The sequence below is a fragment of the Callospermophilus lateralis genome, chromosome 9, assembly GCF_048772815.1.
Source record: "Callospermophilus lateralis isolate mCalLat2 chromosome 9, mCalLat2.hap1, whole genome shotgun sequence".
In the NCBI taxonomy this organism is placed as follows: Eukaryota; Metazoa; Chordata; class Mammalia; order Rodentia; family Sciuridae; genus Callospermophilus; species Callospermophilus lateralis.
Window position 1 is genome coordinate 8567568 of NC_135313.1, and position 263364 is coordinate 8830931.

Genomic DNA, 263364 nt, shown 5'->3' on the forward strand with positions numbered 1-263364 from the left:
TCCCATTACTCTTGTTTTTAAAAATTTGTCTGGATAATTTATATATTCATTTAAAAATAATTAGTTCAAATAACTCAAGCTATAAAATGTATAAAGAAAAATATCATGAACAATTAATAAAAATAAATATTACTAATGCTCCCTAGACCACACCTCCTACCTTATCTTCCAGTGGTAAATTTAGTATCAGAACAGTTGTTCTGAATCTAGTGTTTAGCATTCCCACGAATGTTTTTATACTTTTAACTTCTATCTGTATTTAACCCTAAAACTCTATGCAGTATTACTGTGCATTTTTAAAATGTGCTTTTTATTCTTTGAAGAAAACATATATATCTTAAAGAAACCAACCAATCTACTCTCTGCCCGCAGTGTGATGGCTTATAATGTGTCAGTTGGCTGGGCCACAGTGTCCAGATGACAGGCCAACATTATTCCAGGTGTTTCTGTGGGGGTGGTTTTGGAAGACTGTTATTTGAAATGGTGGATTTTGAGTAAAGGAGATTTCCATCCATAAGGTGGGTGGCTCTCATCCAATCATTTGAAGGCCTTAATAGAACAAAAAACCAAACCAAAACCAAACAAAAAAACCTGACCTTCCTGGAGCAGGAAGGAATCCTGCCAGCAGGGACTCTGGCTTCATTCGCACCATCAACTCTTCCCTGGGTCCCCAGCCTCGTGACCCACCCTGCAGATTTGGGACTTACCATGATCACATGAGGAATTCCTTGAAATAAATCTGTCTCTGGGTGTGCACATGCTGTGGGTTCTAACCAATAATACCAGGTCTCTAACCTCCGCCATACCAAGAGCCGGAGGAAAGTTTGAAGGATATTTCCTTTCACATGATCAAAATCTAAGGAAGGGCTCTCCTTCACCAAGGAAGCAGAAAGGCCTCTTGGTCAAGCCTCCAAGAGTACCTAGGAGTAGAGAGCACTTTTCTGTCGACCAAATGGTGTTTTGACACAGGGTCTCCAACTGTAGTTGGCAATGAAAGACTCTCTGGTACATCATCACAGAGGTGTGGCTTTTGCCACACTGTCAATGACACTTTCCATATCACAGTCAGCTCTACATCCCCACAGTTTCATAACTATCCCCCTCCCTTTTAGAATAATGGTATTTTATTTTTATATAAATAAATGTCCCGAGAAATCTCAGAATTTAGTGCATTGTTGTAAGAATTAATAACTTGCCCCTTTTTATAAGTATGTTATTAGAGAGATGTGTTCTTTCCCATTTCTGCCATCACAGATAACCACTATTTAACAGCTCAAAAAATACCGTTTCTTACCCCACAATTCTGTTGGTCAGAAGTTCCAGCTGGGCTCCTGAGGCCTTTGCTTAGGGTCTCACAAGGCCAGAATGAAGATGTCATCAATCTGGGTTTTTGGGAGACTCGGGGAAGAACCTGCTTCTGGCTCATTCAGGGTGTTGGCAGAACCATCCTGTGGTTGTAGGATGGAGGTTCCTGCTCCCTCACTGACTGACAGCTGGAGGTGTTCTCCGCTTCCAGAAGCTGTCTGTGATCCTTGGTTTGTAGCCCCCCCATCTTCAAAGCCAACAATGGTGTGTTTTGCTCGCTACAGGGATCCAGGTTGATGTGATTAGGGTCACCTTGGTATCGAGCTTTTCAAACACTTTAGGATAAGTTAAGTACTGTCGAGGTAATCAGCTGAGCATGTCGTCGGACAGTTTCTTAACTACATTTTGACATGTAAATAGAGAAAGCCCAGGTACATTCTGGTCAAGGCCTATCTTTGTGAACCCTTGCCTCTTGCTTTGGGGTGTGCGGATCTTCCTGCCTTGCTCTAAGTCCCTAACAAATGGCACCTTGTACAATCCTGGATTTGTCAGCTTTTCTTCAGTCTCTTGACACCTTCCTTCTGTCTTTGATGGCTGGTTCTTGTACCCTGTACACCAGATTTTGTTAAAACACTCATACTGAAAATCTCTCTGCCTTTCTTTTCTGTTTTCAAGGATTTGTGCAATTATATTGGGCACATCTGGATAATCCAGGATGATTTATTTTATGTTCAGCTAATTAGAAGCCTCACTGATATCGGCAAAGTCCCTTTTGCCATGTGAGTTGACATCACTGCAGGCACAGTACCAGAGAGGAGGTCACAGGGCTCCTCTCTGAGGCCATCTGCCTACCCCAAGGACCACAGAGGTAAGTTTTCCCCAAACCAAAGGACCAGCCCGGTCAAGGATGTTCAGATTTCCCCTTCAGGGAGACCGGAAACTGCTTCTAGCTCTCGGCAGACCATTTTCCCATCTTGGAGAGCTCAAAGACTGCACACTTGGTGTTTCCTTTGTCTGCAGCAACTTCTGCAAGAAGCTTCTTCCTGGTTAGAACCTGGACAGGCTCAGTGTGATCACGTCAGAGAACTTCCCTCCCCCATCCTTCCCACGGGGCCCTTGCTTTCCCCCTGTGCCCTGATCCCTGGGCTCATGCTACTGACATGGCTTCAATGGGCAAAGTGTTAGAGATACTTAACACCCTTGGCACGAAGAGTTTCTGTCTCGCATTCTCTTTATGGTGAATATATTTTAAACCCAAAATGTGTGTGTGTGTGTGTGTGTGTGTGTGTGTGAGAGAGAGAGAGAGAGAGAGAGAGAGAGAGAGAGAGAGAGAGAAGAAGAAGAAGAAGAAGAAGAAGAAGAAGAAGAAGAAGTTGTTGTTGATGATGATGATAATGATGATGGAGGAGGAAGAGGAGGAGGAGGAGGAGGAGGAGGAGGAGGAGGAGGTCGCAGCAGTAATGCTTTCAAAGGCTTATCTGCTGCGTCAGCTGAGGGACATGGTTTGGAGCCTCTCTGTGGTGAGCAGGGCTGTGGAGAATAGCAGTGGTGTTGGGCGGGGGCCTTGGGCACTCCAGAGAAGGTAGAGAAACAAAAAGAGATGGCAGTGGTGGCCTGTAGAGGGACTACCGGGCTTTTGGCTGCAGAAAGTCCCTTGGGAGAGAGAGAAAGAGACTGAGATTAAAAAGGGGTGAGGGGGTCCCAGATGGAGTGACCCACCCTGGAGAAGTAGTGCGGGAAAGGGAGAAGAGGGGAAGACAGCATTATGAAGACCTAAAGAAAATACAGAGAAAGAGGAAACGAGAAGTGTGAATTGAGAGAGGAAGTGGAAGGCGGCCATAGGGCAAAGGAGAATTTACTCCTCATAAATATAACACAGAACATGAAACTCCTCTGCTTAAAACTGTCCAGTGGATTCCTAAAGTGACCCAAGGCCCTCGACCACCTGTTGATGTGCTCCCTCTGAGGCCGTCTCATACCAACTCCTTTCCTTTGCTGCCCTCTGACCACGTGGGTCTCCATCTTGGGGCCTTTGCATGGGAGTGCTCCATGTCCCCACAGCTTGTCAGCTTATCTCTCTCTGGGCTCTGCTCAAATGTCACCATGACAAGGAGGACAGCTCTGTCCACTCTCTAAGACAGCCACCCCTATTTTCCCTCACTACACGTATCCCTATCTGACATGCTAATTGTTTTTACTTGTTTATGTTTTCTCTCTTCCCACTTGAGTGTTTGTTTATTGCTATATCTCAGCAGTTAGCAAGTGACTGTCACCTGGTAGAAGCTCCCTTAATACTTGTTAGAAAAATCAATGGACAGCATTTTATGTAAGGTCTTGTTCACTTAATTTAAAACATGAGAGTTTGATGGCTGGGATGATTATGATAAAAATAATAAATGATAGCAACCAACTAACTCTCACGTGGCACTTTAAAATAACGATTGAGATTCATGCTGTCAGATGGCAGTAACTCGGTATTTGCCCAGGGCACCCAGGAGCACATGAGCCTTATTCCCAGACCATAGACACCCATGTCCTTCATGCACCCACGTAGGGCAGATGCCCAAAGAACAGTGGCAAAAGCAACAAAAGCACTACTTTATTGTTAGCGGAACTTGAAACCTGGTCTCCAGTCAGAACCCTGAGAGGAGGCTGGGCCACGTGTAGAAATCCTTGCTCATCAATTTCAGGCTTTAAATTAAAGCATAATGTGACAGTGTTCTCACCATCCCTTCCCCACCCCTGTGCTCCATACTGTTTCCAACCACCACCCCGCACCCAAGGGTAGCATCACGTCTAAGTATTCTTTGGGTGCATTGGATGAAACGCTGGTGGAGAATGCTGTCTGGTCCCGTCTGAAGAAAGAATAGACAGAATTCTCTGGACTGTAAATGATAGAAAGTAGATCCAAAGCTTGGGAGAAATACCTGGACCACTCCCCACCTGAAAAGGCTAGAGAGCAGGTTGGCTGTGGCTGACGGGGGCTCTGAGAATGTCTCCTGTCTTCTTTCTCAGGTTCTTTGTCTCCCTCTTACCTCGTTTGTCTCCTCCTTGAGAACTGGCCTCATTTTCTTCTGCTTTCGAAAGGGATGACCACTAGGGGCCATTTAAAAAGAAGCTTGGTGATTCCAATGGAGGAGAGTCAGGCTTTGGAGCTGGCTCCAGTGGGACACTCTTGAGGATGACTGAGTGTCCAGCTCTGGTCAAGTACTTACCCTGTAGAAGACAGGGTGTGACCCATGATTTATAGCCCCACAGAACTATGGGAAGAGGAGCCTGAGCTCCCCAAAGGGACAAAGGGAATGGAAAAGCCTAGTGGGAAGACGAGGGCAGAATTATGTCTGCCATATTGGCTAGTTCCTTCTCTCTCTCTCTCTCTCTCTCTCTCTCACACACACACACACACACACGTGCCCACAATCTGTGAGTTTCTGAATGAAGTGGTGTGCTTCTGAGGAAAACAAGGGGAGGGGACCAGACACATTTTGTGTCCATCTCCCAGTTTCAACACTGTTAATGGGATATCTCTAGTTTGCAGGCACAGCTCCAGGCACTGGGGAGACAGCAAAGAATACAGCAGGGACCGCTCCTCCTGGGGACAGAACCAGGCAAACAGAGAAGTGGGTGGGGATTTAAGACGCCACCTGGGAGAGGATGAGGCGGGTCTTACCCTGCTGAGACGTTGCCACAGGAACTCACACGAGGGAAAAAGTGACCCGGACAGAGACTTGGAAATGGTATGACTGTCCAAAATGGTAGTGGGTGACTTTAGTGAGGAGCTGCAAGGAGGTCTAACTTGAAGGGAGTCGGGGAAGAGGAATTAGTAACTCAGCAGGCTCCTGAGAGACGCCAGGAAGCTCAGGTGGGATGAAGTCATGGAGAAAGCAGAGGGGGAAGGAGGCAGCCAGAGAAAGAGAAGAAAAGGAAGAAGCGGTGGACGTGGCTTTGACAGAGTAAAGGAACAAGAAGGCGACCACATAAAGAGAAAAGTGTGAAATGACATGACCCTCAAAGGAAATGGCTGTGAACAGTACCTAAGTCACTCCCAAATCTTTTGGTGATGTCTGTAGCCTCCAACCATCAGAGGGGGTCTGTCCTGGGATACCTGTTGATCCTAACTGGACGGAGGAGAGCAATGGATGGATTGTTTGATAAGAGTTTGTTAGTTTTGAGCAAAAGGGCATGTTTAGAAATTGCCAAGCTGTCTTCCAAAGTGGCAGTGCCATTTTGAATTCCCCAGAGCATCAAGTGAGAGTTCCTGTTTCTCTACATCCTGGTCAGCATTTGGTGGCCATTGTGATAGGTGTGCAGTGGCATCTCACTGTTGTTCTAGTCTGCATTTCCCTGATGTCTTGGGATGTGAAGCATCTTTTCACAAGTTTATTTGCCACCTGTATGTCTTCTTTGGTGGGGTGTCTATTAAGATCTTTGCCCCATCTTTTAATCAGACAGTTTTCTTATTGTTCGTTGAGTTTTAAGGGTTCTTCAATTATTTTAGACAAGTCCTTTATCAGATGTCTTTTGAAAATGTTGTCTCCCAGTCTGTGGCTTCTCTGTTTTTATTATTTATTTTTTTGCCAGTGTCTTTCACAGAACAGGAAAAATTTAATTTTAGTCAAGTTCAACTTATTCCTTTTTCCATGGATCATACCCTTGATGCTGTATCTGAAAAGCCATTGCCAACCACTACGACATTTTGACTTCCTCTTGTTATCTTCCAGGAGTTTTGCATTTGATCCATTTTGAGTTAATTTTTTTTGACATATAAAGTTTGTGTCTATATTTGTTTTTTGTATGTAAATGTCCAGTTGTTCCCAGTGCCATTTGTTAAAAAGTCTGTCTTTTGTCCTTTCCATGCTATTAGAGGATTTTAAGTGAAGGAGTTACAATTTACGAACCATATTTTAAAGGATCATTTTGGCTCCAGGTGAAGATGTTAAATGGGCAACAGATGTCCAAATAAACTCAGGTGAGCCATCTGGTAGGGTGACATGGGTTTGAAAATCATCAGCACAGAGATGGCATTTAGAGCTGCGGGTTCTGAGATCTCTGAGGAATAAGTACAGTTAGGAAAGGAAGGATCCTGGGCACTTCACCATTTAGAAGTCAGGGAGATGGGAAAGAATAAGCAAAAGAGACAGTCGGTGGTGAGATAGAGGAAACCAGGAGAGGACAAAATTCTGGAAGCCAGGTATAAAATGCATGTAGGAAAGACTGGGTGGTTTTTTTTCAAATGCCACCAGCAGTGTCTCTCAGATTAAGGATGAAAGTCAACTCTTTTTTTCTTTTTTTTTAAATTAATTTTTATTGTTGGTTGTTCAAAACATTACATAGTTCTTTATATATCATATTTCACACTTTGATTCAAGTGGGATATGAACTCCCATTTTTACCCCGTATACAGATTGCAGAATCACATCAGTTGCACATCCATTGATTTACATATTGCCATCCTAGTGTCTGTTGTATTCTGCTGCCTTTCCTATCCTCTACTATCCCCCCTCCCTCCTCCCCTCCCCTCTTCTCTCTCTACCCCCTCTACTATAATTCATTTCTCCCCCTTATATTTTTCCCCCTTTCCCCTCACTTCCTCTTGTATGTAATTTTGTATACCCCTGAGGGTCTCCTTTCATTTCCATGCAATTTCCCTTCTCTCTCCCTTTCCCTCCCACCTCTCATCCCTATTTAATGGTAATATTCTTCTCATGCTCTTCCTCCCTGCTCTGTTCTTAGTTACTCTCCTTATATCAAAGAAGACATTTGGCATTTGTTTTTAAGGGATTGGCTAGCTTCACTTAGCATAATCTGCTCTAATGCCATCCATTTCCCTGCAAATTCTATGATTTTGTCATTTTTTAATGCAGAGTAATACTCCATTGTGTATAAATGCCACATTTTTTTAATCCATTCGTCTATTGAAGGGCATCTAGGTTGGTTCCACAGTCTTGCTATTGTGAATTGTGCTGCTATGAACATGGATGTAGCAGTGTCCCTGTAGCATGCTCTTTTTAGGTCTTTAGGGAATAGACCGAGTAGGGGAATAGCTGGGTCAAATGGTGGTTCCATTCCGAGCTTTCCAAGAAATCTCCATACTGCTTTCCAAATTGGCCGCACCAATTTGCAGTCCCACCAGCAATGTACAAGAGTACCCTTTTCCCCACATCCTCGCCAGCACTTGTTGTTGTTTGACTTCCTAATGGCTGCCAATCTTACTGGAGTGAGATGGTATCTTAGGGTGGTTTTGATTTGCATTTCTCTGACTGCTAGAGATGGTGAGCATTTTTTCATGTACTTGTTGATTGATTGTATGTCCTCCTCTGAGAAATGTCTGTTCAGGTCCTTGGCCCATTTGTTGATTGAGTTATTTGTTATCTTGTTGTCTAATTTTTTTAGTTATTTGTATATTCTGGATATTTGGGCTCTGTCTGAAGTGTGAGGAGTAAAGATTTGTTCCCAGGACGTAGGCTCCCTATTTACCTCTCTTATTGTTTCTTTTGCTGAGAAAAAAACTTTTTAGTTTGAGTAAGTCCCATTTGTTGATTCTAGTTATTAACTCTTGTGCTATGGGTGTCCTATTGAGGAATTTGGAGCCCGACCCCTCAGTATGTAGATCATAGCCAACTTTTTCTTCTATCAGACGCCATGTCTCTGATTTGAAATCAAGTTCCTTGATCCACTTTGAGTTAACTTTTGTGCATGGCGAGAGAAAGGGATTCAGTTTCATTTTGTTGCATATGGATTTCCAGTTTTCCCAGCACCATTTGTTGAAGATGCTATCATTCCTCCATTGCATGCTTTTAGCCCCTTTATCAAATATAAGATAGTTGTAATTTTGTGGATTGGTTTCTGTGTCCTCTATTCTTTACCATTGGTACACCCGCCTGTTTTGGTACCAGTACCATGCTGTTTTTGTTACTATTGCTCTGTAGTATAGTTTGAAGTCTGGTATAGCTATACCACCTGATTCACACTTCCTGCTTAGCATTGTTTTTGCTATTCTGGGTCTTTTATTTTTCCATATGAATTTCATGATTGCTTTCTCTATTTCTACAAGAAATGCCATTGGGATTTTGATTGGCATTGCATTAAACCTATAGAGAACTTTTGGTAATATTGCCATTTTGATGATGTTAGTTCTACCTATCCATGAACAGGGTATATTTTTCCATCTTCTAAGATCTTCTTCTATTTCTCTCTTTAGGGTTCTGTAGTTTTCATTGTATAAGTCTTTCACCTCTTTTGTTAGGTTGATTCCCAAGTATTTTATTTTTTTTTTGAGGATATTGTGAATGGAATGGTTGTCCTCATTTCCATTTCAGAGGATTTGTCGCTGATATACAGGAATGCCTTTGATTTATGCGTGTTGATTTTATATCCTGCCACTTTGCTGAATTCATTTATTAGCTCTAATAGTTTCTTTGTAGACCCTTTTGGGTCTGCTAGGTATAGAATCATGTCATCTGCAAATAGTGATAATTTGAGTTCTTCTTTTCCTATTTTTATGCCTTTAATTTCTTTCGTCTGTCTAATTGCTCTGGCCAGTGATTCGAGAACTATGTTGAACAGAAGTGGTGAGAGAGGGCATCCCTGTCTTGTTCCAGATTTTAGAGGGAATGCCTTCAGTTTTTCTCCATTCAGAATGGAAAGTCAACTCTTGGTTTCAGCAACACAGATGACCTTGACAAGATCTTGACCTTGACAAGAGCAGTATTGGTGAGGGTAGGAGCAAGACAGGAGAGGTGGCTGTGGAGAAAGTGAATTGGGCATTTGGCTTTGAAGGCAAGGGGCAGTGGCTGGCAGGGGCAACGGGGCGCGGGAAGGTGGTTTTAGAACGGGAGCTAGACACAGAGAATGAAAACTGTGTCGCAGTCTGTTCTATAGATGGTCCCAGTTTGTTTGCGTGCTTTGCTCTTGGAAATATTTTTTATTTTCTTTATGTGGTATCGGGGATCGGACCCAGGGCCTGTGTGTGCTAGGCAAGCGCTCTGCCACCGGGCTGCACCCCGGCCCACTCTTGCAAATTTATGACACAGTTCAAATGTCACCTCCTTTAAAGACCTTGCCAACCCCCGCAGCTGATCAAGTCACCTGTTTTATTTTTCTCACAGCCTATTCACCGTCTGAAAATAGCTTGTTAATCAATCATTTTTTTGATCTTCCTCTCCTAGAACAGGTGCTCTCTTAGGGTAATGACCTTGCTGTTCTGCTCATGCTGTCTTCCCACTACCACGCAGTGGCAGGCGGATGGTATGTTGGTAAATCAACTCTCTGGGGGAAAACAACCAACCAACCCTGATTTGTAACATTTGCTGATTACTATGGTGCAAATGTTTCAAATTTGGTGGGGTGAGAGTTGATTTTGAACTCTCGACGTGACATCCCTAAATGTGGAGTTGGGGAGAGAAGTGTACATTAGGTTTTCAAGAATCTCTGTGAGCCAGCTGCACCACACTTGGCACATAGCAGGGCTGGATAATTAGTCATTTAGTGAAAGAATGAATAATCATTAGCTTGAGCCATTATTCCATTAAAGGTAGGTCTCTGGGGATTATTGGGAGACTTTCATTTCCTTATTGCATTCTTTTTTTCATTTTTTTTTTAGTTTTTAGATGAACACAATATATTTATTTTTATTTATTTATTTTTATGTCGTGCTGAGGATCAACCCCAGGGCCTCATGTGTGCAAGGCAAGTGCTCTACCACTGAGCCCCAGCCCCAGCCCCAGCCCTTCCTACTGCGTTCTTATTTACCCTTTCTCTACACTCCTTTTCCTCCCCTGGGCACTCTGCATGTCTCTTTCTTGTTGGAAACTGCAAAAAAACAAACTTTGCCTGAAGGTTTGAGGCCTAGCGGGGGTTCCCCTAGGCCCTGATCCTGGGACCTGCTCCTGTGTCCCTGCACAGAGCTCTGCAGGGCTTTTGGCCAGGCCTCTTTCTTTTCTCCTGGGTCATAGCTGCTTCATGAGAAGCAGGTGTTTTCTTCCAATTCGTCTTTCTTCAGGCCCACCAAACCAAGCTTGGGTAACTGTCTTTCCATAACCCCAAGCTCACCCCAACACACACCTCTTTCCTCAGTGTCCTCTAGCGTCTCTATGCACCTGGATCCGTCATTGTCATTTGCATGATGGGCAGGGTTAAATCTGTTTGCAGGTTGCTCCTCCGATTCCCCTCTCCTCACTTCTCCCTGCAACCTTACATACTTTAGAAGGCTAAAGTCTTCATCTAGTTATTTTTTCTTTATTATAAAAAAGTCTTAAAAGAAGGAAGAATGCAAGTGATTGAGAAAGACCATGGCAACAGCAGTCTCTGGGCGTCACATTGAGGTGGATTCTACTAAGCGTCTGATGCACTTCTGGTCAATGTGGCTGTCTTAGACACCACCCAGAAGATTCTCTAAGACAAGACAGTGAAAGGCAGTAAATGAATTAGTGGGTATGGAAAGAACTGAGATGGACTTCCAATTCCTCTTCTTGAGTCAAAACTCACCTAAGCAGCTTTTTGCAGTTGTCATTTCTCTGGTCCTACCTGGATCTCTCTTCGGTCCTGATATGGTTTATCTGACTGTGTTCCCTGTGTCCTGCAGAGACTGTGCCCTGCCATGTTTGGCACTGTGTAGCTGGGACTTTCAGTCTCTAGGTGATTTGGCTTGGATGTTCCCCAGGGGTCCATTGTGAGTGAAGGCTTGGTGCTACTGGGAGTTGCTAAAATGGTTTAATGGGGCCCACAGGTAGCTCCTTAAGTCACTGGGTGTGAGGAAGTTCTCGTGTAACCCTTTGAATTTGTGCAAAAGCATTGTAATAAGAGGAGCAAAATAGTCCTCTGGTCCTCTCTGGTCTCCTTTTTGAAATGTGACTGTTACTGTACATGCTTCTGCCATGGTGTGCCACCAACTACCACCCTCACCAGAGGCCAAACCAATGGTGCTGCCCTATCTTGGACTTTGAATCTCCACACTGTGAGCCAAACGAATCTCCTTTATTTTGTAATTAGCCTGTGTCAGGAATTTCATTATAGTGATGAAAGATGACTAGGCCCCGGTACCTGCAGCCATTCCATGTTAATTCAAAATCCTTTTCAACTGTGGTGGAGAAGGCTCTGCTCCAGTGCTTTCTGCAAAGAGACATGCTGCCAGTTATTTATAAATATGGAAATGATTCTTTTTCTATTTGCATGGTTCTCTGCTTCTCTTTAGTATTCTCTGCTGGCTTCCTTTGCATTTTCCCATCCTGTTGTTTACTCGGACTGTGGTGGAAAGGGATTTGGAAGTGTGTTCCTTTCTTGTGATGACTCATTACACAAAACCATAAAAGCCATTAAACTTCTTGGGTCATTCTTTTAAGCTTCTTCTGCAAGGTTAAGTTTTATGTTTTATCACTTTACTCTAGAGTAAGATATTAAAGTTCCTTGACAACTTTATGAACTAATTAACCACTCCAACTGCTCACTTCTTCAAACAACAATGAAAACAGAAATAATGACAAAAAAGTTATAAACTGTTGGGCACTCACCACAAGCATTCTGTCCTTCTTATTCTGGAAAAGATTTAAACCTATATCTCAGAACCTATTATCATTCTCATATGAGGAAATAAACGCATAAAGTAATACAACCCCAGGTGACTTGAAGTAAATAACAGGTCTAGAAATGAAACCCAAAACCTTTTCTTCTAACTTTTCACTAATATTTTGGGATTTGTCTCTTCTAGGACCTGTTGTAACTAAATAATTTTCTTGGCTGCAGCAATAGTGACAAAAGTCACATTCAACTTAAGTCAAGGGCTAGAGCTGCCCCAAGGATGGAAAGTATCCTTTTTGCCGTAGCAACTTCTTTTCATCTATCAACATCCATTGAGGTTGCTTTTTAAGTATTTTTTAGAACTTTTAAACATTTTTAAGAAATGTTTTACAGAAGTCCAAGAGCTATCCAGCCTCATGAAAGGTATTGTTTCTCTGTGTTAGATAGTCCATGAGATCTAACATTAGTGAAATGGACTTTGGATCTATAGCAGTGATGATGATGATGATGATGATGATGATGATGATGATGATGATATGATTTAGTCTGGGCTTATTTCTTGATTCCATGACCAAAGTGTCAGCACTTTGTACTTTTTTTAGGTGTTTCTATTTCTTTGTTGGGTACAGCGTTATCTTTCTTGTAATTAAAAGTCCTTTCCCCCAAACCTGATTGTAATTCCAGATGGTTCTTCTTTGGGAGTTTGATGGAGTCACAGATTCTTTGGCCCCACCCCAGGGCCCAGAAGTCTGTTTTCAGAAGCCCTCCAGGTGGCTGAGGGGCACTCTCAGGCTTGAAAGGCCTGGTGTGGACACTCCTGCTGCCCTTCTTGCCACGCCCACTCTCCTGTGCAATGCCGCCTACTCCCAAGGCTTCAGCCTACTCACCAAATCTGAGGTGCAGCCCAGACTGGCTTTCTGAGCTCTGAACTTAATAACGCTTATCTAAATTACATCTCTGCTTAGCTATGTTGTAGAGACCTCAAGCTCAGCACTGTAATAAATATTTATGTTCTAACTTGACTGTCATTTTTTCCCCCGTTGAACTAGGGTTGTTTACCCTGCCATCTCTGCCAATACACTTTGCCAAAATTTCTTGTTTAAACTGCCTTCTTTGCCTCATCAGCAACTTGATGAGGGCAGGGACAAGTCTGTCTGGAGATGGCTGTCTTTGGAACGCAGCTAATATTTGTTAAGTGAATCAATGACTTCTGTATTCTCTAATCAGGGTTTGACAAACCGAGGCCCATGGGCTGCATCCAGCCCATCCAGCCACTGCCTGTTTTGTAAATAAAGTTTTATTGGGACACAGTCACACCCATTGGCTTAGGTGCTAAGGTTGCTTTATGCTACAATGGCAGAGTCAAGTTGTTGCCACGGAGACTTTATGGCCTACAACGTCTAAACTATTTACTATCTAATCTCATATAGAAAAAGTTTGCTTGAGGGTCATGCTGGTGTGTCTGTAGAAGGGCCAACCCAGGCACTTTTCTGTGCTACAATTATGCTGTACTCTCTAGGATGTCAGCCTGGTTTCACTGGGACTTCAGGTGGCCCCATCACTAGCATAAACACACCTGAGCAAGCACCTGTGTTATGGGGAAAACAAGCTGTGGGCTCGGAATTGATAAATGAGGAGTTTGGCACTGACATCAATCACAATTCCAGAAAGGAGAAGAATGGAGACCATCCTGCCCTGGTGTTTTTCTTTTTTGGTACTAGGAGTCGCACCCAGGGCATTTTGTCACTAAGCTGAGTCCTCAGCCTTTTCTTATTTTTTATTTTGAGACAGTGTCTCACTAAGGTGCTTTTAGGGTCTTGCTAAATTGCTGAGGCTGGCCTTGAACTTGCAATTCTCCTTTCCCCACCCTCCCAAGTTGCTGGGATTACAGGTGTGTACCACTGCACCTGGCTCCTAGTTTCTTAACATATCAAATTTATGCATTTTATTTTATACATTGTCAGAAAAATTGGAGAGAGTACCTAATAATCTTACCAGGTATTCCTTCAGTGCATGCTTGCTATTTTATTGACTCATCCCTCCCAGGGTATTTTCTAAGTCTAAGAGGTACAGGTTATCTTGTAGAAAACTGATGATAATATAAAGCTTCTTGTTTGAAAACTTTGTAAATGATTCTTGACTTTAACAATGCAAGTGAATTGAAATAGAAAAAAATTGATCAGTGTGACAGATGCCATTGATTACTGTCTGGAAGTAAAAATGACTTCAGACAGTTTATTGTGTAGTAGGGGATCAGCCAGTTTTGCTTATATTAGAAAATTCTCTTCAGCCTTTCTTTACTTGAATGACAATGCAAATATCAGTTATTCAATTTCTCCTTCCAGCCAGTTGTAGTATCTTCCCGGTTTCCTCGTTAATGAATTGAATAAAAACATGGAAATAAATTCATTTGATATTTTCCTGAAGGTTGTTTGTTTTTTTCTTTTTTTGGCAGTGCTAGGGATCGACCTTAGAGTCTTACAGGCTCTAAGCAAGTGCTCTGTGAGCTACATCCCCAGCCACATTCTTTGAAGAGTATAGCAGGAATACAACTCATTCACCTTCGTGAATTGCTTTGGGGCAGCTGGGCAGAAAGGGTCTCAGGACACACAGGATGGGAAGACAGACCTTGTGATGTTTCACAGGGGATGGAAGTAGAACATTGTGGTCCATAGCTAACATTCTTCAAAAAGGCCAAATGTAGGACTGATAACAAACTTTGAGAAGATCACAGTAAACATTTTTCCAGTAAAATATGTGGAATTTGTAAAAGTCCTGGTGTTCATGCTGGGGAGAAAAATGCTAAGATTTTTTTTTTTTTTTTTGTTACTTGGGATTTCAATTTTGGGGGATTGTGGCATGAAGTTCTCTTGTTTATGGGGGCCGCTCTCTTCTTCACAAGGCAGGAGAAACCAGAGCAACTCCAGGCACTGCTGGGCTCCATCCAGAGGCTTGGCTGGACCCGGCCATGCTCTAGTTAGACATTACTTCCTGGGGCCAGAGCCTTACACCCTGTTAGTTATGGCCACCAGTCTGAGAAGACACCCCTCGTTCCATATGTGGGACCCCTCATGAGTGCACAAAGTCTTTGCATCTGATGCAAACGGCACATTTCATAGAAAAACCTTCACAGCACGGTTGCCTCCAGGGCAAGGTCAGACACTCTTCATTGATTTGTTGGGATGCTGTAGGCGGGGGAGGCGTTCTGTCCCCTGACAACATTCACTTTAAAAACCCACTTCTCCATTTAGAAGATGACTGTCCACTTATCCCATAACTTCGGGCTTTCCCTCTAGTCTATCCACCACTGAGATGCCCTGGGAAAAGACACCGGCACAGTGAGAATCCACTGGGTAAGCTGTGGGCCAACAGCTGTGTGCTCTCATGGAAGTCGGCCAAGGGGCCCCAGGTGTCCCCTCACTGCCCTGCAGTTTCAGCCTCTCCTGGATCCTGCCCTGTGGTGGTGAAGCTGAGGTGCTCTGTGGGGGAGGCTCACTTCAGGGCATTGCAGTCCAAGGGGAGAATCCAAGTGGGCGGGGATACATCGGCACTGGGGATTCCTAAATGTGAGGCAGGTCTCAGAGACCTAAGGAAATGGAAAGCTCATTTTTCCATTAAAAATATGGGCTCCCTCAGAGTCTGAACTGTCTCTGTCTAGACTATATACCCAAGTGTGGGCACATGAACTGCCCAATATGGAGCTCAGCGCATACACCGATTCCTTATGCTATTCCACATTTAGGAGGAAATAATGGCACTTATAACCTTGATTTGCAGAGTTTGGTTAGAGCTTGGAGAAAGGAATTCTGTTTTCCTAGGATGGGCAACAGGATGCATTATGAGAGGAGGTATTACTAGACACAGGTGGAGCGTCCCAAATCTGAAAATCCAAAACCCAAACGCTCCAAAATCCGGGACTTTTGAGAAGTTGAAATGAGGCCTCAAATTTAAAGCTTCACTCTAACCTCAAGCCACTGTCCCATCAAAATAGGCACTGAAAATACTGTGTAAAATTAACTTCAGGCCAGGTGTACAAGCTAAACATAAAACATAAATGAATTTAATGTTTAGGCTTGGGTTCCTTCCCCAAGATATCTCATTATGCACACACAAATACTCTAAAATTAAAAAAAAAAAATCAAAACGGAAACACTTCTGGTTCCACGTATTTCAGGTAAGGCCTATTCAACCTTACTTCTAAAGGGGACTGTGCCATAACAAGTTCCTGCCACCAGAGGGTACTGTACACTTTCTGGCGATTCGGAGAAAGAAAAGGGGTACCGAAATTCTAGGGGGAGAGAACCATATAATGCAAATTTCAACTAAGGTTTCACTTACTAACATTAGAACAACCATAATAAAAAAAATTCCACCACGACGACGTTCTTACTTTCATTCTGCTCTGCGTGCTCCAGCTGATCAGAACGGTCGCCCTGCGGAAGGCTGGGTCGGGAGGATCCCCGGACACCAGGTTGCTCCTTGGGAGGTGCTGGGAGGCTGTGGGGGCAGCAGCGGGTGGAGGGAGTACCTCGCAGGGTGGAGGGGAGGGCAGACTCCCTCTACCCTCTGAGGGTTGCATTACTGAGTCTATGGAATCAACGGACAGCTGGCAGGTGAACACCAGCTTTAAAAGGGACATAAATTTAGCTGCGTGCAGTGGTGCACGCCTGTAATCCCAGTGACTCGCGAGGACGAGATAAGAGGATCACAAGTTCGAGGCCAGCCTCGGCAATTTAGCGAGGCCCTATGTCAAAAATAAAAACGGGTGGGTCGCTCAGTGGTAAAGCGCCTCTGGGTTCAACAACAAAGTGTGCAAATTTATTACCTGCGGGGGGCGAATAGGCAAGAAAGAGACCATCTCATACCAGTGAGAGGAGGCAGTGTGTGACAATACCATCCAAAGTGATGACAATTTGTGACAAAGCTCATCTGAATGTGTGTTGACTTCTAGTCTCACCTGGGTGCGAGTTCATCTTCCCGGGTGGACCAAACTCCCTGATGCTAGTGAACTCCTTTTGGAGGCTCTGTCTTTAGGCGGGAGGGGGCCGGGCGGAGCCAGCGCCTCCTGCAGTCGCTGTTTTGCTGGGGTCTTCGGCTCCAAGGGATCAGTGTAGCAAAGCGGCCTATTTGGGGGCAGCGTTTCCTGAGCTCCGAGGGCTTGGGGTGGGGGCAGTTTACCAGCTGCGGGGAAGAGCCTGCTGCAGGTTCGGTGCGACGCGTGGCTTCAGCGGCGAGTCCCGGCCCCAGGCTGGGCAGGGAGGAGGCTGCAGCGAGGACTCGGGCTCCGGGGCTGGACCTCGAGCGAGCGCGGGGTAGGAGCGGGGGCAGCCCGGAGGCTCCGCGCCCTGGGGTTGCACAAGCGCCCGAGTCCCGCGCTCGGATTGCACCAGCCGGATCCGCCGTCGTCCCGGAAAGGGACTCGCGGCCCGGAATCCCTTCCCCAGTGGAAGGGCGAGGAGCATGGCCGGCGATTTCCTGGTCATCCTCAGTCCTTTCCTGGTTTAGTTTTCGGTTAAATCGTGAAGTCTCAGACCAAGTGTCCCTGCACACAGGCGCCGGGGTGTGGCCGAATGGAGGGAGGCGGGGAGGCCCGGGAAGGCTGGCTTGAGGCCGGGCCCCAGCGTCTGGGCCACCACTTCTTCTCGGCCGAGTAAGAAGCTCAGTTGTGCCTCCGAGAAGTTTCTGGTGTTTGTGACTCAGTTTCTGGTGTTTGTGACTCGTTGGCTGCGAGCTCTGGCTCTCACTAAGCCCAGACTCTGTCCCTGCCCCATTGACTTTTGTGTTGGGTTGTGCCCAGTCTCGTTGGGTATTGGCTCTCCAGAGAGCGCCGCGTGATTACCTAGTTGCAATAATTGATCTGAAGCCACCAGTTCAAATAATGAATGCCCTCCCATTATTATTATTATTATCATTATTAATTGTGATAAAACAGACACAACATCATTTTTCCATCAATATGATATTTTACCCTTATAGTATCATCGGTGACATAAAATACTTTCCCCATGTGGTGTGACCATGATCACTCTATTTCTAGACTATTTTCATCATTCCCAATATAAATTCTCTACCCAATGAACGAACAACAGCGTTCCCCCTCTCCTGCTGTGGTCCTCTGGAAACCTCTGCCTGTCTTTCGGTTTCTGTGAGTCTGCTGTTCACAGTAACTCATGTCAGTGGAATTACACTTTTGTCTTATATCTGGCTTATTTCACTGGGGCTAATGTTTTCAAAATCTATCCATGTCATAGTACATGTCAAAATGTTATTCCCTTTTACAGCCGAATAGTGTGCCATTGTATTTGCCACCGAGTGCTACTATAAATATGGGTATGTGATATCCATTTGAGACACTGTTTTCACTTCTTGTGGATATACACCAAGGAGTAGAATTGCCAGGTCATATTGTGGAGGACTCGTATGCTCAAAACTGAGAAACATTGCTGAAGGAAATTAAAGAAGGTCTAAAAATGAAAACATAACCCATATTCATGGATAGGAGAATTAAAATTGTTAGGATGTCGATACTATCCAAAGTAATGAACAGATGCAACATAATCCCTATCAAAATTTCAATAGCCTTTTTCACAGAAATGGAAAAGCTGATCCTCAGATTCATATGGAATTACAAAGGTTCCTGAATAGCCAAAACAATCTTGACAAAGAATGAAATTGGAGTCTCACACTCTCCGAATTTGAAAGTTACTTTAAATCTATAGTAATTAAAACAGTATGGTACTAACATAAAGACTAACATATGGACCAAAGACATGAAATAGAGAGCCAGAACTAAACTCTTTGGGGAGTAGAGTGTGGGGAATTGAACTCAGGGGCACTCAACCATTGAAGCCACATCTCCAGCCCTATTTTGTATTTTATTGGAGACAGGATCTCACTGAATTGCTTAGGGCCTTGCTGTTGCTGAGGCTGAATTTGAACTCTTGATCCTCTTGCCTCAGCTCCCAAGCTGCTGGGGTTATAAGTGTGTGTCCACCATGCCGGCTCAGAACTAAATTCTTATATATATAATTGATCAATTTTCAACAGGGATACTGAGACCATTTAATGGGAGATAGAAGAGTCTTTTCAACAAATGGTGCTGGTAAAACTGGATAGTTACATTAAAAAAAAAAAAAAAAATGGATCCTTGCCATAAAAACTAACTCAAAGACCTAAGCTTAAGAGCCAAAATACAGAACTCATAGAAGAGGACACTGGGGAAAGTCTTGGAAATGATACCAAAAGCACAGACAATCAAAGAAAAAGTAGCTAAATTAGACTTCATAAAAATTAAGGATTTTTGTGCATCTAAAATTAAGTTGACATGTGTTATTTTGTTTCCATTTTAAAAAATTTTAGCCATACAGATGTGAAATGGTATCTCATTAAATTTTGATTTTGATTTCCCTAGTAACTAATAGTGTTGAGCATTATTATATACTTGCTGATCATTTGCATACTTTCCTTGCAGAAGTATCTATTCATATCCTTTGCCTATTTTAATTGCGTTGATATTATAATTATTTTTTTAGTTATAGGAGTTTTTTATATTTCTGTATATTAAGCTCTTATTAGATATATGACTTTTAAACATTTTCTTTTTACTCTCTTAACTTTTCCCTTGCTGAAGAGTTGCATGAGTCTCTTATGTACTTTGGGGCTTAGTGCTGTAGGAGTTATGTGGCTTCCAAATATTTTCTTCATTCCTTAAGTTGCCTTTTTCCTCTTGGTGAGCATTTCTTTTGCTGTGCAGAAGCTTCTTAGTTTGATGGATCCCATTGTCAATTTTTTTTTCTCATTGCTTGTGCTTTTGATCTCATATCTGAAAAATCACATGAATAGTATGGAACATTTCTCCTACGTTTTCTTCTAGAAGATTTGTAGTTACACTCAGAAAAATAAGGAATTATATCCCATCTATGTATGATGTATCAAAATGCATAAATGCACTCTGCTGTCATGTATAACTAATTAAAACAAATAAAAACATTTAAAAAACCTTTAAACCCCTTTGAGCTGATTTCTGGGTATAGTGCAAGGGGTGTAAGTTAAGGGTCCAATTTCATTTCTTGCATGTGAATACCCAGTTTTCCTCACACCCTTTATTGAAGACTCTATCCTTTCCTCACTGTGTATTCTTGATGCCTTTATTGAAACTCAGTTGACTGCATGTGTGGGGTTTCACTTCTGTGACTTTCTATTGTCTTCCATTGGTCTATGTTTGTATTTTATACAAGTGTCATACTCTTTGATTACTGTAGCTTTGTAATGTAATTTGAAATCAGGAGGTGTGATGCCGCCAGCGTTGTTCTTCCTTCTCCAGATTGCTTTAGCTATTTGGGGTCTTTTGTGGCTTCATATAAATTTCAGGATTTTTTTTTTTGTTCTGTGAAAAATATCATTGAAATTTTGATAAGGATAGCACTGAACCTTAGATTACTTTGGATAGTAAGGGCATTTTTAACAATATTAATTCTTCCAATTTATGTACACAGGTTATTATTATTATTTCCACTTATTTGTGTGTCTTCCATCAATGTATTATAGTTTTCATCGTACAGATATTTTACCTTGTTGGCTAAATTTTTTCCTATTTTATTCTTTTGGATTCTATTGGAAATGGGAGTATTTTCTTACTTTTTCAGATAGTTTATTGTTTAGTATATAGAAATGTAACTGTTTTTTGTATGTTGATTTTGCATCCTAGGATTTTACTGAAAGCATTCATTAATTCTAAGTTTCTTGGTGGGGTCTTTAGGATTTTCTATACAGATCGTGTCATCTGTAAAGAGATAATTTAATCTTTCAAAACCTAGTTCTTAAACTGATTACCTTTTTTTCCCCATTTCTTTTTATTTCTTCGAAAGACTTTCTGTTCCCATACTGAATTCTGAGATTTTTTTTTTTTTTTTTTTTACAGTATTGGGGAATTGAATCCAAGGGCACTTTACCACAAAGCTATATCCCCAGCCCTTTTTCTTTTTGTGAAACAGGGTCTTGTTAAGTTGCCTTGGTGGCTCGAACAGGGAGCGACTGAGAGTAAGTAAACTGCTCGCCCCTGAGGGCAGGGCGAGAGGATGGGTAGCCATTTTCCTCTTTTGTTTTGCTTCACTTTTGTTTTAAGTTGCCTGTCCCTGGAGATGTGTAAGATGGAAGAAAAACCGCTCGCATCTGAGGAACAGATAGGGAGAAAGGACGGATGGACATTTCAGGAGAATAGAAAGGCTATAATGATTTTCCGTTGTTCCAATTTTGTTTCACTCTGTTTCAGTTTTGTTTGGCGTTATCTTCTTGGGTTGTATTATAGTTATAGTAGAAATATTCAAGTAAAAGAGAAGGTCTCTCGAGCTAGTCAGACAGAGGAAAACATTCAAGTAAAAGAGAAGGCCTCTCAAGGTAGTCAGACAGAGAAAGAAAGTGTAAAGCAGAAAAGGCCATCAGGGGGAAAGTTACAAAGGGAGACTGCTACTTGTGATCCTCCTGCCTCAGCCTCCCAAGTACCGGGGATTATGGTCCTGTGTCATGGATTATAGTCCTGTGTCACTGGGCCTGGCCTGAAGATTTTTAGCTACAAGTTAACAAATACTTTGATTCAAAGTGGCCTCAATAATGAAATATGTATTACCTTTCGTAATGGAAAGTCTAACAGGAAGGCAGAGGTTTCAGGGTTGGATGGTCCGAGGCCCAGTGAGGTCTTCAGGCCCTTGGGTACTTTTTTTCTGCTTAACTTCATCCTAAGGCTGTGGGTTCCCCTCCTGGTCATGAGATGGCTGCCAAGAGCAATTGGTGGCATGTTGACTTGTTTGGAGCCACAGGAAGAAGTGTGACTCAGTCCACACAGAAACTCCAGGAAAACCTGTTGTAGTAACTCATTGGTCCAGACTGGCTTAGTGACCACCCATGAGCCAGAGGCTGGAAAGGCAGAGGGCTTACCATGAGAGGCCTGGATGGGCCTGGGCAGAGGGGATTTGGAGTCGCTCAGAAAGCCTTCTCTCTTTGAGCTGAGTGCTCTTCACATAGGTTTTTTAATCAATTTCCTTAGCACTTAGGTTTGTGTTTATTCTACTGAACCTTAACCAAGAGCCTGATTTGTCTATTATAGAGTAAGGATCCTTGTGGCTTTTTAGTCGGATACATCCACGACACGGTTGGATCTGGAACAACAACGGGTTCCCTGCAAGTTATTACCATAGTTAGCCTCTTCCAAGGTGGGAATGTGGCCTCATAAGAGGAGGGAATGTGGGAGTTGAAATTAGCTTTACCCTCAACACCCACCATGGTCCTGGAGCCTCACTGGAGTTCCAAAGAAAGGAAAGACCAGTAGAAGTTGAGATAGTTGGGTTTGGAATGCCATGCACCCCAGCTCTCAGAGCCTGAAGGTCAAAGGCAGAGACTTTTTCTCAGGAGGGGTGCCTGCAAGAGCTTGGCAATACTTGGGGCTGACCGCCAAGCTAGTCCTTCGGCGGGACCCCTGGACTGCTTTTGTCGTAAGAATCCCTGGCATTTCTTTAGCTCTCCAAAGTCCGAGAACCAATCCTCAGTTGTCTCTGCTGCCCTGTTTGGAGCTCAGGAAAGCAGCAGAATCAAGATGCAAAAACAAGCTGTGGTGGAAAATCCCTTCCACTGACCAGTGCCTAAGAAACCTGCAACCAACCTCCATCAGTTACGGTGTCTAGTTCCCCATCCGGAAGGGGCTGACCCCTGCATTTGACCTGCAGCTGCCGTTTCAGGGTGAGGTGCTGACAAGCTGGATCTGGGCCTAAGTGAATCTGTTGTCCCTCAGGCTGTGAGTGGCACTAATCACGGGCCTTCATTCCTGCAGGGGTCCTGGCCTTGTGGATCCCCTCCTCTGTGTCTCAGCTGGGCAACCAGGTTCTTATGTCGTGGCTGTAGCTAGAACTCTGTCTAGACCAGGTTCTTATGTCGTGGCTGTAGCTACAGCTCTGTCCCAGCACACCCACCAGGGCTGGAGGGGGAAAGTCTGCCAGGGGGAAAGAAAGCTTGCAGTTGCACCCAGACTTCTACTGGCACTGGCCTAAGCCTGGCTGTCATCTGAGGGAAGGCAGAACAGACAAGCTAGCTGTCACTGCTCTTGTGGCCTGGGAGGGGGCTGAAGCTGCTCCTGGGAGTCAGGAACTGCAGGGAGCTCAGTGTTGTCATGGGTGATGTTAAGAAGGAAAGCCTGGGAGACCAAATCTAATCTGATCATGAACAACTCTTCTCTCTTAAAGTTCTTGAGTGAATTGGAAGAATATAAAAAGGGATTTTCAGAGAGGAGCACTCAGTTCTGGTGTATGATTAGCAGCCTGTGTAGAATACTGCGATGCAGAACCTTCTGTTACTGGACTAGAATCAGGTGGTCCAGGATCAAAAGGGCTTCTTCTGAACCACGTGAGTCCTGCTCCTGCCACCAGTCATCTGAGGAACCCTGACGTCTTTTGCTCTTGGAGTCAGAGGAGTCGTTTGAACCCACGTGGGCTATTGTCTGGCTCAGAAGTGGCCAAGACCAAGGCTGGGGTTGGAGCTGGGTCTGGCCACTGGGGTGGAGGAAGGAGAAGAAGAGGAAGAGGATTGGGGAGGAAGGGAAAGAAGAAGAGCAGAAGGAGAGGGGGGTGGGGAAGGAGGAGGAGGGAGTGGCAGGAGTGGTGAGGTTGCTCAGGGCCAGGTCTCCCTGAGGTCCACTTGTCCTGTGACGGCTGGGAGCAGTGACTGCAGAGCCCAAGAGAGGTAGGTCCGCTAAGGGGACAGACCCTGCCTCAGCTTGAGCTTTATGACACAGAAATGAGAAGGAGGGGGGAGAGGGGAGGGAGATGTATCTGCAGCACCTGTAGACGCAGTCTGCCACCCCCTGGTACAGGTGTCCTCATGGGTGTCCTCATTGATGGCCTGGAATCTGTTCCACTCAAATTGGTGTGAAGGAAAAAGCCAGCCAAGGCCGGGGAAGTCAGAAGGGCAGAAATCTCTTCCCCCACATGTTCCACTTTGTGGATGGGGAGCCAGCCCTTGTCTCTGGGATACCATTAGCAGTTTGAAGAAATTGGATTCAGTGGAACATCATTTGGAAAACACTGCTGCGGAGCATGCCTGACGCGGGCCTGGCCTCACCTGCTCCCCCTCATCTCAGACTCTGGGTCCACACCGCCTGTCTCGCCCTTGCCTCGCCGTCTCTGCCCCATGATCCTGCCCAGATGTCCTGCACCTGGTTTTATTTCATGTCCCCACTCTCATTTGCTCCAATTGATCTTTAACTCTATTCTGTTATATTTTCGAGTATTTAAAAGAGTCACATTAAATCCTCAAGAGAATTTGTGACCGAATCATCGTGCGCAGGTGTAAATGTAGCTGGATATTTGTGAGTCCACCTGGCCCCTTGGGTGTAGAGGATCTTGGTTCTCATCCCCTTGGTCTACGGTCTGTGGTCCCTGTGTGAGCATCTCTACTCTCTGCCTAGCTACATTTCCTGTTTTTATATTACCGCAGGTGAGAGTTTTACAAAAAACCACATAACCAGGGGCTCCAGTTTCATCAGTATTTTTCTCATAAGCCCCACCCACTGTACCTTTAGGCACCCACCCACTTCTCAACCCCAAAGCCGAGGCCATGTGTTTTATATTTTTGTTATGACAGAATCCTCCTTCAAAATCTGCTCTAGTGATACTACTGTGGGGGAAAAAAACCCATGCCAAAATGTAGTGTTTTAAAACCACAAAATTGTTTATTTTGCTCTGTGTCTGTGATCTGGGCAGAGCTCAGTGCAGAGGTTGTTTCTGCCCTGTGTTTCTCCTGGTGGCTGGGTTGGGCTGGACTCTGTTTTGAGCCCTGGGCCTGCAAGCTTAGCCCAACATCACTTCTGTCATATCCTATGGGTCAAGCAGACACAGAGTCCAGATTCCAGGAAAGGGAATAAGCCTCACCACCGTATTTGTGAGTCAAAGAATCCTGGGGGCATGTAAAAGCCCCATCCTACCTTTAATAGGCTCACTGACTTACCAAATTGGCCCTGCCTTTGGCCTTTCCCCCTTCTCTCATGATCTCCAGAATCTCTAAGGACATTCTTCCCACTGTATAATGTAGAACATTTTAGATCCTTCCAGCCTTGTCTCCAAAGTCAAGGTCACAATGTACCTGGCCACCCACGGGTCTGAGAGAAGCTTGGGAGTCTCTGGCTTTCCCTTCCCTCCCTTGTGGTCTCTGCAAGGGGAATTGACAAAATGGAGACTTAGCCCCTTCCAATATCAACTGTGCCTCTCCCCCTAGAGATGACTTTGGTCCATTTTGTCCAAATAAACTTCAGGCCCTCTTTCTTTTACATAAACACAGGGTCCAGTGTCTTCTGTAGACCCCTTGCCACTGGCCTTCTTCTCTTCACTGGACACTGAATTCCCCGCCCCTCCCCAGGCCTCGTGGCTCTGACCCTGTATGGCCTCTTCAATCCCCAGCTTCCGTGTTCCCACAAGACTTGAAAAACCTGGAGATTGAAAAAGAAGGCCACAAAATACTTGTGACCTGATTTTTAGCATCACAAATTCTTTTACTTCCCTCTTCTATTTCCTGGGAGAGTCAACATGGGCTTCCTGTTCTGAGCCCTGGTAACCCTGTTGTGGGCTCCATTCTGGGCCTAGAACACACAGCTGTTTCCCCCAGCGGTGAGTCAGCCTAGAAGGTGGTGGGACAGAAAGCCAGCAGGTGGAGGTAGCAAGCTAACAGAGAAGTCTGTGCCCTTCTGTCATCTTTGTCCATGTGGGCTTTCATACTCATATCAGGTTTCATTCTGAAACTTTGGGCTGGGTTACAAAACCAATTGTGTATTGTAAAGTAGGAAAAAACTGAGTTAGGAGTTATCAGGTAAACGGTGGTGAGTGAGAGCTGCTGGAAAGATGTCACCGACTCTGACTTGTCGATTTTCATATGTCACCTAAATGTGGTAGAACCATTGGAAACCTTAGTTCCCTTTCTCTTGGTGTAGACCTGGGAGGATAATTGCTGGGCCCCAGGGTAGCTTTAGTAGATATTGCTAGTTTCCAAAATGGGGATGCTAAATTCTACTCTATCAGCAATGAGAGTTTCCATTACTGTATTTCTCTCAACATTTGATATCGTTAGGTTTTTTAAAAAATCCTAATCATTTTGGTGGAAATATAACAGTATCTCATTGAAGTTTTATTTTTCCTAATGTGTGATGATTTATAGGACATTTTCTTATGCTTGTTGTTCATGTAGATTGTTTTATGAAATACTTGCTGTTTTGCATGTATTTTAAAAATTGGGGATTGTTTGCATATGCATGTTTCAGGACTTTAATTCTTCAGTATAAATACCTAAGGAGTCGTACAGGTGGGTTATTTATTTATTTATTTATTTATTTTTTTATTGGTTATTCAAAACATTACAAAGATTTCAGAATCACATCGGTTACACATCCACATTTTTACATAATACCATAATAGTAACTGTTGTATTCTGCTACCTTTCCTATCCTCTACTATCCCCCCTCCCCTCCCCTCCCATCTTCTCTCTCTACCCCATCTACTCTAATTCATTTCTCTCCTTATTTTTTTCCCATTCCCCTCACAAACTCTTATATGTAATTTTGTATAGCAATGAGGGTCTCCTTCCATTTCCAAGCAATTTCCCTTTTCTCTCCCTTTCCCTCCCACTTCATGACTCTGCTTAATGTTAATCTTTTCCTCCTGCTCTTCCTCCCTGCTCTGTTCTTGGTTGCTCTCATTATATCAAAGAAGACATTTGGCATTTGTTTTTTAGGGATTGGCTAGCTTCACTTAGCATAATCTGCTCTAGTGCCATCCATTTCCCTGCAAATTCCATGATTTTGTCATTTCTTAGTGCTGCGTAGTACTCCATTGTGTATAAATGCCACATTTTTTTTATCCATTCATCTATTGAGGGGCATCGGGGTTGGTTCCACAGTCTAGCTATTGTGAATTGTGCTGCTATGAACATCGATGTGGCAGTATCCCTGTAGTACGCTCTTTTGAGGTCTTCAGGGAATAGTCCGAGAAGGGCAATAGCTGGGTCAAATGGTGGTTCCATTCCCAGCTTTCCCAGGAATCTCCATACTGCTTTCCATATTGGCCTCACCATTTTGCAGGCCCACCAGCAATGTATAAGAGTACCCTTTTCCCCACATCCTCGCCAGCACTTGTTATTGTTCGACTTCATAATGGCTGCCAATCTTACTGGAGTGAGATGGTATCTTAGGGTGGTTTTGATTTGCATTTCTCTGACTGCTCGTACAGGTGGGTTATATGGTGGTTCCATGACTAGTCTTTTGAGGAACCTCTGTAATGATTTCCTTAATGGTTGTTCTAATTTACAATCCCACCAACCATTTAAAGTGTTCTTTTTCTCCACATTCTCTCCAACATTTACTATTGTTTGTATTCTTTTTTTAATATAATTTTTATTCTAATTTGTTATATTTGAAAGCAGAATACATTGCAATTTATATTAAACATATAGAGCACAATTTTTCATATCTCTGGTTGTATACAAAGTATATTCACTTCATTCTTGTCTTTTGTTTGTATTCTTGATGACTGCCATTCTGACTGGTGTGAGATGGAATCCCAGTGTAGTTTTGATTTGCATTTCCCTAGGTGCTAATGATGTTGAACATTTTTTTCACACATTTGTTGGCTATTTGTAGCTATTTTGAGAAGTGTCTATTTAATTCATTTGCCTACTTATTAATTGAGTTATTTGTGTTTTTATGCTGTTTTTTGAGTTTTTTATATATTCTAGATATTAATCCTCTGTCAAAATGTAGCTGGTAAAAATTTTTCTCCCATTCTGTCGGTTCTCTCTTTACATTCCTAATTGTTTCCTTTGCTGTTCAGGAGCTCTTAAATTTGATGCCATCCAGTTTATTAACTTTTGGTGTTGCCTACTGAGCTTAGGTGTCCTCTTGAGAAAGTGGTTGCCTGTGCCTATATGCTGGAGTGTGGACCTTATGTTCTCTTCTAGGAGTTGTGTAGTTTCTGGTCTCATTTCTAGGTCTTTGATCCATTTTGAGTTGATTTTTGTGCAGGGTGAGAGACAAGGGTCTAGTTTCATTCTCCTACATATGGAAAGCCAGTTTTCTCAGCACCATGTGTTAAGTGTATGTTTTTGTCACCTTTGGCAAGAATCAGATGACTGTAGATGTGGGGGTTTGTCTCTGTCTTGTATTGCTTGCCATTGGCCTCTGTGTCTGTTTTCATGCCAGTTCCATGAAGTTTTTGTTACTATAACTTTGTAAAATTTGAAGTCAGGTATTGTGATGCCTTTAGCATTGGCTTTTTGGCTTAGGATGGCTTTGGCTATTCTGGGTCTTTTATTTTTCCAAATGAATTTTAGGACTTTTTTTTTTTTTCTACTTCTGTAAAGAATGTCATTGGTATTTTGATGGGGATTGCATTGAGTCTCCATATTGCTTTTGGTAGTTTGACTATTTTAACCATATTAATTCTGCCTATCCATGAGCATGGAAGGTCTTTCCATCTTCTTATGTCTTCTTCAATTTCTTTCTTTGGTGTTCTCTAGTTTTCACTGTAGATGTTTTTCACCCCATTGGTTAGATTTATTCCTAGATATTTTTTTTTTTTTGAGGCTTTTGTGAATGGGATTGTTTTCCTGATTTTTGTCTCAGCAGATCCATTGTTGGTGTGTAGGAAAGCTATTGATTTTACTATGTTGATTTTGTGATCTTCTACCTTGCTGAATTTGTTTGTTTGCTCTAGCAGTCTTTGGTGGAGTTTGGATTTTCTAAGTATAGGATCTGCAGACAGTGATAATTTCACTTCTTCATTTCCTATCTTTATCCCTTTTATTTCTTTCTCTTGCCTAATTGACCTGGTTAGAATTTATAGCACCATGTTGAATAGCAGTGGTGAGAGTGGACATCCTTGTCTTGTTCCAGATTTTAAAGAAAATGCTATCAGTTTTTCCCCATTTACTATGAGGTTGGCTTTGGGTTTTTTGAAGATAGCCTTCATGTTGTTGAGGTAGGTTCCTTTTATCCCTATTTTATTCTTTTTCGTTTTTTTAATCATGAATGGGTCCTGAATTTTGTCAAAGGTTTTCTCTTCATCCACTGAAATGACTAAGTGATTTTTTGTCTTACTTCTATTTATGTGATGAGTTACATTTATTGTTTTGTATATGTTAAACCATCCTTGCATTTCTGTGATAAAACCAACTTGACTATGATATATAGTCTTCTTAATATGTTGTTGATGCAATTTGTTAAGATTTTATTAAGAATTTTTGCATCTAAGTTCATCAGGGATAGTCTGTAGTTTTCTTTCCTTGATATGTTTTTATCTGTTTTTGGTATGAGTGTGACACTGGCTTCATAGAATGAACTTGGGAATGTTTCATCCTTTTCTATCCCATGGGATAATTTGAGGAGCAATGTCATTAGTTTTTCTTTTAAAAGTCTGGTAGAATTCGGCTGAGAATCCATCCATCTGGTCCTGGGCTTTCTGTATTGGAAGGTTATTACTGCTGATATCTCATTACTAGGTGTTGGTCTGTTTAGATTATTTATATCATTGTGGTTCAATTTTTGTAGGTCTTCTGTGTCTAGAAATGTATCCATTTCTTCTAGCTTTTCCAAATCATTGAAGTATAAGTTTTCAGAATAGTCCCTCATGATCCCATGGATTCTGTGATGTCTGTGGTGATTTTACCATTTTCACCTCTAATTTTAGTAATTTGGCTCCTCTCTCTCTTTCTTTTGGTTAGTTTGGCTAACAGCTTATCAATCTTGTTTATCTTTTCAAGAACTAACCCTTCATTTCATTGACCCCTGTTATTGCTTATTTATTCTCAATTTCATTGATTTTGGTTCTGATCTTCATTATTGGTTTTTAAAAGTTTCTCTCACCGGGGCTGGGGATGTGGCTCAAGTGGTAGCGCGCTCGCCTGGCACGCATGCAGCCTGGTTTCGAACCTCAGCACCACATACAAACAAAGATGTTGTGTCTGCTGAAAACTAAAAAATAAATATTAAAATTCTCTCTCTCTCTCTTAAAAAAAAAAAGTTTCTCTCACCAAATGTTTTGTGACTTTCAGTATTGTGTTTTTACACATCTTTTGTTAGATTTATTTTTATTCTTGATGGTTCTGGAAGTGGTATTGTTTTTCTATTTTTATGTCATTTTTTAATTTTCTAGTATCTAGAAATACAAATAATATTGGTCTCAAATCCAGTTATGCTAATTAATTCTTATGGTTTATTTAGAAACTCTTTAAAAATTTCTGCAAATAATGGTAGTTATTAGATTTATTTTTAAAAGTTTCTTTTTATTTTTTTTAAAGTTGTCAATGGACTTTATTTTATTTATTTATATGCAGTGCTGAGAATCAAACCCAGTGCCTCACATATGCTAGGCAAGCACTCTACCACTGAGCCACAACCCCAGACCTAAAAATTTCTTTTCCTCACCTATTACATGGGCTAAGATTTACAGCAAATGTTAAATGAAAGAGGTGACAGTAGACATCTTTGTCTTGTTCTCCAATTGAATGGAAAGGATTTACCATTTCATATTTAAGTATAATATTTGCCGTTAGGTTTTTTGTTTGTATACTTTATAAGATTCATTTTCTATAATTTTTCTGGGAGTTAAAAAATCTTGAGTAGATACTGAATTTGCTGAAACTGCTTTTTCTGGATCAATTGAAGTTATCACGTTTTCCTCCTTTCTTCCTGTCAATGTGGTGACATATGTTTTCTGATTTTTAAATGCTAAAAAATTCTTGCTTTCCTGGAATAAGTCACACTTAGTCATGTCATATTATCTCTTTTACGTGTTGCTGGATTTGAATTGCTAATGTTTTGTTGGCATTTTCTCATCTATGTTAATGAGAGATATTGACATATATATATGTCAATATATATATATATATATATATATATATATATATATATATTTATTTATTTATTTTTGTAATGTCTTTTTCAGTTTTTTGCATCAGGATTATGCTGTGGTTTTATATAGCAAATGTGTTTTGTTTTCTTTATTCATTGAAAGACTTTGGGTAAGTTTGATAATATTCTTCCTTAATTGTATGTTTTGAACAACTTGTGAGTGAAGTCATCTAGATTGATTTTTTTCTTGCCTGGGAGAGTCATCTTGAAGTGTTTTTACTTTTGATGTTTTTATTAGAGCATTATATTGTACATAATATTGAGGTTCATTTTGACGTAATCACACAAGCGTGGGGTATAATTTGCTCCACTTCAGTCTCTAGTACTTTCCCTTTCCTTCTCCTCCTCCAGCCCTCTGTTCTCTTTCTCTGCTATACCTGTCTTCCTTCTGTTTATTTATAGTATTTTTAAAATTAGTGATTTATAGATATATAGAAATGTGAGATTCAGTGTGGTATAGTCATATTGCACACAGCATAATTTGGTCAGTTTCATTCCTGTCTTCCTGTCCTTACTCCCTCTTTCTCAATCCCCTTCCTCTGCTCCACTGATGTCTTTTCTGTTTCCATAGGATGCCCCTATTTTGGTCTAGCTTCCACATATTAGAGAAAATATTTGACCCTTGGCTTTCTGAGTCTGGCTTATTTCACTTAGTATGATTTTTCCAATTCCATTTACTTATCAGAAAATGCCATAATTTCATTCATCTTTATGTCGGAGTAAAACTTCATTTTATGTATCTATTCATCTGTTGATGGGCACATGGGCTGGTTCCATAACTTGTTATCTTGAGCTGTGCTGCCATAAACATTGATGTGCCTGTGTCACTATATTATGCTGATTTTAGTTCTTTTGGTGATCAGATGGTGGTTCCATTCCAAGTTTTTGAGGAATCTCCATAGTGCTCTCCAGAATTTGCAGTTCCATCAAGAATGTTTAAGTGTACATTTCCCCACACATTCTTGGTGGCATTTATTATTAGTTGTATTCTTGAGGATTGCCATTCTGACTGGAGTGAGATGAAATCTCAGTTGAAATCTTGATTTTTTTTTTCTATCATTCTATTTTTTTCCTCAGGATGTTTGCAGTGGTCAAGAATAAGGAGATATTTTGTGATATATTTTTCAACCACTTCAAGAAAAATAAAGTGGAGATAGCAACTGCAATAACAAAGCTGTTTCCTTTCCTAGAGGGCCTCAGAGACCGATCCTTTATCACCGAACAAATCTATGCTGTAAGTGAGTTCATTACACCACCCCACAGTAACCCAGTCCCACATTAATTCATGTTTGGCTTCGTGGATTCAAAGCTTAGTATGTCACTCACTGGCTGAGATGCCTTTTATGCTTTGTGTGGGAAGACCCCTTTATCTCCATCACCTGACGAGGCAGAAGATGACAGAACAAGAAGAGGTCATTACAGACACCTCTGTTTCTAACCAAAGCTCTTTTCTGAGGCACAGGTGGGGGTGGGGATGGATGGTCATGGTGATATGACTCAATGAAATTCATAAGCAAGATTAAAATAATTCAGAGACTGGAGCTGTATTTTACTGTATTGTTCACATGTGTTCGATAAAATACTGAGGGAATTTGTGCCATTATAAAACAGAATCATGCCTTGCTATTGTCTCCTGCAAGGTGTTTTAATTTTGTTAGGTGATTCTGCAATCTTGGGGTTCAGTAAGCTTGATCCGTGGGTCCTCCTGGAGACATGGAGGGGGAAGCCATCTCTCCCATGTGGGACTGTGCCCTTCCCTTTGTGTTCTTCACAGCAAGGGCAGAGCCACCTCCCCAGTCCTTAGAGCACTTCCAGGACTTCTCCTACCCAAGATGGGGTGTGAGTGGAGGATGGGGAGGGTACAGTGATTGCCGTGTTGTCAACAGAATCACTACAAATCCATTCTTGGGACGCCCTGGGCTGGATGAGAGTTTGAAAGTCAAGAGACAGGGCTTACTTGTTCTTTTAAACAGGTGATCAAATATTCAAGAAGTTCTAAAATATTACATGAAAAATGATGGTCTAGTGGCACTGAGAAAATAGATGACTTCCTGTTTGACTTCAAAGCTACGATTCATGAACTTTTTCCATTGATTTTTTGAAAGGATTCTCAAGAAGCCTTTAGAAACTTGGTTCCTGTCGCCAGAGTGGTGTACCATGTTCTTGGCCACCTTGAGAAGGTGTTTGATTGGTCACTTCTACAAACCCTGTTCAGCAAAGTGAACCTGAAGGAGTATCCTGGCTTAATACAGATTTATAAAACCTTCGAAAATGGTAACGAATTCTCTCCTCTCCCTTTGGTGTCCAGCTCTACTTTTCATTCATTCGCTTAACAAGCATTCGTGAAAGGCTGGCTGTGTCCCAGGGCCTGCACTGGGCAGTGTGAGCCTAACTAGTCTGGTGTCCTGGCCTCCCCTCATCGACCACATTCCAGGCTCCTGGTTAAGGCATCCCGGGACATTCCCCAGTGTAGGGAGTTCACTCCTGCTTTAGCTGCCAGAGTCCTGCCTTTGCTGCTGGGACCGGGGCCTCCCCTGTATTTCCTTCCCACATCCTCTGTTAGGTCTCTTTGGGATCTTTTCATTCTTCTTACCCAATGAAGCCCAAACTTTCTCCTTCTCTAACTCCATCTTTAAAGCCATTGACCTTTTTCTTTCATCCATATAGATCTCTCTAGGACCTTAGGTTCTTCAGAAATCTCTGTTTCTTCCCTAAGGTTTAGACAATTCATGGGAATGTTCCGTCTGTAGAATTTTAATTGAGATAACCTTTCACTCCTTTCTGGCCATCTTGTTGGGCTATTAATTATTTATGATTTTCCACTACTTCACCATCCTTAAAAACTGAGAGGTTCATCGCCTACAGGATTTCAGAGGTTTTGTTTCTTTCCTTGGCTGTCCAAGAGGAAGGGATAAATTATTTTGAGTCTTGAGCCATAGAAATTGAGAGTTACCAAGGGTTAGGAACTCCCCACTGAAAAATAAGAATTCCCAGGTGCTCCCTCCATGTAATTGTGAGGTGATATTCCCAATCTCTTGCCTGAAAACTCTATTTTTCCCCCTTTGTTCAGTGTTCCAAGAAAAATATGTTTCCCAGAGAAGTGACCCGGAAGGAAGGCAACAAACGTCCATCACTCAGCCAAGCCGTGAGCAAGGTACTTAGGACCGAGTAGAAACTTGGTTTTCAGGTTGACTAAGAGGAAAAGGAGACCAGGGACTAAGCTGTGTGAGGAAGGATGGATGCTGGGGTGGGGAATCCAGGGGAGGTGGTGAAGGTAGATGAGTATTGATTTAGGTTGATTCCAAAATGGCCTGACTCCGTGAGGTGGCAGAGAGAGACTTTCTGTCCAATAGTCTGAGGGTGGGGAGGGCTGGGAATCTGATGAATGACGAGTTCAGGAGTGCCTCCGCGGGAAGCTTCAAAGGGCTCAGAGTGGGGGCCCATCAGGTGTCCAAGAGGAGCCCTCGTGATGACAGGAGAGACTGGCATAAATGTGGCAGCTGGGCTGGGGGAGCAGCTCAGCGGTGGCGTGCCTGCCTAGCGCGTGCGGGGCCCTGGTTCAACCCCAGCACCCCCGTAGATCAACAATGAAATAAATGAACAAGTCAATAACGAGGTGGTTGTTGTTCAAAAGCAGGAATGCTTCAGGAGAAAAGCTGACCCCAAGAGAGACCCAGAGAGGAAGGGGCAGAGGTTTGGGGAGAGGAGAGGGTGCTTGAAGAGAGAGAAGCGGGAAGGAGGGGGGAAGTGAAAGGGAGGACGCGCACAGGAAGCGGGTAGAGAAGCTCGCTCTGACGGAGCTCACCCTGGGCTTTTGTGGATTCTGTGCTCAGGCCGCCGCTGGAGGTGTTATCTCTTACTGTCCTCTGGTCAGATGAGGAAGTTGAAATCTGGAGGGACCACGGACGGTATTTGCCTGGGGTCAGAGGAGCAAGGGAGAACCCAGGCATTCTGAACCCAGAACCTTGGTTCTTAGCCCCATGCTGCTGCCTGGGTTGTCTAATGAAACAGGCAGAAACATGAATCCAAAGTACAGGAAGAGGTGCAGACAGAAAGATGAAGGAAACAGAGGAGGCCGGGAGAGGGAGGAGTGAGGCAGACCCGTCGCTGATCCCCACTGGAGGCCACCAAGGAGGAGCCACAGGCTGTGCCAGGAGGCTGTGGTGTGGGAGGGCAGGAACCAGGCGGCCAGGGCTTCTGGGAACTCAGGTAGGGCCATGGGGCAGGCCAGCTGGGGACAAAAGCAGGCCATCTCCAGGTGCCAGAGTGCCTCACAGAGGACCCTAGTGAGGGGGCCCAGAGAGACCCTCCGACAGGGCTGCAGCTGACCCAGACCCCACTCTCGAGACTGAAGTCAGGAGGGAACTTCCAGCTCCAGATGAGTCTGGATTGACACTTTGAGGGGTCTCTACCATCTGCATTGAAAAGACAAAAAGGGCAAAACCCATCCTTCAGTTTCTGAGATCAACTTCTAATTTCTTCCCCTAGGAACAGGGGAGAACACGTTTCTGCGAAGACTGACCTGGCCACAGCACTTAGATCCCTCGTCTTACAATGGTCTGTCGCTGTTGCCTCTTGTGGGACCCTTTGCTGTCTTACTCCATTCTGGAATGTTCTGTGAGGCTGCTTCCTTGCGTGACTGATTGCCCAGAACTTTCAACCTTTGCATCTGTAGCTTCTCCAAGTTCAGGATGTAAACAGGAGGGTCTTGAGCCTCTGAGTTACCTAGGAAGGATTCTGGGCCTAAATAGTTGGTTAACTTATCAATGTATTAAAAATTTTGATTTTGATTCCTAATGTCACAATGTCCTATTTATGAAACCAGAATGTCATCTAGGAGCCATCCTGTTTGGAACTAGAACTAGAACCTCAGAACCTGTCTGGGATGTAAAGTCAAAGCGCATAAAGACAGAACAGCCTATCTGCAGCTCAGAGAAGACTCTTGGAACTCAACAAGAAAATTATGATTGTGCCCAAGCAGGTAAGGCCGATGATGTTCTGGCACATGCATGGTGACCAGTGGTGGGCACTGTACTCTAGTCAGGAGCAGGGGCCGAGTCACACGATCAGTTTGAACCCCAAATGAGAGCAGGAGAATGGACCAGTGTCCGGTGCAAGAAGCCAATGACATAACAAAAAAGAATACCTTACAATTCCTAAGGGGAAGACAGAAAAAATCCCAGAGACAGAGAAAATAGGATTGGAGACTGGAATAGAGAATGGGAGAGTTTGGAGGAAGGGAGTTGGCAAAGGAGCACAGAGAGTGAGGGGTGAGCTGGGACCGTCTCGGAGGTGAGGGAGAAGGGAAATGGGATAGCAGGAGAAGTCAGGGCGAGAGAAGCTGGTGGAGGCCAGGAAGCGAGAGGCCTTCCTGTGGTGGAAGCCGCGATGTCTGGATCCTGGTTCCTGGTGGCAAATTGAGAAGGAGAGAGAGAGAATGAATCTAACAAGGTGGAAAGCAGCAGCTCAGAGCAGGACTTGGCCGGAGCCTGCCTGGGCTCCTTGGCGAGGAGTATGTCCTCTGTGGTGTCCAAGTGTCCAACCTCAGAGCTCCGGAGGGTCACACCGTGGTTATTTCTCAGCCATGGTGCCGGTCACTCCTTTCCTTTGATCTCTTCAGTTGCTGGTGAATTCAGTGCTCTCCCAATGAAGAGAGAGGAAGGGTCGGAAGAGAAGCCCAGCCCCCTGCAGCGAGGCGGACAAGGTAAGTGGGCCTGAATCCCACATTCTAAACAACCTGTTACCTGATTAGATCACCGTGTGGAGGAAGAAGAGTCTTTCACCCCAACTCCCTGCACCCCTCTTGGCTGAGAGCCACTGCTGCTGCCCCCAGATGCAGCCAAGCAGCCACACTAGGCTTGTGGGACAAGGCATGGTGAGGGCGGGCATGACTGCTGCTGCCTCTGCAGCCTCCATACTTGGTAGGGCTGTCTTTGTTGCAGTGACAGCCACCCTGGTTCTTTGGCTGCTTTAAATAGAGCTGCTCACTGGGTTGCCCTCAAGACATTTGCTGGGGATTTTCCACCACCTCCTGCAGTGGTGGTGGTGAGCACCTCCCCCACCTCATGAAGCTGACTGTAGAAGACTCAGCACCCGGGTGCAAACCCCAGTGCTGAGAGCTCAGAGTGGCACGATGGTGCAGAAATTCTGCATTCAGCAGCTAACTGTGCGCCTGCGGGAGCCTATATAAGCTTGGTTTTTCTCATCTTTTGAGTGTCAGTCCGGGAAAGCTCCATCCCAGGTACTACCTCCCTTGTGCTGCAGCAAAAGCCCCAGTTAAGTTCATTCAGATGCTTTGATTTTGCCTATTCACGATTTCTATCTCAGATTGTGTCATCGGCCAAGCTGGTCTCACTAGGAGCTGTTAACACTGAAGGCTGGTGAGGGGGGTCGCCAGATCTCGGAGTTGTTAACACTAAGAGCTGAGAGCTGATCCACCTGCGATTTCTATCAGCTTCCATCTTCCTTAGCCAAGTGGCCCCAACTACATGCAGCCAGCCCAGACCTGTCCTTTCAGCTCCCTCACCTAATAACCTGAAATCTCCCAGTGAACCATCTTGCTTGGATGCCTTCCAGAAATCTCAGGTTCAGTGCTACCGTGAAACTAGGTCCCCCTCCACCTGATCCTCCTCCTTCTCCTTTGCCAGGGTTTTCTCTTTGGTAATGTGGACAAGTGTCCAGTTTTTCAAGCAGAATCTTAGGAGTTCTCCTAAGTCCTTCTGTCCTCCAGCTTCAGGTCCCACCAGTCACTCAGTCCTGAGGGCGTGACCCGGCAATAACATGGCCATTTTTTCTTTCTGTTGCCAGGACTGTAATACAAATCAGATTGCTGATAACTCTCTCCTGAACTTCAGCTGAGGTGCTTACAGAAGTATGGATGTGTTCACGCCACTTTTCTACCTAAACCCCAGTGTCTTTAACAAAGCTTGGGATTCATGGAATGTCCTTCACTAGGCTCCCAAGGCTCAGGCCTTCCTGTTTCCCCAGCCTCTATTCTTTCACTCCAGGAAGTCCTGCTGAGCCCCGTGATACTCCAGTTGCTTTTGCCCTCACTCTGTCTTCTATTAGGATCTGTTTTCTTGGCTTCTTCCCTAATTTGGTGGTCTCCTGCCTACGTGATACTTCCTTCAGAAGCCTCTTCCTGGTTCTCTCCCAGGACTGCAGGTTTGCAGAGTGCTTCTCACTTCCTATGAGGCAGCGCTCACTGTGCCAAAGTGGTGAGCATGTGCCATCTGTGGTGGACTGTGTGATCACGAGGCAGGGACCACATCTGACCTCTTCCTACTGTGTCCTCTGAACCTAGCACGGGATCTGGCACATAATAAAACCTCAATTACTATTTATCAGGAAATGAAAGTATTCATATTTCAGTACCCTGAAAATTGGACACATATTTTGGTAAACATGATACTATTGATATATTCATATTGAAAGCTTTACAAAAACAGTTTTAAGGATTGTATTTATACTTAGAGTTGTCCCTCAGTATCAGTTGTTCCTCCCCATGGATACCAAAATCAGGCACGCTTGAGTCCCTTATATAAAATATCATAGTATTTGCCTATACAAATGCTCCGGTATACTTTAAATGATCTCCAGACAACTCATAATACCTAATACACTATAAATGCAATGTAGTTGGTTTACTCTATTGTCTAGGAGATAATGAGAAAAATAAGCTTATACATGTTGAGTATAGATATCTTTTCCCAAGTATTTTTGACCTGTGTTTGATTGAATCTGAGGATGCAGAACCCCAAAATTGGAGGGTCCACGGTGTATTTAACAAGCTACCTTTGTGAAAATTATCATAAGAATTAAGAACTTAAGATCTTTTTAATTATTTGTTCTTTTTAGTTATATATGACAGTAGAACATTTTGACATATTAAACTTACATGGAGTATAACTTCCCATTCTGTGGTTGTACATCATGTGGAGTTACACTGGTTGTGTATTCAATATGAACATAGAAAAGTCATGTCTGATTCATTCCACTGTCTTTCCTATTCCCATCCCCCTGCCCTTCCCCTCTTCCCCCCATTTATTGTTACTTGTATTCTTGATAATTGCCATTCTGACTGGAGTGAGATGAAATCTCAGTGTAGTATTAATTTGCATTTCTCTAATTGCTAGAGACGTTGAACATTTTTTCATATATTGATCTTATTTCTTCTTCTGTGAAGTGTCTATTGAGTTCCTTTGCCCATTTGTTGATTGGGTTATTAGGGTTTTTTTTTTTTTGTGTGTGTGTGTGTGTTTTTGTTAACTTTTTTGAGTTCTTAAATATGTCCTGGAGATTAATGCTCTATCTGAGGCGCAGGTGGCGAATGTTTTCTCCTGTTGTGTAGGCTCTCCACATTCTTGATGGTTTCCTTTGCTGTGAAGAAGCTTTTCAGTTTGAATCCATTCCATTTATTGATTCTTGATTTTACTTCTTGTGCTTTAGGAGTCTTGTTGAGGAATTTGAGAACTTAAGATCTTAATCAAGTAAAGAATTAAGTTAGTTATATTAAAACATCAAGTTTGGCCAAGATAATTATCAGTAAGTAAATGAGTATAGCAGGTAAAGGTGAAAGAGGGGGAAAAAACCATGCAGAGTTCAGGGTGAAAAGGGAAGCACTTGAGAAGGTGGGACAGAAAGCAAGGTGTGCATGGAGTGGAGATGAGGCCAGGAGGTGAAGGCGGCGGTAGATTCATCCCCTGGCGTCAAGCGCAGGGAGAGGGCAGGATACCATGCGGCTTTGCATTTATACTTTGCATTTATAGTGTATTAGGTATTATGAGTTGTCTGGAGATAAGCAGCTTTTTAAGGGGGACAGATACAAATTCTTTAAGAATCACTCTTTGTTGTAGGGGCAAGGCGATGCAGATACGAGGATCTGGTGCCCACTTCCCTTGTGAGTCCGGAGGACCAGCAGAAGGCAAGGACCATGCAGAGCCAAGTGGACGAAATCATAGGTAAGACTGACAGGTCACCTGGGACCCTGTGAGTGACCCCAAAGGTGACAGCCTGGGCATGTCGTTGGAGGCCAGTCGGTGGCCTGGGGAGCACAGGATGAATGTAGAGAGACCTGGACTCTGGTGCTCAGTCCAGAGAACTTTGACTCAACAAGGCAAGTGTGTGGGGAATGAGAATGTACCCAGAGACCTGCGAGGGGGCGGGGAATAACAAAGAGGATGCCAGGTGTGTGCGGGGTAGAGGTGTGAGGATAAAGAAGGGCAGAAACAGGAAGCACTCGACAGGGGAACACAGAGGTGGAGAAGACAAGGAAGTGGGAGCCGGCAGAGGCCAGGAAGTGGGTAGAGATAGCTGGAAAGGAAGAGGAGAGTGAGGGAGAGGGAAATGGAGATCAAGACAATCAAGGCTGGCCAGTGGCCATCTTGGCATGCAATGGCAGAAACCAGAAAGATCAGCTGGAGCCGAGCCATTCCTGCCTAACAGTCACCCAAGCTTCTGAGTCTTCTCTAGTGTCCCTGTATTGTGGGTGTCCAGCTGTGCTGGCTTCTGAGTCACACCGTCATCCCTCACAGACTTTGTTTCTCTGCAGTTATCAGCAGTGAGGACTCGCAATCCAGTGACGAGGAAGAGCCCCAGGTGTCTCCCGCTCCGCACCAAGGTGCAGGATTCAGGCGGGTGAGGAGGGCGCGGACCTCTGCCCCGGACTCCAGGATCTCAGAGCTCCTGCTTGCTGGTGCACATCGCTCGGAGGGCACTACCAGCCAGGGCCCTGCTAACCCTGGGCGCCCATTCCTCACACTTGCCTTGGCTGGCCCTTTGGGAAATGTGGGAAGGCAGGGCGGTACTCCCTGACTGCTGCCTTTGGTCCGCGTAGAGACAGGATGCGTGTTTCTGTTTTACACCTTTTTCCTTCACATGGTCGTACATATGATAGTATAACAAAAATTACATAATTTGTCTTTGTCTCCAGTTCTTGATCCAAAGTGGTAAAACCTCTGGAATTTCTTTTTTGTTTTTTTTTAGAGAGGTGAGAGAGAGAGAGAGAGAGAGAGAGAGAGCGAGCGAGCCAGAGAGAATTTTTTTAATATTTATTTTTTAGTTTTTGGCGGACACAACATCTTTGTCTGTATGTGGTGCTGAGAATCGAACCTGGGCCGCACGCATGCCAGGCAAGCGCGCTACCACTTGAGCCACATCCCCAGCCCAAACCTCTGGAATTTCTAGTGAGAAGAGCATCTTTTAAAAATCAAGCATATGGTTACAGGGTTAGATCTTTCAGCCCCACTTCTGGACCTCTGGGGAGAAGAGAGGAATGGAAGATTGAGTGCATCAACAATGGCCAATAATAAAATGTCATGTCTGCACAATGACAGCTCAGAAAAGCCCCTGAACAATGGGGTTCAGGGGGTTCCTAGTTGGTGAAGTCACCGATGTGCTGGGAGCTGAAGAGAGCACGCACCTCTCCTTCCCCTGCCCGCCCGCCCCCACTGTCTGCTACACACAGACCTTGCTCTACCATTTGGCTGTTCTGAGTTGTATTCTTTATAATAAAACCACAATCACCTGACAGAGGTTCCAACATCTTCAACACATGGCTTCCAACATCTTCATGGGAGGAAGAGGCAGCGACATGTCAAACATATGGGGGCAAGTGGTCGGGCAAAAGGGAAGAGCAGGGTGTGAGGAGAGGGAGTGGGGTTCAGCGGGGATACTCCATGTGGGGGAGAGGTGTTCCTTTTCAGTACTAGGGACTTAAACAACATTAGGCCCAAATTAATTCAAAGGCCAAGATGACCCTGTGAGATCCCAAGTCAGTTTTTTTTAAATAATTTTTTAGTTGTAGATGGACACAATATCTTTACCTTTATGTGGTGCTGAGGATTGAACCCAGTGCCTCACGCGTGCAGGCAAGTAAGTGCTCCACCACTGAGCCCCAATCCCAGCCCCCAAGTTAGTTTTTAGTTTTTTGTGTTTTTTTTTTTTTTTTTTTTTTTTTTGAGGATACCTTCTGGGGTACTCCATTATCACACTCTGAGACTAGTCTGAGACTATGAGGGCTTTCACCCCTTGTGCAATGGTTAGAAGAGATAACCCTGTGGATTCTTTACAAAAGAAGAACCCAGGTACCTTTAACCTATAGCCAATAATTAAAAAGGTAAACCATCTGTTGGAAATTGTCCATTTGTATCCACAGATAATATTCTTGAAGTGGATTTACATTATCCAGGGATTCCATTTTCCCTGTTTTCATTACTTAAAATGCAAGAAGGCGAGAATTATAAATTCACATTGGCCTTACGAACTGCATATATGTGGTAATCTTCTGGAGAAAAGCATATTGGAGGCAAAGCATATCTTTATGCCTGCAAATACTAAAACATTGAAATTGCATGATGAAGTCTTCATTCCTTGCCTTCCATGTTCCATAGACCATGGAACACTGCATTCTTCTATAAATCCATTGTGTCCCATTGTTCTATATAGGATTGAAAACCTGGGACTTAATGGGTTAATGGAAAACTTGAAGGAAACTTTCTAGGTAAGAGGTTCTGCTCTTTAGTTACTGCTAAAAAGATAATGTTTTAGTTCACCCACTGGAACCCCAGATTGTACTATTAAAAGGATTCTCCAGCATGAGATTGGCTTAGTATAGAGATTTTCCAAATCACTTTTGTAAAATCCAATAACCTAAAGAGGTTGGCAGGGGAACTGGTATTACAGATGTGAAAACTGAAGCTTGTAAATATTTAAAGGATCTTGACAAATCAACATGGAAAATTCAAGGTAGAGCCAGGACTTTGATCATTCAGAATTCATTCCATCATTGTCTGTTTTGAGCTTTTTTTTTTTTTTTTTTCATAAGAAAAGTGGAGACAAAGCATCATTATGATGTCAGTTCTGTCTGCCATGTGAGTTGTTGCCCAATTTCCTACTCTTTTTAAGTTCCTGTTTTTAACCTTTCCTGATTCATTTTCTAGATCCCATGAAGAAGGCGACAAAGTAGAAAACAAACTCACTTTGGAAAATGCAATCATGAAATACCCAACAGCAAATAAGAACTTATAGTGTTACCATGAACATTTCTTTTCCTAGAGAAAACGGATTCAAATTTTTATATGTTTTCTAATTAGAAATACTTTTGTTTTGGCTTTAGATGGTCACATGGTACACTCTGTAATGGTTAGGGTAGGTCGTCTACCCTGGTCTAGGAATATACAGTGTGCCACAACTCAGGATCTGTGGATGTGGATTTTCTCCACCCAAGAAGGGCCAGGATGGCAGCACAGCTCTCCTCCTTGTCCCTCCGGGCCCAGTTTGATGAAGGGAGGTATCGCTGTTTTTGACTTACTGCATCATGACCACCCTGGGTGGACATCCCTCCTCCCAGGGGACAGAGCATGGCAGACCTATGGACCAGGCTTTGGCATTGCCTATCCCACTTTTGCCCACGTACCTTCACTGGATTCCCGTGGCGGTGGCTAATGAGGAGTGCGGGGCTGGTCTTCCTAGCTGCGTGCTCAGGAAGAGGAGGAGAACTTGGATTTTGGCATTTAGAGAGAGTTCTCTGCAATGCCTTTTAAAGAGCCTATATATATATTTTTTCTTTTTGCTGTATTACAACACATCTTGATGTAAAAACAAATGATGATATCTTACACATTCTATTTTCTTCAGAAAATCTAGAGTAAAAGATCACTTCATAATCCCATAATATTCAATATTGCAGATGAAAAAATAGAATTATTTAGAAAACTGCTAAAATTATCAAATGAAATTGACTAATACCTGATTGCAAAATTCAGGATTTCTCAGAGGTTAATACGAAGTCAAAAGTGATGGATACAATGTAAATTGTTTGTGCTTGTCCCAGGCTGTTGATAAACCCTCAGCCTGTCCTCTTCATTGCTTACATCTGTGGTTTTCAGAGCCAATAAGCTTTTCCCTGCTCCTAGGCCAGCATCATAACACCCCACCCAGATGATTAAATATATAGCAGACCTATGCAAAATGTCATACTGATCTGATAGTGATACTTCCATAATAAATCCTTCCTCCAGAGGAACAAAAAGCAACTTTCATCTTGCTGTTATTTAGAATTATTCTCTCTTGCTTGAATTAGCATTTTATGTGCAGAATTCTCTCTCTCTCTCTCTTTTTTTTTTTTTCTTTTGCATGGGGGATTGGTTACTGGGGATTGAACCCAGTGGTGCTTACCCACTGAATCACAACCTCAGCTCTTTTAATTTTTTATTTTGAGACAAGGTCTTGCTAAGTTGCTCAGGGCCTTACTAAGTTGCTGAGGCTGGCCTTGAATTTATGATCCTCTTGCCTCAGCCTCCCCAGCTGCTGGGGTTACAGGTGTGCATCACTGTACCTGGCTACACATAGAATTCTTACTATGTGTAGTTTGATAACTTCAGGTGTTTCTGGAATGATTTAAAAAAATACATCCATAAACTCACTTAATCTTCAAAATTGCATACTCCAGTGATGAAATTTCATTATTCAAATGGTGAAATGGTGCATTGGGGACTTAATTTTGGCACTGAGGTTGGGGTTCTTCCCTGAGGACTGTAGTGGATGCTCTGAACCACTAATACTAATACGTGGTACTCTGTTTGTAGCCAGAAGACAGTGGATCTGGGAAGCCATTAGGTAAGACTGACAGATTTGTCTGGTAAAGAAACATGGAGCCATTTAGGATTCAGTTTATTACTTGCAAAAACAGCAAAATCAAGAAAAGCAAGGTGCCAGCTCCCCATGTCCTTATCCCTCCAGGGAAATGGGGTAGCAGTAAAATGAAAGGAGCTGGCTGTGTATGGTGCACGTGGTGATGGCCACGTCCATGTTGCTGCTGAGCTGTTTACAGCCTGCAGCTCCATCCTTGTGGGGGCGAAGCGGAAACCCTCCAGCCTCTCAGAACAGACAGGAAGCTGTCTGCAGAAGACCAGCAGGGAGTGGAGAGTGGCTTGGAGCTGCTCCCCTCTGGCAGCCCAGGCTGTCTTGTTACCGAAGGACCACAAGGTGTCCTGGAAAGACTTACATCCAGTCAGGGGCTGTTGATGCATAAATGCACCTGTGGTCTTCATGAGACGGGTAGGAGGCCAGAATATGTCACCCGCAAAGAGGCCTCTTTGGTGTAAGGACTGTTTTGAGCTGATTGTTTTGAGAAATAGAGGAGAAGTCCCACAAACAGAGTGATCCCTTGTAAAGGAAATTTGCATCTTTCATGAGATCTCTAGTGCTACCAGAGCTTCCCTTGCTACACCAGAGATCATGAGAGACTCATCAATGAGGAAGACATCGAAAATCGTCTAACAAATCCCACTGTCGTTTACCACACTTTTCCCAAACACCCCCATAACTGGCCTTTCCCCACCCTCACTCTGTTTTTGCCTGGAGATGGGGTTTTATCACCTCTGGGCAAGATGCTCATTTCCCTGGGTATCTCCCATGTGGAAATGTCAAGCCTGCATGACGCTATTTATCATTATATTTAGAGTATACTCCTTCTGCTAGTATTAAAAAAATCAAAGTTCACTATAAGACAGTGTGCAGTGGCAGGGCATGGTGACGCATACCTATAATCCCAGCTATCTGAGAGGCCAAGGCAGGAGGATCCCAAGTTCAAGGGCAACTTCAGCAACTTAGCAGGATCCTGTGTCAAAATAAAAAACTGGGGATGGAGCTAGAATACTTGTCTAGTATGTGTGAGGCCCTTGGTTCAATGGCTTGTGCTGCAAAAAGAAAATAAATAAACAAACAAATAAATAAAAAGTGCCAGCAGTAGACTCATGTCCCACATTTATGGTCTCACTTGACTGCACCAAAAGGCTAGGTCATGTGATCAACCCACACCATCTAACTTTGCATAAATACAATGATGTTCCCACAGAGACAAAATTGCCGAATGATGCAGTTCTCAGGATGTATCCTGCTATTAAATGACACCTGACTGTATATACATGCTAATAAGCCGTTTTTCTTTGCTCTTGTTAACCTGTTCATTGTGACAGGCGACCCAGATAAATACTTCGGAGGGTAGAGGGAAATTACTTTTTCCTTGTCTGTGTGCAAGCATCTAAGAGCCAGTCCCCAAGAGCTAAGAATCGTCAAGGCTTCAAACAGCCTCTGGAAGCTGAAAAACAATCACTGAAGGGCTTAATATAAGATTTGAATCAATGAAAAGACATGATGTGATCCTTTGTAGAAAGATTGGATACCTTTAATCGTAATTTTCACTCTAAATTACTCAATTAGAGACTTGGGTAAGACAGTTTTAAGTTTTATTAAAAAAAGGAACAATAACAATAATAAAAAATGAAAAAGAATTTGACATGAGGTTATTTGTACAGGAACAGGCAGAGTGAACAGAGGACCATCAGAGCACCATGTCACTAGTGACACAACCAGAGGGTCCCCAGGGGGAACACAGACATGGACTATGTTAACATAATAATGTGCTTAAACTGACAGATGCTCTCGCTTGTTTCTTGGATCGAAAAAATGTTTTTGAAATACTTCTCGAATATGGCTTCTATCTTAAGCGGCAGCTGGATGAATTTGTGGTTCTGGAAAAGCAAAAACAGTAACCTTCTTAGCCATTGTTCAATGAGCCTAGACTCCCAGTGTCTTGGGCACTCCAGAGCCTCATTTAAACTCCTTCAGATGTCAAGTGAGGGTCAACCCAGTCAAGAGGAGTTTATATTCCCTGATAGCTTGATTATTTCTTTTTGTTGGGAAGACAGAGAAGCAAAAATAGCACTACAGGTTGAATATCCTTCATCTGAAATGCTTGGGATCAGAAGCATTTTAGATTTTTTTTCAGATTTTTGGAATATTAGCATGTACATAACGAGATGTCTTGGGGATAGAACCTGAGCCTAAACACAAACGTCATTTGTGTTTCATATAAACCTGCTATGGATAGCTCAAAGGTAATTATATGTAATCTATTTAATAACTTTATACATGAAACAAAATTTCATGCTGTGGAATTTTTCACCCATGATGTCATATTGTCCCTCAAAACATTTCAAATTTTGGACTATTTCATATTTTGAGTGTTGATGTTCCACCTGTAGATCACGCTCTAATTCTTATTCAGAAAATCATCAATTTAATTTTTTAAAACATTCTTGCTATTTGATTTTTTTTGCTATTTGATTTTTAAAGACCATATTATTCATAACAGCAAAATATTGCAGAAATATCCAAGGCCAATCAATGGTGTCTTCTTATTTCCTTCACTGTTATTCTTTGGAAATCCTTGTTAGCTTTTCGATAATGGCACCAGGAAATTCTGATGGAAAGTGTTATGGTTTGTATGTGAGGTGTCCCCAAAAAAGTTCACGTGTGGGACAGTGCAAGAAGGTTCAGAGGAGAAATGACTGGGTTGTAAGGGTCTTAACCCAGTCAGTGATTTAATCCCCTGATTGGGATTAACTGAGTGGTAACTGAAGTGGTGGGTGTGGCTGGAGGAGGTGGGAATTGGGGCGTGGCTTTGGGTGTCTATTTGTATCTGCAGGATGGAGTCTCTGCTTCTTGATCCCTGAGCTGCTTCCCTCCGCCACACTCCCCAGCTATGACGTCCTGCTTCACCTCAAGCCCCAAGGAATGGAGCCACCTGTCAACTTCTGAAACTGTGAGCTCTCAAATAAACTTTTCCTTCTCTCTAGTGGTCCTGGCCAGATCCTTTAGTCACAGCAGTGAAAAAGCTGACTAAAACAGAAAGAAATCCAAGACTTTGAAATTTGAGAAATTCAGGTTGCTGTCTTCTTTCAGAGAAGAGCCACACCAGTTGCCTTTAAAATGCACTTCTACTTCCTGTGGAAGATAATGGGTCTGCAGGGGCAGTTCTTCATGGGCAAGAATCAATAGTCTCCAAGCGAGCAGACTCCTAGGGTGGTGTCTGCAATGGCATCTGCTGGTTTGTTGTTATTTTTCCCACTTGTGCCCCAGGGATCTTAGAATATTTCCAGAATTTTTGCTACTCTAGGCTTGCCACGTGGGAGGGCAATCGTAACTTTATCTGATATAAAATGAAAGGCAAAGTTACTTAAAGAGAAAGGTTAGCAGGGGACCACTCACTCTGTAGAAGGCCTTGTTGTTCAGAAAGATGAGGCGCATGTCCCGCACAAACCCCTCCACTCGGTGGTACTTCTTCTTATTCAGCCTTTCCCTGACCTTGTTTAACCACATGTGCTCCTGGGGATCTTGAGTCTGTTGAGGAGAACACCGGGGGAGGGCCATTAGTATGGTCCAGGCCTGCCTCCCACACATCCCAAATGCTATGGTCTGAACGTTTGTGACCCCACTTTTTCCAATTTTTGTTCCAAAATGCTAATCCCAGCATGATGGTGTTAGGAGGTGGGTCTTGGGGAGCTAATTATGTCAGGAAGGCGGAGTCCTCAAGAGTGGGATTATTAAGACTCCAGGAGACCCCCCCTCCTTTCCACTAGGTGAGAACACAGTGAGAAGGTGGCTCTCTGTAGCCTCTCCAGAACCCCCCACCTCCCCAGGCCGGCACCCAGGCCTCAGACTTCCAGATAAATTTCTGTTGCTTCTAAACCCATTAATCTGTGGTCATTTGTTGGGACAGACTGAACAAAGACAAGGCAAAGATGATGGGGGCTTGGACTCATAGGATTCAGATCACAAATTTGACTAATGCAAGTTTCTGGCTTTGTTGCTGTTACTTACATAATATGGTTCTTGGGCAAAAAAGGCACTTTGTGAATAACAATAGACCTTCAATAAGATCAGCTCACATTTCTGTAAAAGACAGAGGAGATTTTAAGGAAAAGGTAGAGAAAGAGAGAAAGAGCCAGAAGCCTGTCTAGAGAGAATACATGGCTCTCAGACCTGCAGGCTCTTTGAAATAAACAGGGAATGGGGATTTTCTCTGGAATGTAAATTTTGGTGGTAGGTCAGGTAGTCAAAACATAATACGGGCCAGTGATTGCCATGGGGCCCCGTTTCTCCCACCTCTGCCAGTCTCTGCTTCTCTGTGTGAAAAGAAAGGAGGGGGCTTCAGGGTCACACTGACTTACCAGCTGTTCCTCAGGCAGCATAGGCCTCTTCAAGACCTCAGATTCCAGATGACATGGTTGGCTTTCTGGGTGCTTTTCCCAGGCCTTTGTCCTGCATAAGGTGCAACTCCACTGGCTCCTGAGAGGTCAGGCGTAAAGTGAGCAAGGGCACCATCTGTGAACCAGCCACCGTTCCCATGGCTGCTAAAGTTCAAGAGGGTCTAGTAGTTTCTGCCATGTATCCAACTTCCAAATAGCCAAGGGCATCCCCTTCCATCAATAGTGGTCACAGGGTGACAGTGTGTTGACTGAGATGCCCCAGGGAGTGGTGGACTCTTGTTCACCTCAGAACTTGGAATTCCCATCTGAGTCACTATGAGCCTTGATCAACTATTGGAATTTAGTACTTTAAGTCCAGAAGTTGTGGAACTTGATGAGTCAATCAGACCCTAGTTGAAATCAGGAAACCAGCTCCCATTTCTCAATTGGGCCGATTAAGCACAGTGCACAGGCTAAGGCAGCCTCTCCTCTATCTGTGCCAGAGCTGTACCTAGAATCTGAGCTGCAGAAACTTCTTGGAAGGGAAATCTACTGACAGGGTGTCAGATGGCTTCCATTTGCCCCAGGATTCATTCTCTAATCTCTTTCAGGTTCTAGGAGGTGCTAGGAGGGTCTTGGTAAATCAGGTGGACACAATGACCCATCCTAGCAATGTCAGCCTCTTCTTGGCCACCCAGTGCTTACTCAAGGGGCCCATTATGTGCCCATGGTGAAGAGATGGGAACTACAAGTGGGTTGGACAAAAGAGTTTCTCTGTTTTCTACCTCTGCAGATTACCCAACCGGTCAAAAGCAGAGGCTTACACTGAGATGTTGCACTAGGAGCAGGGGACCACATCACAGAAGGGCAGTGCTCTGTCCCCACAGGGACAGTCACATTCCTGGTAAAGATCATTCTCCTGGCCACCGTAATTCTGCCCACAAAACCACTCCCAGAACCCCTTATCAACCTCTGTGGAGTTATGCACCCCATCACCTCTGTTCCAAAGACACACAGCAAAAGAAGTGCATCAGGGGGTTAACACCAACAGAAGTCACAGGTCTTTTTAATGTGACGGGTTACCCAGACTCAATTGGCTTGATAGACTGCTGGGCTGGACTTCTGAAGGCTCATTACAGAACCAGCTTGATCAACTTTGCAATGTTCCCACAGCAGATGATATATGCCTAACATCAGCAGTCAGTTTCGGATATTACCGCCCGTCAGAGTGCACAGTCTGGGAACCAAGTAGAAGAAGTGGGAGTGACAGGCAGCTCTTACTACTATGCCCAATAGGGGCTGGGATTGTGGCTCAGCAGTAGAGCGTTTGCCTAGCATGGGCGGGACCCAGGTTTGAGCCTCAGCACCACATAAAAATAAAGGCATTGTGTTGTGTCCATCTACACCTAAAAAATAAATATTAAAAAAAGAGGTGGGAATGACAGTTCTTACTATTATACCTAATAACCACTTGCAAAGAACTTTTGCTTTCCATGAAATCTACTGTTGCCAGCACCATTAAATAGCTCTGGATGATGCTTTTGGATCTCGAGATGCTAAACATCCTGCTCCTTCTGTCACCCTACCAGTGACAGGGAGCTCTGCAGGATATGTGTGCATGGTGAAAGGAACCATACCCCAAGAAGAAAGGACAAAGGGTGTGGATGAAGGTGCTTTACCAACCTCTGAGCATCTATGGGTGGGATATGGCAGTTCTGATGGTAGGATCTTGAACAAGTATTGCAGAAGACCAGCTGTTTCTCTTGGCGGCATACTTCACACTTATTTGAGTTTTTTTGCTAGAAGGGAAATGGTGTAGACATCACTGGGATTTGTGAGACCCAGAAAGTTAACACGTTGGGATTCTAGAGTGTGTGGGCTTTCCATGTACCAAGGTGACACTTATAAACCTCTCTCCTCAAAATATTAAGAAACAATATTGAGTGGAGATTTTATAAGAGGACATTCTGGTCTACCACAAGTTCAGAAGACAGTTGCTATGTGCCACACCAGAACATTTTTCTTCATGAAAACAGTGATTCTGACATGGAATAGCTTGCAACAATAGCATCAAAAAAGGATGAATTAAAAATAATCTGATATACTTATTATGTGTCTGGTAAAGTCTGGTCCAGGAACACAGTGTCTTATCTAGTTGTCTATTTTTAAAATTTACTCAACAAAGGGCAGGCAAGTTAATTAAATTAATGAAATTTAATGAGTGAGATGGAGTAAACTTCTGAGATATCATTGTGTCCCATAGTCTTGGCCATAAGCTCCCCAGGAGTTGAAGAAAGGGCCTGGTAAGAAGGCCCTAGACTGTGGGTTCTGTGTCTGGTTGGCCCCGGACCTGTGGCAGTACCATTGGGTGGAAGGACCATGGGTGCAGATGACCAGGCGAGTGCCAGGGAGGTCAGGCTCTGGGAACCTGGAGGAAGATCCCCCATGACTCAGCCAACTTGGCATGTGAGGTGTGGAGCACCATTTCTAATGTCCAAGGAGTATGGTCATGGCAACTGCCCAGGGTTGAAGACCGAGATTCTATTCTCATTTTCTGTGCCTAGGAAAGAGATGGTAAACTTGTTCTATAAAAGGAAGATGGCCGGGCCCAGAAAATTGGCCAGTACTGAATTTCAGACCACTCTCAATTTATATGACTTTTAGCCAGATTTAGTTTCATTTAGTTAAGTTAAAAATTTGACAATATTTGTCAGGACTGTGGAGAAACTCACACATGTTAAAAATGACAGAATTTAGGTCACGATAGAAATTGGCTAAGGAAGGAGCTCACTGTTAAGCAAGGGAAATTACATTTCCCCTCTTTTGTTTTTGGTGAAAGTTTACATAACAATAACATGTGGAGCCCTACATGCTATAATTTCTGGGTATGGGGGCCATGTGTCTATGTTAGAGAAATACCCAGAAGGATGGGCCCTGCCTCCTCTCCTGGAACCATCTGAGCAGAAAGAGAAGAGTTCAAGGAGAACTGTCTGGAGAGACGTGGGTAGTGCCTCTAGCCCTGGCTGAAGTACCTGCACCGTGGGCTGGAAGGAGGAATGCACATGCTCATGTGACCATCGAGTAGTGAGGCTGGGGTGGGGAGGAGGTGGGGAGTGACAGGGAGCACCGTTGCATGTCTTCACAGTTCTCAGGTGAGACCTCTGTGTCTAGTCCTTCTAGAAATACTCTCTCTGCTTCGTTCCATGATACCCCATTCTCTTGGGGTCTTCTCTAACACTCTGTCTCTTTCTTTTCAGTTTCTGCACTTGGAACGTGGGAATTCCTTGGGACTCTGTCCAGCGTCCTTTGTTCATTTCATTCTTCTCAACGACCAGCTCCTTCCATGACCAGACTTACCATGTGTGTCCCAGGACTTTTAGACCTGTATCCTGGTCTCCTTTTGAGCCTCCAAACATTAAAACTTTGATCTTTGTCCTAGTGAAATGCATTTTGTCATGTCTAAAACCCATCCTGGCACAATACTCATTCCTTGTCTTCCTGTGTCAAATCTGCTCCTCATTTATGCTCCTCATCTCCCCTGCAACCCACCCAGAAGCCTGGAAGAGAATTCTGGTTCCTCCTGGTCTCCATCTCAGGGATCCGACCCTACCCCGGTCCTGCTGATTCTAATTTTAAAATATCTACCTCTTTCTCGATGCTTCTGTAAGGTCTGCTGCTATGAGGGTGTAGAGCAAAATGCCAAAGCAAAATGCCCTGCTATTTGGTTTTAAAGCCATTAGTAGTCATTCCTGGGCCCAGTGAGTTGAGGTGATTTAATTATAATTTTTAATTTCTCTTGATCTTAAAAGTTCAATATAAGAAGAAATACAAAAGTCACCCATATGAGCAAATTCTAGGTGGCAAGATGTATCTGGCCAATGTGTTCCCTTTCAATAGGAAAACTTGAGTGGTCTGTTAGGGAAATCATTGGGCACACCTCCAAGGACTCCCGAGGTCACCCTGGCATAGAGTCCGGCAACCATTTTTCTTTTTTGTCCTAATAGGTGAGACTTGTGGATGCTGACCATTATTTTTAGGTTTCTGGGTCAAGGTTCCTGAGTATCATCCTATAAATACAGGGCAAGTGGGCCTTGAGAAAGAATGATTAATACAGGCAAATCCCATGCTGGAGTTACGAGGTGTAGGAAACCTGCAGACTTAAGGTTTCCTTCCTTCCTTCCTTCCTTCCTTCCTTCCTTCCTTCCTTCCTTCCTTCCTTCCTTCCTTTCCTACTTTCTTTTATGTTGGTGATAAAAACAAGGGACTAGAGTGTGCTAGGCAAGTGTTCTACCATTGAGGTGCATCCCTGTCCCTCTCTTTAACCTTCTTAGCAAGAAAAATTTGTTCTTTTGCTCAGCAGGGGTTTTTAATCTGTTGTAGAATAGAATCATTAGGAAGTTTTAAAAAAATTCAGGGTTGGGGTGTGGCTGAGTGGTAGAGTGCTGGACTGGTATATGAAAGGCTCTCGGTTAATTCCCAGCAAAAAAAAAAACACACACACACACACATACACACACACACACACACATACACACACATACACCCACACATACACACACACACACACTCTTTAGACGGCCTGGGGCTCCATGACCAGAGATTTTTCAACTCAGTGTGCTGGGTTGGTGGTGAGGGATCGTATGCTTCAAATGTGCCCAGGTGGTTCTAATTCGCAGTCATCAGGTGAGACCTCTGTGTCTAAGGCAGTAGTCTCTGGATCAGCAGCATCAATATCACCTGGACGTGTTAGAAGTACACCGTCTTGGGTTCTACACCTCAGGTGCTGAATCAGGGGCCAGGATGGGTGGCCTGCCTGGCTCCAGGGGGATATCACACACACTACAGATTGAGCAGCCCTGGTCTACAGCCACTCACAATAGGGGCTGCGCTAAAGAAACTAACAGAGGACTTTGGAAAATCATCATTCTCGGGAAGCACATTAAACCAATGACATTAGAATCTTGGGGGTGACTCCCCACCCCTGGTGATTGCAATGTGCAGACAAGGTTTTCTTCTGAGCAAGGGCTGGGCTTGAAGAAGGGCAAGGACATCCTCACTGCAACAGTTGCCTTTTCATCTTCACAGAGGGTTTGACTATGGGCGGCAAGAACCATGACTGTTGTCAATCAAGTTATCCAGACTCCAGATGTGAGAGCTCTTCAACCACTGAAGGGTCCCAGCTCCAGCACAGGAATACCGGCTGTGTTGCGGTACCTAGATCTTGTTAGGGCAGTGCATTTGACAGCAAACCAGAGGGCACGGCAACTCCCACTTTTTATCCCTCTTGCTGGCATCCTGTATCAGTCTAGCTGCATAGCATTCTATGATGAGAGGTGCCCCCTGCAGTTGTGCAAAAACCAGACCCACCTAAAAGGTGCATCTCATTGTCATGAAAAGAATCCAGGTATGATCTGGCTTAGAAAGAGGAGTCATCTATGATTTGGGCAGACCCCAAAGCAGGCAGCATTATGGCAAGCCGAAAATGGACAGGACGCATGGGAACAGAAGGCTTTGCACATTATTAAGCACCAGCCAAGCAGTTTGAATAAAAGCGCCCTGTGATTTGCTGAGTGGTGATGGTTTCATCCTAACCAGCTACAGTACCCCTGATGGCTCCCTTGAAACTGGCCAAAGGGGCTCCAAGAAGGAGCCACTTGCTCTGTGTGAATTTCTATGCATGATTAAGGTCAGGGTCCAGGGTCCACACCTTGAACTTGCCAGCTGGGCCCAGCCTGTTCCCTCAAGATGATGCTGAAGACCATCCTTGAGCTTTTGGCCTGCATCTGAGTGGATGTCGCATATTTTCCTGTCCATCTTTCCATCCCCACCGCCCTCTTTAAAGAGCTGTTTTCCCTCTTAAACTTGCTGCACCCCCTAATCTTCAGGCCAGACCTGTATTTCTCACTCAAGCTCTGCCCCTAGAGACCCCAGTGGTCTAAGTTCAGCCTCCCATACCCACTTTTGAGGGGAGATGAGGGCACGGGAAGTTTTCCAATTAGACTGATGGAAAGGGTGCTTTCAGTGGAGACACCCAGCCTGAGAGCCTTGTCCCTGGCTGGTGTTCTTTGTTCATTACACACAGCAACATACTCCAACGGGGAGTGAGCGCGTCTTAGGGAGAAGCAGACATGATACAGGACATGGACCAGGGCAGAGGTCTGGGGATAAGCTGGACATAGTACTTACATAGGGGTCAACTAAGACATTGTTGAGAGACTCCCGTATTTTCCTCTGAAAGAGAGAAACTTGGAGTGAAAATATTGAATGTGAGGTTCTATTAGCCACATATTTGAATAGACTTATTTATTGAAGGGATTTAGGCCATATCCCTCTATTTGTTTTGTTTCGTACCTGCTTTTATGGGCTCTTTGCCTAATGAGAATGAGAACACATTAAATTATGTGTCAGTGACCGTTTAGTCCAGTGAAAATTCCTCTCCCTGGCTCTGAGACTCAGGGGGACTCTGTGTGAAGTCACGGAGGGAGTCTGGCCCTCCTTTCCTGGTGAGTTGGAGAAACCTCACTGCTGCTCCTACCTGCAACCCTCCAGCATTTTCTGTATATAAGGAGGTGTCATGCCATCCGGAGAGCTGCAGTGAGAATTAGGCTGAGGACTCATCCTTCAAGGCCCCCTGGAGCCTTCAGCCTGGAGCAGAGAGGTCATAGGCAAAGCACCTGATGTGAAGCAAGGTACAACTTACTGAAGAGGTGACCCTCTCATGCTCCTCTCTGAGTGGCCTGGAATGGGCCCCCACTGTATTAGTTATTCTCTCAGGTGAGACAAGGAGAACGCAGTCCTTGGGGCCTGCTCTCTGGGCCCCCCTCGGCTGCCTTTGGTCAAGCTCGTTGCCTGGCACTAGCACTGCTCCCCAGATGGCTGGTGATTGAATACTCGAGGGCATGAAGAGATGAACACGGTTATAACTCAGAAGAAGAGGTTTCTTAGCAGCCAGGAAGTGATCATCTTGGAGTTTCAGATCTTAGTAGCCCAGAGAGTCTTAGCTATCACCATCAGGTTTGATCAGGAAATGCAGGAACAGAGAAGTTGCTGACAGCAGCACCTGCCGCATGGTGCAGAGAGTGACGTGGGCATCGGAAGCCAACGGCCATGGGAGGAAGGCCTTGGAGAGAGAAGGATGAGTGACGTTCAACCCAACTGATTATCCCGGGCAGAGTCACCCCTGGCTCTGGGGCTGCGAGGACATGTTTGGTCTTAATAAATAGATCAGATAATGTCTCTTTTCCCAGAAAACCCAGTGGATCCAGAGCCTGGTCACTGAGTGTCTGGCCATGAAGCCAGTGAGCAGAGAGTTCCAGGAGCCGGCCTTGTGAGGACTGGATTCTTGATGTAGTAGAGAAATATAAGGTCAGAGGTCAGGGAGTGGCGGTTCCCCCATCTCCTCGCTTTACCAGGTTCTGGAACAGCCAGGCTTGGAGAGGCCATGCAAGGCACCCACAGGCTCACACCTTCCCTGCAGTCCACACAGCAAGGAAACTGCTCGTCCATGCACTCCACAGACTACTGCCATGAAGGAGAATCCACCTTTATGGATGGAAGTGAGGTCTGTACACACCCTCTGGCGGGGTCAAAGGGCCTCTCCACAGAGGACAAGATTTTCCATGTCAGCAGCCGTAGTAATCCATATTGTGTTACTATAACAAAATACCCACGTCCGTTTTTATTAGAAAAACAAAGAAAAAAGAAACGAGGTTCTGGAGGTTCAGGAACCAACATCTGATGATGGCCTTGCTGCAGAGTCCAAAGGTGAGGCAGGACATGGCACGGCAAAAGACAGGGAGTGCGTGTGGACAGCATCTGGTCTCACTCCCTGTTCTTACAAAGCCACCGTATTCAGCCTTCGGGGCTCCATCCTGATGACCTTATCTAATCCCGATCACTTTCCAAGAGTCCCACCTCTGGACACCATCGTTGGATTCAGTTTCTGTCCTCTTAATGCCTCACAAAGGGGATGAAATCCCAACACATGAACCCTCGCGGAGCACACTCAAATGACATCCAAACATCACGGCAGACTTGCAGGGCACTTCTGCCTTCAGTCACTATATTCTCAAGTGTGTCATAAAGGAAAAACAATTCTCTTGAAGAAGTGTGTGTGTGTGTATGTGTGTGTGTGTGTTTAGTAGAGGAAAGACAGAAAAGAAAGGGAGTCTGGTTTTTACTGTTGCTTCCCTGTGACACACCTTCCCAGGGGAAGTTTACAGTAGTTCATCTGGAGAGACCATGGGTTCTCGGGAAACTTTTGCTCCATTCTTATTTCATTAAAGACACCACCCCCGAAACAGTGACAGACAGTGCTTAAGATGAAATCGCAGAGACAATGGCCATTAGAAGTATTGTTTTGTGCATTTCTAATTATGCTTGCTTTTCCAATTCCAGCCCCATTTTTTTTTTTTGTTTAATTCTAAGATAATGTGGCACTCAGACCTTTCACTAACACATACATACAAGGACAGTTTTGCTTTATTGTCTATTTTTAAGGATTGTTCCCATCGCCATCCATCTCACGTGTTCTAATGCTCAAAGAAGTTCTGACCTCTTATACTAAGAAATGTTTAAAAGAGCAACTAGACAAACACCATTTGATGAAGTCAGATTTTATCATAACTGATCCATTTAAAACAGAAATGGAAAACCAACAATTTGACGGTTGAGAGACATTGGCAGAAGGTCATGGGATAATCACCTTTTTTCTTGTTATTGGTGGCTTTGGTAGATGCCCTGCCTGAAAGAGAGAAAAGATCGATCAATGATGTGATGATGGGACCTTATTTTTGATTTTTGAGTGTGGTATTTCTGACTGCCTTCCAGATCTTTCTACCTGGATGTCTCACTGTCAACTCAAACTCAGGTGTCTTTGTGGAGGTCATTTTCCATGTTCCCCAGGGATTGAAGGACATTTAGGCTCTTCCTTCTGGCCACATGACCTCTACAGCCATCCCAGTGACTGTTGGGTCTCATTGCTTCCAACTTCTCGACACTCCCAGGAGCCGAGCTTCCGGACATCCCTTCTGCACTGTAGGATGCCCTGTTCTACACTGTTCCTTGTCAGAGCTGCTCTCCTTTAAGACCAAGCTCGGTTCAAATTTTTCTATGCAAGTTTCCTCAACCTCAGAGCTTTCCGGAGACGACCATCCCATCCCCTAGCTCCTGGAGCTGTGTCCGTTGGTGCCTCCTGTTACAGCAGCGGCACCCGGCAGTCCTGCTCTCAATGTGTGGCCTTAATCCTGGCTAAGGGCTCAGACACTGGATGCCTTCCTAGCTTTGAATGTTGCTCAGTAAATATTTGCTGAGAGCAGACCTTTTCTTTACTTGTGCCACAAGTAAAGGTCACCTGGGATGTAGGCAGAGGCAAAACACACGCAGGTGTTCATCTGCAACAGAGACCTATTCCTGTGTCCTCCATGTTGGCAGCTGATGTAGGAGGAAAGGAGTTATTTTAAAATGCACTTTATTTATTCTCTTTTTTCAAGAGTAAATTTGAGGGGGCTGGGCTGTTTTGCTCAGTACAAGAGTGTTTGTCTTGCCCTGAAGGTCTTGGTTTTTCTTCCCAGCATCTCTCTCTCTCTGTCTCTGTCTCTGTCTCTCTCTCACTTTCACCCAACGATTGTTAAAGGATCAATTTGAGGTGGCCTATCAAAAGAGATGCTGTTGAAATGTTCTATCACCAGGAACCACCCACACAGATGCATCATTTTCGGGTATGTAATGGGTGACTTTTAACATTGGCCCTCCAAGTTTAAGGACACTTCCTCCCCCCACCTTAAGTGACTTTCATGTGACCAGATCTCACAGTTCATTAGTGGCAGAGTCCCGGCCACACTGTGCCATCCTGCCTTCAAGGACATGAGTGAACGTGCTTAGAGGGCCTCAGCCAGCCAAGGTACCGCCTCAGGGGCACGTGGTAAGGACACTCGCATGATGACCTGAGCAAGGGGATCCCGATGGGCTCCGGGACACCGGCACTCTGTGGAAGCCTCGTGTGGATGTGGGTGGACCTGTGATGGAAGCCGTTTGTCACAGAATACCTCTATCAGTTCTTTCAGGGTCCACCCGTGGCAGCGCAGGCTTAGCTTCCAGTTCTTGGCTGCTGCGTGGTTTCCTCTGATCTCAAAGTCCCTGGGGGTGAGCCATTTTCCATCCTCAGTCCTTATGCTCTTCATCTGGGCCCCTGCAAGACCAAGGCAAGCTGAGCTCCCGGCCAGGAAACGCCACGGTGGACCTCTCTCACGCCGGGCCCGGGCTGCTGTGGGTCAGGGAACGGATTCCTCTCAGACATCAGGGACCCCAGTCCAGCCGGGAAGGCAGGGACGGAGGGGGACCCCCTCATGTGTGTGTGTTTCTTTGACCTTCATGTGATGAGGGGAATAATTACCTTCTTAAAGTATTTTGTTCCATCAGAAGAGAAAAAAAATGAATGATCCTAAATAATGAGCAAGATTCTTTCTCCCCCTTTCTCTGCACCTCAGGATGGAACCAGCCTGGGTTTCAGAAAGTCTGATGAAGGCACAAAGCGCCTGCTGAGTTCCTGCAAACCCAGGTGGCCATGTCAAAGTTGTCACTACAGGTGCATCTGCCTCATCGTGTGCAACACCCTTCTTCCCGCTAATGCCAACTGATGATTTCTCGAATTTGGGATTCATGGCTATTTGATGTTAAAAGTAATTATGGAAGTGTTATGGAGGAAAACGTTAAATCACACGTAGGCAGTAGAGTCACAGGGCAAACACTGATACCTGGTACCCACAGAACTGTATTGTGGGAGATCAATTAGGAGAGATGAACATTCATGCTACACTTTAAATTATAATTGGCAAAACCTATTATCTCTTTTTTTCCCCTCATAATAGTATGGTGAGGGAAATTTTACTATTCTCATTTTGTAGAGGAGGAAGTTCAGGTCAGAGAGACTGAGCACCTTGATGCTGATGACACAGATGCTGTCTGCCATGGTTCGGATACACTTGTGTTTCCCAAGGGTTCAGGTGTTGAAGGCCTGGTCCTTACTATGGTGATGTCAAAGGTGGTGAGACCTTTAAGAGGTGGGGCTGCTAAGACGTCCTTAGGTCACTGAAGCTATTGCCTGGGAGTACTTAAGGGAGTTGCTACGGGACCCCAATCACTCTCTAGTTTCCTATCTTGTGGTGTGATCTCTTTCCCTACTAGAGACTCCCACCATGATGTCATCTTACCATTAAGCCATCACCAAGGGCCAAACACAGGAGGCTGACAGCTCTTGGACTTCAGACTTGAAACTGTGTGCTAAATAAACCTTTTTTCCTTATAAACTATCCTGCCATGGGTATTTCATTATAGTAATGAAAAATAAACTAATAACCTGTTGGTATAGCTAAAACTTGAATGCAGGTTTTCTTTAAAGTCCTGTGCTCTTCCTACTTAAAGCTGAACAAATGTTATAGGAAACAGCCCTGGGAAGGTTGATGTTGAATTTCTCACATGTACACATTTTCCACCAGGTGTTGAAATGTTTCTCACTGCATCGGGTGCCAGATGGGCATCCTGTGGGCCTTTTTCATGAGTGAAAGTGTAGATGGCTTGGTAGGGTAACGTTTTATGAATTTTACAAGTGTGAAAATGCCACATTCCTGCAGCCTATCTGGGACTTAATACCAGATAAGATCCTTCTATCCTGGAGCTGGGGTTGTGGCTCAGCAGTAGAGCGCTTGCCTAGCACATGCAAGGCCCTGGGTTCGATCCTCAGCACCACATAAAAATAAATAAATAAAGGTATTGTGTCCAACTCAACTAAAAAATAAATATTAAAAAAAAGAAACTTCTATCCTTAGAGAGGCTTACTTGCAAGTTGGACCCCTGGCTGGTATCTGGGAATATGGATCTTGGAAGCAATTCTACCATTACCCAGACCTGATGAGATGACTCACTGGGTCCAAACTGTCCAAGCAACATGGTTTATGCAGAAAACCTGTTTTCCTCCTGAGAGTCGGGATTTTGGAATGTGCTAGGCAGAGGGTGCCTATGAAATTCACCTCTGGTAAAAAACCCTGGACTCTTAGGCTCAGGCCAGTCCGAGTAGAAGACCCTTCACTGTGCTGTCGCAGTTTGTTGAAGGGAAATTAAGGGAGCACTGTGTGACTGCACCAGGAGGGACCCCTGGAAGCCAGCCTCGGCTTCCTCTGGATTTTGCCACATGGGCCTCTTATCTTTGCTGATTTTATTTCATCCCTCCACTTTAATAGATCCTGAGTGTGGGATCATATCCTGAGTCCTAGGAGTCCTCCTGGTGGGTCCCCAGACCTGGATCTGGACCCAGAGACCCCCACACAGAGATCTACTTCCTGAACAAAAATCGAAGGTAACAAAACTCACCTTGCTTAAATTGCTTCTTATAGAGAGTCCCCTTAGCCTCACCACAGGTCACAGGAAGTTTAGGAAGGTTGAAATTCACATTTTTTTCTCTGGGAATTCTTGGACCTGCAAAGAAGCAGTAGTAGTAGTAGTAGTTGTTGTTGTTGTTTTAATCCCATCTTCCTTTAAAACTGTGCACTCTGTCTCCCCATCTATCTTGAGATCCCTCTTTTATAACTCAAAATGTATTGGATTTCAAGGTTTTTCTTTTATGGCCGATTAGATGCCCATCGATAATGTCACCCTCCACTCCCACCTTCTGAATTCCTACATGAAGCCTCGTGAGGCAAAAGCTGAGCTCCCAGACTTGTGGGGCCACACGCCTACCGCACAATGACTTTCCCCCTGGTGTTTTGAAGATGTGTTTCTAATCATATTATGACTTTGAGGTTCTGCATGTGGAAAAAAAATAACCAAATTTTAGTCTAGTCTCCCATTCAAGGCATTGACTGGCGGAACAGGGCAGGGTGGCACAGGGCACCTAATGGGGTAGCTTCTCTCTCTCTCTCTGTGCTCTCTGAGTTGCTTCACTTATCCTCCACCGAGCCTCCTCAATGGCTCAGGGTGGGGGCTCGAGAAGAAACTTCAAATGGCTCAGGGACCCCTGCAGTCCCCACTGCCTTTCCAGCCAAGATCCAGGAGATCCATCAAACACACAGCCAGGACTTCTCTCTGGGACGGGGACAGTGAGCTGTCTATGGCTTTTCCTGAGCCATTTCGGAGATACAGACTATCAGAGCTGGGGAGCCCCAGCAGGGAACTTGGTCTAATTTACCAAACACCCTTCCCCACATCTTTACAGATGAGGAAACTGAGCCCAAAATGGCAAACGACAGGCTAAAGCCACGCAGTCCAGGAAGTCTGGGGGTTAGAACGTGGGTTTGGTGTTACTTATGTGCCATCTACAGCTTTCTACCTGGCCAGAGAAGGGTCCACCAAGTATCATGACAATCACAAATTTTATATTTTTTTTTCTTTATATTTCTCTCCTCAAAAGCTGCGGGCATAGTGAAAGGAGGTGCAGGACAGGGTGGCCTGGGGCCTCTCAGATCAATTGACTAATCAATAGAATGGGAGTTCACGTTGATCTGCCGTGTGGTTGAAACTGACGACTGCCAACGATCCTAATGTTAGGAATGGGCTCCATAAACCAATGATGGAAACTGATTTATCACTCAGAACGCAGAGTATAGAACAGGAATTTAGGTGTTTAATTATTAAAAGTCTATTGATCACATCTTTTTACCTCTTTTTCTCCCTCTTTTCAAGGGTCTAACGTTGACTCTTTTTCTCCCTGAGAAAGTTGAGAAGCAGTACGATTATCTCTTGTTTACAACATTGCATTGCAAATAACCATGTTTTTCAAAAACACCATTTAAATGTAATTTTACAGGAGCTTGTTTAGTACTTAAAGAAAACACAAATGCCAAGATCAAAAGTCAGGCGCTTTTTCTGTAAAGGTAGTAAATATTTAAGGTTTTGTGTCCATGATCTCCAATGCAACTCCTTGACTCTGGAGTTGTATCAGGAAAACTTTCAAAGACAATATATAAATGAAAGGATGTGGATTTGTTTAAATAAACCTTAAAACAAACATTTGGAGAACGGAATTTGCCCTGTGGGCCATAGTTGCTGACCCCTGACCTACACTTAGTTCTAAAAGTAATGCTGCAGGACATAGTGGCGCCCGGTGCTTGGGAGACTGAGGCAGGTGGACTGTGAGTTCAAAGCCAGCCTCAGCAATTTAACAAGGTCCTAAGCAACTTAGAGAAATTCTGTCTCAAAAAAGTATATACAAACATATATATATGTATGGATTAGGGATGTGGCTCAGTGGTTAAGTGCCCCTGGGTTCTATTCCTGGTATCAATACAATAAGAATAAAAGTAATGCTTACCTGAGATTCACCCTACATTTCTTTATTAGTATCCACAATTCATCCCAAACACATCTGAAACACTGATTTATGTTGTTTCCCGAGCAACAGGGTGAGAACAATATGAAGAAAACTTTTGTCTCTACTAACTCCTTAGAACAAATCTATTAAACAGGTACTACAACTATTCTCACTTTAAAGGTTAGGAAACTGATGCTCAGAGATTTTTAAAAAATAAATTAAGGGTTGGGGCTGTAGCTCAGTGGCAGAGCACTTGCCTAGCATGTGCGAGGTACTGGGTTCCATCCTTAGCACCATATACAAATAAAATAAAAGCATTCTACAACTACAAAAAAAAGCTTTATAAAAAAACAAACAAATTAAAGAAAAGTAGTGAAAATTTCCTTTGGGAAAGAGAAAAAAAATGGCAATTCAAGGTCTTGGGACAGACCTCATAGCAGACTTCATCAATCACACGCCCAAACTAAAACTTGAAAGATTTTTCTACTGAAAATACTGGAGAAAATGGCCAAGGACTTCAAAACTAAGCTAGTGAAGGTTATCAAGGGGGGAAATTTGTAGAAATTAAGGGTCAAAGTTTAAGAATTATAGATCTAAAGACAGCACAAAAAATTGACTTAAAAGATATCTAAGAAAAATGTAGAATCTGATTTTATGTGTTGACTGGATGTGCAGAAAAAAAAAAAAAGAAAGATTGAGTCACTCCATGTGATAATTAAGACTGTATCATTCTGTTGTTTGTGGCTGTTAAAGTCAGGGACATGGAGTGCCCGCTCACACTTCTCAAAGCCTGTGCCTGTGATTCCATGCTCATGGCTGTCATTGTGGGGTGCTGACTTGGGCAGTATAGATCCTAGGAGAAGACTCCCCCATGTACACAATCATACATGTGCTTTCCTTTAAGCAGATTGTGACCAGAGTAGGCTGGGGAGAGGTCTTTCCTTCAATCTAGTACAAAGAACCCTCAGGGTGGATGTTATTTTATTTTCTGAACCTTTGCCGTAAGAGTTACTAAGAGGTTTTTTGCTTTTATGTTTTTAAACCTCATCAAGATAAAAAATGGCCCCAGATGACATTTATTGATAATTCACATCCTAAAATCAAGTTTGTCTTACCTCACAAGACATCACCCTTAGGAAGTTAATTAAGGTATTACAGAGATACATGCAGGGAGGAATTACTAACCTTACTAACAATCAACTTGGCTATTATACTCAAAATTTTAAGAAGAACAAACAAAATGGGAGTCCTCAAGGAGGTAGATGAACCTTTTTTTTTTTTTTTTAACACTCCTTGATTGTGCCTAAGAACAAATTGCTCCAATTTGATCAGTTTCAAAGAATATGATTGGGTGGTGGCCAGGGTGAAAGGTCATTGACACAGGTGTGGTTCTCTGTGGGACTCTCTCCCTGTCACTCACGATGCTGAAGGGACACAGGCCAACTCTCTCTCTTTCTCCACTCCTGGTTCCATGAGATGACACCTGTTCTATCTGCTCTCTCCTTTCCCGTCAGGTGGCCAAACTGGAGCTCCAGCCTTGGCTGCAACTGGATCTTTCCAGCAACAGCCATTACCTCCTCTTAGTCTCTCTTTGTTTAAATCCTCCTAGGGCTAGTGGGTTAGCTAATCTCTCCTTTCAATCAAAACCTGCGAGGGCAAACAACTTTAGGGCAGAGAAACAAAAGATCCTTGTGCTCCCTCTTAGTTCATGGCTTAGAGAAATTTGGATTGAAGACCAGATCATATTTGATAAAGTGCTGCTGAACTTGGCTTTATAATGGCTTGCCCTATCTTACAGTCAGGAATAAAACACCTGGACAGAGCAGGATTTAACTGTTCTTGTTTATACTAGTCTTAGTAACCACTTTAGTACTACTACTACTACTGTTACTACTATTAAAACTCTACATCAACTTTTAAAAATAACAATGTGGTCAGAAAAAATTGAAAGTTATTAAAAATAATTTTGAGCAAAAGAGGTTAGGATGATTAGGTGACTCTTTGGTTTTCTCCGAGTTCCAGCAGATGTCTCAGGATCCAGGAATGGTGTGATGGGATCCTAAATCCTCAAGCAGAGTGCTGGTCTATCCCTGCTCACAGAACACAAGGAAAGGGGGAGCCTGGTTCTGCAGCATCAGACTTCCCTACCCCCAGGCCTTATGAAAGAGCCTACATTTTTTTTTTTTTTTTTTTTTTTGAGAGAGAGAGAATCGTCAGACGTCTCCTTCAAGCCAAGTGGGAAGTCTTTAAGACATCACTGTGTCTGGCCATGGGAATGTGAGGGACGTAGACATGATCAGACTCACTCCCTGCTCTAAGTGTGAAAGTTATGGGGAAAGTGGTGGCAGAGGACTGTGCCGAGAGCCTACAAAGGAACAGAGAAGAACCATGATTGCCATGGCCTCCTGGAGACTCTGTAGATGGGAGCAGGACTGGAGCGTTTTTGAGAAGTACTCTGCCCGAAGTAACTGCAGCAGGGGGTGGACCTTCTAGAAGGACCATTCAACACCTTAATTTCAAAGCAGGTTGTCACTATTAAGAATGGACAGGCAGTGAAGATACTGCTTTTGCTCTACTAGTGAGAAATTTATGGCCATATATGTATTTATATTTATAAATATACGTGTGTTTCTGTATGTACATATTCCATTTACACATACATATACACGTATCCAGAGAAGGGTGATTTTAGGCTGGCTGAATCACAATGGGGCAACCTAGGAGACAGGCAGATAAATGTCTTCTCTGCTTGCTTCATCATCCCTTTGCCACAGCTTTCTCCTGGCTGAAAGAGAAACTCAGCAGAGTTCTAGAAGGATCAGCAAATTTCCCAGGGAGAAAGGGGGCTTTCTACATGGTAGGGTGGAACCTCTACAGGTGGGATGGAAAGACTGAGGATCTGGTTCAGTAGACAGACGTGAAGATCTGCAGTTCCTACCCATCCAGGCAGCAATGGTGAGGGCCATGGCAGACACTCCACAGGGGCTCGCTGTTCTCCCTGCAGGACAGGCAGCTGTCCAAGGTGCTTGCCGGGTTAGGTGGGAGATTCACAAGGGAAGCCACGTATGAACGTGATGAGCCTGGGAGGGCAGCCAGTCTGATTCATGTTATTAGGAGTAAACTGAGGCAGAAGTGGCAAAGGGGCAGACCCAGGTCTGCACGATTACCACAGGGCGTCAGGGAAGCGGGGAGTGGACACCTCACCTGTGAGTTACAGGGGTGTGTGTGTGCATGTGTGTGTATGTGTGTGAGAGCTATTTTGAGCCTTAGAAGTTATCAGATCAGCAGAGGCCACACTGAGTGGCCGGGGACCTGGTGGGGGGGTGGCAGACTCATCACTCATGTTTTGTTTGTAGTGTATTATCTTTCCTTCCCTGACCCATTTTGAAAATTGATAGTATCTTATATATTTCTTAACAATCAGCACATCTACATAAAGCAATTAGGGAAACAGGTTTGTTACTAAAGAACAAAATAAAGCACGAGAATTTAATGTTTGTTGAAAACGTTTCTTTTCCTTTCTTACCTTTTGGCCAACCTCTTTTCCTTTGAAGGGCATTATTCTGAATTGAGTGGAATCTATGTCTGCCTTTCTTTATTTCTGAGAAAAAAGGAAAAATATGAAACAGTTGCGTTGCATAACAGTGGTTTTCAAATTTCTACTTTACTGTAACTTTTCAAGAGTCTGATACATAATGAAAGCTATGTAGTCCATAGCCTTGCAAATTCCAAGCCTTTAATAGTAACCTGGGTTCACCTGAGATTCCATTTTATTTACTCTGACATTGATCCAAATTCATTTACTCCCATGTCAATAAAAAAATTAACATATTATACCAAAGAACATTGTGATAATAATAATGATATCTAACACGTAAGTGCTTATTATATTCTAGATAGTAATACAAGATACACACACACACACACACACACACACACATACATACATACACCAGGGATTGAACCTAGGGGCACTTAACCAATGAGCCACATCCCAGAACCTTTAATTTTTTGAGACAGGGTCTCACTAAGTTGCTTAGATCTTGCTAAGTTGCTGACACTGGCTTTGAACTTGGGATCCTCCTGCCTCAGCCTCCTGAGCCACTGAGATTACAGGTGTGTACCACCAGTACATACATATGCTAGTATATTTAGGAGAGAAATATTTTTTTAAAAACCCCATTACCAATGAAGAAACTGAAGCATACAAAAATTTAAAAAACGAAGTGAAACATTGTAGATTTCCTTTGGTTGAGAGGCAGAAATCAATGGTAGCAACATAAGAATTTGGATTGTTCAGGGAGAAGGGAGGGTGTGCTACAAGGATGAGACACTAGCATCTTAGCCCTGGTCGAGAATTTGGGCTGAAAAGAAAATGAAAGTCACCAAAGACCTTATTTAAATGGTTTTGAACAGATAATAGCATCTAAGAAACTAACCAAAGGGACACTGCCCCAGGGGAATTGCAGAGATAAATGTTAGAATCTTAGAAAGCCTTAAGGTCGAAGACAGCAAAAAGTGGTTCACTGAGACCCTATCTCAGGGAGAGATGCTCTCAGATTCAGTAGTCAGTGGGTGTGGGTGGAGAGCAGTGGCGGTGTGTGCAGGCACGACTCACCGTGCCAAGATACCCCCTTTCTCTCCCCTGGTTCAGCTGCAAACACCTTAGGCAAACACAGACTCCTTTTCTATCTCTCGGAGTCTTTCTCTGGTACTGCTATATTCACCTTTCATCAAAATATGTTGAGGTCAAACAGATTAAAGGCATAAAGTTGGTTCAGTTGACCCAAGCTCTCCTCATTAAGAGATTTCAGGCTTAAGACTTATCAACCCCATAGAGCTCCTGGACTTTCCTTTAGCGTCGTTCTTTTTAAGTTTTTTTTTTTTTTCTCAAATGCAATTAAGCATACATAATGTGTCTGTTCTTAGATTTCCTGTCCAATTGCCATTGATTGGCACCCTACACTTGCTATAGAATTGAGCTAAGAAATCCCCTCTCCTCAAGGAAAGTGAGAAGGCTTTGCCTTCAAGGGAATTGGCCTGCATCTCTAGGAATTTGGAGGAGCAGAAATATTTACAGCCTTGACCGTGGGACAAGTACAAGGGAGACCCTGCTAGGAGCCAGCCACAGGCCCAGTGGAGCTTTGAGGAAGGACAATTTGCATGGGCTTCCCCGGGGAAAGGAGGAGTTAGTTAGTTCTTGAAAGATACTCTGTGCGGAAAGATGACCAGGATGGATCACGTGGATGGTGGCCCAGCAGGAGTGTGGATCTCCACAGCCGGTTAGTTTCTGCATTAAGGGAACTTGAGTTGAGAGATTTCTTCTAAACTGGGTCTCTAAAGAACTAAAAAAAGAATGTGGCTCATTTATCTACCATATCTGGGAGACATCACGGATCTACCAAAACGGCGGCCATGGGAACCAGTAGAAGCTCAAAGGAAAAATGTCTCAGACCTGGGTAAGTACAAATTTGGATATGACAAACATGATAAAGATAGGGATGGAGGGGAAAATGATGGAGATGCTAGAAGTAATGGAAAGAAAAAAAAATATATCCAAAGATGCTTTAACTCTAGAGAAAAAAAAAAAAGAAGCCCTGACACCACACTACCACATAAATACACTAGAAGTATTTTATAGAAACAAAACATTGTAGCCTGTGCAGCAAACAATGGAGCATCATATGTCTTCTTCCTCCAGCACCCAAGCACAACACGGTGTGTGCTCTGAGTTTGGTTTGAATAGCTGTGTTTCCCAGGCTTAGACCCAATATGGTTCCAAGGCTGCTTCATTGATTTGAGTTCCCACCATCGATTTCTCCTTGTTCCACCAGGGGCTGGATCAATTAGTTACAATACCCCCTTCTAACACTTTGCCCTCTCCTCCCATTTCCCAATCAGGGATGGCTCATCTCTGGCCATGTAATTCTGTGCTGCACCCCAGGTTCCAGCTCATGCTCATGCCAAAGGGTCTCAATGTCGAGAAGGCTTGGTTTGAACCAATAGAAAGTCTGCTTTCCTCATTTGGAGGAACTGGTGACTTTGGATGCAAACTTGAAGGGCAAGTAGGCTGCTACTTGTCACCCACAATCAACCTCTCTTTATTGTATAAGAAGAGAGTTATGGCTGCCCTCGTGGATGCTGGTAAGAGATTATATTTCTCAGCCTCACTCGCAGCAAACTCTGGCCAATGACCAAGTTTTGGCTGAGGGATTTGAGTAGAAGACTTCTTTCCAAGAAACCAGTGGTGGTTGTTCCGTTCATTTCTCCCATTCCCACTGGTTGAGAGAGAGCAATCACAGGTCAGCCTTGTTGGACCCAGAAATGGTAACCACTTGTCAAGGAAGGCAGATTCTTCCTACCACCCCTGAACTGTTAAATGAAAGAGATATCCATTGTTTGGTTTAAGCCTACATTTGGGGATATCCTTGTTACAATGACTTAGCCTGTATTCTTAATAAACCAAGAGTTAATCAGTTACCGTGGTTCATATGAGATTTAGGGGCTGCAGCAAAGGTGAGATCTGGAAAAAAGATCAGGACCACAGCAAACGCAAAGGAGTGAAGGCTAATATTTCTCCTTACCTTTTTGGAGATGGTTTACTTTATAAAGTCTCTTTTTCCCTTTAAACAGAAAAGAGAGAAAACAATCCTTTAGAGCTATAAACAAGGATTTACAAGCTTTATATATCAGTAGCTTTCAAGTATTCTATTTTTAAACCTTCATTCCACTATGCTTTTGTGAGGCTAAATCCCCAGCTAGAAACACACCACCTTGGTTATTGTCACATAGAAAAAATTAACACAAAAACCTATATTTGCATTGTCAATGATTTACTATTTCTTAAAAAGAATATTTACATGAGGTTTTTAACAAAAAATTTTTTAGTTGTCAATGGACCATTATTTTATTTATTGATATGTGATGCTGAGAATCGAACCCAGTGCCTCACACATGCTAGGCAAGCACTCTGCCACTGAGCCACAACCCCACCAGTACATGAGGTTTTAACACTCACAGTAAATAAGAATTTTTAGAATTGCCCAATACCAGGCAGAAGGTGACAACAGAAGGGGAATGTCAAACAGGTAAAAACAAGATTTCAGACAATGTCAGCACACTTGCTGGAATTTAGAGGAATAACTTGAAAATTCAAAGTTATATTTACTGTTTACAACATGCAGAAATTAAGAAATAAACCCATCAGAACAATGAAGTCAAACTGTAGGAGGAAAACAAAGGAGATGGGACAATTCCAAAATTAAAAAGGACATAGATTATAGAATTCAGAAAAGGAAACAAGGATGTTTAAGAAGGATTGAGAAAAATCAGTAGAGAGAAAAGAGTCAGTGGGAAACCATGAACAGATCATCGGAGTTTCTGAAGGAAAAAAAAAAAATAGAAGGAATACTTGAAGATAAGTCAAGAAAAAGGTACGTGAAGTTCTAGCATCACATAGAACACATGTATCACCAGTACATGTGTTTTCAGCCTGTGGCAGAGACGGGCGCTCAAGACCGTCAACCCTGAGACATATTCCAGGAAATTTACCATGCCTCAAAGTTACAGGAAGGATTGAATGAGTGGCCTAGGCAAAAAGATCAAGATAGGGGATCTTATCAGCTACAGAATTTTCCACAGTAACATTTAATGTGGAAAAATCTACAAGATATTTCTATAAATAATTAGCAAATTGTTTTTCAGGTATAATTAACACAGACAATTTCAAAAAAGAGAATCCTGGGGGGATGTTGTTTCTTTGATCCCTTTTTGAGAAAATAACCTAAATCACTAAACCAAGGCAGTTATTGGAAAAATGTTGGCAAAAGGACTAAAATATAAGGAGTGGGGTGGACTAGAGGGAAATATGGGTAGTAGAGCAAGTTTTTTATTTTATCACTAGGAGTCAAAGGGTATTATTTGGACAAACCCAGGAGTAATTGTGAAGTATTTTTTAACAGCTGAAAGGCAATAATCATGGTCAAAAATTGAGTGGGTGAGGAGACTGAACACACTCTGATTTTACAAATCTGGATGGGATACTAACGGGTACCGTCTAAAAGAGAAGATCAAGGGTATCATAAAAAGACAAATCTAAGAGTGATGACAAGAGCAGAAACCTAATCCTTAAATATCCAGTGTCTTTGCTCCCACCAGTGCACACTAGGAAATGGGCGGGGCCAGAATCTAGCCACCAGAGCTAACTGTAAGGAATGCAGTGAGGTATAGTCTCAGCTCAGTGGCCAGGTGTCCAGCGGAACAAAAAAATACCAACCTTCCTAGGTATCTGAAGCACACCCACACCCACACAAAATGCAAAGAGACAGAATGTAGAGTGTTGACATTTCAAAAACCCCAAACCCTAGAATTCAAAGTAGAAATCAATGGGACCAAACAAGATCAAGCATCTTGATGTCCATAAAAGTAAATGTGCTTGACTCATTTGAAAAAGAAAATTTTAGATCCAATTACAAAGTTAAACCCAACTTTTCACTACATACAAGAGACTAACTTAAACATATATTTAAAAACAATGAAAATAAATATGCATTGAGCATATCTCCACAAGAAATCAGGGCTTATCACTGAATCTCAAAGAAAGTGTAATTCAGGCCAAAAAGTGTTCAGCAAGGAGAAATCATAGGAGACACAATAAGAAGCAGAAATAGAAGCCTTTTTTTCTTTAGCTCATGAGATCACTGGACAAGACAGAGGAGGCTATGAAAGACCCAAGTAACACATTTAACAAGGCAGACGTGGTCCCTGTGTAATGAACTCCATAGCCAGAAAATAGAGCACATGCCCTTTCTTCCCCTTCTCTTAAATGTCTCCTGAGTCAAGGAGAAAATACAAATTCGAATTGTGGGATGTCTAGCCAATAACAATATTGAAGACACCACTTACAGGAACCTATAGAAGACTGATAATAGAATGCCCGCAGAAAAATATCAGCCTTAAATAATTAATCAGTGATAGAAATGACAGCAATTGAATTAAAACACCTGCCTCAGAAAGGTTAAAAAATATAAAATATTCCAGATGACATAATTATAGGCTCAGAAACCCCCAAAGAAGCAATTAATAATAAGAAAAATCAGAAAATTTCAGATTATGGAAATGAATAGCTTTCGTATATAGGAGTAATGAGTGATCAGTCAAAAGGTGCACTGGGAGGAAAGACAGCAATTACAACAGCAGCAGCAACAATGGACAAAACGGAAGGCCTGCATCCCCCATAGAAGAGAAAGCTGAAGCACTCCTGAAGGCAGGAAGGGCGGGCGATGGGCCACCACGCTGTGTTCTTGGTGGGGAGTCTCAGCACCACAACACGCTGAGACTACCCGTGAGAGCTACGGGACCCTGACAGACCACTTTCCCCAGCTCCATCTCTCCAGCTGGTGACCTCCAATGCCATTCTGTAAAGGACCATGTGGAGTCCTGTCTTAGGCCTTTGCAATGAATACCTGCCTCAGCTCCCTGGCTCAGTCCCTCGCCTCCTTAAGATCTTGTACATGGTCTGTTAATGAGGTTCTCCTTGTCCACCATTCCTAAAATGAAATGTTTTTATCACTCTACACCTGCATTACTCTTTGTTCCTTTATATATTATTTACATACTATTATATGCTATATAATAATATAATCTATTATTATTTGTATGTTATTCCGTTGTTCCATATAAAATATTACACATTGGACTAGGGGTATAGCTCAGTGGTAGAGGGCCTGCCTAGCATGCCTGAGGCTCTTGGTTTGATCCCCAGAACTGCAAAAACCTAAAATAAAAATAAAATATGATATATTTATTTGTGTATTTTCTACATACCCACAGTAGGATGTAAGGTTGATGAGATTTTGTTCATTTCTTTATCTCTGTTGTGCAGCGTGGAAATATCTGTTGAACATATAAATGAAGGATGTGAAAAGGAAACAATAGTGAGACCACTTGAGCTCATGAGCAGGAAGACTCAATATTTTAGACATGTCAGTTCTCCATTCTATGCAATTTTGATAAAAATAAAACAGGGTTTTAAAGGGTTGGCAAAATGACTAAAATTCATGAAGAAAGGTGGCGCATGCCTGTAATACCAGTGGCTCTGGAGGCTGAGACAGGAGGATTGAGAGTTCAAAGCCAACCTCAGCAACTTAGCGAGGCACTAAGCAACTCAGTGAAACCCTGTCTCTAAATAAAATACAAAAATGGGGTGGGGATGTGACTCAGCAGTTAAACGACCCATAACAACAACAACAAAAATCATGATGAAGGGAAAAATGGACATAAGAGCCTAAATAATTTTGAGAAAGAAAACCATTGGGAGAATATTAAGATATATGCAATTAGAGTACTTTAATAGAGTATGATATGTACTAATACAGAATAGAGAGAGCAATGGATCAGTCTAGAAAGCCCAGAAACAAATCTGTCTGTCTATCCACCTACCTGTCTCTGTGTGTATGTATACTACCACTGAGCTACAACCCCAGCCCAGCCGTGTGTGTGTGTGTGGCTTGATGCAGACCATGTATGATATTGCAATATCTTTGAATAAACTGGGACAATTGGTTGCCATACTGGGAAAAAAATTAGACCCCCACCTAATGTCACACTGAAAAGAAATCAACTCCAAAAGGACTAAATATGTAAGTGAGAAAATAAATAAGGATGTCGCAGTCTAGTATTCTCAAAAGCAGATCTTGGTCAGTAAGCTCACGTTTGAAACAATCCCAAGGAGCAGGAGTGAGGAACTAGGAAGTGGGAAAGGGAAGAAGGAAAGCCAATTGGTGTCCAACTCGTCCTCCGTCTTGCTGGGAACCCTCTGAAGAACTGTAATAGTGGCTGTCAGAGGAGCTGGGGAAGCAGCTCAGTGGTACAGCATCTGCCTACCCTGCAAGAAGAAGAGTGGAGAGTGGCCTCCACACTGTCCATCTTGGGTCTGACTGTATTGGTCAAGATGCCCAGTTAAGTAGGAGAGGCAGAAAAGCTCTGGGATGCTCCAGGATTAGGCCATGATTCCTTAAACAAGATTGAAAAGCATGATCATAGAGGATAATATAGACAGATAACACAAAGAAAGTATCTTTTGTACATCAAAAGCATGATCAATCAGGGGAAAGAGGTCAAAGGGAGACAGAAATAGGCTGGGGGAGTTTCTAAGAAAACATCTCTCTGAAGAGGAGATTCTTGAGCTGAAACATGAATAAGGAGCCTTCTGCGGCAGGGAAGAGCATTTACTTATATCAACAGAGATGGTAAGGCTTTGAGGCAGAAAATTGCTTGGTGTATTCAAGGAAGGCAGAGTAGTAACTGAGGCGGGGCGTGTGACAGAGATAAGATTTATAAGGTGATGGGGGCAGCTTATGTAGAGCTTTGAAGGAATAGAAAGACATTTAGACTTTTTCTCTTGATTCAACTGGAAACCATAGAAAGGGTATAAGCAATTGGGTGGCAGGCTGTTGAGTGGAGAATGAATTATAAATGGGCAAGAAGTGGGGTGACTGGTGGGGAGGGCTCTGGTTTTCTCAATGCAAGACAATAGGACTTAAACTGGGGGAGGGGCAGGGGAGATAAAGAGTGAACAAACATGAAATATACTTTTGAAACTTGATGGATTCAATGTGGAAGGTTAGGAAAAGGCAGAAATCAGTACGTGCCCTACATTTTTTTGGCTCAAGCAACTGAAGATATATACCATTTACTGAGATGAGGGTGATTGGTGTGGGTGATAGGGTTGCAAGTACAAACCATGAAGTCTGTTTAGCATATAAAATTTGAGAGAGACACCTATTAAAATCCAAGTGGCTATTTGGAGCAAGAAGTTGAATTTATGATTTGGCAGTTCAAAAGAAAGGAGGAGAAATATAATTGGCAATCATAAACACGAAATTTAAAGAACAGCATGGTTAGAATGGAGAGAGTACTGTAGAGATGGGAAGGGACGCAGGTCTTTCCATCATGTAGACGTCAGCAAGTTCAGAAGGCCACCACCAGTACTACCATTCAACACCATCATCAACACACCAGCAAGTGACAGGGAGGCACTATTAGACAGTAAGAGATTGTGGGTCTCAGAAGACAAAAGAAGAGATTGCATTTTAATCCACCTGACTTGAAGGGGCTGTGTTCTCCCTGTCACCCACCTGATCATGGTGGTGCCAAGGCCTGCTGGGTGCTTGGAGGCAAAAGGCAGCCAACACCCCCAACCTTTAAGACCACGATCAGGTGACCACCACTGGCCACTCTCAGATAAGCCACACCAGCTCCATCCTCTAGACTGGAGAAACAGCTTTCTGAAGCCCCAGGCTCCTGGGAAGGGGTCTCTCTCCCCTTCCACTATTACCTCCACACCTGCTGCCTTCCTTCTGCCTCACCTGTGAGGCCAGTAGGGTCACTCATCTATGGCCATTTGTACATCTGTCCTTGGAAGAAGCCCACCAAGAATATGTAGTCTAGAAGCAGCCTCACCTCACAATGAGGTCTGCAGAGAACCCACATTAGATTGCAGCGTATCTATGACAGAGAACATAGATAGTGGTGTAGAAATAGAAAACACTAGAGAAATAGATAATGATGGTGAAAAATCACCACTCTTCTCACAGGTAGTTTCCTGACATTTCTGATACATCTTTTCATATTTTTGTTTGTTTTAACTGTGTATTTTGTACAATCATATATTTGGATTAAATTTTCACACACTGGTAGACTTAACTTATTCATGAAAATATATCATTCAATAACTATTTATTGAGCCCTTATAGCTAATTAACCCCAGGAGCTGAGGATAAAGTTGTGAATAACATAAAGTCCTTGCTACAAGGAGTTTATATTCTGGTGAGGAGACAAATAATGAAAAATAAATACATAAGATGACAGAGTACTATAATGAAAAGTAAATCAGAATGAAGGGATCAGAGAGCAGTGGATGGGGCTGTGTGTGTGTGTTTGTGTGTGTGTGTGTGTGTGTGCACTAATTTAATATAGAGGACGTGGGACGAATCTCTAGTAAGTTAACTTTTGAGCAGATATTTGAAGGAAGTTAGAGTCATTCATAGATTCTGTCCTTCATTGGTCAAGATGCCCAGATTATTCCCTTAGGAAAACCACTGTAGGCTCTGAGTTGACTACCTTATCTGTGGAAGTGAGGGTCACTGTGACTTTCCTGCCATGTCCTGCAGGCTGAGCTATGGTGACTTCATCTGTCACCAATGAGATGCTAACCAGTCTTCAGTGTGACCATAAACTTGAGTAAAGGTTTTTGAAGTCTTGGCCTCTCTGCTGAAGCCTTGCACACTTGTTTGGGGTGCCCTGGTCCTCCCAAGTTGGCTCTTCCTTCAGTTTCACCAAATTATCTATCTTATTCCAGTAACAGTGGACAATTACAAAGACCATTTTGTATATCCTCACCCAAAACAGGTACCTTGAAGGGAAACTGAGATTCGGTAATCTTTGATATAGATGTGGTCTGATTTGCCTGGAAAGAACAGTTGAGGAAGGATCAAGAATGTGAAGTGGGTAAGTAGGTCAATAAAAAGGGGGGTGTGGTGAGGCCCACAGGACGAGGTCTTGTAAGTGGAAACTGCATTTTGAAAAAAGAAAGAGTGTAGAAAGCATTTTAATGATGCCAGGGATAATTATTAGCCTATAAATACAAAATAATGATTATAAAATTATTATTTTTTTGATAAATTATTTAAATTATTTAATTTTTGATAAATTATTAAAATTATTTAATGATAAATTATTAAAAAATAATAACCATCCTCCCACTTAAATATTGAAATAGTTGCTCACATTTTGTATTTAGGTGAAGACAAGAAAGGAAAGGTAAAAATTAAAAAATAAGAGGTCTCAGCCGGCTCAGATTGAAGCAACAAGAATTATAGGCCATAGTAGAAAAATCTGTATACATCCTTATTTCCTATTTTTAGGTGAAATTCTTTTCAGGCCTTTCTCTATTTCTGCCAATAAAATTAAGCTCCACATATTTGCTTTTCTTATAAGACTAACAAGTTTCCAGAGACTGGGTTTTTAACAATTCTAGAAAGAGATGAAAGAAAATTCTCTCAACACAGTTGTAGAAGGAGAGAGAATATCTGCACCACAAAACTAATAGATGTGATCTGAATGGTTAAAGTGAGAAGTTTTGTAAGAGTCTTATTCTCTGGTAAAATATAGGAACACGTGTCTATTTATAATTATTATATATTTATAATTATATTGTCCTCTGTTAATATAAATCTGTCATTGGAAGAGTTGGAAGAGCAGAATGTTTCTAGTGGTGTTCTTCCAAGTTAGGATTATTGACATTTCTGATGAGACCAATTTCCAAAGGGGCTGGGGTTCTGATTCATCATGCTACTTGATGGCTTAGAACCATGAGACTTCAAGTTACATCTGGATCCTGAAACTGCATGAATGTTGTAAGATCTTATATCAAGTCAGTGACTTTCTGATTCCCTCACGTGTAAATAAGTAGTAAAATGACTATGGATTTTCTATTTAAATTAAGATTTTGAGAGTCTTGTCTCATTTAAGTTCATTGGGTTATTATATAGATGGAAAAACTATGTTCATGGTAACATATTTATAAAATATATAAACTCTTTTAAAAGTGCAGGAGCTATTTTAAGAAACTTCTTATTGGAAGAATATTAAGTAAAAATGAATAAATGGGTAAAAGTCTGTATTATCCCCAAATTAACCTGCATTTAGGAGTTCAATGCATTTCTAATTAGAGGTTCTGTTGGATTTGTGAAGGGGTGGTGGGGGGGGGAAGAATCTTGAAGTTATTCTAAAACTTATCCCCCCCAGTAAGTCATCAGGATGATTCTGACTTCCGCTTTCTCTTTTGTAGTGTCTCCTGTCAAAAAAGAAAAACTAATAGGAATAGGGAAAGGCACTGTGTGGCCTAAGTGGCAACTTAGATCATGATGCAATAGTGTAGGGAGTATTTTTAAAATTCCTAGCTCACATGTACACAAAGAGATGCATAGATCCCATGTGGATTATAGATAAGACTAAAAATGACCAAGTGTTTGACAAATATAGAACAATATTTTTGAAATTTTGATGTAGAAATGGCTATTGTAAACATTATATGAACTCAGAAACCAGTGAGAAAAAGGATGACAAATTTGACTACCAAATTCTTAAATTCCTCTAGCATAAAAGATTCCATTAACAAACCTAAAAGAAAAACAACCACTTGTACAAACTATTAGCAATACACATGACAAAGATTTAGTGTCTATGACATAGGAGGGTATCCATGATCATTCAGCAATGTGAGGAAGCAAACAAACCGCATCTATAGCAAAGAGATTTGGGAAGAAGAAAAACAAGTGATCAAGAGCAAATCAAGTCTTGTTAAGGAAGTCAGTTCCTAAGTCAACATGATAAAGATTTGGTCTCACTTTTTCTTCTATTCGGCACAGGGTCTTTGTTCTAGTGCCTAAGTCTTTGGTCCACTTTGAGTTGAGTTTTGTGCAAGGTGAGAGATATGGGTTTAATTTCATTTTGCTACATATGGATTTCCAGTTTTCCCAGAAACATTTGTTGAAGAGGCTGTCTTTTCTCCAATGTATGTTTTTGGTGCCTTTGTCTAGTGTGTGATAACTGTATTCATGTGGGTTTGTCTCTGTGTCTTCTATTCTGCATTATTGGTCTACATGTCTTTTTCGGTACCAATAACATGTTGTTTTTGTTACTATAGCTCTGTAGTATAGTTTAAGGTCTAGTATTGTGAAGCCTTCTGCTTCGCTTTTCTTGCTAAGGATTGCTTTGGCTATTCTGGGTCTCTTATTTGATGGGATGAATTCAAACTAAAAAGATTCTTCTCAGCAAAGGCAATAATCAATAATGTGAAGAGAGAGCCTACAGAATGGGAGAAATTGTTTACCCCACACGCCTCAGATAGAGCATTAACTTCCAGGATATATAAAGAACTCAAAAAACACCAAAAAAAGAAAAAAACCCAAATAACCCAATATATAAGTGGGCTAAGGAACTGAACAAACATTTCACAGAAGAAAAAATACGAATGGTTAACAAATTATGAAAAAATGTTCAACATCTCTAGCAATTAGAGAAATGCAAATCAAAACTACTCTGATTTCATCTCATTCCAGTCAGAATGGCAATTATCAAGAATATAAGCAACAATAAATGTTGGTGAGGATGTGAGGGAAAAGGTACACTCATACATTGCTGGTGGGATTGCAAATTGGTGCAACCAGTCTGGAAAGCAGTATGGAGATTCCCCAGAAAACTTGAAATGGAACCACCATTTAACCCAGTTATCCCACACCTCAGTATATACCCAAAGGACTTAAAATCAGCATACTATAATGATGAAGCCACATCAACATTTATAGCAGCTCAATTCACAATAGCTAAGCTATTGAACTAATCTAGTGCCCTTCAACATCTGAATGGATAAAGAAAATGTGGTATATATACTCAATGGAATATTACTCAGCTATAAAGAAAAATGAAATGATGGTATTTTCAGGTTAATGGTTGGAGCTGGAGAATATCATGCTAAGTGAAATAAACCAGTCCTCAAAGCCTAACAGCCAAATGTTTCCTCTGATATGAGGATGCTGATCCATAATGGTGTGTATGTGTGTGGTGGGGGAGCTAGGGAAGAATGAAGGAATTTTGGACTGGGCAGAAGTGAGTGAATGGAGGGTATAGGGGTAGTGGAATGAGACGGGCATTATTATTCCATGTGCATGTGTGATTGTACAAATGGTATGACTCTGCATTGTGTATAGCCAGAGGAATGAGAAGGTGTGCTCCATTTGTGTATGATGTGTCAAAATGCATTGTGCTGTCATGTATAACTAATCAGAACAAATTAAAAAAATAAATTAAAAAAAGAGCAATTGAAGAATTCCACCATACTAAAGATGGGAAAAGTCGTGTTAAAGTAGCCCTATAATATTATTTTCATAGTTCAATTAAAGATGCTAATCTATTTATTATCTAGCTATGATATTTTAGTTTAAAAAGCAAGAAAAGGAAAGAATATGTAGAATTATATTATTTAAATAAATAAAATATTTCAAAACATATTTATACATGCATAGAAATATTCTCAAAAGCTATACATTGATGTTTACAAGAAACATTTAAAACATTTAAAATTCAGAATAGAAACATTTAAAATCCAGAATAAAAACATGAAGATATGAACCTTTTGAAAAGTACATTGTTACTTTCAAAGGCATTTTTGTCTTATGAAAGGTATAAAAATGATGATAATAAACCTTAGCATTAAAAAATAGTTCATTAGTAACATAAAAATCAAGCAAATACTTATTTGTTCTTACTTCTTTCCCCACTGCCTTTTCCCAAAGTAGAATTGTTTCCAACATCCGTGGTATCTAGAAAGTGAAGATGGGGGTCAGAGAACTGTGGTTTATAAATAAAAGTTAAAAATATATGACAATTCAGTGTGTGGAAGACTAAAGACCATACTGATGTGATGGGCTTCATTTCTCTATCTTCATTCTAAGGAAATGGACTGGTAGGGAAGATGTAAGGCCTTCCTTTAGTTCCCTGACACTCGGAGAAAGCTCTTGATTACTCTGTGTGCCTGTTTAAGGAAACAGGGATCCATGAAACAAGGATAGCAAGGGTAATCCTGCTCAAATTTTAAGTTGTTTATGAAGATTAGATGATCTCATTGGTGAGTTAATAGAAAATCACTATATAAATCAATAACATGTTGGAAGACAACCATTGGAACTATATATTTTTAGTTTAAGAATAGTTATGTGAGGTCTTTTTCCCAACAGGTAACAGGGCCATTTGTCCTTTTAGGCTTTCCTAAGGCTGTGGAAAAGCTATTCTACCATCTCTCAGATCTACCAGCAGAAGCACACTGTTTCCTTGGTTCTACAGGTAAGGGTGGAAGCCATATAAATCGGATGCTTCAGTATTGATAATAAACAGGACACAGCTGTTTTACACGAACCACATGTAACCAACAGAGCTCATCCTGTTAAACACGTGTATCTAACGCTCTCTTGCCTTTCTGCAGTTCCCAAAGGGTCAGGTCATGCACGTGTAGAGAACAGGATTCTGGCATGGCTGGACCTGTTCCTTGTCACTGTGTACTCAGTAAGTGCTGCAGAAAATGGAAACTTTTATTCTGGATTCCTGCAGCCTGGGGCCTGGGGCCCACCTCCTGTTGGTGAGCTAGAGTCTTCCCAATGTTCTCCTTGAACTTGATCACCTTGTTCACCCTGGATCCCATGACTTCTGTCTCTCTTCCTCTTCATGTGGCCCCACCGCCATTTTTCTCTCACCTTTTACAGCTTCCTCTCCTGACACAGTCCTGCCCAGCAGCTGTGGTGTTTCTGAGCCACCTCCACCCTGATGCCCTTGAGCAGACTTGCCTATTGGGTGAGACGCTCGGCCACTTTCCACCGTTGCTTCCTGGCCTCTTGGCACACCTTTTGGGGAACACAGGACACAGGAGCACTTCTCATTTCCAGTCTCTTGTTGCCCTGCTCCTAAATCATGATTAGTAAAGTAATTTTCATCCATGTTCCTCCCCCTCCCAAAGTTTTCTTTTCCCCTAACACTGGTGACTCCTCCCTCCCACTCCTACATCAAAGGATGGCTTTACCTTTGAAATCTCTTTTGTTATTCCTTAGTGCATAAAGGTGTGTATATGTGTGTATACATATATATGTATAATATATATATATGTATAAAATATACCTCTCTTTTATAGATGATCCCAGAATTTCTTCTTGAAAGAAGAGATTAATCAATAGTGTGTTTTAGAGTTAGAACTAACACTGAAAGAGGAGAGTCTGGATTTAGGGCAAAAGATGATGTGTTCAGTTTTGGAAACGTTGATTTTGGAGCGTGAAGGTCTTGACGTCCAAAGGAGGACTGGAGCCTTCAGAACTTTGGACAGAGGACATTCTCAAACTCAGATGGGAAGACGGGGCTGGCTAGAGAAACCAGAGGGCTCCGTGGAACGCGAGTAATCAGGGCCACCTAGATCCCCGGGGACACCTTACCCTGAAGACTCACTGCTACTGTGAACCATGCCTTGGGTCAGGTTGCTTTTGTCTCATGTTCACCCTGGATCCCATGACTTCTGTCTCTCTTCCTCTTCAGGCGGCCCCACCGCCATTTTTCTCTCACCTCTTACAGCTTCCTCTCCATCATGCCCCTTGGTCCCTGCTCTTCCTGAAGGAATCATCCTCTACCCATCTCATTCCACCTGCTTTTCTGGGCTCATGTCTCTGGGTCTTGTTTTGTTATTGAAGTGACCCTTTTCCACATTCACTTCCCTTTTTGTTCTCTATTTGACTCTGGCTTTGTTTCTGGCCATCTTACCTTGATATTTTAGCATTTTTATCTAGATCTTTGAACTGTTTTTGCAATGTCAACCTTTGCCTATCTATATTTCCTTCTTCTAGGTTCGTTTTCATCTCACAGACACTACTTTTATCCTCATCAAATGCCAGTCCTTTGACACTGACCAATCACCCAGCCTATTCCCTTGCCAGTTGCACATGAGATCTCTACGTTGCAGGGCTTTCGATCAATCACCAACTTTTATTTCCTCGTTTCTGGTCAGCTCCTGAGAGGTACCTTGCAAGTCATCCCTTTTCTCCCCCAAACTCCCCAGTCTGGGATCCTTGGATCCACATCCACTTAGAAAGCCTTGAAACTTATTCAGTCTCTTTCCATCTGGTCACCAAGGTTCCCTTTTCCACTCTTTTCTCTTAACAGTTTTCATTCAGAGTCACCTCCCTTCATCCAAGAGCCAGCTCTTCTTTCTCTCTTGGTCCTCTCAGACCTGTGGAAAACACTGAGTCTGTGCACAAGTCTGCATGCGTATGTGCACATGTGTGTGTGTGTGTGTGTGTGTGTGTGTGTGTGCGCGCGCGCACGTGCACACGTGTTTAGGAGGAAAAGAATGGCTCCCCCCGCCATAGGCAGGTAAACAAAAATAATTGATGATATCATAATTGGCTTCTCCAATCACATATGTCCCTTCTGACTCTACCACTATTCATTTGAAGACCTCTGGATCCCCAGGACACTGAAGAGAAATAAGGAAATGATCGAGTACAGGTGTGACCAGGGAACGAATTTCAGTGTGGTCACAGGGAACCTCGTCTAGCATTCAGACGAGCTGAGAAAAAAATACACCCACCCCATGACTGCACGTCAGGTCCAACAGAGCTGCAGCCTCTCTTCTGTCTGGCCACACCTCATTCTCCTCTTCCTTATTTCCTGCCCAAGGCCCTTCCTCTGTTCCTCCCTGTGAGCCTCTGTCTCTGATTTTGCTGGCCTCCCACGTTGCACTGTCTCTTCTCAGTGTTGCCCTGGATCTCTAGTCCCCTTTATTTCTCTATTAATCCTTTCTGGATGGATCCTTCTAGTTGTTTTGTATTCAAAATATCAGGCTCTATTCCTGTCCTTATTGTCTATCTGTGATTTTCATTTTTTACTCTCCATGGATATGCATGTATCTCAACCTATGTATACACACATGTGAAAACGTGTATATGCTAATGTGTAAATGTGTATGTGCATATACAGCACACATAGTATACATATATACCATAGACCATATATTATAAAATATAATATGTACTTTACATATTATATTTTTATTTGTTGTTGTTGTTAAATGTTTTCTTTCTTTCATCAGCTACTGACACATTTCCCTGTGAATATTACAAGTTCCTTATACTAACTTTTCAGACTCTGATCATGTATCACAGGTTTTTTTTTTCTGCCCATTATATGCAGTAGTCACTCACTGTAAGACATCATGGTTGCTAGTTCCTATTGTTACTTGAGTTTTTGACTCTTACACATTTTGTACATCTATTCTATTGTCCCAAATGGGGATAGCAAGGGTTTACCTGTCCAAGTCTTAAGGCTTTTGTGATGATAAAAACAGATCTTGTTTGTCAAAGTACATGGAAATAATACAATATAATACAATTCTACAGTGAAGGACATCTGTCAAAAACTATACTAAACTTTGAGAGTGATTGATCTGAAGCTTTTATTTCTGACTATAATTACACAGCAGGACCGGTTGTCTTCTTAGGCTTCTACAATTGCAAATGACAAATGACCAGTGTGGGGCTAGAAATCTAGAGACTTTGTGTGAGTAGGCATGACAGATACCATTGCTTTGCTATTTATTTCTCCTGTGACAGCAAAATATATTTACATACATTTAGTTGACAGGGACTCATGCTGTTCAATGTGAGTTTATGATGATTTCCTGCCTCCTTCCATTTTCTAAAGTATTGAAAAGAAGTTTCCAGGATAACTGGACGCAAGTCAGTCAAGTTGTTCAAAATAAAAGGCATCTGGACTCAGTGGCTTTTAGTGCAGAGTCCTGACATCCTGCAGGCCAAGGCGTGGCGTCTAATCTTCTTTACCTGATCCACTTCTCAGGGCTTCCCGAGGCTCCTCTCCATAACTCAACTCTGAAGAGCTTTCACTGCTGCGCCCTACAGAAAGGAAGGAAGTTCCGAGTCAGTCCTCGCCTGTGCCTTAGGATCCCATCCAATCTTTAAAAGGAGGACTGGCAAAGGGAAGCTTGAGTAAGAGGTAGGGATATTCCTGCCACCAGGCCACCCTTTGGCTCCATCTGACCCGCTGGACAAGGTTGCTCCAGGAACCATCCCCAAGGCTGGGGCTGGGGCCAACTTTGCCAGGGAAAGCAGCCCCTTCTGTCCCCATCTCTAACACTTCTGACCCTTTCCCCTTGTTTGCACAGATGTCAGCTTCCACCTGCGTTTCTTACTGGGGGCATTGGACACAACCTTTAAGAGACATCAGCACCTCCATCAGCTGGGCCCGTGATCCTGAGGCGGGTGAGCACTCCATCTGGGAACCCCCTGATCTCAGTGAGTGAGGAATGACCTTGTGCTGGTGCCACTGTACACGTGAGGCCTCTGTGTTATACCGATTAGTCTGACTCACTAATTATAGAAGTATCATGTGAATCATCTAAAATCTCAAAAATTGTATTTTGATTTTAAAGGATATAAAAACCAAATGAGGCTTTTGTGGCAAGGAAAACTATTACAAGGAAAACTGTTAAAAACTCTTGTTACACCAAGAGTTTTTAATTGCTCTTACTTCTTTTCTGACTGTGTATCCTCCAAGTAGACATCCTCACAGAATCTAGAAAGAAAAGGAAAGCAAAACCAGTGACCAGTGTCTACTGAGACAGGATTTGGACTTCAAAGATGCTATAATGATTATTTCTGTCTCTCTAAAAAGGAGAGTTCCCTACCAATGGGGCAGAGACACACATCTTTTAGCTCTACTGCAAAATCAAAGAGTTTAAAAACTGATAATTTTTTTCCCCATAGGTTTGCAGCTAAGTAATTTATCACTGAATCTGGGATCCCTGGGCTGTCTAATCATGCTGTGGTGTGTGCTCAGAGTTTAATGCACCTGGGAACAAGGGCTCTGCATCGTGCCCTGGATGTCCTGGAGCCCAAGTGGCAGAACTTGCCCTTGGCATCAAGCTCACCTGTTGGTGTTGAGATCCGGAGCGCTGAGGGTATCTCCTCCTCACTGGATTCTGAAGAGCCATAGTCAGGTCCTCTCGCTGTAGAAAGGAGCAAATATCCCTTGGAGGTCTTAGTGAATGCCAAGGGAACCAAGAAAGAGGAATCCTATAGAGAGGACACTAGGAACAACTTGGAGAGCTCTGAAATTCCAGGACAAGAATATTCCTTCCCTCAGACTTCTATGATCTGCCTTTCAAATTCATGTGGCTCACCGTCACCTAGCCTGACGCTAAGAAAATTTCACCCTCACTGGGCATCTTGCTTTGCCTTGGCCCCTGTCTTCCTCCACTGCATTCTCTTTCTTCTTTTACTTGTCCTTTATGGATTTCTTGTTGGCTTTATGTCTGCATCTGTATTGATCCTAGCTTCGCTTCTCTTTCAGGACAATCATGGAAGTCTGATTTTGAAGAAGGGGAATCTTCTATTTGGCTATTTCTCTGACAACCACCAAGAATAGGATCATGCCTCTCTCCCCTCTAAAACTTTATAAACTTGAGACAAATGACAATATTAATGAAAAGAAGAACACTTTTCTTACTATATCCTATATAGTAAGGTGGAGAATAAGTACATTATTTTGAATCTTTATCAGTAATAGGTGTAATGATATGCAGTCAAAAAGACTCATTTTATAAGCACATTTTTGCAATGTTTTAATTGCAGCAGTCAATTAAGTTTTTTTCAGTTAAACAACAGTCTAAAATGCTTTCTTAACACCTTCGATTTCCCATTAGGACCAGATTGCAAAAAAAGACATCCTAGAAGCTACAGAATCAGGGCATATGAAGAATGCTCAGAATAAAATTAATCAGGAAAACAGTTGTGGACTCCGCCATTCTGTAGTCCTGGAGTTGCCATCTAATTTTACCTGGAGCAGTCTGGTGCCATGAGCAAGTGGCTTCTTGGGCCTCTTCTTCATCTCTCAAGTCAAACTGGACATGGTTTTTGATCACTGCCCAAAAGAACAGAATTCTTTAGGAGCCTCTGTTGTGGCCAAGGAATCAACTCAGTAGAAAATTCCCTAATAAGAAAACTTAGAAAAACCTTAGGAAAAAAGGTCAGGCCACAGTGATTTGCCTTTCTGATTACCTGCCTTGTGGGTTAGTGACTCGCCATACTTATCCCCGGTGACACAAACACTTCCCTGCAAGGGGCGTCTTTGCGTGGCTTGGCCTTTCTTCCTACAGTCCCAGCCTGCTGTCCCAGCCCGCTGTCCCAGCCTGTCCTTACCAGGATGGTTCCTCTGTGCTGAGTTGGAGATTGCCACAGGCTCTTCTGTGTCGCTGGGGTCGTCCGAGTCCTCACTGCTGATGACTGCACAAAGGACCAAAATCCCTTCAGAGTCTCAGGGAGCCCAGCAGGAGCCCACACAGCCAGGCGCCCCACAACAAGAGCATGAGGAAGACCTGGGAACTAGGGTAACGTGGGGCTCTCTGCATGTGTGTGGCTTGGGGATTATTCCAGGGCTAACCCAAACGACAGAACTGACACACGAGGCAGCTTTTCCCAGCCCACGGACCCTCTGACCTCCACCTCTGCTCCACCTCTTCCCTTTCCTCTGGGCTCTGGCCACCACCCCAGCTTCTGCCTCTGTTTCTGGCAATGGCTCCTCTTTGTGTTGATCTGTTGTTTCTCCATCTCCTCTTGAGAATATCCTGGTTCCCCATTTCCCCCTCGTCTTTAATTCCTACTGCGTTCCTTTTCCTCTTCCTTCAGGAAGGGACAGCCTCTGCTCTCGGCACTGCCCACAGCTCCAGGTCTCTGCTACCTCCCCAGGTATTGCCTGGGCAGTGCCTGGCTCCCCAGACTAGCTGCCCATTTGCAGTCCCTCCAACATGGCAGACACTGACAACAAAGAACATTCTGAACTTGATCAAGATTTGGATGATGTTGAAGAAGTAGAAGAAACTAGAGAAGAAACAAAAATCAAAGTGCATCAGCTGACTTGGTTCCGATGATACAAAATCCTCAGATTCTTGCAGCTCTTCAAGAAAGACCCGAGGGTCGGGTAGAGACACCAACGGGGTACACTGAAAGGTGGCCTAGGGTGGTTAAGAGAGGAGTGAATCCTCTCAGACCCTCAAGTTAAATGTGCGCAGATGGAAGCCAAATTCCACGAGGAAGTTCATGATCTTGAAGGGAAGATGCTGTTCTCTGTCAGCCTCTATTTGCTAAGTGATTTGAGATCATTAAATGGAATTTATGAACCTCCAGAAGAAGAATGGGAATGGAAACCAGATGAAGAAGAGGAAATTTCAGAGGAGCTGAAAGAAAAGGCCAAGATAGACGACGAGAAAAAAGATGAAGAAAAAGAAGACTCTAAAGGAATTCCTGAATTTTGTTTCACTGTTTTTTTAAGAATGCTGACTTGCTCAGTGACCTGGTTCAGGAAGCTGATGAACGTATTCTGAAACACATGAAAGACATTAAAGTGAAGTTCTCAGAAGCCGGCCAGCCTATGAGTTTTATCTTAGAATTTCACTTTGAACTCAATGAATATTTCACAAGTGAAGTGTTCACAAAGACATCTAGGATGAGGCCAGAATCAACAATTCTGATCCCCTTTTTTTTGATGGCCCAGAAGTTATGGGTTGTACAGGGTTCTAAATAGATGGGAATGAAAAGGAAAGAATGTCACTTTGAAAGAAGCAAAAACATAAGGACATGGGACAGTTCGTAGTGTGACTAAAATAGTGATTCTTTCTTTACTTTTTTTGCCCCTCCTGAAGTTCCTGACAGTGGAGAGCTGGATGATGATGTCGAAGCTATTCTTGCTGCAGACTTTGAAACTGGTCACTTTTTATGTGAGCGTATAATCCCAAGATCAGAGTTCTGCTTCACTGGAGAAGCTATTGAAGAAGGAGGAGGAAGAGGAGGAGGAGGAGGAGGAGGAGAAGGTGAAGAAGCAGATGAGAGTTAGCAGTTCTCTGTTGAAGTCAAGAGCTACAGTAAGCTTTTTCAACGTTAGCTGCAGTAAATCTTTTTGATAAAAGCTGTCTGGATGGTTGGGAAATTTTTCTTAATAGAAGAGTTCAAATTAAATTGTATTATTACTAAACTCTCTAATCATGAAAATCTGTTGACCCATAGAGTAACTTGTATTAAATTTTCCCTACATTATGAGCCAATTTTTCCTACCATGTACCTACTTCATGGATGCATTTTGAAATTTAATATAGGGAAGGGAAGAGGAAGGAAATGAAGAAAATGATCCAGACTATGACTTGAAGGATCAAAACCCAGCAGAATTCAAGCAACAGTGAGGCAGGATGTACGTGACCTTGAGGATTTTGTATTTTCTTGGTAGACTCAGTAATTTTTTTTAAAGAAAGGAATTGATATTTTCAAGACAGATTTGTTCTCCCTAGCATTTTAACTATAGCTTTTCTATTGAATGCACAAATTCTCTCATGCATGTTCATTCATTGCTGCAGTTTGATTCTTCTGGAACATTTACATCATGTAGTTATTGGAATACAACTATAAAAATTAACAACTGTTAAATTAAACTAATGTTTTTAATACCTTTATTTTACTTATTTATTTATGTAGTATTGAGGATCAAACTCAGTGTCTCACACATGTTAGGCAAGTGCTCTCCCACTGAGCCACGACCCCGCCCCCAAACTAAATGTTTTTTGTTTGCTAATTTTTTTTTTTTAAGAACAAAAGTAGTTTTCAATTGGTAGTAGAGTGAGTTTAAGTCTGCTTGCATAGTTATGCTTTTCATTTATTTGTTAAAGAAATGCAGTGATTTTTTTACTAACATAACTCATCATTTGAGGGGAAAAAAACTCCAAAACTAACATGGTTAAGAATTTGCAGTCAGACCAAACCCAATAAATGTTAGTATTAATGGAATATAGTCAATTATAATGAAGTCTGACTCATAATATGGTTATTGGTTACCACAGTGAGGTGAATAAAACAATTTTCAGAAGGTTATTAACCTGAGAGAAGTGTACTTGTAAACTAAACCTCCATTAACTAAGTATCTTTTCTTTGTGGTAGGGTCTACCTTCTGCTTTCCCAAAATGGATGAATTTATAACATTTGATGAGCCTATTTCAAGTTTTTGTTGTTTGTTTGCTTGTTTTTATTTTTGCAGTTTAAAATAAAAATGTCAAATGCAATTTTAGTTCTCAAAAAGAAAAGAAAAGAAAAAGAAACAATCCCTCTGACATCAGTTCTCATTATCACCACCATTTCTGCCAGTGTTTTCCCAGACCCTAAGGAACTCTGTTAAGCTAACTTGCTTCAGCTTACCCAGCGCTGGCCTGCTCCAGAGGCTACCTGGACTGCCTGGTGGGCCTTCATGACGTGCGGAGCCCTTTACCTGGGAACCTGTTCACAGATCCTTTCAGTCAGCCTTACCTATTACTTCGGATGGCTGGTAATGGTTGGTCCTGGTTTGGGATCCTTGCTTCACTTGCGTGGGAAAAAATGGCTTTTCCTTCTTTATATCCACCAGACGCACAGAACAGGAAGTCATGTGGATTCCATGGCTGGAGAGCTCTGCTCCTGGGCCAAATTGTAATGAATAAAGAATTTTCGTTCTCCTCCCCCATTGACAAACATGCCATTGATAACAATCTCTTTCTGAAACTGCATTGTTGAGATGCCCTTCCTCTATTTCCTGCTGCTTAGTTCTGTCTCTCCCTTTGTACCTCTCTTGATGGTGTTTTGTTTTTAACCTATTCCCCCCCCTCTTTTTTTTTTTTTTTTTGGTAAATAACATTTTTTTTTTTTGCCTTTTTAAAAAATAAAAATTATAATTGCAGTACATATAAAAGTGGGTTTTGAATGATTAGGAAGTATGTCTCTTTGGACAAGACACAGATTGCTAACACCCCAGAAGCCTCTTAGGGACATCTCCCACTAATTGTCCCCACCATCTTTCTCAAAGTCAAGAGCCTTCCTGATTTCCAATACTCCCATTAGTTTTGCATCTTAAGTAATTTAATTTTATATAAACAGAATCATGCTCTTCTTACTCTCTCATATATATCCCTGAAGAAGCCAAATAGCCCCAAATTCATCTATATATGTGTATGTGTGTGCATATTTATATATACATATTACACATTTATATACCATGTTTGTGAGAATCATCCATATTCATTTTTGTATAATTATATTTATTATATAATTTTGTATAATCATTCTTGTTGCACATGGTATCGTATTCCATCACAGAAACAAGCTGGCATGTGTTTCTCCTTTTGTGCTATTTCAAGTGTCTGACTTTATGAATACTGCTGTGGACATTGTCTTCTGATGAACACATTATACATTTCTGGCAGTTTCTGCTGAGAAATGCAGTTCTGAATTCTAGAGTGCATATTTCCAAATTTAACAGATGACACCAAACTGTATTCTAAAAGCACATGTAAAGGCAGATACGTAAAAGAAAGGACTTGGGAAATTCAAGTAACTGAAGAAAGTGTGGTGAGCGAGGCATTAGAGGGTGAGAGGCAGGTGATGGGGTAGGCAGCACACAGGCCTCTTTCAGGATGTGTCATACCGGGCAGCACTGACCTAATTCAGGACCACAGGAAGGCACTGGGTTCTAAATAGGAGCGCCGTGGGAACTGGTTTGCATTTTTGAAAGTTCCATTTTTAGTGTAAGTTCGGACAATGCATTTGAGGGGAGCAAGGTTGTAGAGACAAAACCAAACCAAACCAAACCCAAACCAAACCAAACCAAACCAAACCAAACCAAACCAAACCAAACCCAAAACAAAGCAAACAAAGCAAAAACACTGTTCCTCCAGTTCTGAGAGCCAGAGGGATTGAGATCAGGATGATGGTGCTGAGGGTGCAGAGAAAAGGAACCGTTGGAGATATTTTAAAATCAGAATTGAAGGAAGTGGTAAATACAGTGATGGTCGCTTTGCACCAGTAGGTCTGGGGTGGTTTGTACATTACACTGCCATAGATGATGGCGACAACCTCAAAATCGAAAAATCCTTCAGATCTTTGAAGATTTTCAGACACTTTGAAAAATGAGACAAACAACAGGTCTGGGTGGGAAATACATGTTTAGGAATCAAGAGAATCTACACGGTGACTGAGCCTTGGAGAGGCAGGATGCCCGAGGGGAGGAGAAAAACAGGGGACAGTTTGGTAAAGGACACCTTACCCTTCTCAGGGTTGACAGAGGCAACTTGTGCCTTTTATTCTCAGATCAAACAATGTCTTGATTTGTCCTCTGTCCCTTGTTGGACACGGCCCCTCTCTACCAGTTTTTCCCCCCTTGACTTTTAACTCGTTTTCTACACGACTCTTCATGTCCCACCCCCATGTTTTTGTCCTATTTCTTGATACTTCTCAATCCTTTGTATCTTTCTATTCTTATTCTCTATGTTTTTTTTTTCCTTTAAAAAATAAGAAACACACACACACACACACACACACACACCCCAGGACTAGGGTGAGGCAGAGGTGGTACTGTGGCCACAGAGTGAAGGAACCCTGGGGCCCAGGTGCTCAGAGGGAGATCTCCTTACACTCTGTGCCTGGGGTTTCTCCTGCTGTACCTGGCTTCGACCCTGCTGTCCCCTACCTGATGCTTTAGCTGATCCATCTGTTACGTTTTTACCTGCTCCTCATCTGCTTTTTAAATTTAATTATCGCTGTGACTCCTAACTCTTCTATGTCACTTTTTGTCTTTCTAACTATCTCATTCCAACCACTCCAGTCCTCACCAGTTTCCCCAGTGCCACGCCCACTGCCCGGGAGTTCTACCCCTGTGGTTTCCTCCTGAGGGCCTTCCCCTGGGCTTCCTTCCTTGCAAATCTTATAGAAAACGTCATGCATGATTTCCACGCTTCCATTTAACCTTTGAAATAAGTTGCAACTTATTTGTTTTAATCGACCATGTGACATGAAATGTTTGGATTCCATGTCAATTTATCTAACATCTGCCTCATTCATGTACTGTGTTATTCACTGATCTTTAGTTGACCTTTCCCATACGTTCGCTCCTTGTTTTCTCTACCCAAGGACACACACCACCTCCACGAAAGAGCACAGCCCTCTCCCCCTTGCCTTTCAAGGCTCTTGAAAACCACCAGAGGGTGTGCACAAAGGCCGCGTCTGGGCGGGGCAGGCAGTTCGTGGGACCACAAAGCAGAATTGTTGCTCTCACAGAAAAGTGAAGACATAATTAGAAAATTGGGGAGGGGCAGAGCAAGTTGGTGGAATAGGACTGTCCATTGTTCATCCCCCCACAGAAACACCAATCTGAACAACTGAGTGTGCAAAAAAACCTTCACAAGAGCGGTGGGAACCAGGTGAGAGATCACAGCATCTAGGTGAGGCAAAAAATTAAGAAATAGACTTTGTCTTATATTCCAACACTGGGTCTTCCCCAGCAAAACTCAGTGCTGAGCAGGCCCAAATGACTTCAGATTCCAGCCCATTCCTGTGGTCTGAGCCTTCAAGCCTGCCCAACCCCAGGCTAAATCCCACAGTCCCAGGATCATGACCAGTCCTGTGAAGATGGTCACAGGTGACTCAATACCAGGTCAGCCTCAGCAGTCCCACACTTCAGATCAGGTCCATTCCAGAACAGCCCCAGGGCATCAAGTCAAAGGCCCACCCCAGCACCTGGACAGCCCAGTGGTACTAGGCTTCTGGCTTCCACCCCAGTCCCCCAAGAGCTCTGCAATCTCTGAGTCAAGGTCCACTAGCACAGGACGACCCACTGGCTGTCCTAGGCGCTGGGCCAGCAAGCAGGTCCTTGGACCACACCAGATGCCCTGCCACAGATCTCTGGGTCAGCAGACTGGCAAAGGCTTTCTAGGATAAAACCAGTTTTCGGGGACTGGAACAAGCCCCCACTTCCTCAAATGTACAGACATTTGAGGTAATAAGAAACTTGAAAAATCAGGAAGTCAGAATACCAACAAAGGAACACCACAGTGTCCCAGTAGCATGCCCCAAAGAAATAGATATATGAGCCACCTGAGAAAACATTCAAAATAATTGTTTTAGGAGAGCTCAGTAAACTTCAAGAACGTACAGAGAAACAACTCAGTGAAATCAGGAGGCCAATAATTGACCAAAGTGAGAAATTTAACAGAGGTTGAAATTATAATACAAAACAAAATAAAAACGATAGAAAAACAACTAAAACAGAAATTCTGGTGCTGAAAATATAATGAATTGAGGGGCTTGGGTTGTGGCTCAGAGGTAGAGCGCTTGCCTATCATGCATGAGGCACTGGATTTGATACTCAGCACCACATAAAAAGATAAAATAAAGATAATATGTCCTCTTATAACTAAAAAATAAATAAAAAAGAAAATACAATGAATGCAACGAAAAAATGCAACTGAAAGTCAACAGCAGAATTGATCAAGCAGAAAAAACAATCTGAATTTGAAAACAGGTTTCTTGACAACACATAGGCAGAGGAGATAATTAAAAGGAGTGAGGAAAACTTACAGCTTTTTGAGACATTTCAAAAGAGTAAATTTTAGAGTCATAGTAGTCTGCAGAGGAGGAGAGAAAAACAAAGAGGTAGAAATCTTATTTGAAGAAATAATAGCAGAATATGTTCCCAATTTTGGAAAAGATACAAATTTCCAGGTACAGGAAAGTCAAAGGACTCCAATCAGACCCAATCCAAACAAAACTACACCAAGACACACCATAACAAATAAGGAGACCGAATTTATGATCAAAATGGAAGTTATACCGTTGTTGTAAATAAAGGCCACACAGGACAAACACAGCAAGCATCAGACAGTGAAAAGTTGAAAGGTTTCCTTTTAAGATCAGGAACAAGAAAAGAATGCCCACATGTACCACGTCTACCCAACACAGATTTACAAATGGCCAGTAAGTGTATGCAAAGGTGAACATCACAGTTCATCAGGGAATTACAAATAGAACCACAATGAAATATCACCTCACACCTGTCAGAATGGTTATTATCAAAAAGACAAAAGATAGCGAGCGTTGGTGTGAAAGGAGAGAGAAGGGAATCTTTGCACATTGTTGCCGGGAATGTAAATTAGTATACCTTATGGGAAACAGAATGGAGGTTCCACAAAAAATTCAAGTAGAGCTACCATACCATCTGACAATCTCCCTACTGGGCACATATCCAAAGGAATTAAAATCAGTGTGTCAAAGAGATATCTAAACTCCCACACTTATTACACAGCATTATTGACAAATCCCAAGATATGAAATCAACCTAATTACCTAACAACAGACCATGAAAATGGAATATACATGCAAAATACCAGCCTTAGAAAAGAAGAAAAAAATCCTGTCATTCACAACAACATGAGTGAGCCAGGAAAGTATTATGTTAAGTGAAATAAGCCAGACACAGAAAAAGTCCCATGGCATGATCTCACTTAGATGTGGAGTGTGAAAGTATTAATCATGATCATAGAAGCAAAGAGGGTAATGGTATCTATCAGCAGCTGCTGGGAGAGGAAGGGGTTAGAGGAGACGTGGGATATAAGATTTCTATTAGGAGGAATAAGTTCAAGAGATCTACTGTATAACATGGTGACTATAGTTAATAATAGTATTGTATTCTTAAAATTGCTGAGGTCATAGATTTTAAGTGTTCTCACCATAAAAATTATAAATATGTAAAATAAAACATGTCAGTTTTAGCTCAATTAGTCATTCCTATCTATGCATGTATCTAATATGTATATGTTTTCATCATATTGTACATAATACCTATAAATTATACAAAATATATATTATTACACATTGTACATAATAAATATATATAAATATAAACATATTACGTAAATCAGCTTTAAAATGATTAAGGTGGTTAAAAAGGCAACTGATAACCCCACAAACATGGAGGATCTGGGGAAAAACAAAAGGGTAAGGTAAGTGACACTTACCTTCTACACAGTGGGGCAACGGGCTGGGTGTCCCCACACTCGCCTCTCCAGGGTCCACGTGGGCAGCCATGTGTTGATGGGACTCTGAAGTTTAAAAAAGACCATGGTTGAGACCCAGTAGAGCCTCGCTCTGCTCTGTGTGCATTTTGTTCTATTTCACTCTGTCTCTCCTTCCTTCCCACATTTCTATCTGTAGCCCTGTTTGCATATATTGCCACCTGCAGTTGTGAAGGTGTCTGTGTTTCACTGATTCTGTGGCCAATCCCTCTTTGACTTCTTTTGCCTTTTTAAATATATATATATTTATTTTTTAGTTGCAGTTGGATGCAATACCTTTATTTTATTTATTTATTTTTATATTTTATATGGCCTTGCACGTGCTAGGCGAGCACCCCCCCCACACACACACTCACACAAAGGAAGTGAGTCAGCCTTACCTACTGGCTCTGACTCTCGAGGGCATTGCTCATTTCCTTGGTGGCTTCCTACTGCACCATTTGGGTCTTGGGCCGGCTCTCTTTTATTTACATTTCTCTCTTCTGCTTCGCAAGGGTGCGCAGAGAGTTCATTTTCGGGTAGGTCTGTACCTAAACCACATTTTAATTCATAGATATTTTATTCGCCCCTTGCATCAATCAGGATCAAATAGGAAAATACAAATAAATCCCTGGAAGATCTTAAGGCAGAAAGAATTTAACTCAGTTGAGAGAAGAGCTGAGCGCGCCAAAGGGAAGATGCAGCCACCAGGAGAAGCGTCAACAGGAGGCTGGAGGGGACTGAAGGAGAGTCCAGAGTGGGAGGTTGCCCACTCTAGGCTGGTGAGCAGAAGCCGGGACCAAGGCTGGCCCGCGTGGTGGAAGGTGGAGAGAGCCATGGGGAGGAGCAGCTACCAACTCAGTGGCTCCCCAGTGTCGTGGTGGGGCTATGCTTCCTCCAACTGTGCAAACTTTTTCTAATGTCTCTCATGCTGGAATCAAGGAGAGTTGGCAATAAATAAATAAATAAATAAACAGCAGAGGTCAGCAGCTACAGGTAGAGGGAAGAGTGGAGCAGGAGGGCTAAGAATGAATCCCAAGCACACCAACCCTGGGTGGGAACACCTCCTCCCCCGGGTGAACTTCCCTGGCCCATTGCTGACTTCAACGACCCACACCATTCTGTTTCCAGGAGCCTCGATAGTCTGCGAGTGGACAAGTGTATTTTTTTTGCAGATGCATTTTTTTCCCTTTAGTGCTCTTTTTCTAAACAAAATGGGTTATGGAAAAATTATTTTAAAAGTTTTTACAGAAGTTTTAATGTGGAACTTAGAGCAGGTGCATGTTTTGTGCCACCATCCAAAGCTCCTTGGAACTGCTTCTTCGTGTTGTGGGCGTGAGACACGCCCTTTATTCCCCTGTGCATGCCACAGGCAGTGTCCTCCTGGCTCACTGTTGGACACACTCGTTGATGACTTATTGTGCTGTCTGTGCATCATCTGGGTTTCAGGTTGAAATTTCTCTTCATATTCATCTGGTTCTCATCACTGAGGAGTTCTAAGATTCTAGCCCCAGGTAGGGTTGCCCCACACCACAGGGAGATTCATAAAGAACTGACTTGTCTCTCCCACATGCTCACTGCTCCTACCAAATCCCTTCTCTGCTCATTATTAATCACCTTTCCATCCATTCATTCCTTCCTACTTCCACTATCTGCACTGGTAGATGGACAATTAAGAACATGGCTCATGCTTGTTGTATTTTTTTATAATTTTTTGAATAAAAGTAATTTCTAAAAGTATAATTATGCTTTTAAAAGTCACTCTGAAAGTATTCTGTAACAATGTATTTCTGATTTTAAAAATCTTTTCTTAAATAACATCCTCCTTGCTGGGCATTCCCTGGAGACTCGTTTCCAAAGAAGAGTCATGGAATAAAGACATAAAAGTTATGCTATACACATGAGTGTACTTTAGAGGTGGGGAATCTCAATTTAATTTCCTGCTCTGAGGTTGGTTTTGCTTTGTTCATCATTTCTCCTGGTTGAGAAATAATTAGATCCACAACAAACATTCATGTCAGACATATAGATAGAGAGTATAGCAAAATTTACTGTCATGGTTGGCCAGGCACGGAGGTACACACCTGTAATCCCAGCAGCTTGGGAGGCTGAGGCAGGAGGATTGAGAGTTCAAAGCCAGCCTCAGCAATGGCGAGGTGCTAAGCAACTCAGTGAGACCCTATATCTAAATAAAATACAAAATAGAGCTGGGATGTGGCTGAGTGGTTGAGTGCCCCTGAGTTCAATTTCTGGCACTCCCTCCCCCCAAAAAATTATTGTCATGATTAAAAGGTTAGACTCTGGAGGCAGGTACAAATAGCAATGGTAATTAAATTAGTAACGATGACAAAGTCAGGTAACATAGATGAAGTTCCAGGCATGATTGTAAAAGCTTTTCATGGTACGACTTGTATAGACACATCAACCCTGTAAGGTATGTACTACTATGACATCCATTCATAAGTGATGAAAGGGGGAGGTTCCTTGCCCAAGATTGCAGAGGCAGGATTGGAACCCAGGCAGCAGAGCATCAGTATTCCTGCTCTGACACTATTTAACAGCAGAGTTCAATGACGATTCTTGGTTGGGTGAAACTACACAAAAAAAAATCAAACTCTCTAAACCAACTCTTTCTCCTCTGAGAAAGAGGGTGATAAAACATCATTTTAAAGTATTTGAGAAGATAAAAAAAAATATTGCCTGTATCAATATGTGCGATATTGTAAATGATCAGAAAAAATAAAGTCATTATAATTACTATCTTAAATGTATACTATTTTGAATAATTGGATGATATATTATTAAGAGCATTTTGGATTTCAGGAAGATCAAGAGTTGTTAAAGTACCAAATGGTTTTCCGAGAGACCCACCTGGTGTCTGAGCCCCAGGGATGGTGAGCGAAGGTGTCCTATGAGAGGCACCCTGGTGTGTCTCATGTGTTGGACCCAAGAGGGATGACATTTTCCCCACAGAAAAAATCAGGCTCTTTGCACCCCTCCAGCCGCCACAACACGGGCCCCCACTGGACATGCGATCAAAGGCACCAGACAGATTTAAGCAAGGCAGGAAACTGAAGCCAGGGGCTCGGAACAAGTGCCCAGACCCAGAGCTGGTCCCAGGACTGGCAGCAAGTGCATGCAAGGGGTTTAGGAAGAAGGTTGCCTCCTAGGCAACCCCGAGGGCCTTTGATTAAAGATCTCTGTTATTTAATTTCCAAACTTGGAGAAGCTACAGATGCAAAGATTGAAAGTTCTGGGCAATCAGTCACGCAAGGAAGCAGCCTCACAGAACATTCCAGAATGGAGTAAGACAGCAAAGGGTCCCACAAGAGGCAACAGCGACAGACCATTGTAAGACGAGGGATCTAAGTGCTGTGGCCAGGTCAGTCTTCGCAGAAAAGAATTCTCCCCCGTTCCTAGAAGAAGAAATTAGAAGTTGATCTCAGAAACTGAAGGATGGGTTTTGCCCTTTTTGTCTTTTCAATGCAGATGGTAGAGACCCCTCAAAGTGTCAATCCAGACTCATCTGGAGCTGGAAGTTCCCTCCTGAATTCAGTCTCGAGAGTGGGGTCTGGGTCAGCTGCAGCCCTGTCTGAGGGTCTCTCTGGGCCCCCTCACTAGGGTCCTCTGTGAGGCACTCTGGCACCTGGAGATGGCCTGCTTTTGTCCCCAGCTGGCCTGCCCCATGGCCCTACCTGAGTTCCCAGAAGCCCTGGCCGCCTGGTCCCCGCCCTCCCACACCACAGCCTCCTGGCACAGCCTGTGGCTCCTCCTTGGTGGCCTCCAGTGGGGATCAGCGACGGGTCTGCCTCACTCCTCCCTCTCCCGGCCTCCTCTGTTTCCTTCATCTTTCTGTCTGCATCTCTGTCTGTACTTTGGTTTCATGTTTCTGCCTTTTTCATTAAACAACCCTGGCAGCAGCATGGGGCTAAGAATCCTTTTCCCTTGCTCCTTTGACCCCAGGCAAACTCCATATGTGGCTCCTAGATTCCAATTTCCTCCTCCATAACAAGGGCTTATAAGTGATGACCATCTCTAATTACAACAGGACCTTAGAGGCTGCTTTTGCTAAAAGCACTGACTCTTCTCTTGGACTTGCAGATGCCCAACAGGTAACTAAAAGCAGGATGAAAATGTGGCGTCCGTGCCTTCATTTTGTATCTCTCTCCTCCTGCTCAACTCTGCATACAAGCATGACAATCATTTCAGGAGTGTTCAACTAAAACTGGTATTTCTCTTTGCGGCTGAAGGCACCAAGGTAAGACTAATTCAGGTATTTTCAAAATTTGAAAGGACATTATAATAAACAGATTGGCAACTGCCGGCTTTTACAACATTCTCTTCTGTACTGCCAGAGCCATGCCTAGAACTTTCCAGTCATTGCCCTAAACCTCCCAGAAATAGCAAGTCTTGTAGGCACAAGGAGACTGCCCCCTGCCCCAACTAGGAGCAACGAACCCTGAACTAGAATGTCAGCTGCTCTCTAAGCCTCAGCAATCATCTTTGGATGGCAACTGAATTGTCCCCCTGAGCAATGATGACTTCCTCAGAGAGCCACAGAACCAGTCCTGACGACCCACCAGGCCAGGACCAGGATCGGCCGCCTTACCAGCTCTGTACGCTCTCCAGCAGCGCAAACCCCTAAACCCCACCATGACACCTCGATGTTCTTGCCAGCCCCTGGGGGTCAGATCTTACCTCACTAGACCTTCCCTGCTCTGCCCAGCATGGCCACGCTGATTACGGCTCTTTTCCTGTCCTCTCCACACTCCTCTCTCTGACCAACATCTTGGGTTGGGTGACTGAACCTAGTCCTTTGGGGCCCCCAGAGCCAGGGCCTTTGCCCTAATTCCAGTAACACGACGACAGCCTGGGCACTAAATCATCACAGCAGAGAGTGGACATTCGAGGTGAGCTGCTAAGGACACAGAGCTTTTTATTTTTCATTATTGTCCTTTGCCCCATTCTGCCCCTCCTCCTTCCTGCCTCCTCAAGGCCCATAAGCTCTTTCACATCTTGGCCACTTCCTCTCTGTGTCTGTGTCTGTTTTCCTCCCGGGAGAGTCCTGCTCTTGGACAGCAGTCACTGTATTGAAACCAGCCCGGGCTTCTGCTGTCATGAAGTGGGACACTGAGATAGAATGAGAAATAGATATTTTGGTCTTCATCCTGGCCACAGCGCCCGGAACCCCTTGTAATTTCCTAAGTGATAAAGGTGGAAAGAGCATTTTTTGTTACTCACAACCAGTCCCTTTCATTAACACCTGAGTTTATGCTAAAGAGGTGAGTTTTGGAAAGTTCCTACGGATGGAAGGAACTGAGAGTGGTTAGAAGGATGAAGCCCCTGACCTCCAGGGAGGAGAGGGGATAGAAGTCGACTTAATCACCAGTGGTCAATGATTTCATCCATCATGCCTGTCAGCATAGTGAGTTTTCTAGAAGAAAAAAAAGAGAATCCCTAATGACAGGGTTCAGAGAACTTGTGGACTGGCAAACACAGCAGTGCTGGGCGAGTACGGTGCCAAGGCTGGGCATGTGAGCTCTCTGCCCCTCTCCGTTACTTTGCTCTGTACATCTCTTCCATTTGACTGAGTTGTACCCTTTAAACAAATGGGTGAACATCAGTAAAAACTTCCCTGAGTTCTGTGATCCATACTAACAAACCATCCAACCCAAGGAGGGGCAGTGAGGCCTCCAATTTACAGTCAGTTGGTCAGAAACAGAGGTCACACCCTGGAACTTGCAACTGACAAGTGGGATGGTCTTATGGAGCATGGTCCTCCACCTGTGGGCTGTGCGAACTATAGGACACCCCATGGCTGTCTGCAGAGACCTGGAGTTTGGTTGGTGTAAGGAGAACTTCTACCCCTCAGGTGGAGTGCTGTGGGAAGGCACAGATAGAACCATTGTTTTTCTTTTGCTAAGGGTCTTTCTCCTTCATGTTGGCCATGGGTCATTTTTCTTAGCCCTTCACAGCTTCATACTAATCTTCTCCTGCAGGGACCTTCCTAAATCACAATTACTTCCTGGTAGTCAGTCTCCTTAAACCTGTTTTCCTGGCCCACTGAGCTCTGGTTCCTTCCTCATGGGTGCTGGGCTGGCTGTCTCTGGTCATGCTATTTCCCAGCACCCCACATCCTGCTGGGGCCAGTTAGGGTTGGGATTGTAATGATCCCCCAAGGCATTATGGGAGCTAGCGAGACTTTAAGAGGTGGGGCCCAGCGGGAGGAAGTCAGGTCACTGGGACAATGTGCCCCTAGTCTCTCTTTGCTTTCTGGCTGCCATGAGTTGAGCACCTTTGCTCCACTTCTGCCATGATGTTCTGCCTCACTACAGGCCCACAATGATGGGGCCAAGACACTGTGGACTGAAACCTCTGAAACCATGGACCACAATAAATCTTTCCTCCTTTAAGCTGATTTCTCTCAAGTGTTTTGTCACAGTGACAGAAAGTCGACTAACACGAGGTCCATACAAATCACCCCTCCTTGCCATCTCCATGGTCCTTCCACATTTCTTCCCTGGTTCACAGTCTCTACTGCACGATGCCCTTGTTTCCTTTTCTTTTGAGCAGATGAGAAATGTTTTATCTAGTTGTAATTACCTTGTTCAAGCCTTTCCTGCCTCTCTTCTCCATTATCTTCTTGGGGATATAGCATTCTCACCTCTGAAGAGAGGGAAGGAGAAGAAGGCAATTAGAGATCTCCAGCAGGGACCAGGTACACCATCTCGAAGTTGTACATTTAAGAATTCCCAATCCCCCAGTTACTCAGAGTTCAGTGAATCCCGCATGACAAAGTTCACCTTCCCACCCTGGGACAAAAAAGAGGAGACTCCCACAAAGGAGTCTATGTTTCCCGCACACTAGGGAGATACTCAGTGGGAGGGGATACATTGTAAGCTGAGATACTCCTCTAAAAAATATTCCGAGGATAGAAAGGCAAATTTCAAAATAAATAATAGAAATGAAATGTCTTTTCTGAACTGTTTGAACTGTAGGAATAAACTGTTCAGAGAGTCTGGAACCTTGGAGAGATCAGTATATGAAAGGGGAAGTCCCAATGGCTTTAAAGATAGGGCCAGAAACAAGGGGGGGACTTGGGCTAAAGAGGGTCAGGCAGGATGAATAGTTTCCAAAGGAGTATACAAGATACAGGGACAGATGGAGGGGACATCAGGGCCCAGGAGGTGGCAGCATGTCCCCTGAGGACAGGTGTGCTGGTTGTGCTGGGGGTGGGGGCAGTGCTGCCACCTGGCCATGAACTTTAGGCTTGGATCACCCAAGCACTGGGAGTACTGGAAACAAACACAGGAGATGTGGGTGCTAAGGCCAGAGAGGGGGTGTCTGCAATCCAGAAAGAGGTCGAAGCCCCTGGGAAGTGGGCAGTGAAGGTAACACTGTTCCTCTTGTAGCTCCAGCCTGCGGGGCGTCCTATTATAAATAGAACAGCGACTTGCCACTGGTGCCTGGGTGTTCAATCTCCTTTGTGACCTGCTAGAGAAATTACTCTGTTCTTTATTATATAAGGTAACTACTGACACAGGTCAACAAGCCATAGGTCCCTGCTTTTACATTTTCACCCTGGTTTATAAACCTGTCAATGCCAGAACCTTCGCGGCCTCCCTTGGATTTATCTCACTAGAGTTGGTTCCTACATTGCTGCTCACTCTCAAATTCAGCCAAATCCAATTTGCCGGTTTCACAGACATACTTTTGCACACCTATTCCCTCTCCTCTTCAGGGGATGTGTCTGTTTTACTTGTGATGTCTCTATCTTATATTTTGAGAACTTGGTTGTGACCAAACTGTTGGAATAAAAAAATTGTCTATGCAAGTACAAAACCAAACAAACAAACAAACAAAAAATTGGGGGCATCCTTTTTATTGCATACCAATAAAAGTATGAATCATGCCTTCTTGGAAAAAGTGAAGAATCAAATCTTTAGTTTTGTATAACACCAAAAATCCATGCTGATTATTTGATTAATATATGTTTTGCCCCTTTTGATTAGAGAGTTAACAAAACCATTTCTTATTCTTTTAGGACAGTTTGACCCAGGATTAACTTTCTAACTCATTACTCTGGAAACCTAATAAAAAGTGGCCTTTTTGCTGGGCTACTAGGCAAACGCTGGGTTTTAGAGTTAAAAATGACCCATGACCAGTTGCCTGAGAGGGACTACTAATTCCTGTAGAAAGCTACAACATGATGAAGGTCTTCCTTCAATGGTGATTCATTACTTGGCTTGTCTCCTGTGGGCTACCTGAAAACCAGGACTTTGGAATTCCAAGAGGTCTTGATTCCATGGGCATGTGGTGCTGACCCAGGGTGGACCCTGCACCCAGAGCTAAGCAGTCGCTCAAGGTGTGTAGTAGTGAACTTGGTGGACTTCTTTGTAGACCACTGAAAGGTTTCCCACTGAAGAGACATGCAGCCCCATTGGGATTTTGTTTCTAGTTCTATGCTTTTTTAAGTAAACCTGGCACCAATATGACTCCGGCTGCCCTGAGTCTAAAAACCCAGCTGAACAGACGTCCAGTGGTGCTTACTGAACAGCCATTCTGTCATTAGCACCTGACATGTCTGACTTATTAACTACCATATCCCATGGCACGTGACCTTTTTGCATGTGGTGGAAGCTTCAGATATGCTTGTTGAAAAAGAAAATGGACCTTGGACCTCAAAATGTGGTAATATATCTAATTACCATGTTCGAAGCTTCTACGAACACGAAGCAAATCAGGGTATTCCTGCAAGTTGACCTCACTGAACAACGCTTCGCATAAATCCAGGTTGAATTTCTTCTCCAGTTCACAGAGAACATTGTACACCACTCTTTGTACAGGGACCAGGTTTCTACAAGACTCTTGAGAATCCTTTAAAGAGAAGTGAATGGAAAAATTTAAATAGACACTTCTACTTTACAAAAGAATGCTAGAAAGTAATTTTATAGTTAATGTATTTTAATTTCTCTACACAGGTATCATCTCATGTAAAGCTTCAGAACTTTTGTACATTTGGATCGCTACTAAATGAAACAAGTAAATCCTATCTCTTAAAAAATACCCAATGGTAAGGTGATCTCCTCATCCTTATTTACATTTAGTGTAAGAAAGAGCAAAGATGAAAGTGGGTTCAGAGTTAACTGGCATGTAGCCCTCTAAAGAGCCTGGCCAAGGTGCTTTTGGGAATAGACTTATCAGGGGATGAGGGCTGATCTATTGACTGGACAACCCCTGCACTTCCCCCAGTACTGACTTGGCCCGAAGGGCTCAAGGAAATCAAGTGACCATTCCTCCTTACTATGAACTTGGCCAGGAGAAAGCATATTCATAGGGGAAAACAAAGAGTCCATGCTCTGTATCTCCATAATGACCAAAGATTGATCCCAATTCCAAGACTCCAGAAGTAACCCCCCCTTCAAAAAAAAAAAAAGAAAAAGAAAAGAAAACTTGTTAAAAGGTGTTGCAGATATAACAGCAATCATCCACTCTTTAAATTCATTCTAACAACACACCATTTGCCTTTGGATTCTAATGTTCTCAGAGCTAGGTATTTTAAGTTGATATTAGTTGAAATAAAATGTTGTGCTTACTGCTATTTCAACAAATCAGTTCAATAAGATCATTTATCAATTCACTACAATTGTCTTAAATTTTTACTTTATGGTATATTGTATGAATCATCCTGCGTGAAAGGTAAGCATGACTTAATCTGGGGCTGGTTTGCCAGGTTGTGACATAATAGGCTTCACTTACTTCAAACATCTTATTGGTGATGAGTTCACGGTCGCGGAGGCCCTCGAGGAAAGGAAACGTCTTTTTTATGGCATTTGAGATCTCCACTTTGTGTCTTTTGAAGTGATGGAATATGACCTCATAGATGGTACTGTCGTCTACACTCTGCTCCTCTGTGGACATCCTAAGGGAAAAGAATACCATGGGAAATCAAGATTCTGAGATGCTTGTAGAGGATCCTGTACCTGAAGATTGGGCTATGGAGAACCGACATATACTAAATAGGTGGTCCGGAGCAGAGCTGCCCAGACGGATGGGATGAAACAATGGAAGAAAGCCCGGAGATGAGGAAAGCCTTATCTAAAAGGCTTACAAAGTCCTCCCCGGACCAAAGCCTTTGCAAAGAAAGACTATTTCTGAAATAAAGATTTAGATTTGTGCAAAATTGAGGTAAAGCAGGCCATCCATGGAGAATGAAAAACAATGGAAGAAAAACAAAATCTAACCTTGAAAGTACATCTTAATTAACAACTAATAAAAGAGAATAAATCTCAGAAAAATAAAAACAAGATGTCCCCTCTTTGACTTATGGCTATTAAGAGATAAATATCATCCTATGCCACAAATTAATTCATAAATGTGTGACAATGATAGTAACAAAAATGATGATAACAATATGGTAAGTTGGCAGTTTCCAAGAATATCAAAGCTATTTCCTGGGACATCAGGTTCTGGGTTGATTTACTACAAATCTGTCTATCTATTGTCATGAACACTGATTCTTCTTAGGCAACTTGAATTCCAGAAATTATTCATTTCCCGTGAAAATAATTTGAACTCTGACTCTTTAATTCTGATTCATAGTTGATGATTTTATTGCTCTAATAATAGTGTTTTAATCAACTTCTCTGTGTTTCTAAATGTTATGAAAACCCAAAGCTTTCTTTGTCAAACCAGAAGAGACCTGTGCACACTTCCCAGGACCTAATGTGCAGCAGGGCATGAAAACACCAACTCCCCTTATTTTAAATTCCTGTAAACAAAGTTTCTGGTTAAATCATAGACTGAAGAGAACTATTCATCTTCTCATTTACTAAAACTAAGATACTTAAATGATGAAGCATTCGATTCATAACACAAAGAGAATGGCAGAGGATGATGAAAAAATTCTCAAGACAAAAACTAGACAGAGGAGTGCTCATTGCTGTTGTGGTGGAAGATGCACCCAGAGCTCAAAAAGCAATCAGTGTGTCTCACGAGCTCCAAAGAGACAGTGGAGATTGCGAAGGAGTCATGGGGTGATGTGCTGTTGGAGAGATCAAAACAGAAGAGTATGCCTCACCCCTCAAACCGTGAGCTGACCACAGTCAGCGCAGCTTCCCAGGGACAAACGTTGCTGGAATTTCTGTCACCACCTGCTAATTTTGCCCATTTGGGGTTTCCCATAAAGGAAAAGAACATTGTCTCTGCTTTAGTGTCTACTGCCATGCTTCTCATCCTGTTGTGGTGTTTAGCAGGAGTTTGTGTCTTTTTTATTGTGGAGTGATTTTCCATTGTGTGCATCGACCACAATCTGCTCATCCAACTTCCTGTCGATGGACATTTGGATCCATTCCAGTTTGAGTCTGAAATGGATAAAACTGCTGTTCTTGTAGAAGTCTGTTTATGGCAAAATGTTTCTATTACCTAGGAAAGAGACTGTGGGTGATCGCTTAGGAATATGTTTAAGCACTTTACAACTTTCTAAGCTGTTTTCAAAGACTATTAGAAATGGACCCTCTAACGTTAGCCAGGCTCGTGTGTGTGATGTGGTATCTCATTCCAGTTCCAATTCGTATTTCCTTAGTGACTAATCATGTACAGTACATTTTCATGTGTTTTTCTGAAATTCATATATTTTCTTTTGTGAGGTGGGCCCACTTGTATTATTGGGTTATCTTTTACTTATCAATGCATAGTTATTTGCTTTTTACTTTAGATAGAGATGTTTGTCTGAATTACGTATTGTGAAGATCCCCCTCATCTTTGGCTTGCTTTTCATTTTCTTAACTATGTCCTTTGATGAGAAGAAATTCCTAATTTTGAAGAAGTCCAATCTATTCATATTTTTATGGCTAATTAGTGTCCTGTGTAAGAAATCTGCCCATTACCAGGTCATAAAAACATTCAAAAATCAATCCGTAGTTTAAGCATGTCTATTTCTAGATTTTCTATTCTGTACCATTGGTCTATTTGTCTTTTCTCGTGCCAACGCCATTTTTGGTTTGAACACTGCAGCTTAAAGAAAGTCTTGAATTCAACTATGAAGAACTGTCTTGACTTTTCCACATCTTTGTTTTCTATGTGTTATGGTTTGGATGTGAGGTGTCCCCCAACAGCTCCTGTGTTAATGCAGGAATGTTCAGAGGTGACATGATTGGACTAATTAGTGACTGGGTGGTGATGGCAGGCAGGTGGGGCGTGGCGGGAGGAGGTGGGTCACTGGAGGTGTGTTCTGAGGTTGTATCTTCCTGCAGCCCCCTCCCCACTGCTTCCTGGTCCCATGAGCTGAGTGGCTTTGCTCTACCACCACGCGTTCACCATGTCATTCTGTTTCACTTGGAGTCAACTGACCTTGGACAAAACCTATGAAACAATGAGCCCAAAATAAATTTTTCCTTCTCTATGTTGTTCTTGTCAGGTATTTTGGTCACAGTCAAAGGCTGACTAACACCCCAAGTATCTGTAGAATCCATTTGTCAGTGTCTATAAGAAAAGCCCTTTGGATTTTTATGGGGTTTGCAGTGAGCCTATTAACATATTTGCACAAATGACATCTTAACGATATTGAGCCTCCAACCTGTTCCCATTATATGCCTCTCCACTTATTTTTCCCATCACTGTTTGGTTTCCAGTGTAGCAGTCACGCACTTCTTTCATTAAATTATTTCTAGCTATTTTGTTCTTTTCAATGCTACTTTAAATGGTGTTAGTTTAAAATAATTTGTATTTTATGGAAACAGAACTGGTTAAAAATATTAAACATTTATTTATGACTTTGCTGAGTTCAGGTATTATTAGTTCTACTGAAGAACTTACAGATGTCCTTTGAATTTTATAGTAAATAATAATGTCATCAGCAAATAAAAATGATTTTACTTCTTTTCCAACAATTATTTCTTTTTCTTATCCTAGTGTACTATTTATGCGTTTAAATATAATGTGCAAGTTATGAAAGTGAACTTTTTCTTTGTTGCTAATTTTAAGAAAAGGCATTCGTTATTGCCATTAAATCTCTCTCTCTCTCTCTCTCTCTCTCTCACACACACACACACACACACACACATACATACATACACACTCACACACCACATAGTGACATTCCATCAATAATGAACTACACATACGACAGTGGTCCCATAATGTTGTACCACCTAGTGGACACTGAGCCCTCTTAGCCTGTGTAAGTACAGTATATTCTACAGTTTCCACACAACAAAATTGCTCAGTGATACATTTTGCAGAACGGATCCCCATTACTGAACCACACATGACTCTGTGTGTGTATACATATACATATTTATAACACTATAGTTGAAAAATGATGATGTTGAAAGGCACAAAATTAAAAAAATTGAATCCAAATAGAAGTCACAACCAAGACAAGGAAATGTGAAATTTGTTAAAATGAAAGAGGAGCAAAGCTGCAGCATGCAACCACAAACAGAGCAAAAGGCAAGGGTGCACGTATCAGTGGCCGAGCAGAATTCAGACAGCAGATCACTGGACCAATGTTTTATGCACATTGGAAAACAGTTCACCTCTCAATGTTTACTCTTCACACATGGAAAAAATGTACAAAATAAATAGACTCTGGGTAAATTAGTAAGAATGATTTATTACTTAATCTTGTGATTTAATAACAGATAACCCATCATTGTTTCCAATATCCTTGAAAAATACTGATCATAATCTTAGCCACAAAAGAAGTCTCAATAAGTTATAATCAATAGGAGCTACACAGATTTCATATTAAATAAAATTAAATACTTGAAATTTTATAGAAGAAAACACTGTTAGGTCAAAGATGAAATTAAACTTGCAGTTAGAACTTCTTTAAAAGAAATGAGAAAAATGATGACAATGAGAACGAGTAAAGCAAAGATCCTGAAATAACTTTACAACAAATGGAAGAGAGAAGATGTATACGCACATCCATAATGATTTTCAGAGGGACTCTGACAAGACTCAGGAGCTGTTTTTAGTAAAATATCTATCTATATGAAATGAAATCAATCCAATGCAAATTCTCCTAAATCAGCAAGTATTATGGTAGATATTAAATGAAATAATTTAAACAGAAAAAAAGATGGTGCTGCTTATCATTACCACCATTATTTTAAATATATTTTAGAAGTTTTAACTAACGCATAGATATGAAAATGAAGCAATTTGCATAAGTAGTCAATTGCTGTACATACAACATTATGCGCCTTGTAATTATATTCATAGAAATCTAGTCAAAATCCATGAAACTGGAAAAAGCATTTGCTAAGGATCATGAATAAAAAATAGATCTATAAAACTTAGAGTTTTTTTTTAATTTGAGACAATATAAATGGAAAAGAAACCATACTTCAGACACAATAGAAAATACACACATATTTATAAATATCTGAAAGATTCGAGATCTACATGAAGAACTCAATAGCTTTGGAAGGAAATGAAACAAGATCAAGTAACTGGAGATATTTGAAATGTTCCCAGTTAGGTGTGAACGTTCTTTTTCCAGTGCTGAGAATCGAACCCAGGCCTCGAGCATCCTAGGCAGCACACTGAGCTGCCTCCTAGTCATAAATGAAATGATTTTAGGACACTTGTCCGCCTGAATGGGTGCTGTATTTGCAATCCGAAATTCAATAAAAATCGGGTAGAATAATATAACTAGTTTTATGGCAGAAGAAGTATCTAAGTCAGACAAGAAAAATTTTAAAAATAGCTCGAGGAAGATTTTCCTTAATAAATTTAAATATCTAAACCATATATTACGAGACATTGCAGTAAATATTTTCTACACTTTTGACAAAGAGTTAATACATCTGATATATAAAGACATTAGTGTATTAATAACAAATGGCAACCCAAAAGAAATGGATCTAAACAGACAGTTTAAAGAAGAGAAAATCAAAACATCTAGCAAACATATAAATACTTAAAAGCTAAACCATCAATGGCAAACCCATTAGGGTGGCAAACAGGATCTCATTAGTGACCTCCTGCTGTGTGGGAAAAGATTCAGAGAGACAGACGTTCAAAGCTGGGTGAGCATGAATTACTACAGTCTTCAGAAAATGCCTGGCAATGTCCCCTAAACGTTGACGTATGCTACAGATTGATCTAGAAGTTCCATTTTTGGAACCTATTCTAGAGAAATAAAAATACAACATGCATCTTCCAGAAACAAGAGCTCCAGAGCTTTCAATAGCTCCCTTGTCTCCTAGAATAAAGGCCAGACACTTACGCTTTTTTCCAAAGGGCCAAAAGTGACCCAGCCCTTCTTTCCGCTTCTGAGTACCTCTCTCTCGCCATGTCCCCCTCTTAGTTATCTCCTGATGACACTGGGCACACTCCAGTCCTAGAGACTTGATATTGGCTGTCTCCTCTGCCTCGCAGGTTCACTGCCCAGACATCCATGCAGCCAACTCACCCCCTCTGCCCTTTTGGGTCTGGGTTCCACTGTCACTTCATTGAGGCTGGCTTTGGCAGACCTATCCAGAGTCACAGTCTCAAATCCCCACCCTGACCTGATTCCACCCCCCAGTCTCGCTCAGTGTCTTCAGAACTCCCTAACATACTAATTAATTATTCATTTAACTTATTATTTATCATATCATTCATTGTCTCTCTTCTTCCAAAAATATAGATGCCAACAGGCAGGAATTTTGTCTTTTTTTTTTTTTTTTTTGTCTTTCTATTTGGTTTTGATATAAACAAGGTGCTCAATATTTGCTGATTAGATGCCCCATAATACACAATTATTTATTGAAGCATAGTTTTAACAGCAACAACATCACTGACTCCCAAACCTGAAAACAACCTGATTGTCCATTCAACCAAATAGTTAAGAACATTCTGGTAAACACACACTGTTCAAATATTACAGTTATTTATTTATAGTAATTTGGATGGATTGTAATAGTTTTTTTTGTTGTCGTTGTTGAATAAAACATAAAGTTCAGATTAACATGATTTCATTTTTACATAAGTCAAACCAATATATTCTTTTATTTGTGTGTAAATTTTCAGAATGAATGAATGTTACCACCCAAGGCTGTTGACAAGAAGTGTAGTGGACAGTGCCAGGCTTCCATCTAGGTATCTGGCAATATTTCTTTTACTATTTTTTCTTTATAAATAAAAATGGAAATAATAGAAACATTACAGCAAAAAAGAACAAGACTTTAAGTATATTTCATACTCCCACATCTTTGACATGACACTGTTTTTTTAATACGATGATATTAATCAGCTTCCTATTACTGTGACAAAACACCTGAGGTCATCAACTTGTAAAAGGTAAAGGTTTATTTTGGACATACTTTCAGCAGTGTTAGCCTATGGTCACTTGGCCCTGTTGCTCTGGAGCCTGTGGTGAGGCAGCACATCATGGCGGGGAGAAAGCAGGGAAACAAAGCTCCTCAATTCATGACTGCCAGGAAGCAAAAATAAGAGAGAGGAAGAGACCAGCACCCCCATGTCCCCTTCAATTTCACACCTAACTTCCTTCCACTAAAGCCCACCCTGAAAGGTTCGCTGTCTCACAACAGGGCATCAGCTACCGAGCAACACAGGAGCCTTGGGGGACATTTAGGATTCAAGCCAAAATAACAATCGACTAGGAAACTTAAACATTTCAAAGTTGAATTTTCAAATCCAAATACAAAGGAAGGCAAGAGCATAAATTTTTTAGGAATGAATTCTACAAACAAGAACTGTATGCTGAAAACTATAAAACGTTGCAAAGATAAAATAAGGCTATCAATAAATGATACATTCATGTTCATGGACTGGAAGATTCAATATTGTTAGGATGGCAATTATCCTCAAATTGACCTATAAATTCAATGCAATTCTCTTAAAGGCTTTTTGCAAGAATTGAGAGGTTGATCGTAAAGTTTATGTTGAAAGGCAAAAGAATAGCCAAAACAATCCTGAAAAAGAGCAAAGTTGGAGGACTTATACTTTTTTTTTTAATACTAATTTTAAAGCTACATGAATCAAGAGAGTTTTAGGATGGATGTAAAGGCAAATAAAAATCAATGGACAGAGTTGACATTAAAGCTATAAATCCTGATGTTTGTAATAAGTTGATTTTCAGAAACAAATGAGGAAAAGATAGTCTTTGCAACAAATCATACTAGGATAACTGAATATCCACACGTAGAAGAGATTAATTTAGACCTTCCCCTCATATACCATATACGTAACTCACTTCAAAATGGATCCCAGATCTCAATGTGAGAGCAGAGTCAGCTTCACAGGTATGCGGTGTATGCAGTCACCTAGGTCCTGTGTTTGGTTTCATGCTCTGCTCAGTTTTGAAATTCTTAGTAATTTGTAGACAAGGATATCCCTTTACTTTTTTCCCCAGGGACCCAATAATTAAGTACAACGTATCAGAATGAATGAATGCTCCATCTGGGAAACCAAAATCTTTGTGACTTTGGTTTACATATAAATTTAACTACAAATACCAAAAGCATGGTCCAAAGAAGAATAAATTGAAATTCAATAAAATTTAAATATTTTGTGCTTCAAAGGCACTAAGAAAATGAAAGGCCAGATAGAGTCAGGGAGAAAACAGTAGCATTATGAAAGCAACTGTTGTGGACACAGCATACCTAATACAATAATTTAAAAAAAAGAAAAAGAAAACAGGCTTGAAAGATTCCTATCTGAGGGTGCTCAAGAGGTGGTGCACGTAGGCTTTCCACCATCCCATGCTACCTCCTTTGTGACCCTCGACCTGCTGACCGCAATGCAGCGTTTCAAAGGTCAGGAAAAGACTGTTTGAAAACTAACATGTGTAGAGCCAATAGAGTGAGGAGTCTCTTTTCTGTACAGCGGGTGTTAGTCGCAGCCTCCACAGGATCAGGAACACAGTCCTCCTCTCAGAGTCCTTCTGTGGTTTCTGAGTAACTGGAATTTATAACTAACCACCTCCCTCTCCTGGTTACATGCCACATGATGTGACTGAATTAAACCCAGACCAACCCTTACAACACCGAAGACAGGACTGTGTTCTCGGTGAATACGCGGAGCTTTAAGTGCAAATACTTCTACACCCGCCCCTAGGAAGCCGTTAGGGTTTTGAAAAAAGTTTAAAGGTGAAATTCTGCAGTTAGTCTTAAGAACTTGGCTGTGAAGGAGCTCACTACTCACTCAGTATTTCTCCAAATGAGTTAAAAGAATATGTAAAAAGAAAGGAAGGTCCCGAAGAGACTTGAGATTCTGCAGTAGCCTAATCATCTTCTTTGTTCAAGAAGACTGTGGTCATTGTCAGAATTCACTCCAGAATCCAGTGGTCTTGAGATGTCAGCAAACCCATCAGGGCAAGAGGTACACAGAGAGGTTAGGAGACCACTCAGAGTGCAGAACACAGTGAGAACCCAGCCTCTACCTCAGGCAAAGCCTGTCCAAGGAAGGGGGCATAACCCTTGTCCTTGGAAAGACCCACAGAGCACTCCTAGGCACATACTCACCCTGCCGAGTTGTTTATCTACAAATAACAGGAGAGATCTGCGGAGCCAGGTGGCCCTGACTCAGTCAGGCTAGGTGGGGACCCATAGCAATCCCCTAGCAACCACCAATCAGCATGAGACAGGGAAATGCCTGGGATGCCAGATGACCCTCCCAGTAGTTTATGGTGGTTGATAACGTGTTGGGAAACCATGTAGTTCAGCATGAGCACCCCTCTTGGCTTAAACCAATCAGTTCAAAGGAATCCCCCTCTGTACTAACCAATCACTCAAGACCCAACTTGTTCCCACCAGTGAACGTGATAATCATGTTTTAAAGTTGTTTTATGATTTTCCCCTGGTGTGTGATGATTTGCTAAGAGATGCTATGATATATGTGAAGTCCCTGCCTTCCCCAAAGAGTGTATAAAACTCTGCAAACCCTGGGCTCGGGGCCTCTCAGTGTCACCAGTTGCTGTGTGCGCGCGGAGGACCGAGCTAGCTCTCAATAAACACCTCTTTGCTGTTTACATCGATCTTGGTCTCTGGTGGTCTTTTGGGGGTCCCGAATTCCATCATAACAACAGCATCTAGCCCCCACCCAGGGAGACGAGCCTGGGTGCCCCTATGCAAAGAATTGTTTCAATTAATAAGAAGACAGACAATGGGATCTAAACATGGTAAATAATTTGAATAGATATTCTTCCACAAATATAAATGGAAAGCAATACAATTGTGAAAAGATGTTCAACATCATTATTCATCAGGGGAAAAAACAAAACTATAATAAGACATCAATACACATAACAGAATGGCTACTCAAAGACATAAAATTACAAGTATTGGCAAGGCTATAGTGTTTCCATAGTGCTGGTGGGAGTGTAAGATGGTCTTTTGGAAATGTTGTGAGGTAATATTTTAAATGTTAGACACAATGTTATTGAATGATTTGACAATTCCACTCCTATGCATCCTCTTAGAAATGAAAATATATTTCCATACAAAGACTTGCATACAAATATTCATGGGAGCCTTATCAATGGCCAAAAAAGTGAGAGCAACCCAAATATCCATTTTTTTTCAAATATCTATTGATGGGTAAATGGATAAATAAAATTGGTAGAGCCATTTAATGAAACACTATTCAGCAATAAAAAGCAACCAAATACAACTGTATCCTGTAACACAGATGAACCTCAAAAGTGTTATGATTATTGGGAGGCTGAAGCAAGAGGATCGCGGAGTTCAAAATCAGCCTTAGCAACAGCCAGGCGCTAAGCAGCTCACTGAGACCCTGTTTCTAAATAAAATACAAAAAGGGCTGGGGATGTGGCTCAGTGGTTGAGTGCCCCTGAGCTCAATTCCTGGTACCCCCCCCAACGCCCCACAAAAAGAAAGAAAAAGCCAGATACTGAAAACTACACCATGTATGATTTGAATGTCCAAGAAAAGAAAACCTATAGAGATAGAAATTATATTCCTGGTTGCCTAGGGTCAGGGGAGAAGAATAAGAATTCACTACAAATAACCATGAGGAATTTGGGGGGTGGGTGGTATGAGAATGTTCTAAATTTGGACTGTAGTGATAGTTGCACAAATCTGTGCATTTACAAAACAAACAAACAACAAAAAAACCCCACTGAATTGTACACTTAAAACAGGTGAATTCTTCAGCATGTAAGCCAAACCTCCATGAAAGTTATTAAAAAATAAAAGTGGGTGCCCCAATAGTTGAGTAGACTCAGTTGAAGAGTAACTCAATGAGCCATATTTTCTTTCTTGAATTCAGGGGAAAGTATAGAAAATGCGAAAGACAAAGACACACTGCGAAGATACCTTGAGCTGCGTAAGATGCTTTAGCATTCCACAATTTCAGGAGAGAATAGAAAGTACAAAAATAAGGAAATCAAATAAAACAAAGAAAAAAAGCCCCCAGAATGAAAAGACCCAAGACCAGCGGAGGGCCCGGCATCAGCAAGAAGGGGAAGTCTCTGGCTTTAGTAACCCTCACAGGAAGATCAACTAGCAGCTTCCACAGGAAAGACCTGGGGTGTGGGCTGCACCAACCCCCTCTGACTACAGGAAAAGAAGAAAAGTCACACGAGATGGTCAGGAGGAGCAGTTTCGTGTTGACTCTGGTGCTTCCTCCCCAGGCTGCCTTCGTTCCTTCCAACAGGGGGCTCCTGGGCCAAGGTCTCTTCAGTGGGTGAAAACAGAGCCTGAGGAGGACACCTAGCTCCCCCAGAATGCTGAGGTGCTTTCAGGGAGGTCCACTCCTGTCTTGACCAGTGGGGAATTCTGGAGGAGTCAACAGGCTAGACCACTGGGGTCATTCAGAAACAGAGGGCGCAGGCATCACATTTTGGTGTCAGCATCGGGTTCCTGCCATCGGAGGCACTCTATCAGAAAGCCCTTCAGTGGCTCTGCCCACCTGTAGAGCCACACTTGTGACTGTCTGTCCAGGGAGCATGCTCAGCAGTTCTGCCCAGATTAGGTTCCTAGCCAGCAGTCTAGCCCCGCCAGAGCAGGCAGCCAGGCTTGGGACCTGCCTAATTTCAGAAGATAGCCTCTGGGTCCACCCAACTAAGCCGACCAATAACAGCCCCATCCAGCCTCAGAGCACAGCCCATGGCATCACCTGGGCAAGGAGCCAAGCTGGCAACCTGCCTACATATGAAGTAGACCAGAGAGCCCCGACACTGACCCTGCACTTTGCTATAACCCAGCCCACAGCCTTTCCTGGGCAGGGAGCCAAGCTGGCAATCTGCCTGCATATGAAGTAGACCAGAGAAGCCAATCAGTGACCATGTCCAGCCTCAGAACCCAGCCTATGCCCTTGCCTGGACAAGTAAACAAACCAATGACTGTGCCCGACAGCAGACATAGCCTCTAGTTCCCAAAACCAAAGAGCACAAACTGTGAACTCGTCCGTCCTCAGAGGCCAGCCTATGAACTGCACAGCAAGAAACCAACCCAGCAACTCCTTCCCATGTGGGGTACAGCATGTGGCCCCTGCCTGAGCCAAGCCTGCATCCTTGTCTGGACGCTGAGCACAGCCTGCAGTCATGCTCTGGCAGGGAGCTCAGCCCGTGATCCTGCCCCATTTAGAAGCATAACCTATAGCCCCACTCAATGACGTAGCCCAGCCAGTGACCACACACAAATGTTGGGCAGAGCTTTCAGCACTGTCTGACCAGGAAGCCTGGAGAGTGACACCATCTGACTAAGGATCCCATGTAGCAATCACACGTTGTGGGTTACAGTGTGTGGTGCTCCCCAGACAGGGCTGAGAGCAACCCCAACTGATCTCGGAGCACGGCCAGCTGCCCCAGTGCAAAGGGGAACCCAGCCCTGGCCCTTCCCCACACCAGAGCAAAAGCAAATCTACAAAGACTGGAAGAGGTTACTGCTTCCTTAAATGTTCAGGCATTTATGTAAGGGTCTAAGGACATAAGGATCATGAATAATTAGAAAAAAGGACAGCACCTAAGGAAACTAATAAACTCCAGAAACCGGCTTTAAAGTAATAGACACCTATGAACTGACCCACAAAGAATTCAGAATAATCTTCAGTGACCTAAAGAAGGCACAGAAGGAAAACAATACATGAACAAAACGAGAACTTTAACAAAGAAACAGAAGACATTTTTAAAAATCCTAGAGCTAAGAATACAGTGACTGAAAAAGAAAATGTCTCAAGAGCTTCAACAGCAGACTCAGTTGAATAAAGGAAATTATCTGAACTTGAAGACGGGTCACTTGAAATTGTCCAGTCACAGGAGGATAAAGAAAGAAATAATAAAAATAATTTCTCATAAATCCTATTGGACTTATGAGACATCATCAGGTAAAACAATATACACATTATGGGAAGTCCAGAAGGAGAAGAGAGAAGAGAGAGGGGAAGAGGGAGAGGGGGAGGGAGGGAGGGAGGGAGAAAGTGAGAGACAGAGAGAGAGAGAGACATCAATTTCTTTAAAAAAATAGTCATCTCATAATATATACAAATATCAGAGCATCATGTGGTACTCCATAAATATATAATTATTTGTCAACTTAAAACAAATAGTAAATAATGGCTTAAATTTTCCTAAATTTGGGGAAAGAAATGGACATCCTGACTCAAGAGGTCCAAAGGTTCCCAAATAGGTAGAACTCCAAATGTCTACACAAAGAACACTGAAATGAAACTGTCAAAATCCATAGACTTGGGAAAGCAACAAGGCCAAAGAAACCAAAAGGACAACCAAAACTTTAGGGGCTGGTGGGGATGGGGTCTCAATATGTTGCCCAGGATGGTCTCAAACTCGCAGGCTCCAGGGTGGATCCTCCCCCCTCAGACTCCCAAGGGGCTAGCTGGAGATGTGCTACCCCACCTGGCACAAAATACCTTGAGACAAGCAAAAATGGAAACAGAACAACCTGAAGCTTATGGGATACAGCAACAGTAATCCTGAGAGAACATTAAAAGTTATAAAAATTTTCAGTAAGACAAAAAAAAAAAAAATCTCAAATGAGCCATCTAACTTTATACCTCAAGGAAGTAAAACAAAGTTCAAAGCAACCAGACAGAAGGGAAAAAATGGAGAATAGACCAGAGATAATTTAAAAACAAACCAACCAGAGTTAGTTCTTCGAGACGGTAAACACAATTGACATTTAGCTGAAGTAACAAAAAAAGAGAATTCAAATAATAAATGTATAAATAATAGAAGAAACATTACAACTGGTACCACAAATATGCAAAGGATCGTGAGACTATCAGGGTTGGGGATGTAGTTCAGTGGAAGAATGCTTGCCTAGCATTTGTTATGCCCTGAGTTTGATCTCTAGCAACACACACACACACACACACACACACACACACAAAAGAAATACAGCCTATAGTATCTCAAGAAAAAAAGAAAATCTGAGTGGACCAATAACAGGTAAGGACATTGAATCTGTAACTAAAACTCTCCTATCAAAACAAAACAAAAAAACCAAAATAATGATAACAACGCCAGCACCCCAGGTCCAGATAGCTCTACTGGAGATTTCTACCAAACTTTTAACATAATACCAATTCTTCTCAAATGCTGAAAAAAAAATAATCAAACTGGGGGACAACACTTCCTAAAAAGATCAGCATTGCTCTAATACTAAACCCAGATAAATACCTCAAGAAAAGAAAACTTCAGGCTAATTCCCTGATGAAAACAAGTTTAAAAATCTCAACAAAACACTACCAAACCAAATTCAAAAGCACACTGGAAGGACCGATCACCATCAAGTGGCATTTATTCCAGGGATGCAAGAAATGCAAGAATGGTTCAATATATGCAAATCAATAAATGTGATACCTCACATTACTGGAACGCAGGACAAAGCTCACACAATTATCTCACCAGTTGCGGAAAAAAACATTTGATGAAATTCAACAGCCTTTCATGGTAAAAATTCTCAAACATTGGGTATAGAATGAATGCATCTCAATATAATAAAGATCATATAGGACAAGTCCACAGCTAGCATCCTCAAGAACAAAAAGCTGAAAACTTTTCCTCTAAGGTAATGAACAAGAAAAGGTGTTCACTCTCACTTAACTCTTCAAAACAGTACTGGAAGTCCTAGCCATAGGAATCAGGCTAGAGAAAGAAAGGAAAGCATGCAAATCAGAAAGGAAGAAGTAAAACTCTCTATTTGTAGATTATGTGACAATATATATAGAGAGAATCCTGATGACTCCAGAAAAAAACAGTTAGAACTAATAAACAAATTCATAAACTTACAGGATACAAAATCAATATATGAAAATCAGTTCTGTTTCTATACACTAGCAATGAACTATCTGGAAAGGAAATTAAGAAAGCAATCTCTTTTACAATAGCAAAAAAAATTAAAAATAAAACTCTTAAAAATAAATTAAACCAAAAAATGAAAGATTTGTACTGAAGTCTATGATAAAAGAAGCTGAAAAAGACAGAAATAAATAAATAAATAATGCTGTGTTCATGGTTGGAAGAATAAATATTGCAAACATGTCCATACTACCCGAAGTGACCTACAGATTCAAAGCAATCCCAATCAAAATTCCAATGGCATTTTGTAGAAGTAGAAAAACAATTCCAAGATGTGTAATGGAAACACAGAAGAGAGCAAAAACCAGAGTAATCTTGAGAAAGAGCAAAGCTGGAGACACCACATCCCCTGATCTCAGACTTATCACAAAACTATGGTGATCAAAAAGCATGTTTCTGGCATAAAACCAGGGACATAGACCAGAGGAACACAGTTGAGAGCCTAGAGATAGTGGCACTAGAGATAGTGCCAGAAATGTGCAGTCAGATAATACTTGGCAACATTGCCACCAACACACTTCGGGGAAAGATAATCTGTTCCACAAATGGTGCTGATAAAACCGGATATCCACAGGGGAAAAACAAAGAGAAAGAAACCGGACTTTTATCTTCTACCACTCACAAAAATCAACTCAAAATGGATTAAAATCATGAATGTAAGACCTGAAGGCACAAGAATCCTAGAAGAAAATATAGAAAAGCAGCTCCTTGGCATGGGTCTTAGCAATGAGATTTTTGGGTAAGACACCAAAGCATCAGCAACAAAAGGAAAAAAAAGAAAAAGAAAAATTACACCAAACTGGAACCTTCCATACAGCAAAGGAAACAAGATGAAAAAGCAACCTACAGAAAGGGAGAGAGTGTTGCAAACCCTGTATCTGGTAAAGGGTGAATATTGAAAGTATGTAAGGACTCATACAATAGAACAATACAACAAGTGATCACATTTCAAAGTTTGCAAAGAACCTGAAGAGGCATTTTCCCAAAGAAGACATACAAATGGCCAACAGCTGGACATCAGTGAACAGGGCCTCAAACCACAGTGTGGTGCCGCCTCACACCTGTTAGGACCGCTAGCAGCTAGTGTCAAAAAGACAAGAGATAAGAAGTGTTGGCAAGGATTTGAAGAAGGGGGAGCCCTTGTTCCCTGTTGGTGGGAATGTAAATTCGTGTAGCCATCATGGAAAGCATGAATGTAGTTTCCCATTAAAATTAGAAATAATACTGCCATATGACCCAGCAGCCAACCCATCCATATTTGGATATATATGCAAAGGAAGTCAAATCTGCATGTTAAAGGGATTCCTGGATGCCCATGTTCACTGCAGCATGACTCACAGCAGCGACAACATAGGAAGGAAACACCTTAAGTGTCCATTGACAAATGGATTTTTAAAATTATATATATATTTGGAAAAAATGTAGATCAAAGGAAATGCAACGAATCCAAAGACAGGTAAGAATTAGTGTGAGAGAGGAACAGAAATTCACGTATAAACCAAATGAAAGATAAGAGCTCAAGAATAAATACAGAGACCACAGTGATCAAAATAATTGTTAGTGGAATAACTTGGTTTGTACAATGTAGAGCTACCTCAGGTGGCTAGGATACACAATTCAGCTATATTCTATTTATAATAGACACCCCCCCCAAAAAAAAAACCAACTCAAGATTAAAAATGAAGAAATTAAAAAAGATATACCAGGCAAATGCAAAATGAAGGAGGGTTTGCGGCAAAACTAACACCACAAACACAAAGCATTTAGGTTGAAAGAGTTACGGACACCACAGAAGCTAACTTTGAGTAGAAGTTTCCCACAAAAGTCAAAAATAAAACTCTTCCAGATAAAGTAGCAGAAATCACGATCTGTAAGAAACTGCTTAAGAATTTGAAAGGAAATTCTAACAGTGGTGCAGGAAAAGTCAAAAACTCACAATTGTAGTATAAAAGGTTAGCACAGAGTTGTTAGAAATTGGCCAACCTAGTGAGCTGAAATCAAATCAAATGAAAGATTTGAAAATAATCATGAGCATCTGGATTAAATAGATGGGTACGACAGAGCTCACAATTTGTGGCAGCCCATTTAAAAATATCTGACATCTTTCAGATGTCAAAAGGGGCTTCCCCTACTTCCTCCACAAGTTCAATAGTTAGGCCTTTTGAGTCCACGGACAATAGACAGATTAACAGGATTTAACAACAACAAATTTATTACATATTGAACACAGAGCCACACACATTCGGAATGAGACTCGGAGAAGGTCAGGAAAGTTGAACCTTACAGAGAGCTGCACAGGAACACAGGCGCTCAGGCCTCTGGGAGAGGGGGAACCATCTATGGAGAGTTGAGGGAAGAATCCTGTTATACAAATAAATTCTCCCAGGCAATAGCCACCTGTGCTCATCTCTGCTGGGCCAGGCGTCAGACCCCCAATCTCTCCTTCCTGGGAAAAGATCTTTCTGGGCAGAAAGGGGGACATCAGATGGAGAAGCCCAGAACTGCATCTGCTGTTTATTGGTGCAGATGGGGGTCAGTTCCATTATATAAAAGAACAAAGTTTTGGAGGAGTACCTGTGTCTGCAGTTTCTCCGAATAACCAACTTGAAATATGACAAATAAATACATTTCAGGGTGTCATACCATGGGGTTCCAGAAAGTGCTCACTCTGCTTGATACATGGTTTAACTCATTTCTCCCTCATAGTCCCTTTATGAAATGGGTACCACTCTTTTGTATTGCTGGGAATTGACCCCAGGGCCTTGCACATGCTCACCGCGTGCTCTACCACTGAGTTACACCCCTACGTGCAATGGATGCAAATTCTGTCACCCCCAGTTTTACAGGTATGACCCAGGCTGGCCCAGCTCCACATCTGGGAGGTGGCAGAGCTAGAATTCAGAGGTCCTCCTTGGCCTCTCTACCACCTCCTCCCGGTCTCCTACCTGGCATTATTTGCCATGCTGTTAATCATTACACTATTTACCTTTCAAACACAGAGAAGCCTCAACAATGGCCATCCATCAGGCCACAAAAGAAATAGGAATAGACCTTCAAAACCAGAAATCCTAAGGAACACATTTTCTAACCACAGTGTGACAAATAATGAAGAGTCAAAAGGAGATCTCTAAGAGGCATTAAAGTTTCCTTCCAAACATTTCTTAGGCTGAAGAGCAAATCAAATAAGAAATAACAACTGGTCAAGAAATCAACGCCAATGAAGATAGTGCATATAAATCAGACATTTCCAAAGTGGCACACAGATGAACACTCATAGCCTAAAATGTGTGCTTTAGAAAACAAGGAACATTTACGAGAAAATGAAGCTTTCAACGAAGTCATTATTAGGAAATAAAAACAAGGTAATCCTCCAACAAGTCTGAAGTAAGGAATTAGGAAAGAAAATAAATAGAGAAATATAATAATGAAAAGCATAATTTAATTAAATCTCAAATAAAAAGTGTAGTAAATCTATAGAAACAAAATGTGGTTCATTGAAAAGACCCACCAAATGGCAAGTCTGGTCAAGAGAACAAAAGACAAGATAAACCGTGGTAAGAATAAGGAAGAGGATTTTTCTCCAGAGAAGGGCAAGATCAAAACATTTTGAACGAAATTCTTTCACAGGGCTGGGGCTGTAGCTCAGTGGCAGAGCGCTGGCCTAGCATGCGTGAGGCACTGGGTTCGATCCTTAGCACCACATAAAAATAAACAAAATAAAGACATTCTGTCCATTTACAACTACAAAAAAAAAAAATTTAAAAAGGAATTTATTTTACAACTTCCTACCAAGAAGTATGACAATTTAGGAAAAATGTAACCTTTGAGGAAAATGAAAACAGAACTAAGAATCAACCCTAGAAGTAAATATAATTAGAAACAATAGAGGAAATGCATAAAATACTTCCAAACCTGTCTGATCCTGACCTCTCCTCACACCAAACAGTTTCCCACAATTTTAGGGACAATCGCCAGCACTCCAGCATGTCTGAATTGAATAAATCATTCTAAAACTTTTAAAATTTTTTCAGATGGCCCCAAATCATTTCATGAGGAGACTTTAGTTCTTCTATCAAAACCAGACAAATAAAAAATAAGAAGCAAAATTTTTAAGCCCAAGCTACTAATAAATACATCCGGTTAAATCCCACAACAAAGTAACCATAAATCCAATTCAGGAATGGGTAAAAAAAAGTAGTGTGACGTGAGCAAGTATTAGCTCAGGAATTATGAGACAGGTCACATTTGAAATCCTGTCCATGCTTTCGGATAAGACTGGCAGATTAAACACAACTATATTTACTAGATACAACCTAGAAACTCAGAGAGATCCTTAACTTAGAGAGATCCTGTCTCAAAAAACAAAGCCAAAAACAAACCATCAAATAAAAATGGCTGGGGGTACAGCTCAATAGTGGAGCACCCCTGGGTTCAATTCCAATGACCCCCATTCTACACAAATAGAAAGAAAGAAAATGTAGTGTATATACACACAATGGAATACTACTTAGTTTTTTAAAGAAAGAAATTGCATCATTTGCAACAGCATAGATGAAGCAAGAGGATATTGTTTTGAGTGAAATAAGTCAGGTACAGAAAGACAAATACTGTATGATCTCACTTATGCATGTGTGGAAACTAAAGTGGGTCTCAAAGAAGCAAAGTAGTGAAAGCTACCAGATGCTAAGGGCTGGCAGGTGGGTGGAGAAGGGGGAACGCGGGTCAAAAGGTACTAAGTTTGAGAAATAAGTTCTAGTGAGTTTTTGTACAGTATCGGAATTATAGTGAATAAAAGTGTATTTTTTTTTCAAATTTACAAAAATAATGCCCCGGTTAAGAGGCGGGCTTTAGGCAACCACTGGGTCACCAGGGATCCGAGATCATCAGTGGATTTATCCATAGCTGAATGCACTACTAGGAGGCGGGACCTCGTTGGAGGAAGAGGGTCACTGGGGGACGTGCGCTAGGAGGGTTTATCTTGTATTCCTAGTTGTTGTTGGTAGTGTTTTTGCCACACTGGGGACTGAAGCCAGGGCTCTGCACATGCTAGGATGCTTGGCAAGTGCTCTACCACTGAGCAACACTGCCAGTTCTTGAAAGGCATTCTTAAACAAGGCACAAAGGGGAAAATATCGACAAACTTGAGTTTATAACACAAACCTTTTGAATGTAATTTTGGGTAATGTTGGAGGAGCAAAAGCAGAATACAGAATCACCCTTACTTAGTATCTGCACAAGATAATCTAGCCAAAAATTCATCAGGGGGTTGAATGATCAGAGGCAGGTCGAAAGCACAATCTAGAACAACTAGAAAACTAAATCAAAATAATTTTTATTTCTATTTTTTAAAGGCATTAGAGAGCTAGAGAAACAATCCAGACCGAGGGACTGAGATTCCAGAGGCAAAACTTCTCAGAGACAGCTGAGGAGCTGCTGCTGTTCTTTACCTCCTTCTCTACCTGGGGCATCTGTTCATTGTGGGAAGGGAGCTGAGTAGCTGGGCGTGGCCAAGGTTGAGCGGCTGGGGACAGAAAAAACAGAAGAGTCTGGTGATGGTGCAGGCGTGGAGACTGGAGGAGCCTCACACACACTGCCAGGTGCCCCTCCAGGTATCTGGAGAAGTTATTCGGAGCAAAAGGCTAGAAATTATATCAAGTGCCCCTGAAAAGCAAAGTAGAATTTCCTACCAGCCTACCACACTAAAAAGGCAAAAACTGTCATGGTGAGGGACAGAGGACAGGGAGAGGGAGCAAGAGCCCTGGAGGGAACATGGATGAGTCATGAAATCTGCAGTTTGTTGGTCCTCTGAGGGTAGGGTACTTGTCAAATCTGGACACAGTCAGAGGCTGAGAATCTGGGCTTGGCTTGGCCAGGGGACTCCCACCAGAAAGCGGAAACCAACACTGTATTTGATGGTCTTACGGGGCTGGACTGCCAAATCATAGTCTTCAAGGAATCAAACAACTTGATTTCCTGTTGAGAACTTTTCTCAGTTCTAAAGCTGCATGAAGCAAGAGACTAAAAATATAACAAAATCTTTGAAGAGCAGAGAAGATTTAACTGCCCAGTCTCTCTACTGAAATTCCTGAAGATTCTTACCTACAATCAGAGAAAACTAAAGGTATATTAACTTTTATTAAAAAATGCAGACTAATCTTGACTCATTTCATGCCCTGATTTGCTTAAAGTAATCAGACCATTACTTTAGCTGCCTAGCATAGAAAAGGGGGAATTATTCTTACATGGAGGATAACATCTAGAGACTCTATGTCTTTTACACATAATGTCTGATATTCAGTAAAACATTAATAGTCACATCAAAACATAAGACTATAAGACCAAAGAGAAAAATAATGGAATCATATACAGAGATGATATAAAGATTGGAGTTAACACACACCCAGTGATAAAAATGTTCACGAAAATGGATAAAAAGATGGAGAAAATATATGGTCAGAAAATTCCAACAGAGAGTTGAACTCTACAAAAATAAATCAAATGGACATTGCAGACCAGAAAAGCACAATTTCTTAAACTAAACTTAATAGAAGGATTTAGCAGAAGACTGAATACAGAATAAAACCAAAATTAGTGAAGTAACAAATTGCAAGACAGATCAATACAAAATACCCAACTAAAATTTAAGAATGGAAAAATTTATAAAGGAGTACAAGAGACATGTGAGACACAGTCTAAATGTCTAACATGACTTGCACTTTGAGTCCTAGTAAAAGAGAAGAGGAAATAGAAGGAAAGAAGAAACATTTAAAAAGATGACTGAGGATTTTTCAGAAGAAACAAATCAAATCATAAACTTAAGAAACTCTGAAAACTCCAAATGGGAAAAATAAAGAAAAAGAAATCTGGACACATCACAGTAAACCCGAAAGAGAAAAATCTTAGAGGCAGTCAGAGAAAAACTTCTTAAATTGCCACCAATCCTCAAACCATAAGCTTTGAAAAACAAGCCAATTAATCAATTAATCAATGACCTTGATTCTGGTGAGGGGCAGAACTAAACCAACCTAAGCCCCCCCTACCCATGCTGAAAAAACACTTTAAAAAGCTGTTATAAATGTAAGTGTTATTAAGTCCCTGAACAGATGAAGACATGGCAAGGATTTTACCAGGAAAAATTAAAGAAACAGAAGAAACCCAGGGGATGCCCAAGTGCAGAAGCCACTTTTGAAGTGAAGATCTTGGTGGCTTCCAGAGAATCAGATCTTAGGTTTGGTAGCCTGAGGGTGAGGGGTTCAGAAATGAAGTCCAGTCATTACTATGTTATGTGGATGTATTAGTCAGGGTCTCCAGAGAAACAGAATCAGCAGGAAGTATACTTACAAAAAGGGGACTTATTAGATTGACTTACACAACCAGAAGCTGGATAGTCCACAATGGCCGTCTGCACGCTGGAGAGCTGGGAGAACCAGTAGCTGCGCAGTCCAAGAGGCTGAAGCCCCACAACAAGAGGGATCAAGGGTGCTACCCTAGCCTGAGACCTAAGGCTTTGGAAACTCCCTGGAGAATCACTGGCAGAGTCCACTTTGGAAGAGTGAAGAAGTCAGAGAGTCCGATATCCTCAGACAATTGAAGCAACAATCAAGAACCTGTTCAAGAAGAATCGAGCTTACATCTGCTGCTGCTTCCTTGTCCTTCCAACTTTTATTCCATCCAAGCCATCATCCTATTGGGCAGTGCTGCCTATGCTTAGGGAGGGTCTCCATTTCAGTTGGCTATCCCACATGCCAATCATTCCTAAACTCATCCTCATTGACACACCCAGAAGCCTCTTAATCATTGGCATGTCTTAATACAATCAAGTTGACAATTCAAAATAACCACCACAGTGCATATATGATTACATGACCTGTTAACTCTACATCGTGTACAATAAGATGAATGAGAAGTTAGACTCCACTTATGTGTGATATGTCAAAAAGCATTCTGTTGTCATGTATAACTAATTAGAACAAATAAAAATATATATTTTATATATATTAAAAGAAAAAAAAGAGAAATGAAGACCAGAAACCACTCAGGGAGGAGGGTCTAATGGCTGGCTCCATTCCACAGGCTCAAGTGAGGCTGAACATCATGGCGGAAGAGTGTGGCAGAGGGAAGTAGCTCACTTGATGATCAAGAAGCAGAGATAGAGGGAGCCTCCACTTGCCAGATACAAATTTATACCCCAAAGGCACACCCCTGCTGCCCACCTCCTCCAGTCATACCCAACCTGCCTTTAGTTACTACTCAGTAAATCTCATCAGGGGACTAAGCCACTGATTTGATTAAGACTCTCATGATCCAATCATTCCTCCTCTTAACCTTCTTGCATTGACTCAAACATGAGCTTTTGGGGGACACCTCACATCCAAACCATAACAGGAGGAAATGGTAACTGTATGGCAGAGATGTCTGGCAAATACCACCTCACCGTCAAGATTCTTTTTTTTTTTTTAACCGAGTACTGAGGATCAAACCCAGGGCCTTGCATATGTTAGGTGAATATAAATTTGTTATTTGTTACGGTTTGAATCTGAAATGTCCCCCAAAATCTCATGTTGAAAGCATGGTCCCCAATGCAGCCAGGTTCAGAGGATTTTAAGCAATAACATGATGGTGAGGGCTCCGACCTCATCAGTGGGTTAATCCATTTAATTGATAGCTGAACCGATTACTAGGAGGTAGGTCTTAGTTGGAGGAAGTAGATCACTGGGGATGTGGCTTTCAGGGCATATTCCCAGCCCCTTCACCTCGCTCTCTCTTGCTCTCTGCTTCCTGGCTTAGCAGTTTCCTCCACCACATCTTCTGCCAGGATATTCCATCTCATCTCAGGCCCAAAGGAATGGAACTGGTTGACCATGAACTTAATCCTCTGAAACCATGAGTCATATATAAATCTTTTTTCCTCTAAGTTGTTCTTGTTAAGTATTTTGGTTACAATGACAAAAAGTTGACTAACACAATTTTAAGACCCATAGACCATATTCCTGAGATTGAGGGCCCAAATTATAAACATATCAATTCTTTTCAAGTAAACTCATAGGTCAACGCAATCCCCACAAGGTCTTGACAAGCTGAATCAGAAAGGCAAAGACCTGAAACACTTTGGAAGAAGAGAAGATTTACTCTACCAAGCATTGGAAGTTATGGGGAAGCTGGCATCGCTGTGACCAGGTGGGGCTGGCACAGGAGGGGCCATGACAGGCCAAAGAAAGGGAGGAGAGGACACATAAGCACACCTGCTAGTCAGCATTCACATCACTGTGACCAAAATATTTGACAATAACAACGTAACAACATAGAGGAGGAAAAGTTTATTTGGGGATCACAGTTTCGGAGGTCTCAGTCTGTGGATTGCTGACTCCATTGCTCTGGGCCCCAGGCAAGGCAGTACATCAGCAGAAGGGACCAGCAGAGGAAAGCTTCTCAAATCATGGTGGGGACAGGAAGGAGAGGGGTGGGGGGAAGGGGCCACAGGAAGAACAATCCTTCCAGAGCTTGCCCCCAGTGACCTACCTCCTCTAGCTGTATTGCCACCCAGTCATCAACACTAGGATGGACTGTTGAGGTCAAAGTTCTCACAATCTGATTATTTTACCTCTCAATATCCCTGCAGTAACAGAGGCTTTTAGGGGACACTTCATATACACACCGTAACAGTCCACCACAGCCCCCCAAAGCGCATATCCATATCACAATGCGAAGTGCATGTAGTCCATCTCTAAGAGTACCAGAGTCTCAGCAGTCCCAGTGTTTCCCAGAAGTCCAAGGTCTCACCTGAGACTCAAGGCAAATTCTCAGTTGTGAACCCCTGTAAAAGTCAAAAGCCAGTTGCATGAAGTAAACATCACCATTCCAAAAGGGAGGAATAGAGGCATAGGAAGAAGAAATGAGGCCAAAGCAAGACCAAAGCCCAGATGGAGAAACAGGTCCCCTGACTCCACCCGTAATTCCTTGAACAGCACCTAGGACACTTGGCTTTGAGATGCTATTTCCAAAAGGCTTGGATTACAGGCCCAGTGGTGCATGCCTGGAATCCCAGTGGCTCTGGAGGCTAAGGCAGGAGGAGTGTAAGTACAAAGTTAGCCTCAGCAACTTAGTGAGGCCCTAGCAACTTGGAGAGACCTTGTCTCTAAATAAAATATAAAAAGGGCTGGGGATGTGGCTCAGTGGTTAAGCGCCCTGGGTTGGAGCCCCAGTACCAAAAAAAAAAAGGCTTGGGCAGCCCTGCCCTTTTGGCCTTGCCAGGTGAAGCTCATATAGCCTTTCTTTTAGCCTGGCTCTCTGACCCTGCTGCACTCTGTCCTCTCAGGCCTTCCTTTGAAATCTCAGTGGACACCTTCATGACCCCTTCACTGTAGCAGTCTGCATTCCTGTAGAACCACACCATGAGGACAACACCAAGGTCTGCTGCCAGCTCACATAAAACCTGGACCCCCAGAATCACAACTGCAGTGACCTCTGAGTCCCTGTGCAGTTCAGCATGGTGAGACAACTTCCTAGGGCCCCCTGCATGAGTAGAATGCCCATGATCTCAAAGGAATGTCCAGTTCCAGCCCCTTGACCCTGAAATGGAGGTGGTCTTACCAATTCCTGAAAATATCCTCAAGGCATGTTTTCCTTTGTCTCTGCAAAGTATTTAGAATTTCTTTGGGGGGTTTTAATCTCTTTAATAAGCACACTTTCCTTAACCCAGCTTTGCTTTTTTTTTTTTTTTTTTTGGCCAAAATGTGAGGTTTTTTTTAAAAAAAATATCATTTATCTCTGCTTTCAGCTTCCAATTCTTACAGTAAACCTGGCCAAAAACTGCCAGCAATATTCATGCCACTGACGGTGCTGCCTTGAAATTTCCCCTGCCAGATTATTTAGTCCAACATCTTTAAATGTGGCTTTCCCAAAGTTGCAGGACATGGGCAAAGTGTAGGTAAGTTCTTTGCCAGAATACGTCATGAGTGGCCTCTAGTCCAATTCCCAGTGGAGTCCTCATTTTTCTCTGAAACCTCACAAACCCAGGCTGCATTCCTGTTGGCATTCTGGTCTTTTGAGCTCCAGAAGAATTTCCTATGAAGCTCCACCTATCACAATCTATAGCTTTCCCATCTGCAACTATAAACTTTTAAAATCCCTTCCACAAACCAGCAGCAATGTTTCTGAGTCACATGGTCAAGTTGCTCACAACAACGACCCTACTTCTCAGTACCAACTTCTGTTTTGGTTAGCTTTTGCATCGCTGGGATCAAAATACCTGGCAAGGGAGGTTTTCAAGAGCAGTCCCTCTTTGAGAATAGTGGAGGGATAAGGGAATGAAAGGGGTTAGGTGGGTTCCAGGTGGATAAGGGAACAAAGCACCAGGCAGCCCACCGTATTTAAGAACAACCAATCAAGTGCTGATAGACAGCAGTAATAACCATCTGTCAATCAGTGGGGTCTCCGGATCAATCCTGGAAGGACATGGATCTCAGCAAGATTCCCCATCCAACCCCAGGAGGACAAGGAACTCTAAAAACCTCCCTTTCCTGTCCCAAGCACTTCCTGACCTAAGCCCAATAACATTCCAATGAGCCTATGCATGATTCCCCCGGACCCGCTCTGTTAGACTGGAGGGTCTCCCCCAGGAGCGTATCTCAATAAAGCCTTGTTCAGCTGCTTTTAATCTGCCTCCTTTTGATCACCAGTGCCTGACCTTATAAAAGGAACCTGCATTTGGGGGAGGCCCAAGGCATATCTGGGTATGGAGCATTTAGAGATCAAGGACATTGCTGGTAAACCTGAAAGATGCACTGCATGATATCTGTGTGTGGAGAAAGAAGCCACCATCTCTCCAGGCAGCATGCAGGAGACTAAGGAAGGAACCATTTTGCAGCTGCTGTGTGTGGGGCCAGCAACTGAGGGGGCCGATTCCTGGCAAAACCAAGTTTGACCCAAAATACAGGCCCAGTAAACACACACTGCATGACACGGAGTGTGCTTAAGTGCCCAGGAGAAAATCAAATGTGGAGACAGGTTTACACAGGGCACAACTGGGCATGGAATCCCACCTGGCTCTCCTTCCCCCTCTAATCCAACTGCTTGCAAGACCAGCTGGGAGAGACCCATGTGGCTGGAAGGGCGGGTCAGGAGAAATTGTTTGGAGAATGAATCCGAGAACAGGAAATGTGGGGTCTACAGGTAACTTAGGGGGACTAAGAATTGGGTTCCCCACCAAGTGAGTAGATCTCAGGGGATCCCTGGGAACATCTTTCAGTGTGAACCAGCAATCACTGGGCCCTGGAGGGGCACTGATTTAAAATCTCCAGCCCAACTGGCATTCAGCCAAGAGCCTGGAGCCCACCTGAGCCTAAGCCCTGCCTCCAGGAATTCTGCCTATGGGATCACCTCTCCCACTCCAGCACCCAGAGGGCGGAGCAGCACCCTCCAGAAGACCCCACCTCACACTGCTGAGAAAAGAAGGTGGGAATCATCTGGACTCCAAAGGAAAGAATTCTTGAACTCTCCATCAAGATTCTTTTCTTTTCTTTTAGTTCTTTTTTCACTAAGAACTGTTTAATTGTGGTACATGGACATTTATGCAGTCTCCTGTTTTTTCTTCTTCTCATCTGTAGCATTTTCGAAGACAGTTATTTTGCATGGATTAGTTTTTGTGAACTAGATGGTTTATTAGTGAATTTTAGTTTTGTTTTGTATTCTTTTATTTTTAATTTTTTAAAAAATTTGCTTTATATGTATAGATTTAATCCTGTTTCCCTTGATTCTCTCTTTTCTTCTGCTAACAGCCTATCTCTATTGTTCTTTCACTCTTCCTTTAATCTTTCATGTCTTCTTCTCCCCTCCTTCCTCATGATCACCACATCCTGTATCACTTCTGTTCTCTCTCTGTCCACCATCTGTAAACCCTTTGGCAAACTCATTGTTTTTATTATAGGCAATAACTGATCGTATCATTTCTGTTTACTGTGATAACTAACATTGTAGACATCATAGTTGGAACTATTTGGTTTAATGCTTTATATTGTTTGCACTGGTTGTTGTATTACTTGTTTCCCCCTAAACAGTGAGGTACTCGAAAACTTCAGGGACACTATAAAGTCCCCAGAGTATAAACTCTACTGCCTCAGATCTGTACTGTTAGATGGGTAGATACACAAACAACATGAAAAAGCTAGGGAACAAATATCCCCAAGCAAACCAAGTTTCTCCAATAACAGAATCCAACCACACCACAGTGGAAGAAATACCAGAGAAGGAGTTCAGAATGTACATGATTAAACTGATCTGAGAAGTAAAGGATGGTGTAAGAAAGCAAACACAGGTAGCAGAAGATCACTTCAATAAAGAGAGAGTCTGAAAAAAAAAAGAAATTCTTGAAATAAAGGAAAAAATAAGCCAAGTTAAAAATTCAATAGAAAGCATCACCAGCAGACTAGACCACTTGGAAGACAGAACCTCAGGCAATAAAGGCAAAATATATAATCTAGAAAACAGAGTTGGCCATGGAGAGAAGATATAAAGAAACCATGAACAGAACTTCCAAGAATTATGGGATGACAAGAAAAGACCAATAAGATTTATCAGAACAGATGAAGGTACAGAGGTATGAACCAAAGGAGTGCACAATCTTTTCAATGAAATAATGTCAGAAAGTTCCCCAAATCTAAAGAATGAAATGGAAAATTAAACACAAGAGATTAACAGGAACCCAAATGTGCAAAATTACTACAGATGCATATCAAGCACACTATAATGAAAATGCCCAGCATTCAGAATAAGGGTAGAATTTTAAAGGCTGTGAGAGAAAAACATCAGATTACATTAGGGGGGGAACCAATATGGATCTCAGTTGATTTCTCAACCCAACACCCTCAAAGCCAGAAGGCCCTGGAATAACATCTACCAAGCTCTGAGTTAGATGGTACATGGTCATTTATACAGTCTCCTATTTTTTCTTCTTCTCAAAGAAAATGGATGCCAACCAAGAATCCTACATCCAGAAAAATTAAGCTTCAAATTTGAAGATGAAATAAAAACCTTTCATGATAAAGAAAAATTAAAAGAATTTTCAACCAGAAAGCCTGCACTTCAGAATGTTCTCAATAAAATATTCCATGAAGATGAAATGAAAAAAAAAAAAAGTGAAAACCAATGACAGAAGAAACTACATTAAAGGAACAGTTAATCAAAGGAGAAACTAAGTCAAATTAAAAACTAGAAATAAAGGCCAGGTGTAGTGGCACACACCTGTAATCCCAGTGGCTCAGGAGGCTGAAGCAGGAGGATCATAAATGCAAAGTCAACCTCAGCAAAATCAAGGTGCTAAGCAACTCAGTGTGACTCTGTCTCTAAATAAAATACAAAATAGGGCTGGGAATATGGCTCAGTGGTCGAGTGCCTCTGAGTTCAATCCCTGGTACCCCCCATACACACTGAAAAAATAGAAATAAGACAAAATGACAGAGAACACAAATCATATCTCAACAACAACCTTAAACATTAATGGCCTAAACTCATCAATAAAAAGACAAAGGCTGGCAGATGGATTAAAAAACAAGACCCAACAATATGTTGTCTCCATGCGGCTCACCTCATAGGCAAAGACATCCACAGACTGGAGGTGAAAGGATAGGAAAAAACATAGCACTCATATGGATTGTGCAAACAAGCAGGGGTTTCTATCCTCATATCAGATAAAATGGACTTCAAGCCAAAGTTAATTAGAAGGGACAAAGAAAGACATTTCTTACTGCTTAAGGGAATTATACATCAATAAGACATAACAATGATAAATGTTTATGCCCCAAACAATGGAGTATCTACAATACGTCAAACAAAGCCTTCTTAAATTCAAGAATCAAATAGACCACAACACAATAATACTGGGTGACTTTAACACATCTCTCTCACTACTGGATGGAGCTTCCAAACAAATGCGAAACAAAGAAACTATAGAAATAAATAATACAATCAATAATTTAGACTTAACAGACATATACAGAATATTTCATCCATCAGTGACTGCATACACTTTCTTCTCAGAAGCACACAAATCCTTCTTTGAATAGACCATGTTATGTAAGATATCACATATGTTGGTATACAATTGTAATATTACCTTAATACATTTTTAGCATCTGTAGGGTTATTTTGACAGCACTCTTTCCATTGATATTAATTTTTGTGTTCTTGCTTTTTTCTTCATCAGACGTGATTTTTATCAAATTTTAGCTGTATTTTTTCTTCTCTATTTCATATATTTCTGCTCCTACTCTTATTTTTTCCCTCCTACTACTTAATTTGAAAATAATTTGCTATTCTAGCTTCTTTCTGACACAAGTGTTTTAAATGTTCATCTGAGTACTGGTTCATCCCAGAGATCCTGGTATCTTAAGCTTTTATTATCACTTCAAAGCACTTTTTATTTACTTTACTTGTACTTTCTTCCTTGACCTCAGAGATATTTATGAGTGCACTATTTAATTTTGAAATAGTTGATGTGGGGATGGGGTTCTATATATCTTAAGGTGATTGATTTCCAATGTAATCATGCAGGAAACACAGTCTTCATGATTTCAGATTTTTAAAAAGCAATGGAAATGTTTTTTACATTGATTATATTGGTTACATACATGTCAAAACTGATCAAATTGCATACTTCAAATATATGCCTTTCATTGTTCTTCAATTTTACCTCAATAAAACTACGGGGGGAAAAAAGATTGGACTTGTAGCTCAGTGGTAGAGCATTTGCCTAGCATGCGTGAGGCCCCGGGTTCAGTCCCCCGTACTGCAAAAAATAAGCACAATCCCATTATAACATCTAAGTAAAAGCAATTAATTCCTTAATATCTTCAAATATCTGGTTATCCAAGCAAGGCCCATACTGTGCAAATGGTTGATGTGTTCTTTAATTTTTTAGGTGTGGAAGTGGGGAAGTACTGGGATGGAACTCACTGCATTACATCTCTAGCTCCCCTTAAAAATTAAAAAATTAAAAAACCTGACAAGAACAACTTAGAAGAGGAAAGGTTTACATGGACAGAGTCGCAGTGCACGGACAGCCGACTTCACTGCGCAGGTTCCAGGTAAGGCAGCGCATCATGGGGAAGGGCCTAGTGGAGGAAAGCTGCTCACGGTGGCGCAGGAAGTGGGAAGGGAAAAGGGACCACAGGAAGACCAGCCCATCCAGGATGCACCCCTAGGGACCCACCTCCCTCAGCCACACCCCACCTGCTTATGGTTTTCACACATCAGTCCGTTTGAACCAGGGTGGATGGATTGGGTTAAAGTTCTCACAATCTAATCATTTCATCTCTGAATATTCCTGCATTAACAGACAGTTTCGGGGGGACACCTCATATCCAAACCATAACCACCCTCCTGCCTACATGGCGATCACTCAATGGTGTCCTCATAAAAACAGGTGAGCATCAAAACAGAAACTTCAAACTGAAGCTCAGATGGGAAACAATTCAGCCTCAGATAAGACAGGAAATGTGAAAAAAAAAAATATTCAATCCAATTACATCTGAGCAAGCACGACATTTGGGTGAGCAACTTGGGGCAAATATCAGCGAGATGGCCTACCAAACCACAGCCAGCACCCGAAAAATGAACGAGCGCAGGATGCAAGATTCAGGCAGAAGCAGTCTGGAACAAAGACTCAGAGGACCAGGAGAACATCCCCCCAAGGGCTTGACACCCCACGAGGGGTGATGGATTTAAAGGACCCAGCTAAAAGTGCGGCTTGTAGTGCTATGGGAAAAAATTAAGATCCTCTCCAAACACACACACACACACACACACACACACACACACACACACAGTTTGTTTGGTTTTTTTAAAATCAGAAATTACAAGAAATAAACCTACTGAAAATTGAGTAATTGTCATGGAAGAAAAGCTGAAGGTGACTACTAGAGACATGAAGTAAAAGAATCAGAGAGAGGAAAGTATCCAGCAGCCTTTGGGCTGAGAAGGCTGAAGTTACTCCAGTGGAATATAATTTTGCATAAAATTGAAAAGGAAAAAATTGTCAAAAATGTTTGAAAAGGAACTTTCTCTTTTTATTTTCTTTTGCCCCTAAAAGTAGACTCGCATATGCAGCCAAAAAAGAACACAGGAACCATCATGAAACCCTGAGAGTGCTCATGGAATCAATCCATCAGTAACTTCCCACAGCACTTTATTTATGTCTTATGAAATCAATGCCATCATAGGTTTGCACCTTAAAATGTAAGTTTTAGTAAGACGAAAGCCACCACGCACAGAGTTAGGACAAGGAAGCTACATTTATACTTTTCCAGGATATCCAGCGAAATCTCCCATATCATGAAACAAAGGACAGACACCCAAATAAAACTGGAAAGAAAACGAACCTGCGAGAGGAGAGGGAATCTAACAGCCGACATACGGGAGAAACTGAGCCACCTCCTACCTAATCAGGAAAATACAGATGAAAACAAGGCGCACCTCCTCATCCGTCACTTTGACAAAGTCTGGCTGGGTGTGGGGGTGGCTCACCTCATCTGCTGTTGGTAGGAGAATACATCCATACTCAGCCTCTTACAAAGGCAATTTAGCTGAGCCTATAAACGAGTACACATTGATTCCCTTTGCCTCAGTGATTCCACTTTCTTGGGTTTTGATACAATTATGTAGAATTCCAACATAAAGTATATAATCATTATCACAGCCTCTTAGGAAAGTGAACAATTGAAATAACCTAAACGTCCATCAGAAGGGGATGGTTTAAATATTATGGTACCTATATCAATCTCGTGGAATAGCATGAAGCTGCTTTAAAAAATAAAGTTCATGTACATGTATTAAGGTGAAAAGATCTCTAAGATTTCCACTTTTAAAACAAGTGGCAATATAAAATGCTGAAAAAATGTACAGTATCATCTCATTTATTATAAAATGCATTTATGATAACAAGTTATACAGACAAATGCACAGAAAAGAGAAGACGAGACCGGACTTCTCACAGACCTGGGACTGGAAGCTGAAAGTGAGTGAGAAGGGAATTTTTTCCCATTGTATACTTCTATGCTGTCTGAAATTTTATGAGCAAGGTTGTATAGTGTATTCCTTTTGTAGACATAAAAAAAATTAAGTCTTGTTATTTTTGAGCCCACTACAGAGGAAAAGACAGAATTTCTATTGTTTTTCTTGTCAGAGGTAGGACCTACCCAGGAACAGAAAACTAAAGTGAAAATAAAACTCGGCCTGCACTAGCTTTTCTCCTCATGGGCCCTTTCTCTCTTTTTTTTCCTTTGATCAGGATAAACAGAGAAAGAGCTCAGACCCCGTCAGCGTCAGCGCAGGGACAGCCCCGGATCTGACAAAGCTGGTCCCCTGCAGGTGCTGGACCACAGCACCCCAGGCTTGCCAGATGTTTACCCTGGAGCTTGTGTTACCCCTCCTACCCTCTTTGAAGTGACCTGTGAAAGGTGGAGGGAGGTGGGGGAGGACTGGGAGCTTTCAGAGGTCATGGGAAATGGCCAATCCCTGCTGGGAGGGACAGAGTCCCCGCCACTGAGAAGCAACTGCAAAACAAGAAGCTCGTGAGTGAGTTCCTGTGCTTCGTGGTGAGCTGCACTCACATCGACAGCCGTCCTGCTCCTTTAAAAAAATCCCTCTTCCTCCTTCCTAGCTCTTACTTCATCTAGTGCAGACCTTGCTCCCGTGGAGCAGGACGGAGCCACAGTACCGCCTTAGACCCCGGCTGAACTCAAGCAGCACACGGCCAGAGACAGAAGTCCAAGGGAGGAGAGAGACTCACCTGGTGCTCGGGTGGCCAGCCCCGTCTGCCATCCTCCTGCCCTGGACCTGCCTGGGTCTGGGAGGGTGACCCCTTGTCCCTCAGTCTCCCCCGCCTGTGTCCAGTGTGGCTGCCCGACCCTGAGCAGGAAGTGGGCCCTTGGATTGACTCACCAAACAGCGCTCCGCCCCGTTGGGGAAAAGAGAAGTGAAAGTATTTGTTCGACCTCTGATGGGCCACTGCCAAGCTCGTCCTCCCTCCTCCCTCAGCCCACGGGCTCCCAGCTCTCCTGAAGTGTAGCAGGAGGATGAAGGCCTGCAGGCAGGGAAGGGGGCCCCAGGGACAAGCAGGGCCACTCCCAGGTGTCCCCTCTGTCTGTCTCTAGATGATGGTCCTTATCAGTTGTGTCCAGTCGTGACGAAGCATGCCTGTGCCTATGGCTGTGCCTGTGCCTGTGGCTGTTCCTTACAACCAGCGACTTAGTGAGTCCCAGCATGTCTACGGCAGATGCTTCTTCCAGGAGGGAAAGCTGGAAACTTCTCTCGGGCCAATGGGGGAGACTGGACTAAACGCAGGAAGGTCCTGCCATTCAGACCAGAGCTGGAGAGAGCCGACCACTCAGCCTTACAAAGGAGGCAGAATACCCTTAGCATTCCTAGACATCAGTCAGAGGCAGGGGAGGTCTCTCCAGCCCCTGGGGCCACATGCTGAGCCAGGTTAGGGCTAAGACTGACATTTTAGGTGCAAGGGTATAAGGTGCCTTGACCGTGAGCTGCTCTACATCAGCAAGGGCTGAGGAAGAGACGCTGTGTCTCAAAGAAGTCACTGGACCTCTCAGTGGAGGAGGATGGAGGACGGAGCCCAGGGGGTCTAGAAGTGAAAGAGCAGGGGGACCCAATGGGGGGATCTCTGCCTCCCAGTTATGCCTGTTTGGCTGGGGCACAGTCAGGGATGCAGCCGGCAGCCAGGGTGTGCAGACTCCAGGGCCAGGATGGGATGGGCAAAGGGCAGAGGACTAGGACTGGAAGTGGCCAGAGCTCGAAAGTGATAGTTTCACACCACGGTCCACCGAACCCGATTTCTTCTGGTGGTGAGCAAGGGTGCTTGACACTGTGGGGGGAGGACAGAGGTTCCTACCATTGATCCACTTACCTTTCTTTCCCCAGAAGAGTGAGCACCAAACTGATGGGGCGGATTCCAGGCACTGATGAGGACGTCTTTTCCAGTCGGCAGGGCCACTGTGCCTACAGGTACATACTCGTGCCGACAGGTACATATACCGCCACCCCGCATGCGCTTTCTCTCTGGGGCAGAGGGGCTGGTAAGCTGAGCCTCACTGGGCACAGCTGTCCTCTGTCCGGTCTCTATGGGGCAGGGTGGGCCACACAAGCCCTGGCACAGACTTCACCAGCCTGCCTGGCGAATCCCCCAGCCATCCCCGTGTAGTAGGCTGGCCAGAGCCAGTGCAGAGCTGGGCGCTGACGTGAACATGCCAGGCTTTCTCTGGGTCTGCTCAAGCTCCAGGAGCCTGGAAGCCAGGGAGCAGGAGAGGCAGCAATTGAGGAGGACCCCGGGCAGGGGAGAGACAGAGAGATGGCTTTGGGAGTATTCATCAAGAAGAGCTGAGACCTCCAAAACAGGGGATGGAGGGTGATTCCCCAGCTTGGACACGCCTTGGGGACAAGAGATCTATCTCTGAGACAAGGAGTCAGCATCCCAGCCTGGAGTTTGAGGGCAGGATGCAACCCCAGCAGCTATGGCCACTGGACACAAGTTTGAAGAGTCTGGCCTCCCTCCTGTGGGTGGGCACATGGAGAGTGAGAGCGGGGGCCTCCCGAGTCTCCTTCTGGGAGGCAGCTCATGGATCAGCACGACCCACCTGCCCCCTCCCTTCTCCTGGGGCAGATTCTTCCACTAGGGCTTGGTGGGGGGGAGTGTCCCCTTGTTGAGCCTCTCCATAGCCATTCACCTGCAGAGACTGGGGCTCTATTAACACCCCCAAGCTGGGTGCGCAAGGACAGGGTCCAGCATGGGGCTAGGGCCGTGTGGTTGACGGGAGCAGCTTGAGACCAGGTAGATAAGGCCAATTCTGAGATTCGGTTTGGGGAATCACTTTATTACCACATACCTAAGCAACGTCCCCAATTCCACTTTCATCAGGAATGAAGGAGGTTTGTTGACCTCCTTTTTGCCCATCTCTCAATTGGGTTAGAACTCGGGTGGGGGAAAAGGATGGCATGTGCCCCTAAATATGTTTAGCCCATGGTCTGTGTCTCTCCCCACAGTTCTCTCCTACCTGAGCCCCACATGGGTGAAGAGGCTGAGGATCAGAACCCCTTGCAACTAGGTCACCATGATGCAATTATCCCCCTGGCTTAGTGGTACTCGGTGGCAATATTTGGGATTTTAAAGACTGTGGTGAGGGGGCTGGGGCTGTGGCTCAGCGGTAGAGCGCTGGCTTCACACATGCAAGGCCCCTGGGTTCAATCCTCAGCACCACATAAAAATAAATAAATAAAGGTATTATGTCCAACTACAACTAAAAAATAAATATTACCAATAATAAAAATAAATAAAGACTGTGGTGAGCCTGAGCCTCCCTCCTTCCCCACCCTGCCCTTTGCTTGACAGAACTTCAGCGATGGGCTAAGGGGTGTAGAGCTTTGGTCACTCCAACCCGCAAAGTTTGCAAGATGCAAGAGGGATGATCAGAGGTGGAAAGGATTATTTCTATGGAAGAGGAGAATGTATGGGGAAGGGATGGATAGGAAGAGAGACAGAGACCATCGCAGAAGAGGAACGGGTGGAGGGTGAGGGGTTCTGAGGAGTGAAGACGGGAAGGGGAGCACTGGAGGATGTGGGAGGTCCGTCTGGCCACCTTCTGAAGGTCGGGTCCAGCACGAGAAGCACCTCCACAGAAGCCCTCAGTCCTTGTGCGGCAGAAGGGAGGAGACTGGCCCAAAGCCACATCTGCAGTCCCCGCAGTCTGCATCATCACCCACGGCCCTTCAGTTTATCCTCTGTTGTAGCCACAAGTGAACAAGGACAGCTGTATCCTGTTCCCTGGTTACTGGTTGCAGATTCAGGATCCCCAGAGTCCAGTGACACTACTCTTGCTTCTTTCCTATGGTCCCCAGGCAGCCAGGGTGGGCACAGACTGAGCATGTGCAGCAGAGTCCCTCTCCCATCAGCCCACAGCCCACCTTGCTCCTGGACTTGGCTCCAGCCAAGTCTACACTTCCCTCTAGTGGCCTACCTCAGTATTACAGTCTCCTTACACCTGAGTTCTTTTGTCCTTTGCTGGAAACAGAAATCAAAAATCTTTCTCTTTTCAAAAACAACCCAAATGCCTTGATATTTGTAGTAGAAGCTCGGTGATTTCATTCTGAATAAAGGTGAACCAAGTAAGAGATTGAGTTCGGGAAGTTTTAATATTTGACAGTTCATGAGCATATCTGGGCTTGTGGTCTAGCAGAGACCTCTTGATTCAAATCCCGACGGAGGTGCTGCCATCTGGGCCATCCATCCTTGCGGGAGCCCTCTGTCTTCCCAGAAAGCTGCCTCCCACCTGGGAGCACCAGGGTGGCCCTTCCTTCACCTCCCTGAAGGCTGAAGCCCTCAAACCTGCCCACCTCCCTCCCCTGAGGCCCCCGCAGCATAATCCTGGGGTCCTTTCCACACACGTAGATCTTGTGATTTAAAATGTGTTTAAAACATTCAATAAGCTGCAAAAACAGATGGCGTAGAATACGCTTTTAAAGGAAGGCCTGAGAGGTTCAAGGAGTGGGTTATGCTGAGAAGTTCAGGAAATGCCCTTGCCCAGTCCTGCCTCATGCACCCCAGTCTCCTTGGGGGTGGCCCTCACCTTCCTCTACCATTCAGTGTCCTCTGACTCCTGAAGGACTGGAATCAAAACGTCTTAGCTTCACCCAGCTCTTGCTAACTTAGGGTCCTACCTCTCTGAAAAACAGCAACCTGCTTCAGGGTTCATAGTTTTGGATATCCTGGGGATTCCCAGGGGCAGCTTGCTGAGGTCGTGGGCACCAGTTAGCACTCACTGCCAGCACTCGGAGATCTGGATCAGGATGGCTCCATGCTGTTAGCACCCGACAAGATGGAACTAGGGCTGCTCTCAGAGAGGGGGAGAAACACTTCATCCTAGTTAGGGTCCAACTGGTGCCTCTTGGGGAGCCTCGGGGTCTATCGAGCTGGGTGCCCCAGAAGCAGAGGAAACAGCACGGCTGCAGGAACTGGAGGAGGAGGCGGTTGGGTTGCACAACCACTTGAATAAAAGTGAAGCCTTTTACAAAACGGCCATTGCTAATACTTCTGCAAATCCCTCCAAGTCCATTACTAAGAGTGGTGAGCCAGAATAACCTCTGGACTTTATCGGATCCTGGGAGAGCCAGGTGAGGCGTGTGTGGTGAGAGATGGCCTCCACCAAGCACACGGAAGGAGCCCACTGGTAGCTGCCTTCCACTTGTTCCAGCTCATAAGTGGGTGCTTTTTTTCAAGTGGGGGGTCCTTGGTAGGGACCTCAGTGTTGAACAGAATAAAAGATGTGGTGGAGAAGGAAAGGGTAGCTTCAAGAAGACTTAATGGTTAGGGCACAGGAAATGAGCTGTCCTAAGGAGACTCGATCATGGAAGAGGATCAATTCAACTGTCCCTGCATAGAGGACTTGGCATCCTAAGAATATTTATCCTAAGTGTATTTCTAATAAGCGCTGATGTCTACCTGCTGTCCAGCATCTAGAGGAGATGTATGGGGAAGAGACGGAGGTGGCCATACCCACAGAAGCACTTGCTAGAAAATGTGGTGGGCGGGAGCTGGCCAAGTTGGAATACCTGGGCTCTCCCAGGGAACCGGTGTTCAGGGTCACAAAAATTCCACAGAGCATAGATTTGCACAGAGCATAAATTGGCCTTTATATCCGACCAACCACCACAGTTCTGGTTTAGGGAAACTCCAAAATAAAGTATAACGAGCTCTCCCGAAGGCCACAAAGGTCTCTAAACTACTGTACTGTTCCCCTGCCTGGTGCACGTGCTTCTCACAGGTACAACACTGCACTTGTGAAGCAGGTGGGCACCCAAAAGGGCCCCAGCACAGCCAACCACTGGGTCTAGACAGGTCATGAAGTGGACAACAGGAGGGTGGCCCAAGGGTTCTAACAGGTCATTGGTGCCCTGCTGTGCTGAGCATCCTTGTCTCACATTGCAACTAGGCTTATCAGGTAAAGGCAGGCTCCAAAGCCTACAGGTGGAAGAGCTCCTCGGGAGCAGGTGGCCTCTAGGGTCTGCTGGTACTGTGGCTTTGGGGGGAAATGCTTGGCACAGTTGTGTTGGTTCTCAAAACGACGACATTCAAGTTGCAAACTCACCCATCTCACTTGCTACACACTCATTTTCTTGAAGTACTAAGGAAAAAAACAGTAAGTTCTCTGTGATCACATGCCAGTTCTCAACCTCTAACCAGCTCAGAATGGCTGGTGAGCTCAGTTTAATTGTTGACTTGCTTCCTCCAGAGAGAATGGAGACCCGTCTGCACTCTCCCACACAAACCGCCTATGGCCTGTGGCTCCCTCTCCTATGGATAAATCTGGGAGGTGTTGAATGTGGGGTCACAGTAAATGAGTGGCCCACGTGTATCCAAGGACCCCAGGTTGAGCTATGATGACAATATGATATCCCTGAACTTTGCCTACAAGAACCAAGTATTGGGAGTTGGGTTCTTACCCACTAAGCTGCTTTGGCAGGAGGGGCCTGGATTTACCATTTATTGTTCAGACAATGTACAATGCAGGAATCCAAGGACTATTTCTTGTCTTTCCTGAATAAACACAAAGTAAAGACAACCAGTTGGAATCTACAGAACTCAGGCCACACGTCTACATGCTACCTACATGTGCCTCAGGCTCAGTCTCATTCTCACAGACCCAGAGAGGATAAATCTAGAACACACAGACCTTGTCTGAAGCAGTGTACACTCTTCCAGTCCCATGTACCATGAGGTTCAGGGCAAAATGTGAATGAAGAGATCAGGAGAGAAATTTCCAATTTTGATGCAACATAGAAACAGGTGGTTTCGTGTCAGATGAAACATTGTAGACCAGAGAATCTGAACATATCTGTTATTGAAAGGTCTGGCAGCTCTGATAGTTCATTGTTCTGTAGCCCCCAACCCCACCCCCTGCCCCGTGTCCCATCAGCATCTACACTGACTGGATGGGTAGCTAATTGCCATCTCTTGCTTGAACCAAAACAGGAACTCTATTTTAGCAGGTAATTCTGGTGGTTAGGCTCAAACTGCACTCTTGGTCTGTAGTGGAAAAAGCTCAGCCCCAGATCTGACAGATTTCAGTTTTCCCCAGGTATCAGCCACAGACTAGGGAAGGGTTTACACACACATTTTCTATGACCCTCTCTTTTTGGACATTTTCCCTTTACTCCCCAGAAAGCCTGGTTACGCTGGGCTCTTCCCCTGGCTCTTCCAAGCAGAAAGAAGAGCTTCCTACCAAAGTTTTAGGCCACCCAGCAAGAGTGTGGCTGTTCTGAGAGGAAGAGGAAGTGGATTCACTACAGGCGGCTTCCTTTGAGTTTCGACTTCCCCCCAAAGTTTCGATTTCTCCCCAAAGCCCACTTGCTTGTGCTCACCCTTCAGAACCCTCAGGCAGCTGGGTTTTGAGTAGTGTCCAGAGTTTCTAGCTAGTTTGGAACTTTGGGGGGGGAAATCCTAGCATGCTCCAAATCATTGAGTCCCTCAAACTAACCCACATGTCGTGTCTCTGAGTCGTGGTAAGGTCTACCTCTCACACCCACAGTACCTGTGATTTACCCAAGGCATTCAGAATACTCAATCTTTCTTGCTCATCAGATCCATGACCACACTGTGATCCGTACAGTGGGCCAATGTAATGTATTGCAGCAGCCAGAGGAGCTCTACTGTAACAGAAAGCAGGAGAATTTCTTTCGCCCGAGTACAAGTATACTGTTGTCTGACCCATGTAACTGTTGTGTCCTGATTACACATTCAGGAGCTGGGAAAATGACTGTCGGCTGGATTCAGTATACCCATTCTAAGATGGACGTTACCTGACATCCATACACTCTAACAAGGAGGCCAGGATGGCTCTGTGTCCCCAAATATTTGCATCAACTCCAACCCTGTGTTCAACAACTCTTGAAATATCTATGTGTTTTTCTTTCCCTGACATGTGGTTATTTGAACAAATGGCCATAGATCCCTTTGGGGAAGAACTGAGAACTTACCCTCTCAAGTTCCTTCCTTCTGAAAACTTACCCTCACTTTTATTGGAAATGAGCCTCATGAGAACTGGCTAGAGTGAGGTAGCCACCTATCGTCTTATGCTCCTCTATTTCAAATCACTTTTGATGATGTATATGAAGTAATATCCTCATTGGCTGAGGAACACAGTCACTTCCCGGATGAGTCTTTCCATTGTAGAGTAGGGTCACGCTAGCATGTCAATGTCCCTTGGCTTTTGTTCCCCAGAGCCTGCCACAGCAGTTTGAGCATCTCTACCTTCCACTTCATTTAATATGTACCACAGTTATTCTAAGCCTGAAATAGCCACCTGGGGCATACAGAATCACTACCATCATCCCCTGCCAGGTTGGTTAAAGTCTGTGGCACACAAGAGCTCTCCTTTATCAACAATTCCCCCTTATCTAGTTTTACATCTTACCTTTCTTGATCCAGGATCTACTACCAATCTTCTAGCTCCTGTGGGTAATGTTGGCCAACCTCCATCTCCTTTGAAATATAAACCCTCTTTCAACTTGCAGCCCCACCCATAGTTTGTCCAGTTGGGTCATGCAGAGAGGCCTCTGCATGCTTAAAGTCTTCATTTAAGCAAGATGGGGATGGGTGTAGTTCCCTCTTCCAACAAGGGGAAGGGGGATTCTTTTTCATGACCAGCGGTTCAGAGGGTATAGTAGTTCAAAATTCTCATGTGCATCTACCTTGATAGGCCCATTTTGAGTTTCAGGGTCTTGAATTTGGCATAGAGACCACCTGAGCTTGGAATTCAGTCCTTTATGGAGTGCTACCACTCTTAAAATCAGGACCTGCAACAGGCCTTCCTTCCTGTCTGCCTTCCAGATGCAAATATAAGGGCCTCTTGGCTTTAGGCTGGCGATTAATAGATCTAAACCTGATATTTATGCTTATCAATATATCAGCAATAGCCACCAAACCCAACAGTTCTTATAGTTACCTTTTCTCCCTTCCTAAATGCCAGACAAATTGCACCAGCTAGTATGCCTCTTTTCCTGTAGCTCATCTGGCTTTCTACAGTAGAAAGTCTGGCAACTGTCCTGTTATAACATCCCAGGGACTATCAATATCCACCTATCGCCATTCTGCTAGACAGTGATCCACCTCCAGGATCAGGTTCTTAAGAGTTTGTTTTCTAGGACCACTACTTAGGGTGGGTCCCTGCTGTGGTTTGGATCTGGAATGTCCCGAAAAGTGCATGCTTTGAAGGCTTGGCCCACAATGAAGCAATGTTCAGAGGGAATCACTTTGGGGAAGTGACTGCATCGCGAGGGCTCTGATCTCATCAGAGGGCGAGTCGGTCGGTAACTGAACGGACTGCTGAGAAGCGGGGGCAATTGTGGGCAGCAGAGTCCGGCTGGAGGAAGCAGGTCCCTGGGGGTATGGCTTAGAAGGCTATTCCTTGTTCCTGGCCCTGCTCTCTTTCCTCCTCTCTCTCTGCTTCTGAGTTGCTGCGAGCTGAGCAGCTTTCCTAGGCCATGTTCTTCCACCATGAAGTTTTGCCTCACCTAAGGCCTGGGGCAGTGGAGTCCGCCGGCCATAAACAGAAACCTCTGAAACTGCAAACCAAAATAAATCTCTCCTCCTCTAAGTTGTTTTTCTCAGGCATTTGTCACAATGATAAAGGAAAAAAAACTAACCCAGCCCCCTAGAAGCAGAGTCTGAGATGAAGTATCCTAAGGTATTGGTTTATTGTGACGCTCTCTCAGGAGAAGAGGAGCGAGGGAGGCAACATAACAAAGCGAGAAAGGTGAGGTCAGCTGGAGACTAGCTTCAGCCTGGTTCTGTGGGATCGGTAGCCACCGTATCCCTGGTTCTACCTTAAGGCAAGGGAACCAGCTCTCAGGCTGGGAGGTGCCACTCTGACTGAAGCTGGCTCTCTTTGGTACAGGGATGCTAGACTTAGTAAACGCTGTTCGCCGCAGCAGAGGGTGGGGGATTCTTGCCAGAAAAATAAATTGCACCTGAACACCAAGAGCAGTTACTGCACCAGTCAACTATTTTCATTTGTTTCCTGAATAGTGAACAGTCCCTTCAAATTCTTCTCGAATTCAGTCTCCAGTCTAATTCCCATTTGGCCACACTCACGGTACTGGAAAAAAATAATAAAGACAAAAACGAAAATCTCATTATCCGTGTTGTTAGACATCTGGCCATTGAGAATGATCAGGACACTTGTTAAACATTCTGAGGCACACTAACCAGTTCAAACTTGAAAACTCATATAGCTAGGAGCAACTTCTGTGTTCTCCTACATAATTAGAAAGAAATGTGAAATCATTGCCATGTTGGGGGACCATTACTTATTTGACTTTGGTTGTTTATTAGAGTTCAGTAAGAGTTAGAAAACTGATCTATGTTAATAGAAGCCATGTGTAAGGGGAGATCAATGATCTCTTCCTTCCTCATCACTTCTATTCCTCTGTTGGGGAGTCCCTGTTAACTGTATGGTCCTTGAACATATAAAGGAGCCTTGATTTGGGATTTCTGAGGAGTTTTAAGGAAGCTTGGGGGAAGATAAGAAGCACAAACTGACTTGAATATAAATTCTCTTTCTGGGCTGGGGTTGTGGCTCAGTGATAGAGTGCACACCTAGCACGTTCAGGACCATGGGTTCGATCCTCAGCACCACATACAAATAAGAAATAAATTAAAATAAAGATATTCTGTTCAACTACAACTAAAAAATAAATATAAGAAATAAATAAATTCTCTTTCTGCATGTATGGGAAAGGGAGGACTTGACTGTTCTCTCTGTGCTCCTGTTGGAGGAATGGCAAATGAGCGCTTGAGAGCACGGGGCTTTCTTTGGTTACAGGGACATCTTCTGATTCACTGTTACCTAAGTCTTAAACTAAAAGAATCACTCATTTCCAGGGCCTTGCTTGTGCAGGCTTGTGAGAGGAAGACAAGGGAAACTAAACTTCCCAGGTGCCAGAAAATGAGGGGTGGAAGCAGCCTATGGGAGAAAACAGAAAGGGAAGCAGAGCGCGTCCTTACCTTGTACGAGGCCCTGTGGTTCTCAAAGATGAGGCGGATGTCCCGCACAAAACCCTTCACTTGGGAGTAACCCTGTTTATTCAGCCTTTTCTTGATTTTGTCTAACCACATAGGTTCCTTCAGACTTTGACAAGTCTCCCTCACCTGCTGACAAATACACCAAGTTACTTGAGTCTTAAACTGGAAGAATTTGTGAGAGCTACGAGCACAGTTTAGTGTTTGACCTGCTATGGATTCTCATAAAAGCCAACAGAAAGACAACAGGGCTGCTGTCTCACGCCCCAGGGACTGAGATCACAGATCCCATTTCAGAGTCACCTCGTATCCTGGTGGCCTGTGATTGAGGCTCTCTGCTGTTACTTACACGATAATAACGTGGATTCTTGGCAAAAATGGAGCTCTCAGAACAGCAATAGACCTTCAAGAGGAGGAACTCACATTTCTACAAGAGAAGTGGGCCGTCAATGAAAAGCAGCTTGAAAAGAAGAAACCCATATGCTCGCCCCACAGAAAGCATGACTCATGCCCCCCAGCTTCAGGAAGTTTCTCCAAACATGTGTAATGGCTAAGTTATTCTTTTCTGTAAACATGTTCTGGTGTGATGTCAGCATAACAGAAGTGTGGATCGGAAGAGAAAGCTCCCTCTGAGTTCCACGTCTCTGACCCCAGGCCTGTTGGTGTTTCTCACAAGAGAAGGGAAATGAGAAGGCTTGGGGATTCCACGGACTCACCAGCTGTTCCTCGGGCTGCATCTGCCTCTCTAGGATCTCAGATTCCTGATGACTCTCTTGACTGTCTAAGGAGCCCATCCTGCAGAAAATGCAACTCCACGGGATCCTGAGAGATTGTGCATAAAGTGAGCAGAGAACACGGCCCCTGGAAATAGCTACTGTTCCTATAGCTGCATGTCCTCCTTTAAGGAATAGCTGATACGCTAGTTAGAAAGGACACTCCCAGAGTGTGCAAGATCCCCACATGGGATCTTGAGCTGTCCACTCTGTTTCCATCTGTGGCAGAAACAGGATGTCAGTCCTTGGAAAGTAGTGTCATGTTGACTAATAGGATCTCCTTTCCCCCACTGGGAATACAAGGATCCCTGCCAACGAGGCTCAAGTATAAGAAACGGGGCTTTAACTCCTGGTGATCTTGGGTCTATCAGCCCATTAAAGCGTAAGGAAAAGTGGGAACCAGTTGTGTTTATTTCTTTCCTGACTAAGCACAGAAGAAGAAGAAAAAAAAAAAAAAAAACTGTCATATCCCATTTCCAATCCATGGACATAAGTCCCTGCTGCAAAACTTTGAAGAAAGGACAATTATAGTATGTAGGCTAAGGACCCCAGTCACCAGTCTCTGCATTCCCAAAGAGGTATCGCTGATCGCACAGAGAATATTGATATTGCAGCATCTTTCAATAGCCCTCTGAATCATGCTGCTAGATCCTGGTCGCTAGGATCTCTGCTCATTTCCCATTGAGACCCAAGAGGAACACTGCAGGGCAAGTGTGCATGGCAGGGGGAAGGACTCCTAGCAGGCAACAGAAAAGGAATCACATCTCACTCCTCAATATTTGCTGGTGGAATGTGACAGTCCCTATGGAAGGCTCTGGAGCAAGTGTCACAGCAGAACAGCAGTCCCCTACGCCGACACACCTCACACACTTCCGAGTTTCCCAGCTAGAAGAGAAAACAACAACCATGTCACTGGGATGGGCAAGACCCCGCAAAGCCACTGCTATGAGAACCCGGAACACACAGCCTCTGGGCAAACCTGCACGGACCCATTTGCTTCTCCCTGGGATAGTAAGGAACAGCTTGGAGTGGGGAGTTCAGACAAGACATCTTCTGTTAAAGTTCAGGAAGAAGAGACCACATGCCATACCAGAAAACATTTCCTCTCAAAACCAGAGATATAACACAGAAAGACCAACAGCCAAACAACGTGGTGATTTTGAGGGAATCTGAATAATTTTATTACTAGCCTGCAGACAAAAGTTCCTAAAATAAATGTTGAATCCATTTGCTTATACAGCAATGATGAAATTGACTCATCAAAGTGTGATTTACTAAAAGTTTATGTATGAGGGAATAAACTTTTGAAATATCACTGCATCCCATAGCCTTGGCTGTAAGCTCCCCATGAGCTGAAGGAAAGGCCTGGGGAGGCTTGGGGCTCTGGGTTCTGACTATGGAAAGTAATCAAAGATGTAAAGGTGCTGACTAATAATCCTTTTGAGGTTTGCTTTGAGCTTTGGGATGAAAACACTTGTTAGGTGAATTGGGATCTTGGTCATTTTTTTTTTATCTTAAAAATGGTCATATATGAGAAAATACTGGGCCCCAAAGGCTCCTGCTTAATGTTATGGGGGATTCTTATGCAGATCTGCATTTGGAGACTGAAACTGCTCGGACATGGAGCCTTGGACCCATTCTTCTCGTTAGTGCAGACTCATGGATTACCATCATCACTGTCAAGAAATTGATGCCTCCTCTCCCCAAACAACAAGGAAATAATGGAGGCAGCAAGTGTTTCAGAATCTTGCAATCATAATCCTTTTAACAAGATATTTGATTCCTTGACAGTCCTTGGGAATCCTCAGTGGAGAGCACATAAACTACCAACGTCCTGGTCCCAACACCAGAGACCAAGTCACGTGGTCTGGGTTGGGGCACCAGCATTACTGTTCCTCTTTAAGTCATAGAACACGTATTTCTGTGCAGCAGAATCATCTGAAGCCTTTGAACAAGTCCTAGTCCAAACTAGTTCAGAATCAGAATTTCCTCTGGGGGCGGGATCCAGGCAACAATGCTTTTTACACCTTTTCAGGTGATTCTGGTGTCAAATTTGAGATTCAGCCTGAGCCAAGTCTGGTTATTGAGGCATGGAGATGTATATGTCAGGGTTGTTCGGCCTTAATATCTATCCCAGGAAACATTAACAGGGGAGAGGATGCCTTTGCTGGGCAGTTTCCCTCTTCTCCCTATGACTCCTGGCCAGAGACAGTATGACCTAATCCTTTGTCTACATCTGTCCCCCACAAGCCACACAAATACTGGACTCCAGGGCTGTTTTGACTATTGAAAACGCCCTCTGCAGAACAAGGGTAAAAACCAGTGAGAATAAGATCTAAATCTGGTTGGAGAATTGCTGTAGAGGTGTGTGTAAAACTACTTTGCTATGCCTCTTCTGCTGAGTGTCATGAATGGAAGACACTCTTTGCAAGTATTGACCCATAATTGAGTGAAAAGCTAACATGGCCTAAAATCTGCATCTCATTGCCGTGAAAGGAATCTAGATATGATTTAGCTCAAAGAGAGGAGTCATCCATGATTTCAGCAGACCCCAAAGCAGGAAGCCATAAGGCAAACAGGGCCCATGGGATCAGAATGGTTTGTGCATTATTAAGCACCAGCCAAACAGTTTGAATAAACTATGATTTGCTACGTGGTGATGGTTTCAGTCTTAGCCAGCTCAGCCTCCTAATGGCTCCCGTGAGACTGGCTACAGGCTGTCTTTCCTTCCTTCCTTCCTTCCTTCCTTCCTTCCTTCCTTCCTTCCTTCCTTCCTTCCTTCCTTTTCTTTTTGGTACTAGGGATTGAATCCAAGGGCACTTAACCATTAAGCCATCCCCAGCCCTGTTTTCTGTTTTATTTAGAGACAGGGTCTCACTGAATTGCTTAGGGCATCACTAAGTTGCTGAGGCTGACTTTGAACTCACAAACCTCCTGCCTCAACCTCCTGAGCCACTGGCAATAGAGGTGGGCACCGCTGTGCTGGGTGTTCTGTGTGCATTTCTATGCAGGACTAAGAACTATGATGTTAGGACTTACATCGGGTTCAACATTGTTGTGAGTCTGTGGTGTTGTCTGTTGAAAGAAAAATATTCAATGGCTACGTTGCATGAGATATTTGAATCTATGGCTTATTTAAACAATCATGTTTCAAGGGATTCAAGTAACAATTATTTCAAAAATAAATTAGAAAGTCAGTGGGTTGGGTTGGCTTCAGGACTTTAGTTTCCACAGCCCAGCCTGTCCCCTCAGGGTGGTGCTGAATACCATCTTGAGCTCTGCCTGCATCTGGGTGGACGTCACATATTTTCCTTACCACCCTTTCCATCCCCACTGACTTCTTTAAAGTGCTGTTTTCCTCTCAAATTTGCTGTATACCCCTCATTTTCAGGCCATTCCTGACCATCCCAACTTCAATTCTGCCTCTAGATCTCTGCTTCCCATACCCCCTTGGAGGGGAGACGAGGCACGGGAAGTTTTCCACTGAAATATAAGGAAAGGGTACTTTCAGTGGAGACACCCGGTCTCAGACCCATGTCCCCGTCTTGGGGGACACACCTGATATTCCTTGTTCGTTACACACAGCAACAAATACTACAGTGAGTGAGTGCACTTCAGGGAAAAGCAGTCATGACACAGGAAATGAGGTTGGAAAAGGTCTGGGGTCTGGGGATACAGCTGGGAGTTAGTACTTACATCCGGGTCAACATTGTTGTGAGTCTGTGGTGTTGTCTGTTGAAAGAAAAATATTCGGTGACTACGTTGCATGAGATATTTGAATCTAACACTTACTTAAACAATCATGGTTCAAGAGATTCAAGTAACAGTCATTTAAAAAATAAATTAATTAGGAAGTCAGTGGGTTAGGTTGTCTCAGGACTTGTAAGTTTCCACATAAAAATGGGGAGCCCAATGTAAACAGTAAGGAGAAACTAGTGACTTTAGCAATTAAAAAAAAACTACCAGCTAAACTTTAACCAGAGTCTTTCCACTCTAACCAATTAAACGTATCTTCTCTGTCTTACTTCCACCTCAGCCCGTGAAAGTCGCCTGCTCACACTGGTGCCTCGGAGCTCAGTGGTGTTCTTACCTGAGCGCTGCCCAACTCACGACCCTTTCATCGCTCAAATAAGCTCATCAAATTTATTTTGTCTAAAGATTTTTCTCTCAACACAATCTACCTTTTATTTCATACCTTTTTATGTTGACCTGTATATCTATTGGGAGGACAAGAAGTGCCAAAGAGCTCTGTGTAGCCAATGCACATTCCCTTCCCCAGCTCTTCGATTCAAGGTGGGCCTTTGTGTTGCCAAGAAGGGACCCAGATCCTGGTTTCCACAGACTGAATTGGAGGAATTTTACCTTTCCTGTTGCTTCCAGGGGTTCTCAGCCATTTTCCTTCAACTTGGCTGCCCAGGATCTGCCAGCCCACCCACAGGAGCTGCAGCGAGAATCAGTCTGAGGACTTAGCAGTCACAGGCCTCAGTAACCACAGGGCCAGGTCCTGGAATCCAAGGAAGCCCACAGAGAACTCTCCTACTTTCTGAAGCTCTCCTAGGGATTATCCCTAAAGATAAAATATGTCAAAAGTCCCCAGGACTGAAGTTCTTCTCCCTGAATGTCCCCCTCCTTGCTCCTCTATCCGAATCCCAAGAAGATGTCAGCTGGCTGACTTTTCAGAGATTTGTTTACATTGCCTTTAAACATCCAGTACAACGAGCTGGCATTCTTCCCTTAGGAGATATGTGCAAACTCAACTCTTACCTCTACCCCAGGATGGAGAGACCATAGACAAGTGGGACCTAAGGGGCAATACCCTCAGAGGTGGCCATGTCACTGCCCACCTTTGACCAGCTTATTATTATTCCATTTTTACAATGAATTGACACAATCCTTAAGGTCAGGAATACAGTTTCAATCTTCTCTAGTGACCACTGGACACTTAGAATGTGTTCAATAATTATGTGTCATGTACTGGAAAGTTTTCACCTGGTGCTCATGGTGACACTTAAGTTTTCAGGAGCCAAGTGGCTCTGAAAGCAAGGGACACTCCAAGAGGCCCTGAAGACCTATGGAAGTAGAAATGGATCCTGGGATCTGCCACTTTGGAGAGCACCTGATCTCACCAACAAGGAGACACAATATATAGAGGCAACTGCAGCTTGTAGGCCAAGAATTGCACTCATGATAGGGTAGGTTCTGTTGGTTGGAAATTTCCAGCTCATTCTCATAATGTGGTCTGAGTTACTCTTGACACCTTGGGAAAGTTAGAGCCACTTGTCTTTAAAGCACTCACCAAATAGGCAAAAAATAGTTTCCTTTTAGGAAACCCACTGGAGGAAATATTCCAGGGGCTGAGAGTTCAAACCAGTGAGACCACTGATATTGCAAAGGCTGAGATCTCAAATTCTAACATGAAGTCCAGAGGTCAGGGATGTGACCTGTCTTAGAAGTCTGTGAATGTCTTGAGTGACTCTTTTTACCTACAGTATATAAGAAGGGCACTTCTCCCCTTTGCCTCCTCTTTCTCAGGTTATCATTCATACTCAGTGTTGGAAAAACTGTTGCCTTGCCCTGATTCTACACCACACTCAACCTATTTGTTTGTTGCCTTCTTTCATAGAAGGACAAACCGCTTCTCACAAATAAAAGTTTGCATGCACAATCCTTCTGATGGAGCAAAAGTGGTGGTGTCCAGTTCAGCACATCCTGTATAGATGTACCTACCTTCCAAGACCTCCCTCCAACAACACTGTCCTTATTTATGAAAGGCAAATAATTTTCCCTTGAGAAAGATTTCTATGTGCCTATGTATATATTTAGTTGGAAAGTGGAAGAGGATGTGAAGGACCAGAAAAGGAATATGCTTTTGGTTGTATTACTCATAAAATGATATGTAATTTCACATAGGTCCCATGAAAAACTATTAGTTCAAGCTCATCAAAATGACTGTGAGCAGAAGAAATAGCTCAGTTGGTAGCATGCTTGCCTCACATGCACAAGGCCCTGAGTTCAACCCCCAGCACCATAAAACAAAACTGACTATGAGCAAACTTTTGCTCCATCAAATTTTATTAAAACTAGAGAAACTCTTGGCTTGAGTTGAAGATGACTCTATCACATGATTATGAGATGTTTTTATGTATTTATTCCACAATTATGTTTGCCTTTTCAACTTTGATGCCCTTAAAACAATTGCAGTATTGCTAACAAACTTCCATGAGGTCTATTGTTGGCTCCATATCATCTCCACTTCTCATGGATTAACAAAGAAGACCTACTTTATATACAGCATTGTACTCAAAAGTCACAACTCTGAAGGTGCATGTCCCCCCATCCAAAATGAAAGAAAGAAAAAATAAAAGAAGGGGTGGAGGAGGTGTAAGATTAGTTATGATTACCCACTTGAGATGCCATAAATAAGACACTGTACATGTAAAGTCATATGTGGTGAGAACTTGTAGAAACTTATATAATGATCACCTTTTTTTTCCTGTGATATGTTCTTGGAGGATGAGGTAGAAATCCTTCCTGCAAGATAAAAAGATTCAACTATATGGTTACTCTGGGTTTCTGTTTTGTGAGCCTGCATAGCCAACCTCCTCCGGTATCTAAGTGAGAATCTTTCTTTTCTCACTTGCCTCTTCCAGATTTCACAAATGGTATTTGGAAAGTCACCTGTAGAACCTTCTCCCTTTCTCTTGTCCTCTTTTCTAAGCCCTGAGGGGCTTTCCTCAGACAGCCTTTACCTATTTCCAGTCCCACAGGACACTCAAGTTTGAATTCCTACACTAGGACTAACCAGGCAACACACAATTATTGCCCAATATCTATTGGAACCTCTAATAGATATTGGGCATGCAAAGAAGACACATGTATAACCCTGGAGAGGTCTAGAGAAGAAAAAGAAAGCTAAAATAATTGGAGAGGAATCTTAGTGTTGGGCTCAGAGAGCCCTGGGAAGGGATGATGAGGGGCTGGGACATTTAGGGAGGGGTGACACATTTTAACTGAGCATTCTGTGTTTGATATAGATTGCTGAGTGCAGAGACAGGGAAGCTGTTTCAAAGCAACATGGCTATCTAACACACTGTTTTAGGGGACTGAGGTGTAGCCCAAAGGTAGAGTGCATGCTTAGCATGCACGAGGCCCTGGGCTCAACCCCAGCACCAAAAATAAGACAAAACTGTTTTAAATGTTATTTCCAACAACAAAGATTTTGCTGATTCTATGTTGACTAAATGATGAATTAGAACCAATTAGCATAGCATTAGAACCCTCCACAAATGATCCCCCAAACATGTCTTATTGCATACAACCCATCAATCTAAATCCACAGTGCTATTTCAGTCATGCCTTTCTCTGGAGTGTCTTCTTGCATTGTTTGACTGTAGACTTTAAAAAAAAAAAAAAAAAAAAACATAGAAAGTTTCTGCATTTACTCTAATTGGAATGGCCACTCCCTCCTCTAAGGTCCTGCATCTACCCTTTGCAACATTCATGTGCTGTACTGTCCTGGAGTTACAAATGTGGGACCCCTGGCTTTGAGTCAAAGGAAAAGTGCAGAGGCATCAGGGCTATATCTATAACTCACAAACATTTGATGATGAAATAGTGACCTAATTATTAAGGTGCAACAAGAGGGGTACATCTCCTGCCCTTTGTGAACAGAATACCTGCAGCAGCCATAGCAGGGGCCGCCCGCCACAGTACACACTCTGTTTCCAGTACTTCGATCTTGCGTAGCCTCCTTTGATTTCAAATTCACGGGGCGTGAGCCAGTCTCCAGTCTCACTCTGTATACACTTTATGGAGACTCCTGTAAGACCAGAGAGAGTTGATCCCTATTTATCTTTGGCCCCAAAGCTTAGTCTACAGCCTCCCACCATCCAAATTGGGCTCATGGTCAATAGCAGAAGTCCCACCTCTCAGATTTCAGGGGACCCAAACCCAGCCTGAAAGTTCCCTGAAAGGAGATTTCTGGCAGGGTGTGTACATTTCTTTGATCTTTGCATGAAGAAAGTAACAATTACCATGAAAAGCAAGCTTTTAAAAATACCTAGGAATCACCTACAAGAGGAAAAGCAAGCAATTCCTAAGAATGAGAGGATTTCAATTTGTTGTCGGGTTCTAGAGATAGAGAACATTGATTTGTATGCTCTAAATAGTGAACTGAATTATATGTGAATGATATTTCAGTAAAGTTGTTTTAAAAATTAACATCCAAAGACCCATATTAAGAAAGGTCTGAGCAGTGTAAGTCCACATCATATATAATCGCAAGGATGGAAGTTATACTCCGTGTGGTAGGATTCGTCAAAATACGTTCTACTGTCATGTATAACTAAAAAGGACAAGTTAAAAAAAATTTTAAAAGGAGAGGTCTGAGATGAAGTCCATCATCATGAACTATTTTTGAAAGGCCTTAGAATCCATGGTCATAAAATATGTTGTGTCAATTCTACTCATTAATTCTTACAGCAATACTAGGATGCAGGTTTTTAAAATTATTTTCCCCTTTCATAGATAAAAAATTTCAGGCTCAGCAAGACCTCCTTCCCTCATGAGAATGAAACAGGGGCTGCGGATATAGCTCAGTTGGTAGAGTGCTTCAGCCTTGCATGCTCAAGGCCCTGGGTTCGATCCCCAGAACTGCTGAAACAGGAACTCGGGTTTCCTGATCCAAACCTAAATCCTGTGATCTCACCAGGTCAAGCATCCTGCCCTATGATGATGATCCAGCAGGAGAGAGGGTATAAAGGTAGAGGCTGAGGTCTATCTCTAGTTAGTAAAATATTTTATTTCCTACCTCTGGATGGAATTTCCTGCACTTATCTTTGGTTCTTTGGGTATTACTGTGGACAAGCCCATGTGACAGCATCTAATATATGTGATTTCTCAGTGTAAAAGTATCATCTTAAGAATTCCTTCCTCCTTCTCTCAAGTCAAACTAGAGACTCAGCTCCTTGAATGTTGAGTAATTCACATGACTGATTCCCTTCCTTCCTGTGAATCCTTCAGAGAGTAGTTACAAATTAAAGAAGACAGTGAAACCCACCTTTTTTCAATTTCTCCTTATATAAAATTCCTTTCAGCTCACCACAGCTCACAGGAAGTAATGGAGCACAAAAATCCACAGGTTCATTTCTGACCTTTCTTGAACCTGCAAGAGAAGGGTCTTCATCCCAGTTCACTTTCCAATTGCACATGCCTCCCTCCTCCCTTATTGAGGTCACTCCTGTAACGGCAGGAGGTACTTAAGGAAATTCAGCCCCACAAATCTCAAGAGTCAACATCTTTTTCCAAGTGGTATTTTGGATAGATAATAATGAAATGTCTCCCTTGATTTCACACAAACTGAAATGCTTTAGCAGAGAAACCAGGCTTCAATAAAGCTGTTTTGATTCTCAATCGAGTGAGCTCCATAAAATACACAGTTACTGTCACTGTTCTGGTGAGGTCTCCAGCAATGCAGTTTTGCCACAGGTGGTAGCCAGAGACAGAGCCAGGGATGGTAGTCCCACTGCCCCCTCTGAGCACTGACCAGGCAAGCAGGGGGAGGAGGAGGATGGAGATGGGGTCTGTTTCCTATTGTTCTCTGCTGTGCTTATACTTCATTTCCCCCTTTCTCTATAGGTTAGGAAGGAGCTCAGGGAGTTCCAGAATGATTTGAAAATTATAGAGGGGAGGGGAATGGAGACCTGACTCCACAGAAGTGGGGGTGAAAAGTCTTGAAACAAATTCCGGGTGGATGAAGAGCTAATCTAGCTTCTGACCAATGTGGCAGAGGCATGATGGAGGGAGGGAGCTGTGTTTGGTCCTAAGACTGAATCTGGGACAGGTAGATGTCCAATCAGGACTGGAAGGTTCTGTGAAGGATGGCTGGCCCAATTTTCCCTTTCAATTAACAGATGAGAAAACTGAGGCAAAAGACGTCAAGTGTTATGCCCAAGGGCTCACAGTCAAAGGACAAGAAAACCCTAGGACAAGTCCTCTGACCACCACGTTGGCCACCTTGGTGTGCAGTCACAGACTGTTCCCTTGATATGGCCTGACTATTTGCAGCCTTGAACGTTATCTGTTCAATGAAGGCAGCACTGCAGTAGCCCTGGGCCCCTGGAGTCTGGTTTCAGACATGGCATAGAGTTTCTCATTTCTCTCCCAAATACATTGACTAAATGGGACATATTTCTCAGTAGTTAGTTACTATTGCTACATGAAGTCATGAAGCAATTGGGGAAACAAGTTTATTAAAAAAAACAACAAAAAAAAAAAAGAAAAGAAAAAAAGCAGAGTGAAGACCTGGAAATCAGATATTTAGCCATTGAAAATACATTGTATTCTTCTCCTTCTTTACCTCTTGATCCTCTTTGCCATGAGACTCTAGCTTTCTGAGTTAGGTGGATTCTAGATCTGCCTCTCTTTCTTTCTGAGAAAACAGAAAAATATAATCACCACACTGAATGTGTTGGCACTTTTTAAAAATTGCACTTAAATGAAGCTGCCCCAAAACCAAGAATTAAATGGCTAATCTTAGGTTCATCTTAGGTTTCATTTTCATATCCCTACATCAATAAAAAACTAATCGAAATCAGTATTTCACTTGTATCTCAGGAAGCAGTGTGTTGAGTCTTAGCACATAACATTTATTCTACTAATTTATTTAATATTTTTATTCTACTAATTTGTTTAATATTTGCAATAAATAAAGGTGATGATGATAAAGGTGAGATAAAGGTGATAGTGATTGGAAAGAATATTAGAAAATATTCAAGAAAATTGAGATGAAACTAAAAGTTTAAGTGAAGACATTGTAAGTTTCTCTTATTGGAGAGAAAAGAACAAATCCAGTTCTGTGAGTACAGGAAAATCTTTTGAGGTGTTCCAGGTGAGATACTTGCTTGTATATCAACTTGAATGAAGGTATCTGCACATTTGTTCTGAAAGTGACCATAAAGGGAACCAAAGGCTTTGTTCACTGGGGTTTGGACAGAGATATTTGGATCTGAGAAACTAACCAGGAGAAGACTAGCCAAGAAAATTGAGTCTTCTGAAAATTGTTTCAAATAATAATTATAGCCTGACTTGGAAGGTGCTTCAGAAAGAATATACTTCCATTTACAAGTTAACTGGCTGTGGATGGGAATCTCAATATTTTCCATCACTCAAAGTGTGTTTTATCTGCTAAAGAAGCAATACAATTTTTTTCTCCTTTATTACATCCAAAGTTTACCACTCACGGACCACCATCCAGTGGTGCTAGTTGAAGTTATGCAGACCCCATGAGAAAACACTCTCCTGACTATGCAGTCTTAAGTGCTGTCAACTCTCCCATGTTAGGATGCAAAATTAAAAGGATCTTCACTTTATTCAAACCCAAAGTGTTCCTGGTACTTGGTAATATAATTCCACTTTCTCTTCTTCAGACTGAACAATTACTGTTATTTAAGTCCATAATGGTCTGTGGGACAAATATTGGTAATTGGGCAACCTTATCCCAAGACCAAACAACTTTCATCCTTACAAACTATAACTCCATTAATATTTAATCAAAATACTGGGAGCTCAAACAAGAGTTCTAGGAGAGTTGGAAAAACTCATGGAAGAAAGTAGGTATCAGCAGCCGAGGGCTAAGGAAAACTAATAAAATAATGGAAATGTAATCCTCAGGGAGAATATCAATCTGCTTGCTCTCTCTTGCTTCCTCTCTCTGGCCAGCACATTCACCAGGCTCTCCCAGGGGTTCTCCTCTCCCCTCTCACCCAAGACACCAGGAGGACTCTGGATAGCAAGGACATCTCTGGGGGTTCCTTCCACCCCCTCCTCCTCTGAGGGTCCACACTCAGAGCCCAACGAGAAGAGATTCAGACGTCTTGTTCTTGATTCTCTTTCTCCTCCTACATTCCATCTAGGCTTGACATTACAGCTCTGACCACATCCTCAGACAGTCTGACAAAGACAGAGTTCTTTCTTGCTTTCTATCTATCTCTGTCTGGTTACATCTTTTCTGAGACCAGTAGCCATATTGTGTTAACCTTCATCAAACCTGTTTAAGCCTAATACTTGTAGGAGAGAAAAAGCAAACATATTGAAGTCTACTCTAGCCCTTGGATCCTTTGGTGTAAAGAAATTTGAAGCTTATATCCAGCTAGCCCATAATATGGCACTATTGTGTTTTCTCTCAAAACAGAGTGGCTGAGCTAGGCAAGATTCAACTTCTTGTGCTCTTAGGTTAAAATACCCATTAAATAATACTAAAATCCCATCACAAATTCTCTTAAATACAATATGGTCAGAATATAATTTTAAATTATCATAAAATGATTGTTATGGATGGTATTGATTAAACTCTAGAATTAAGTGTGACACAGTTGTCAATTTCCTCCTTTTTTTCTCAAAACTTTAGTAGACATCCCAATAGTTGGGAACAATTCAATAAGTGCCAAGTAGGGTGACCCACTGTCCTTATCTGCCCAGGACTAAGAAAATGCCCAGGACACAGGAGTTTCAGGGGAAAAACTGGAAAATCCAGGCAGCCAAGGTGAGTTGGTCACTCTAGTTCCAAGCACCAGGTCATCTGCACAGTGTTGGCAGAACTGGTTGTGCCAAGTCACGTCCAGGTGGCAGAAGAAAGGCTGCATTTCTTTTGAAAGAAGTCAGTTGTGGTGCCTGATGCCTCCCCGTCCCTCAAAGGGGAACTGATGAAAGCATCTCCACTCTATTTCCAAGGCCATTCCAAGGTTGTGCCTGTCAAGCAAGACCCTTCCTCACTCATCTCTCCTGTCTTCCTGCTCCCCAATCCTGGATGGGCCCAGGCCAGCAGCTATTGAATAGGGGTAGAGTTTAGAGAGAACAAGAGAACAAGAAGATGGCGACGCTTTACAATCAAAGAGGAAGATAGGTTAGGCGGTGGGCAGATGAGAATGTAAACACAAACAGTGTGCAACTCTGGTTCCAAGTGAGTTTGCTTTTGAGATTTCACTGCTCTCAAATCAACTAAGAAATTTGACTAGGAAAAAATTAAGGAGGATTTAGATTCCTCGAAACCGTAGCAAAATCTGTACTGACCTGCAATGCGGAGGTAACGTGCTACCACTTTTGTCCTACCCCTGATCCTGGCAGGGCCTGGCAGGTTCATTTTCACCGCCTCTTTGCTGGAGGCCTTGTGGTCATTAGCTGTGCTGTTGTCTGTGGACAGACATGGGAAAGGAAGAGTTGGGCAGAACCACAGGTGACAGGTGGGAACAAAAGGAAGCGAGGGTGTCCTGGGTTTGCTTTGGACCCTTTACTCCACACGCTCAGACAAGCAAGTGAATGCCAAGCAAACTCCAGCTGGGGTCCGGGGCGTTTTCTCTCTTAGGAGGGTCCACTGTTAAATGACAGGCAAGATTTTTTTTTTTCTTCAATTTTTGGTACAAGGGATTGAACTCAAGGGCGCTCGGCCACTGAGCCACACCTCCATCCCTATTTTGTATTTTATTTAGAGACAGGTCTCACTGAGTTGCTTAGCACCTCGCTTTTGCTGACACTGGCTTTGAACTCATGATCCTCCTGCCTCCGCCTCCTGAGCTGCTGGGATTATAGGCATGTGCCACTGCACCTGGCAATGCTTTGGAAAGAAGTCTCCTAGAATTTGTCTACGTGCACATAGACTTAAGTGAAATGTTATAATGACTTAGTCCAAATAATTTATCATTTTGAAAATATCCATTTATAAAATGGATGCAACCATTTTTTTTCTTTCCAAACAAAAATGTACACATCCACCTATAGGGGAGCCATATAATTGTCAAAAACATAAGATATATATAGTTTGGTGAAAATTTTAATTCTTAATAGGATTTTTTAAATCTACTGTTTCAAAATTGACAGTCATTCGGAAAACAAGGGTTAGCCTTCATTGTCTAGGAGAAAGGAATTCCCTAGACCTTTTATAAAATAAGATTTGGGGGCTGGATATTGTGGCTCATGTCTGAAATACCAGCAACTTAAAAGCTGTAAGTTTAAGGCCAGTCTCAACAACTTAATGAGACCCTTAAACAACTTAGTGAGACCTTATCTCAAAAAAAAAAAAAAAAGTAAAAAGGGCTCAGTAGTAAAGAAGCACCCCTGGATTCAATCCCCTGTAACAAAAAACAAACAAACCAACAAACAAAAAACCTTCAAAATAATAAGATTTTAGGGAACTTATTATAAATAATATATATATTAAAGAAATTTAGAAAATAAAATTGTATGAAACATTACTATGTAGAGATAGTCACAATTAGTTCAAAAATATTCTCTTTGCATGTATTACTTTTTAAAAATTTTTTTAAATATTTATTTTTTAGTTGTAGTTGGACACAATACCTTTATTTTGTTTATTTATTTTTATGCAGTACTGAGGATCAAACCCCGGGCCTCACTCATGCTAGGCGAGCACTCTCTTGCTGAGCCACTACTTTTTAAATAACGTTTTTGCATTACAAAAGCTAAACATGTTAAATATTTTAATATATACTCATACATTTTAAAACTACAAATAAAAATATAAACACCTTTATTCCATTGACCAAGTGTAACCAATGCACAGTTTTATGGTTGAACTACCACTGATTTTTCTATATGTCCACATCTATGTCCCTATATACAGATAAATATATATGTACAGATCTGAATTTATAGGCATTTAAATACATACTTTCATAAATATATATGTTTACACACATGTATTGTTTTATAATGCCCATACATGCCCATATGCATATGCATACATAGACAACCTGCTTTGTTCATTTATGCTTCTTTGGGACATCTTTTCAAGTAATAAGAATTTCTCAAACTAGGAAATAAAGCCACATACTGAGAACGGCAACACCTTCCTATATTAACTGTGGATCATTTACTGCTGGATGAGTCAGTAACATCTATGAGAAATAAACCATTTTGTAAAAGCCATTGTATTTGGGGACCTCTTTGTTACAGCATCTTAGCCTACCCAATACAGTAGCTATGAAACCACTATGGCCCTCGGGAGGTTGCCCGCCTCCAAGCATACAATGAGCAGTGCCTTAATAAACTCATAGGATGTACCTACTTCACTTTGCCTGCTTACCTTTTTGAAGTATGTTTTGTGGCCTTTTCCTTCTTATTCTTGACCAGTTATGTCCTTTCTTTTTTCCTTCAAAAAATAATGAAGTGAATCATTCAGGGCTATAAATCGAAGTCTCCAAGCCTTTTATGTCAGTAGTATTCAAGAACTGTTTGCAATGGGGGAAAACTCTCAACACCCAATATAGCAAAGTGGAGGTTGATTAGAGAGTAAAATTTTAACCCTGCCTGAGCATTGGCTCCCAAGCTTGGGAGACTGTCAGAGACCACATTTCTTTGAAAATTCAAAGAAGAGGAAATAAACTCCTGCCTACTAACTAGATGATAACTGTCACTGTTATTTATTAGTGTTTCCTTTTTAAGCGTTTTTCATGTAAATTCAAATGTGCAAGGAGAAGGCACATTTCTTGAGTCTAACAATGTGATGGGTAATAGACTGTCTTGGAAGTTGGGGTAAGTTCTCAACTGGGATGTGGAGAGTCTTTGTTAAATAATCTCTATACTCTTGCAGTCGCAATGCAAATCCTCTCACATATTTAATCTAGCTCCCAAAGAACCTGGAGCACTTTAAGGAACCACAGTGGGTTCTTTGTTTTGCTGTTGTGGCTTTCCTTTGAATGATTTGAATGCACAGGAATGAAGGCATAAGACCACAGGCACTGAGCGAATGGAGACTGTATAGAATTATGGGCAACTATAGTGACAGCCGCCTTCTAGAGTTTCATTTGCTGGAAGTGAAAGCGTGACTGGAGGAGAGAGGCCTTGACTGTCCCACCTGAGAAGCCCATTTTGGGTGGGTTAACTCAGGCTGCAGAACTGACAAGGAAGGTTGGTTCAAAAACACCTTGCTCTTCCACTGGAAACGGTATAGTCAAGAACACAGGGACTTTGCCTGGTGGCACCTCTGCTTCAAGCCTGAAGCAAACCTCTGGGTTGGTGGGGTCCTTGGCTCATTGAGATTCCCCTGAGGCCTGGGCCTGGTTCACTCATGCTTGGCGAGGCTGAGCTGCTATGGCTGTTTAGCCTCAGAGACAGCTATGCAGAGCCAAGAGTGGACGTGGTCACTCCTCCTGGCTGGCAGAACTCAGACAATTGGGTTTTGCTTCAGTGGCTTACGTATTTGGTCTACCACATGGGAAACCATAGGAGTGACAGATTAAGGACATGCCGAAAGGCCTGGTGGGTGGGTCTCTCATGGAAGTGCCAAGTAATGCCTGGTCTCTGCTGTTGGCAGCTGATGCTGTTTCTCACACGGAGGCTCCTGCTGCCCGCTAGCTTTGCTACTCCTGCTGCAAGTTGACCTATTGTCCCTCAAGGGGGAAACCCAGGTGCTTTGATTGCTCCTGGTACACTTAGATCAGACCTTCGAGCCCCTCTTAGGGCTCTTGGCAGTGCCTCAACACCCACCCCTCAGGTTGCAGGTCAGCTGACTTGGCCACGCCCTTGCAACCATGGAAACTCACCAGTGTCATGCCTGGCGATGAGGCCCATCTGCAGCCTGATAGGGACGTGCCCTTTACCAAACAGGTATGTCACAGCGTGCTCACTGCCTGACTCTGCCTCCCTCCTCTCCTCCTGTCCACATACCTTGCAGGGCAGTTTGCTCTCTAAAGGTAGCAGTGCAGAAAGGGACCACTGCCTTCCTGGATGATGATCAGGACAAAAGTGAGGGATGGAGTCCTTATAGGTGATATATGAGCCTCTCTTGAAAATTCAGGCCTCTGTTCTGACCATTTCTCATTCTTTCCTCCATAACTTAGTGTATGCAGCTTTCAGAGTGCCCAGGGGAGTCTGGTTTAATTCCAGTTACATTGTCTAAAAATGCTTTTGCCCTGCTTGTATCAGACCCTTGTGGATGGAAGGTCTTGGTGAGAAAAGGAGATGATTAGAAAAAAAGATGAAGCCACAGCCACTGGAATGGCACACACAGCTTGTGCAGCAGAAAAGTGAGAGCAAGACTCCAAGCATCAGAGAAGGAACGTCTCAACCCCTAGAAGGTAGGCAGGAAAGAGGAGCACCGATAATGTCTGCCTTTCAGAACTGCCACTAGGTCCCTTGTCCATAGGAAAACACCCTGGTGCGGCTCTCTCACCACTGGGGATGCACAGATGAATGCCACCTATTGCCATCGTGGACGAAGGGTGGATTGGACACACTGTCCTCAGTATCCTCCCAAGACAACGAGCAGAACAGGAAACCGAGGCTTACAGCTGTCCAGAGGCCATGCTAGAGGACTGTCCACCTCCCCTCTGCCTAACAGGGAGCAGCTCAGTACTTGCAAACACTTCTTTTCCAGGGGACCATGTGTGCCCTGGGGCTTGGACTTCTTGTGTGAAAGTCAGGCTATTAACCTGCCCCCTCATGCCAACAGGGCCACTTGTACTTTAGAGGTGGTTGTCAGAGACCTAAAGCAGTTGTGGTTCATGAAATTTATTAAATACTGTGGGAAACAAATCCAATTTGCTCTGAGTCGCCTTTTAAGGCTGGGAGTTTCCTGTGCATTGTGTCCCTCAGCTGCCACAGCCCTGGGTGTGCGTCACCTGCTCAGGCCTCCTCTATAGCATGACCTTCACGGATCTGGGACGCACACCCAGGGGGAGAGCTGATACATCTATCCTGTGGCAGAGCATTTCATGCCTATGTATTTATACAAGGGGTAGGAAAGCGCCTGGCCCCAGACAGACTTCTACAGGACATTCATGGAGGCTTTCTCATTATTGCTCAAACCGGAGATTTGGAGGCATCCAAAGATTGGAGACTGGACTGTATAGACAATGGTGAATCTAGACAATGCACACCACTCAGCAATAAAAAGAAACTACTGCCACACTCACAATGTGGATGAACCTCAGAAGCTTTATGCAGAGTGAAGGAATGCTTATGTGAATGAGAACACGCTGTGAACCTTAATTATATAAAAAGTTTTAAAACAACCCAAATTAAGTTATCATGAAAAAAAAATATATAGAGTAGCAGTTGCTCTCTAGGCATGGGGCAGAAAGGGCATAGGGGATCTCCCCGGGTGATGTCATTTTCTGCATCTTGAGGATTTCGATTGTACAGAACGATACAATTACCAGGATGCATCAGATGGTAAACTTGATATTTATGTTTTACTATAAATTGTTTAAAAAGGATTGCAAAAAATATTGAACTCCAGGTAATGATATGTGTATTGAAGTGTGTGCAGGGAGGCGTACTGATTTCTGCAACTTTGAGGAGTTAACAAATGGACAGAGAAACGGATGGATAGAAATGTGGTAAAGCCATAATGCAGGAATAATACAATAGCATCTGTGAATGCACATGAATGGACACTCGTGTTCACCGAAATATTCTCCCAGGTTCTCTGGATGTTTAAAAATTTCATGATTCAATGTTCATGGACAATGTATTTGGAGAGAAAGAACAGATTACTTGCCAAGAATGAACAGTTACAATAAAAAGTATTTTCATCAGGCACACACTGAGTCCTGAAGGCGATGTGGTGATCACTTTACTGCACTGAGAAATACATGTCAACATCAAATTATCAACTTAGATTTTAAAAACCTATAGAAATAAAGATAATTTGCACATACAGGACTTGGAAAAAACTTACTACTTAGAGATCACTCGCTAAAATACCTGAAGGATTTACTTCAGCTAGATAAAGAGTGGAGCCAAAGAAAAAAATAATTATGAGTACACAAAATAATTTTAAAAATTTGATCTAAGTAAATAATAACCACAAAAGAATGTTTCCAAATTCATAAATAAAAGACAAAATATTAAATAACAATAGTTAAGTGGTAGAGGTGGAATGTTCAATTTCTAGTGAAACCACGGTAAGATATTTGCCATCTTCTAGGATTAGCACATGGTTGAAAAATTACAGAAATTTTATCTCTAATTTCCAAATAGCAGGGGGCTGGGGGGAGGGGAGGGGAAGGAATATATAATTTTTTATCCATCTGTCAGAAAATAGGAAACAGACACAGAGAGAGAGAGAGAGAGAGAGAGAGAGAGAATGGTCAGCAAGAGTATAGAGGGCATGGATCCATATGAGTCAGGAATCAAAATAAGTGTAAACAAAAGAAACTTTATTAGAAGTCTATGATGATCATATACAATTACAAGAGCTGAGTGTTGTTACAAGGGACACAAAACAAAGCTGCACTTGAGGGGTTAACACAAAGGGAGTAAGAAGCACAAAAAACCCCAAAAGTTTATGGAACAATGTCAGCACTCCACAAAAGAGATGTTAAGCATCTCTTAACATGGCACATGGTTAATTGTAAAAGAAAAAAAATTCACTTAAAAGTTATAATGTCATGAAAAGCCTCAAAGTACTTAAAGTAAACCAACAGAATAAGCAGGAATTGGAAAACACACAAACCTCGTGGGCAAACTTAACATATCTATACAAATAGTGGAAGAAATAGAACCTAACTTACTATGGAAAAAGATTTAAACAAGATGGCACTTGAAGAGGAGAGGCATATGAAGAAAAGCCACAGCTCAACATACAGCTCAGTTGGGTATTATTTTCAAGTGGCATAGAACATTTGTAAGTATTGACCACACATTAGAATGCAAAGGAACACTCAACAATCTTAAAGAATCCATGATCAAGTCTTTATATTGGCTTTCAGATATCCACTTCCCATTCCTAATTAACTGACAGAACCCCTTCAGTATTGGAAAGATAGATGTTTCCAGAGAAGACTCCACAGCTCGTAGCCTCTCTTGCAGATGGTGTGGCTACCAGCTTAAATCTGGCCATAAGACCATAGCAAAATATCACTGTGGAAGGAGGGAAAACTTGGGGACACTTCTGAAAAAAGGAATAAATCTCTGAGGAAGATAGTTTTTGCTCTCCATCCTCTCCTCTCCATCTAGTGGCTAGAATATGTATTATAGCTGAAGCTCAGCAGGCACCTTCCACAAGGATGTGATCTCAAGAGGGCTAAACTGAAAGGTAGAAGAAGCTTCAAAATGCACAGGGCTGAAAATACCCAAACGATTTTGAAAAAAAAATCAGAGACTTACACTTCCTGATTTCAGGTATTTTTATATATATATATATACACTCTCATTATATATAATATATGTATAATATATACAATAAAAGCCAGAAATAGACCAAAACACATGGCCAACTGACTTTCAACAAGGATGTCAAAGCAATAAATTTAATTCAGAAAGAATTCACAATGGTTCATATGGAAATTCATATGAAACAATCTTTCAATCCTTACCTCATACCATATACGAAAACTAACCCAAACAGGTCATAGATCTAAACACTAATAACATAAAACTTCTTGAACAAAAATAAAATCTTGAGTTAGGCAAAAACTTTTTACATAGTACCCTAAAATCACAGACTATAAAAGGGAAAAGTTATAGAAGGATACTTTATCAAAATTTTAAAATTTTGCTCTTTAACAAACAATGTTAAGAAAATTAAAAGGAAAGCCACAGACTGTAAGACCTAAAACTAACAAAAGACTATCTGCAATATGTAGGTCAATTAGTACTATTATGAATTTCTGGTGGGGATGTAAAAGGGAACAATCAATCTAAAAAAATGTTTTGGCAGATTCTTAAAATATCAAACCTGTATTTATATTCACGTGACCCAGTTGTACCACTCCTAGGTATCCAACCAAGAAAAATGAAATCATTTGTTGACCCAAATATTTGTATGCATGTGTTCCTAGCAGCTTTGTTGTGATAGATGAAACTGGAAACAGATCAATGATTATAAAAAATAAACAGATAAACTATCTCTGTGTATCCATACAATGGAACACTTCCTGGCAATAAAAACAAGAGTAATTACTGATACATACAGCAAGATGAATGAGTCTCAAAAGCATTATGTTAAGAGTGAAATGAGTCAGATATAGATAATCTATTTATTGTATGACCCCATTTATATGAATTTTCATAAAAGAAAAACTATATGTATAAAAAGAGGTTACTTCTTGCCAAGAGCCAGGGGGTTGGGAGAGGAACACAAGAGAACCTTTGGGGGTGATGGAAATCTACGCTGATTGTCGAGGTATTTATGTGACCACTCATTTGTTAAATGTGTACACATTTGTTCCATTTTACCCTAAAGTGGTGAATTTTAAAGCTGATAAGGAAACTAAAAAACATATAAGATCTACATAAAGAAACTATTCCCTTGGTGCCCTTATCAAAGATTATTTGACCACATATGTGCAGTTATATTTATGGGCTCTCTAGTCTGTCCCATTGGTCTGTGTATCTGTGTGACACTGCTGTATTGGTTTGATTATTAAAGATTCATAGTAAAGTGTGTCAGCGTGTGATGGCTCCAGCTTTGTTCATCTTTCTCAAGATTACTTGGCTGATGTGGGGTCTTTTGTGGTTCCATATACATGTTAGGATCACTTTTTTCTATTTCAATGAAAAATGCCAATGGAATTTTAATAGGAATTGTATTGAATCTGTAGATCACATTGGGCATATGGACATTTTGACAGTATTAGTTCTTCCAATCCATGGGCATGAGATATCTTTCCATTAATTTCTGCATTGCTCAATTTCTTTTACCAATGTCTTGTAGTTTTCAGTATATAAGTATTTCACCTCCTCGAATGAATTTATTCCCAAGTGTTTTATTCTTTTTGATGCTATTATATAGGGATTTTCTGGTTAGTTTGTTGTTAATATAGAGAAACACTACTGAGCTTTGTTATGTTGATATTTGTATTCTGTAACTTTACTGAATTCATTTATTGGTTCTAATTATTTGGGGGTAGAGTCATTAAAGCTTCTATTTATAAGATCATATTATCTGCAAAGAGTTTTACTTGTTGCTTTCTGATTTGTACACTTTTTATTTATTTCTTGCCTAATTCCTCTGGCTAGAACTTCCAGTGCTGTGTTGAAGGGATAAGGTGAGATGCTTCTGATCTTAAAAGAAAAGATTTTAGCATTTTGTTTTTGAATATAATGTTAGCTGAAATAAATAGACCAGTGATTCGGAGTTGATTCCAGACACAGATCTGTGTATGACGAAAAAGTACATTAAATGACATTTAATGTTGGGGTTATTTTTTATAAATACTATCTCACATCAGCACAAAAAGGTGAGTCCCATTACATTACTGGGTTATTGGGTCTAGTGTATGATATACTGATTTAAATTGAGGGAGACATAGCAGTATGGATAGATTTATTAGATAAACAGGATTATTTCTAAATGTGTAAATACAAATATTAAACATTGAAACATACTAAGTATTTCAACTACTCTAGAAGCAAATAAAAATATTTCCAAAGTCTTGAGGTAGAAAATATTCTCAATAAAGCTTATATAAAACCTGAAAACCATCAAGAAAGAAGCTGAGAGATTTGACTACATAAATTTTTCAAATTTCTCTAGGATAAAGATGCAATTAAAAAAATCTAAAAGAATACATCTAATGAAACAAAATATAGCAACATATGCAGGTAAAATATACAAGTAGTTTTACAGTTATTCTGCATGGTTAAAGAGAAAAACATAAAAGAAGACACCAACAAGGCCTATGTTCCAGGTATTTGTAGAGAAGGAAACTAAATGGTCATAGCAAATGAAAAATGTACCCAAAATAAAAGCACTGCAAATTAAAATAGAAATGAAATAAAACTAAGCAAAATATTAAATGGTTATTGGGTCTAGTGTATGATATACTGATTTAAATTGAGGGAGACATAGCAGTATGAATAGATTTATTAGATAAACAGGATTATTTCTAAATGTGTAAATACAAATATTAAAAAGATACAGGAAAATATACACCAAAGTGTGTGTGTATTAACATCAGAAAAAATAACATAAAGATATAAACCATTTAAAAAAACAAATTTATATTATTAAAAATCTAATATATCCTAGCAACTACCACTCTTCTTGTCTCTATAATTTTAACTAAGTATTTAATATAAATGAAATTATACAGTGAAAAAAGTTCAAATCTAATATAATTATATATGGTAGATTTTTTTTTCTTTTTTTGTCTTTTGAATATACTGGTTTTCCGTTGCTGTCATAATGAATTACTATAAACTTAGTGTCTTCAAACAACATGAGCTTATTGACTCACAGTTCTACAGGTCAGAAATCAGCTGTGGGTCCCACAGTCCCACGAGGCATCTGTTTCCTCCTTGAGGCACTAGTGGAAAAGTCATTTCTTCGTTCTTTCCAGCTTCCCACAGCTGTCTACAATCTTTGGTTCAGAGACCCTACTTAATCTTCAAAGCCAGCTACACTGTGCCTCTCTGATGGTTCTCCTGTGGTCATATGCCCTTAGGTATCCCTCCTTCCAAAGGAGAAAAGGATCTCTGATTTTAAAACTCCATGTGATTTGATTGCACCATTCAAATACTCCAGAATACTCTCCCTACCTCAGTATCCTTAACTTAATCCTATCTTCATTTTTAAAAATTTCTTTTGCAGTGCTGGGGGTTGAACCCAGGGTCCCGTGAATGCTAGGCAAATACTCTACGACTGAGCCACATATCTCCAGCCCTTATTCCTATCTTCAAATTCCCCTTTGCCACCTACAGTAACAGACTATAAATTCTACAGAACATGGACAACATTGTTCCTCTTGCTACAATATTCTCAGGAATCTTGGGGATCTCCCACATATGTCATGGGCGTTCCATTAGACAACAGGCACCCCATAGATCTTCCCTAGATACCCAAATGTTTTTAACTTCTGATGAGATGACTGAATGGATCTATAGTCCCACACTTCCTCTCTTCATAGAACCTATTTTTGAGTGAACACTCCAACCTTACACTACTTCCCAGGCACTAGCAAAGAGCTTCACAGACACTCTAGGTCACCTCTGGAGGCACACTTTCCTGACAGTGAGTCTCCTAATCTGAGCATCTTTTGCAACCTGGACAGGATGAGAATGTTCCAGCTCACCAAGCCTTCATTTCTTTACTTTTAGCAGTTCTTCCCTTAATTGATCCCTCTCCTCTTAAACTTTACTATAATTGGCAAAGATAGCAGGATGCACCTTCTAACTCTGTTTTGAAACCTCCTGACTTTCCACCGAGTGGCGGGACAGAATTTCACTAAGCCTTCTGCCACTATATAGTAAAGAGCCCCTTCCCACCAGTCTCCAAAGACACGTTTTTATTCCTTTCTGGGCCTCCCCCGTGATACCGGCAGCCTTCATACTTTTACTAACGGTCTGTTGGGTATGATGTAGGCATTCTCTGAGACAACACAGAATTTCTCTACCATGTTCTTCACTCTCTTCTGAGTGCTCTCAAGCAGAGACTTTAGCATCCATATTTCTACCAATGATCTGCTCAAGACATTCTAAGCCTTTCTACCCAGCTATTTACAATCCTTCCATTCTCTACTCACTACCTAAATCCACTCACTTCCACATTTTTAGGAATGCGTTATGGTTGCACCCCACTTCCAAGTAGAGTCATACATTACCTTACGGTGGAGACACATTCTGAGAAAAGCGTTGCAGGTGGTTTGTCACTACGCAAACCTCACAGAATGTACTTACACCAACTAAGAGAGCTACAACTTCGCAGTCTTGCAGGATCACCACATCTGTGGTCTGCTAGTGCAGAAATGCCACTATACAGTGCCTGTCTGAACCAAAAGCTGATTTGCTCTCAATTGCTTCCATAACAATTACCACACAATTAGGGACTTAAAACAGCACAAAACTATGATCTGATAGTTATATGAGTTAGAAATGTCTTTCTGGTGGCTGTAGGGAGAATCTACATTCCTGAGTTTTCCAGCTTCTGAGGCCAATCACATGCTTTGGTCCCCTCTTCCACCTCCAAACTAGCAACACTGCACCCTTCCCACCCCCCACCCCCCCCAATCACACCTCCCTCTCTCAGGAAAGCCTCTCCACTTTCTGAGGCCGATAAAATTAGATTGGGCCCACCCAGATGATTCAAAATAGTTTCTCCCTCCAAGGTCCCTAGCTTAACTCTATCTGGAAGAAAACAGATTACAAATTCCAAGGATTCAGTCACAGGCACCTTTGGGAGCCCATCATTCTGTCTACCATGGCATGGTAATAATGGTAATAATAAAATAAGCATTAAAGACTCATCTGCAACATTAGAAGCAAGCAAAGTCTCATTTATTCTTACTTCTTTTGCTCTTGGGTTTTCCTAAAGTAGCTTGGTTTCCAATATTCACAGTATCTAGAAAATAACAAGTGATAATGAGGAAATAGAAATTAATAAATAAAAGTAACAAGTCTTAGGACAATTTCTAATGCAGAAGGCTTACACTTACAAAAATGTCTGGATTATCATTTCGTTCTTCCTTGTAAAAGAATCCAAAAACCTACTGAACTGAGAAGTAAGTGTTCAGGAGGGGCCCTGGGTCTTCTTTTTTCCCACAACAAGACTTTGGAAAACTGCTTCTTTCGTAATAGAAACAGTTGCCCCTGCCCTTACTTAGACCTTCAGATTTTTCTACAGATTAAATAAGATTTAAAATTTTACAAAATTTTATAGGCAATCCCTGTGCAAATCAGTGACATGTTGGAGGCTCTCAGTAGAAAACATGCCCTGGATTGAGAACAGCTGGTCTGAAGCCTTTCCTCCTGCCAGTTAGACAGCAGGACTCTGCCTGTGGACAGACACCTTTCCAAGGCTGTGGGAAAGTGACACTGTAGTCTACCAGCAGAAGTTCAGTTGGCTTCCTTGGGATCCTTGGAAAATTGTGTTTAACTGTAGTAAAGAAGGTACCTGCCATTTTTAAAGAGTGCATTTTTACATCAAGCTTACATGCTCAACAGAACCCATCCTGTTAAATAGGACTGTATAAAGATTTCTAGCCTCCCTGCAGTTCCCCAAAGTCTCAGGCCAAGCAAACACAGAGAGGGGGATTCTGGGATGGACTGAATCACCAATTGCTGTTTTACCGGGGGCCGTGGTACCCACGAAGCCCTCCCAGAACCCTCCCGAACCACGGCCCCCACAGCCTTACCCATCGCATCCTGTGCTTGGCTGCTGTCCGTCCCTGTTCCTGAGCCTCCTGGCACATCTCTTGAGAAACACATGACACAGGAACACTTCTTATTTCCCTGTGCTGGTTGCTCTGTGTCTGGAACAAAATTATGATTTCAGAAGACATCTCATTTGCCTTGCCGCCTTTTTCCCCACACCCTTTGGTCCCCTCTTCTCTATTTCTTCCTCTGAAAAATTTCCCTTCATTGTTCTCCTGTATCTGACTCTTCCTTTCAGTCTTACTATTTTTCCCCTCCCTGTCTTTCCTTTAATTTTTTTAAGGGATATGTACTTGTGCTTATGAAGAGAGCCCCAAAGTTTCAGTAAAGTGTGAGTAGAAAATAATTATCGTTGGAAGGTAATAATGTTTAAGCAGAAGGCTGGGCACCATTTTCCCTTCTTAGCTTCTGTGCCTTGAACACCAGGTAAAACTTGAAACCATCAAAAGTTAAATCACGTTTTTTCCTCTTTATCAGAACTGTGTCTGTTTTAATGATTTTTAAGTCCTAATTACCTTGTCCATCAGAGCTGAGCAGGTTGGAAGTAAGCTCTTCTGACTCTTCTTTATTCGTTTGGTGATCTTCTAATTCACCAGATACTAATGAGAAACAAGAAGATTACTGTCCATGGATCCTGAGACAGTGACCAGGGAAGAGTCCCAGTGCTCCCATGACACACACTGAAGTTCTAGGCTAAGATGAACTGGGGGGAGGAATAATATCTGCTCAATAACCACACCCAAGATCCAGCAGCGCCCTGCTCTTTCCATTTGACACCTCATTTGCCTTTTCTAAAACTTTTATCTTTCTACTTGTAGCCCAGAAATTTTTTTTAAAAAAAAAGTTCTTTTCTTCCAGGAAAACAAACAAACAAACAAAAAAAAAACCACTAGTTGTTCTTTGGAAATAGTAAAGAGCACCCAGCAGAACCATTTTCAAACTCATCCCAAATGGCCAGTGATACTTACATCACTAACCACATTGCTCAAAGTCAGCCAGTCAGAGGCAGCCCTGCAGGACTGACCTCAAGCCATTAGTCAACACCCTCTAAGAAGCCTGAACAGTGGCTAAATGCCAACATACTCATAAACACTCCTGCTTCTAGAAGGATTGGGTCCTGAAATCCTTATTTTCCAAAACTCGATAAAAAATCAGCAGTTTCCTGTTTCATAGAGACTGTGTCCCATAAGCACAGTGTCACCTCCCAATGGGACCTTTGCTTAGCAATTTCAGAATACTGAGCTCAGATACTGAGTGATGAGTTCTCCCTTCAAATTTTGGAGTCTCCACCAATATCCTCTGGAAGACTTGCTTAAGAAGGTCCAATGGGACCCTTGGACCGCACAGTGGTCAATCCCATACCTCTTGGGCCTGGGCCTAGCTCAGTGGTCTTCCTGGTCCACTGCCAAATGAATCAGCATTAACATCACTTGAGCTCTGGATTGTTTCCCTGGGCTTTTATTTCTGAATTTATCTGATTTAATTTGTTTCATCTGATTTAATTTGGTTTTGTTCAGATATTTTGGTTTGGAAGTACAGCATCTAGCAATTATTCCCTCCACTTATGTACTTTTTCTCCACTATATCATTTGTTCTCACTTTTGTCTGTTTTTAAAAGTCTTGTATTGGGCTGGGGATGTGGCTCAAGCGGTAGCGCGCTCGCCTGGCATGCGGGCGGCCCGGGTTCGATCCTCAGCACCACATACAAAACACAGATGTTGTGTCCGCCGAGAACTAGAAAATAAATATTAAAAATTCTCTCTCTCTCTCCTCTCTCACTCTCTCTTTAAAAAAAAAAAAAAAAAAAAAAGTCTTGTATTGTCTGTTTCTGATTTTCCTGTGCTCTCTGAATATTAAAAGAATGTGATCCTGGGACTGGGGTTGTAGCTCAGTGGTAGATCACTTGCCTTGCATGCATGAAGTACTGGGTTTGATCTTGGCACCACATGAAAATAAATAAATATATTTAAAAAAAGAAAAGAATGTGATCCAAAGCATATATATGGAGACAAAGGTCTAATGAGTCCTTAATCCAAGCCAGCCCCCCAAACTGATGGATGTGGGTTCATAGACAGTAGCCAAATTGTGCAAAGATGTTTGGTCACACTTTGTCTTGGGTTCCTCATCACAACCTTCAAGAGCGCAACTTGGTGTCTTGTCAGTTTGTACCACAAAATCATTTATGTAGTATGCAAACTGGATTAAGCTATTCTCGTGTCATTGGTCATGTGTCTCCTTTTGAGTCTCTGGTTGGTGATCCCAGTGTTCCATGCCTGGGCCACACATTATTCACATTCATTGCTGAATGCAATGGCCCCATCGCAGTTTGTCACACGACTGTCTTCCTTAAAGCCACAAGTACTCCCTGACAAAACTTGCCCCTCCTTTATAGACTTCCTATGATTCTAACTCTTGCACCCATCTGAATAAATGGAAAAAAAGGATCACTGGATTACAAGGAGGGACTTTTGACATGTCAAAAGTAACATATTTCAGCCAGGCGTGGTGGCTGATGCCTATAATCCCAGTGGCTCAGGAGGCTGAGGCAGGAGGACTGCAAGTTCAAAGCCAGCCTCAGCAAATTGGTGAGGCCCTAAGCAACTCAGTGAGACCCTGTCTCTAAATAAAATATAAAAATGAATGGGATGTGGCTCAGTGGTTAAGTGCCCATGGGTTCAATCCCCAGTACCAAAAAAAAAAAAAGAAAGAAAGTAACACATTTGGTAAGTACTTCTGTAAAAGAAGGGGGGAAATCTCCAGATGTTCCCAGATCCCAACCAGAAACTGTTACTTTCAGAACAAAATTCCAAAATATCTACATAGCTTTCTTTTCTTTAGTAATACCTCTACAAATGTACTAGGTAGAGATCTCTTCTGCAAATGGGACTGACAGATTAAAAAACATACACAAGGACTAATTTTAGAAGTTCCCAAAAAATTCTCCCATGCATGATCAGTTTATAGTTGATCTGAACATGGGCATTCCTCCACTATGTGTGATTTAAGATCTGCAAGCACTAAACAGAACAGCTACACTTCACTTCCTGTGGCACCTAATCCATTTACTATAATCTCTTCGGCCTCGTCTAAAGACAGATTCTTTTCTTTCATACATTTATGTTCTACTTTCATTTGATGTCCCATTTAATATTATTCTCTTGGGGAAATCAGTGGCTCATCTAGACAGTTATTTTCTCTGGGTTTTGTTAAGCATTGCTTGGTAGGCAGAATTCTACGAAGGCTCCTGAAGATTTTCTCTCCTAATCTAAGGAACTATGAACATGGAGTGTTATTCCCATGATTTGGTTATGTTGTATTGCAGAGTTGACCTTGAGAAGGGGAGGATTATCAAGGTGGGCTGGGTCTAGTCACATGAACCCTTTAAAAGTACTGAATGTTTTCCCTCTGGCAGCAGAAGAGGCACTCCGAAGTTCAGAGCATGCACAGGACTCCACACACTGTTGCTCCCTTGAAGATGCAGGGGCCATGTGTCAGGGAATGTGAGTGGCCTCTGTGGGTTGAGTAAGCCCTGGCCAAGAACCAGCAGCAAAGTATGACCTCAGCCCTACAACCACAAGGTACTAGTCATTTGATCAACTAATTACTAAATATCACTACTTCTCTTTTTTCTGTCTCCTTCCACAGGCTGAACACTCAGTCCAGCAGCCCTGTCACTCAGTAGGGAAGAAGCCTAAGAGTTTTATTCCTTTTATTTCTCTTTCAGAAAACATTTGGCTCTGAACAATACCTTCATGGCCTTTCTTGCATCTTCTTAGTAGGGACTTCCTCATGGGGAAACAGATTTCAAAGTTCCTACACTCCTAGGAAAACTCATTATTCTTTCGCCACATGAACAAATAAAGCCAGAATCATCCCAATGAGTCAATGATAGCTTCCATCCAGGACACAGGCCTCTGAAAGCCAGCCCATCATCACTTCCCCAAGATTCTGACAGTCAGCAGAGATGTAGGGGCCATGCTCCCATTAGCCTGCTCTCACTAAGGGTCAGCTAGTCCCCATGCAAGGCCATTTCCAAAGGTCCTCGAATCCCTGAGCTCCACACTCTCCCCAAACATTCTACAGTAGGAGTGCTCTTTAGAGAAACTGGACTCATAAGCACAACTCTTCCTCGGTTAAAAAACAACGAATTCAGCCTTTGGTTGAATATTAAGTGGTACCCTATTCTTTTAATACTATACACATTTTCATTGCTACACCTCATAAAGGGCCTCTGTGCTTCTCCTTGACTTTCTGGATCTTCTCCCTGACATTTCCAGTCTCCATGATTATCTGCCTTTTTCTCCTTCGGTGATTCTGTGTGTCTGCTTTTTCACATCGCCTCTGTGTTCACCTCTTCGGGCTCTCCTCTTCTGGGTATCTCCTACATCATATGGTAGATTACATTCACATAGTTTCTGTGATTTCCCCCCTCTTCTCTCCCTAAGCATTCTTATTTGCTAAATAAAATCTCTGTCCATTGAATCCTAGTGGATTTCCGGGTACCCAAAGGCCCCTTGGACTTCTGCTTTGGACATTGACCATGGCCCAACCTCATGCCAGCTTCTCAGAACCTGAAGCCCCTGTGGATCTCCACTCTGCTTTTCTCTCTTGGGACTTCTCTTTCCTTGCATCTTATATACATCTTATTTTTACTTCCTCAAAACAGTAGCAACATCTCGCTGCCTGTTTCTTAAAGTTTTTGAGGATGGAAGGAGAGCGTAATTACCAAAGCACACTGAAAAAACACTGTGTAATCCAATGGCACAGGGAGAACACTGGTCCAAAACAGAATCTGGTTTTAGAAATAGCTCATCTGAATTCTATCAATTTGATACTACTTTAGTGTTTCTTTGAAAGCTTTGTCAAGTTTGTGACAAAACTGTAAAAAAATTATCAAACAGCAGAGAAATGCTAAGATTTTTTTTTTATTTCCATAGAAGATAAGGAGTGAATGGGAACAGAAATTGTTATATGAATTCAAATAATAATACTAATAGTGGTGAAAAGATAAAGGCAAAAGAGCATTCTCTTATCCTAGTATTTTTCGACTTTAAGTGCATATACCAGTACCTAATAACAAACCAAAAGACTCCTTAATCCCAGAGTTTTTCGAGATTTCCTGTCACCCTGAATTTCCCTAAAAGGCCAAGGGGAAATGTGAAGAGTAACTGGATCATTTCATCATGAAGCACATTCAGAGTAAACCCACCAGGAAACACTAGCCCCCCAACACCCAGCAGCCGTCGCCACCCCTCCCTGCCTTACCTGGCTCACCCGCTGGAGGTGAGCCCAAGCCTTCCTGGACCTCTTCTTCATCAGACATTTGGAAACAGCAACCGTTGCCTTCTGCAGAAGAGAATGAAACCCTTCGAGGACTCCGTGTTCCACCCCAGGATACCATGACAGGAAAGCCCACACGGAGGCCAGGAAGCCCCACGCACTTCAAGTGACTCCTGGGGGACTCCCTGGCCTCAGACCCTCCTGCCTTTGAATCCCCCCGATGTGGGGGCTAAGGCAGCTCCTGTCACTCTTACCAGAGGCAGGGGACAGTCTTCCCACCTTGCTCCCTCCCTGAACAGCACATTCTCTCTTATTTCTGACCCCTTCCTTTGGCTCCTCTGCCTGGTAACTGCAAGCAGAGGGCGGAATGGGAGAAGATGGGGAGAAACAAAGATTCCGCAGTTGCTTGGGAGCAGACAACACAAATGCCTTCTCCAATCCACAGTGAATGGCTGACCACCTCCTCTAGATTGTCTGTGGGGGCCATCTGGGTAGTATCCAGTTCCCAGGACACTGAAGAGATATAAGGACACCACAGACCACGCAGAGGGACCCAGAAACATATCTTCTTATGTTCAGATGGAGCCAGAGAGTTCGGAGAAAATATTGGATGGGCGGAATCAGAATCATATATTGAATTTTTAGCATAAATGGGTGGGAAGGGTGAAGGGGAAAGGTCTAACTCATTAAGGGTCATATGCTTTCCCTCATATGAAGAAGCTGGAGAGGGAAAAGGAAAATAAAGCTGGGACTCAAATTCCAAAAAATCAAAGGGAGATCAGTTAAAGACAGGAACCAAGACCGGCTCGGGGAGGGGATGCGGGGGAGTGACACTGGCCAAATTATGCTGTTAAATCGTGTGCATGTACGAATATGGAAGAGCAAACCCCATCAACATACACAACTATAATGTAACAATAAAAGAGAAAGAGAGTCATTCTTGGAACTTATTACTTCAACCTGAGCAGGGAAAACACATATTCGAACAATGAAGGCCATATTGTTCCAAACAGAATTCACAAGAATTTCTCCTTGTGCTTCCCAAAAAACTCCAGGATAAATGCAAACACTTCCATCTGAGGACTAGCTGGAGAGTGCTCAGTGTGAACCCAACAGCAAACGCCAAGGCTGGATCAGCTTCCTCCTTACCTGGTGCATGTCCTGGGGAGGAGCAGGGGGCTTCCTGTGGTCCTTCTTCCCCACACATATCCACACAGGCATTGCCTCCCTCTGCAGAAAAGAAATGACGTCCTTCAGAGGTGTCAAGGTACCCCCAAAGGGGAATTGTGGAGAAAAACTCAGCAAAGGTTTCGGAAGCTCCAGCCTCTCCTGGGTGGGATGAATCCCCATCTGAGACCCTCCTGGTCTGTGCTTCAGGATCACCTGGCCCATAGGTGGACACACCCCGGGCATCCTCATCAAGGCCCAGAACCAGCTTCCATTCATTTCCTCTCCCACGCACCTGCTTCTCTCCCCCATTCCACAGCACATTGCTGTCTCTGCCCTTGTCTCTGACCCCCAGGTCTCCAGAGGCCTGTCTGTGGATGTGCTACTGTCATCTCCTTTGTCCCTGTCTGTGTTTGCTCCCTGCTTTTTCCTGTCCTTCCCATCTCACTTGGATGGGCAAGATGGAGGAGTACAAGAGGAAACAGGGCACTCGTCCTTTACCAAGAGAATCAGGCCTGGAGAATCAGGAATTCTAGTGTCAGAAAGAAGATGTTGGTTCCAATGGGAAGGGTTCAGTTCCTGAAAGATACCCAGTGGAGAACTCTGGAAGGATGAGCTGACAAGGCTGGCCTGCTCCACAGACGTGCACCTGGGAATCCATGTGTCATTGGAGAGCAGGTGACATTGCTGGAGAGGACTATTACTCTCAGTGTGTCCATGGGACACTCCTCCTGTGAAGACCTTCTTCTTAGTTTCCCTCTGGAGAGGACTCTCTTCCACAAGTCACTGTGTACACTGTGACTCTTACTTCAGTGCTCAGCCTGCCACTTCTTTCTGCCCTCCCTTGGATGCAGCTTCCACTCTTCAAATGTGTACTTTTAAAAATCTTAATTTATTTTTAAGTTTTAGGTGGACACAATATCTTTCTTACATTCCCATGGTGCTGAGGATGGAACCCAGTGCCTTGGGCATGGTAGGCGAGCACTCTACCACTGAGCCACAACCCCAGCCCCCAAAATGTGTGTTTTGATTGATCTGCTCTCCACGGTTTCCTCAATGCTTCCTTGCCACGTGGTTATGATTTGCTTTCATTCATCTCTCTAAACAATTTTCCCTAATTTTGGTCTCTAGATCTTATTTCTTAAAAGCATAAAGTCCTGGATGAATGCAAAGACTTTCATCTTAGGACTAGCTGGAGAGTGCTCAGTGTGAACCCAACAGCAAATGCCTGTGTTGGCCATCCCCACCCTGCAACCCAGGGCTGGATCAGCTTCCTCCTTACCTGGTGCATGTCCTGGGGAGGAGCAGGGGGCTTCCTGTGGTCCTTCTTGCCCATGCATATCCACACAGGCATTGCCTCCCTCTGTAGAAAAGAAATGACATCCTTCAGAGGTGTCAAGGTACCCGCAAAGGGGAATTGTGGAGAAAAACTCAGCAAAGGTTTCGGAAGCTCCAGCCTCTCCTGGGTGGGATGAATCCCCATCTGAGACCCTCCTAGTCTGTGCTTCAGGATCACCTGGCCTATAGGTGGACACACCCCGGGCATCCTCATCAAGGCCCAGAACCAGCTTCCCATTCATTTCCTCTCCCGCGCACCTGCTTCTCTCCCCCATTCCACAGCACATTGCTGTCTCTGCCCTTGTCTCTGACCCCCAGGTCTCCAGAGGCCTGTCTGTGGATGTGCTACTGTCATCTCCTTTGTCCCTGTCTGTGTCTGCTCCCTGCTTTTTCCTGTCCTTCCCATCTCACTTGGATGGGCAAGATGGAGGAGTGCAAGAGGAAACAGGGCACTCGTCCTTTACCAAGAGAATCAGGCCTGGAGAAGCAGGAATTCTAGTGTCAGAAAGAAGGTGTTGGTTCCAATGGGAAGGGTTCAGTTCCTGAAAGACATCCAGGGGAGAACTCTGGAAGGATGAACCAGCAAGACAGGCCTGCCCCACAGACATGCACGTGGGAATCCTTCTGTCATCAGAATGCAGGTGACATTGCTGGAGACAGGACTATTACTCTCAGTGTGTCCCTGGACCACTCCTCCTGCGAAGACCGTCTTCTTAGTCTCCCTCTGGAGAGGACTCTCTTCCGCAACTCACTGTGTACACTGAGACTCTTACTTCAGTGCTCAGCCTGCACTTCTTTCTGCCCTCCCTTGGATGCAGTTTCTACTCTTCAAAATATTTAATATTCATTTATTTTTAAGTTTTAGGTGGACACAATATCTTTCTTACATTTCCATGGTGCTGAGGATGGAACATGTTGAGAGCCACAGCCGAAGGGGCCCCAACAAACTTCCAGCTGCCAGCTGATGATTGGCTCACAGCAGCCCCAGCAAACTTCCAGCTGCCAGCTGATTGGCTCCTCTGCGGTGATGCTCATTGGGCTGTTTCCCCGCCCTTTCAGACCACGGAGCTGCTCATTGGAGGACTCTTGGCTCCGCCCACGTAACCCAGCCATTCAGCCTCAAGAGCAGGAGGAGTGGGGGGATGGGGGTGGAGAGACTTGTGGGAAGCCAGTGGTGGCAGTTGGGCTCTGAGGGAATTCCTGAAGAGCTCGCAGTGTGTGTGTTCTAAAAATAAAGTTCGTTTCTGCTTGATAAGTAGCTCGTGAATTGTGCCCAGCCAGACTGTAGCATTTGGTGGCCCATACGGGGAACGACTGAGGGTAAGTGATAAGGTAAACTGCTCGCCCCTGAGGGCAGGCGGAGAGGATGGGTAGCCATTTTAAGATTCTTCTTTCGTTTTGTTTTAAGTTGCCTGTCCCTGGAGATGAGTGAGATGGAAGAAAAACTGCTCACATCTGAGGAAAAACTATTTGCGTCTGAGGAACAGATAGGGAGAAAGGACGGATGGATATTTCAGGAGGATACAAAGGTTGTCATAATGATTTTTTGTTGGTCCATTCTGTTTCTGTTTTGTTTGGCACCATTTTGCTGGGTTGTATTATAGTAGAAATATGGGATCAGAAATTAGTAAAAAAACAAACCAAAACAATTTTAAGTAAATTGTTAGAGGAAGGAGTCATCTCAGTAAAATCAAGAACAGTCAGGGCATACGTAGATACACTACAAAAATGTAGCCCATGCTTTTTAAGGAGGAGTTGTTAAATATATCACAATGGAACCATCATGGTGAAGATTTAAGGGAAAAGGAAGAGAAAAACCCAGGAACTCTGCCAGTTGGCACATTGCCATTATGGGCATTGGTATCTTGTTTGCTTAGTCCAAAGCCTTCAGTTTAGACAATGGTAGAGGAAGGAGAAGACATATTGATTCAAGTAAAAGAGAAGGTCTCTCAAGCTAGTCAGACAGAGGAAAAGATTCAAGTAAAAGAGAAGGTCTCTCAAGTTAGTCAGACAGAGGAAAAAATTCAAGTAAAAGAGAAGGTCTCTCGAGCTAGTCAGACAGAGGAAGAAAGTTTAGAGCAGAAAAAGCCATCAGAGGTGCTGCGGTCTGGCTGGGCACAAAATCACGAGCCACTCAAGCAGGAACAAACTTTATTTTTTGAAACTGCCGCCAATGCTCCGTACGCATCAGGGGAGATTCCCGATCGACTCACACCGCATTCTCCCAGAACCCAAGAGGCGGTTCCTCCTCCGGAATTCCCTCCTACCGCACTTCCCCAACCAATGGGAACTCTCCAGGAGTCCTGTAGCAGGCTGAGGTGGACAGCAGGAGTCCAATATCCATATGAATGCAAATCTTAACATAATCATATCATCTCAATGGCTTGTTGGCGTCACCTTTCAACCAAAAATGCCATGTATCATATTACTTGGCTGTGGCTCTTAGCAAGAGGAAAAGTTACAACAGGAGACTGCTACTAACACATTACTATCACCAGAAGGCATAAGTGTCCAACCAACAATGCCACCTCCATATGCCGGGAGGCCCCCAATCCCCGTAGTTGATAGATGGGATCCTGAGACAGGACCTCAAATATTAGCATGCCCTGTATTTGAGCAAGCAGGAGGGCAGCGAATTCACCATGCTTTAGATTTCAAAACAGTGAAGCAGCTAAAAGAGGCTGTAACAACCTATGGTCCTCAAGCACCCTTCACTGTAAGCATGGTCGAATCCATTACCAACTTGAACATGACGCCAGAAGATTGGACTAGTGTGTGTAAAGCTGTGCTAAATGGAGGACAATACCTGTTATGGAAGGTTGCCAATGAGGAATTTTGCAAGGAGATGGCTAGGCGAAATGCAGCAGCTGGTTATCCTCAGAGAAATTTAGATATGTTGTTAGGAAAGGGACCTTATGAGGATCAGCAGCAACAAATTGCATATGATCCTGCCATATACTCACAAATTGCTGCAGATGCGGTTAGGGCATGGAAGACTTTACAAGGACATGGAGGTTTACAAGGTCAATTATCTAAGGTAATACAAGGAGCTAATGAATGAACCTTATACTGAATTTGTAGATAGGCTTATTCAAACAGCTACCGGAGTTTTGGGAATACAGAACAAGCAATGCCATTAATAAAACAACTGGCTTATGAGCAAGCGACTCGTTGGTGCAGAGAGGTCATTAGACCATGGAAACATGAAGATTTAAACACATATATTAAATTATGTAGAGATATTAATGAACAAGGGCAAGTCTTGGCAGCAGTAGTACAACAGGTTTTAGATGCCAGGCCAAAAACATGCTACAATTGTGAACAAACAGGACATTTTAAAAGGAATTGCCCCTTTTAGGGAGGCAATTGCTCCTTATAGGAGGAGGGTTTAAAAAAAAACTAGGTATCAAAGGAGTAGAATACCGGGTATTTGCCCATGATGCTGTAGAGGGAGACATTGGACTAATGAATGCCGCTCTCAAACCACCATAGAGGGTACTCCATTATCAAAAAACGAACAAGGACCAGGTGTCTATCCACGATATCATGGAGAAAGGCATCGGGCTCCATTGCCAAAAAATGGACAGGGGGGCCCAATGCTCCGGGGCCCAAGACCACAAATATACGGGGCATTGGAGGAACTCAGCAACCCCATCAGGGTAGTGCCCAGGACACATTGTCCATTAGATCCCTCACTATACAAACCAGAGGAAGCGCAGGATTTGACATCTGCGCCTCTGCCAGAACAGTACTAACTTCAGAGATGGGAGTTCAAATCATTCCCACAGGGGTAAAAGGACCTCTTCCCAAAGGAGCAGTAGGCTTATTATTGGGACACAGTTCTTCTACTCTAAAAGGACTTATGATAAGTCCTGGGGTAATTGATCCTGATTATAAAGGTGAAATAAAAATTATAGCCAGTTCTCCAAAGGGTATATCAGTAATTTCACCAGGAGATAGAATAGCACAGTTACTAATAATACCCAGCCTACATGATAAATTTTCCAGTCATACTGTAGAAAGAGGTTGCAGGGTATTAGGCTCCACAGGTGTAGATTGGGCTATGCTTTCTTTAAATTTAGATTCTCGCCCCTTGCTAAAACTAAATATTCAAGGACATGAATTTAATGGGCCACTGGATACAGGTGCAGACCTTAGCATCATCTCTCGTCAAGAATGGCCAAAACATTGGCCGTTACAACAAGCCACTCAAATGCTTCGAGGCCTAGGAGTGGCAACTAATCCCCATAGAAGTGCAATGGTATTAGATTGGAAGGATCCTGAAGGATGTGAAGGAACTATACAGCCATATGTATTGGATCACCTTCCCATAAATTTATGGGGACGAGATGTCCTAGATCAATTAGGTTTGACATTAACAAATAACATCAATTCAAATGTGTCCACTATTATGGCTAGACAAGGTTTTAGGAAAGGAAAAAGATTAGGAGAACAAGAACAAGGTATAGCAGCACCAATTCAAATAGATCAAGGAACAGACAGACATGGATTGGATTTTCAGGAGGGGTCACTGAGACAATAAAAATTACTTGGAAATCAGAAAGACCAGTATGGGTTCCTCAGTGGCCCCTGACTAAAGAAAAGATACAAGCAGCCCATGACCTGGTCAAACAACAATTAGTAGAAGGACATATACAACCTTCTGTATCTCCCCATAATACTCCCATTTTTGTCATCAAAAAGAAATCTGGTAAATGGAGATTATTGCAAGATTTAAGAGTCATTAATAATGAGATGGTTATTATGGGACCTGCTCAATCGGGAATTCCTCAATTGTCTGCTTTGCCAAAAATCTGGTATGTTTTAGTTATAGATATTAAAGATTTTTTTTTTTCAATTCCAATTCATCCCGAGGATAGTCCATGTTTTGCATTTACTATCCTGCACTGAATCATGAAGGTCCTGATCAGAGATATGAATGGAAAGTATTCCCTCAAGGGATGACTAACAGCCCAACTATGTGTCAAATTTATGTTAACAAAGCAATCCAGCCACTTAGAAATCAAAATCCTGAGCTACAAATATTTCACCATATGGATGATGTATTATTAGCACACAAAGATAAAAACACATTGCCAGAATGTTATGCCACACTTACAAACTTATTAAAAAATTATAATCTAGAGATAGCAATAGATAAAGTACAATTAAATTTTCTAATTAATTATTTAGGATTTCTATTATCCTCAACCATGGTCCGTCCACCAAAAATTCAAATACGAGGACTGGGGATGTGGCTCAAGTGGTGGCGCGCTCGCCTGGCGTGCGTGCGGCCCGGGTTCGATCCTCAGCACCACATACAAACAAAGATGTTGTGTCGGCCGAGAACTGAAGAATAAATATTAAAAATTCTCTCTCTCTCTCTCCCTCTCTCACTCTCTCTTTAAAAAAAAAAAAATTCAAAAACGAATAGATCAACTCAAATCACTTAACGACTTTCAAAAGTTATTAGGAGACTAGGCATACCAACAGGAGAGTTGGGACCTTTATTTGATATCCTAGAAGGTACATCAGATCCAAATTCACCCCGAATGTTAACACCTGAAGCAAGAAAGGCATTAAAAATCATTGAAACATATATGGAAAATATGCATTTGGATAGAATTGATATAAGCTTGCCTTTATTATTTATTGTACTACCAACAAAAAATATTCCTACAGGTTGGCAACAAGGTCCATTATTATGGATACATTTATCTTATTCTCCTAACACTATTCTTACTAGGTATCCTGAGACTGTAGGACAATTAATACTCAAAGGAATAAAAGCAGCAAAGGGAGTGTTTGGAATTTCTCCCAATAAAATTATTACTCCATATACTATGAATCAAATTGATGAGTTAGCTAATGAGTTAAATACTTGGGCAATAATCATGTGCAAATCTAATGTTTCATTTGGTAACCACTTGCCATCTAATCCTTTATTGTCTTTTTGGTCATCACATCCTGTAATTTTTCCAAAAATGACAAGAAAAACCCCTATCATAAATGCTCCAAATATATTCACTGATGGGTCAAACGGTACAGCAGCAATAGTTACACCTGATCAAACTTTTACATTTTTAGTACCCAAACAATCAGCTCAAAAGGTAGAGCTTAATGCAGTATTACAAGCTTTTGTGATGTTTAAAGATTCTTATTTAATTTATTTTCTGATAGTCAGTACATAGTTAATCCTATAGTATCCCTTGAAGATGCTGGTAGGATTTCCCTTTCCTCTACTGTTTTCTTTTTGCTTTCCACTATACAAAGTCTAATCTGGGACAGAAAAGATCCATTCTTTATAGGACATATCAGGGCACATACAGGATTGCCTGGAGCCCTTAGTTTGGGCAATGATTTAGCAGATAAAACTACACATGACATACATATTTTCTCTACACTAGAAGAAGCTACAAATTTTCTTAAAAAGTTCCATGTCAATGCTAATACTTTACAAAAGCATTTTAAAATAACTAAGGAACAAGCTAGACAAATAATAAAACAATGTCAAATTTGTGTGACCTTTTTACCACAAGTTAATCTTGGAGTCAATCCTAGAGGACTGATACCTATCCATATTTGGAAGATGGATGTCACACACTTGCCAGAATTTGGAAAATTAAAATATTTGCATGTTACAGTTGATACTTCTTCTGGATTTTTGATGGGCTCCCTTCATGCCGGAGAAAGAATTAAAGATATTATAGTTCATTGCTTACAAAATTTTGCCACTGTGGGCGTTCCAAAACAGTTAAAAACAGATAATGCCCCTGGTTATACTTCTACCTCTTTTAAACAATTTTGCTCATCATTTGGCATTACTCATATAACAGGAATCCCATACAATCCACAGGGACAAGGCATAGTTGAAAGAGGTCATCAAACTATTAAAATGTACTTATTAAAGCAAAAAGAGGGAATTGGGAAGGGGTATATTTTCCATAAGATAAACTTAAAATAACCCTTTTTACTCTAAACTTTTTAAATTTGGATTCATCAGGGCTTAGTGCTGCGGAAAGGCATATGTGTCCCAAAAATGTACATAAGCCCAAGGTACTTTGGAAGGATATTCTAACAGGACAATGGAAAGGTCCTGACCCAGTGATTGTCTGGAGTCAGGGGTCTGTTTGTGTGTTTCCACAGGGAGAACAGCAGCCGATTTGGATTCCAGAGAGACTAACTAAAGCGATTTCTACAGACCAAAAAGAAGATAATTTGGCTCAAATCCATAACAGCTGATATCCAGAACTCCAATTTGGCTATCCTTACATCTATGACAGAACCAGGATGCTTTTTTCAATATCTATTTTATTATTGCCTTTATATGCTTTTTTCAATATCTATTTTATTATTGCCCTTTCCCTATTTTGTTTTTTGAGCTCATACAGACCTAGGTTAATGTTTTGCTAATCAGTTCTATTTTTTTACTATAGAGTTTTTAAACATTGCAATGGAGATTTCACCTGTAAAAAGTTATAAGGCCTTTACTATTATGTTATGTGTTGTATGTATTATATTATGTGTGCACACTTGTGTTTTGTGTTGTATGTTTGTATGTACGTATGTCCATATATCATATATGATGAGCGCTCATGAAAAAATGGATCCAAATTTTTTTTTTATTCACGTGATTTAAATGGTTTAATTTAAATTGGGTAAATAGCTGTTGAGGATTGTTTTAATATGTGAACAAAAAAAGAGGTTAACAGATCTGTTTATTTACTTTCAACTTTCCTTTTTGTTATATTTAATAATTCTGTTCAGGATAATGTAAATTGTTCAGAAAATTGTTTTCTTTTAGTGCCTGCTGGAATGTTACATAATTTTTTCTTTAGCCATTATTGCCAGGATTCCTATCTTCATCCCAGTGCCAGTGAAGACAGAGATAAAACCAATCTACAGCTTCTGCAATAACTATCACTGAACTGCTTGCAGAACTTGCCTGGACTATGTATCACTTGTATGCATTGTGAACTCACTTGTATGCATTGTGAACTATCTGTTGGTGCAGTGACTTGTGGTAGTGTTGGGGTATTTTTGCTGATGGTGTCATCGGTGGTACAATTTTTCCAAAAGGAGCCGTCAATTGGCTTGGTGTATCCTCCTCCCTTCTGCTTGTGATGGTCGTTCAGCTAAAATTCAGGGGCCAACAGAGGTGAGGCAAAGAACCTCACCCCCCAGCTGGTACAAAGGCCTATCCACAGGTGTGGCTGTATGCTGAACCGGGAGTCAATGACGGGTAAGATCCAATTGCAATGGTACCAACCTAAGACAGGAGGCTGAATCCTTGAGGTCAACTCATCCAATGACGGGTAAGGACCATATGTAGTATTGGAAACCCGAAGGCAGGCATGGTCCCTAAGCCACATACTTATTGTTTAAACAGAGACGGGGAGATGTTGAGAGCCACAGCCAAAGGGGCCCCAGCAAACTTCCAGCTGTCAGCTGATTGGCTCCTCTGCGGTGATGCTCATTGGGGTGTTTCCTCGCCCTTTCAGACCATGGAGCTGCTCATTGGGGGACTCTTTTGACTCCACCCACACGACCCAGCCAATCGGCCTGAAGAGCAGGAGGAGTGGTGGCGGGGTTGAGAGGCTTGTGGGAAGCCGCTGGTGGCAGTTGGGCTTTGAGGAAATTCCTGAAGAGCTCGTGTGGTGCTGCGTGTGTGTTCTAAAAATAAAGTTCGTTTCTGCTTGATAAGTGGCTCGAGAATTGTGCCTAGCCAGACTGCGGCACTTGCATGCAGTTTCTACTCTTCAAAATATTTAATATTCATTTATTTTTAAGTTTTAGGTGGACACAATATCTTTCTTACATTCCCATGGTGCTGAGGATGGAACCCAGGGCCTTGGGCATGCTAGGTGAGCGCTCTACCACTGAGCCACAACCCCAGCCCCCAAAATGTGTGTTTTGATTGATCTGCTCTCCACGGTTTCCTCAATGCTTCCTTGCCATGTGGTTATAATTTGTTTACATTCATCTCCCTAAATAATTTTCCCTAATTTTGGTCTCTAGATCTTATTTCTTAAAGAGCATAAAGTCCAGGGTGAATGCAAAGACTTCTGTCTGAAGACTATCTAGAGAGGGCTCAGTGTGAACCCAACAGCAAATGCCTGTGTTGGCCATCCCCACCCTGCAACCCAGGGCTGGATCAGCTTCCTCCTTACCTGGTGCATGTCCTGGGGAGGAGCAGGGGGCTTCCTGTGGTTCCTCTTCCCCACGCATATCCACACAGTCATTGCCTCCCTCTGCAGAAAGAAATGACGTTCTTGAGAGGTGTCAAGGTACCCCCAAAGGGGAATTTTGGAGAAAACCTCAGCAAAGTTGGGGGAAGCTCCATCCTCTCCTGGGTGGGGCCTCCCTCTTGGTCTCTCACTTTCTCCTTTTCTACCTGTGTTTCTTTTACTGTGACCTCCTGGATGCCTGGATTATTTCTATGATTTTCTATATTTGCCTCATTCTTGAACCTCTCTTCTCCCAGCTTGACAAAAGCCCTTTCGTTTTCACAAGATCCAGAACACCAGGGACCCTGCACTCATCAAATGCTCCCCAACACAAGTTTCTTAAATTGCAAGATTTCTACCACTGCCAAAACGCAGATCCATGCGCCTTGTGTTTCCAGAAGGAGCTGAAGCCATGTCCCCACCTCACCTGTCACGACCTGCTGATATTTGGGTTTGGGGTGCACTTCACTCTGTCACCCTGGCACTTGTTCCTTGGTGCTCAGCTTTACTTGACACTCTCATCGCCCTAAGTTCTCAGCACAGGGGCACGTCTCCCCTCAGGACGTCCCAGGCCTTTATCCCTTATCTCTCGAAGTTTTGAAACAAAAGAAGATGGTTAAAATTCCACCTCACCTTTGCAAAAATGAAGAGGAGACAGGCAGGCAGGGGGCGGAGGTGTCCTCCACACTGACTAGAAAGCAGAGATCTCCTGAGGTCACTGGGAACCCATGTCCTCAGGGCCCTGTTCCTCACCTGCTTGTGGAGGAAAAGCCTCCTGTGGTTCTCCTCCTCCTCCTCCTCCGGGAGTCTCCTGGGGAGTTTGGGGATCGCAGGGCTCTGAAAAGAACAAGGAAATGATGAACCTGGGGGGACGTGGCCTGAACACACCCCAGTGTGCTGGCACCACCTGTGAGGGGCACCACGTGTCTGTCCCACAGGCTAAGGGCCTCCGTCGGCCTCCACCTCTTTCCCGTCTCAACGACGCTCCTCCCCTCTCCCTCTGGCTGCGTGGTTCTACCCACTCATCCTCTCTCCTTCCCAGCTGTGGTTCTCTTTAACTGTGGGACCGCTCTTCCCCTGGCTCCTCCCATCTCTTGTTTCTTTACATTTTCTTTTGGGGACACTGTAACCCTTTCCTGTTGTCTGGTCAGCTGTCTGGTGCTGGACCTCAGCTCTCCTAGTGGGTGGCTCCAGTCCTATGCTCTCCGCACTTAGAATTTTCTCCCCCTCCCACCAACATTATTTTACTTTTTCTTCAAAGTCTTTTTTTTAAAAAATATGTATATTTTTAAGTTGTGGATGAACCTTCATTTTTATTTACTTATTTTTATGTGGTGTTGAGAATCGAACCCAGTGCCTCACACATGCTAGGAAAGCGCTCTACCGCTGAGCCACAACCCCAGCCCTATTTATTCATTCTTATTGATACATACATACATAAAATTTTTACATGCAATGGGGTAGCAGGCAGTGTTCAAGGCAGGTATACACTGCATCGTGTTTCAACCAAGTTAAACATATCTCCCCCAGACATTTATCATTTCTTTATGGTGAAACCTTTCAAACAACTTTCTTCTAGCTTTTTGAACTGCACTGTACATTGTAATGACGGTCACCAAACCGGGCACTGTCACACCAGAGCTTCTTGTTCCTATTTAACTGCAACTTATTTAACTGTACAGTCTTACACGGGGTCTGGTCCATTCTGGAACCGAAGCTTCCTCTTTCTATTCTGACTGCATGACAGGCCCCTGACACCCAGTAACATCCCAGGATGCTGTGCCCGCTCTTCCTCTTCTACCCCACCCTTACAAAAATAACCTGCACACGTGTCTGTGCCTTATTTTTCCATCTGTAAAAGAGAGGCTTCAACGGTATGCATGCCTACATTTGAAGCTTTTGTGAGGGGAAAGCGGGGTCTTGCATGATTCAGCTCTCTGATGGGGATGTCAGAAATCCCACCCAGCTTCTCTCCACCCCTTTTTCTCATTCTCGTTTTCACCCCTTCCTTTTGTCTCTGCCTCTTCTCCTTCCTCCTCTGGCCTGGCTGATGAGGTCCACTGGGACCGCTCTCCCCTGGCTTCGTTTCTTTCCCGTGTTCGTTCCCAGTTCCTTTCTTCCCTGATGCTGGGCTTTGTGCTCTTTCCCCATCTCTCATCCTATTGCTCTCTAGAACCAGGGAGGAGAAAAGACATCTCGGAGATCGTCATGCCACCTCACAGGCTTTCACCAGATTTGGGAGCAGGATGGAGAGTGGGAGGGGCCAAGACGACGCGTCCAGGTGCAAGGCTAAGCATGTGCAGAGGCTCAGAGGGGAAGGGGGAATAGGAAAATCAAAATCACTCAAGAGGTTCCATTCACCCTGAAGTAAGAGCAGGAGAGGCTGACATGAAGCTGGAGATTTGGGGAGGAAAATGGATTTAGCCTTTATGACAGCAAGAGGTCATTGGCCTCAAGCAGGAAAGCAAGGTTATGCCAACTCACATTTTTCTTAGAGTCCTCTCATTGGGTTCCACAAAATGCATGTGATGGGGCAAGACAGGAGGGGAAACCTGAGCCTGGAAGTCATTTCTATAATCTCAGAGAGAAGGGGGAAATGTTGACTAAGGTTTCGTGTTGGTGATGGAAAGCAATGAATGGTGGGAGGTATGTGAAAGGTAGAATCAACCAAACTGGATGATCTAAGTGGAGGGAGAGGGACCAGTCTTTAATAACTCCCAGGTTGACAATGGAGAAATAGCGTTCTGACAGCGAACTCCCAGACACGAGGCAGGTCCGGTGTCAGGAAGGGTTACAGGTGCGATTTTAGTTATGTCTCATACTGATGCTCCTGAAAAGCATCTAAATGCAGACGACTCTCGGATTATCTGCATGAATTCAGGCTCACAGATGAAGGAAGCTAGAAGACAAGCCTGGAGATGTGTCTTGGGATCATTCGTTTATAGGTGGGAGTAGATAAGAACACCTGGGGAAGGCCAATTGCCCCTGAATGTATTGTGTCACGTTAATAGCTGAAAACTCTCTGCTAAAGTGATCATCCTCATACCAGAAGTTGGTTCTGTCCAGGGACTTTCAAGCCCCAGATGTCTCAAACTGTCTTTTCTGGTGTGCAGACAATTTTCACTTTCTGCTGACTTTTCATTCATTCATTCTCCATTACCATATACAGCATGTGCCCTCCCCCTCAGGCCCTGTCTTAGCAGTCTCCCGCTCTGGTTCTCCCTTAATATGACTTTCTCCACCTTGGAAACGCTGCACCTTGTTGGATGAGTGAGCTTATCTCCTGGGGAAATGAAACTTAAATATAAACATTCAAATTCAGTCTTTCTGTCTTATCTTTCTCTCATGTCATCAAAGGCCTCATCTTTTTGTCATTGACACTGGAGCAGGGACCCTTCCCCTTGCCAGGTCCATTTCAAAAGTCTTTCATAAGAATTTTTTACATTGCAGTTATACTCATTATATCCAAGTTCCCAGCACAACCACATAAAGTAGAGTGGAAATTATCTCCTTCCCTGACAACGTGCACTCCAACATGGTGACAGATGAGTTGCATGACTGCTTAGGTAAAATTGGCAATCACTTGGGAATTTATTTAATGGTTCTATCTGCATTTTCCATTCTCCCTCTATTTATCTTCTATACACAAGAAAACCTCACCAAGTCTGAACTCCTCCTTCTTATGTGTTTGTGTCTTCTTACAAAAGCCGCCAAAATCTCGGCCTGGTTTGTCTGTCTGTACACAGGGGGTATAAGGAGAGTGAGTGGATGAATTGATAGATGGATGGATGATGAATGGATGAATGGATAGATTAGTGGATGGATGAATTGGTGGATGGATGGATGGATGAATGGATGGATTAGTGGATGGATGGATTAGTGGATGGATGGATTGGTGGATGGATGGGTGAATGGATGGATGGATTGGTGGATGGATGGATGGACAGATGGATGAATGGGTAGGTGGATGGAAGCATAGAAAAGAAAATGAAAGAATAGATATGTATGTTGACAGAAAAATAAAACTTTAGGTAACAGGTAATTTAAATTCTTATTACCTTCTCTATCATAAAGTAATAACCTGGGCATGTCTTCTGATTCTCTTCCTTCATCCATTTGTAGAGAAGATTTCTGGGGCTCTGGAGAGAGAAACAGGAACGTGACTAGTAGCTGATGGTGACCTGGACACCTGCCTGGATGTGGTCAAGCTAGCCTCTGATGTTCACAGTGCAGCGCTGCTGGGGGGGAAGGTGTGTGGCACTAACCCAGTTCTATTTCACTTCCTTTAGCACTTTCTAGGCCCCCTGGCCCCTTCTCCTCCTCTCTACCTCTCCTTTTTCTGATTCTAACCCTGTTTTCACACACCACTGCATCTGTACCATGAAGCTATTTGTGGATCTCTTTGACTCAACTTCCTCTTTTTGACTTGTGCCATCTTTCTGCATTTCTCTCTCTCTTCCTCCGTGATAGTCTTACCTCTTGGCACAATTATCTCCTATTTATTCTTTGAACTCCCTTCCATCTTGTCCCCCTCTATTCTGTATGTCATTATTCCTAACACTCCCTAGCAAGTAGGTTTAAAATGATTCCTTTCTTCTCCATCTGCCTCCTGCTAGTCATCACTCAACACATCCTGACATTTCAGTCAAGGACGGACCTCATGTGTGACAGTGATTCCATAATGTGATGCTGCCTAGGGACACTGCAGCTGTCTCAGCTGTAAGTACACTTTCTGATGTTCAAACAAGAAAGAAATCACCTAAAATCACATTTCTCACAGTATATCCCCATCATTAATGACACCTGACTGCATTTATAGTCTCTATTTGTTTAGATTAAAAAGGGGCTTGGGGAGGGGCAGGGGGGTGCTGGAGTTGTGGCTCAGTGGTAGAGCACTTGCCTGGCATGTGTGAGGCCCTGGGTTCCATCCTCAGCACCACATATAAACAAATAAATACATAAAATGAAAGATACGTTTACAATTAAAAAATATATTTTTTAAAAAAGAGGCTACTGGGGAAACTCCATTTGGTGCCCTTAATCTACATTTCTATTACTCTCTGTCCTTGGGTTCTCCACTCAGAAGCCCCTTCCCCAGCTTGCCTCCCACACACCTGGGAACAAAGCCACAGGTGAACACAGGAGTGGGTTTGTGTGAGGGAGAGGTGGGGGGAGGATGGAGATGTCCCTTTCATACGGATAGACAAACACATCGGTGAGTTAGTCGGTGATTTAAATCATAATTACCTCCCCGGGCACCTGGATGCTGTCTGTCTGTGGTTTCAGCCTCGCCTCCACTCCAACTCCAGAGAGCCTGGCACTCACGGAAAACTGAAGAAAAACAAGGAAATAACTAACCAGACCCAGGGAGGAGGGAAGAGCCCGGGCCTTTGTGCGGATTCTGGTGTTCAGTGCACAGGTGAGCTTCTCCTTGGGAAAGGGGCAGTGATTCCAAGGACCCCACCCAAGGTCCCCCAGAGCCTCACTCTCCCCGTTTCCTTCTCCTCGTTTCCTGCCACACTGCTGTTGCTTCCACGCCATGAGGAACCCCACCCCGGGTCCTTGCCCCGCCCTGCTCCTTGGTCCTCTTTATCCCGCTGTGTCTCGGCTTTCCCTCTGGTTCTCTTCTTTCAGAGCTCTGGCATCCCACATGGCAGGTTCCACCCTATTGTCTCTGCTTTCCCCATCTTGGGACTGAATCCTCTTTTGAATGAGAGGCTCTCTGTGCCAGGCCCAGATCCACTCCCTGGACACCTGCAGAGCCCTGGATCTCCCTGCAACCTCTGCTCAGGGGTCCCAGCCACCCCAGCCCTCACCAGCTTTCACAGCCTCCGTCACAGTGAGTCATCAGGGATGCGGAACCCTTGCTTGACAACCCTGACCTGTAACACGGGAGACCTGGGCACAGGGGCCAGGGAGGGGGCTCCCTGTAGTCCATGGAGAGGGTGACGGTTTGAATCTTAAGTGTCCCCCAAGGCTGCTGTGTGTGGAAGACTTTGTCACCAGCTGTGGTGCTATTGGAAGGTGGAAGATCCTTTAGGAGGTGGGGCCTAGTGGAAGGAAGGGGCGTGGGGGGGGGTAGGTCAGTGGGGGCGTGGCCATGGCCCTTCTCTCTCTCTCTCTCTCTCTCTCTCTCTCTCTCTTTCTGCTTCACAGCCACCCTGTGGTAAGCAGCTCTCTTTGCTGGCTAATAAACTCCCCACCATAATGTTCTGCCCTACCAAAGGCCAAAGGCACAGTGCTAAGAAACCATGGACTAAAAACATGAGCCAAATAATAATAATAATCTTTTTTTCTATTTAAGTTATTTATCTCAGGCATTTTGTCACAGTGACAGGAAAGCTAACATAGAGGAGATCAGAGCCCACAGAGATATGCACAGTTCTCTCTGCAACTTTGAACTGGAAGGATCCTGGGTACAAATAGAATATTGACTTAAAATTAGTACCTAGGTATTCAATATCCTTTATCCCTTTCTTAGACTTGGATATATCATTGTATGGAAATGAGGTAGCTCTTATTTTAAATCAAGGTATAGTTTCCTCAAACCAACACATTCCATTCTTCATACTGACTTCTAATTTTTTTCCTACTTAAAAAGCCTTTATTGCTTTTTTTATTTCCAAACAAAACAAAATTTAAAATTCCTCAGCACAGGGTGTATCAGGCCCTCCAAAATCGGCTTCCAAACCCACCCTCCATGATCCAGTCTCCTGGTTCTGAAAGTGTTCCCTCCCTGCCACCCACTGAAGCTTTCACCAGCTGTCCCTTGTGACTTCTCTCTCAGGAGAAGCAAGTGGCCTAGGACTGTGTGTCTGTAAGTCAGAGAGGGCTTCCTCCTTCCTAAGAAAGGGCATTGCTCATGCCTCCCTCATTCAAATACAGACTCAAACCCTCTGTTTCCAGCCCCCAAGTCAGGTCCTAGGGTTACTGGGCCTGAGTGAGCTCCGTGAGGACACAGGGCAGGTTGGTCTCACCCTTGTGTCCATGCCAAGGTTCCTCAGCAGCAGTGAATGATGGGTGACTGGACTTGAACCCCAAACACCACTGAGAGCTTTTGTTACCATTTAGGAAGCTTCTGGAAACCTCCACTAAGTCTGGGTAGTTCGTCAGATTGGTGTTGCTGAACAGTTCATTCAGAAGCGGCAGGCTGAAGGTCTTCTCCAGCTCACTGAGGACGGTATATACCACTGCGTTCACGGGGACCAGGTTTCTACAAGCTTCTTGAAGATGCTGGAAAACGTTGAATGAGAATTACGTCACTATGGATTTGTGGATTATAGAAGAATCTTAGGTGGTGCCGAGAGAATTTGAATTGCAAGAATTTTGCATGTTTGGAGACTTCTTACATAAAAATAGTCTCTTGGTTTTGTGAACCTGGCTCTCTGAGAGGTTGAGAGGAAAGCCATTTTGAAGAATAAAAGTGTGTCCAAAGTCAAATGTTGTATGGGGCTCTAAGAGCCAGATTATGTGTGTGTGGGGGGGTGTCCTATAGACCATGAGAAGATGTTCTGGTGACTGGACAATGACCGCTGCTCTGTCCCCAGGACTGGACTGGCCTGAAAGCCTCCTAGAAACCAGGGATCACCCTCTCCTACTGTGATCCTAGCCAAATGACAAGGAACAATTCTAAAGACAAAGAGGCAGCTTGTCCTCAGTATCCCCAGGGAGACCTTTAGTTTACATTAGTATTTGCATAAAGTACCTAAGATGCCCTGCACTAGGAAGCATTCCTGCTCCCCAGCCTGCCCTCTCCCATCACCTCCCCACTAACAGTTACTGCAGAAAAAGCAACATTTTCTGTGATGCCTACTTCTCCCACTGCCTCCTGACAGGATGGCAAAGGTTCCCATTGCCACCCTGAAGTCTGACATCATGCAGTGTGGGGCTGGTTTCCGGTCCTGAGGAAATTCCCCTGACTTACATCAAACATCTGCTCGGAGATGAAGGCGCGGTCTCGGAGGCTCATGAGGAAAGGAAACAGCTTGGTTATTGCACTCGCAATCTCCACCTTGTTTTCTTTGAAATGCCTGAAAAGGTGTTCATGCAAAAACTGCTCCTCTCTGTTCTCGAACTCCATCTTGCGGAGCTCTGTGACCACCCTACGAAGCAAAGATAGGACAGATACTGAGCTTCCAAGAAGCTGGTGATGATTTTAGACATGCAGGAAGGTCAGTGAGAGCCAATGTGTGGAACAAGGGGTCATGCGGGAAGACCAGAACGAATGCACTTATTTTAGGGAACAATCCAGGGTGCAAAGGAAGATAATAGGGATCTGAGGAAAGACCTGTGCACGGCAAAAGGGTTCACCCTGCTCTATCCAACACTGAGCTGAGCTCTTTAGAAAAGTGTCAAATTGATAAATGTTAAGATCTTCCCTGGTAATGATGTGATACTATGCTGGTTGATTTCACATGGCAACTTGTGGGTAGGGGCTGTTTTTAAATAAGATTAGCATTTAAATTGGTGAACTAGGAGTAAGACCGTTTGCCTTCCATGATGTGGGTGGGCCTTGTCCAATCAAAGACCTAAATAGAACAAAAAGACCAAGTGAGAGAAACCAAAACTGCATCTGCCTGCTACCCACACCACAGAGTCTGGGCTTGCCAACCTTCATGACTGTGAGAGCCGGCTCCTTGCCATAAATCCCTTCCTCTATATACACATCACTTCTGTTGCGCATAGAACTCTAATACAGCATGTGTGTGTGTGTGTGTGTGTGTGTGTGTGTGTGTGAGTGTGTGTGTAAAGTTACAGACAAGAGAATTTTTTTAAATGAAGTATCACAGAACCTAACACTGAAAGGCAAGTCTTATTAATCAACAACCAAGAGAGAGAGAGAGAGAGAGAGAGAGAGAGAGAGAGAGAGATCAGAAAGATGTAAAGGAACTGCACCTCTCCCATCTCTAACTTCTGAAAGATTCTGCGTCATCAAACTGGTTCAAAGATTCTTATCTGGTGAAGTTTGAACAGTCACAAGAATATCAGTATACTTCTCTGGTCCAATTTGGAGACTTGTACAAATATTCAAAATGAAGACACATTATTCTGTATTCCACCTGCCTGTGGAGGTGATGTAATGGAGACCTCTAAGACGGCTGGATTTCAGACAGTAAGACCACGCCCAGAAAAAGTAATTTTTGAACTCAGAAAGGCTGTAACTCTGAGTCTCACTTGGTAACTTGTTCCCCTTTCGTGAAATTTCTTTCTTTCTTCTTCTTTTTTTTTAGTTGTTGATGGATCTTTATTTTATTTATTTTTATGAGGTGCTAAGGATGGAACCCACTGCCTCATACATGCAGGCAAGCGCTCTACCACTGAGCCACAGCCCAGCCCACATGCAATTTCTTAACAGACTTCCCTGTATTTCTAATTGATATAAAGGCTTGTACGGTCTTTTTTTTTTTTTTTTTTTTTTTAATGCTACCATAAGAAGGTACTTCAAACGTGCACTAGGATAGAATAGTATCCTATTTCTCTGTTGAAAAAAGAAGACTTCTGGTTAAAGATGGTTGATTGAACACAATTGTTTTTCTCCTCTTTGCTAGAGTGTCCCCTAAGATGACAGTCAAAGAATTAAAATCACAATGACAAAGAGGGAAATTAGACAAGAAATTAAAGTCTAAAAGAGAAAAAGTGTCAGCAGAGCTCCAATTGCTATGTGGGTGGAGGATGCTCCTCTCTGGTCAGAAGAGGGTCAGAGTGTCCTGTGGACTCCTGGAGAGGTGATGTCTGGAGTTAGCTTTTCGGTCCCCCATCCTGAAGTATGAATGAGCAACAGACCATTGGTGTTGGTGGAAACCCACATGAAGGACTAGAACCAAGATGAGCAAAGGACAAACCTACCCCCAGCAGAAACAGAGATGTTGCAGAAAACAAGATTCTAAAAACCAGAACTGTCACACAGACAAGAGAAGACCTTGTGCCCACAAAGCCATGCAGGAAACAAATATCCAGAAAGTAAGATGAGGGCCTGGAAATTTGAAATGGTAGTTGAATTTTTTAAAAAGTTAACTAGAATGGCTTTAAATGGGTTGGGGAGGGAGTTTCCCAGAACAAAGGGAATGCCCTAAAGGGAGAAATTAAAAGTAATTTCGAAACCTTAAATGTCAAAAACAGTTATGAAATTCTACAGACCTAGATGTAGAAGGAAATGACAAAAAATGTTACACCCTAATCCGTTATTCACATAGGAAGACAAAATCGATATTTAGCTGTGCCAGGACCACCTGCAATCTCCACCTTGTTTTCTTTGAAATGTCTGAAAATGTGTTTGTGCAAACCAGTGAGAAAATATCCCATTCATGCCCCTTTCTGAGGCTCACCCATTTCACGATGTACTTTCCTCCCAGGAAAAGAAAGATTCACCCCTCTGCCCTGCTCCAGTGACGGTGTCTCTGGCAGCAGAGTTCAGGCCAGGCTCTGGTTAGACACTCTCTGGTCCTCTACCAGGGTGGCAGCCATTCCAGATGGTGTGATGCGTTAGCCAGAAGCAGAGTCTCGCAGGAGCGTCCTCAGGAGCAGAGGCACCGTGAGACCCCACTGAGATCCGAGGGTCATTTGTTCCTATTATCTACTCAACCCTTACTGACAAACTGGGGCAAGCAGTAGATCGAGCACCCTGAAGTTCATAGCCAGTATTGCAAAAACAGAAAAAGAATCTAAAGGAATTTGAGAAGCACTATTCTAGAAATAAAGGCTATGTACTGCATATAATAATAAAATTATAAGAATCAATCTTAAGGTTATATGAAAAAAATTTAATTGAGTGAGTACTAGTAAAAAATTGAGTGAAATGAATTTAAATGATATTGTTTCACATTTGATACTATAGACCAACTAGAGATATAGAGAGAATTAACTAGAAAACTCAAGAGTAACCAATAGAGTCAAAATGAGACTACAAAGCTTACAAAATAATGAAAAAAATGAACGTGTTGTTTTCTCTAATGCAAAAAACAAAAGAGACATAAGTTATAAGAAGGACCAAAAAAATTCATAGGAAAATATATCATTTAAAACAGATTAATTTCCATCTTAAAGTATAAATGATCAAAATAGAATCTAACTACAAGAGATACAATAAAGATTAGGGAACATTAAAAATGTTAACAGTCAAAAGCTGAGCAAGTTCCACTGGGCAAATGCAAAAAAGATTTTTAAAAGATAGACATTCTGTCATGATTGCTAAAAACAATTTCACTTCCAACTTAACTCCTCTAGTACATAAAAAAAGAACAAAGATGTGCAGAATATGTTTAAAAAATTAGCAAGATTGACTTATAAATAACTCTTGATCCTAAACACTTATGAACATACCATGTTTCTTGCTCTGAATTAATTTCCATAAATACTAATAATGAGAAAGTTTCCAGGTTACATGTTCTGACTATAAAATAATAGTACGATAAAACCAAAATTTTAAAACAAAAAAAAAAAAGTTTGTTAAGAGATATATCTAAACGTAACAGAGATCTGAAAGTTCACTAGACTGCTGGTTTCAGCTCTGAATGCAAAAACCTTGGAAATCATCACTCCTCTCCTACAACAAGAAGAAAGCAACTGAAAATCAAGGGCTTTTCTTGTATCTATGAAAGAACTGAGGTCTCAGGGGAAAACCGCCAACCGCAAATCTGGAGAGACAGGTAAATCTCAGCCAATGTGAGCGACCTGGGGCAAAAGCCACCACAGCCACAGACAGGGGGACATCTAAATCGTAAGTTTGGTGAATTGCCAGAAGCCGAGTGTGGAGGGAGAAATTCCTGGGGGCCAGAGTCTTAGGGCAGCTCCCAGCCTTTTGTGGCGCTTCCCTCCAAGAGCACCACCAGGTTCTCAGTGTAAAGAGCCAAGAAAACTCCCCTGCATTTCTGTCAAGGGAGAGGGAAAAGAAAAAAATTGTTAAATAACCAAACACTCTACCCAGGCTTTATGGTCCTAGGGGTAGGGCTGCTGTACATCCAGCCCCTTAGCCTTGTCTCTCCTAAACGGGATGGGAAAGGGGAATAACTAAGAATACTTGTACGAGTTATAGTCCAGGGATACAGTCCTACTAAATTGTTTGTTGAGGGTCACAGCCGAGTCGGGATGACGCATGGCATTTTTGCCAGAAGTAGTGGTTGAGAGGTGACACTAGCAAGCCATTAAGATGATTTCTTTTGAGTTCTGGCAGAGTTCCCATTGAGTTCTGCTTGAGCTCTCGCGGGGATTCCCAGAGAGTTCCCATTGGTTGGGGAAGTGCCAGAGGAGGGATTTTCCGGTTGCTGGTTCATGGGGAGGTGGCGTGGCGTTCGGGGGAGTTCCAGGGAGCGTGTGTGGAGTGTGCTGGTGGAGATCAGAAATAAAGTTTGTTCCTGCTTCAGTGGCTCGTGATTTGTGCCCAACCAGACTGCGGCATTTGGTGGCCCGTATGGGGAACGCCTGAAGCTTGGAGGTAAGTGAAATTGCTCGCCCCTGAGGGAAGGTGAGAGAATGGGTGACCATTTCAAAAAACAATGTGTTCTTGTTTTGATTTGTTTTGTTTTTGTTTCAAGCTGCCTATCCCTAGAACTTTCTCAGGCAAACTGGGAAAAATGGTTGGCTTAATGTTTGAAGTTGTTCACCCCTGAGGAAGAGATAGAAATAGACCACAAATGCACATGTCAAGAAAATAGGAAAATTGATACAACAATTTTTTGTTCCATTTTGTTTCATTCTGTTTTAGTTTTGTTTTGTGTTATCTTGTTGGGTTGCATTATCTTTATAGTAGATTAGAAATTAGTAAAAAACAAACTGAAAGAGTGTTAAGTAAATTGTTAGAGGTCCAGTCTATGGTAGAAAACATGTTAGATCAAGCAAAAGAGAAAGTCTCTCGAGCTAGTCAGATAGAGGAAGAAAATTTAAAGGAAGAAAGTTTAGAGGAGAAACAGTTATCAGGGGGGAAGCTACAACAGGAGGCTGCTACTAACTCTGGTCTATCACCAGAGGGCGTAATTCAACCAACAGCTCCACCTATGGAGACAGCTGAGTGGCCATCAACCCCCATAGTTGATAGATGGGATCCTGAGACAGGACCTCAAAGATTAGCATGCCCTGTACTTGAGCAGCAGGAGGGCAGCGAATTCACTGTGCTTTATATTTCAAAACAGTGAAGCAGTTAAAGGAAGCTGTAACAACCTATGGTCCCCAAGCACCCTTCACTGTAAGCATGGTCGAATCCATTATCAACTTGGACATGACGCCAGAACTCAAAAGTCATCATCTTAATGGCTCACTAGCGTCACCTCTCAACCACTACTTCTGGCAAAAATGCCATGCATCATCCCGACTCGGCTGTGGCCCTCAACAATTGTTGAGATGGAATCACAAGATAACAGATGACACCTTCTCTTTCTATCCAAGGGCTCCAGTATGGACTAAAGCTGAGATGAGGTACAGACTGTTTAAGAAAGGACTTAACAACAGCTTACTACAGGGACACAGCCACATCCATGTTTACAGCAGCACAATTCACAATAGCTAAACTGTGGAACCAACCTAGAAGCCCTTCAGTAGATGAATGGATAGGGAAACTTTGATATATATATACAATGGAACATTACTCATCATTAAAAGAGAATAAAACCATGTAATTTGCAGGTAAATGGATGAAGTTGGAGAATATAATGCTAAGTGAAGCAAGCCAATCCCAAAAAACCAAACGCCAAATGTTTTCTTTGATATGAGGATGCTGACTCATAATGGTGATGGGGGCTGAGCATGGGAGGAACTTTAGAGAGGGCAAAGGGGAAGGAGGGGGAAGGAGGGGGCAAGGGGGTAGGAATGATGGTGGAATGAGTTAGACATTGTTACCCTTAGTACAGGTATGAAGACATGAATAGTGTGGAAATACTTTTTGTACAATCAGTGACTTGAAAAATTGTGCTATATATGTGTAATATGAAATGAATTGCATTCTGCCATCATGTATAACAAATTAGAATAAATAAATAATTTAATTTAAAAAAAAAAAGAAAGAGCTCTTGGGAAATCCACAGGAAACAGAGGAAACAAGAACAATAACTCTAGAGGAATTTGAAATCTCTGCCATCTACAGGGAGAACCAACATTCAATAGAGCCCATCATCCAACCCAATGTGTTGGGGACCGCAAATCAAGTCAAGATGGCGCCTGGCAGAGATTTGCGGTCCCCAACACCAATGGGCATGAAACCTCACATTAAAGGTTCATTTACCTCCATTCCTATGAGTGAATTCATCATGTCTGATATTTTTTGGAAAAATAAAAGATAATATATGCTGAACATTTTATCATGTTATTTAAGAAAACAGGCTATTTAAGAAAAAAATAGTCTGAAGAGACACAGCAACCATCAAAACCAGACTCAGTTATGAGAGACTTTCAAATTATTAGGTAGGGATGTAACATAATGATCGTAGCTGATATGTCAAGGGTCTAAAGGAAAAGGCAGACAAGTGCAAGAATAAGTGATGGGTAAGCAGACAGATGAAAACTCAAAAAATAATCAACAGTGAAATGCTAGAAATCAAAACCACTGTAACAAAGTGAGGAATTCTTTTGGTGGGTTTATATGGCCAAAGAAAGAATCAGTGGGTTGAACTACATCCACAGAAATGTTTCAAATCTAAATGCAAGGAGGAAAATGAGAAAGGAAAAACAGAACCCAATATCCAAGACGGCTGGGTTGATTCCAAGAGATATTATTGGAATATCAGAGGAGAAGAAAGAGAAAGTAGAGCAGAGGACACACTTGAAGTGATAATGGTGAAGAATTCTGTGTCTAATATTAATGAGACAAAAAAAAAAAAGATTCAGGGGCTGGGGCTGGGGCTCAGTGGTAGAACGCTTGCCTAGCATGTGTGAGGCACTGAGTTCAATTCTCAGCACCATGTAAAAATAAATAAAGGTCCATCAACAACTAAAAAAAAAAAAGATTCAGGAAGCTCAGCAAACATCAAATAATTTCTACCTAGATGTACCATTCGCAAACTGCAGGAAGCCGAAGACAGAAAATGTTGAAAGTAGCCAGAGGGGGAAAGCCCTTATCCATGAGGGACAAGACTAAAAGTAACACCTGATTTCTCTTTAGTAACTAATACTGGAGTCCTAGGCCGGGGAGCCCTCATTCTGGGGGTCCCAACCGACCAGGTGCAGTCACTCACCCTGGAAACCAAGCAGAAAATGATGGAAAAAGGGAAAAGGAAGTTATTCAGTTTGGCCAGGCTGGGAAGGACAGGGGAAGCCCAGCGTCCTCAGTCCTGTCTTTGGGTACTGGCAAGAGCTCTAGGACTATACAGGGGAGGGACAAAAGTGCAGGGTGAAGACATATGCCTGGTCAAGTCGTGGTCAGACTGTGTCTGGTTGGTGTCATCTCAGATGAGCCATGAGGAGCCTTGTCACCTCAGTGATGAGAAAGCTGCTGCTGCCTGCCAGAAGTTTCAACCCTTGCCATGATGCGTGCTTCCTTCTTTCTCTTTCTCTTTCACCCTCCCCCTCCCCTCCCCATCCCCCCTCCCTCCCCCTCTCCCTCCTTCCTCCTCCTCCTCCTTCCTCCTCCTCCTCCTCCTCCTCCTCCTCTCCTTCTTCTTCTTTTTGTCAGTACTCAGGATAGAACCCAGTGGTGCTCTACCACTGAGCTCCACTCTCAGCCCCTCTTATTTTATTTTGAGACAGGATGTAGTGAGAGAGAGTGACTCAGAGGGAAAAAAAATTAAGTGAGAAAGGCAAGACGGAATTCATTACACAATGACTGAGTCCAGCTTAGGTGCAAGGTCTTTGGGTGCTGGTCCAGTGGTCTGGAACAGGGTGTTGTACAGGTGGCAGTTGACATCACGCCCCTGCACATCTTGAAACTATCTTCATCTCTCTTTTCTTGCTGCCTTCAGCCTTGAAGGCAGGGGATCACCAACTTTAACAAACATTCTTTAAATGATTAATAGGTCTACCAGCAGACTTGATCAGGAATCTGACCCAAAGTTTATGCTAGCAAAGGAGAGAGGCCAAAGGAGGGCAGAGAGACCAAGTTTGACCCTGCCTCAGTTACCCACTGGACATCCATGAGCCCAGCTGAACAGTTAGTGCTTTAGCAAGAATACCCTCAAAGTCCCTGTTACAAAATGACATAACTCAAAAGGGGAGAAAAATATTTATAAAGATAAAAAAAGAAAAGCACCAATCTAGACTTCCATTTCCTGTGAAAGTAACTTTTCCAGTGACAAAGAAATAAAGAAACAGAAACTGGGGGAATTTGTTGCCACGTGATCTATCTTGCAAGTAATATTAAGAGAAATTCTTCATAAAGAAAAAATATGAGATGAGTTAGAAACTCAGATCTACTTAAAGCAGAGAGCATCAGAAAAGGAATAAAAGCTGATACAAGTGATTGTTTTTCCTATTTTAACCTAAGAAACAGTGATTTGTTCAAGGAAATAACAGCAAAAGTCGACTGGATGATTCTAGTGTGTGGGTAAGTGAAATAACTGGGAGCAATGTTCAAAAAGGATAGTAGGAAGTTTGTAATTTCAAGTGGGCATGATTAGTGTAAAAATGTATTGCAAGTGTAAGGGTAGGAGGCATGATTGTAACAATCTTGTTGGAAGGTAGTATCTATTAAATTCTATCTAACTTTTTATACATAATCTATATGTTAAAAAGTCATCAAAAATCCATTTATCAAAGAGCAACTAGGGATGAATTTAAGGCAAATGTAACTAATATTCATTTATTTGCATAAGATAAAGGATGGTAAAGGTCCTAAGCAGAAGCAAAACACCTTGGTATGATTTCACACTCACAGAAAAGTTGCAAATAATGACTTTTTTTAGTATATTTAGTATATTTCTATTTGACTGTCTATACATTCTTTTTTCCTGAATCATTGGCAAATAGGTTGCACCTATCATTCATTCTTATCCCTCAATATTTCTGTATTTCCTAACAAAGTAGCATCAAAACATGCGAGGCATAAAGAAGAATGAAATGTTGGCATTTGCCAGTAAATGGATGGAATTGAAGACTGTCATGCTAAGTAAAACAAGCCAACCCCAAAAAACCAAAGGTCAAATGTTCTCTCTGCTATGCGGATACTAACACATGATAAGGGGCAGCCGCAGATGGAAGTTCATTGGATTAGACAAAGGAGAATGAAGGGAAGGGAGTGGGGATGGGAATAGGAAAGACAGTAGAATGAATCAGACATAACTTTCCTACGTTCATATATGAATACACCATCAATTAAGTCCACATCATGTACAACCACAAGAATGAGAGGTTATACTCCACATATGTGTTATGTGTCAAAATATACTCTACTGTCATTTATATTTAAAAAGAACAAATTAAAAAAAATTTTAAATGCAAGGCAAAAATTGATTGAAGACAGTGAGAAATAGACAAACCCACTACTGTTGGAGCTGTCAATATTTCTCAGTAGTTGAAAATCAGTGAGGATGCAGTTGACCAGAACGGCAATAGCAATGAACTTGATCTAAGTGACACTTATGTAATATTCCATTCAGTGATAGAAGAATACACACACTCTTTAAGTTCACATGGAACATTTTCCAAGATTTCCCATATTCTGAGCCACAAATCACACCTTAGCAAATTTAAAAGGATAGAAATCATAAAAAGTATACTGTTTGACTACAATGGAATTAAACTAGAAAGCAATAACAGAAAGATAGCTAGAAAATCCCAAACTATTTAGAGATTTTAAAACACAGTTCTAAGAGTCAAAGGAAAAGTCTCAAAATAAGTTTTAAAATATTCTGAATTTAATCCCAGTGGCTCAGGAGGCTGAGACAGGAGGATTGTGAGTTCAAAGCCAGCCTCAGCAATGGTGAGGCACTAAGCAATTCAGTGAGACTCTGTCTCTAAATAAAATTCAAAATAGGTCTGGGGATGTGAGTTGGTGGTTGAGTACCCCTGAGTTCAATCCCTGGTACCAAATAAATAAATTAATTAATTTTTTTTAACTAAATGAAAATAAGAACCTAACTATCAATGTTTATGGAATGCAGTAAAGACATGCTTAGAAGGAAATGTACAGCATTGAATACAGATATTAGGAAGGAAGAGCCTGGTATGGTGGCACACACCTGGAATCCCAGCAACTTGAAAGGCTGAAGCAAAGGATTGCAAATTCAAGGCCAACAGGGGCAATTTAGAGAGTCCCTGTTTCAAAATAAAATAAAAAGGGCTGTAAATGTAGCTCAGTGGTAGAGCACCTCCCGGAATGAAGGAGGCCCTAGGTTCAATCCTCAGTACTGCAAAAAGAAAAGAAGCAAGATCTCAATCAATAATCTATGCTTCTATCTGAGGAAATTGAAGGAAAAAAAGAGCACTTGAAGCTTAATGCAAACAGAAGAAAACAAGCAATAAAAATTAACATAGAAATTAATGAAATTGAAGTTAGGAAAAGTGACACACACACACACCTATAATCCCAGCAACTCAGGAGGCTGAGCCAAGAGGGTTACAAATTCAAGCCAGCCTCAGCAATTTAGCAAGGACCTGTCTCAATATTAAAAAATAAAAAGGGCTGGGGATATAGTTCAGCAGTAAAGCACCCCTGAGTTCAATCTCCGGTGCCAAAAGAAAAAAGAAAGGAAGGAAGGAAGGAAGGAAGGAAGGAAGGAAGGAAGGAAGGAAGGGAGGAAGAATTAATGAAGTTGAAATAGGAAGGCACTAGAGAAATCCAATGAAACCAACGATCAATAAAATTGTAAACCTTGAGCCAGGCTTACAAAGAAAAACTAAAAACAAAACAAAACAAAAAAACGAATTACTAAAGCCAGAAATAAAAGAAGAGTCATCACTATGAGTCCTATAGACATTAAAAGGATTTAAAATATACTATGGGGTAAAAAATGGGAGTTCATAACCCACTTGAATCAAATGTATGGAAGATGACATGTCATGAGCTTTGTAATGTTTTGAACAACCAATAAAAAAAAAAAAAATACTATGGGAAACCCTCCGCCTACAGATTCGATAATAGGAGAAGTGAACAAATTCCTCAAGTCATGAACTACCAAAACTCGAAAAGGAGTGTTAGACCATATGAACAGGATTCTGTCTATTAAATAAATTGAATCAGTAATGAATAGCCCTCCAAAAGAGAAATTCTACTCCCAGATGTTATCACTATTGGATTCTATCAAATATTTAAAGAGGAAATGATTTTTTTCCCTGTGGTTTCACAGTGTCAGAAGTACCTTGGCAGAGAGTCCCAATTAGAGGATTTTCCAAACACTTTTATACTGCTTTAGTTTCTATCAACAAGACTATATTACTGTATTTGTCTTTTCTTGTGTGATTAAAAGATCATTTTATCCTTCTCTAGCCAGATGTGTAACAGAGTCTTGTTAAAAAACAACAACAAGCAACACTCTCCCCACCTACTCCCATTGGTTGTTGGGGCTCATCTACTTCTGATTCCCCCAATCAAGGGTTTAAAGATCCTGCACGGGACTCCAAGGACTCATGGCCACCCAGAGCAGAACTGGCCCCCAACTCTGCAGGTTAGAAAAAGCTGAACAACAAATAGGCATTTAATTTGGATTCTAATTTTTCTAAAAAGACTTTTTTTTGGCGGGGACAGAGTTGTCTGTTGGGTGGGGATAAGGAAAGCTGAGGCAGATGAAAGTGTAGAGGTCACAAGGAACCTTCAGGGGGGACCTTGAAGTTCTAGCAGCCCCAGCCCAGCCATGTGACTTTGAGTGGCTTTTAGTTGTCCCAAGAGCCAACCCACTGCCATCAACATCTGCTTTCCTAGGTTTTTATTTCTTGAGGTCTTGTTCTCTTGTGCACCTGTGGAACGGGCTGGGGAGACGTATGTAACAAATGCAGAGGTGACCTTATCACAGTCGAGGACAAGGAGAGGAGCCTGGGACTTACCTGAAACTGAGACTCTGGGTCCGCGTCTGCCCACCCTACTGCTGGCCCCTGGGCCGTGCGCTTGGCTTAGCCGCAGCCGGGTTAGGTCTCTGCTACCTCTGTGCCATCCCAGAGGTCAGAGGAGAACCCCGCCAATTGGTCAACCCCTCCATCCCTCGGGGTTTGCGTCAAAAGGGGAAGAGAAAAGTGAAATTGCCCAATCGTGCGAAGTGGCTGCACCAAGCACCAATACTCTGTGCCCTGGGGAGGAGGAACGGGCCAACCCAGGAGTTCCTGGAAGACAGGGTGGGAAAGTCCATTCAACTAACAGGGACCACTGTTGTCCTGAGATGAGGTGGCATGGTTCACATGGGGGGAGTAAATGCCATGTTTGCCCCTTCCGCTTGCCACGGTGGCTGGGAAAGTGAAGCTTTGAGAATGTTCTCTCAGGCCTGTGCCTGGCCAGTCACCTTGGCCAGCCTGGACTGGAGGAGTCAGATTTAATTATTGGAGGTAGAGACTCGTGGCATTATAAAGCTCTCAGTCTCTCTGGAGAGCATCCAGAGGAAGGAAAAGACGCTGCCCACTCTTCCAACCAAAGGCAGATGCAGAGAATTGGAGCAGAGAGGCCAAAGTGGAATTCTAAGTTGCCTGTATGTATGGGCACTTCACAACCGCAGCCAGGGTGCCTGGGAACATCAGCTTCAACCATTTCATCAGAACACGGAGGAGAGCCTCCTGGATGGAGGCTCAGAGCTGAGATGATCAGACCTTCAAAGACAAGGTGATGCGGGAGGACGGGGCAACACATCTATGTTTATGCAGGAGGGTTGGGGAGGGTTCTTTTGTTTGTTTACTTGGTTTTTTTACTATACCTGACCCTCATTCTGAAAAGGATCTGAAACAAATTTTCAAAAACAACTACATGGATATAAAGTTGAAAGACAAAGAAATTGGAGCAAAAGACAAATGAAATAAATAAACAAAAGCAGAAATCCAGGCAGAACAGTGGGTCTGAGCGGGGGCAGAACTGTCTCTTTACCTCCCTGTGACTGTGGGGCCAAGAGACCCCGGCCTGCCTCCTTGCTCCCACCCAGATTTAGGCCAATCAGTGGTAATCCCTACAGGCAAGTTGAAGCTCTCATTTGGCCTGGAAGATTCCTCTCCATGTGGCTGAGAGCGCCAGAATCCACACGTGGAACCAGGAGTCACCACAATCTGAACCTGCGACTTTAGGCAAAGCCTGCCGAATTCCAGTTGGTGAACACAAACAGGATGCTCACTTCCTTTCATGTCCAGCTATGTCAGGTGACAATCCCAGAGAGACTGCATAATCTTTAAAGGTGCGTTGCTCATAATTCATACCCTGGTGCCCAATTTTTGAATCAGTCAGGATTTGGGATACAAGTAACCAAACTGACTCCGGCTAACTGGGGTAGAAAATCAACGTCTTAGAAGCATATTGGGTCACTCTCAGAATTTATAAGCCACTGGAGGAGCAGGCCAAGAAGATAGGCAGTTCAGGAAGATCCCCAGCCATCTCTTTTCACAGGTGCACAGTGCGGGGCTGTTGATTCAGTAATGTTCTCTTTCCTTTTGGATTAGAAAGAAGGATCCCAAACGGTTTGCTTTTATATTCAATACATAAGAATATTAATTATGATTTTGTTTTAGGGTTCAATTAGCTCACCTGTCTTTTGTCATAATAGATTCAAAAAGGTCTGGAACACCTGACATCCATAGAACGTGCCACTGATGGATCACATTGGTGACATCATACTAACCAGACAGGATGAGCGAGAGGTGGCCAGCACATCAGCTAAAGAGCAGGAAGGAGTCTCAAAAGTATTATGATGAGCCAGAAAAGCCACATACCAGAAAGTGCACACCCTAGGTTTCCAACTTTGTAAAATTTAGTACAGGTGGAACTAATCTGTAGTCACAGATGGTCTACCATTGCCCATTGCTTGGGTTGAGGAGGGAATTTTCTGCAAAGGATACAGGAGAGCACTCTGGTGTGTTGAAGATGGACTGCATCTTCATTGTGGTGGTGCCGATATTTGCTAAAATTCATCACAATATTCACTTAAGTTGGATCCATTTTATATACCCATAAAATTGATCTAAGAAGAATTATACGCACAGTGAAGCACATCTGTAATCCCAGGGACTGAGGAGGCTGAGGCAGGAGGATCACGAGTTCAAAGCCAGCCTCAGTAAAAAGCAAAGTACTGAGCAACTCAGTGAGACTGTATCTCTAAATAAAATACAAATTAGGGCTGGGAATGTGGCTCAGTGATAGAGTACCCCTGAGTTCAATCCCTGGTACCCCCCCCCCAGAATAAAGAATATACATAATTTTAATAAGCTCTCACTGTAGAGGTCACTTGCATTGAAATTAACAGGCAAGGTTTTCCCCTTCTGTGTTCTTGAGCATGTGTTGCTTAGAATAAACACCTTTTATCCTTATTCACTCTTTCTCATATAATAACCTTTGCCTGATCTGACATTTTGACATTCCCCCCCCCCCGCCCTTTCCTTCACCCTGCTTTTGCATCTCTGGTGCATCTCTGAGCGAGTCTGGAGGAAGTTCTTGCTGCTGACCTCTCCCTCCATGAAAGGTTTTCCAGGTGAAGTGGAGGAGCTTGGGAATTGCAGTGTGACCCTGACATAGACAGTCACTCCCTATCGCCACCGATCCCCTGCACCCGCAGCACTTATGGCATCCTTTCCTGTTACCCTGGGCTTGCTGTGGCTTCCACCGTTGTCCCCACTGCTGGGACAGACTGCACTGGGCCTGTTGCTCTGTCCCTCCCTGGCCGGCAGATTGTGCTCACACCTCCACGGAAGCACGGCGGGCTCTCTCTCCTGCAGGTCTCCTCGGCTTCAAGTGTCCATAGACCCCAGAATCATATTTCCCATCTTTTTTCCTGAGGGCTTCATAGGTTTCCTGGAATGGGGGACTTCTGGGTCAACTACATTTAAAATTAATGACTTAAATAGAGTCAAGCAGATGGCTACATTTCTCACAGATCTCCATGCCCATGCACACTAAGAATTTTTAAAGGGGGTGTGCCGAAGCGGGCGCGCGCCTGTGGTCTCTTTGCCTCCCTGATCTGGAGTCCTCTCCTGGCGTGGCTCAGCCTCTGGACCTCCAACTGCGCAGAGGGGGGCGGCCTCTGCGTGATCCCCGCTGGTGTTCAGGTCCCTTTATTTGCAATTTTCTCATACAATCGTCTTATCCTGATAAACTCTAGGCATCTCTGGCACATCTTCCTTAGCGGTTGGTGTGGTTGTGATGGCGTCTAGTAAATATATTCAGTTTAGAACATTTCATCATCCAAGGAAGTACAGAATGAGGAGGAGTCGTTCATTCCGGGGAAATGGAAGTGCGTAGCCAAGGGGACAGGCGGTGGATTCCCAGTTCCCTGGCCCAGGTCTGGTCCCCTGGGCCTCCTCCCCGGTCTCCCACTTGGGGCTGGGAGACAGCCGCTCCTCCCCACCCGCTGGGGGCGTCCGAGCCGGAGGTGGGGGAGGCTGCGGGCACCGGCCTCCGCTTCCTGCCTGATGCGCTCGTCGCTTTCGCTTTCCTTTCCTGCGCCACCAGGCCAGGCCCATGCACTTCCTGTTCCTCCGCCTGGCATCGGTGTCCCTGCAGTCCTCCCAGGCTTCCCGGGGCGCCCGCCGGCCCAGCCCCTAGACCTGGAAGGGGCCGAGCGGGCGGGGAGCCAGCCCCCAGGTAAGTGTCTGTCTGTCTGTCCGCGCTGCCCTTCAGTCTCGGTGGACGGGCTTTTATCATTGGCAGCCACCCCAGGGTGGAGCTCAAGGATTTAAAATCTAAGGCTCTTTTTTTGTAAAGGAGTGTTTTCCAGAGGTGGAGAAGGCACGCGGGCTTCTCAGGGGATTGGTAAGACGCGGACGTGCAGCGAAGCTGACCCACGGCCCAGCTCCCTTCCCTGAGGGCCAGCCTGTTGCAGAGGGTGCAGCCGATGATTCGCCATCTCCCCAACCCGACCCTGCGTCTACCTGCGTTATCCACTCCACAAGCCACCAGCAGAGAGACTGGTGGAAAAGAGAAAATAAGGAGAGTCCTTTTAATTTCCTCTCTAGCATGTCATGACCTTTTTATATCGTTTCTTTAAGCATGTTCATCATTATTTCCTTGAAATACATTTCCAAGCCTGGCTGGTGGCACACGCCTGTAATCCCAGAGGTTGGGAGGCTGAGACAGGAGGCTCATGAGTTCAAAGCCAGCCCCAGCAACTGCAAAGCACTAAGCAACTCAGTGAGACCCTGTCTCTAAATAAAATACAAAATAGGGCTGGAGATGTGGCTCAGTGGTCAAGTGCCCCTGAGTTCAATCCCCAGAAATTTCTGGAGGTGGAAAATGTGTCCTACACATTTTAGGACATTTGATGCTGGTTGCTAAATTAGCTACGGAGGATCTCAGCCTGTTTGCATTTCCATCCAGTGTCTGGGATTGTTGCTGTTATTTTCTATCTTGGCCAAGACAGATGTGCGGTCACATTGTCTTTCTGTGCATTTTTCTAATGACTAGCAAGTTAAGCTTTTCACAGATCATTGCACATGTGGCTTATTCTTCTCTTAGTTGCCTGCTCGTGTTTTGTTTTGTTTTTTTTCCACTTAGACGTTTGTATTTTGCTGATTTGCAAAGTCCCTTTACATAATAAAAATCTGAACATAGTAATCTATGAGATGTGGCATCTTTTTTTTTTTTTTTTAAGAGAGGAGAGAGAGAATTTCAATATTTATTTTTCAGTTTTGGGCAGACACAACATCTTTGTTTGTATGTGGTGCTGAGGATCGAACCCCGGCTGCACGCGTGCCAGGCGAGGGTGCTATCGCTTGAGCCACATCCCCAGCCCAGAGATGTGGCGTCTTTCATAGTGAGGAAACAGGAGATGAAGAGTCAGATAAACCCTGCTTTGCCCCTGGATGCCTTGGGCTGGTTACTTAACCTGCCTCATTTTCATCTTTCAGGATGAGGAAGGAGGAGTTTGGTGAGGTCCTATTTGGAATGCTGTTGTATGATGAAGGGTCCTAAGTGAAGCCCGGGGTGGGTGTGGGGGTGGCCTCCCTCAGCCTGGGAAGTGCTCCTTCTGCCTCCCATTGACTCTGCACTCACCCTTACACTCTCTCCTCCCTGTGCACACCATTCTCTATCTTCTAGGATTTCTTCATGAAGCCCGCATCTGTTCTCCTTTACCACTGCTGTTGTGGATTATTATTATTATTAATATTTTTGTTTTATGTATTTATTTATTTGTATATGGTGCTGAGGATGGAACCCAGTGCCTCATGCATGCAAGGCAAATGCTCGACCACTGAGCTACAACCCTAACCCCGGATTATTCTTTTTTATCTTTTTTTTTTTTTTTTTTTTTTTTGCCAAATTTCAATGGGAGTAGAAGCATTGAATGTGCCACTGTCACAAATGAAGCTGGAGAAAGTAGTGCCATGTTGCCTTGTCTTTTAAAAATCTCCAGGTGACTGGGTCTTTGTTAGTGCCTTCCTGTTGTCAAGGTCATCTGCAGATTTTCTGCCTGTTACAATTTGTATTTTCCATGATTCATAAGCAGTCTGTTTTGCACTTGTCACGTAGGCACGGCACAAGGCAGGTGTGTTGTAAGACGCGAGTGGTCAGGTGAAATAAACCACTGAGGTCACCCTTGCTGATCAGACTTTCACATCCTTCATGGTTTTATTTATTTTTTCATCTGCTTATGTCAAAACGTTGGGAGCTGCTTATTAGAATTCGTAAATACTATCAGGTTTCCATCTACCCATTTCCAAGTGGTCCCTGTTCCCTGAGCTTGGCTGGTTGACAGCTCAGGCTGCAGCCCAGGCCATCCAGTTTAACCCAGCTCCGTGTGGCTGTGAGTGCAGACCTACAACTCAGAAGCCTGCAGCCAGCGAGCTGGGATTGTTCTCAGTTCTTCCCCTGCCAAGCTGCACAACCCAGGGCGAGGTTCATGAATTTCTGTGTCATTGTGCTCAACAGCTAAGTGGATGGAATCAGAGCAGTCAGCTTGCAGGGGTTTGTGAAGATCCAATAAGCTACTGCGCATGAAACCCTTACAACAGAGTGGTGCGCAGGAAACACTCAGGCACACCAGCAGTTTTTAATATCCACCTCAAGTTCACGGGAGACCCCTTGGGGATCTGGGCATCATCGGGCCAGAGCCTCTCAGCCTTTGTTGTTGCTGGGCCCTGCCTTCTCCTCCCTATGTCTTTGAGTCTTTTAAGCAGACATTGCTTGTGGACTGCTAAGGGATGCCTTGGGGACCTGGATGTCTGTCTTGTGTGCCTCTTTCATGCAGAGAGCAGCTCCCTGCACACCTGGGAGGTTTTCCCCTGTTTTCTCATTCTGCCTCTCTCCATAGGACGATCACTGTGAGCGGGGCCATGGAAAAGGCTCTTCTTCAGCATTTCATATGCCGGAAGCTGGAGATTTCCTACGCCATACAAAAGCCATTTCCCTTCTTTGAAGGCCTCCGAGACAAGTCCTTCATCACTGAGAAAATGTACAGGGTGAGTGGTGTGGACCCTCCCCTTGGCAGCCCAGTCCCTACCCAGTGTGCCCTGTAGCAGATCTCACACCGCCAACCACCCGGGCCTCTAGGGTGTGGGAGGCCAGCAAACGCGTCGTACATGATCGCAGGAGGGCGGTTGGAAGACAGGGTGTCCTAGGGCTGCCTTCCTTTGACAGTGCCATGGGGACCACCCCATGGTGAATCACCACAGACCAGGTGGCTTGAAACCACAGAAATTCATTCTGTCACAGTTCCGGGGGCCATAAGGCCAGAATGAAGGTGCTACAAGGTTGTTCCTTCCAGAGCCTCTGGAAGAACCTGCTGCCTGCCTCTGTTTTGGCTTCTGACGGCTGGTTGCTGGCACTTCCCAGTATTCCCTCCCTTGGGGACGCATGGCTCCGATCTGTTCCCATCTCTGCGTCACCTTCTCTCTTCTGTGTTTCCTCGCTTTTCCTTTCTTCTAAGGGTACTTGCATTTAGGGCATCTGGAGCCCACCCTAATCTAGGATGATCTCCTCTCAAGATCTGTAGCCTAATCACATTCTGCAAAGCCCCCCTTTCCAAACAAGTTCACATTCATTCACATCCACGGCTCCGGATGGGCATCTCTCTCGGGGTCGGGGGAGTGCCATTTGACCCACTGCATCCTCAGGTATTGCTCACAGTCCCTGCTGATATAAGGCAGGGCTGTCCACATATGGCCATGTGGACAAAAGTGGCTCCAGGCACAGGAAAGTGCCAGTCATGCTGGAACAGTCTTGTCCCCGGCTCGGCCTGGGTGGCTCCAGCTCCCCCTCAGATCACAGCCAGACAGCACTCCTCAGAGGGGTCTCCTCCCCCACTCGCCCTGCCCTGCACCCTGAAGGATCAATTGCACAGTGGCACCCTTTGGCTCCACTTTCCTTCCTTAAAACTCTCTCTTCCATCCAATGTTCCTGAAAGTGGAGTTCACAAGAAGACTGAATTACTTTCACGAAGGCTGCATAAATTATTTATTCCTACAACTAGGCACCCCAGCATATGTGAAGTTAACATGTGGAGCTACAACCTCTTTACCAGAGAGGATCGGGTCTATAGTTTATTTCACATGTCTTCTTAAAAGAGTAAACTTGCTTTCCTGTAACTTAGAAAACCACAAACGTATAATGACTCTCCATTCAGTTCTGAATCCTCCATACTAATCCTTCCCTCCATTTTTTAAAGGAATCGCTGGAAGCCTGTACAAATTTGGTCCCTGTGTCCAGAGTGGTGTACAACACTCTCACCCAACTGGAGAAGACATTTAACCTTTCACTTCTGCTGACATTGTTCAGCCAAATTAACCTGCGTGAATACCCCAATCTGACGGAGATTTTTGGAAGCTTCAGAAGTGGTAATGTGATTGCTTGGATACTTCTTGCACTTGAGGGGTTGCTATGCTGAAAGTTCAGGTTTGTTTCCATGTCAACCCCGGCTTCCCTTTGGCGTGGCTGGAGGGCAGCCCTTCTTGCCTCTGTCCCCAACTCTCTAAGATGAATTTCTAGAGGAGAGAGACCATTCTGCCTAACCTGTCCTGTGCATTGGGGGATTGCCCAGTATCCTGGACAATCTCTAAGGAATGCTAAGGTGACAGAAATGCAAAGCCAGAGAGACCAGGTCCAACAGAAAGATAAGGAGAGTCAGATGGAAAGAGAAAGGGATAGGGATGGAAAATAAGAAGTCTCTCTCTTTGTTAGTGCGGTATCCCACCTACTTTATATGACTCTCTCATGCAATCTTTTTTAAAAAATATTTATTTTTTAGTTGTAGTTGGACACAACACCTTTGTTTCACTTGTTTATTTTTGTATGTGGCCGAGGATCGAACCCAGGGTCTCGCACATGCAAGGCGAGCGCTCTACCGCTGAGCCACACCCCCAGCCCCTCATGTAATCTTTAAAACCCTGTGAGGTCCTTATTAGCTGCTCTTGACACACAAGGAAACAAAGCTCAGAGTCAACTTTCTGTTTAGAAACAGAGCCAGAAGTGTGGGTTTCCTGATGCAGGGCTCAAGATCATAACCACTATTTGAACAAGGCCGCAGGAAGGCATATTGTAAAGCTGAGAGAGGAAGAAGGTACCTGGAGAGGAAGGGAAGGATCACGAAGAGTCTGAGGCAGACTGGAGCATGAAGTACGCTGAGAGAGAGGGAGAGCTGTGTGGTGGGCACCTCCCCATCACGATAAAAAATACCTGAGGGAATTAAGTTATAGAGAGAGAAGGTTGATTTTGCTCACCGTTTTGGAGGGTCCAACCCATGATCAAGTCCCTGTGGCTTTGGGACTGTGGCAAGGCAGCACAGCATACTGAGTGTGCGGCAGGACAAAGCCACTCACCTCAAGGACAGAAAGGGAAAACAGGGGAGACCAGAGTCACACCCCCAGTGACTTCCCACTCGGCCCCACCCCCTACGCACAGCGCTGGGTACCAAATCCTCAACACCTGGGCTTTGGAGAGACCTTTAACATCCAAACCATAGCAACTGGGTAAACACAGGGGAAGGAAAAAGGAGCAGGGACAAAAAAAAGAAGCAAGAACGAGAGGGCCAGGTAGTAAAAGCACTGTCTGTTGGAGGAAAATGTTTTGGCCAAAGTGTGTGGTTCTGGCAAGGGAAGGACCTCCAGGTCAAACTCGATGGTGACATCGCCTTCGGTGGAGTCCCTGCTGTGAACAACTCCTCTGCTCCCTGACACTTCACAGCAAGGGACTCCTCCCTAAAGACACAGGATGCCTTGAGCTAAGGGGGCAGCAAAGGGAGAGTCCTCTGGGAGGGTGCAGCTGTGCCAGGACCCTCCTCCTGGCCCTTCCGAGAGCCCCGAGAGTCACATGCCTGGGCTGGGATCCCGCGTCCTCCTGCATCTGCTCCTCTCTGATTTTTGTTCTGGGTCCCTTTTGAAAATGTATTCCTTTTTCTGTCCACTGGTTGAGGTCCTTTTGCTTCTGAAATAAATAATGGAGAAGATTGTAACAAAAACCCATCACAAGCCTTTCAGAGGAACAGCGTGGGGGAAGCCGAGGGCCTGGGCTGGTGGGGTCAGGAGGGAAAGTTTGGTGTGGCCACATGGTCAGGTGCCGAATCAGCAGAAGTGAGCAGAAACCAGAATATAAATATTTTGATCCACCCTGTAAGGAATTTTCATTGTATCTTAATTTGCTCTAGGGAAGTATGTTTATTAAAACAGAGACCTCTGTTAAAATTATGGCATTTATATCATTGACTAAATTCTACAAAACCAAAATTAAAGAAAGTTAAATCCCTGGGTACAAAGTCAAACTCAACTTTACATGTGAAACCATTTTGGGGGCAGATCAGGGGTTAGATGCAGTGATTATAAAACGGAATGCCCACATCAATAAATAGAAAGGACCACAAATTCGTATAAGTCCTTGCAGGGAATGAATAACTCCATGTCCCCGTCCTCTTGGAGATAGTATATTAAGAAATATCCTGGGCTGGGGCTGAAGCTCCACAGTAGAACCACTTGCCCCAAATGCTTGAGGCCTCAGGTTCAATCCTCAACACCAAGAAAAAAGAAAGAAATCCCATTCCCTAGATACTTTGGGTCCTGATGTGTTCTCCTTCATCAATCCCAGTGGGTGCTTCCTATGGAGAAAGGAGCAGAACCACAGCCCTGCCACTCAAAGCCCCAGCAGAAAGGTGCACGCTGCTGCCGCTGATCTCACCTCACCCTCTCTCACTGAGTCATCTGTCCTGTGCGCCCAGAGTCAGTGAGCCCAGAGCAGCCTTGCAGCAAATCCACGTGACCCTGGATGAACTGCCCAGCACCTCTGACCCTGCCACGCCTCCCCCTGACCTAATCCAGGAAGGAAGAAGCACTCCAGGTGAGAAGCAGACCCTGCCCGGCACCCTTGTATCCCCAGCCTAGCCCACACATGCCGTGGGGCCTGGATCCCTGGGTCCTGCCCTTGTAGCTCATCTGGTCCTTTCCATGCACCCTCTGCCCACACAGACCTTTCCAAAAAGGATCCCAAGCTCCGCCAGGGGGCACGATGAGACCTGGAGCCCAGAACACCTGCTTCCCATTCCTGGACATCCCAACTTTCCAAAGCCCCTGGGCCTTGGTGCTCCATCTACCCTGGGCATTTTGGTCATTCAGTGTCCTCCCTGACACCTAGTCCCTGTAACCTAAGATTTTTATTCCTCCTTCAGCGGCCAGTGATAACTTAACACCTGAAATAACTGAGGAAGAAGACTCACAAGAGATGCCCAGCACTCCCCCTGGCGCTGGGCAAGGTAACATTGATCGGGGCTGACTTGGCTTAGCTCCAGGGGGCTGTGAAGGGAGAGCGGGCACCTGTCAACTGAGAGGCCATGGCAGGAACCTTGGACAAAAGAGCTGGGGATGACAAGGGGCGGGTGGTTCACCAACTTCAGTGCAAAGCAAAACAACAATCAAATCTCTTCTGAATTGATGTGCACCTTGCACAACACCCACGTGGTAAATGCTTACCTGGACCCTCACCCCACCGAGTATGCGGACCTGCCTTTGTGTGTCAGCCTTATCCATTCTTCTTTGGATTAGATTATAAGAACAATGCTATGGAAATTATTATTAGAAAGTATCATAAAATAAGTTGGACCCAAGTTAGCTTCTCAACTTTTGTCACTTGTTCTCCCCAAGCCATTTTTATAATGGAATTGGTTACATTAAATATTACCGCGGTCTAGTACTATTATTAATTATGTTATTGTCAAAAATGATATTGTAGATTCTGAGCTCTCTGGTACCAGTATAATAAGGGGTCCTATTTGATCCAAATCTGTTTCCTGTGCACTTTCCCGATAAGATTGACATAATAATCAGGAAGCTCACAACAATGGATGATTCCATCTCCAAGATTTTCAAAAGAAAAAATACTGTTATTACACTAATAAGCATCTTATTGAGAGTGAATAATTGTTCACTTCCTCACTCTGTCTCACCCTTGCCTGGGCATTGGTGCTTGGTCACCCATTATTTTTACTAGTTGGAATCGATTACTTTCCACCTCCTCACTCTGGTCCCCACTTTCTGGTCCTGGAATCTAGAATTTTTTATTTCCCTCTGGTCAGTGTCCTCCAGTGACAACCAGACCCTCAAACAAAAGATAAGGAAGACCATACCCCCTCAGGCCCTATTCCAGGTTATTCTCATTTGGACCTTTTTGTGTGTACCAAGAAGGAAAGCCATTTGCATCTTCTTGAATGGGGCTGTCCCTTCTCTGAGCCGCCATCTTGGCCCCATTCCAGCTGCTCACCCAGTGCTTAGGACAGGCAGGAGACCGGAGCTCCTGAATGGAAGCAGAGTCCCAGGGCAGGGCCTGGAGGCAGGTCTGGAAGAGGTAGGCACCAGTCATGGAGGTCGGAAGCCCCAGTGTACCTGCTAAACTTGGACTCGAAGTACTATATGGCATCTGCAAAGGGAGAGCATTCCTCTACCACCAGGGATTGTAGCGGGAACCGCAGGGGAGAAGGCCACAAGAATGGAGGCAGAGCCACTTTTATTAGGGAATGCTCAAAACTGCCTGCCGAGATGCAAAGCAAGCAGAAAAACACTGGGTGGCCTGAACAGTGAGTGGAAGGGCCACACAGATGGACCCACCTTGCCCTCACTCACACTGACGGTGGGGAACTCCCACCCTCAACCCTAGTTATTTTTGTATCATTTGGATTTTTGAAAGCAGATATTACTAAAGCAATGTGAAAATAGTAAATTGTCTCAAAAGTTCAACAGTTGCTTATCAACACAGTCACCTGCTGCTATGTAGGCAGACTTGGAGACGGATCTCCTAGAATTGTGTAGAAAAGAAGAAAGTGGCGTCCCTACGTGGGATGGACCTTTATTTATTCTATTTCAAGTCCTCAGCAAAACCAGCAGAACTTGGTTCATATTTGCTGTGAGTAGGTGCTAGAAGTACTGCCCGCCCCTTACCTTTTTCAACAGTCCTCCTCTACAACTGTGCCCTGAGCCCTCAGCCTCCTTCACTGTTTCTCACAGTGAAATGGTCACAGGTAGAGCAGTGAGTGAATGTCCATGTGCTGACACCTAAGCAATAATATGTTCCTGTGGCCATCAGAACTCAAAGTCACCCATTCCCTTCACTCTCAGCTGAGTTCCCTGAGCAAGGGCTGCTGAGCCTTGTCCTTCTCTTCCTCCCGGAGAAGGATTCTCTGTAAGTGGGTCCGACAGTAACCACAAGTTGGCACGGTCAAGGAAGAACCCTCCGGCCTGCAGATTCCAAGGCCTGCAGGACATGCGCTCTCTCCCTTTACGGGGTCTCCCTTTGACTCCCCCAGGCACTTTCTCTTCAGCCTCTTCTGAGCTCTGAGAGGAATTTTGTGTCTTTTGCCAGTGGTGACAGAGAATTCTCCAGAGTCAAATGACCCAGAGGAGCCCCACGAGGCACCTAGCACACCTCCAAAGAAGAAAGGTAAGGATTTCCTTTCTCTTTAGATGTCAAGAGAGTGATTTTGGAGCTGCTCTCTGTGGTTCTGGTCACATCTTGTCAAAAGCAACCCCTACGTGTCCCTAGTCCTGATGGCCAAGACTCCAAAGGCCTTTATAGAAACTGTGACAAACCAGAAGGCACTTAGACACGTGGAAATAAGCAACTGTCAGAATCGCCTGCTCTGAAGCCCTCCGAGGCCCGTATCCACAGTTTCTTAGCCTGTTAGTCACACCCATTTCTTGAGCTGAAGGTTGCTTCTCCTGAACAGAACTGCTTCCTCACAAGACGCAGCCAGCCATTCTCTGCCATCCGTCACCCACACCTGTGGTCCACACCTCGCCACCCTCGACCCCATCCAGTCTCTTGCTCCCCATCCTCTCCTTTGAGGCTCAGCCATTCAATTAAAACACCCTTCTCTCCAGCCCTCTCATCTGTTGGCTTCCCTGTCCCTCCTTAGTTGGCCTGAGGCTGTGTTTCTGTCACCTTAGGTCCCACCTTAGTCCTGGATGCCTGCAGGACCCATGAGGACAGCAGATGGGCCATCCAGTACTCCGGCCTCTCAGCCCGTCATCGGCTCATTTCCAATGACTTTTTCCTCCACAGATTCTTGGCTGCCTGTGCCCAGAGCAATCCACAGGCCTTACCATCACCCAAACAGCCTGATTTCCCAGTAATTAAGCATTCCTCTTCTGATACCTGTTCTTCAAGTTTTCTACAACTGTCCTTCAACTTCTGATCTCTCCTTCTCAGCCCAGTACTAGAATAATAATAAATTTAACAACGTCCCTCTCTGTTTTCTTCCTCACAGTGTGTCCCCTCTGCAGCTGTCCTTCAGTGCTTTTGAATGACCTGTCCACTGGCCTTTCCTCACACCCTCACCGGCTTGGAGTCCGAGATCCACCACCTCATAGCCTGTTGCGGTCTTCCTAACCTGCCCTGCCTCTCTGTCTCCCCCCCCCCCCCCCCCCCCCCCCCCCCCCGCCAGTCTCCAAAGAACTTTCTTATCTGCTTCTGCACACGGCATCTGAGAGAGGGCGCTGCTGGGCAGTCACAGGCCTGGCCAAGTGCCCCTGCTGTGTCTTCCTGCCACTGTCCTTTCAAGCCCTGCGCTGTCTTTTGCAGCTTCTCACGTGACACTCCCCGTTACAGTAGCAGAGGAGATCCCCTCACTCCCAGCCCCCAGCCCTGACGGCCACCCTCTGCCCTCCCTTCCTCCCCTCCTCACAGTATCCGCTGTCCCTTGCTCTGTGGGTGTTCAGATCTCTCTCACACCAGGGCCGTCTGCGGCAGTGCTCGGGCCTGGCGGGGCTCATCAGAGGAGCTTCAGCTGCCTCCACAGCTTCCCCTTCATTTCTAGAAATGTCTTGCCTCGGCCTCTCGTCTCTGTTTCCTTTCTCTTCTCTCTTTCCTTTCTCTCCTCTCTTGAGAGCCTCTTCTAACCCCACTTCTCCATTAAGCAGTACCCCCTGGCCACTGTGGTGTCCAGACCAGAAGTAAAAACTGAGTATCGCTGACATGGAAGGCTGGCGGATCTGTATGTATAACCATAAAAGATTCTTTATCCTTTCTTTTTAGGAAGAAAAATAAGAAGAAATATCTGGTCAACTCCAAAAAAGAGACGTCAGAAAAAAAGCTGCCCGAGAGGTAATAGAATGAGAGGGGGCGGGACCCGCGGGGAGCTGTTCAGGCCTGTAGTTGGGAAAGGGGGTTGAATCGTATTCCAAAAGCAAGGGGTGGGGTGGGTCATTGAAGAGCTCTCAGCAGTCAAGGGACCTGACCTGATTTTAAATTTCACAGAGCGAGTTTGCTGCTGTGTACAAAGTGGCCTGGAGATGAGCAAGAGGCAGATCACATCCCCCAGTCAAAGAATGGAAGGGGGTGGGTTTTAGTTTATATACATGATGGGTGCCACCATCCTAAAGGGAGAATTAAAAAATTAAAAAGCCAGGCACGGTGGCGTACACCTGTAATCCCAGAGACTCAGGAGGCTGAGGTAGGAGGATTGCAAGTTGAAGGCCCTAGATCCTATCTCAAAATAAAAAAGGGCTGGGGATGTGGCTCGTGGTAGATAACCCCGAGTTCAATCCCTGGTCCCAAAAACAAAAACTTTGCTACTTTGAGATAAGATGGACAGGATCCTGGTCCTCACCCTAACCTGGTGGTATTTCCAGAGGACAGAGAAGCTGCAGTCTTTGATGTTTATAGCCTACAGATGTCTCCACATTCTGGACGTCATCTCTCTGTACTTGTGAATTTCCAGTTTTCCTGGCACTTTGAGACTTAACCTAGGAACCGGGGCAGCAGGAGAAGGGCAGGAAGGCAGGTCACTAGGGAGGGGAAGGGGCAGCTCTCTGTGGACCCCAATCACAAGTCACCGCTTGGTCCAGAGGCATCCTCACCTGGGCACAGAAATGAAGAGAAGCTCCCAAAACTGAATCAGGAGACTCCAAGGAAGGATCGCTCAACCTGCAGCCCGAGGGTGGTGACAAGGGCCCAGAAGGCTAGGATCACACGTGCCTGGGCATCCAGACAGGACCGTAAGTCTGGGGAAGGAATGGCTGTCCTGGAGCAGGTGCGGGGAGGGAAGGAGGGGGAGGGCAGGTCAGGGGAGAGGACCGCAAGGAAAGGACAGCAAGGATGTTGGCGTGAGTGGTTGTCGGGACCGGTGCGTGAGTCTACATGTGTCGTCTGGTGCCCCTCACCTCGGCTTTGCAGCTGACCCCTAGCCCACGGATCTCGTTTTGATTGGTGGGGTCGCCAGTCCCCCCCCCCCCCGGAGTGTGAGAAACTCCTCTCTGATTCCCACTCACCACTGTTGGAGGGGCACCTTCCTCGGGATGGCTACGTTCACAGGAGGATTTCCTAATGGTTCACTTCTGGAAGCGAAATCACTTAGTCAGCAAGTCCTCGTATTCTAAATTAACACATGTTCATCATCCAGTGACCCAAATGGTTCACACTTCCGTTGACCTCACGGAGATACCCTTGACCCTGCACCTTTACAAATAATAAGACTTTTCTGTTTTCCAAACATGAAAGCTCAGAACAATAACCCACTGGCTCTTCCTGAGTTTCCTCCTGCTGTGCCAGTGGCTAAATGTGCCATAGATACTGGGGTCCACAGTGTTCCCAAGCCCCAGCAGCCTCTAGAGGGGAGACACCCAGCCTGTGAACTCCGGATGTCCAGGCCCTGACTTGGCCAGGGATATGCAGACCAAAGTGAGAGGGTCGCTTCCACTTGGAGAACCTGCCTGCCCCTTTCTCTCCACTGGAGAACAGCCATTTTTGGATTTGTCAAGAGTTTTTTCTTTTGAGCATCATCTGTTTACAGTTACTAATTTTTTTTTTACATAGAACTATTCATTTCAAGCTTTAATCAGTTAAAGAAATTAGTCCTTTGTAGCACATGTTGTAATTTGTCTTGCTTTTCGTCTTTTACTAGAGAAGCTTTTGGTGGTAGAGACGTTTTATTACTAATGTATACAGGCCAATCGGTTTATCTCTAGCAGTATGGCCAATGATAGTCTCTCAACCTTGGCAGCCACTGACATATGGGGCCAGATAACTGTCCATAATAAGGCAGCCCTGTGCATCAAGGAATGCCTAGCAATGTCCCTGCCCCTACCTGCTGGACACCAGAAGCACCTGTTCCTTGTCCTGACAAACAGAAAGAGTCTAAATATTGCCTGACTTCCTCGTGGAGAGGGTGGGGGTGGGGAGCAAAAATCGGCCCCCCATTGGAAGCCACTGCTTTATGCCATGTCCTTCTTCCTTTAAAAGCCCTTTCTAGATCCAGGCACAGTGGTAGTGACACTCAGCAGCTTGGGAGGAGAATTGGCAGGAGAATTGCAAGTTTGAGGCCAGCCTCAGCAACTTAGTGAAACTCTTGGCAATTTAGGGAGATCCTTCTTCAAAATGAAAAGGACTTAGGATGTATTTCAGTGGTGAAGTATCCCTAGGTTCAATCCCCAGTACCAAAAAAATGGGGGACGGGAGCCCTTTCTACATAGGATCTATGTCTATACAAAATATATACACATATATAAATTATTAAAATGGCTTCTCTAATACTTTCTATCTGTGACCACTTTGAGCTTGCTGTTTTCCGTAGGGCTGTAATTTTCCTTTCCAAGGGACCACACCAGATTTCTCACAATGTTGGCGGGTTGGACACCAAACACTTCACCTCCTGCCTGCCCCAGGACCCCTCTCATGTCCTCTGTACTCACCCCCAAGACAAATCCTGCTCACCCTCCTCCCTCTCTGTGCCCTACCCTCACATCCTCCTTAAAGATCCCATCTGCCCTGTCCTAGCTGGTGGGGTGGGCTCCCGTTCCCGCCATGCTCCTCAGAGCCCTGTATCTCTTCTGCCTGGCTCTCCTCCCAGCTGTAATTAATTTGCTGCCTGCCTCCTGGGGACCTTGTGAAAGTCACAGGAGGTGGCACTGAGTGAAGCAGATTTGCTTGTTGCTTCATGTCCTGCTCCTCTGTGCCTCACAGTTTATACTTAAATAATTAACAAATAGAAATATTATTCATTCTTCTTCATCAAGTGTGAATACCAACCAAAACCAGGGCCAATTACAGTGCACCTGTGTAAACTGGAAAAAACCACTCCTTCCCCAATACACCTGTCAGGGTGGAGTCTTGAAACCAAGCCCTTTGCTGCCCCCTGCTGGAAGACTATGTACTAAGCATACACAAGGATTGTGTTTCTTATGTGACTTAAAGGTCCCCCCCTCAAAGGTGGAATCCTGGCTCATTGCACAATCCACGACACCTTGTGTATAGGCCCTGATAATACAAGTAAACGTATCACTTTACAATTGATAAAGCACTTTGTTCTACCTTTTGTCATCTAATCCTTACAATAAACGAGTGTTAAGCCCATTTTGCAGATTCAATTAAAGGGTAAAAGACATGCATGGGCTAAAATCAGCCTGATTGGTTCTAATCCGAAATCCTTTGTTCTTTACGTTGGAAAACTAAATAAGTAAACCCAAATACCTCCTAGTTTTGTTTTGTTTTTTAATGAAACACTGGAAGAAGCAGATATATGCCAATAGTTGTCCCTCTGCCTCTGCGTCTCCACCTCCTCAGCTGTACACCTGGTTCCTATCTGTGAACACTTTGAACTTGCTGTTTTTCGCAGGGCTGTAATATTCCTTTCCTAGGGGCCACACCAGATTTCTCACAATGTTGGCGGGTTGGGCACAAGCGCTTCACCTCCTGCCTGCCCCGGGACCCCTCTCATGTCCCCTGTACTCACCCCCAAGACAAATCCCGCTCACCCTCCTCCCCCTCTCTGCCCTGCACCCTCACTTCCTCCCTTAAAGAGCCCATCTGCCCTGTCCCAGCTGGCGGGGTGGGTTCCCGCCACACCCCCGGAGCCCTGGTTCTCTTCTGCCCCGCTCTCGTCCCAGCTGTAATTAATTGTGAAAGTCACGGGAGGTCACTAATCGAAGCAGTCTTCACTTAGACCCGTCACCTGGTATCTTCTAATTTAATGGTGTGTCTGTTGTTGGCTATTTCTCCACTTACGGGACGAGCATGACAGGGAATCGAGCACCTCCATTCCCAGGCTACCTCCTACACTGTGGGCCACCAGGAGCTCTCCCCAGATCTGAGTCCCCATCTACATAATGAGGACAGTGGCCGCCTCCTCTCTGTCACCCATTGTGTGAGGACAGTGGGCTGCCCTTCTATCTCCTTGACCAGTACTTTTCCAGTTGCCCATCTCCCTCCCCTCCCAGCCCCCTTGTGCCTGGTCACACAGCTCCCATCCTTCCCAGGCGCCTCAGCTTTCCATGCATAATTTTCACCTCGGGTTTTTCTCTGAGATTTCCAGGAATTAGTCTTCGGCTTGCCAATTAGGGTTTTTCCATCCTGCTGCCCGGCCTCTCTGGGCTTTCTTTTCATTTCCTACCTGCTCTTCTTTGTTTCCACCCTCATTTGCTCTTGAATTGCTTCCCCCCAGGCTCCCAGCTGTTTGCTCTCACTTGCTAATGGTGATCCAAGTTCCCCGCAGGTGTTGTTGGAGCCCCCCCCCCCCCCCCCCCCCCCGCCTGTTTGCTGAGCTGGGCAGGTGAAGCTGACCCAAAAAGCACTCCTGGGAACTGACCAGAGGCTGCCCTTGGGGGTAGGTGGGTGCCTTTGAAGTCCTCAGGCCTAAAGGCCCAACTCCCTGGGTGGCTACCTGCAGCAGGCACCGAGGGAGGGAGACCTGAACCAGGGCTCTGCAGGTTGACTCGCTGCCCACACTCATCCCCTGTGAGCATGTCTGGGCCATCTGTGTCCTTAGAGCTCTGGGAGTAGAAGGCATTTCTGTGAAGATGGGGAACTATAGAGGGTCCCCAGGGCTGTGCTGATTTCCCCCAGGGCTGATGACTGCACTCAAGGCCACCTGTAGCTCTGCCTTTCACCCGAGATAGGAACTGGAAGCAGAAAATTTCCCACTCAAACTTTATGACAGTGAGCACCCTTAGGAACTACTTCTAGGAGCTGCAGAGGAGAATCACAAGCCACCAGGTCTGGCTCCCAGGCCACACCTGAATATGGTGAATGCTGCACCATATTTCAGAGGAGCCTGGAGACACATGAGGGAGTCCGCTGCTCCGGGAAGAGTGCGGCCGACTGTTGAAACCAAGTCCTCCTCCCCTGCAAGGTTTCCTCACACCCGTGCCCAGCCCTGCGGCCACCCTGCTCCTCCAAGGATGGGCACTTGGGCTGGCAAACCATGCTGTCACTCCTCAGGGGCTCTCTGCTCTCAATCTCCCTCCCTTCCCACCCCGTCCGTCTCTCCTCTTTCCAGTAACTGTCAGATTCTTCACTAAGATGCTCTTCTTTCCTTTTCCGACAATGCCTTGATTACTCATGTTTTCTTCTGGCTCTTCCAGTAAGTGTGTGAAACAGCACAGGGTTGGACCACTTTGTCTCTTTGACTCATTTCAGGTGGAGCCTCCTCCATAACTCAACCTGAGGCATGGGCAAGGCATGAGTAGCCCTTTCCCCTGTCCCCCAGGACACGGCTCCTGCAGAGAATTACCCCACAGTGAGGTCAGAGGGCTAGGGAGCAGGAATTGCTGACATTTATTTCAAAAGCTTTTCCAATTGCTTCTCTTGAATCCAAATCCAAGATCCCTCCTTGGGGGTTCTGAGCTGCCAGATCCCCCTGTTCAATTTACAAATTAATCCACAACTCTCTAGAGTTTTCTTTTATTCGTAAAAGAAGAAAACAGGAAGCCATGAAATTAAAAATGAGAGCAAACACTGAAAACGGACACCGTCTCACTTAGCCAAATCCTTGTTTGAATTAGGAATAAACTTATGAGCAAAGACTTTTTCTCCAGCTACATGATCGCAAAGAAATATTCTAGATGGGATAAAGTTCTACTAAAATGCTCTGTCTAGTGTGGGGCGGTGGTGGTGGCGGTGGTTTATTTACTGTTCACCTAACTAATCTGACACTCAGGATGGAGGACTTCCTGTGGCTGAACCAGAGAAGCTTCCCCAATACCATTTACATTATTGTTTGTTATTATTATTGGAATCCCAGGGACGGGGAGCATTCAAGAGGAAATGTGAAGGAAGACTAACCCAAAATTGTTCTCTTCTCCTTTCAGAAAAACCTAAAGATGACCTCATGGATTTTCTGTCTCCTGAACTTCCTGTGACCTGTGGTACAGCAAAAGGGATTTTATATAAGGAGAAAATGAAGCGAGGTGAGTCCTTGGTTATTCTGTTCTGTGGATCCCGCGGTGATAGAAGGAAAGAGAAGTGCCTGGGCAAACCATGTCCAGTTCAGGACATGGACCCTGCTGGACAGGCTGCAGAGCCAGATAGGCTTCCTGTGATGGAATTTCCAAGGGTTTCCACGTCACAATCTCTCAATCAGGCCTCTCCACCCCGCATGGAAGTCGTCCGTGGACCTACAACCTGCTGTACATAGGTGTCACATACAATACAAATCCTGTCGCACTCCCTCAACATGCACGCAGGCTCAGTGCTCCCTTCAAGCTTAGAGAAGGGGAACCCAGACTCCCCTGCTCCTGCCCCAGCTCACAGGAGTCCCTCTGGACCCAGGAAGGTGAAGCACCACCATTGGGAGCTCAGAGGCTGGGATGAATTCTCAGAGGGTCAAGGTGGATCTCAGAATGGGCTGCCTTTTCTTCCCAGGCTCCTCCAAGAAGTGCATTCAGAATGAAGAGGGAGTGTGGTTCACACCCCAAGAATTTGCCATTAAAGGAAAAGGGAGAAATGCAAAAAACTGGAAGTGGAGTGTGCGCTGCAAAGGAAAGACCCTAAGTCAGCTGCTGGAAGTATTACAGTGACCAGAGGCTGCAGGTGACGGGTTTAACCTTGGGAGGGTGAGAAGAATTTCATCAGGATTCAGCAGCATGATTTAGAAAGAGCTCAGGGCTCACAGAAAAAAGCTACAGGTGACAAAGTTAGGATGGATGCTGATGAGGAAGACCTTCAAGGCCAGCAAAGTAGCGTGAGGGTTTAAATGCAGGGGAGGGGTAAGGGCTCTAAGAAGCTTAGTCTGGCAGTTTGGATGGATTGGAAAGAGGGTAGCTGAAGGCTGATGCTGAACAGCCTCCCTGTGTCCTCTGCCCAGTAGATACCTACTGAAAGCCCAGCTCACCTGGACCCTCCGGGAAGTGTTTCCAGGCCACCGTCACTGAGCCACCCTATGGCTCAGTGGCTAATCTCTCCTCTGCACTTCTAGGGCCTACGGTTCCTGTCCTCACCACAACTGCAGATGTGCCAGTCTTTGTGACCCCAGGACCCAGCACAAAGATTCCAATAATACTCAAAAAAATTATGATGGGGATGAAATCATAAGGATTTTATCTAGAGAGGAAGAATGGAAATGGAAAGGAAGGTCTGGGAGAGAGGAACTTGGATTTAAGTAACAGGGGAAAATGATTTTATCACTAAGTACAGCCCACAAGAAGTGATTGTGGGAGGGAGCTTTGGCTTGCCTTGGGTTTGAGATCTAGTGTGACGTCCAGGCACAGAGATTCCTAGGAAGGAGGAAGCTCAGTATTAGCTTCCATAATAACCTCATTCATTGAGCCCTTCTCTCTTGCAGGAAGGACTTTTCTATCCTCCAGGAATAAACCTCAAGAGAGGAGTAAATGGCAGGTGTTCCTACTACATTTCTGGTCGCCTTGTTAACTCTGAGCCCCTGAGTGTCCCAGCTCGAAGCCGCCCCTCACTTGGGCAGGGTGACTTCATGACAACTGCCCTAGCACCCTGCTGCCAGCACACTGCCACTGCTTTCATAATTAATTTGGGTGGGGAAGTAAATGACTCTTCAAAATGAAAATTGAGGGCTGGGGTTGTGGCTCAGCAGTAGAGCGCTCGCCTAGCATGTGCAAGGCCCTGGGTTTGAACCTCATCGCCACATAAAAATAAATAAATGAAATAAAGGTATTGTTCCAACTACAACAACAACAAAATATATATATATATATATATATATATATATATATATATATATATATATGTATATATATGTATATATATATATATATTAAAAAAATGAAAATTGGGAGGACAAAAGCTGGTGTTTTAGAAAAAGATCTGGCTCATGGGTGACCGTCCTTCACTGAACACCAAGTATGGCTCAGTGGTAGGTGCTGGTTATCTGTAGCACTGGGGTGGAGTCGGGTTTGAGCTGTGCTTTTCTTTGCAAAGCGCCCTCCAGGCAGCATGGCAGGCCTGCATGGCTGCACCACCCTCTCCTCCTCGACCTTCTCTGCTAGCTCATCCATGTCCTCCAGGCTCAGGTCCCACTCCTGAGCTTCATATTAGGTGTGAACTTCCACCTCTCCTGTCTCGCCTGGGAGACTGGCCTGACCCTTGGCTGGATTCATTCAGAGTTTAAGGCACTGATTCTGCAGTGACATCTGTGGGATGAACCATCTTTTCCATGCTGATTGGAGGTACCGTGGGAATCAGGGATGCTCAACGTAATAGCAAAAAGTTATGGAAGAACACAAACCCCATCAATATTATAAAATAAACCGATATATCGGCAGAATGAATTATTTTGAAAATATATGTGGGTTCCTAGGTAATGCTGTGGTTTGAATGTCCCCAAGAAAACTCATGTTGAAATTCAGTCTCCATTGTGAGGTGTAAGAGGTGAACACTTAATCCAATTATGATGTGTGGAAGTATGGCCTTTAGGAGGTAATTAAGGTTAACTGGGGCCATAAAGGTGGGGTCCTCGCCCAGTGGGACTGTGGCTTTATGAGAAGAAGGGGAGAGACCTGAGCTAGGACCCTCTGTCTTGCCATGTCAGTGCTGAATTGCCTTTGAACTTACCAGATTAGGCCCCTGATCTTATCTTGAATTTTCAATGCCCATGAACTGAATAAACCTTTATTCTTTATAGATTGCTCTGTCTGGGGCATTCCATTGTAGCAACAGAGAATGGGAAGCCACCAACAAGTTTTGAGTTAAGATTATGCTGGTAATAATGAGTTTGGTTTATGGGACTATCTAGGCCTGTGGCCAAAAATGCATCTGAAAGAATCAATTAGTTATTCTAGGGTAGAATTACAGGGACATTTGCTTTCTGCGTTGTACATTTGCTTTCTGTGTTGGTACAGTTGAAATTTTTGTGATGACTCTATTATTTCTATAACCACAAAAAATAAAGATCTTGAAAATCTAGAACATTAATAGCCGTATTATTATTGTACCTTCTAACTCTTATAATGCCATGCGTTACACCTGACAGCCAGGGCACACTTGACTGGCCTCTCAGACCCGCCTACTGGCAGCCACACTGGATCAGGAGAATGAGCTTAGTTCTCTCCAAGGGTGGACCAAGGCAGGCCTGTCCCTGGCCACACAGTCCCGCACTCCTTACCCACAATCCTATTCCTTTGTTAGTATGTGGATGCTAATGAGATTTCTCTGAATGTCCCTATAGTTAGTTCTATATTTGTTCTTTTTGCCAGACTAGGTTTTAATGTAGTGTTCTTTTCATTTGTCTTGCTTGGGTACCCTAAGCCCTTTCAGTACACATGTAGTTCCTTATATTCTGCTTCATTAAACCTTTCTGATGCATTTTTCTTTTCTAGGCTCACTTTTAAGAATACATATTCTCCATGTGCTATCTTTTCTCAGTCCTTCCTGTTCATCATTTGTGGGGGGATGACCCCCAAATTATTATTCTTCTTATACCTTTATTATGAGACTTAAATATAACTTAATGCAATTGTAATTTGATGGTCAACATTTTAAACCTAAAGAAGCTTTAGCATTTTAATAATGCGACCTGCTGTCTATTCACCAAGACTCAAGGGACATAAACTTTGCTCGACATTTTTCTCAAGACAATAGTAGGAAAGTAGTGCAATTAACTAAGTTGTCCCCATGTGTGCCTCTGACTTCCCTTCCTTTATTTAGTGTGGATGGAGATGATGACCTCGGACCCTCACCCCCACCCCATAGTGAGGCAGAACCTGCCGCAGTGCTCCTGGCCTCCCAGTGAGGCATGGGAGGAGTGGGTTGGCGTTTCCACGGGGTAGCTGAGGTCACAGACCAACAAGCAGAAAGTGTATGGAAGTCCCCTTGGGTCCTAACTCCCAGTGTGTCCACAATAGCGTGACCATGGCACAGATCCAGGAAAGAGCAGGGGCAATTGGAGCACTGACTCAGAAAAGCATGTAATATAACAGAATCCCCTTCATTATATGGGAAGATGGCAAATTTGATCACAAAAACTGGCCCTCTGAATGCTGCCTCAGAGGGTGAATGGTACATCCATTCCATCAGTTTAGGCTTCAGATTCCAAGTCCCCTGAGAGGCACACCAAAGATTTGCCTTTCGAGTGTAATCCAAGTGCGTTTCAACCAAAGGTCCCCCTCCAGACCAGGGCACCAGTGCGCCAGCCTGCCGGGGGTTAAAAGATCTGGGTCCTGTAATGGTTTGCATCCAAATTGTTCCTGAAATGCTTGGGTTGAAATCATGATCTCCCAAACAGCAAGGTTCAGAGATGGGGCTTTTAGGCCAAAGACTGCCGGCCAAAATACATACATAAAGCCCCACAGGAGCATAAGGGAACGACTGAGATGCTGTCCGTGGTGCAGGTGGGAGGAGGTTATGCCATTGCTTTTCATTTAAACAGGTTGGGGACCTGTGGCAGGCCCAGCGGTGAGATGGCCAATAGCCAGCTCAGCCCTGCACCCTAGATCCTCTCACGTTATCAGGTATTTTGGACAAAGCCGCAAAGAGCTGACTAACAAATATTCATTTGTGACCCTGCCTTCTATTCTGGCCTTGGTCAGCTGATCCAGGTCTGTCTAGCTTTCTGTCATCGACTTCTGGCCCTGGGCTGCTCTATACCTGGTGACGGGGTGGGTGGGGGGAATTAAATAGTCATTTATTTCTTCTGTGTTGGAAGTTTCAGTCACTAGCAGTTCAGTTGCCATGACAACCGAGAGCCCGTCCCTGGGACCTTCTCTCCCATGGGCTTCCTTTGGTTGCTGCCCCACTCCGGGTTTCCAGGCTTTTCCTCCCTTGCTAGCTTTCTTTTTCTGCTTAGCTCCCCTGAGCTACAGGCTCAGGTCCTCCCTCTGGGTCTCCCTGCTCAGGCCTCACCCACTGCTGGCACTCTTCTACACATTAAAACTCTTTATTTTTTTTTTTTTTAATTTTTTTTTTTAGAGAGAGTGAGAGAGGAGAGAGAGAGAGAGAGAATTTTTTGATATTTTTTATTTTTTAGTTATCGGCGGACACAACATCTTTCTTTGTACGTGGTGCTGAGAATCGAACCCAGGCCGCACGCATGCCAGGCGAGCGCGCTACCACTTGAGCCACATTCCCAGCCCCAAATTAAAACTCTTTATGAATCCAGTGTCGGTGACTCCCTGCAGACAATGCCAACTGTCCCTCCCCAGGGCCTGGCTGCAGCCCTTGGTGGGGGGGGCTCTCTCCTCCTGCTCCAGCTGCCTTCCACTCCTGTCCTCCCTACTGCAAGCCAGCACCTGGGAGAGCCCACCTCAACTCAGGACTGCCTCCTCCAGAGACACAGGAGGTTTTAAATAACTGTAAAATGGCTCCCTGCAGGTGAGGGCCAAGGCTGAGAACACTTTCTTATTGGGTGTAACTGGAGGAATTATATGCAAAATGTACCCCTCCAGCTGATATCAGAAATCCCACCTTGGAAAATGCACTTAGGAGCCAGAAAGTCACTGTCTGCTGACCAAGTGCAGCTGAGCTGGGGGAGGGGCAGACCTGGTTGGCCAGCAGCATCTGAGCTGACTCTGTTTCTCAGATGTGCTCCAAGTTCAGGCCCTGCAGAGCAAGCTCATGTCCAGGGTGGTTATGGGAGTCTGTAGCTGGTGAGCCCCGTGAGTCCTGGACTCTCTTTTTCCCTTTCTGGGCCCCAAGGACCCTGACTGCTTCTCTCTCCTCCCACTCTCTCCCATATAATTCCTCTCCTCCCGAAATTGGGCGTGTGAGCTGCAGGAGTCCCAGCTCTCCCTTCTGTAATTGTGCCTAAAAAAGAAAAGAAAAGAAAAAGCGTGGACACTGTTGGTTTTAACATTCACATCACTGGAATGACAGGCAAAGCGGTGGAATCCAAGTAGCCAGGGTCTTGTCCACCTCTCCCTGCTCTCAAGTGCACCTCTGCATTTTGCATCTCTGGAGCCATCTGGAAAAAGAACAATACCAATGAAGTCCTCCAGCACAGGACTCCTTAGGGAGCATGGTACCCCACTGGAAAAGATCAGAACTAAGATACACTGGCACAGGGACAGCCCTGGTGGGGGGCTATTAAAGCCTGGTCTTTCTGCCCTCAAGTGGGGGGTTCTGGAAGCCAGCAAAAGGTGTACAATGAGGTTAACGGGCATATCTTGGTACTTAGCAGCAGAGAGAACTGGAGGTCCTCCAATACATCTTCACACCCTGTGGGAGCTGAATCCCCTCCTCCTAAGAAGGCAGAAGGATTGGCCCCAACCAGCACAGCAAGTGGGTGGCGGGAGGCAAGCCCCTCACATACTGATTTACTACATTTTCCCAGATAACCCACAGGTCAGATGTGGTGTTTCTGTACCTGATCTTGACTTCATTTCTATTCAGAGCCAATGCCTAATATCAACACCATCGCAGCTTCCAGCTCTTCCCAGCAGTTTACCTTGTATCCTCCAGGCCTGGATCTGAGCTGTTTGGAGAAGGCCCAGAGAAGCAGGCATAGAAGAGGTTTTCCTTCTCTCTCTCAGGCAGGCACAGAACTCAGTTCCAAGTAGCGGGTACCCTGGGCGTCTTCAAAAAACTACAGTGCAACCCCACCACCAGAGGGCAGTGTGAAGGCTGAAAGTAACTGGGTAATTAAAATTCTGCAAGAAATTGGGTACTGGGTATGGAACTCAGGGGCACTTTGCCACTGGGCTACATCCTCTGCCTTTGTTTTTTATTTTGGGACAAGGCCTCACAAAGTTGCTGAGAGTCTCGCTAAATTGCCCAGGCTGGCCTGGGACCTGAGGTCCTCCTGCTCAGCCTCCCAAGTCTCTGGGATCACAGGCTGTGCCACCGCACCCAGCTACCAGTACAGCCTTTAAAGGGGGTGAAGATGCTTTCAATGGCTCTGTCACTGAGCGTCCAGAAACAGGAGAGCCAGCCAAGAACGTGAGGCAGATCCCACCAAGATTAGGCTGGCCAGGATCCGTGAGCAGAACCGTTGTGATTAGGCACAGGCTTGTGAGGATTTGCTTATGTGACCAAAGATTGCTTCTGTCCTTTGTCATGAGTTGAAAGCCCCACAGTAGCATAAGGGAACGACTGAGATGCTATCTGTGCTGCAGGTGGGAGGAGGTTATGCCTTTGTTTTTCATTTAAACAGGTTGGGGACCTGTGGCAGGCCCAGCGGTGAGATGGCCAATAGCCAGCTCAGCCCTGCACCCTAGATCCTCTCATGTGCATCGACTAATCACTGTCCCACTGTCCAGGCTTCTGGGGGATCGGCAGTCAGGGAGCGGGTGGAGTGAATGCTGTTCTCAGGGGATGAAGGGAGGGAGGAGTGTGTAAGGGGATGGGGGTGCTTCACCCTAGGTCCCAGTTTCTGTCCTACAAAACTTAAAATCAAAACCCACTTACCCTGAAGAGTGGATTTCCTTCCTCATCCCCAGGAAAGGGTCACAGTTCTCTGTAGCAGACCGAGCCCTCCTGCAGACCGAGACCAAGCAGACCAAGCCTTTCTTCAGTTTAACCCTCTGACCTGGTCTGATTCACCAAACATCATGTCTCAGGGGCTACTAAACCTGCCTCAGGCTTCCCTAGGCTAGAACACCTGCCCCCAGCCCTGGGCTATTCAAGGTTTTCCTTCACTGACAGGCAAGGGAAGGTACCCAACCCCGATGAGCCATCTGAATTTCTCAGAAGGGAAGAGGAGATGCCATTGAACCCCTAACTTAAGCCAAGTGCCTGGCCTACAATGAAGCCATCTCACCATGGCATGAGATAAGGAAGATTCCCTTCCCTCCATCTGTGCTGTCCCAGGGTCCACCCCACGGGGGTGGACACTACAGACACTGCAGCACAGGTGACCTACTTCCGCCACACTGGACAGAATCAAGGATCCCAGGAAAGGACAGACAGGACGATACCCAGAGGGAACCACAACCCCAGCTCCAGCCAGGGAGACCATCCACCAGCTGGGTAGACAGAGGGGAGCTCCTGAGGGAGCAGATCCTGAGACGAGACTTCTTCTGTTCTTGGGGGCACGGGAACCCTTTTGAGAATGGGAAGGAGGGCCGTGTTTTTCTCAGAGACGCTCACAGCGAGGCCTCTTTCTACCTCCTTCCTACCCCACCACTCTCGGCTTCCCAGGGTGGAAATTCCTCACCTGCTCAGCCCTGGTGACAATCTAGACTTGAGGCAGGAAGCTGGTGTCATGAGCCATTACTACAGACTCGGTCTGAGGTGTAGTTAGATTCAATCGAATCTATTTTATTGATGCTCATCACACTTCAGACACATCCTGATTGTAAGTCCTGATTGGGTCTACACCCAAGAGTCCCAGGCACTCACCTGTGACGTGTCTTAAGTCCAGGCCGCTGGAACTTGATCTGGGCCAGGGGAGTCTGGTGTCAGGGGACAACCGCTAAGGAGGTCTGGTCTTTCTGTCCGGATCCTGTTTAGTCCCGCTGGCTCTCAGAAGGCTGGGTTTTGACGTCCCAGTTCTGTTGTGCTTGCTAGTGAGCCCTGGGGTGTACGCCAGGGTGTAGACACCTACATCCCTAACTGAAGTCTAAGTTCTGCAGTTTATCTAAGTCTTGCAGTTGACATTCCATCCTGGACACAATGCTTACAGTCTTATCTAACACAACACTAGTCAATATAATCCATAGTCAATAACCCTATAATATTTTCTGGGACTCATATCCCCTGGCCAGCAGTCACAGGCTGCCCGGGAGCTTGGCCATGTCTGCGGGCCCCACCTTTGAGTTAGAGTTGACCACTGTTCCTCACCTGCACAGGTAAACCAATGCCCTGATTTTGCCATGGTCTCCCTGGTCTCACTGCTCCTGCCCTGTCCAGCCCTCATCCCAACAGCCTCTCCCAACCCCCAACCCCAAGGCCTAGTCCCCTCCCCACAGCAGCCAGACTGAGCCTGCTCCACCCAGGCCTTCCCCACCAGCGCCCAGGGTCCCCCTAGATGGGCGCCCTCCCTTCCTCCCGCTGTCCCCTCTCCCACCTCCTGGCCCCTCGCTGTTCCTGGAAGCAGCAGGCCACTCGTATCTCAAGGTCCTTTACCAGTGGCTCCCTGTGTCTAGAAGATTCCCCTCCTGGACATTCCCATGGTTCATTCTTACATCCTGAAGGGTTTGCTCAGATATCACCGTCTTGGGGACGCCGCCCCCTACCAGCTCTCTGAACCTTGTCTGTGCTGTCCTTTTGTCCCATTTATGGTGCCCTGACACATGATAACTTGTTTTTCGTGTTTGGTGTCTATTGTCACCATCACCTAAGCTCCACAAGGACAACCCTTTGTCCCCTTTGCTGGTTTGTCCCCACCTCACGCTCCTGAGTGCTTAGTGGGTGGAAGCAATGCTCCTGCGGCCCAGGTAGGCCGGCCGCCTGTGGGCTCTGAGCTCCCGCCTCCCTCCTCCTGCGTTCAGAAAACGGAGTCTCACACCTGGGCACCCAGGCCAGTGTCCACTGGGCAAGCCAGGCCCCCGCTTTGGTCCTTGCCATGACCTCTGGTCAGTGCCACTGCCCTCCCTGCCCAGGGCCCTGCTCCCCAGTGCAGCCTGGATGCCTCCCCCTCTGCTGCCCCGTGGGTTCTGGTTCTCAGTGGGGCACCGTGCCACATCTCCCTGCCTCCCTGAGTCCCCTCTGTGAGAGCCAGAGCCTGACAGAAGTTCAAGTGGTAAAAACTGGATCCAAAAATGGGAATTTTTGCAACAGGGCAAAGAGAGTTCAGGATGGTACTGGGCTCAACTCTGAATTCAACAAGAACAAGTGGCCCAAGGGTAGAAAACTACCAAGAAGAGACCTCAGGAGTAAAGAAGGGTTCTGGTGAACGGACGTGGCAGGATTCTTGCTGAGGGCAGGGCAGGTGATCAGATTCCCCAGGTGAGGGATTCTCTCTGACCCGTCAAGAAGGGTGTGTGCGAAACCTGGTGATGCAGCCCCAACCAGGACAGACGGGAAGCCCAAGGTTGCAGAAGACCTGAGAGAGGCCTTAGGGGCCCGGCTCGGTCAGCCAAGGAGGCAGTCTGTGTGCCCCATGAGAAGCAGAGCCCTTTCCTGGCAAGGCCAGCCCCTGCCCTCATTTGCTCTGGTTCCAGGGCCTGGCCCCGTCCTCCTGCTCTGCCTGGAGTGCCAGGCAGGCCCAGAACAAGATGAGGTGCCCAGCCTCCACAGCCTCCAGAGAGCACTGTGGGTAGCAGGGATGAGACGGAGCCAGACCTGATCCCCAGAGAACCAAAATGTCCCTGCAAAGTTTCCTGAGGACGGTGATGGGGGAAACCTGGCAAAATAACTCCGTCATCCAGAGCTGTGCCAGTCCTGGGTACCCTTGGAGGAAGCCCCAGGGGCCACGTGAGTCCCAGCCTCTTCTGCTGCCCCCGGTTCAGATGGTGGCCTGAGGCTGCTCTGCCCACAGATTCTACAGGAGACACAAGAGGCTTTGAAATCAGCAAGCTTAGCCACCACAACCCGTTTTTCTGCTTAGGAAAGATACGGTGTTATGGTTTGGATACATAGATGTCCCCCAAAGCACCCGTGTTAATGCAGGAACACTCGGAGGTAAAATGATGGGATTGTGAGAGCTGTAACCTAATCAGTCCATCCTAGTTTGAAAGGACTGGGTGGGCAAGTAGAGCATGGCTGGAGGAGGTGGGTCACTGGGGATGTGCCCTGGAAGGGTTCATCTTCCCTGTGGCCCCTTCCTCCCCTCCCCTTCTCTGCTCCCTGGCTCCCAGGAGGAGAGCAGTGTTCCTCCACCACACCCTTCCACCAGAGTGCTCTGCCTCGTCCTGGGCCCAGAGCAATGGAGTTGGCCCGCCATGAACTAAACCTCTGGAACTGTGAGCCAAAATTAATTTCCCTCCTCTAAGTTGTTTTTGCCAGATGTTTTGGTCACAGCAACACAAAATTAACTAACATAAGTGGGTTAAGAATTCGAGAGTCCTTGCCTCATCCATTGATCTCTACCCTTTGATTTCAAAGACAGGACATTCTATGAGCAAGTTGGCTGATTGCCTGTCACAGGCTAATTAATCCCTCACATGCCATGACCACCAAGAGAGACCCCCCAGGGGTACAGCCCTAAGATGGGCAAATTCCTATTTTAAGTGGCATGAGCTGTGACTCAGGGATCCTGTCTCTGCCCCCACCCAGCTCCCCATACCCTAGTTGCAGCTTTTAATAGTATTTTTTAAAATCAAAGACTTGAAAATTTCTATAAAACATATCTTATGGAAACCAGAATACATAAATAAATCTTATATCTCAATAATTAAGAAAAACAACTCATTTTTTTTTTTGTTATTTGGAGAAGGCAGAAGATTTGTACAGACATGTCACCAAAGAAGACATACAAATGGCAAATTAAGCACATAAAAAGACACTCAACATCACTAGCCCTCAGGGAAACACAAATTAAAGCCCCAAGAAACTCCTGGGGTGCAGTCTCCCAGTGTAGATCGGCCACTGCCAGGCCCTAGAGGTGTATTAACTTCACAATTCACAACTAGAAAGCCTGTACTAAAAACATACTCAATAAAATATTTCATGAAGAAGAAATGAAAAGTAAAAAATGAAAACCAGCAGAGGAGAAACTACTAGAAAAACAGTCAAAGTAGAATCTAAATCAACTTAAAAAGTTGAAACAAACCAAAGTGACAGGGAATAAAAAAATCATCTCTCAATAATAACATTAAGTGAAAAAATGGTCTAAACTCATCAATCAAAAGACATATGCTGGGAGATTGGATTAAAAGCAAGACCCACTACTATACAGTCTCCAAGAGACTCATTGCATAAGAAAAGACCTGAACAGACTGAAGGTGAGAGGATGGGAAAAACCGTATCATTCACATTGAAATTGTAAACAAGGAGGGGTTTCTATTCTCATATCAGATAAAGTGGATGTCAAGACAAAGTTAATCAGGAGAGACAATGAAGGTCATTTCATACTACTTAAGGGATTCTACAACAATAAGAAATAACAATTGTAAATATTTATGCCCCAAACAATGAAGTATCTATGTATATCAAACAAACCCTTCTCAATATCAAGAATCAAGAAGACCATGACACAATAATATTGGGTGACATTAGCATACCTCTCTCTTCACTAGATAGATCTTTGAAACAAAAACTAAATAAAGAAGCTACAGAACTAGAAAATACAATTAATAATTTAGGCTTGACAGACATATATAGAGTATTTCATCCATTAATGATCAAATACATTTCTTCTCAGTACCACATGAAATATTTTCTAAAACAGACCATATTTTAGGCCATAAAGCAACTGTTATCAAATATAAAACATAAAGATAATACCGTGTATTCTATCAGATCATATGGAATAAAATTAGAAATCAATGATAAGATAAAAAATAGAAATTACTCTAACATTGGGGGACTAAATAAAACACTACTGAGTGATGAATGAATAGCAAAAGAAATCAGGGGTTAAATTTTAAAAATACTTAGTTGCTGAGAGCCATTAGCCAAGTAGGTATGACAATTTCCTTGCCAGCGTACCCCATGTTGCTTAGTGGAAGGACTCGTGGAAATAGGACTTGCCTTACTCATTTTGCAGTGACATTGCATGTAAGGTGACCTTGCTCAAGGACCAGGGCGGATCCGGGTTTAGGGCGGATCAGGGTTTAAGGCTCTCCTTGGACTTAGGGCATTCCCGGTTTAGGACAATCCGGGTTTAGGGCGGTTCCAGGTTTAAGATTATTCCTGCTGGGAATAGGGCGTATCCTGCTGCCTGAGTTCCCCTTGTGTTCTCCCGGGATTCAGAGAGTTTTTGGGAGGCAGAGGAGGTGGATTTGAGAGAGAACGTGGATTTCCCGAGAACGTGTTTGTAGAGGGCCGGTGTGAGATCGGGAATAAAGAATTGCTGTTTGAATCTACAAAGCTGTGAGTGGCTCGTGATTTTGTGCCCAGCCAGACTGCGGCACTTAGCAGTAAATAAGAACAGTGATAAAACATATCAAAATTTCTAGGACACTATGAAGGTGGTTCCAAGCGGAAAGTTCATAGCATTGAGCTTATACATTAAAATAATAGAAAGATACCAAATAAATAATCTAACATTACACTTCAAGGCTCTAGAAAAAGAAGAATAAATTAACACCAAAATCAATAGAAGACAGGCTCAAAAATAAGAGCCAGAATCAATAAAATTAAGATAAAAAAATCAAAAAATCAACAAACAAAAGTTGGTTCTTTAAAAGAATAAACAAAATTAATAATCCCTTAGCTAAGACAACCAAAAGAAAGAGGGAAAAAACTCAAATTATTAAAATCTGTGATGAAAAAGGAAATATCACCAGAGACACTACTAAAATACAGAGGATAATTAGAAACTATTTTGAAAATTTGTACTCCAATAATCTAGAAAACCTTGAAGACATTGAAAATTCCTAGAGACATATGGCCTACACAAATTGAACCAGGAGGATATTAAAAAATTCAAACAGATCAATTTCAAGTAATGAAATTGAAGACACCATCAAAAGCCTAGCAACAAAGAAAATCCCAGGACCAGAGGGATTCTCAGCTGAGTCTCACAGGACCTTTAAAGAAGAACTAATCGCAATCCTTCTCAAATATTCCATTAAATAGGAAAAGAGGGAATTTTTACAAACTAATTCTATGAAACTAGTATCATCCTGATACCAAAATCATACAAAGACACATACAAATCATACAAAGACCTCTACAATGAAAACCACAGAACATGACAAAAAGAAATTTCAGATCAATATCCTTGATGAACACAGATGCATAATTTTAAAAGAAAATACTGGCAAATTATATACAAAAACACATTAAAAAGTTAGTGACCCATGATCAAGTGTGTTTCATCCCAGGGATACAGTCTGGTTCAACATATAAAAATTAATAAAGGGGAAGGGGGGATAGGAAGGACATCAGAATAGACATTATGATTGCTGTAGTATATACGTGACTGTATGACCAATGTGATTCTGCAACCTGTACACTCAGAAAAATGAAAAATTATACCCCATCTGATTCAAATGTATGATATGTCAAGGTCATTGTACTGTCATGTGTAACTAAAACAAATAAAAAATTAAAAAATATTATTCAATGCAGGCACGAATAAGGTTAGGAAAATAAATAAATGAAAATTAAAATTAATAAATATAGTTCATACATAAATAGACTTAAAGACAAGAATCACTTAATTATCTCAATAGATGCAGAAGAAAACATCTGACAAAATACAGCATCCATTCATGTTTAAAACACTGAAAAAAAAAAAGGGATAGAAAGAACATACCTCAACACTGTAAAAGCTATATATGACAAACCCAAGGCCAACATCATTCTAAATGGAGAAAAACTGAAACCATTTCCTCTAAAAACATGAACAAGACAGGGATACCCACTTTGACCACTTCTATTCAACATAGTCCTTGAAATTCTAGCCAGAGCAATTAATCAAAAGAAAGAAATGAAAGGAATACAAATAGCAAAAAAAGAGCTCAAACTATTTGCCAAAGACATGATTTTATATTTAGAAGCTCCAAAACACTTTACCAGAAAACTTCTAAAACTCATAAATGAATTCAGCAAAATAGCAGGATACAAAACTAACACCCATAAATTAATTGCATTCTATATTCCAATGATAAATCACCTGAAAGAAAAATTAGAAAAACCATCCCATTCACAATAGCTTCAAAAAATAAAACAAAATCCTTGGGAAGAAATCTAACAAAAGAGGTGAAGAACCTCTACAATGAAAACTATAGAACATGACAAAAATAAATCGAAGAAGACCTCAGAAGATGGAAAGACTTCCCATGTTCATGGATAGGCAGAATTAATATTGTCAAAACGGCCATACTACCAAAAGCATTATACAGATTAAATGCAATTCCCATTAAAATTCCAATGACATTCTTCATAGAAATAGAAAAGGCAGTCATGAAATTCATTTGGAAAAATAAGAAAAACCCAGAATAAACAAACAATTCTTAGAGAGAAAAGCAAAGCAGGAGGCATCACAATACTGGACCTTAAATTATACTAATGAGCTATAGTTAAAAAACAACAGCACGGCATTGGCACCAAAAAAAAAAAAGTATAAAGACCAATGGAATAGAATAAAAGACATAGAAAAAAAAAAACCTATGTAAGTACAGTTATCTCATACTAAACAAAGGTACCAAAAACAAGTATTGGAGAAAAGATAGCCTCTTCAACAAATGGTGCTGGGAAAACTGGAAATCCAAATGCAGTAGAATGAAATTTAACCCCTAACTCTCACTCTACACAGAACTCAACTCAAAGTGGATCAAAGTCCTAGGCATTAGACCAGAGACCTTGTGCCTACTAGACGAAAATGTAGGCCCGACTTTCTTTCATGTTGGTTTAGGAATTGACTTTCTTAACAAGACTCTGAGTGCAAGAAGTAAAATAAAGAATCAGTAAATGAGATGGCATCAACTGAAAAGCTTCTCCAAACCAAAGGGAGCAATCAAGAATGTGAAGAGAGCACCTACAGAATGGGGAAAAATCTTTGCCACCTGCACCTCAGATAGAGCATTGTTCTCCAGGATATAGGTAAAGAACTCAAAAAACTTAACACACACACACACACACACACACACACACACACATATATATATATATATAAATGGGCTAAGAAACTGAACAGACACTTCACAGAAGAAGAAATAAGATCAGGCAACAAAAACATGAAAAACTGTTCAACATCTCTAGCAATTAGAGAAATGCAAATTCAAACTACACTGAGATTTCATCTCACTCCAGTCAGAATGGCAATTATGGAGAATACAAGTAACAATACATGTTGATGAGGATGTGGAGAAAAGGTACACTCATACATTGTTGGTGGGACACAAGTTGGTGCAACCACTTGGAAAGCAAAATAGAGATTCCTCAGAAAACTTGGAATGGAACCACCCAGTTTGGAATGGAATTTGTTTGACTCAGTCATCCTACTCCTCAGTATATACCCAAAGGACTTAAAATTTGCACGTGCAAGGCCCTGGGTTCGATCCTCAGCACCACATAAAAATAAATAAGTAAAATAAAGGTATTGTGTCCAGCTAAAACTAAAAACTAAATATTAAAAAAAAAAATTGTGTACAACAGTGACACAGCCATGTTAATGTTTATAGCAGCTGAATTCACAATAGCTAAGCTATGGAACTAACCTAGGTGCCCTTCAACAGATGAATGAATAAAGAAAAATCTGGTATATATACACAATGAAATAATATTCGGCCATTAAGAAGAATGATTTTATGACTTTTACCTGGATCTAGAGATCTTCATGCTAAGTGAAATAAGTCAATCCCCCAAAACCAAAGGTTGAATGTTTTCTCTGATATTTGGAAGCTAACCCACCATAATGGAGGAGTGGGAGAATGGAAGTTCAGGCAATTAGACAAAGGGAAATGAGAGGAAGGGAGAGGGATAAGAAAAGGAAAGACAGTGGAATGAATCTGATATAACTTTCCTGTGTACATATATGAATACACCACAGTGAATCTCACCATCATGTGCATTCACAAGAATGAGGTTCTTATTAGAATAAGAGATATTCATTGCTTATGTAATTATATCAAAATGGATTCTACTGTCATGCATAACTAAAAAGGACCAATACAAATATTAAAGCCCCAGTGAGATACTATGATATACCTATCATCATGGCTAAATTTTAAAAGACAGATAATTCTAAGAGCAGGTAAGAAGGCCATGCAACTGGAAATCTTACTCATGGCAGGTGGGAATGCAAAATGGTACAGTTACAGTGGGAACGTTTGGTGCTTTCTTATGGAATTATGCTTAACATTTGGCCCAGCAACCCCCTCCTAGGAGCTAAAATGAAAACATAGGTCCACATAAAGACCTGTAAATGAATGTTCAAAGCAGCTTTATTTTTGATGGTTGGTCGAAAACTGACAATAACCCAAATTTTCATCAACTCAACAATAGGGAATAACAAATTACTGATATAAGCAACACCAAGAATGGATCTCAAGATAACTAGGTTAACTGAAATAAAACCAGACCATTTTTGTTATAAAAGCCTTTTTTGTTATAATTTATTTTTTATAATTTATTATATAAATATATATAATTTATATATACATAAATAAATAAATTAGACATATAAATTTATAATTCATTATATACAATGACAATGATATGACACTTTCAAAAAAGGAAAATTATAGAGATAAAGAATGGATTGGTGGTTGCTGGAGACTGGGGTAGGATCTGAGCAAACTTTCTGGGGCAATGGAACTGCTCTATGTCTTGATTGTAGTGGTGCCCTGTGGCTTCCCATTTGTTAAAACTCAACAGACCTACATGCAGAAAGCATGAAATTCATTGTATGTCAATTATTCCTTGATAAATCTGACCAAGAAAAGAACACGATTGTCTGATCCCTACTGTTTTTCTAAAACAAAAACAAAAACAAAAAAATACCCTGTATTTTGGTCCCACTGCTACCTGATCCCTTAAATTGATCAATCTGAATATTTGTACTTTCCAAGGTAACAAATGTATTTTCTAAACTTTTCCTGCAAATCTCTCTGTAGTGGGAGGGTGGGGGGCACTGGAAGGAGCTATTCCCAGGAGAAGCACAGCAAAATCAAGAGCTTTAATCTAGGGTAGGGATTTAGAATTCATCATCAACTTCCCTTCCTACTGTCCAAGACTAAATTGCCAGAGGAGTTGAGAACTTAAAAAGAGAAAGCACACAGCTGTCTAGACTTGGGCTTTTGTTTCTGTGTATTTTATTATCAAAAAGCCACAGATGCGCTCTTGAAAGCAAAGGCCCTTCTGCTGCAATCCTTACAAGTGCTGACAACAGAGACCTCAGAAAACAACTTCACACAAAGTCTGAGCTTCTTTGGTTGTGGTTTCCCTTCGTGGTGGAGAAGAGCCCTTCTCAGAAAAATTAGGAACAACACCCGCCCAAGGGCATGCCTGCTGCTCACCTGTGCAGGTATTCTAAGCTGCTGATTGAAATCCCAGGACACTCTAGAGTTAAGATTCCGGATCTTGATGCTCATGTTATCAGAACCACGTGGAAGAAATTAGTGCTTTGTGTTGTGTTTATTCTGTCAACTGCCAGCAATGAGTAAGTGTAAGAGAGCTTCTGACTCAGAAAGCCTGTTAATCACAATTAGCCTTTCAAAGCATTCTCCAGAAAAGCATCCCTTTGTCTTTTATGAAACCATATTTCATTGTGTCTAAGACATCATAGATAGTGTAAGAGAGGAAAACAAGTTGCGAATTAAACCATGGCCCTGTGCTTTTTCACTTCTTAGGAGTTGCGATGAACACTGTTCAAAGAGCTTTTAAACTTATTCAGACAGGTTTTCTTATCCCACGTCACCTTGGGGCACATGAAAAAAAAAAAAAAAACATGCAAAGAATATTAGTTAATTAGGATGTATTGAGTCCAATTTTTCTGAGTCACATCTCATTTTAATTCAAAGTCATCAAATCTCCTGTTTTGCCAGACTCTCCCGCTTTCTAGGTCCAGCGTTGGCAAACTTGCTCTGCAAAGGGCAAGATAGCAAATAATTTAGGTTTTGCCAGGTCCTGTGCTCTCTGGCACAGCTACTCAATCCTGCGGCTAAGAGCAAAATCAGACACAGGCAATGCTTAAATGAATGGCATGGATGGGTATGTCCCCCTCTATTTATTTATTTATTTTTGGAGGGTACCAGGGATCATACCCAGGGGTCTTCAATCACTGAGCCACATTCCTAGCCCATTTTTATTTTTTATTTTGAGACAGAGTCTTGCTAATTTGCTGAGGCTGCCTCAGCCTCCCAAGCTGCTGGGACCAAAAAAAAATTCTTTTTTTTTGAACATGAAAATTGAATTTCATAGATTTTTCATGTTTTGAACTCTAATTATTCTTTTGATTTTTTTCAGCTATTTAAAAATGTAAAAATGTCCTTATAGGCTATACAAAAACACAGAGTGAACTGAACTTGGTCTGTGGGTGGTAGTTTGCCAATCATTGCCCTATGCCATTGGAAGCATTATTAATGCAATATATGTTTTTTAAAATATATACTTTAGCTTACAGGACTATCTTTGGGCCACTGACACTTGGTTTATAAATTTGAACACTGAAAAGCTTCACTAGGATAGGCAGTGTTGTGCTGCAATAACGAACAGTCCCAAAAATCTCAGTATCTGAAAACAAAGGCTTACTTCCACTCACACATGGTCCTCTGAAGGTCAGGGCTACTGCCCCATGTAACGAATGAGCTTTGCTCCTCCATACAAACATGGGCCTCCTCAGTATGGACAGGGGACAAGATTATGGGAGATCACACACCAGCTTAGTTTTTCTCCAGAGGTGCATGTGTCACTACAGGTAAAACCAGCCACATGACACTGTGCTTTTAAAATATATCTACAGATTTGTTGACGTTTCCACTTCCAAATGGAGCCTGAATCCTTTTCCCTTGCAGGTGGGCCAGGCGGAGTGCCCCCCTGCTGGTATTGTGTGACTTGAGAGACTGGGTCACTAAACGGCTAAGAGGACACCTGACCTGGCCACCATTCTCAGATTACTCACTCTGGAGAAGGTCAGCCACCGTGGCATGAGGACACTCAAGCAGCCCTGAGGGGGCCACAGGAGGAGGAGTCCCTGTGGGGAGGAGCCAGCTCTCTGGGGTGAACTGGCTGGCTATGTGGGTGGATCCTCCAGCCTCAATCTAGCTCTCAGGTGCCTCCAACCCTCAGACCTCAAGTCCTCCAGTTGGACAGAGATAAGCCATCCCCCTCACACCTATGTCCTACCAGAATTCCTGAGCCACACAAATGGTGAGACGACACATGATTGCCATTGTTCTAACCCTCCAAGGTTTGAGGGTTATTTGTTATACAGCAATAGACAAACCACGCATGTTGCTTTCACAGAGTTGGGGAAGTTCAAGTTTCCCATTGCCCTAACGAAGGGAGGAACTAGTTGCTGGTAAATGTCTTGGTCTAACACAGAGTGTCAATGACTTCAGAGTGTCAAAACCCGAACTCATTCCTTCCTTCAGTGGTTGACCAGAGGCTGCTGACTGAAACATCATGGGATTACTCAGATCCCAAGATATTGCCAGGTATGATACCCAGGTTCAGAGATATTGAAGCAAAGACACTGAAACTGGATAGCAATTTTTAAGTGTCTTTGTTGAAAAAATACTCCTTGGTTTTATAAACATTAAAATGTTAAAAAAAAAAATTGGGAATTCCTAGAAATTCATTTTCTTTAACTAGGAAATCAAAGGTAGGAAATTTGAAGATAAAGTGAGAACACTGGGGGATGGGGGTCCAGCTCAGTGGTAGAGCATTTGCCCCACAGGCATGAGGCCCTGAGTTCAATCCCCAGCACCAAGAAGAAAGAAAGAAAATAAGAACACAGGTAGAAAAAGTTATCATATCCAAAGTGAGTTTTCTATATTTAAAAATATACACATTGCTACATAAACTATAAGTATAATCATAATCATAACTAAGGTCTATCTGACCTTCACTCAGTTTGAAATATTCCAGATTCAACTAAAACCTACAACTATCTCAACTATCTCTCTATATATATTATGCATATATACATATTTGTGTATATACATACATACATATGCATATATGCACATACATATACACATATGTGTGTATATGTGTGTGTGTTTGTGTGTGTGTGTGTGTGTCTACATAGAAAGAGAAAGAGAGAAAGAATACTTAGGGGATGTATATACCTGCTGTGTATGAATTTTCTGTAAATCCTTTGTAGTAAACAGCAGTCTTGATCATGCTTGACTCATAGCTTTTTCGTTGAACTGGCAAGACCTGCTAAGATGCAGCAAGAAGCAGCATGATTTTTACCCCAGGCTCCCTTTCAACTGTGTTTTTGGATTCAACCTTTCCTTTTCCCTTTTGTGAAATCTTGGATGAGACCCCTCACTCTTGTCTAGACACACTTTCTTTAAAAAATGTAGTTAAAAAATGCAACATAGATTTTACCATTGTAACATATTTAAGTGTACAATTCAGTGATGTTGTGTATCTACATTTTCATGAATCAGACCTCCAGAACTTTTTCATCTTCAAAACAAAATATGATATTCATTAACCAACTCCACATTTGCCAGTCTTCCCAGCTCCTGGAAGTCCCCATCCTAATTTTGGTTTCCATGAATTTGCCTACTTTAGGTATCTCACACAGGTGGAATCATATGAGATAGATAGATAGATAGATAGATAGATAGATAGATAGATAGATAGATAGATAGATAGGTAGATTTTTTGTGGCTATCACATTTCTCTTAGCATAATGTCCATGTTGTAGCTCAAGAGAGAATTTCCTTACCTTTTAAGACTGAATAATACCCCACTTGTTTATCCATTCATTCAGTGAACATGATGTGTAAATATCTCTCCAAGACCCTTCTTTCGGATATATACCCAGAAGTGGGATTGCTGGATCCTATGGTAGTTTCACTCTTAACTTTTTAAGGAAACACCATACTGTTTTCCATATTTGTTGTATATTTTACAGTCCCACCAAGAGTGTACAAGTTTTCCAATTTTCCTACAAGTTTGCCAAATCTTGTTATTTTCTGGGGTAGTCATCCTAATGGATACAAAGTGTTATCCCTCTGGAGTTCTAATGTGCATTTTGTCTAGTCTTAAATAATAAAGTCCTTTGATTATTTTTAGTTCCAAAGAATAATCTCAATTTAGTAAACATGATAAGCAAAAAAAGTTACATCTCCTGCGCTCTCCTGAAAAGGTGTTCCCATCCTAATCCCTGGAATCAAAAAGATATGTTATGTGGCTATTTAGATACATTACAAGGGGGCAATAAGATGGCAGGTGGAATTAATTAGACTTCCTCACAATGAACCCAGTCTAATTCTTTCTTTTCTTTTTTTTTTTTTTTTTTTTTTTTTTGTGATGGGCCTTGTGCATGAAAGGCAAACACTCTACCAACTGAGCTATATCCCCAACCTTAATTCCTTCTTAAGATTAGGAGCCATCTCGTCATAAAGTCATGAAAAGTTAATTTGTTTTATTATAAATTACTGCGATTTCTAAACTTGTTTGGAATTCCTGCCTGTGCCTTGAACTCACCCATGCCTGGCTTTCCCTGACCAGATAACAACCCCTTCTAAGACCTTAGTGGCGCCTCATAAATCTTGGCTCCCCCTGACCGGATAACAACCCTCTCTGAAACCTCAGTGGCGCCTCGTAAATTCTGATGTTGGGATCTGAATCTACTCCCTACCTTGAAATATAATGCCACGTAGATCATTAATCTGCTATCTGCCTTTGTATTATGCTTGTTGAAATCCTGTTATCTGTAAGTTCTCAACTTTTTGTTCTATAAAATCTCTGGACCAAGATTTCGGGTGAGACAGTCGCTGGCCAGCCTTTGTGTACACAAATACAAGCTTGCTTTAATTTGATTTAAAAATTGGGGTCAATGGTCTTTTCTTTGCATCGGGGATCAACACTCGACTTCCAGAGTGCTTGTGACTCCTCCAGGTTGGGAGATGGAAGGTTCAGGAAACACCATCCTCAACAAAGGCAGATGCTTTGCATTTTCCATTGAAGCAGATTCCAAAGATGATTCTTTTTCTCCTGTAGCCCTTAGTGGTATCTTCAGAGTTAACCCCTCTGGACCCTTGGGCAATGCTTGCCTCTGGCCAGATGTTTCTCACTCCATCTTCATCCTCTGCTGCCAGGGGTAGCCTGTCCAGCCTCTCAGATGGGGCCCCTCTCCTTTGCCATGAAGACTTTAGGGACACATCTTTTCTAATAACCCCACAACTGGACCTCCCCACTGTCCTCTTGGCCCAGGGGACCTCTAGGGCGTCCCTCCCCTATGCCCATCATTGGAAGATGCCCACTTTTCTCTCCATTATATGTATATACCTTTGCTTAGCCGTCAGCAGGCAGTTCCTGCCATAGCCTCTGACTTTTCAGAGGACAACAAGGTTTAAAATTTGTGTGTCTTAAACTACTTTTAAATAATGATCTGGATTCATTCAACATTTTTTAAGATGAAAATTATGAACTATTTTTCTGATCTTGCTTTTAGATACTTTGCCCAAGCTTTTTAAATTAGTCAACATGTGTTTTTATTTGACATATCTACATAGAAGCAGAAACGGTTTCAGGAAGTATGATATGGTTGCACTTATTTATATGAAATGTTGGTTAAAACTTGGAAATTCTGAGATATTTCATATTTCTTCCTTAAGTGATTTATTTTTTCTTAGGGCTATTTGCAAAGTCCATCTCCTCTGAACATTTGCCCCAAACCCCACACTTTCCAAATTGAAACTCAGGATCATTGCACCATGTCTGTATGGAAAAGGACATTTTACAAGAACCCAGCTAACTGTAAGTGACTTGAGCCACTACTTCCTCTCTCCCCTTCCCTTCTGTATCTTGCTCAAGTTTGTACTTCACTGGGGGTTCAAAGGATTTGCACATCATGAAATTGATTATTGTTTATGTCATGAACTGTCTGTCACTCTAAATACCAACTTAAATAACTTTCCAATCCAAATCCAGGATATGAAAACCAAAGTTACCTTACAGGGGATGGGGTTGTGGCTCAGTGGTAGAGCACTTGCCTAGCTTGTGTGAGGCACTGGGTTAGATCCTCAGCACCACATAAAGATAAAAAAAAATAAAAGCAAAGTTACCTTTCATATGGGAAATGCTCAGCTTACCTTCTGTAGGTCAGTTCTTGAAAACACACACAAAAAGAAAACCCTTGTAAGTTACTGAGTCTTAGAAGACTGCTGAGGACCTAGAGAAATGGGGAGGAGGCTTACATGAACTAAAAATCATCGCAAACCTTTTGAATTTTACACAAATAGATTCTCAATTTTAAAAATTTGTTTTAAAAGATAATTTTCAAGTAAAAATATAAAATTACCATATAGCATTCAACTGCTGTTACAAGCAAAGGTCACCCTTTGATATCAGAAAATAGAGTTTAAATTTTTTTAAGGGTAGTTGAAGGTTGTTTAGTAAATGGAGGATTTAAAACTGAGTTAAGCTTGGTAATTTTTTTTTTTTACTTTTTTTTTTTTTCACTTTCTGGGAGACAAAGATAGTCTTGGCTCTCATATTGTTTAATACTGTGACAAAGAAAGCATGGCTTTTGTGGGGTGCGACTGTGTACAAAGCCGGGTTCACAGGTCATGGGTCTCTTTCTCATCTGAGTGCCTGCAGTCTAGCAAGCTCCGGGTGGGTGTCGGGGACAAGGAAGACCTGGCACCATCCTGGAAAGACACTCGCACTCTGGAAAAGACAAGGTGGCGCTTTGACTTCTCTGAGAGGAGACAGCAGACCTTGAAGCCCAGGAGCAGCACAAGGGCAGCAGAGGAGCCCCTGGACTCTGAAGGCAAGGGAGGCCTGCGAGTGGAGAGAGGAGGGAGATGCTGCCTCTCCCGCTGGGTGTCCACACCCAGGACACATGGGAAACCCAGGCCTGAATCCCCAAGCAATTGGCCCAGGTCCCATTGGTGATCCCGCTGGGCGGCGTAACGTAACGCCAAGGGTTAGGAAATGCCCTGACCTCTGAGCTCAGGTAGGACCTTCCCAAGCCTCCGCTTTTCTCGTTGGTAAATCAGGAATTATTAGAACCACCTTGTGGAGCTGGTGTGCAGGTTTGACATAGTGTGAAGTGGCTCTCACGGTGGCAGGGAGCGTCATAGTTGCTCAGTAACTAGTCCTTTTGTTTCTGTCCCTGTTGCTCTACCCTGTAAACAAAACTCAGTAGTAAGGGGGGGGGGGCTCCTGTGAGCGGCTCCTTTTGCCCTCATTTCCCTCCCCTTTTGTGGTGACCTCCTGCACCACCCAATCTGTGAAACCAGGAACTGCATTTTCCAGACTCCTTGCTTCTAGGGCTCCAGAGCCAGCCAGGTGACACCAGTAAGAGACGGTCGTGTGACATGTAGAGGCAGAAGGAGACGGGGACCATCTCGTTCCTTCTGGAAAGTCAGGTCACAAAGATGTGGGGTCTGGAGGTAACGGGGACCATGGTGGCAGCGGCTGTACGGTCTCCAGACCCCACGGCAGAGGTTCACCCTTGACATCAATCACTGGCCCCTGACTTTTGCTCCTCAGGCCCTTCCAGTGGCTTTGTTAAGCTTCTGAGTCCTGTGTCGAGTCCTTTTGCTTAAAATACCAAGAATGATGATTCCTGTCTCTAGGACTGAATCCTGATCAATTCTGAAACGGGTCCTCTGAAAAAACACAGAAACACATGCAAACTTCTATGAAAGAATTTATTTCATGCCCCCACCTCAGACTTGCTTAGAATTAAATTTTGAATTGGCCCCCATGTTTAAGCCGTTTCGATGTTGTTAACATCGAGAACTGTTAACATAAAGCAAAGAAAGCTTCCTGGGGTCCTGAACACTTAACTCTGTTTATATAAAATACTGAAGTGCAGACTATTTGTGGTGATCATAACCCATCCATTGTCTTTTTTTTTTTTTTTTTTTTTTTTTTGGATGTGAGGAAAAATGGTCCTTGAAACAACTTGCCCTTCCAATATCTCCTTCCCTCCTTTCATGGTATAACGAATTCCAATTTTTAGCTGGGGACGCTGCTTCCCAACTGAAGCTTATTCCCAGCCTTTGTTAAGGTCAGGCATAGCCATTTAACTAAGTCTGCGGCAATTAGAAGCAAGGTGACATTTTGTGTAACTTCTAGAAAGTGTCGTTAGAAGGAAGATTCAATCCCTTCTTTGCCCCTGCTTCCTTCTTATTGGCTGGAGTGTGAGTGTAATGATAGACGCACTAACAGCCATTTTGGATCATGAGGTAGCCTCAGATCATGGCAGAGCAGAGGAGAATGAGACTGTTGACTATAGAACCGCTACCATCTAGGGGTGCTGGGTTGGTTGTCTCTGTTCAGCAAAGAATGGAAGAACAGGACAGAGACAGCAAGCCAGAAGTAGGTTTGTTGCAAAAGCAACAGAGATACAGAAACAGACTTCTCCAGAGAGAAGGGGCCCCAGAGTTGAGAATCCAGTGGGGAGTTTTGGCCTGTTCTTTTATGGTCTCTGGAATTTCCCCCTTTCCTTATCCCCTCCCCCATCCACACTTCCCTACATTCATTTCATTTCATTTCATTGGTCTCCCTCTGTCCACAGGTCTGTCTTAGTGTTTCTATTGGGTCCCCTGCTTGGGAGCACGAGTACTGGAATGTCTGTCTGGTTGGGTCCCTGCTTGTGTCCATGAGTACTTTCACCAAGCAGGAAGTTGGCCTTGTCAGAAGACCCTCTCCACGCTCCTGTTCTGGCCCTGCCCCGGACCTCCTCATTTGACATCTTGCTGTGTCTGCCTAAGCCCTTCTCCGTTTCTCCCAGAACCACCCCATAGGCCTGGATTACCAGGAGGGCAGGCTGTGAGAGATGTTGACCTCAGTTTAAAATCAAAGACACTAAGATGATTTCACAGAGGCCAGTTCAGTGTATGTGGCGGCCAAGCATCATTTTGGTTTACTCAGGTACTTTCATAACCAAATAAAGATACCCATTTGGGGTTGAGTCAAAGGCAGGTCCTGGCCCTTGCGGATGTGTCTCTTAGCATTGGAGTTATCCATTCAAAGTGGCGGAGTTTTGTTAGACCCCCCTCTGCTGCTCCTCGTGTGACCAGAGCCCAGGCGACAGCACATCTCGTGGTGCAACCTGCTCCGCAGTTCTGTGTTCTGAAGCCCGTAGACCAGCGGGTTAAAACACTGGGCAAATGCAAAGACACCAAAAAGCACCAGATTTAGAGCAAAGAAAGACACCCCACACCTCTTGCCTAAACCCAAGATGATCAGGGTTGGCAATACGTGTAAACTTATCTGCACTAAATGAATGAGAACTGTTTTCCTTGCTTTGAGGTTGGACCTATTAAAATGGCCGGCTCGTTTCCCTTCTCGATAGATCAGAGAGTAACTCAGAAGAATGACAGATAAAGGAAGGAACAGGAAAACCAAGCCCATGGCTCTGGCGGGAATGCTATTCAAGGTCACAGGGCATAGGGGTTCCAATTTAAAAACAGCAATGGGGGCTAAGTTAGTGACCTCGATGAGGAATAAGCAGACATTCTTGAGTATTATGGTCGTCCAAGTTCCAGCCAGAATCCTGTACTTAACTGAACCCACCAAGGACAGAGATTTCAGTGGCCAGCAAATCGCCAGGTAAGTGTTGAGAGCCATCAAGGCCAGAGTGAAGAGAATCCCTTCTCCAACACTTAGCTGCACCCCAAACACCACCCAGCAGATTAGCCGCGGGCTGTGGGCCAGCAGGGCCCGCATTCCTTGGAAAACAACCCCCAGGCCACAGTAGGAGGAGATGCACAGCAGATGGTGGCAGAGGAGGATGTGCCGGACCTCTTTCCTCAGTTTCCGATCCTGGGACACTATTGTGACAATGACGATGGTGATGAATGTGGCGAAGGAGAAAGCAACCAAATACACAGAGGCCTTCACCGATGCTTCCACCCTCAGCCAATCTGATATGTTGCAATGCTCAGAAGACACGTTCATGGTCTTTGGGGCTGGCTCAGCTCCTGGGGGAGAAAAGGACAAGAATAAGTGACTCGGTGCTGAAGCTGCTCTTGTGACTCTCAGCTTTTCCTTCTCAAGGAATAGATTCACATCCTTTGGGATAGAGGAAGACAATTTTAGATGGTATTGCTATGGATCAGTGAAATAGGAGAGATCCTCAGAAGTCGTCTCTTTAGTTGAGGGGGGTCACATAAGCAAATCATACAAAAAGGAGGTTTGAAAGATGTTTTCTGAAAACGCAACAGATTGCTCCCATTCAGGGCAGCAGTCTGACTCTTTACGCATCTTTTTCTTTCTTGGATTCTGAGAGCTTCCTGAAGTAGGAGCCTAAAGCATATTATCAAGTCAATTGGTTAACCACGAAGCCCATGTTAACACCTAGGGCCTGCCAAGGTCTGGGGAGGAGGTGGGGGCAAGAGCTGTGAGGACCGTGGAGGAGTCATTCATTCAGGGCCTTCCACGAAAGGGAGATGAACAGTAACGATGGCGATCAGGGGTGGTATATGCTGGACTCTCTCCCGGAGTTAAAACCTATCTCAGAGCATATTCCTCAGGACCCCCAGTAAGTTTTATTCTCAGCAAACAATTTTAAAGTGCACTTTTCACAAATGAGATGAAAAAGACTTAGAAGGGCTGAGAATTATGGTTTGGATCTTGAATGTCTCCCAAATGTTTAAGTGTTAAAGATTAGTCCCCAGGATGGCACTACTGGGAGATGGTGGGGCCTAGTGGGAGAGCTTTCGTCACCAGGGACGTGGCCTTGAAGGGGATAGAGAACTCTAGGCCCCCTCCTTACCCTCTTTCACTTCCTGGCCTGGAGGTGAGCAGTGTCCCTGTGCTACTGCTCAGGCCATGATGTGTGGCTTGCCATGGACTGGAACCTCCAAAACTGTAAGCCAAAGTAAGCCCCTTCTCCTTATCAGTGGACTAGCTCAGGTGTTCGTTACCGTGATAGAAGGTTGACTAATACACAGCCGCCTCCTCAAGGCCACATGGATTTTGCATACTGGAGCCAGAGTTTGGATTTGGGACCCCCACTCCAGAACCGGCCCTCTGGACCACCACGAGGAAGCTCATGTCAAATGCAAGACCAAATGAATGCCTTCTCAGGTTCTCCTATACCCGTGTCCTTTGCCAGTCAGCTAGACTCCACTCATAGGAATATTGTTTCTATTTTTAGGAAGCCAATAGGCTGCAGGTCCAGGAAAGTGCTGGAATCATGGGATTGCTGCCAAATGACAAAGCAGACACAGTAGCCTCAATAAACCTTCTCGAGCACGCACAGCAATGAATGGCAGGCAGACTGGGTGGTAGCTGGGGACCCTTGAACTACCCTATCACCACTGTAGCTGTGAAGCCCGTGGAGGAGATAGCAGCTGTCGCCTTCCCACCTGTACCCCATCCAGGGCGATGACCCTGTGGCCCTGGTTGTCCCACTCCTTTTCCATGACCTATAACATCAACTGAAAAATCATTCTGTAGATTGCACTGAGTCAGAGTCTATCTCTTAAAATCTGACCCGAGGCACACAAAGATTGATGTTAAGTAGCTAGCCTCCTAGTTAAGTTGTAGTAAGAGCAAGCAGAAGAGACTGAGAGAGAGAGAGAGAGAGAGAGAGAGAGGTGGGAGAGGACGGAGATAAATGAGGCGATGAAGCCCCTGAGAGGCCACAAAAGCTCATGGAGACGAGGGGCCAAGCAACCTTCTCTGCTGAACTTCTAGTTTCATGGAGATGTCCTCATTTTCCCTCTATGGGCTCTAAGACTTTAACACATCCCCCTATTATTTGAGCTAGTTCGATGGGTTTTTGTCACTTTATTCTGTCCTCTAGACTTCAAAGTAGAACAAATAGGCCCAGAAGAGGTAGAGCAGATTGATATCCCAAAGGACTTATCGCAGTGGAGATGTCAATACTCCACCTTCATGAGCACCTAAATGCTACCCAGCTCTGCAAGAAATCTCCCACTGAAGACCGCGTTCCTTTTTGCTGGATATTGTGTTGTCACCTTTTATGGAGAATCGTCCCAGAGCGGATGGATTTTGCTTATAAACCCCAGGCATTTATTTTCTGTACTCTCCAGTTCTACAGAGAGGAATAGAAATTGTAAAGGTCGCGTCATTCTCAAAGTCATTGATGGCCAAGCTTCTTTTAGTGGTAGATTTTCAATGAAAATCTTACATGAGAACCCCTCGATATTGAACAGAAGACTGCACATCTGCTCTTATCAAACGCTTCCTCCTTAATTGCTTACTCCCTAGCCCATGGAACACATTGTTTTGCTCTTG

At 43.4% G+C, this 263364-nt stretch overlaps 4 protein-coding genes and 1 pseudogene across 10 annotated transcripts; 3 read left to right on the forward strand and 2 right to left on the reverse strand.

Moving 5' to 3' along the window:
- The first annotated feature begins 16199 nt into the window (after positions 1-16199).
- LOC143407128 (nuclear autoantigen Sp-100-like) lies at positions 16200-41290 on the forward strand. Of its 2 annotated transcripts, none has more exons than XM_076866263.2 (9): positions 16200-16291; positions 31832-31988; positions 32860-33028; positions 33825-33908; positions 35243-35311; positions 35580-35735; positions 36375-36458; positions 39610-39714; positions 40305-41290. In XM_076866263.2, exons 2-9 carry the CDS (start codon positions 31833-31835, stop codon positions 40565-40567), a joined length of 1086 nt encoding a protein of 361 aa, XP_076722378.2. In that variant the 5' UTR covers positions 16200-16291; position 31832; the 3' UTR covers positions 40568-41290. The 2 variants fall into 2 exon arrangements, with proteins under 2 accessions (XP_076722378.2, XP_076722379.2); XM_076866264.2 differs by having other exon boundaries at positions 35592-35735.
- A 4105-nt stretch (positions 41291-45395) lies between these two features.
- On the reverse strand, positions 45396-138792 carry Sp100 (SP100 nuclear antigen). 6 transcript variants are annotated; one of them, XM_077110232.1, is made up of 28 exons: positions 138668-138792; positions 105351-105513; positions 104300-104468; positions 102195-102257; positions 98939-99007; positions 95993-96142; positions 95556-95639; positions 90043-90189; positions 86899-86982; positions 86537-86620; positions 85629-85706; positions 85229-85273; positions 84523-84594; positions 81400-81606; positions 80419-80472; positions 72914-72982; positions 69673-69711; positions 66615-66689; positions 62438-62485; positions 61153-61257; positions 58833-58975; positions 57491-57529; positions 54973-55017; positions 50470-50585; positions 48769-48886; positions 48419-48490; positions 47807-47938; positions 45396-45453 (listed from the first exon to the last, which is right to left on the reverse strand). In XM_077110232.1, exons 1-28 carry the CDS (start codon positions 138697-138699, stop codon positions 45418-45420), a joined length of 2538 nt encoding a protein of 845 aa, XP_076966347.1. In that variant the 5' UTR covers positions 138700-138792; the 3' UTR covers positions 45396-45417. The 6 variants fall into 6 exon arrangements, with proteins under 6 accessions (XP_076966347.1, XP_076966348.1, XP_076966346.1 ...); XM_077110233.1 differs by lacking the exon at positions 45396-45453 and adding an exon at positions 46063-46287 and having other exon boundaries at positions 81490-81546; XM_077110231.1 differs by lacking the exon at positions 45396-45453 and adding an exon at positions 46063-46287 and having other exon boundaries at positions 81400-81546.
- On the forward strand, positions 87504-88645 carry LOC143406739 (nucleosome assembly protein 1-like 1 pseudogene; annotated as a pseudogene).
- An 8884-nt stretch (positions 138793-147676) lies between the features above and the next one.
- Positions 147677-212845, reverse strand: Sp140 (SP140 nuclear body protein). Its single transcript, XM_076865893.2, has 25 exons — positions 212751-212845; positions 200779-200956; positions 199919-200087; positions 198102-198185; positions 196913-196993; positions 193608-193691; positions 192798-192878; positions 183572-183652; positions 182272-182352; positions 181108-181188; positions 176358-176441; positions 175824-175940; positions 174977-175030; positions 164831-164896; positions 162802-162921; positions 160091-160162; positions 158792-158896; positions 157410-157552; positions 156217-156264; positions 153430-153465; positions 150503-150618; positions 149677-149782; positions 149310-149387; positions 148946-149089; positions 147677-148037 (listed from the first exon to the last, which is right to left on the reverse strand). Exons 2-25 carry the CDS (start codon positions 200932-200934, stop codon positions 147939-147941), a joined length of 2286 nt encoding a protein of 761 aa, XP_076722008.2. The 5' UTR covers positions 200935-200956; positions 212751-212845; the 3' UTR covers positions 147677-147938.
- Positions 212846-216443: 3598 nt separating this feature from the next.
- Sp110 (SP110 nuclear body protein) lies at positions 216444-236439 on the forward strand. The gene is made up of 12 exons (XM_076865911.2): positions 216444-216468; positions 216589-216636; positions 219134-219281; positions 220487-220655; positions 222895-223143; positions 223472-223555; positions 225655-225732; positions 227326-227394; positions 228138-228287; positions 233373-233471; positions 233926-234093; positions 234845-236439. Exons 3-11 carry the CDS (start codon positions 219156-219158, stop codon positions 234078-234080), a joined length of 1179 nt encoding a protein of 392 aa, XP_076722026.1. The 5' UTR covers positions 216444-216468; positions 216589-216636; positions 219134-219155; the 3' UTR covers positions 234081-234093; positions 234845-236439.
- The last annotated feature ends 26925 nt before the right edge of the window (positions 236440-263364 follow it).

Coding starts and splice junctions, on each gene's coding strand:
- LOC143407128 (XM_076866263.2), top strand. CDS start 31,833: ATGTTTGCAGTGGTCAAGAATAAGGAGATATTTTGTGATATATTTTTC. Junction 33,909..35,242: donor TCAGCCAAGCCGTGAGCAAG/GTACTTAGGACC, acceptor TTCTTCCCCTAG/GAACAGGGGAGAACACGTTT. Junction 39,715..40,304: donor CCAAGTGGACGAAATCATAG/GTAAGACTGACA, acceptor GTTTCTCTGCAG/TTATCAGCAGTGAGGACTCG.
- Sp140 (XM_076865893.2), bottom strand. CDS start 200,934: ATGGAGTTCGAGAACAGAGAGGAGCAGTTTTTGCATGAACACCTTTTC. Junction 200,088..200,778: donor TCTCCGAGCAGATGTTTGAT/GTAAGTCAGGGG, acceptor AACGTTTTCCAG/CATCTTCAAGAAGCTTGTAG. Junction 182,353..183,571: donor CTCCCCAGGACATGCACCAG/GTAAGGAGGAAG, acceptor TCTTTTCTGCAG/AGGGAGGCAATGCCTGTGTG.
- Sp100 (XM_076865498.2), bottom strand. CDS start 138,699: ATGGCAGACGGGGCTGGCCACCCGAGCACCAG. Junction 99,008..102,194: donor GCAGGAAAGGCTTGAACAAG/GTAATTACAACT, acceptor TTCTTCTTCTAG/GAACGGGGGAGAATTCTTTT. Junction 85,707..86,536: donor ATGGCACCAGACTGCTCCAG/GTAAAATTAGAT, acceptor TCCTTTCTACAG/CGAGAGGACCTGACTATGGC.
- Sp110 (XM_076865911.2), top strand. CDS start 219,156: ATGGAAAAGGCTCTTCTTCAGCATTTCATATGCCGGAAGCTGGAGATT. Junction 220,656..222,894: donor TTTTGGAAGCTTCAGAAGTG/GTAATGTGATTG, acceptor CATCAATCCCAG/TGGGTGCTTCCTATGGAGAA. Junction 225,733..227,325: donor CACACCTCCAAAGAAGAAAG/GTAAGGATTTCC, acceptor CTTTCTTTTTAG/GAAGAAAAATAAGAAGAAAT.